We start from the raw sequence: 288,358 nt of genomic DNA on the forward strand, positions 1-288,358 counted from the left end.
TTTGATGAATACTAGATTGAAAAACACACCGTTGCCAAGAAAGTAATGCACAAACAAACGTCATCTCGCGCTCCTAATTTGTTTTGAATCCCAAAACTTTGGTCTAGTAACCTTCGATATTGGTCATATCGACTTAGGGTGATGTGCTAGTATCCATCGTATTAAGCATTGATCAGTGAGAACTGCGATTTTCCCAGTAGTCTTTCTTAAAACGAATTTAGCATTGTACAATAAGATTCTAATAAATCTTAACCTCTTTTTGGAAATAATGCAAAGAAAATGCATCGTATTCTCAATCCGTCGTATCGTTTTCATTTCTGTCGCAATAAGTTTCCAGATTCGTCTCACAACTTCGGCTCACTGTGTGTAATGAGTGGTCAAAACACATCATAGCAACGCTATAATAAAATGTTTTACTAGAATATATAGATCTACGGCCATCTGCTTTGTTGAAATGCCAGCATAGCGAACACGATACCATAACCGACCGATAAACCAATATCTTCTCTGGGACTCGCGTGATACTAAAGAAAGTAATTGAACGTATTGCATTTTCAATTGCGTCTATTTACAATGACGGTCAAGTACGAACTAAAATAGATAAACAAACAATCCATAGTCATAACACAATACATCAACATCATTGCCTCGTCAACAGCAAACACATACTCAGACACTCATCCACAACATCTTTCAAGATTGAGCTACTACAATTACCAGGGGGCTGACACTACTTACTTCCAGCATGCTGGAATAGACTAATTTCTTTTGAAACTCATTGTTGGTCATCAAAATTCAACCCAAACATATGAACACAATTCCTTTTGACCGTACAATTTAATTGGCATTTGCTCACAGTGCAGCGAAAACAACACAATCAAAGGAACCGTATTTTTACGTCGAGAATCGCGCACACATTGATGCGCACAAGTTGTTTTTTTCTCAGTATGACGGATTGAACTTTGTTTACATTCTCAATTATACGCGGTCGTTGAGGAAATTTCATAAAATTTGGTGATTTATTTTAGTTTTACGGCGTGTGGTTAGAATGAAATTCTTCAGTGAGGAAGTACGAAGGTTTTCCATAGTGAAAATAAGCGCCCGGTGAAGTAAGTCACCCACGGGGACGGGAAGAAACTTGTGTTGGAAAGTGGTGTGGCTCAGTCGATCACTAAGCATTTCTCTCAAATCGTGTTCGTCCATGCGATTTCGGTGAAAAAGTGCAAAATGGATAGGGTCGATGTTCCCTTAGTGGACGGTCCCCTATAGTCGCACTAGTGGCGTTTTACGGCCGTTTCACTGGTAATCGTAGCAAAATAATTTTTGACATGAAGATCAGTAGCTATTTATCTAAGTACCATTGACACACAGCTCGATTTTGTTCAAAAAATGGTCGAAATAAATAGTTTTGCTTAAAATTTTAGCTCCCTTGCACCTATAGTTAACCTATTGTTCCTATAGTAGCACTACTACGAGAAACTATTTTGTTATTAAACAAAATAGTTGATAAATTAGGAACTTTTTTACATCAATCGAACGCTTTTGATCCACACTTCAAAGGAAAAATATAATTTTTTTGTAAAAATACGGTTTTGATTTTTGTTTTGCCTATTCCGTGAGGCTAGTGCTACTATAGGAACAGAAATTAGGAATAGTGCTAGTATAGGCACATGTGTTCCTATAGTGGCACAAGCGATAATAAATACAAAAACATGAGTTTTCTTATGTTTCATAATTTTTCTACAAAGCCAACATAAAAAGCTTTCAGATGATCTAAAAATAATTCCGCAGGCTTTATTTTTCGATTTTATACGAATATTTGTTCTTAGCTATGCGGCTATTGGTACATCGACCCTAATTGAACTGAAGTTATTTATCGAAATACAGTAGTTTTCCTGCATTTACGGTGTACAAGTGTACAAACCATGACAGCTTTCACAAAAATACACTTGGAAAATGAATCTATGTTGCAGGTAAGTTGGAATATCCGCCGTAGTAGAACATTTAAAGTTTGATACGACGAATAATAGCGCTTACGACGGAGTAGAACGAAACCCTACGGAGAACGAAAAATGAACAGACACACATCGAGATATGGAGGATATCGAGATATGGAGAGTGAAATCGTATGCAGACTGAAGGGACTTATGAAATCATCGACATAGGGAGAGATATCGAGATGTAGAACATCGAGATGTGGAGAGTCGACTGTATGTTAAAATATTTATAGGTTCATAGTTTTGGGTTTTATAATTTATAATTGAAGATGAAGATAAGTCGCGGCGTGTCTGGTAGAACAATATTATCTCAAAAAATGGCATCGCTAAACCTTTCACTCTTCGAAAATATAGGTTTCAAGTTTTCATTTGACGTGTTCTCCAAAAAAATCCACAGAGGGGTCCCGAACATTTTTTTATTTTAAATTTCTGTTTCTTGCAATACATTATTTTCAAATGTAATCATGGTTAAAGGTAGTTTTATTCTCCCAAGCTTGATTGTAGCCTAAATTTCAAATGAAATTTGTTAAAACAAACCTATATAATTTTACATATTGTAATGAACAAAACTGTCCTATGTGATCTTGTGGATTTAATAAGCCACTTATTCGTATAGTGGATGTACACACTCAGTTAAGTTCAACTGACTTTCATTCTTTTACCGAGATCCGTGTAGCTGAGCGATCAGCTAATGAATTTCAACTGATATGTGAGCAAAATATCATCTTTGGGTCAGCGGCACCCAAACCCGGCACATCAAACGACACTTTTACTGAAATGTCAGCAAACAGCCTTTAACCGAGATTTGCACTGCTGCAATCGATGATTTAAGTGTGTAGTTGATTCTAACGTATAACTGTTCCTTCCGATATTTTTTTTCTTCTGTCTGGAATTACACCCCTATTGAGACAAAGCTAGCTTATCAGCTTCTTCGATTACTCATTAACTAAGATTTTGCTTCACCAATCGTTCATCAATGTTTTTTTTATGTTGTATCACAAAAAAAAATCACATTATTTTGAGTAGAAACTCACATGAGAACAAAAATAAACCTTTACAATTCATTTTTATGGTGGGTTACATTATGCACCAAAAATGGTGTGCACTGAAATGTGTCCTCTATGCTCGGACTCTATGATTTTCACCATCAAAGTTTACACCAAACCCACAGAAAGGCCAAGGGGTGCTTCGTATGTCAGTACATGCCTTGTGGGTTCAATCTTTGCATGATGTATAGCGTTTGAAGCATATTAGCGAGATCATAGGCCAGTTCCATAAACTCCTTCTTGATCAGCGCCTTAGATCGATTTGTCATATGTTGCATAAACGGTTGCTCGTATTCAGATGAAAATGTATTCGAGAATTCAACGCATTTATAGTTCTTCACATTTTTTTTGTCAGCTCGAAGATTGAAGTGTGCTCTTAACTACAGTCAATTATCCCTTACTCGACCTCCATATCTCAATATGTATCTTTTTAGGCTGTGAACCATTTCACCAATTTGTTTAACTATTAGTCAAAATCTGACATTTCGAAAGTTATTTTCCCCTCAAATGGTTAAATTGAACTTCACGGTCGACCCATTTGAGCTTTGACAGTCGAGTAGTTATTTCAGAACAAAGTTGACAGATGGTTAGTTATTCTTAAATTCAAGGGAGCAGAAAATAACTTTCGAACTGTCTAGTTTAACCATGCCATTTTCTATAATGGTTGACTGCCGTTCTACGCATATATAATATGAATATTGAATAACTTTGACATTTATGAACCGATTGATTTGGTTTGACATGTTTTGGAAACGTCAATTCAGTACAATTTTATAATAACTGCACACCGAAACAACATGCCAAAATAGTGACTCTTTAAATTGAAAATAGTCTTGCAGTTGCGTTAACTCAATTTTTATATCCTTGAAAATATCGTGGTCAACAGGCATCTGGCTTCATAAATAAGCAAAAATGCCACATTTTAGGAACAGAAAATCTATTCGAGATTCAAGAAACGCCATTCCTTGACCAAGTAGTTTGGACCAGCGTTCACAGCAAAATATCATTTAGTATTTTTTTTTTCAAACGGTCGATGGAATTTAATATTTTTGGAAGTTTAAGCAAATGAAAAACTGAATTTAGTACTTTACCATTTAATTCCACTTTAGAGTTTGTATCCTTTGACAGATACGCGTATTTCGACCTCAACTGTAAGACTGTCTTCAGTGTCGTGTACTAGACTCGACTTTATGTCTGCCCGCAAATTCGTGAAAAAGGTCTTGGCTGTTACTGACTTCAATAAGACGGCACTCATGCCTCGCTGCAAATCAATTTTTTCAGTTTCTGCAACGGAAATTCGATGGATATCTGCTATTAAAAATAACATATAATTTGATTTGATTTTGGAGATCCTAATTTGACTCCTCCTGATTTAAGTTTATGGAGCTATTCGAAAAACAAAGTGTATGGTAGAAAATCTTGGACTATTAACGAGTCCATGACAGTACCTTGTGCCGATATCACTGCAAAACCCCTCAAAAAGCTCCAGAAGGTAATGAAAAATGCAGCAAAAGAAGCTCATTTTGCTGGGACCAATAAATGCAGCCACTTGATTGATGCTGTTTTCATGAAATAGACCAAATAAGTTGAGAATTAAATAAAAATACCTTATGTATAGAAATTGATTGATTTTTACAAAGTTATTCAATTTTCACATACCGATTTGTTTATTTATTTCATTTGAATATGGTATCATTTTAAAAGGAGTAACATTTCTTGTTTTTAAGCTGCTTACGTGTTGTAATTACTGCAGTAATTGTGAAAATTCTGTTATTGTTGTTATGCTTGTTGTTTCACAGTGGCACTATTTTTTAAGGTTTGATTGAACATGAAATGTCTTCCACCATATTCTTGTTAAATTATGAAATTCTTTGTTCAGAACATCAAAATAATTTCGATACTTTTGAAAATGTCTTCGTATTGTCATTTACTCCGGGGTGCCGCAATAATATGTGCAATGCGGTTTTTGAAGCTTTTTGCTGAAGCTTGAGGTATAGGGCGTTCAAGCATACTTCGTTCTCTTTCGCCGGCTGTTGTAATATTAAAAAAGACAATTTACACCGTCTTCAGCCAGAGGCTGCATAAACTGAACGACCACTAACATTAGGTAACGGACAATACATAACACCCAGTAGCCCAGTGATGAATTTTTCGTTTGATGAAAAGTTTCTACCGACCGGAGTGGGAATCAAACCCACACCCCGTGACACAATAAACCTAAACGACTGACGCCGCTAACCGCACGGCCACGAAGCCCACAATATTGATCGATTTTACATTTTATGAGCTGCATAATAAACCAAGACGGACAGTAATTTATGGAATTACGGTTGATTGGCAAAAAAATTCTCAATTAATAAATAAGTGTTCAAAGAACTATAAGCTGAGAAGAAGGCTATGTCCCAACAGAGGTGTAATGCCAGACAGAAGAGGAAGAAATTTAATGTAATATATCTAATTGTTTTAATGAACTTCTACGGCCAGTTGACGATGAAAGTGCCTCTGAGATGTACTATGTAAGTTCCAAATGATCGTCGAGCCAATCCTTATTGTATTGCTCAAAGCATTCTTGTTTGCGATGAGCCTTTTTCTATGTACTTACATTTTTTTAAGTAGTCGTTCTTCTTTGGCAAGATCAATATTATATTTTGTCTTGATATGTTCAAATGGTTTTGTTGCATTGACTATGTGAGATTCTTTTGGATCGAAAAGTTACACGATACTCCTATGCTCCATATTATCGCAAACAATTCTCCTCTGATTTTTACATTTCAGTAAGAACTTGAATTTACCATGAAACTAGCTGCTTTCGAGTAGAATGGAAATTTTTAAAGTGAAAGTGGGATGAAATTTAACATAAATTTGCTAATAACTTTTAACTCTAAGAATTAGAAGGTTTCTGTTTGCAGCAAAAATGTGTATTTTATCGAGTCAAACAACTTTGAAGAAGATGCAAAAAATGTGAAAAATTTTATTAAAAAGTTATGTACAAAAAACAAGTTTTAAGGGGTGTTGAAGACAAAACGCTCCGAATATAAAGAAAATTTGCATCTTCGGAAAAGTTGTTTGTAATTACATATTCTACAACCCGAAGACTTGAAATCTCCAACTCATCTAACTCATAATACCAAAAGGAGCGCCTTTTAATATCAAGAAACTTCACCGAAGACACCAAACATTTGTGGGCTTCGTAGCCGTGCGGTTAGTGTCACCGAGGCATTCAGCCGCATCGTGCTAAGAAGTGTGGGTTCGATTCCCGTATCAGGCCGAAACACTTTTCGAAAGAATGTTTTCCGGCTGTGCCACTGGGCGTTGCATGCTAGTCCGTTGTCTTGTGTGGTTCTTCCTTCAAAGGGCAAATAGCCCACTGGAAGTATTAACGCGTAGAAAAAAAAACATCTAGAACCAATAGTTTTGAAATTATTCTGTTTTGATCGTTAAATCGATGAAATAAATCACTGTGCATACTCCTTAAATTCCTTCTCTCCTTCGATAACCGTAGGGACGTTGCACAGTTCTTCGTCCCTTGGACAAAAGTCAAAAAATCACCTTTCATATTCGACAAAATCAAGTAGGCCATGATGTTGACGTATCTTTTGAGCGTGTAGTACAGGTACTAAAAAGTTCGTGCGCTCATCAAAACAAAACAAAACACCACGTGTTGACAAACTGTTTCATCGTTATATATTATTCATTGTTTTTGTATCAATCCAATCTCTTTTTAATTCGCTTTTTTCCCATAGTAATTATATTTTTAAAGTAAATATCGTAATGGACCGTATTGAGACAAGTAAGTTAGAGTCATTCCATACAGTTTTCTGTGATATATTTGAAAAATTGTAGAAAATGAGGCTTCTGAACAATAAGCTCTTTAATACAGAAGAAAATTGAAAATCTTATCTTCTTCTAGCCCATACAAAAAAGTACCTCTCTAGAATCCACTTTGAAATAAAATTCGAAGTATTTTTTGAATTCTGGAAGTGATTCCAGCTGCATATGTTTGCTGATTGTATGTCATTTTATGATTTTTAGGTTATGCTGCCACAACCATCAATAAATAATGTTTCGAGCAATGGTATTCTGCCGATCCACGCAATCGAAAAAACCCATGTACATGCACAAGAACAAGCTAAAGATGTGTTGCAAACTTTATTGTTACAAAATATTCCAAAAATGGACTAAATGTGGAAGATCATACGATATGTTCGTGAAGCAAAACTCCGACTGGTTAGCAAAGCTAGTTCAGCTTCCGTGTAATCAGAAAATTGACGATGCAGAGTTTCCCAGTTCGGCTGCAAAGGCTGGCAGGGGAAGGCCTCTCGGACCGTTCAATGAATGTTCAATGAAAACCAAAAAGCGACGTGATGCAGATCTTGTCAACAATAATGAACCTGAAGAGCTTGCGTTCGTAGCCAATGTATCAAATTGCTTCTAATAATCATAAAACACAAACCCACGACATTTCAACTTTCTTTGTGGAAAAAGATGATAATGATTCGATTGATCTGTTTTCGGATAGTTAATAGCTGGGAAATAAATTGTATTGCAAATAAAATAAATTTTATATAACCTTTTTTATTGAGTTTCATTTTATTCGTTGAAATAGTCCGTGCTTCAATATTTTTATAAAATTTGATTATTGAGACAGTTGCGCATACCACATACATCGTTCATGCAAACGTCTCAAGTACTTTTTCATGCTCTTTTATTTTGAACATTTATTCTAAAGAGTGCATACCTGTTCTATGGTGTTAAATGTCAAACTTGTCGTATAAGCCACTTATGCCGTTACTGATGTTTTATGGGTCATTCATGCTAATAATGAGTTATTGTGTATAACGAGTTCCTCCTCAACTTTGTAGGGCAAAACTGCATAAAACATCCAGTTCTGACTTTTTCCCCAAGTGTCATACGTTCGAAGCACTATGCGTTACCAGGGCCTTTATTGACTTTTGAATTTTGAGCATTCAATTTGCGCACTTCGAGAATGGTAAGCCAATCCCAAGCTTCAATTAAATCTCTGTGCAACTTCGATTGTTTTGATCAATCACGGAGTAGCAGCTACGAATTGTACGGTCATCTATGCTTATGCTCAATCTGTGCTGAAATGGGAATACATTGAACACGGTAGGTATATTCTTTTTAAACCTAATGTTCAGTACAATCAAATTGGTCCAAACAAAATCACACAATTCATTAAACATTAAACTGAAATATCCACAGTTACACTTGTGCAGCTGGAGTTCAAATATTTACTCACCAAGTTCAAATCAATGATCGACTCATTAGTGCCCGCGTGAAAGTAATTAGTACAAAATGCGCCTTCCAACCTGCCACACTACAAGACACGTGCTTAGGCCAAGTCGTGCGGGTGGTGCCGCTAGCCGGGTCGACCCACACCACATATTGTATCAACCTCAGAAAGCGATGTGACGGCGGCGGCGGCGGCGGCGGCGATGGCGTTAAGGCGTTAACTCGATCACTCGAAGGGGGCCATCTCGAGACACAGAGACCACTCAGGCAACATGAACTTCCGTTTATCTACAACAGCCATCGAGCGTGTTCTTGTGCTGTGCGGGATCCGTGGTAGCAACTGCAGTACTGTAGAATGGGGTGAAGTTGATCACTATTTCACAAGATTTAATTTCTTACTAATAGAGAACCAATATCAATGTTCCATTTAGTGAGTGAACGTTGTTTTTCTTAATTATTTTCATATTTTATGCTGTGAAGTTTTATTTTATGATAAGGGATGTCCATATCCATGAGCCTAACTAGAGAGGAAGCGGGGGACAATAGTTACCTCCCATCCCAGGAAAAAAAGTCAACTGGTTTGCTACGAAGTCTCTTAAAACAATGGATGTCTAACTAACATTCCTTTCCTTCCCCGAAAACCGTAAGAACGTGGCCGATTCGTGCACATTAGACTGGCCCTGCTCAGTATGGGAGAAAAATAAAGTTGTATGATTCCACGGGGCACCCCCCAGGATTATTTCTTGGGGTTTTTTTTTTTCCAGTGTCGGGGACATATTACCACTGCGACCATTTATTTGATCTTTTGTGGTGTCATCCTCTTTGTTTTTGCCGCGATGAGTGGACTCATCACTATAAGAAGTGACTATCCACCCATCAGTTGGCGTGTATCCCAATCAGGTACTGCATTTCGTATGAAACTTAGTACCTGTTTGGGATGAGAGTTCCAGATTTCCCAAGGCTCTAATAAGCCTTTTTCAAGATATCTACAACGCTTACGGTAAAGTGCAACACACTCGCACATTAAATGTTCAGAGCTCTCACTCTCCAACTTGCAGAAGCGACACTTATCCTCCTGCAACTTTCCAATTATTTTTAAGTGGTATTTACTAGGACAGTGACCTGTGATTAGTCCAGTATAAGTACTTAACTCATGTTTATTCAAGTTTATTAACCTTAGTGTTTTCCTGGCGTCCGGTTCTATGAATCGTTTCGCCTGACGGGAATCGGATGTATTGGTCCAGGTAAGTTTTATCTTCGTCCTTTCTAAATTCTTTAATTCTAGTTTAAAACCACATGGAGCTATTCCAAAATAAGGCTCAGGTCCAATAAATTGAGTGGATGACCCTATTTTAGCTAGCTGATCAGCTTTCTCGTTCCCTTCTATTCCGCAATGACCAGGAACCCAATAAAGATTGACCTTATTGCGACAGGACAACTGCTGCAGTAGCATGGTGCATTCCCAAACCAGTTTAGATGTATAAACGTTCGACTTTAAAGCATTGAGAGCTGCCTTACTGTCCGAACAAATACAGATATTAGCATTTTTATAGCGCCTTTTTAGACAGATGTCGGCACATTCTAAGATGGCAAAAATTTCCGCCTGAAAAACTGTTGGCCAACAACCTAGTGGTAGTGAAACGTTTACTCCCGGCCAGATATTCCCGCACCAACAAGGTTATCTTGCTTCGAGCCATCTGTAAAAAAGATTGTTGAGCCAGAACGGAAGTTCGGTTGTCCCACTTCCCAGTCCTGACGAGTTATATCTGGAACACAAAAGAGATGATCGAAAAAGTTTCGCTTCATCATGCAATCTTCGCTTATTGAAAATATTGGATTTATATTTAATGTTTTTACGATGCTCATATGTCCTTTGAGATCGCTATCATTAATAGTAGAGGACCTTCTGAGTCGTGAAGCATTTTTAACAGCATCCATTTGTATAAAATCTTGCAAAGGAGGTAGATTCAACATTGCGTCCAAAGCTTTAGAAGGAGTGCTACGCATCGCCCCAGTTAATGCAGCTGTAGCCAATCTTTGCAGCTTGTTCAATTTGGATTGAGTTGAGATTTGTTTGGTTTTTTCCCACCAAATAACAGATGCATATGTAATAGTCGGTCTCACAATGGCTGTATAAATCCAAAGTATCACCCTTGGTTTTAGTCCCCATTTTCTACCAAAAGTTCTTTTGCAGCCCCAGAAAGCATTTCTTGCTTTTTCTATCTGTTGTTCAACATGTCTGTTAAAACTGAGCTTACTATCTAAGATAACTCCAAGAAATTTTACTTCTGAAGACAGAGACAGTCTAACATCTCCTAGTTTTAGACTCGATATGGAGATTTTGCGTCTTTTAGTAAACGGTACAATTGTGGTTTTGTTAGGGTTAACGTTTAACCCTTCATTTTGGCACCACCTTAAAGTGTAGCTCAACGCAGATTGCATCCGATCAGAAACGATTGCATCATATTTTCTACGAACAATAATGATGATATGATCCGCGAATCCAATTACTTCAAACCCTTGATGCTGCAGTTTTATAAGAAGATCATCAACAACTAGGGACCAGAGGAGGGGAGAGATAACTCCGCCTTGGGGACAGCCTTGAACAGCTCTTACCCTTACAACTGAATCACCAAGATATGCTGATATCTCTTTTTGACATATAAATTTCAGGCCTGGGTATGTCCTTTTCATCCACTGCAATTAGGCATGCGTTCTCCCAAGGTTGAATTTGGGAAATTGTTTCCTTTAACCAGTTAGCAGTATCTTGGTTTTTGCAGGTGACAATCATATGCCCTGGCCTAAACACGCGGCTGCCGAACTTAGGCTTGATTGGTTCCTTTCTTTGTTCAGCAACTTTTTTAAGAATTTCATTTTGCGTCGCAGTAAGTTGTTGGGTAGAAAGTTCTATATTAGGGAAGCCTTCGGGAAGAATGCCAATCCTTATATAGTTCGCTACTTCCGAGTATAATGGTTTATGAGGCCCACTGTTTCCAGCAGCCTCTTTGCGTACAGACGACCCTCCCCCCTTTCTAGCTTGTTCCAGTCTGTTTTGAACTGAGGACCTAACTTGTAAAGTTTGTCCTCTATCAAGCTGACGGGCAAGCCTTTTAGGTGGATTGGTTTCGCTAGAATTAGATTCGCTTAGGTCGGCATTTCTGCGACGCTTATGTGGATCAGATTCCAGAACTCGGAAAGGTTTTTCCGCCAAAAGACGTGCTTCGTCTCGACTGTGCCCATGGTCAACAAGGTACTTAAACCTCTTCTTAGCAGCTCCGTTAAGACGCTTATGCTTCTTATCTTTGGGGTTTGCACCAGTGAATGGCGTTTTATTGCCACTATTATTTTCTGTAATGCCGTTTGAGTTAGATGTGGCAGAAGCATTTAGCTTCTTTTCCACCATGCTATTCTCAACAGCTTTCTTGTTGAATTCGAGAGTTGCAGACGACGATAAAATAGTGACATTTATACCGTCCTCATAGTCATCATCATCGACATACATATCTTCCCGATTTGGGGTATCGAGAATAGATGAGGAACACGATTCTATTTCCTCTAAAGAGTTGCTTTCGACGATATCGCTTTCTCTATCAATCTCCATTTTAATACGTAGTTGGATTCTGTAACAATGAGGGGAATCTACTTTCAGTTGCTGTGAAATTCGAACAGATCGCACATGATTGCTGCATTAGGTATACATAAAATATGGGGAAGGTGAGCGAAGAAAAAAAAAAAGAAGAATCGAAGAAAATCAGCAGAGACGAAAAAAGTACGTAATTTTGGGTAATTTATTATGCCAGCTTAGTTTTATAATGGAGAAAGAGACAAAAAAAAACATATGAAAATATCAGTTTGTTAGAAATTGATATAAAAGGAAGTAGCAAAAACATTTAATTTAAATTAGGCAGGTAGATAAACAGCTTTTATGCAAAGAGAAAAAAAGGATTGGATTAACTTGAAGAAAAAGGGAGAAAAAAAAATCAAAAAAATCAAAACTGCATACCAGTTACCCTTACTATGCAAAAACAGGCATTGGTATAAGGCATTTTGTATTCCGTAGCACTTGAATATTATGGATTGTCCGATAATGTGTTCAAAGAGAAATTACGGTAATATTTACTATTACACTACACTACTTCTAATTATTTTTGTTTTTTAAATAGCAGTTTGTGAGCACAGAAGGCTCTTCATTCACTATTAAAAGTATTAAGAGGCACAAATTAGCAGCATCACCTCACCTATTTATGCCATACAAATCAATATGTTGAAAACACACACACCATTGGTAACAGTGGAAACTTGCATGCAAGGCCTGATTCAATTTCAGCCTCTCTCGCTCGTTTTGTGGCTTTTGTTTGTGCCACTATAGAAATATAACGGGGTACTTTTTCCAGCACTAATGATCTCTTAATTAAACGCTAAAAGATGCACTCCCTTACCTTTCCGCAATCAATCTTCTCACTTCACCGATTAAACAAACTGTTAAAAGGTCACTCGCGATTTATAAGGCGGTTTACACTTAGAAAACAGTCAGTAAATACGGGGGCGGTTTAAGATTCTAGCAGAGCTCAGCAGGGTTGCCAAATGATGATTTCTTGGGGTTAGAGGAAGCCTTTCTGAAAAATTCAGCTCATTTGGTCGTTCCATTAGCTGGCGCATTTGAATTGAAGTTAATATGGGATTTTCAGCTCAAACATATGAGCAACAGCACATCATCTACTGTTTGGTTCAGGAAAATTAATGATCGCGTTCAATTGGACCCAGAATGTCAAAAACACTACTTGATGTAATAGCGAAGAAAATTGTAGAAGATTGTACCATGATCAAAATTGATAAAGTTTGTGTTTTAACCATCTGAAGTATATCATGAAATACTGCATGTATTTCTTCAACATAGCTTGGAGGTAGCCACTAAGCGCATCATAGCCACCTATGACGCTAGGCGAGCTGAGGCACATGTCGCATGCATATAAGTGACTGTACGGGAGTGCTGATCCAAGCCTAACTTTCAACAACTTAAAGAGTAATGAAAATGAGATTAAATCCAGATACAACCTTCTGCAATTATGTTCATTAGGGTATCAACTAGTGTATTTGTCATTCTGGGCTTATTTGAACGTGAACAATTAGTATACGGAACGAAACAGTGACATAGGATCAATTTTCAATATATTTGAGACGAATATCCCATATAAACTTCAAATCGAATGCGCCAGCTGGTGGAGCAACCAATTGAGTTGAAATTTTGAGAGAGCGTTTCTCTTACCCTAAGGCCCATATCTAGGGGGTGCCCCGTTGAGTTTTACAACTTTTTTGTTTAAGGGCCAGTCTAGTGCACATCTATATAAATAAAAATGGAGTGGTGTTTGTATGTCACGAAAGGGCTTCCGAACGGATAAACCGATTTGAATGATTATATTGCCGTTTTGTTCGTCAAGTGTTCCGACGTGTTTGTGTGTATAAAAATCCCAGGATATTCACCGGGAAACTTGGAAAAACGAGCGTGAACGGAACTGTCATTTTGTATGAGACGATCCATAGCGTTTTTCAACAGCCTACTTGATGGCAAGACGAAGTTTGCCGGGCCCACTAGTTCAGAATAATAGGCTTCGATTGCTCTGGTCAATCATGGAGTAGCAACTACGAATTGCACGGCCATCTATGATCATGCTCATGGTGATCCTTTTTGCCTCAGTGCTCAGTTGAAATTTTTGAATTTTGAGATTATTTTATCAATTGTTGAATGTGTTTTGTCAGAAAACAATTACGTAGGCTGACAAAGATCTGATTTCGTCATAATTAGTATGACAATTTCTACAATCATTAGGATTTTATAATAATAGAATGTTCTAAACTATTGATCAATTTGTCCCCGGTTCACGGTATAACCATTTCTTGTTTACCAACTCCCTCAACTCGGTGTGGTGCGGTCAAGACGAGATGTCGACTCTTGGGATGTTACCTACTGGTCGCTGTCGGAGAATGGAGCATTAAATACATCGTCACGATCACTAAGCCTTCTGTCAGCACGATGATCGGTGTGCCGAAGGTTTTTGTATATTTTCATGGATGCTGGGCAGCGTGTTCCATTCGGAAGGGCGTCACATGTGTATGTTACAGTACATGTTGGTTCATGGTCAGTGGTTTTTATCGGATCCACAGGTCCGTTTGGAGCTCCAGTTCTCTTTCTCTTAATCCACAGAGTTCAGGTTGGTAGCGGGCGGTGACGGTAAATATGGCAGGTGTTAATTGAACTAGCGTCACAAGTGATCGATGCTGGTCAGATTAGCGAGAAAGTGTTCGCGTCGGTTTCTGTTTGTTTCTGTTGGATTGTATATTATAGCTGATGTGTTATGTTGTGGGTGGAAATAATTGTTTGAAGACTCAATCATATAAATGAAGAACGTGGATAAGTTTTTATGAATTAACTCCTATAACATCAGATTAATTTTTCTACCATAAAAATATTCAAATCGCTATTTTGTTTCCTGTATTTTTACACCTTTTTTCCCAAGATCTTAAAAAACTCTCTTATTTCTAGAATCTGAGCTGATATTGATCATTAGTCATCTAGTTTTGAAAACATTCCGATGTTTCTTGGGACACCGACATTTCCCATATAAAATGTCTTTGGCCAACATTTTGTTTTTAGTCAGTTTATCAAGAAAAATATGATCTCTACAATGTTAGTTAATGGGGAGCTTCTCTGAAAATATCATACAAATCGTGAAAGTTGTCTCCAAGTAATCTTAGAATTGCAATATGATGATTTTTGAAGTTTTCATGATCCTCTTACGATCAGAATGATACCAAAAACATAAATGCTCGTATCTCAAAAACGGTTTTACCAAGTCGTTTCATTTTTTCAAAACATATTCTAAACGGAGAACTGTTCCGAAAAGTGAATAAGCAAAAAAAGGAAAAATCAATGGACAAAATAGACATCAATTCTAAAAACAGAAGAGTTTTTTAAAAATTTGGGAAAATAATGGTGCAAAAATATAGAAAAACAAACAAGTCTTTTGTTTTGAATAATGTTTTGTTATGTAAAAATGACGATGCTTTTAGAGGGGTTAATTTTGAATGGATTTGTCATGATGTCCGAATTATACTGCCTAGGGTTATACACATTTCATGCCAGCGTTTCATCAAACTGGAAGTTTAAGACAAAGTACCTTTTCGATAGTACTATTTTGCCTTCGTTCACATGCAGCTATCAGTCGGCATGTTTATTTGCATTTTTTCGGTTCATAATTTCTCAGCTGTTTGTACTTAATCCGTCATTCTGGCTGTCTATGAGTCCTTATCGCTGAAACCATCACTTATTGAGAAGAGCGCATGGAGTGTCTTTTATGTCCATGAATGTCTTTTACGTCCAGCTCAGTCAACTCTGCCAGTGTCCCAAGGAGTGAGTGACCCAGTTACATCTTTTAACCAGTTTACTGTTATTTGATTCTTGCAATCAAGGCCCAAATAACCTTGAGGCTACATTTTGTAAACTTAGGTTTAAGTATCTCATTCCTTGGTTCCCCTATATTTAATAGAACAGCTTCTAGAACAGCATCAAGATGCTCTTTCGTCATTTGAAGTTTTAAGTAATTTTTGACCATTATTCCGATTTTAATCAATTTTGCCGCTTTACTGTACGAGCAACCTTTGACCGAGAAACTTTTGATAATGCACCGGAGTTCATATATCACCTAATGAGCACTTCAACAGTTATCAACTGTGAGCTTCCTTTATCATTTGACCATTTTTGCATGTGTATGTCATATGACAGGTAGAAAGATACTCTATCTATGCCCTGGGAAGACGAGCATGTTTCCAACCCGAAAAGATCCTCGACGATCCTCAGCTTGGACTACGCGTTTACCGCTACGGCTGTCTTGGCTCCGTATATATCTGAATTGAATAGTCCAGCGCGCAATTATGGACAAAGGTTCTCCTTCGTCCTCTTAATAGCCTGGTATTCTCCACTACTGCTTTGATTACCATCTCTAGTTCGTTTAGCAGAACATGGATTTTGATGTACACCACTTGAAAATACTTGTTTTTGAGCCTCCAACTTTGTCAGCCCGGATTCAATGCTTTTCTTCATTTTGACCATCTGGTCTTTCGACAGTTTTTTGCGCAATTTAGTTTTTGAACCACTTTTAGATTGTTCGGTACCTATTTTACTTATGATACCATTTTTATCAGGGGCCTTCTTTAGCCGAGTGGTTAGAGTCCGCGGCTACAAAGCAAAGCCATGCTGAAGGTGTCTGGGTTCGAATCCCGGTCGGTCCAGGATCTTTTCGTAATGGAAATTTCCTTGACTTCCCAGGGCATAGAGTATCATCGTACCTGCCACACGATATACGAATGCGAAAATGGCAACTTAGGCAAAGAAAGCTCTCAGTTAATAACTGTGGAAGTGCTCATAAGAACACTACGCTGAGTAGCCGACTATGTCCCAGTGGGGACGTTAATGCCAAAAAGAAGAACCATTTTTATCACCATCACTTTGCGTCGGGTCATCATATTTTGGTGTATTGAGAATGGAAGAAGAACATGATTGAGCTTTTGTAGCACAATCGTTCGAAAGAAATTTTACAGCTGCTACGATACCGTCGGTCACTCTTGAGTCCTCAAGTAGGTTGATTGAGTTTTCCATTTTTTTGGTAGAATCCATGATGGTTTCAAAACAGGATATGGCAATTTTATGAATGGAAATCAGATCATAAATAAGTCGAAAACTTTACGAATTATCAAATAATGTAAGTAGAGTAAATTATACTTATAATTGAATTGAATATCAGAGGAAATAATGTTACGTATGATAATTCAATGTATATTTTCACCTTGTAACATTACTAGTTAAATAGAATTCAGGTTTTATCACAGACAAACATACGTAACACTTAGAACAAATCACGGTCAAAATCATAGTCACGAGGACATGTCCTTGTTTCGTTGCCAGGTCGGTTGCCGAAAATAACGTTTGTTTCTTCTTCGTTCTCCATTTTTCGTGGTGGATAATGAATTCGGTATGCTACCTTACCGGGGTCGCGCTACCTACATTACGTTGATGGGACTGCCATCTTAGATGTAACTGACGTAATACAGCATTTAATACCCAGCCGCTGGATGCCAGAACAGACGCTGTTTGAGCCGCACCTCCTGGTGTACAGACGCTCAGAACGTACCTCCTCACTCTAGCTGATGTCAGAAGGACAACAGTGCCCAGGATGCACTACCAGCTAAGTACGCAACCCTTAGCTGGTGAGGACATGTACACTCATCAAAATCACTGTGTTTGGCCGTTGAGCCAACAGGTGGCGGTAGTGTGATTTTGAGCTTGATTGGCCGTTCTTTGTTGCTACTCCAGTATAGCCAGATCAGCTGCACTAACACAAGGAACAAACCAGATGACTGCTTGGGACTACACTGTTAAAAATAATGAAGATTACACGTCATGTCAACCTCATTTATGCCATGTAAACATGATGTCATGTAAATTTAAGTCTGAAATCATGTAAAAATGTGTTATATGTCATGTAACCACTCAGAATCCTGCTGAATTACATGACATATAATTGAAGTTTACATGACATATCATGTAAATATTCATTATATTCCACGCTCCAATTATGTGCATTATCTGTCTCAGAAATTTACACGTTTCGTTCGAACTGTGTAGCAGACACCCTTAGTGTATAAGTGCAGGTGATCTTCTATTTTTAATTTTAATTTAATTAAAATTTAATTTATTGATCTGAAAAATACATGTTTCCTCCAATTAAAAGCATTCCACTAAACTATATGTATAAAAGGATATTCAGAAGACGAACAGCTATTTCCACATGTTTAACATAAGCATAAATAAGAACTAAATAAGAATCTTATAAAATCCTACTTCAGCTTCAGTATAAGAACAGTTGATCCAATAGAGGCCAAAATGACGATTAACAAACACATTGTTCAGCAATAAATAAGCCTTGTAAAAGCGACCACACTATAGCTAAGATAAACATGATATTTTCAAAGAAAAATATTTCAAATTTGAAGGGAATTGATATGAGTAGAATAAGTAGAATTTTTTGGTTAAAAGCACGTCCTGACGGAAGTGCTAACATAGTATTAATATGAAAAACTAGCTTACCCGACGTGGCTAGCCACGTTCCAACGAAATTTTAAAGCAAAAAGTTATGTAAACTTTCATATTGCATAATACTGATGACCTCAAAATCACCTAAATTTATGCACTGGCCAGCGTTGCCAACCTTCCAGATTTGTCTGAAATATTCCAGATTTTGGAGGCCCCATTTAACAAAAATCTGGAATATACAGATAAAATTTTAAGTGAATTTGTAAGGTTTTGTAAATAATTTGTAAGGTTCTCCATATACGACACAGGCAATCCAGACTTTTCCAGACAAATTTTCAAAATCTTCCAGATTTTTTAAAAATTGGACTTGGCATCCCTGGCTCTGGCCATACTCCATCAAGCACGTAGCCTCAATAATGTTGTAGTGTACTAATCTGAAATAATTATAGCCTTATATGCTGTTGTAGTGTTTCTTCTGTTCTGAAATATTTCAAAAGTTCCAGAAGGTTCTGTAATGTCGTTTTCGTTTTTAGGAACTGGGTCGGTGATCAACACATAAACAAACAAACGTCAAGCTAATTGTAGTTCGGTCGAACCTGAATCGGGTTGGGGTTGAAACTGTGATTCAGAACGGGTTGCGCCAGTTCCAACCTGGGTTCAAAAACGAATTCGACATAAATTAGAGAGTAGAATCTTCTAGCAAAGTGCAAAGTAGAGTGATTCATTGTCATTTTTCAAAATCACAGTTGTGGTGAAAAGACTATCGACGACATGACTATCGAGTCATGGAACAGGAATGTTTTGGAAAGCTGTTTTAAGGAATCCTCGATCATAGTATGCATTTTTTTTAGTATGCATCCATGTGTCGATATCGAGTCGATGAATATCGACTCATGGATGTTCTACTGTAAATTAATAAAACTCGAATATTCGGCGCACATTCATCTCATTCATGTTTATCTTGTTTTTAGATATGCCAAACTCGTTTTTGAACCTGAGCTGGAACTGGAGAAACTCGTTTCATATTTATAACTCCAATCCGATTCAAGTTCGACCAAATTAAAATTAGCTTGAAGTAGATTTGTTCATGTTTAAGTCACCAACCCAATTCCTAAACAGACGACAATGATGAAGGGTTCGAGAATATTCTACGAATTGAAATGAACAAAGTTTCAGAGAACTTCAGAATATTATGTCAAAGAGTTACCGTAGAATATTATGTCAAAGAGTTACCGTAGTGCTTTGCAATCGTATTGTCCTTATATTAAAATTGACCGATGTAGTGCTCTTAAACTGCTGTTGTAGTGCTCAACGAAACTTTTCGATGAAACATTTCAAAGCGTTACTGACAGACAGACAACTCTGGGATTTTATATACGGAAAATAACTTACGCCTTAATAGAGTTACTTATTCAGTCCCCACGTCACATTTAAAGCACAAGAGAAACACAATTAATTGCTTTATTCTTAGAAGACCTATCAAAGTACATTGACAATCATCAAAATTGGCAACACTGCTGTAATAAAATTGATTTTTTTTTCACATATTATTTTCATAATATTGTATTCTGTAATTACCAATTGAAAAATTCGGAGAAAAACGTTTACAATTTGCAGTAGAACGATACATATGCGTACATGATTTTAAAAGTATGAGTTTTTTTGTAAAACTACCATAAACAGTAAAATTTATACTTAAGACTGTGGTTTAAACTCACGATTTAGCTCTCGTTTATATAAAAATAGTTTCTTTAGTAATCCAAACTAGTTTTGAACACGCTTTTTACTTTTCTCTTTTGCTGGGAGTGAAAGGATGGTGTATCAGTAAATTTGGCCATAAATGGGTAAATCCCTAAAGTTACCTGATGTCAGAGAATGGTGGAATATAATTGATTGTTTTAAAGCTATACCTTTAATAGAATACAAATACATACAATTTGTTCATAAAAAATAGGATTTTTGCGTTGCAACAAATAATGTTAAACTTTGACGAACAGCTTTTCTTAGTAGTTTTTGGAAAAAAAAACTGTTTAGCTTTTCAACCAAAAGCATTTTCAAAGATCTTTTATTTTCATAGCATTGTAGGATAATAGTTGAACGATACACAGAAAACCGATTACGATTTTATCAATTAATAAAAAAGTTAAAGCATAAACAAAGTGTTCACTTTATAAAATGAGCAGTCCTTATAGCGAGCTACATTTGAAATGACATTTCTTCACAACTGAATTGTGAGATCTAAGAAAAATGATTTACTTGGCCATTTCTGAAAAAAATCTCACGCGTCAAGATATTTGAACATTTTTATATTCAGGCGTAAAGTCCTCAGAACAGGAGCTGTGTTTGATCCTTTGAATCTGTTGCATGCTCCTTTGAGAGCGAGCGACAGAATCCGGATCAATTGTGTCCGGTTCGTGTTTTTCGGAAAAGAAAGAAAAACGAAAACAAAGTGTGCGGGTGAAAAAAAAGAATCGACGCGTCAGTTGTGTTTGATCCGTTGAATCTGTGCATGCTTCTTTGAGGGCGAGCGACGGAATCCGGATCAATTGTGTCCGGTTCGCGTTTTTCGGAAGAAAAAAAAAAACGAAAACAAAGTGTGAGGGTGAAAAAAAAAGATCGACGCGTCAGTAGTTTTTGGTCCGTTGAATCTGTTGCATGCTCCTTTGTGGGCGAGCGACGGAATTCGGATCGTGTCCGGTTCGCATAGTAACCGTACTATCGGTATCGATCATCCGTGTTCTCGTATTCATTTAAAATGATATCTTTATCGTTTACCAAAACGAATCCTTTTCTATATCCAAACTCCAAGTTTTTTCTTGTGGAAGTGCAGAGGACTCCTCGGCTTCCATAAAGCAAGTAGCACGTCAACATTTCCCTCCCATTCCCAAATTGACCAGCATTCGGACGCAGCCGGCGCCGGTATTGTTTGTTATAATAATGAGAGCACCAGTACTTACACATTGAAGATGCTGCTGATCCTGAGTAGCATCTGTTGGTTCCCTGTGTAAGTACAGCTGTTCTTGCAATAACGGAGTAGCAACTGCGGGCGGTCAATCATGCTCATGCCCATGCTTATGCTCAGGCGCAAAGTTCTCAGAACACTTCAAATGATTTAAATATATTCATACAGAGGACTTTTTCTTCAATGCATAATAGGTTTATGAAAAATACAAATCAATAATATAATTAATTACTACAAATGGTCGGCGTTAAGTCAGAGGGGACCAGGTACAAAACTTGGGAAAATTGGATTATTCTCTCATTAGATGTGAAATTACCTTACCTCCTTTACACTTTGATCAGATTTGATGAATGTTGTAAACTGCGAGAGACATGTAATAAATTTACTTTGGATGATCAATAAAAACCGGTAGAAGTGTGCAGTCAGAGTGGACCAAGTGCTTATTACCATAACAGCGAAAATGATTAGCGCCCCGAAGAATGCGAGGAAATGAAAAACATTTCAAGAGATTTGTTAGATTTTTCGACATCGAATGATTCTTCTACTTATCCATCAATAGAAATTTATAAATATTACCTGATTCGATGCATTTGATTTTGACTTTTGACCATTTACCATATTTTGATGGGTGGTCAGAAATTGCAACAATTTTTGTGCAGACAGAGCGGACCAAGTGTTGAAAAGCAACTGATTGATTATTGCATTTTTTGAGTCAATTTCAGAGTCCGATAGAAGGTTATGGTAGTTTTATGGTGTATGCATGGAATGTCCTAGGACCCGCTTATTGGACTAGTATATTTCGATCGGTACTCAAGATTTTCACTTGGTCCACTCTGACTGAACGCATATTTGAATATTTATGGTCATCAATGCCCTGACCCTGCAAAACCTTAATTTTCACGCTATCGTAATGCCACTGATCTCGGTATTGACTATATGGATTATTGAAGAATTTACGATACTGGTATCAAAGGACCTTGATAATATGTTTTTCTTAGAGATATGCACTCAGTTTGACCATGAAAGCATTCAATGTTTGTTATTTTCCTAGAAATTGTTCAGTCAGAGTGAACCAACTCACTGAACGGTGGTCTTTCGTTCAGTCAGAGTGGACCAAGTACACATAGTCCATCAAAAAATCTTTCTACCAGAGGTTTGAATTAAGAATTTTTAATGTTTATTACTTCACATATATTATTTGAAAGTACCGTAAAACGGGGTAACTTTGAAAGTTTTTTCGAAGAAAACTTGAATATTTATGCATGCTGTTTCAAAGAATTTTAATTCATATTTTTAAAACAAGTACTGGTATCCTAACTATCGATTCCAGTTGATAGATTTCCAAAAGATTCATTCTTAATGTATATATAATTTTTCATATAATCGAAAGTCGGTTTTCTGTTTTGGGGTAACTTTGATAATGGAGCATCACTCGAACAAAATTGAATGAATTACAGAACATTTGTAGGGCGTTGCATATCTTTAGGCGTTTAACGCAATATGGAAATTTCTGACTTAGATTACAAAAATGGTCCCAGTTTGTAAAAATAGTATTCGCTAAGAGTTTTGAGACCGAATTCGAGTTCTACTATAACTAGGCTATCAAGTATAAGTGACGAATTCATTATGACTTCATCAAATAGTGATCGTAGAACAGATTGTTTGAGAGCATTTCAAAATTGCTAAAATCTTATAAATTTTCCATATTTGCATATAAATCCTCAAATGTACTTGATTCCAACGAAAATAGCTTTAACACTCTTTACTTTTTCATTCGTTTTGTTTAACAGATTAACAGGAACTTTGTTATTTCGTTTAGTATGTTCAGAGTCTCGCATTATCAAAGTTACCCGCATTATCAAAGTTACCCCGTTTTACGGTACATGCTTGCTGGTGGGACCTTGCGCGACAAGGCTGGCCTAGGTAGCAGTGTTACGATAGATGGTTATATTTATTTATTATAATTCGGTTTCTAGTTTCTGACAACGATTCATTTAAAGCATGCGAGTCTCGTCCTGGGATTTTGAGGGATAAACGAAATGGAAATTAAAAAAAATGAGGGAATACAAGACAATGGGACGAATAAAAGAGCTTTATGACTCAGTTGAATACACGACCAAAATTTCAAGCGAGAGATATGAAGATTTGAGATATTCCCAACCATTGGCATCCCAATTAGCTACTTAAATTTTATTCCATTTTACTAATAAAGAGTTTATGGCATTATTTCGAACGACTAAAAGACAGGAAAGGAGGTAAAAGGTCGTAGAAGATAAAACTAAGGAACTAACATTCGGACGTTCCTTTGAAATAGGATGTGATATTCAATGGAATCTCGATACAACACGCTTAAGTAAATTCGTAAATATTTATTGGTATTATTTCCGTCATTCTGGTTGGTTGCTTTGCTCTTCCCATTATTACCATGGCGGCCCATGTCGAATAACATGTTTCCCATTTACCCATGTTATATTTTTTCCCATATCGTCACCAAACCAATACCAAGTGAATAATAGAGTATTTTATCCAGTAAGTCAATGCCGTTTTTTTCGATCATTCAATGTTTCTTTCTATTTCAGAGCTAAGGTTGGTTCAATTGTATATAAGAAGAGAGAGAAAAATATTTTCATTTAATATTGTTTAATTTTTTTGTATAGTCTACCTATATTGAGAACCGTTATTGTGTTGTCGGCTCTTGAATATAATTGCATTTTCAATAGATTACTGTCCAACCCCTTTACGTAGGGGGCTATGCAATTATTGCTGTATGTAAAATTTGCATGGGAGAAAATTTGTTTTCGTAAAATTGGACTAACTTGTTAATTTTTTTTGTAGGTAATTTGTTATATTTTTCGATTTAACTATAAAGAGAGAAAGTGAAAAGTGGAAAAAAGTTGATTGATTTAATTGTAGTAATAACCCTTAATAAATGCAGCATTCAAAGTTTAAGTTATTTTTTTGTCGATTTTTGTATAAGTGTAAGTAATGATTTATAGAAAAATATTCATTTAATTCATAATTCATAAGTATTGTGTTATCTAGCTTTGAAAGCGTTTGAGTTGAAAACTTTTTTTCGTAACCTTTTCGTAGAGCTAGCATTACATTTAAGGTAAAATTTGTTTAACTTTGAATCGATTGCTCTTCGACGCGGTCAGTGAATATATGGCACATTGGAAGCGTTTCTCTGCCTGAAATGAACTGAAAATATGGAACTGAAAAACAATAATGCAAATATTACGAGTTTACAGTTGTTTTCTTTTTGTTCTAGCACTTTCGACTACTTACAATAAGGCACTCAATGAAAATTGTGGAAAACATTCGAGACGGACTGTGCAGCTGCTGCTGTTAGCATCTAATTAGGGATGTTCGATTTTTGTTTCGATTTTGCATCTTATCACACGACGAAGAACGCGAAACAAACAAAAACGAAAACAGGAGATAAGTGAAAAAGGATATTGTGAAATAATAAAACGAAAGAAAAAGATAAGGTCTTTCATTTAAAACATTTTTTCTTTATTTGCCGAAATTCCTTTTGTTTTTGTACTTTAAAAAAAAACGAAACATTTTTCACATTCGATGTTTAAAAAATTAAAAAAAAAGGTTTTACAAAAATTAACTTAACAATAAATAAGTAAGAGTAAACTTAAAAAGTAGTTCAAATACAATATGTCGCTCGGGTGTTATAATTTAATAAGTGTACGTCTTATTCGAATTGTTTACAACAAGTGTTTTTCCCTCACTAACTTTTATTTCTTGCAACTGAAAGAAAACAATTTTACTTGAACTTTTTACAATAAAGTCCAACGCTCTAGAACGAAATAGTACAGACATGGGGTGGTGTGCACAAAACATTAAAACTACACAATTACACAATTAAATGAGCAAATTCTCGGGGCCTTTACGCTAGTCAATAAATAGGACTTTACAGTGATAGCTTTTCCGGCTTTCTTTCACTTCTTTCTCGTTTGATAAAATAGGAAACCAATAAATAAAAATAATAGGAAAGATAAAACTTAAAACAAGATGGATCTCTTTTTTTTCGACAAGGATGACAAACTTAACGAGCCTCAACAGATTTAGCTATAAATGAATCTTATTCCACGATGAAATCATTCTGTTTGAAGCATCCCCACGAGAACACATATCAGAAATGGTTGTAGCGCAAATTTCATGAAAAAGTCCCTAACCGAAATGAGTGTGTCTTTATAGAAAGATTGCTTAAAGTATGAAACACGCATCCTCGCTCGCTCTTTTCCGCACTCTGTCTCTTTCTCTCGCTGCGATTAAGGTACTTGACAAAATTGTGTTCGAGAATCGATACAGCTGCCTTAAAAACTAAACCTTTTTACACCAGTACACGGAAATCTTCCTGTTGCAATTGAAAAATAGCCTAACAATGTTTCCCTAACTAACCGCAAATTTTAAAATACAACCGCTGTGGTCACGCACTACTTAAAACGAATAAAAAAGAAAGTCAAATTACAATAGCACTAACTAAAAGCTTATCGGTTCTAAAAGTGTTTCACCATACTAAACTTATTAAATGCCCTCAGAATCGTTCGCTGACACATTGGCGCCGTCGTCAGTGTGTGCGTGTTCCTGTTTGAGTTGGGGGTGTGTGTGCGTGAGCGTTTTGCTTCTATCTGTGTTAACAGCGTTGCTATTGTTTCTCAACGAAATCAACTCAAATCGTAGCTTCAAGCGTGCGTTCAAGCTCTTATTTATGAGATCTCTTTTGTTTAACATTTTAGTTGAAATACATATTCTGCTCAGCGCCAGTTTCCGTGTTGCTTTACATTACTATACAAAGTTGCCTTAAAACTGCTTCGTTATTGCATCTTCTAATTGGGACGTTGTCACTTGAAAGTGATACTTTTCGAGTGTTGGCGGATTAATTGCTGCGGGTGATTGGCGTTTGTGTGTGTGTGTGTGTGTTTGTGGTTATTGTATTGATTAAAATCGACTTTTTTAAAGGTTGTTATCTTCTGTTTCTCTAAAGTTATATAAATTCTTTAATGCTTCTCATCTGTTAGCTTGACTTTCGTTTTCTCTAACGGTAAATTTGGCACATTGTTTATTAGAATTGCGTATTCGTTCGCCGGCACGATTTGCACGCGCGTTCTACATGTGTGAGTATGTTCTATTTTTTTTTCATATCGCGTGTTAGTGTGAGTGAATAGTTTTTGTGCTGATTATCAAATGAACTCTTGCTTGCTTCTAGGCGTTGTCAGTGGATTGGTGTGTGTGGAATAAATGAACTTTTCCGCTGCGAGAACAAACGTTCGATATTTCAAAATCGAAGTTAACGGTTTGAGGTTAGCGACAAAACTTTTCAACGAATAGCGTAAATTTTATGTTTTGGATTTCTCACAACACCAATACGTTTGTGGTTTTTATCGAAGCCATTGTCGTACAACAGTAGAACATGAAATGCACCGCATTTCGGGAAGACTTAGGATAGGAAGTAGGAGTTTAGTTGTGGACCTTTGCAGATAAATTCAAGCCGATTCTTTCGAGACTTTAAGTTTTTCCACCATTGAGAAGGGAAAAGGGAGAACGGAATCGCACCGAACGCCTTTGAACAAAAAGCACTTTTGAATCGATGCCAACTGGTTAGAGAAGTCGACAACAACGATGGCAGCGTTTGGTACGGTTGTAGTCAGATGGAAATAGGACTGGATTGCATTAAAGCTATGATTTAGCGCTTGCTTCTAAGAAACTCAGAGGGCTTTACGATGTGATTTGATTAAGTGGGGTTATCGGGGGCGATTGGTTAGAGTTTAGGGGTTGATTTAAAATGACAAAATATTCCGTCCCTGGTTTTTTAGTTTTCCTAAAAGTTTTCATTTTTTGCATTTTTAGTTTGAAGTTACGGACACAAAAGAATGTTTTCAAATCTTTTGTTCCTCTCGAAAGCAAGTGACACAGATTTCAAACTGTAGAACAATTTGTCGAGAGGTGATTCAAAAGTGTTTTTCCTGCTTATTAGAATTAGAAAATTTATGTTCTGGTTTTGGAACCAAGATTCAAAATATGTTAAGAAGTGTCTAGTTCTGAACAACCTATGTTGTCAGATCAGACTAGGATAAACTTTCTAGTCAAATGTGCAATTTTTTATTATCATCGTTAAATAAGAAGCAATGCAGAAATCGTTCAGTTTTGTTGGTCCAGAAGAGCCCGACTTTGTTTTAACCGTACACTCAGAAACAGAAACAGAATTAGTAAAAATTATGCATTAATGACTGTTTTATATCTGCCTCTCTTTCATTATGCTGTAAATTTTCACACTAACTGTTATTAGGATTAACATTTGCTGCAGAACGAAAGAGAGGCAGATAAAAAATAGTCATAAATTACTAAAATTTAGTAATTCTGTGACTACTAGTGTTTGACTTTGTTCTAGTTCAGGAGTATTTTGACTGATTTGAAAAATATTAGAGTGTCACCTCCTGCCCTTGCCTCGATAGTTTTTAACTAGCGTGCATGAAATGGCTATCGAGCTGTCAACGAACGAAACGATGAAACAAATATAGGTATCAAATGGTTAGGGTGACATTCAATATCAAGACATATTGCATTTTCTGCAACTTGCCAGTAGGTATGTTCTGTTTTATCTCCAATACCGGAAATGACTTATTAAGAACAGCAGCAACAGATTTCCATTTTTTTAAATTAGTGTTGACGACTTGCATTGTAAACGATTGAAATTTTAGTGATTTTCTTGAGAAAACATTGTTCAAAGATGAGCGTTCGAAAAAATCCTTATTTGAGGCAATACGCTATTTTTTAACACTTTTTTCTGTTGTTAAAAGCAAATGAAAAAGACATTTTTCCTTATTATTTTTTCTTCTGATGAAATAAAATATACTCATTGAATTAAATGTAATTCTAGCTCTAACAATTTTTGACAAATTACTCACAAAATCTGGAGAAACTTGTAATTAGCCTTTTTGTATTTTTTCAACACACTGGGATATTTGACAAGAATGTACAAATAGTTTGAAGCCAAAAACCACAGTACTTTTTAACCCTTTTCTAAAATTTATTGGTAAGTGGTCGTTTATCCCCTGGTAAAATTTTGGAGTTTATGGCCAAGATGTCAATCAATATTATATCCACTGAAATTGCAGCGATAAAAAGCTGTGCAAATGCTCCATAGCTGATAGCTTCTGATATCAGCAGTATCAAAATCGTCAAACGTCTACTAATTCTGTTTTGGCGTTGGGATAGCATCTAAAAATCATTATCTACAATATTTCATGGCGTACGGCCTAGCAAATAGGAAGAAAAATAAATCGAAATCATGACATATACTACTAAATCAGGAAGGATGGTAACCCTACAAATAGTGAATGAAAATTGCAATCATGCTTTTAACAAGGCTAATGGCCGCCGCAAATAAGCTCGGTTTCTGGTAGGGACTAGCCGATCTGACATAAAGCTTGGGTCGTTTGATAGCAAATCGATAAGATAGATCAAGAAACTCATCGATTAGCTGTCTAACGACACAACACAAATGTCAGATCGTTTGATCCCTACCAGAAGCCAAGCCTGATTGTGGCGGCCATTAGCGCTCGTAAATAACTGGATAGTTCTTGAGTTATGGCTGGTACGCTGTTCATAACTATTGTACAAAAGGATAAGACAAGAAACGGTCAAGGAATGATTCTGCTAACGAACTAAGGCTATCCATGAGGACCTTCCGCGATAGGACTAACAGCTAAAAGTGTGCATACAACCGAAACAGAGAAGCAAACAATACATGCGAGCAAGCATGGGAAACATTCACTCGAATATTGCATTTCTATCACTCACATCCACAAGCGGTCAAGAGCGAGATTGCCGTTTCTCCGACCAAGCTGAGTGTTTCAATTTCCAATGCGCTTTCTTCTTGTTCGCCGAGCGGCAAGTTAGACAAAAACGGCAACAGAATGATTCACTATCGACACCTTGTGCCGAAGGCATCCGATTGCTGTAGCGAATGATTCTTTACATACCGATTCCGCACGAGTGGCATTCGTATTTGAGAGCTGAAGAGCGTTCACTGAATGGTAATACAATAGGCGAAATGTTTCAGTGAACGCAAAATCTGTACATTTCGCAGGAAGCTTTCAGTGATCGAATGGCGAACGCGTTCTTTCGAGTCTCCAATTTAAGAGAGGATAGGTGCTCTCTCCGCTCCGTATATCTTTTCATTTTCGGTTTATCTCAATCGTTTACGATTCGTCGGGATTGCGCTCACCCTAGTAGCGTTCGGCAGTCATTGAACATTCGGTGGCAGCAGATACTTTGCAGATATTTTATCGGTAGCGTTCGGGTGAGTGAGTGAATTTTCCCATGCTTGCATGCGAGTGTTACCAGAGCTTAACATTTTCTTTTGTAATCGATCAGTCACTCCGATCGCGAAACGTAAAAAACTCATGGTAAACAAAATACCAGCTGATCGTACTGTCTCATGAATTGCCTTATTATTTGAGCTGAACGCTGCTGAGAAGTACAGCTGATTTGATAACGTCGGTAACGCCTGCCGTACAAATCAAATGCAGCTGTCACTTTTCCGTATACCAGGTACCCCCGTTGGTTTGACCACATTTATGCGTAGTATGCACCTGAAACGTAATGCGCTCAAGTAAAATTTCTCTTTTTTACTTTTACTTGCGGAATGATTGAGCGGCAGATTTTGCCGCACGGAAAAGTGATTTGTACAGCAGGCGTTACCGACGTTCTGAAATCAGCTGTACTTCTCAGCAGCGTACAACTCAAGTAATATCGGTAGAGGAATCATTCCTTGACCGTTTCTTGTCCTATCCTTTTGCACAGTACTTATGATCAGCATACCAGCCATTTATCTGAACATATTTTAATTTGCTCATCGTTCAGATTAAAAATGGTTCAAACGTAATTTAGCTCATCCCAGACAACCAAAAATCGCATGAAGGTTCACGTTATAACTCGTTTATTCGTACTAATTATATCAAACTCGCAAAACACCGTGGATAAACTCGTCAAACTGATGAGTTTCCTCGCATAAAACACTTTTTACTGAGTTCATTTGCACATTTTGTTTCGTCCCGTACATTCGTACAAATTAAGTCGAATCAATCCGTAGCAGCTGTCAAATCGACATTTGTTATCATAAGTTAAGTCGCATAAGATCACAGGTTAGTTCGGTGGAATATTTATACACTCGCATTGTATGTTATTATTCATCACATAATATATGCACGCATATCGCCTCCACTTTTGTATGTAGAAAGCCTTTTCGCGACACCTTATAAGTGAAATTTTGCACATACAAAGCCTCCAGGTGATTTCGTTATGCGTGCATTTTGGTTGTCTGGGATGGAACGGAGTAAAGTGAAATGGAACGCTGTGAAACGGAATGCAGAATCAAAACAATACAGTGAAAGAGGTAACCAGAAACCCAGTTCTAGGGTGACTAGATGTTCAAATTAAAAATGCACCCCGATGGTTTGCATGAGGTACCGTACAAATTAGCGAGGGTGCACGGTACGAAAACATGTGCCACTCAATTATTCCGCAAGTAAAAGTGACATTTCGCTCATACTGGAGCAGCTGTCAAAATTATTTTGGAAAAATGAAGAAATTTTACATGAGCGCTTAAGTCTGTACAGGGCTTTCATCCTGACAAACGGTAAGTGATTGTGTTCATTTTATTTGGCGTTCTGAATTGCATCAAGCTCGTTTTAAGATCTAATGGAGTAGTGCAATTATCTTAATAAGAACGATTTGAAATGTTTGTTTCGTTCTTTGGACTTAAAGGGTTGTCTTCTTTGCAACAATATTGTTGAGTTAGCTGTATAGGTACTTTTGTACATCATCACAAATTAGTGAAACTACATTAGAGATATTAGAGGTTCAATGAAATTTAGCGCCCAAAGAAGTGCTCCATCATGCTACAATAAACAACAATAGGGCTCTAAATTTTTTGATAAAATCTTGTTTATATTGAATAATACGATAAAGTGTGTTGTTGCTGCTACTTTGACAATTTTTTCTGCTCAAATAAAAGCAATATCACACAAAAGTATCATTTTAATTTGAAAAATTGATCCAAATATGAATATCTGACATTTCGGAAAGGACACGGGAAACAAAATACACCCAAAATTTGAGTTTAAATTTAAGAGCCTGTTTATCATATACTGCTACAACTCAGATCAGATCGGGGGGATAGCAGTGCATGACAACAAGTAATGGTAAAGAAGCAAAAAAAATGGATTTTATTATCGCTCACTCTTTGGGGCTCTCTTTCGCTACTCCCCGAGGAGGAAAGAATAACTCGCCAATAACTTCTGCATACCATATTTTGGTATCATACCACAATTAGGAATTGTTCAGTTATCAATACCTCATTTTGGTATTATAATGGTATTCGAAAAAAATGTTTGAAACAATTCAAAATACTTCATTTTGGTATTCGATAGCTATTGAGGACTGCTGGAGGTATTGAACTAGTATTGAAAAATTTCACTTTTATATGAAAATCCATCAAGTATTATTTAGGTATTACAATACCTGATCTAGTTATCAGCTTGGTATTTGTAGAATATGCAGAAGGTATTATTTGAGGTATTTTACCTCTTATGCAGGGCTCATTCATACCTCATTCAGGTTGTAAGTATTGGAAATTATCTGGTATGGAATACCTCAATTTGGTATTCAGTAGTTATTTTCTTCTGCTCGGGTCTGCTTTATCAAACTTCTTACAACTTGCGATATATTGCCGATCGTGGACCGCTTAAGACGGGATGATTTTCTTCGTTTGCTTTGATCGTGCTTCAAAATCAAATGAGATCGAATTCTGCAATCCTTGGTAATTTTTCAATGGCTACGATATTTAACATCCTATTCCATCAAAGATAGAGAGCCCATTTACCATTATCTGTATGCTTTAAAATATTTCATTCAATGCGTTCTCCATGGGGCTTGAAATGAGTCAATAATTAGCTACATTGATTTAACATGGCGTTCAGTGTGGTTGTTTTGATGCTTTTGGGACTGACAAAACATATGATTTTTTGGATAGGAGTCATCAATGATACCTCACTAATGCGTAAAAAACTCAACAGAATGTCGAAAAGAGGAAAAGCGTCATCAAATACGACGATTCAACGCAATATATGCAATAGCCAGAAACTAGCACTAGCAGCACCAAAGCCGTCTACTCGAAAATCAGGAGAAAGTTAGAGCAAACTAGTGATCCTTCATAGAGAGATAAGCGGAAGTAAAATGGAATGATTTGGCAACAGACCAGCAGTGCTGATTTTGCTCGGCGTCGAGAATAATATTGTTACACGGACATGACTTCCTCATTGCTAGAAGTGTATTTTGTTTCGTTATAGATCTTTGAGCTACATATCCAAACAAAGCCGAAAAAATCAACAACTAAAAATCGTATTGACAAAAATTTAAATAGGATTTTTTTTTCATTTTTTCGCATCATGCAAAATTACTTTTACCGAAATAATTTCAAGCGGACTAGATTACTCCTCAAGAAAAGTTCAAAACAAACATAACGCATGTTCATTTGGCTCACACTTTGATAGCTCTCACTGCTCGATTGGCTCACACTTTGACAGAAATGTCAGCTTCCGCGAATCTCTCTTATAAAGGATTACTAGAGCAAACCGACCAGAAAGTGGGTACCAAAACGCGAAGTACCAAAAACGATGTGAGGAAGAGCCGAAATGTATGCAGGATGTCAGCTGTGTCAGTGCTCTGGCGTTCCCTATTGGAATGTTTCACCATGAATAAGGGCCAAAAATGTTTGATAAAATATGGTTTTATTGAACAATACGATAGAGCGTGTTCTTGCTTCTATTTTGGAAAATAACCGATCAAATAAAGGCTTTATCAGATTTAAACTTTAAATTAAAAAATAGGTCCAAATTTGAACCTTCACACTTTTGATCATGTTTGGCGTGCACTTGGTCGACAAAAACGCAACAGGGCTCTATTTCTCAACATTGGGATTGTTCCTATCTGATATTTCGGAAGGGACACGGAAAACAAAATACACCGAAAATTTGAGTTTAAACCAAGTGGTGTGACAAAACCTCCAAAAACCGTAAAAACATATTTTTGGACTTAAACCAACGAAAAACATTCAAAATTGAGTAAAGATTTGTTTCCGGCCTAAACTTAAGCGTTCGATATTAAAATTGGGACAAGGTTTTACAACCCTATTCTATGGTACCGTAATCCGGGGTATCATTGATCAGCGGGGTAACATTGATCGGAATGACTCAACTCGTAACAAGTTCGTATCATAATTTATTGATGAAACTTTTCCAAATCGCGAATGGTGCTTATCTTTCTTATATTCATAAGCTAATGTAAGTGAGGATTTTTGCGAAAATTGCGTTGACATTATGCGTAAATTTGTCATCTTTTCGAAACAATGATTTCAATGGGTAGGGATGACACTACCGAAGATTCATGTCTTACATAAGTTCTGCAAACGATATGAGCAAGGAAAATGCGGTTCTTACTAAAAATGGCCTCTCCGAAAACGATTCCGTTGTCAAAACTTTCATAAGTATGCTCAATTTGGCAACATTAACGAATTACTGTAAAGAATATAGAAATCCCTTAGGAAATTGCCTACCTTTAGGCGTATTCCGCGGTTCGAGGTGTTTTTAATTTTAAAATAACTCAAAAAGTGAATGACTTGTAAGCGTTTGGCCTTCATATACGGCTTCAGGGGCCATGATTTAAGTAAGTTACGATATTTTCAATATTACCGAACGCTGTTTTCATAGGTGATCAATGTTACCCCATATCAGCTAAATCAAAAAGTCACTTAAACCATTTTTTTTAAACATGCTTAAATCTTTCAATAAACAAAATGCAGTATAAAGTCACGAGCTATGGGTGGCAGTACTTGTTTAAAAAATATAAAATTTGCAACATTTGCATTTTAAAACGAAATATTTGAGAAATATTCAAAAAAATGATCAATGTTACCCCGGATTACGGTATACAGATTGTTGAAAGAATAGGGTGATCAAAGTATTTTGGACAGACCGTTACGGGTATATAATTTGACCATTTACGGCAAAATCAAAAGGAGGTGGCCAAATTATATACGCGTAACGCTCTGTCCAAAATACATAAAACACCCTATATAGTGTTTGTACCGCTTTTTTATTCGAGTAAAGGGTCACTCCAGGCAGTTAACTACAAAGGCTACGGAGTCATCGATTTGATTGGAACCATTCTGTAAAGCCATCCATAAATCCATCAATAAACCAGTGACCCACCCGGATCATAATAATTTCCCCAACAACCATCCCATCTGGTCGCATATACTGGAGTAGTGGTCAGATCGGTTGGTCGGTCGGTAGCACCAGCCAGCCGCAATCTGCATTGCACTCAGGGTTGCAGTATAAATTTTGAGTATGTGTATGCTCCTTAAAATAATATAGTTTACACAGTTCCCGTCCAGAACTGTGTGCCAAGTCCTGTCCGGTCCTATGGCGGCGAGGGTAAGAGTAAACGCCACCCGCTCCCGAATGTCCCGGCTTGACTAACTACCGTTCCTACCACGGCGCGCTAGGGATTCGTGCTACAAGCTCTGAAACTAAGGACCATGCCTCCGCCCAAGCACCCGGCAGGGAGTGAAATATGAGCCTAGGCAAAAGCTTTCCTCCCTGTGGCATGGCTCTGGGCAAGGACCAAGTGCATAAAGCTCGGCTTTTACACTGCAAATTCGGAAAGCATTACTGCCGAGTTGCACACGGTCGTCGGTGTGGCGTCACTGCATTCCGACTCCGATGGGACACAGTGGTCCAAATAAAAAAAAATATATTAAAAAAAACTCCACATTCAATTCTATGACAAAAGGGTGAATGGACAGAAGGTTGAAAGGACAAAATGTCGAAACATGTTTTTCAAAGAAGCAAAAAATCCCGACCGAGCAAATCGTTTTCGACCTTTAGTCATCAATTTTGGGATTCATAGAAAATTCTAATAAAAATTCTAATAAATGTTGCAAAAAAGTTTGGATATTTTTTCTTCATACTAGCAAAAATGGTTAATTTCTCCTAATGCTTCCAAAACTCAACTAATAATATTCCCACATAAACCAAAAGCTCTTTATTTTAAACCTTCAAGTAGACATGCTAGGCTCATGCTAGATAAGAATTTAACTTTCAAAAATCACATTGAGGGCATTGAAGCCAAATTTAACATATATGTAAAATGTCTCTATCCCCTAATTAATTTTCAGGCCAACCATGTTGTATGACCATATGGACTAGCTGTTGTAATACCAGTCAAAAAGTTCTGGAGAGTCTGAGGCTCCCTCCCTGGTATATTACTGAATAATTACATAGATGAATGTTTGGCATTGTTTTCCTACCTATAGTTGTGTTTGAAAAATGGGTTTTCGTCAGCTTTTCGAAAAAGCAGAACCTCTGTGCGTCAGTGGGAGCCAGTTAGTAAAAGTTTTCCCCCCTTTCTGCCTTCGCCATGGGGGTTATCCTGCAGGCGGTACAAGGGGGGTAACCAGGGCAGGGGGCGGTCGTAATTACTTTTGGCCAGCAGCATGGCACACGCAGTGATGTACGGGTTTTTCGGTAAATTGTAGGATTTTTTGGAGGCCACCAACGACGAACGGTTGATGTTGGTGCAGCTCTGGAGTCTGTTGTCTGCCAAGTTTGGTTTTGAGATGGTTGGCGGGGTAGCTGCAAAAAGGGGTACGGGCTTTTTGGTGGAGACACTGTGACGGTGGGTGCACTTTCAAAATCGGGATACAAGGTGGCAGAGAGATAACAGCTTTTGGGAGGCTGGTTTATCGAAAGATATATTGGATCTGAAAGTGCTGGCAAGGGTAGAAATGTGTGATTCCGATGGAGATTCCTAAATTTTACTCATGGTTTAATCTTGAATCTATATAATAGGGTCCTAAAGATCTATCTCATTTTTGGAGGCAAACGCCTGAGTTTGCAAAAGAAATGCATATTAACAAAACTTTCGTATTGAATGGATTATTAAAATAACCAAAACGGCCGCCACGGAAAACATAGATAGCGCTACCGTAGCCTTGTGTGTTTGAGCAATTCTGTCACAATGTTAAATCCCATTTACAGTGGTGCCTTTGTTTTGATGCGGTGAGCACTGGCAAAAACTACCTTCAATGATCCATTAGAGCGAAAACAACATTTTCTTTTGTTTTTCAAGTATTGGCACATCTCTACACAAGGGTCCTAAAATGTTTGAGAAAATCTGGTTTTTATTCAATAACACGCAAATTTTCGTACTCTAATAACGACTACGGCATATTGAGAGTAGTGTTTGGTCCGTTCAATCTGTTGCTTGCTCCTTTGTGGGCGAGCGACGGAATCCGGATCAATTGTGGTTGGTTTGCGTAGTAATCGCACTATCGGTATCGATCATCCGTGTAAATGCATTCGTATCCATTTCAAATTATATCTTTATCATTTACCAAAACGAATCTTTCACACGGACAACAAAATACACATAAAATTTGAGTTTAGAACAAATTCATAAAAATCGTAAAATAATTTTTTTTGGACATTTGAAAACATTTGAAAATTGAGTAAACATGAGTGTCTGGCTTGAACTTGAACATTTGGTTCTAAAATGGATTACCTGTTTCGCTCTTGGCCACAGTTGATTAGCAGGAGTTTTCTCATTTTATTTTCAATGGGGAAAGGCATCTAACTTCAAATGTCTTGTGAATGAAAGAATTAATCGAAAAAATATTTGGTAGGCGCGATAGTCATTATCATCACGTACAACCGGTACCAAATATTTTTTTCGAAAATAGTTTCCAATTTTGAGAAATAATTCATTAGATGCGTTTCACCATACATATATTTTTCGCGTTACCTTTTAGCGATTTTTCGTGCATAGACAAAATCGTGACCGTTCAAAATCAGTTTCAATTTCCGTGTTTTTTGCCGGATGCCCAAAATAGCAAAAACAATGGATGATAAATTGATTCTGTGACTTTTTATAGAAAATGGTCAAGTATAGAGGATTTGATGACAGCTATTTATGATTTTTTTTTTATCAAATTTATGAAATACTGTGAGTTCTAAACGGTTTAAATTTCTAAAGAGTTTTGGGTAGGGAGCTGGATCCTTTTCTTGGCACTTTTGATTCACTTCGGTAGTAGGGTTTTTTAAAAGCTACTGAGATCATATTTGGCCACAATGTGTGTCGTATTGAAATGCTTCTTATTGCAAAGTTTCAGACGATTCGGCCGAGAAAAACCTCCTATGCCAAAGTGAATCATGGAAGTGCCCAAGTAGCTCTGCACCCTATAAGGATATAAAATAATTGATGAAATATCTAAAAGTCAGTCCAACCCCTAGAAAAAGAGCAACGTTCATGGCCACACCGTTACCTTTTAAGAATGCCTTCGAAATTATGCTAAAGAAATGGCCCATGGTTGATTTCTGGAGAAATTTTGATCTGGAAGCATGTTTGAACTCATATTGGACCTAAAAAAGAATCTTTTCAACAGAAACGATAACTTCAAAAACATTTCAACTGGCTAAAATTTTTGACATACATCCAAAGTTTGATCTTCCAAGCAATCTACCATAAATTTGGAAAGAAAATTTGGCGGAGAATACCTGAAAGATCTTGCTATTTATACATCGAGAAGCTGTCATGAACTCATGAATGATATTACAAGAAATTTGTAGAGAATGATTGGAAGAAAGAGCTGTTAATCTGTAATTACAAGAACTTTGTCATAGATCAAGGGCTAGTAAAACTGATAAACCAGGCAAGGCTTCAAAAAGAATCGGTACCATCAATAACCCCAGAAGTCCCCCAAATGGGATTCTAAATGAATCTGTGCGTGTTTTCGGTAGATCTTCCAAGAAATTTGCAAACTATTTTTGGCTTACCTACGAATCTCATTGAGAATTTCAAACAATATCAGGTTAGACTCTTTTGTAGAATTCAATAAAAACCTTTTTTACAATCTACTTACAGCCTTTTCAGTGATATCGCAGAAAAAACTTTTAAGAAACTGGTAAATTTTCGGCTCGATTCCCGTTAGAATTCAATCAAAAACCTCGTGGAAAATTAGCCATGAATCTAAATAGAAATCTAACAAGCATATCACCAAAAATCTTGCTAGGAATCTCCTAACTAGCAAACAGAGTCGATATACGGCAGGTTAATATGAACAAAACTCGTCTCACTATCATCACTCACGAGGGCCAACCTAATAGGGTCCTAAAGCCCTGTCTCAATTTCAGTACCAAACGCTTCAATTTAGGCCAAAAACTCATGTTTACTCAACTTTTAAATGATTTTCGTTGGTTTAAATCTAAAAAAATATTTTTTCCCGTTTTTAAGATTTTGTCACACCTTCTGGTTTAAACTCAAATTTTGGGAATATTCTGTTTTCAGTGTATCTTCCGAAATGTCAGATAGGAACAACCCCAGTGTTAAAACTAAAATCCTTATGGCATTTTTGTCAACAAACTGAATGTCAAACATGATCAAGTGTTTAGTTTCATATTTGGAATCATTGTTTAAATTAAAGTTTAAATATTCTATAGCCGTTATTTGAGCTGGAAAACATGCTAAACTTGTTGCAAGAACATGCTCTTCCGTATCATTGAATAAAACAATTTTTAATTCTATTGCATACTGGCTACCATTTGACGCGAAATAGATGACTCATAGTTACTTCTTACAGAGCACTTAGAATCTCTAAATTTTGGCTTGAAAGAACTGTCTTTGCAAGCATATACAAGAGGAGTACAGCAGCATTATCCATTATTAGATAATATTTTTAATCGTTGGACAAGCAAACAGGGTCGATATACGACAGTCAAATAATAACGCGGGTCATCCTTATTAGCACAGGTCTAGCTAGCAAACGCTAATGTTTTTCAAACCTCAATAAACGGGATGCTTAGCAGCATTGGGAATCACAACACACTCACAGAACATGAACGGTAAGCGTACCTCGCTGCATATACCACCGACTATTGAATCAGCCGATGTTACAGCAATCTAACGTAAATACTGTTTACTGGCCTTGTTGTTTTGAAGAATGATGAAGATGATTTTTGTGCAGAGCCTTATAGGTCTTTTCACAAGATGTTTCAAATCTGAAGCTGAGCTGATTTGGAGGCTCTTTGAAAGGTTATTCTGTAAAAATGACAGTCTCGTGTATTGATAGATCCTACACCGATAAAAAATGCTTGCACGGACCTGTCACATGAAAAGGTCTATGTGGGGCGTTAGAAGGTGCGATTGAAGCATACATTTAGTATTTGTGGTCACTTCAGTTTCGAAGTGGTAATTGTGTGATGCCAACTTCGATTAGCTGAAACTTCACGAAGTTGACGAAGATGACACCAAATATTCCCAAGAAACGAAACATTTAGATAAAAGTGCATGTTTTGATTCAATCAGCTCACTTTTTAAGTAAAGAATCGAACTTAAGTACACATAAAAGTTCATTTAAGTTTCTTAAATAGAATGATGTTTATCATTAAGTAGGAAAAAAATCGACTTCAACTTGTTCTGAACTTTCTACTTGTTGATAAGTTTACTTTTTCGAAAATCAAGTCCTGTTAGCATTCGTTAGATTTTCTTATTCAGAGATATAGTTTCTTTGGAACTCAACATCTACTAAAAATGATATTTTGAGTGCCCTGATTAAGTGAAATCCTAGCTTTTGGTTGCTTGGGGTCATGTCTGGTAAGCTTTTAACAATTTTTTAGCGAAAGTCTTCACTATCAGCTGATCGTTTTAATACATATTTTTTGTGACTAATACAAGCAAACACATAAATATTAAGAACCGGATCTCTTCTATAGGACAATCTTTATCCATGCTCGGTGTTTTTCACAGAATACGGTGATTGAATCTACACGGAGCAAATGAAATACTCAAAAGTGAGTTCATTCCACTCCATTCCGGGGGTTCGTGCGTTAACCTAATTTTGAGTTGATGGGGTAGAAGTTGTTTTCATTTGCAGCCATGCAAAAAAAATACCTACTGGCTAAGTTTGTTTCCCTCAAACAGCAGATCAAAAAACTCAACTTCCAGTACTATGCCTTTTTCTCAAATTTGAGAGAACGCACTAAGGTTGGCTTTTTGGGTTGTTTTGCTCTTCGCTCTGACAACAATAGAAGGAGCGAATGAAATAGGGGGAGAAAAATAACTCAAAAATAAGTTAAAATATATTGAAGATATCTTAAAGTATTCAAGAACAAGTTGACTTTGAAGAAACTGCTCACTTCTAGTTCAAGCAAACATACGAAGTCGATGGAACATTCCATCTGACCTGACCGTCCAATTCGAAACTTCCACTTTTGCGTGACGCATCGGAAACATGCAAGCGTGTCCCTCACGTGACCCTGGAGCTTTCCACGCTCAGAATGTCCCATTTCCGCCCACATTTGCACCGCACGCAAATGCACCCTAACAGAGGTTCAACAGGGTGCACGTGGTACGGGTGTCCCCACCAGGACCATGTTGCGCATAAAAACTAGTACAAGAGCGCCATTACCGAGCCTCTGACAGGCTGCCAAATGACGATAACCGCTTTCCCCGCCGCAGCCTGATTACATTTAGGGGAACATGGTCCAAGACGCACTGATGGGGTAAAATGGCCCACGTCATTAAATCAGTCCTAGATCGTTTCAATTTGTATTCTTTGCCAAACGAAGTTAACATATGTTTAGCTAAGAGTTGCCGCCACAACCCTTGGCCATAAACTTATAGATTTTTCCTCAATTTTACGGTGAAATTCAACATTTTTCCCTTTTTTGCCTAAACATTAAGGTTTTCCGATGATTTCATAAAGGAATAAGCGTTTCCATACCACAGAGCAAACTCATGGAGAAACATGGTTGCTAACTAGTAGTTCTCCATACTAAATGGCATTCTACCCCATCCATTTGGTCATTTTGAACCACCCCCATTTTTCAACCAACTTTTCTACACGATTTAAACCCGTTAACAAACTCAAATTTGGGAAATGTTTTCATGATGGTAGCTAGCAAATATTGTAAAGTTACTGTTAGGACTTTGAATGGCGTTAAAATGTGGATCTCATTAGGAGAAAACGACACAAATCCTTAAAGTGGCATTTTGGACCATTTTGCCCTACTGAGGTGGGGGCGGTGTTCCGTCGTGGTCGTTGGAAATGAAGAATTTTTTTCTACCGCAATGGGCGCGCTGCAGCAAAGGAGTTTTGCCTACTTTTTGCACTGTACAGAGCGGGAAGCAGGACTATTTGAGGCGCGGAAAGCTAAGGGAACTGAAGAAACTATAAAGCTCTTTAGAGGTCCAGGGAAAACAACATTATACAGTTCATTCAGTAGCCAAATATAGTTTTACTACTCTGACTGCAGCATGACAGTGTACGTTCGCTAATTTGACAATTCTAATTCAATTTCACTCACAGCAAACTGACAGCTCGTATGAATGAAAAATCTGACAGTAACAGTGATGCTAGATTTATTGTAGTGATCAATTGAAGTTTGATTTTCTTAAAAGCGATATAACTCGTTCAATAGTTCCACACACAGCATTGCTTAAAATGCTGTCAGTGTAGTCATTCCTTCAAATCCTACAAACCCCAACCATCAAATCACCACATTACCCGATAACCACTGTAGCCCAACCATTTAGCAAGTACGGCAACAAGTCCCCCTTGCGTTCGTAACTTCCCCGAGCTTTAATATTCAATTTGCATGATTGAAAATTTAAATTAAGATCATGCAGCAGTTTTTCTGCTGCTTTTGTCTTGCTCGTTGGGCCATTTGCTTGCCGCGTTCGTTCACAAGTTTCTTCCTTCCGTCCTTCCTTCCTATCCAATCTGACTCTTTTATCACGCTGTCTCGTTCTCCTTACTCCCATCTCCCTCGAACGGAGATAATTATCATAAATATATAGCCCCTTTGTGGCGGTCGCTTCCAACTTGACTAGTGTGTTGTAGGTACCTACTTCCTATCCCCCGTCATCGGCCGGGTCCGAAAGTGGGAAAGGACCTGGTCCGGTAGAGAGTGGCAAGTGCTTCGTCGTCGGCGGACAACCGGTAGACGCAGTTGTAACGAGTATTTAGCACGTGGTGTACATAGAGTGTAGTAATAACGAAATCAACCGGAAATGCTGCTGGATAGAGGGGATGGGCCCGAGAAAGGGGGTGCGGGAGGAAACTACTGCGGAATTGGGTTTCGTTGTAGGAGGATACTCTGCGGGATTGGGGTAGATAGAATTGTGGTGTTACTGTTGGTGTTATTCTTCATCTACGGTAAAAATGTGTTCTTCTCTAGTTTCGTGTAGTTGTTCGTACTCACAATAAGGCACACTGTTCAAGGCGTACTTTTGGGGTGTTATTTTCAGTTGTTGTTTCAGTGTTCTGGTTCTAAGTGTGTGTTGAGCTATTTCTGGGTTCTACCTTTAGATGTCGCTAGTGTTTTCTATCGGAATCTACAATCGTGGTTTTCGCGGATAGAGGAATGTTCTGGGAATCACTTATTATTTCCGCGGTAAGCCTCCCTTTGGAAGAGAATCGCTTTCCGCGGTTTGAAATCTAGGGGTCAATCATTTGAAATCACAAGACTAGAGGGAAGGACGTTGAGGGTACAGAGGATTCGTATGAGCTAATGAAATACAGGGCGCGAGTAACGAAAACGCGATCTCTTTCAACTAATGTCTAAAGATGTTCTATTCTAGATTTATGTTTTCTTAAATTCACAACCTTTGAGATTTCTTTTTATTTTGTTCCGCAACTTCCAAACAACAGGGGGGAACAGGGAAGAGATTTAATCCTATAAGCTGTTTCTAAAAAACTTCTACGATTTTCTGGGAATGAATTCGGGAATAGTTCAAATTTCTTAGAATACACATTTTTCTTGAATAGTTCTAAAAAGGAAACTCTAAACCTACTAACACAACAAGAGATTGGCAAACCGAAACACAACTACTAATCAAGAAAACGGCTAGGAAACTAGGAATTCTAGGAAAGGGGGCGACTACTAACGCCGAAAACTACGAGTTTTCTCTTTCTCATCGCTAATCGGGGTGTGTTGTCTGAGAGCGTTCACGCATCTAGGATTCAGTCTTTGTTTCGATAACGTAGCTACCCGGGCTGGTGGCGAAGGCCGATTCCTTCTTGATGGCTCGAGCGCTGGCACCTGAGCTGAGGCTGACCACCGGCAGCATCAGCGGTTTATGGTCCATCGAGGCGGGGCTTCCAGACGGGGAGCCGCTGGAGCTGCCGCTGCGTTGTGCGTCGTATCGGGTGTGCGTTCGCATGTGGCGCGTGATCATGTCTCTCCGGCAGGCTGCGTACGGGCATTGTGGACATTTGTAAGGTTTCTCACCGGTGTGCGTCCGCTGATGGGTTGACAAGTGATCCGAGCGGGAGAAGATCTGCCCACAGACCTTGCAGGAGTATGGTTTAACGCCGGTGTGCAGACGCATATGACGCGTTAGCATGTCGGACCGAGCAAACGATCGCTGGCAGACTTCGCAGATGTAAGACTTGGTGATGTCTGTTGAGTTGGAGCGGCTTTTGTGGCGGGACGCCATGTGCTTAGCTAGGCGGTCCTGCAACGAAAACAGCTGGCCGCAGACGGGGCACATGTAGGCGACGTCCGAACCAGGTGGCATCTCTTCTACTACCGGAGACACATTGAGGTTGTAGCAGGCAGCTGCGGACTTTTTGGTGTTGTTGGAGGCGACGTCTCCCTTGACGATCGATGGCTGCGGTTGAGGGGGCGGAGTGAAGGTCAACTTCGGTTCCTGCTTGATCACAGAGTCTAGACTAGGAGAGCTGTGCAACAGTGTCGGAGACGTTTTCATGGACAGATCTAGCGGAAATTCTTGAGGTTCCTGAGGTTCGGCTGGCGCCGCCGGAGCAGTCTCCGGGAGTTTCTGAGGCAACTGTTGCAGATCGGAGTCGGAATGACTCCGTTGTCGAGCGATCTCCTGATACAGGAGCTTAGTTTGCTGCGGGAAGTAGTTGAAGAATGCTAGCGGGTTTATGTACTGTAGCTGCTTGTAGAGGTACTGTTGCGGTTCCTGTTTAATCTGAACCTGGTTCATGTTGTTCTCGTCCGATTCGTTTAGACGCAGAGGACTTACGCTAATTCGAGGGCTTGCTGAGTATGGGAAAACGTCTTCGACGGAACCCTCCGTGCTGGAACGCGACTCCGAGCGTTTCATTTTAAAGCTACCTTCACCGACATTGTTGTTGTTGTGATTCACCGACGATCCATTGTGGTGCAACTTGTCCAGCACAGCGGACAGTCGCTTCCGCTTGTGTTTCTTCTGTTCCGATCGGAACAGATTGTGATTGGCCGCCGCGGGAAGGTTGTTGTTGTTCTCCATGCTCGATGGCGACGGCTGCTGACTTTGCTGTTGGTGTTGTTGCTGCAACTGGTGTTGCTGATAGCGTTGATGCAGCTGCTGCAGGTGCTCCAACTGAAGGAATGTACTGCTGCCGAGGGGGACGCCACCTCCACCGCCTCCGCCGCCACCACCGCCGGTACTTCCGTGGTGATGGTGATGGTGAACCGGATGGTGCGAGTGAGGATGTTGACGACCCGTCTGGATGTGCCCCATTGGGTCATAGCTGCCATCCGCCATAGTCATTAGGTCAGTGATTCTGTTACTGGCCGAAGCGACGGAAATTGGAATTCTGCAATGAGAAGAGAAAAAAGGAATAATGCATTAGTTTTTTTCATTGTTCAAGTGTGATTTGATTACATGTCGTTTATTCAAAATCAGTTAAAACTCATCGATCTTCTGTAACTCTTGACAATACAGTTAACTTCCCACCCCACGGATATTACTCTGAACGATAACTGGCTGCTTGAGGCGGCACTCTGTCGAAGCGAGGCCACCACCTCTCGAGCTGCTGCGGTGTGTAATCCTATCAGAGCCATATCTTTTCTCACTTAATTAGTGTCCGAGTAAGTCCACACTTTATGGCCTCCCTCAGGCTCATTTATTCCCAATCAGAGCAGCGTCCGTCGGTCGGCGGATGGCTCATCAATGACGGAACCGAGCCATCCCACCAATCAAAACCACCGCGAGATGCTCGCTCGCCCCAAAGCACCAGCTAGATATCTTAATTATTTAAATTCCCATAATTAAAATATTGCCCTAATTCTCTAATTTATTGATCTCTCTTCGATCGAGGCAAGAATTGGATGAACGCGCCGCGACGATTCCTTCGGCTGAGAAAGCCCCGGTTGAAGCGAGCAATCCACTCATTCGAAGGTGTCCGTAATGTCCCGGTTCCCAAAAAACGGAGATAATTTTCATACTGATTGGATTTCGATCATCTCCCATGACTGGGTCCGGACCTCGGGGCACAAAATCCAAATTGATTACCACCGTGATCGCTTTTATTGCCATTGTACGGCAGCTGTAGTGCTGTTCGTGACTTACGCTCATCGGTTAACAGGTGTAGGGGGAAATCCACGCCACATGTGGGGACTCAATTTATTTTATAGCAGTTTTAATTTCTGCTTTCGGGTGGATTGATTGGTTCCGAAGGATTCGGCTGCATCCCGCGCCCCGAATTGGACAAAGGCAATAATAATTATTATAATATGAATCAAATGAATTGATTATTATTATCGCTATCAGCGGCTGTCCAGGGGGTTCGTCTTTCCCACCGTCACACACGGGACATCACAATTTCCTCCAGCGAGTGCAAACCGGTTCATTTTTTCGGACGCTGATTGAGACCCTCTTCGGCGACTAAGATGGCGACGATCGGAACCGGGAGGAAGATCAACTCTTCTATACGTACGTGCAGCTAATCTAATCGCCCCGCGAGGATGCTGGAAGGCGCGCTGAGCAGTTATACAGCAGCGGTCATTAAATGTGCGTCAGGTGGCTCCAAGCTAGCCCCACCGGGAGATGTACGAGGTCTTCTCCCTCTCCGTTCACCATCCTCCGATGCCGTGTTGAATGACGTTAATTGTTGGTACAGTAAGCGCGTCAATAAAATCCGGTATGATTCTGAAATCGGTCGCGGCCGTCGTCATCTCTCATCGTGGGACCCAGTCGAGGTGAGTGAATGACCACTACTCGCCGCCGCTGCCGTTGGGGAGCACCGTGGCTGTTTGATGGCGTCGACGATGATCACCATCAGTGGCGAAAGAAAGAAATAAGAAAAAAAACCCCAGATGAGGATCTACACTTGACGAGATGGAGGAGCGATCAATTGAACGATTTTTGGCCCCTGGTTTACAAGCAAGTTGGGCGAGCGGCTGCTGGAAGGGTTCGCGTTCGACTCGGAGGAGCACTACTGTTATGTAGATCATCATCGAAGAATACGGCGGCAGCAGCACGTATTGGTGATACCGAGACGAGACTCAAGGCTGGGGAAATGGACACAATTGGCGTGGGAAATGCTTTCTAGCTGTTGGGTTTTTTGGGGTGATTGCAATCATTTAGGTTGCACGTCCATTTTTTCGTATGAGATATTTTTGAGTTGTGACGATTTACGATCTGATGATCAGTACTGAAATGACGGGACTGTTTGATCGACAAAATCTTGATGCAATTGATGTCCATAAATTTGAGGTGAGTTAATTTCATCGCATAAAAAATCTGCATTCGATCTTGCATTACAGCAAATCGGATCATTGGGAGCATAAACTCTTGCTACTGTTATTAGACTGAAAGATACATAAACCCTGCAATAAACACAACTATACTTTCCATTTTCTGCATTAATTGCTACAGTTTGTGATTCGGAAAAATGGAGAATGTAATTTCTCTTACATAAGAAAATTAAAAATGAGGTTTAAGTAAAAAGTGTAAAACAAAATGAATCCTTATCATCAACAGTACTTGAAGGGCTTTACAGATTGGTGTTTTTTGGAGTGATAAGGTTTCAACTGTATTTATCTTAATTTATAATTACTTTAAGTATGTTGAAGCGACCTTTGCAGACGATTTTGGTAATTCTATTACATTACATTACATTACATTACGCAACTTTTCCGAAGGACCTATATAACATTGAGAAGCACTCTTTGTTTACTATCTTTTTACTCAATAATTGAGTCACATTTAACTCCGTTGTTGATTTTTTTATGAAACAATGACATTGTCTTTCGGACTATAGTGAAAAACTTCCCAAAAGCTTTAGTATTGCATTGGTGTAATCGGAAGAAAACGAGAGAAAGGACAATCTCTCATTGTTACATAGGTCCTTGAGAAAAGTTATGCGAACATATTTGAACTTATCGTTCAAAATCTTATCGATTCCCATACAAAATCTACTTTTCCTCAATGATAAGTTCATCTCTTCCTCACTCTAGGTGATCCCAGGCCTTTTCTGGTTATTTAGAATGTTATATTTTGCCTTTCTAAACGTCAACTTAACATTTCGAGCATTTCGCTTAGTTTAATTTGTTACCTTTCTCTCACTCTACGTATTCTGTTCACAATTGATAATATTGCTATTTCTGGTGTTTGAAAATGATAAAACTGATGTAATATAACATATCTTATGTATATTTTTTGTAATTGTGTTTCTCGAGAACATTCCTCAACACAACTCAAACATTAATTCAACAAACATTTTTAAAAAATCTACAAGAATTTATCCAATAATTTTTATTTAAATTCAATCTGAAAATATATTCAGAGCCTCCAGTGTCATTTGACCTCGTGAAAAGTTCACTAATAATTGCATATGAAGTTTGCCGAGAATGTCGGGGTGAATGCACCATAACTCTTATCAGTACTCCTCACAAACTCGTGTCGTAATCGAATAAGTCCAAACAAAACGCCTCAACTGGAACAGTGCAAGCACAATTCGCCAAAACTTGTCTGAAGTGTATCGATAATTCAAGACTAACAATTGAAAAGGCCTCATCTCAAAAGTGAACAAAGAGAAAAACGCAATCTTGTTTTGTCAAACAGTAAATCAAACTTATATTATAAATAAAAGCATTGTATGTTTTTTTTTATTTTCCAGAATATCGCTGCACAAATTGATGTACAACAATTAATATTCATTACTATAATTTTTGCCAAAAATCCTACTAAAAAACGAGTTAAACGAAATGAGGCTCTTATTTCATCATAAGCTATTGAGCCCTTTTCATTTGTGCCCATAGACGTTGGCCGACGCTGTTGAGGCCAATGAGTTGACGCCTTTGTTTACACTAACTTATGTTGAAGCCTTCTAGTTATGGTTTATTTTTTCACCAACTTCAGATGTGGCCTTTTGAAAATCAATCAAAATAAATGTTGAAATATTGGGCTGTTCACACCACATCGAACAGCACACTTCGGAAGTGTAACACTTAGAAGTTTGACGGCAAAGTGCAACCTTGTGATCTGACAGCATTTTGACAAAGAGAAATGTCATGAAAACCCACGTACTACCAATTTTGCCTTTGTATTTATCTGTTTTGATTTGGTTTTCGACCATCTACCACCACACCCAAGGGCAGGCAAGGTTGCAAGTTATGCTATGTTTTTCATTGATTCCATTGTGAAAGTTTTTTTTTCGAATGAATTTGGGAAATGATTATCGGCAAAAAAGTTCATATTTCAAAGCAATTTGCAATAAGAAAATTGAAGTGTAGAAGAGTGTTGAGTGGTGAAGTGAGGTACATGAAAATCTCTACAGCAAGAAAATATTCGTGCGGTCGATTTAATGTGTGATTTGTTGAATCCTTCGTCATCCATGAACATTATGTATGTGCTACGCGAGTTTGTCGCCGAGAAATTGTATGGAAATATTGGTTTAATTGAAATCATAATGCAATTGAACGTTATTTTTCATGCAATTGTAACCAAATCGTGTATTATTAGGTAGTATGATACAAAATATATCAATCTGCAGGAACCCGACGGAAAATTTGATAATGTTCGACGTTGAGACAAGCGCTTTGTGATATAATACAAAGCATAGTCGTTTCGTAGTCTAACTTACATCTACTTAGTAAATTTGAAACGTTTTTCGTAATGAAAACTGCAATTTTGATGTTTGTTTAATAGGCCTCCACTCGGTTTCAGACAAATATAGAAATGAGGCCTTTTGAGGAAAAGACCGTATTTGCGATAAATATTCTGGTTAGCGGAAAATGAGACGGGCCTTTTAGGAAATATGTTATTTTTCAACTTTCATGTATATTTTTGAATGACTATTGTATGTTTCAGTAAGTATAGGCTTTTATACACTAAAATCAGCAAAAAAGCATTTGTTCACGGTTTGGACTTGAGGCCTTTTCAATTATTGGTCTTGAATTATGCTTTACATCTTCCACGGATCGACAGGGATGGTGGTTTAATGGCTATTGCTTCTGCTTTACATGCAGAAAGTCGTGGATTCAATCCTGAGGCCCGTCCCTTTCTGTTGGAGTAAATCGGTAATGCAGTGTTCTGATGACCTCTTTCGAGATCAATGGTCTCTTTAGCAACAGAAGCTTTCCTAAATAAACAACTGTGCTTTTTCATTTCAAGGCTGGTTCATAAATTCCCTTTCTGCAGTCGAAACTTGGTGTTCCGGTTATTTTCAACCATCAAGAGGTTATGGGCGACTCACGCAAAGATTAGATCCACGAGATCACGCTGTTCTCGGGTACCGGTTTCAACAATTGGCGTTTACGAGTGAAGAAATATTTGAAGTCCGTGAAGTTTATGGATATCATCAAGAACGATCAAGTTCTAGGAAGATGACAGTAAGGCGGCGTTACCTGCTGATCATCCATGACGGTCTGCTGGATCTGATGTGGGACAAGAAGACGTCCAAGGAGTTTTGGAAGAGCCTCGAAACCGTCTACGCTAAGAAGTCCGTCTCGTCGCAAACGTTCGTACGGATGTGATTTACAAAACTACGGATGCTGGAAGGTTCGTCCGTTGAAGATAACCTGAAAACCTTCAAAGAGCTCATCCTGCAACTGGAACAACTGGCTGGAGCGAAGCTTGAAGAAAACGATATTGTGTCCCAACTGTTTGCTATCCCTCCCGAGTTGTTCGATCCGTTAATTACGGCACTGGATAATCTAGGTGAGGAAAATCTCAAGCTGGATGTTGTTCGCGAGCGACTTCTGGTCGGGGAGCTGAAGAAAACCGACCGGGCTGATGCCTACCAAGAAAAACCTACAACATTCCACGGATCGAAGCTAAAGCCTGGTAAGTTCAACGAACAGTGGAACCGCTGCCAGAAGGGGAACAAGCCAAGGTACATATGTCGTGTAAAATTGAAGACGAGTGGGCACTAGAGTGATGCAAATTTTGAAATGTTTGCTCCCCTATGCTTAAACGATTTTAATTATGGTAAATAGCATCTTCCCAAAGTTTGAAGTGATTCGGAAGAAATTTTACTTTGCACACGCCATTTTGAGTTTATATGGAGATTACTATGGAAAATGCCAATCTTTTGCGTTCAGCCCTCTATCTCTTCGTCATGATATTTTATGGAAAAGTGAACAAATTCTTCTAATGTGGAATCCTCCCAGCTACAACTTTGCCGAAGACCACTTTTTGATTGGACCTCAGGATAAATTGTTATTCATCATCATAAAGTTGGTTTGCATGTAGCATGCTTCACCAACTGTTCGGCAGGCAACAGTGCTGCTCCTGGGCGAAAGAATAGATCAAAGTAATCCAGGCTACTATGTTCTATAGCAAAAAAACAGTGTTGCTCTGAAAGTAATTTAATGATCATCTCAACATGATTTACACTTTGTTATCAAAAATAACAAATTATCCTTACGTCCCATCGAAATGTGGTCTTCGGCAAAGCTGTAGCTGGGAAGTTCACATAAGATGAGTGTGTTTACTTTTCCATATATTATTTTGACGAGCAGTTAGAGGAGTGAACATAAAAGATTTGCCTTTTCCATAGTAATTTCCATATAAACTTCAAATACCGTGTGCACAACCAAATTTCTTCCGAATCACTTCAAATTTTGGGAGGATAATTTTCATCATAATTGACATCGTTTAAGCATAGGGGAGCAAAAACTTCAAAATTTGCATCAGTCTAGTGGGCACGCTGGCTGCTTGTGGAAGTAATACGGTGGTTTTTATGACCGGAAGATGCTCTCAAACGCAGGACGAGGGAGTGGTTTCGTTCAAGCTAGATTCCGGAGTATTCACAGGGTGAACGTGAAGTATTGTTTTGCGGTCCTCAAGAAGCTGGAGCAACCTGTCGTCGCGTGGCGAAGGACGACCAATCCCTGATTTTTTGGCTGCGAGGCACGATCAAAGGCTTTTACAGGGAAGGTAACTATATCAACCTGAAGGATGTCCTTTTCTTACCTAATCTTCGAGCGAGCCCCTGCTGTCTGTGAAGAAGATAGCAAAAGCGGATCTGGATGTCACATTCACGAAAAAGGAAGCAATCCAATCCAGCACGGTCGTGACGGCCAACATGTGTGGAGCTGTGCACGGTAATCTGTGACATAGTCGACTGGCTCTTTTGGGGAGCAAGAATTTGAAGGCACTCTTTAAGCATGGCATGGTAACAGATATTCCCGAGGACCCAGGTAAATTGATTTTTTGTGATGTTTGTGTTCTCGGAAAACAGTGCCGAGAACCATTCAAGAAGAAGTCCGAGGTGTTCCAGAAGTTCCGAGAGTGCCTCGTCGACCAAGGGTGAGAATATTGCTCCAATGATCAACGGGATTTCTACGTTTCCGAGGGGGCCCAAGACCTGGTAAAGGAGATCGAGCGTGCTATTTCCAAGAAACTCCAGATGACGGATTGGGGCGTTGTTAACCATTTTCTCGGAATGTATGTACCTGACGCAATAAGCTGCTGTGGACCGTGTGCCGACGAAGTTTGGAATGCAAGCCAGCAACCCCGTCAAAACCCCGATGGAGAAAGGCTGCTTTCAGCCCGCACGAGCTGCAAATATTGGGTCACATCCGTACCGTCAACTGCTTGGCAGCCTCATGTACACGATGCTGTGTGTACGACCCGACTTATGCTATGCGGTTGGTTACCTGGTCTGTTCTCAAGTTTAACCTGGTGAAACACACTGGCAAGCGTTGAAAAGACTGATCCGTTACATGAAGAGTACGAAGAAGGTAAAGCTCAAATGCAAGTTGAACGACGACGCCCAGGCACTGGTCGGGTATGTGGACGCCGACTGGCCATCAGATCCGTGGATAAAACATCGGTTAGTGGCAACGTTTTCAAAGTTTTTGGATAAACCGTGTCCTGAGACAGCCGCAAGCAACAAACTTTTGCGCTGTCATCGTGCGATGTTGAGTATGCAGCTTTAAGTGCCGCGGCCTCTAACGGGGGTTGGGGTTGCACGGATTCCTCGAAGACCTGGAGCAAGTCCGACCGGGCACGGCATTCAAGTTGTTCGAAGACAACCTTGGGTGCATTGCATTGGCCACAAATACATTGATGTGAAACACCATTTTCTACGAGATTATGTGACACAAGGACGACTTAAGTTTGAAGCAATTGATACCGCAAACCAGATAGCGGACCCGTTCACTAGGGCTCTAGAACCTGGATGTTTTTGCGAACTGAAGACCCTCCTAGGACTTATCAATTCAGGGGGCGTGTTGGAGTAAACCGGTAATGCAGTGTGCTGATGACCTCCTTGGAGAACAATGGTTTCTAGGCTTCCATTCTTCCATCATTATAGCACGCCTTTCCTTACGCCTGATATATAGGCAGTCTGCTGACCAAAAGCTAACCTCTCTACTATAAAATTACTTTACCCCCCATCCCATACACTTCCGTATGAACTGGCGTAGGTGCAGTCGGACTCTACGGTCTACAGAGGACCAGTATAAGTGTGACATCAATTGTTCCCCCTTTTCCTCATTGGTTAGCATTCTGACGTGACAGGCGCCATTGTTTCCTTAACATAGCATATCACCAGTACTTGAACACTGAGGATGCTTAATAGTCCTAAGTAGTCGTCTGGTTGATTCCTTGTGTAAGTGCAGCTGTTCTGGCGATACTAGAGTAGCAATCACGGGCGGCCTATCAAGCTGAAAAAAAAAGCTCAGCCTCAAGCTCAAATTTACGCTTTTCATCTTCCACGGCTCAAATTCTCGACCCTGGACCTCACAGATGAGCAACCGAAAGTTGCAAAAAAAAAAACGATAGGGGAAAAGCGCGTAAATTCGACCCACGAGATTTGTTTTGTTCCAAATTTCGGACTTTCATACAAAGTAGGCCAAAATCGTATGAATGGATCGAGAACTAGTACTAGATCGAAAATTGGTGCTCTTACCCTAGTAGTTTGATGAATTTATTACAATTTTTTTAATTATCGATGATCGTCGGATCCGGAACCAGTTCCCAATCCTACAGAAGAGAAAGTCAAATTTAAATTATAACAGAACCACATCATGAAATACATAAAGTTGCACTGTTTTCAACAATTTGTTGAGCAAAGGATAGATTGTTGTTGACTACAAACCACACAAGTGTTCCGGAGTCAATTCCAGGTACCACGAAGGAAGTTGTGAAATGAGCTGTTGTTAATAAAAAAGGCGTTTCCGTTTTAACTAATGAGCTCGTTTTATTTTGCGATATGTCAACTGAAAACCGGATTTTTTTTCCTTCAACATTGGTCGCTATTTTTCGTGTATATCTTATTCGCCTTTTTCATGTATATCTTATTGTCCTGAATTGGTGAGCTCGTTTTATGATTTCATTCTTTCTGCCGAGTAATGAAGTTCAGTAATTACCAACTCCTGTTGAATCTCCGGTTCAACACGAAAAACTAATCTGATTCGACTGAGATTACATACGAAAACAAAAACCGCGAAGTCAACATCGCGATGCCGACTGGAATCCTTTGAACCCCTCTGGTCTCCCAAAGCAAGTGATGGTGGTTGGATGAATTATTTAAATTCGGAACATCGGAGATGTAAGATTAAAGCACGATTTTTTTTGTTTCGCTCTCTTTGCTACTTCCATCGGACAAGTCCCATGAAGGACCACTACTATACTAGTGTCGGAGAAACAAAGGCTCGTCTCGGTCATATTTTCGGGGGAGGCGAATGGCGCAACAGAAGCAAATGCCGCGCAGTCAAGTGTAATGATCGCGAAAGCGGGTCTAGAAAATGAAGAATCAAAAAAAAAAACTATCGAAGGAACGAGTCACGAATGATTGGGAAAGAAAAGTAGACACTAAAATGGAGAGAGAGATGGAACAAGTGATATTAACATAATAAAGCTTCTTATGATAATATTTGACTTAAACATTCGTAAATAATCATATCACGGCGCTGACGGGCATCAAGAAGGCGGGAATAGGGGGGAAGCCCTCCGGGTAAATTGAACAATGATGAGGTTGGAAATGTGCGTGCAAGCGCTTGAAGCGGGTGGTTACCGAAAGCTGTTGGCTCTCTGACAGGTGAAAGAATTGAAAGTCAGGGCCTCTCGATTGATGGGCGTCGTCGATTGGAAGGTTTCGCTGATTGAAAAAGTAAAAATCTGCTCGATGCTTGGAATGAGTTGGTCGGTTAAGTTATTTGTGAACTGAATGTAGGTAACTATCAATTCGGAATTTCTCGTTTAGGATCGTAAAGCTAACCTGATAACCCATCTAACTAAGTTACCACCCACTTTAGAATACAGATGAAATGACAAAAGTTTGCAACCATGCCAAATTGCACACTTGTTCGGTCATTATTGCATTATATCAATTGTCCCGGGTGAACTTTTCGCTTCCACAAAAAGCCAAATCTCTCGCATTCGCAAACAGTTGTCATCGTGCCAAATTTTCTTTCACTGCGCGATGTTAGGAAAAAAAATCTCTAAACGAAACATACAGCGCATATCATAAACATAAAAATATCATCACGGGAAAAAGCAGACGCTACACTATCCTACAGTTTGAAGTTCGAAACGACAATTCCACACAAAAAAAAATGTGAACAGGAAAAGCGACCAAATAAAAACTTATCACCACCGAACAATGCGTGCGTGGTGTTTCGTTTGGCTCCAAGAGGGCAATTTTTTGGCCACTCGGTCCTCCACCGCACTCCATTCCAGGCGAGGGGGGGGAGGTCGTGACTGCGATTTATCATTCCTGAGGGACCATTTGCATTTTGATTTATATTTCAACCAAGCAGCACCCATCCATCCCACTAAATGAATGTTCGTCTCGACGTCCAACCAAGACAGAGTCCGACAAAGGGGGAGGAGGGATAGGAAAAGCTGGGAAAACTAATTTCAGTGCTCCCATAAGTGGGCGATTTTCGCGGACGACTATGGGTAGGTGGAAACCCATTGACCAGCCAGTAGTGGAGAAAAACTGCGGGAAATTAACTGCAATGGGTCTGCCCCCACCATCACCCTGATCCTAAAAGATCATCATCATCGTTGGATGGTGCTGTCAGTCGGTTTGTTGGTCCCATAATCAAGTAGGGCTTTTTATTTTTATTGTCCTTCCCCGGAAAAAGTGGACTCCGTCGTCGTCGTCGTCGTCTTCGAGGCGAGGTGGTGCGGGAGAAAAACGAGCCAAACTTTTGTTGACAGGCAAAGTTGAATGTTAAGGACGATATATTTTAAATTTTATTGCTTTCGCGCAGTTTTTGGCACTGCGTCGCGATTTTGAGACGGCGGTGGCCGACTCCCGGTAGCGGGGCGGGGGTAGGAAGAGAGCAGCTGATTTACGGCCTGTCCACCACGGTCCAGTGGAGGATATTTTAATTAATACTGGGGGGCTCTAGCAAGCGGAAAATTTGATTAGCACTAATGAGAGTGCACTCGAGGCGATGAACATGAAATGATGGCTGTTTTATTGCTTAAGGAGACGCGGAGCGGATTGTTCGGTGAAATGGATTATATTTTCGATTCTTGACTTGTGCAGTTTGTCATAACAGGGGACAATATATTGGCTATATTGTAGCTTATTATGTATGAGGATGAAAGCCATTTTATAATGAAAAGTTAATATCATAATCTCGTAAAAAAGAATGATGCTTTGTTAAATAACAATGTTACAGTTAACTCTCCCTCACTCGATATTCCGTATCTCGATATCGAGTTAGAGAATTATAGTAAAATTTGGATTTCATGGCTAACTCGATGGTCCCTTGGATCGCAGTTGCATTGGTTTTGTGTTCTGTAACTCGATACCTTCCTAACTCGATGGTCCCTTCAATATCGAGTAAGGGAGAGTTGACTGTATAACAATATTTCATACCATTTGATAACAATTTAAGTTGCCCGTTACTTATGTATGTTCGGACATATGATAAAAATCGATGAACAATTTATTGTTCATTCATTGAGTGTAGCGTTCTTCAAACGTGCCGGCCAACTAGTTATCTTTGACTTGGCATTCATAGCAATAGAAACAGACAAATGCCCTTACTCAAGCAACAATTTTGGTTTTATTAAGATAATGCAGATCTGATTTAAATTAGTTTCATAAAATTTGACAATATTCCGTCACATTACACAAACACGTGAACGGCAGCGAAACCTGCGATCTAAGCTTATATGGGAAGCATATTTTTTTGGTTTTCAGTTAGGCAGGACAGTTAAAAAAGATATGCCAGGGCAGACAAGAAACGCCTTTCAATGGAGACCGTGAAAATGCTCATAAGAACACCAAGTTTAAGAGGCGAGCCAAGTTCCATTGGAAACGCATAGTCACGAAGAAGAAGAAGCTCTCATATTTTTATACACCCTTATAAGTATATTGGCTCCTGACTCAAACAGAAGGATGACTCAATAACTTGCTATCAGTACCGAGTTCGAATATCGGGGTGGGCAGCAGGCCGGCTAACCGAGATGAAGGTATGCAGAGAACCAAAACTGAAACAGCATAAGTTGATTCCCCCCACCAGCATTCCCATGTCAGCTGCAACCGACCCCCACCCCCTTCGACTCAATCATCGATCCATTCACATCCAACCGAAGGATCTTGCCCGCCTCCTGTATGCAATTTACATGTGCTGCGGTTATCCACCGGACGGACGACAACAACAACGCCAACGACAACGACGACTGCAGATAAAAAGGAGCTGATTTCTCGCCCACTCACCTCACACATTTCCACCACCTCCACCAGGGGTCTCCAGTTGGTGTTGTTTTTTTTTCGGTGGCCAAGGCTCCTCTCGAGAGTGCTGCGGTTCTCCTCTGGGTTGTTATCTGCCCACTTTTGTGTCTGGTGCTCGAGAAGGAGTCAACCCTCCTCCTCCTTGGTCCAAGCAATTTTCGATTTTTTTTTTTTGTGTTCGTGTTGGCAAGTGCCTTCCCTCGTCGCGCACGGCTCTCCAAGGAATGATGGAAGTGGGAGGCTCCCTGATGTTGTGCCCCGCGTCTTTAGTTCCACCGGTCTGCTGCGGTCTTTGAGAATGTTATTAACTATAAAGATATTTTTTCATAAAATGCTTCTGCAGATGTTGGATGGCTGCCGTTCGCCTGGCTGATGAAGATGATGGCCTGAGGGTGTTTTCCTGGCTGCGAACCAATGGATGGAGCGAAGAGGCAGCGCACAGCGAGATAATAAGATCTGGTGGTTTGGTTTCTCATGGATCGGAGTCCAACGCAGTCCTTCCCCAAACCGGCCCGGGAGTGTGTTTGCGCGTATTCTTCTAACAGCTTCCTCCTACTAGAAGATGTCAGCCGAAATGTCTTTCCTTCCCTCCAACAATCCGGTGCATGGGGCCAGGCAGATGATAATTACTTGCATCCGTCCACGTCCACCACGCATATGTGTGTTTGACTTTTACGATGCGGTTGTTAGTACCCTGTGGGCAAGAACTCCGGTCAAGCTACCTATAATAATACATTTATAAACATGGAAGCACTGTCTTTTCATTCTCTTCCCTCGTTCTGGTCGGCGCATCTCAGAATCCTTGACTTATCTGACCAGTCCACTATGGGCCAGAAATCAAAATTTCGCGACAAAACTTCTGGTACTTTCAAATTGAACAAGTAACAAAGTAAAAGAAACATGAAAATGACGTTTTTATTTAAACACATGGAAAAGAGATAAGAAAGACATAATTGTACGGAATTTATTGACAATTATGAAATAAAAATATTTATCGGTGGTATTTCATCCATAAGAACTACATGCTTCATAGTATTTACTACAAGCTTCTTGTGATTAGCTTCAGGGGTGCTACTCATGCTTCGAGATTACATTTGGGTAAAAAATATGAAAAAAATTATGTAAGCTCTGAGATTTTGAAAGGTATTCTAGAACTTTCGTACACGCTCAAAAAAGAGTTCTGGAAAACGTGAACTGTCAAAAATACACCATGCACTAAGCTACGCGTTCACCTAAACATGATCTAGTTCACGGTGTATCTTGTTGATGAGTTCACGTCTGCTGTTCACGGATACGAGAACAGATTGTTTTCTGTGTAGGAATTCTAAAATTCCTAAGGGAATTCTCGGATTTTTTGAGAACACAGAAGTTTGCTTATGACTGTGCAATTATTGTGGGAATTCTGGTATTGCAATAATTGCTATGTGTTTGACACGAGATTTTCTAGGACTATGGTGAGAATTTTGAAGCTTTCATAGAAAATCTGAATTGCACGTGAAAATCTCACCAATCATTCCGGAGAAGTTTTATTTTTTTATCACAATTTCAGAATCTTTATAGGAATTCTGAGATTCTGATAGTCATTCTAAAATTCCCATAAAAAATCTGGTGGTTATTTTAGGATACTTATGGAAAATTTAGACGTCCGGTAAAAATTCTACGATTTCACTTGAAATGTTTGAGATTCGGGCTATCGACATGGGTGGAGACACCATCTTCTATAGTGACAGGGGGCTCGATTGGCCTGTCACATGGATCGGGCCCGGGACATCCTGTCTACTGCACTAGAAAACGGTGCAGTTGATATAGGGCATGTCCATAGGCTGATCAGAAGCAATACAGCTATCTTGATTTTTTTTGTAAAATTGTTTTCGATTTCTCATACCGTAAGAATCAGAGACTTTATGAAGCTTTAAGGGAATAGTAGTCCAGTGATAGTTGGAGCTCTGCAAGTATCCTGTTAAAGGATGTCTACAAGTAATAGTCTCAATTCTAGATACAAAAAACTCTTAGTATCCTATCAGAGGTATTGACTAAAAAGCTTCAAGACTTTTACAGAAATTCATACTAATATTCCTCCATAAACTATTTCAAGGAATTGTTTTGGACTTTTCCAACGATTACACAAATTTTTCATCATAAAATACCACCTTCGAATTTCTTTAAGAATCATAGTTGAAATTCATCTAGGAATTATGTAACGGATAGTGAGAGTTAATTTTTCAGGAGTCAATATAAAACTTTTTGTAAGAATAACTACCTAAATTCATATAACTCTTGCCCTGACACAAACGCTAGTTCCTTAAATGACCCGTTTTCCCGAATGTCATTATGTCGAATGACCTGTTTCCCCGAAAAAATAGCTGTTCAAATAGTATAGCACCTCATAGCTTTCAGTGACAGGATGGTGAATTAGATAGAACGATAAGCAATCAAAATCAAAATCATGGACGAGAACAGCTTTCCCGGGAAGCTCACAAGATTGATCAGAGCAACGATGGACGGTGTGCAAAACTGCGTGAAGATCTCGGGCGAACACTCCAGTTCGTTCGAGTCTCGGCGGGGACTACGACAGGGCGACGGACTTTCGTGCCTGTTGTTCAATATTGCGCTTGAAGGTGTCATGCGGAGAGCCGGACTTAACAGTCGAGGCACGATTTTCACGAGATCCGGACAATTTGTTTGCTTCGCGGACGACATGGATATTATTGGGAGAAAATTTGAAACGGTGGCAGATTTGTTCACCCGCCTGAAACGCGAAGCAACAAGAGTCGGGCTAATGGTGAATGCGTCGAAAACAAAGTACATGCTGGTTGGCGGAACTGAGCGCGACAGGACCCGCCTAGGAAGCAGTGTTACGATAGACGGGGATACCTTCGAGGTGGTGGACGAGTTCGTCTACCTCGGATCCTTGTTGACGGCTGACAACAATGTTAGTCGGGAAATACGAAGGCGCATCATCAGCGGAAGTCGTGCCTACTATGGGCTCCAGAAGAAACTGCGGTCAAGAAAGATTCACCCCCGCACCAAATGCACGATGTACAAAACGCTCATAAGACCGGTAGTCCTCTATGGGCATGAGGCGTGGACTATGCTCGAGGAGGACTTGCAAGCTCTTGGGGTTTTCGAACGCCGAGTGCTAAGGACGATCTTCGGCGGCGTGCAGGAGAACGGCGTGTGGCGGCGAAGGATGAACCACGAGCTCGCTCAACTCTACGGCGAACCCAGTATCGTGAAGGTAGCTAAAGCTGGAAGGATACGCTGGGCAGGGCATGTTGCAAGAATGCCGGACAACAACCCTGTAAAGATGGTGTTCGCCACGAATCCGGTCGGAACAAGAAGGCGTGGGGCGCAGCGAGCTAGGTGGATTGACCAGGTACACCAGGACCTGGAGAGCGTGGGTCACAGTCGAGGATGGAGAGAAGCGGCCATGAACCGAGGGAATTGGCGAAATATTGTTGGCGAGGCTTTATCAAGATAATTGATGTAAAGCCAAATAAGTAAGTAAGATAAGCAATCAAAAGAAGGAGGTATTTACTCATTCTCGACTATTACCAAAACTCGTAAGAACCGCCTATCAAATAAAGAAGGGTGTATATTAGATAATCAGTACGTTCACCTCTTGAAATGTAGAAAGTAATGACAAATATGTATGTATGTATGTATGTATTGTGATTTAGAGTCACCACCAGTGCAGGACTTGCCATGTCGTACGGTTCCTCTTAATTGATATTATGATTTCCGTCTGGTGGTTTGACTTTCAGACGCTCGCCGCGAGCTGTTGGAGAAGAATGAATGATTCTTCTCCGTGATTCGGACCTGGTATCCACGACTTCCTCATTCAGCCCACGAACTGTCTGCCCATTTTCCATCCGTATATAGGAGAACTGGGGGTAATATGCCCATAGGGGGCAAAACGCGCCACCCTCGATTTGGACGAACGGTGTGGTTTAGAATACTTTTTTCATCCTAGGTTATAGGTCAAATGGATAAAAATGCTTCTATTGATACATTTTTATGTGTTTTTCTCAAGAAAATCGATAAAAACGTATAAAAACGTTTTTCGCTGTTTTCGTGACAATTTTGTGCGATTTTCAAGGTCATATTTTAAGTCGATAAATAACCAAATTTTAAAAACTATCGCCGAGAGCCAACTTGTGCACTGTCATAGTTTGTATTACATGCAAAAAAATATGTTAAATTTGTCCTAAAAAAAGCTTATCGAAGGACCTAAATTTTAATCAACTCTGGGGGCAAAAAGCCCACCCCTATTTCATAACACCAAAACAGCCGTTGGAATTCAAATTCTACCAAATGTAATGCCATATTGAAGTTACGCGCAATTTGAAACCTTACAAATGTACATTTTTCGCATCAGCATGTATACTATTATTGAACAATAACATCTGAACAAACGCCCGGATGTATGCAACCTATAAACAAGCATGATTGTGTGCGTACGTTTACAGCATGGCTAACGCCGAACTGAAGCGGGGCGTTTTACCCCGCAAAACAATACATATGCAGTTAAGCAAGCATTTTTAAAAAATTAGTTTATAAACCCCAGAAAAGCTAGAATGGATAGTTGTTTCTACTATTTGAAAGAAAACATGTTTGTTTATCCGACCATAATTTGAAAAGAGCACAAAATAATGTTTTTCACATCTAAAATCGCTGTTTTCCTTAAGGTGGGCAAATTACCCCCAATCCCCCTAGGGCGCTTGCAGCAAACAAAAGTGTGCCCAACGGCCCCCTTTGATTTTTCTGGGTAACGGTTTGAAACGAAAAACACGGGAAACAACGTTTCCCAGCAAAATCAAAGGGGTCCGTTGGGAACACTAAACAAAGGCTGCAAGTGCCCTATAGTGTTTGTATATATGTTACATGCGTTGAAAGGAAGTAAGATCAGAATAATCAGAGAGAGAGAGAGAGAGAGAGAAAGGGTGTAATGTTCGCCGTTTCTGGTTCTAGCGATTGCTAGAGCATACGAATGAACGTGGAATGAGTGAAAGATGAAGTATTGACTGAAATTGATAGCTACATAATGCACAACTAAGCTACATTTACAAAGTACCTATGTACAATTTACCTATGGAAGAGGCCTGGGATTGAACCCATGATCTTCTGCTCACCAAGCAGAAGCGGTAGCCAATAGCCATTAGACCACCAAACCCCCTTCAAAAAAATAATAATGACATAAAGTACTGACAAATATGAGTGCCAAAAACTTTTCGGGGTAGTGGGCTATTCGAAGAAACGGGCTATTTGTGGACCTGGCACTGGCGTTCGGGGAAACGACATTCGGAGAAAAGTAGCACAACTATCCTAGCACACATTCAAACATAGAACACATAGAACATCTTCATTTTTGGCTTTCTTGTTCTATTCTACCAGAATAGCACCAGTGATACATTTTTCAGATCTCTTGAATTTATCCAATAATTCATCCGAAAAATCATTCAAAAATGTTTTAATAATAGCTGAAGGTAGCCTTCTAGAATACTAATCGAAACTGGCTCAGAAGCTCCTCTTGAGATTATTTTCACTTCCAGAAAGTCCATCAGCATCAACTTTCCCAAGATCTCCAAAAACAATTCACAAGGAGTTTCTAGAGGAATTTATTTCAGAATTGCTCCAGAATTCCTGGTGTATCATTTTATGGAATCCAAGAATCTTCTTCTCTGGGTCTGATCCAAACGTTCTTCTAGAGAAATTTATGGTTGAATTCTTCATGAGATCGTTGATTCTTGAATAAGAATCTCTAGCAAATTATGGCAAAATGTATTTATAAATTCTAAAAGATATCAATAAAAATATCTTGGAATAATACAAGAAAAGTAACTTCTGAGCCAATTAATGGATCAGTTTCCAAAAAAAAACTCTTACTTAATCAAAAAAAGGATAAAAAGAACAATTTCTTATAAAACAATAATTTCTTAATGCATTTCTTGAAGATTCCTCAGTATAACTTCAGTAAAATAATGGTATAATTGTTGAGGAGCTTTTACATAAATTCCTACAATAACAGCTGTAGAACTTTTGATATGTTTCCCCTGAATTCTCCTTGATAGATTTAAGTATAAAAATATTGAGCATGAGCATAGATAACCGTACAATTCGTAGTTGCTACTCCGTGATTGACCAGAATAATCGAACTTGCACAGAGATTTAATAAATGGGGCTTGAGATTAGCTTACCATTCTTCAATGTGCACAAATCGAGAGCTCAAATTTTAAAAGTCACTAACGGCGCTGGCCACGTCCTTACGGTCATCGGGGAAAGGAAGGAATGTTAGTTAGACAACCGTTGTTACTAGAGACCGAGTATACCTCTGCATCTCCACAGTTGTCATGGAAAGGATATTGGGTTAGTGGGATAAGATAAGGATCTGAGAGTCACCTATAGTGATGCGATCCATGATATATTCACGCCTAACCGAACTCGTGATGTAATTTTATAACCGCATTGTACGACGCAAAAGTGTTTGTCACCCACCCCACAGGAGCAAGCGACGCGATCAATAGATCAAACACTACTATTCAAGAAAAACTCTTTTAAGAATTCTACATCGTGAACAGAATGCTAGAATGGAATTTATAAAATGATACCTAATAATTTTCTGGAGAAATTCCTGAAAGAATATCTTTAAAAATTTAAAAGTAATAAAATATGAAACTATTAAAAGTTTTAATTATATTTATAGGGAAATTATTACTTAGAGAAATGCATGAAAGAATCCTTGGTTGGTTGGTTGGTTGGATTCCTTTAAAATACTCCACTCCTTCTTTCTTGAGATGAATCAGCCTAGGGCTGAAAATCTTTCAAATAAAGATAATAATAATAAATAAATACTCCACAAATTGTTGTATGGATGCTGATAGAACTTCAAAACTATTTCCGGAATTTCTTTTGGATTTTTTGCAAATTACTTCAACAAATCGAAGATTTATCCTTAGATTAAGTACTTTAAGCTTATTATTAGCTTTCTTACATTCCAGTTTTCTGTCCTTAGTTTATAGAAGAATTATTTTTAAGACTCATTGTAAAAATGTTTGGTGAAATTGGCAAAAAAAACTCTTGCATAATCCAGGAGCAAAAACATTTGCGATTTCTTCGGGTTATTTCTAGACGATGTTGTAAATAAATGATTCAAGGTAGACACTATTGAAGGGCTGTTAGTTCATTAAGTTTTTCAAGGCAAAATCCCAAAAAATACTAGGAGCGTTTTTCAAAATATCTTAAGATATATTCACTAGGAGTATAAAACATCTTGTGATCATGGAACTTATTTTCGGTTATAATTCCTGGGACGAGTTTGACAGGGAATACTTGAAAAAAAAATGTATCATTAGTAGAATTGCAGGACGAATATTGGGAAGAATAGTTAAGAATTCAAAAAACATTTCAAAGGAGTTTTAGCGTACATTTTTGGCTTCCTTCATGTACAATCTTCGAGAAAAGCCTTATTTATATTTCGATGTCTGAATACTCGAAGAGTAATATCATGACGCAATTTTATACAGTGAAACCTCCATGAGTCGATACCATAACCATACTAAAATCAAAATTTCATGGTTGCTAGGATGTTCCCCTTAAACAGCTTTCCAAGTAGTTTCTGTTCCATTACTCGATATTTCCATGAGTCGATGGTCCCTTCAGATATCGGCTTATGGAGGTTTGACTGTATACGAATGTCGCATTTTTTGAAATTGTCATACTGCGTTTTGACCTTCATTTATTTTGTGGAATTTTGTCGCAAAAAATTGATTTCTGGCCCACAGTGCACTCGCAAGGGGGACGAATTGTGCGTGTGTTCGCCTCTTCGCCCTTCATTCATCAGGTTATCGTCTTGCGGGATGATGCGTTCAGCTCGCCGAATGATGGTGATGGATGCAAGGCTCCCGGCTGCTTCCGTTCGCGACGACGACGACGATCGACGACGATCATGATGATGATGATGGGAATTGACTCCGGTTTTCATTCTTACCTTACCGCGCACCTGCCCAAGATCGCCCCAACGATCGGGAGGAATCTTGAATGAATAATGACGAAACGATGTGCAGCATAATAATAGACTTCCAGCATCTCGTGGCGCAGGAACTGCTTCGGTATCGGCATCGATAGCTGCTGCTGCTGATGGTGATTCTGTCATGCTGCATCTTGTCCAAGTGGTTGGTAAGACAAATAGCAGGATTGCACGCTGCTGGGGGTATGCCACACCATCTTCTAGCACCCGAGGTAGACGAAAACGATTACCGGTGACGGTGTGCTGTGTGTGTGTGAAAAGTGGTAGCTAATTATGATTTCCAATCTAGACTAGAGCAGAGCCCAGTAGCGGCTGTTCAGAACTTGCCAGAGCGACAACGACGAGGAGTACCGTCAAACAGGGTAACTTGCTATACTTTTCAACTTCAAAGCAACAATTCAGCTTTCTGATCACCACGTGTAGAATACGATGTAGAGTACCTTTCTGATTCAAATTCCAATGAATTGCGCAGCCTCAACTTTGTATGGGAAACATTTCATACGAAATGTATCTAAATGTTAAATTTGGTATCGTGTCAATGTGTCGCAAATTTTCCCTGTTGTTGCAAGTTACCCAGTTTGACGGTACCACGATGATGCTGCGGGTTTTTCTCACCGAAGGCAACTTCATCATCCTCGCCCCAACCATTGAGCACGGTTAATGCTGTTGTAGCTGAACCGAACTATGGCTTCCAGATTCAGTGGGTTGGGTGGTGATGAAGGCTACTAGTGTTTTCCGACCGCGCGCACCGGGCGGCGGCAATCCGGTTGCATATGATTCATGGTCGTCTGATGCCGCAAGACTTTTTTTCTCCTCTCGTCGAATTTCGCCCTTCAGTTCGGGCTCCATTTTGATGCGGCGATACATAAATCATGGACGTCGCGACGCATTGTAATTTTTCCGAGCCGTATCTTCGCTAAAATCGGAGCCGGGTTGACGAACTGTGCAAGTTGAAGGAATTATTTGCTTGTGAAGTGATTGTGATCAATTCAGGTTATTTTAAATAGGATTTTTTTCCATACTCATTCTTCATTCAAACTATTGTGTCTCAGATTGGAAAATCAAGTGTATTCGATTTTGGTTATGGACTATAAACTGTTTGAACAATATTTAGCTTTTCAGCAAGACTAAGGCTCTAATCATTAGATTCTATCTAGATCATATAATGAGTGTTTTCCTGAAAATCGAGCTCATTTGGATGAAAACTTTCGGACCAGCCTTTAATTTCCTACACCTGAAAAGGTCTTGCGTGTTTCTAGCTCGTAACAAAAACCAACATTCTTCTTGCAAGTAAAAATACCGAAACTGATCTAGATTAACGGAACCCCCAACCAGTCAGTCAGCACTGCCACTGCGAAAGGTCGTCGTTTTGATCCGTTGCCACTATCCGGTAATTAAATCTGATAACCGCGAAACGCTCCCCAGTCAGCCAAGCGCACCAGCAGTTGCACCAGAGACTGAATACAAAGTTGCCGAACAACTCAGCGCTTAGTTAGGAGGTGCATCACGCACCTCCCCTCCGTCCTCCCACGCAACTCTGGGTCCACGGACCACGCGCCTGCGGATTGCGCGACGGAATTAATCCGTTAATAATAGAATCTGCCCGAGCGTTAAAACATCTTGACAATTGATGGCAATTTAGATTAGGCGGGCGCTTGCTATCTCTTTCTCTCGGTGATCGTCCCAACCCGCGCACTGTGGTGCGTGAGTGAACCACAAGCCGGAGAAGCACCTTCCCGATCGGCCCTCAAGCTAGGGCTGGTAGCGACAGCTGGTGCCAAAAATTGTTATTTTACAGTCATTTTTATATTCCCAAGAAGTTGATCTGGGAATGTCCTAACTTAAAACTTAGCATAGATTCAAGAAAAAATATCGATACATAATCAGATTTTTTGCTCAAAGTAGCTGAACATAGTCACTATTGTTAAAAGTGACTCCATTAGAAATGCCTTCAAAGTAGACACTTTATGCTGACTAACTTTAAAATAAGAGACCAAGTCACTAAAAAGCAACTCGCCACCAGTCCTGTCAAATCCACGTTACGCGTTGTCTCCTGGCTGCTGCTGCTTCTTGCTCCCGTTTGGTGAAATGGTTGGGTTGGTTCTGCTTTCGGAATTAATTAATGATGAGATGAGATTATTAATGTGGCAAGTGCAATTAGTATGTATGCTAGATTCAATTTACGTCGTCGTCATCGTCGTCGTCGTTGAACGGAGGGACCCCGACGAAAACATGCTGTAAAAGTGGATTCCAACCCCATCAGGTGTCGTGGAGTGGGAGGTGGGGGGAAGGTTACACAGACACAACATGTTCAAGCGACGCGATCAGATGTGCAGACTTAGATTAATGTCCAAATGTCGCTTCCGAGCTGGGACCGGTGCTGAAGAGCGCTCTGTGTGTGAATCACGGTTCAATCGCCTAAAAATTGCGGGAGTTTTGCCGGGCCCGTAGGAAGGGTTCTTTGTTCCGACGAATTTGTCTGAAGCAGCTTTCTGGGATGTGAGTTCGGCGACAGTTTTTCCAGAGTGAAATTCCTCAGCGGGAGTCGCCAAGTCAGCCAGCGCGATGCGCGAGTTCCTCTTTCACTTTTTGTACTACTTGACGAGTCAAGTCAACGCAGCCAGCACAGCATCCAGAAGAGAGCATCCAAAGGGGATATTGACTCCGTTGTTGCAGGAAAAGACAGGACAGGAATTCGGTTCTGCTGCAGAAGTCGGTTTTTGTTCGTCACGGTTTGATGCTGGTGGATAAATGTTTTGGTTTTTGTCAGTGTCCTCGTTGCCGGTTCTGCTCCATCAAGACCCCTTGTCTGTGCCCGAACTTCTGTGGGAATCTGCGTTATTCTGAACAAGGATTCATTCACACTGTATCAAATGAGTTTTATTATTTTCTGATTCTCATATTCAGTTGTGTTATATCGCATCTAGAAAATTTCCATTCCGAAAACGAACCAGACCTACGGGCTATTTGGGCTCAAACAACCCGATTGAAAATTGGTAAGTTGCAAATTTCGGATATCGTTGTACATTCTAATTCCTAAATGACGTTTGTTCAACCAGTAAGTGGATCATACCAAACCTGGATTTGTGTATGGAGACATCTAAGGAGCGTACCTGTAACAGAAAGAAAAATATTCATTAGAAGTCAGCAACTAAGTAGACTAAAATTAGATTAGAATAGTTGGGAACTAACCGAAGATTTCAAACAATTTGTCGGTTTTAAACATTTGTATGTTATAAATGACAGACGTGAAACATTTCATTTTTTACTAGGTAGAAGTTCCCCTAGGTCTAGATATTCTATCGAATTTTTGTGCAAAATATATCTTCAAACAATATAGCTAGATTTTTATCATTTCTCTGCCTTCAAATCATGACAAATTTCTTTGAAGATAAAATGAATTCAAAACTGCACATCTGGCATCACTATACGTCGCTACATCTGACTTTATCTAGTGAAAAACTGCCTTCTTACGCTTAAAGTTTTGGTGCCGGAGAAATAAATTCTTTTTTTTATTTGTTTGCCTCAACGGATCAATTTATTCCATTGCCCCCTTTTCCTCCGATTGTCGGCTTCATTCCGATTCCGAAAATTTCTTGTAATCCCACCGAAACAAGTGTAAATGAATTGTTTCGCAACTCACACAAAAAAACGAATATCTCCCGCAAACGTCCACTGTTACTGAACCCATCGCGATAAAGAGTTCAAAAGACCGAGGCATCGGCGAATTTCGATCTCAATTTACCATTAGCAAATTGAAGGTTACCGTGAAAAAAAAAACGAGGAAGCTGAAAGGCGACTCGATACTCGGGCCCAAATAAAGGCCACAAGAATCGAGGCGTCCCCAGATCCCAGGCATCACAGGCGGCGACGGCGGCAACTTGGAACCGAAAAAGCCCCCCGAAAAAAAATGGGCAAAAGTTTTATCCAATGCCACAGCAGCGGCTCCCTGTTGTACTCACTCGACCACTATTCTACCACTTACTTGGCTCCAGGGCTTCCTCCGTCTCCCAGTTCTCCACAATCCCACCCTCAACGGTGCTGCTGCTGCTTGGTTTCTTAAATATTTTTATTTATTATTTTATGTTTTATATTATTTTTGCTCCCAACCTCGGGTGCCAACCTCGCTTCCGAACCGCATTCCTCCGCACCTCCCCTTCCTCACCCTTCCGAACAGGATTCTACATCATCTCTCACCCATCATATTGTCTGCAATGCGCTGCTGCAATTTTTATGCTGCTGCTGGTTGTTACTGCTGCTAGGTTTACTTTTTGTCTTTCCTTGGGTTGCTTTTTGTGTGAACTCGGAGCTTCCTTCGCTTCCTTTTATCTTTTCGCCTGGTAATGTGCTCTCTTCTGTTCTGGTGCTGGTGCTCCTCCTCGCGCGTCACACACGTACCGACTCTCACTCAAACACGCCAAACAAACCGAACAACCCAATCTCACCCATCCCAACTGCTGGCTGGTCTGCTTGGTTGCCGCATGGGAGTAGAGGAATTCCCTCCGCCGCCTGCACTTGTTCAGCCCCCTTTGGGAAGACCCTCCGCCGCACCACAGAAATCCAAATGACGACGATACAGCATCCAGCCTAAAAAAGCAGGGTCGGTTCTGTATTCAACTGGGATTGTAGATCAGAGTTTGATGGTTATTTAGCTTCTTCTAGTCCTAAGGATATCTTCAGCAACGTCACAAATAATATTACGAGTTATATAATTTTTGAAACTCGCCATGCCATGCCATAATTTGAAAGTACCCTATACGCACTTCAATGCAGAAAATATGATGATACCCGAGCAGGAACAAATAACTCGCACGTATCTATGAATACTTTAATCTGGTATTATACCATAATTAGGTATAGTTGAGTAGTTAACACATCAATTTGGTTTTTATTGAAAATATTGTTTAAAATACCTCATGTAGGTACATGAGTGCTATTGAGAACTACTTGATGTATTGAATAACTGTTGAAAAATTTAACTTTTATATGCAAATTCGTCATTTTTTAATATCTGGTATAACCATCTATTTAGTTTTTGCTCGGTTACTTTTTCAGCTAAAGTGGGACACAAGTTCGGGTTTGGCAGTTTGTTCTTGAGATTTCTAACACAATGAAAAAAGGCCATGAATCTCACTGCGGCTTCAATTCTATTTAAGTAATAACTCCAAAACAATATAGAATTCGATTGAGTTTAAGAAATGTTATGGTTATTTGTTGTTTACAGTAACCACAAAAAAGTCGGCAGGCGGCCGACGGCAGCGGATCATGTGGACGAGGGAGATGAATATGTATGTGATTCGCTGCTACTATGTCTGCACAAGGATGGAGACGGACATGTCTGGCAGATCAGGGATGCTCTCCATAGCTGCTGTAGATATTTCAATGAAGTGCATGACAAGTTCGAGTTTAATATAACAAAGACGACATTTAAAAGTAGGATAAGTTAATTAATTTAAGCTACAGTCTGTGCAACCATTAAGTTGAAGGCAAAGAAGAATAAATAAATAAACATGCTCCAAACCTGGGGGACACTATTGCTATTGGAAGTTCGTGGAGTGTTTATCGTGCCAGTAAAGAAAAACACCTACCCTCAAGGGTAAACAAGCGCGAAAAATGGATTTTATCATCGCTTATCATCGCTCTTTGGGGCTCTCGTTCATTGTTTCTATCAGACTTGTTACAACTTGCGATACATTGACGATCGTAGAGCGCAACAGATGGGATGTTTTTCTTTGCTTGCTTTGATCGTGCTTCATACTCAAATGAGAGCGAATTCTGCAATGCCTGGATGAGTGAGTGCATGTCAAAATTGAATGATCTGTTGATCTCTATAGTGTTCATGTTCAGGCGCTCGTGAACAAACAGAGCAAGAACACAATTGCATGAAGGAAATCACCGTTGCGGTAGCATTTTTCTGTAACTCATGAACAGACTTTGTTCACCGTTTTCCACCACTGCTTAACACCTGAGATGAGACTCGCGAAGACGGTCTTTTTTTCTGTGATTGCTGAGATTTATTTTAATTCCACTCTGTGTTTACATCAATCATACGCAAGCCGTTCAAACCCTCACATGAACATCTCAACAAAATATATTGTATTTGCATCACACCGAAGCATAAACAACCGTTCGAGTGAAATTTCATGCCAGCAAACGTAGCAGATATTAAAAATAACTAATCTTGTATTTGGATTTATCAGCATCTTCAGAAAAACTGCTCCACTGACTGAGCTTTTGAAGAAAAGTTTATTTTCAATACAATACTTTTTACTTTTTCAGCCATAAAAACGACTGGCTGCATTTGACGTTTCGTGACAGCGGAATCTGGGCTGCATATGACGTTGATATTTTTCCTCTTCGCGATCCTCTCTGAACTTAACACTAAAAACAGACAATCAAGCTCCAGTGGTACAACCGAGAAACATTTCTAAGAAAAAGTTTCAATGCCTGAAGCGAGAATCGAATACCACGCCTCATAACACGATGCGCTTGCTGCCTGACGACACTAACCACACGTCCACGAAGTCTCGCATAAAGTGCCATTTGTTTAATTTGCTTCATAGTTAACATATACTCTTTGAGATACAAAGCAGAAAAGTTCTCAAATTATCTATATGAATAAGATTGATATTTGTATTTCACGAACTGGCTTGAAAAATGCTTCGTGAAGCCCAAGAAGAATCCCAGACAACCAAAATGTACTTATGACGAAAACACTTTTTGCGTTATGTGAGGCTTACATGTGCAAAATTTCAAGTATAAGACGTCGCAAAAAGGCCTTCTACGCAGAAAAGTGAAGGCGAGTTACGTGCATATATTATGTGATGAAAAATGGCATACAATGCGAGTTAATAAATTTTCTATCAAACAATCTATGATCTTATGCGACTTAACTTATGAAAACGAATGTAGATTTGACAACTGCCTTGGATTGATTCGACTTACTTTATACGATTGTACTGGGCGAAACAAAATGTACAAATAAGCTCAGAAAATAGCGGACCTCACCGTGGTTTGCAGGTTTGATGTAAACCGTATGAATAAACGAGTTATTATGTGAACTTTTATGCGACTTCTGATTGTCTGGGACGGCTCGTGTTTGCGTCGGCGGAGAAAGTTTGTTTTTCGGTTTTCGCGCGTCATCTGGGCAGTGCTTCGTAGAGTGCGCTTTGCAAAGCCCAACAAATGTGTTCGTTCGGTGCGTCGCCGGAGGGGTTTTTTTTTCTCCGTGTTCGCGTGTGATCTTTTGATTTTGTTACATGCTCGGTGGAGCGAGCGACGGAATCAAGACCAATCATGCCCGGTTCGCGTTGCGCGAGTTCGAAAAGGTATTCGTGTTCAGTCGAGGATGGATTACCACCTGGTGAGCTCGTTTCATGCTTATGATTTCCATATTTTTTTTTATCGTGGTAGCGTCACGTTTATGTAATTTTCAAACAAACTGGATGGTTCGACACTAAAAGTGTCAACATAAACCCTTATTCCTGTTTCATATAGACACATACCTTCCTTTATTCAAATTTACTAAAAAACCTTTGTAAATGTCAACTTAGTTTTCATCTTCTCTCTTTTATCTTCTACAGATATCTTTTCACTGCGAGATAAAAATTCAAAATTAGTTTTAAGTAAGAATTGTGTTATTCCCAACCCCCTGAAGAAAACGCTAGTTTTTGAAGCCAGCTACCATCTATGTGGTGCTAGTGATAAGTAAACAAATTCAGGCTTTGCCCTCATCAAACCTCGCGCGGATGCGACAAATGTCGTATGGGGAAAAAAAAATACTATTGATAATTGTTTATCATTGTGCCTTTGTCGCATTTCACAACTAAAACGTGCCTAAAACGATATTTTTGGACGAGCTGTCAAATCAGCACCTTCTCCATCACACAATTTTTAGCTTCACTCCAGTTGTTCGTGGATGACAGCCGTTTCAGTCCTGTGGTTATTCCTCCTTATCCATGGATCGTATCACCGATCAAAGGTGACTCCGATATCTTTTTTCTTCCTTACTAATCAACACTAATGAGTTTCCTTGATTCTTTGCATAGATTAAACCTTCCAAAACCATCACAAGAGTATAAAACAACAATGAAAATAAATGTTTCAGCAGGAAGTAGTTCATTCAAGATATTAGCTATTATAAAAGTACAAAAATACTAATCTTTATCATATCGCTGTATGCACATATGGTAGACAACGTCTTTTAAAACAAGTATACTTCAAAAGTGACAAAATCTCTGTAGTTCTCGTCAGCAGTCGATTGAGGTTGTGCTACTTTTCCCCGAAATGGCCCTTTTCCTCGAAAATATATTTGGCAAATGAACACATATTGTAATAAATGCCGTGCTCAGTGAAACTCGCAAGAATCGCCAATAAAACAAAAAAAGGGTGCATTTCAGATTATCGGTTTGTTAACCACCTTGGAATGTATAAAGTTATGTGAATTATGAGTGCTAAATACTTTTCGGGGAGATAGGATACTCGGGAAATTGAAATTCGGGGAAAAGTAGTATAACCATGTGGTCCACCACATGCAGCTCTATTGAAAAAAGGATTATAATTGATTCTTTGTGTGGTGTCATGATAACACAAACCTTGAATAATGCGATCCATGCAGAAAAATCAATCAACAATTTACTAAAACTACCATAAACCGCTTCAAAATATTTCCCAGAACGTGAAATATCATGAAATCCCAAGATGGCCGTTATAATGGCCGAATTGTGTTCCTACTAGCCTTAACAAAAGCACGAATCATAAGAAATAGTACTCCAACGAAAATTTACTGCTTGTGCATATCAACTAAAATTAAACTTGCACTGTTGTTGGCTACTTCCGTCGTGAGATTTGTGCTATTGTAGTTTTGGTAATAAAGGGCGAACACGAAATTATTGCGACACCGAAGATGTCATACCAATTTTCTTATAATGTTTAGAATCAAACCAAAATTTTAGGGTAGTTTTATATATATATATATATATTTACGTCAAAAGTCAAAAGAAAAGTTAATCGATGGAGCCTTGAGTGTAAAATTGAAGGCATTTTCGCTTGATGCCCTCCATCAAAGTCTTTACAGTGTCATCCGGTACCAGTTTCCCAGTTTTTTTTTTCCGTTTTCTTAACATGTCCTTCTCGTCTTTGACTGTCTTCTTGCTCTTCCGAAGTTCCCGCTCCATTATTGTCTAGTACTGCTCCACCGGGAGCAGCTCCGGACAGTTTGACGGATTTATTTCCTTTGGCACAAAATGAACAGAATTGGCCTCATACCACTTCAGGACACTTTTAGATTAGTGGCATGATGCCAAATCTGGCCAAAATAGCGGAGCTTCGTCGTGCTGTCAACAATGTATCATGTTTTACCTTAGATTTGCGAAATTTTCAAAAAAAAAAAAAATATTGTGGATTTTTGTATGAACACCACTTTACGGCTAATATAATGTATTTTAGTCACAAAAATATCATTTTTCGCATTTTAATGATTGCATTTTTGACAACCACTGTGGTGAAACTTCGTTTTTGACTTTAAATTTCAATATTGGAAACTAAAAATGGTTAAAAATTCTGACATTAGTTTGTCCAGCAAAGTTGTGGCCAATAAATTGAAGGCTTACTGTGCTGTATTTATCTTTTCGTCAACTGCCGAAAATGGTGATTTTCCAGTAAGGTCGAACTTTTTCCCCACCTGACTTTAAACAAGAATACCTCGATACAACCCTTGCAGCCAGCACCAGCACTACTGGCGTGACGACGGGGGCCAAGCCATTGTCGCATTTAATCCTCACCTCCCCGACTCAATTTCATCTGCTCCCGCTCATGTTTTCCAGATAGATAGCTCGTAACCCTCTTTGCCCATCATCAGGCAACTCTTTTTTCCAATTCGATTCACTTTCTTGATGGCCGTCGCCATCGTCCTCCTCAGCTTGGCAGATGATGTCTACGTAGCGAGCGACATCGCCGCAAAACGGGCAAACACCATCATCACATCGCAACCATCGGACCACAAAACGAGCGAGCGAGAGTCGTTTGTGATTTTATTTTCAATAAATTTTATTATTAGCATACAACACATTCGAATATCGATATCAATCAATTGATGAATAATTTACACCAGATGCCGCAGCGTTTGTCGTTGGATGGCGCCCTGAGAACCAAAGTGGACCGACGACGACATGAGCGTGGATGATGTGCAACGACTACGACGAAGGATGGTTGAGTTGTTGTCGCAGTTTATGGCCAGTTCGCGATGGACCAACGACGGCGACAACGATCAAGACCACAATCAATGATTACGACTTACTCTGGTGGTGCAGAGCAGTAATGGTAGTAGCAGCATCAGCAGCAGCAATACCGAAGCTATAAAACAAGCGCGTCAAACTCCTGTTCAGGGCACGTTTGGCGTGCGTTTCGGAGGCGATTCAGAAACCAATCCGATATGGATCAGCTGGGCATAAAAATGCCGTGAGAGTTATATTTCTGCCAGAATGAAGGTTCGAATTGGTCAACACATAACGGAATAAGTACCACATTTTTGAAAATGGGAGTAACAATATGTCTTGAAATAAAAACTTTAGAAATCTTTTTGCTGAAAAATGAGACCAAAACGAAACCATAAAAAAACGGAAATCATAAAGCGACCAAACAGAAACAAAAGAAAGAAGGCAAAACCAAACATAAATTAAAAAGAGACCAAAAAGTAACTAATAAAACTAGGATCTGGCAACTGGCGTCGCCCAAGAGCGACGAAGATGAAGATTTACAATACGCCTGGTAAGAGCATGACTCTATGCTGCAGGTATCAAGATACAAAGCAGGTATTTGCTGGGATAATTAACGGAAGGATCTATAGAGGAATGTCTGAAGGAATCCCTAAAAGAGTCTCTGAGAGTATCTATGGAGGTATTCCTTGTGGAAGTAGAGTTTCCTTGTGCAAGCTCAGACAAAAATTCTGAAGGTTCTGTAGGATTGTCTCGTAAGAGTTTCGATGGAGTCACAATTTTGCACTAGGATTCAGTGCAAGCAGAATAAGGTGAAAAAGTAACTTTAGATATCATTTTGAATAAAGATTTAAAATACCTTGCATTAAAATAAGAGACTTGCATTAAAATACTGACCGAATCTCTAAAAAGTCCTGCTACCAGTTCTGTACTTAAGTTACTATATTCTAGACACCTCTAATCAAATTTGAAACCAATTGATTCAAAGTTTGCATTTCGCAAGTCTTTACTTTCATTTCACTGTGAGAAAAAAAAACGATCTCCATTTCCTCCGCCAAACCATCTACATCGCCTTTTTCCATCACTGAAAACCGCACTCGCGAGATTACGGTAGTCTTGCCGACGGAGTATTGCTTCCCATGATTCAATCGCAAATCGCTTTACCACCTACCATTCATTTCTCTCGGCTTCGGTCTGGCAAACTACTGTTGATGGCGGGGGCGGCGGACGGATGCTGCCAACCGAAACCACTACTCGTCTGGAAGAGATGTTTTGTTGTGTTACATATTTATGTACACTTGTGTTCTCCACCGCACTGAAGTCGTACTCCAATTCCTGGCCCCCAAATGGAGGAGGGAAGCTCCCAGCAGGCTATTCTTCCGTTCCCTTTCTCGCACGGTGGACGACTGGGTGGAACTTCTCGTTAACGTTTTTGCCGGATTGCTTGAAATCTTCTCCCTGATGATCAGAACTTCCTCCCGTGGAGCAAACAAAACCGCACAACCTCCAGATTTCGATGATAGTGATCATCATCGTGGCGGGGTGTATCGACATTGGCTTCGTTGTCTCCGGACAAAAAACAAAACACAGCCGCCTCCACCTTCACGGATCGGAGTTGCTGAACGTCCGCATTCACCACCGGGACCGAGAGGCACTTGTAATGACAGTGCGATGATTTCTCGCGATAGATCAACGATACGTTGGGCTACCACGTGAAACAAGTATGCCAATGAAGATGACAACCTGCGAAGCGAGGAAATCCAGGAGGTGGGGGGAGATCCGAGAAAGATGATTGTTATAATTATCTATCCCCACCAATAAAATATCGGCTGACTGATCGGAGTTCAGGTGTGGGGCAGCACCTTGGTCGCTTATAACTAGCACCTTACGCGACTCGACCGGGGCAGTAGATTGGTTCGTTAGTTGGCTGATTGGAGTCCGATAAAAATCAGGGTGGGGGTGGTTTTGCGACGAGGAGGTGTGGAAAATCAATTTTGCTACGGGGACTGGTGTATTGGTTAAAACACATGCCTCTCGCACCGAAGATCTGGGATTCAATCCCTTCCATGAGATAGTCACTCATCAATTACATAAATCACGACAAATTTGTCTACGGAGATACATTTTAGAGATTTTTTATGAGCAGGACATTCATGGTAACTTAGCGCCCACAGTTACTACTCCATTATTGCAAGAACAGCTGAACTTACACAGTGAACCAACAGATGCTACTCAGGATTAGTAGCATCTTCAATGTGTAAGTACTGGTGCTCTCATTATTATAACAAATAATGAAGGCGCCTGCTGCGTCCGAATGCAGGTCAATGGGGATGGGAGGGAAATGTTAACGCGTTACTTGCTTTGTGGAAGCCGAGGAGACCTCTGCACTTCCACAAGAAAACACTGGTAGTTTAGATGTGGGAAAGGATTCGTATTGGTAAACGATAAAGATAGATTTTTAAATGAATACGTGAGTATATAACGGATTTCGTTGCTCGCTCCACAGGAGTGCTCAAATCATGGAGATTTTCTTAATCTGAAAGCGAACACATTTAGTTTATCTCGCATTTTTTGGGTGAAATTTCAATCTAAACAACAGAACGTTCGGTGAGAAATCACTTTACTGAATGTATGCTTGTATTTTTTTTTAATTAGTTGGTCTCAAAACCTCTATTTTTTTAATAACTTGAATTGCAAATATTTGATAATCTTTTTCCACCGCAATGATCTGTTCCATGCATAAAGCCATAAAGGCCAAAAGGCTTTAAAAATTCTTCAAATATTTTAAATAATGACTAATTGACGTTCGAATTATTAACGTTCTGTAGAAGTAGTGGTTCTTCTCTGCGTTATATTCTTTAACATTGAAGAAAGTGGCCTAGTTTTGTAAGACCCTAAGTGGCCTACCCTCGGATTAATGTCCCCCTCATCAAACAACAACAACAACCTAAGTGGCCTCCAAAGTGTGCTATACTTTATGCAACCCACATACGCTCAGACTGTTTGAGCAACATTGACTCCGTCCCCCGGTTGATGCTCATGTTGGTGCTATGTTTGACCATAGGTGATGCTGCTTGACGAACCAATTTGACAGTTTGGGAAACCGATTTGACGGTTGATGAACCGGTCGGCCAAAATCAAACGAGTTTTATTTCGCTTAAACCACTGGTGGGCGGAGCCAAATGTTTGACGAACTGATCATACTGTCTGTAGGGATGTTGCACGTTCACCGACGTCAGCATGTGAAATTGGGGAAATTGGAGCTTCGGCGTCCCACAAACTGCAGATGGGTGGCAAGTCAAAGTGCGTGAATTTACGCAGTGTCGACGCCATGGTGATGTATCCAGACTTCTTCCTTGCTCTTGACTTAGCCTCTTTCTCCCTCTTTAAGTGATCAACTACAAAGCAGAAGCAATTTTATCCACACACAAACTGAGCGTCCGTACTCTGCGAGAAGAAGAGTTTACGCGTTTGTGTTTGCTTATTTTCTTTCCCACTGTTGTAAAGAGTTTGTTTTGACAACCGCAGTGCTTCAAAGTGAAAGAGGTTGTTGTTCCCTTTTCTCAGTTCGAGGGAGAGCATTTCCAGACAGCTCTTGGTTGCCTCTTTACAGCTCTTTTCCCTGAAGGGCAAAGAGGAAATCGTAATTATGCACTTGTGTTGACGAAGCAACCATCCTTAGTTCATTCCAAAAGCAATGATGAGGTGTTTGCAGTGCTTCACAGTGAGCAAGAGTTGTCAAATGGAAGATGCGCATTTGTCAAGAGCCAACGTTTCTCTCCACTCTCTCAACCACGGATTATCCGATGAACATCGAATGCTGACTCATAATCAGGCTTGCTAGGAACTCCTCTGCGATGCGAAGAGGAGGCGATTTTGCCGTTTTTCTGAGGAGTAAAAGCCGAACTCAAAATTTTCCGCACAGATCCTCAAGCGATTCGAGTGAGAGTGCAAAAATGCGAGGATTTTTTCTGATACTCTCTCCGTCTCTCTTGAGGGTCCCACCCGAACAAGACAGTCCTCGGGGAGTTGAGATGGCAATCTTTTTTGATGGAATTTTACTCTGGTGTGTTTTGTGCTGGATCTTCCTCGCTCAATTTTCGTTGCCTCTCTGCTTAGCATTTTTTCGCTCCCTTAAAAAAAGGCAAAGACCGTATGCTGCTCTAGAGTATGTTACTGTGCTCTGATGATGTTGAGGAGTACTTTCAAGCCTGCTCATAATTTTTGTGAGCGTACGAGTTAGCTCCATCTATCAGATCAGGATGAGCAAAATAAAGCCTGGATGTATCAAATGTGCACGCTTGAGTTGTTTCTATATATTTCACTAATGTTTTTCACACAATGGTCGACCAATTTCTGTAACAAAACCACCAGAGATCTTTGAAAAATTTGAAAAGTTTTCCTCCAGAACTAACTTCAGAGAATCCATCAGCAGTTCTACAATGATTTAATCGAAAGATCATTATAAATGGCTCCAGGAATTAGGCCAACAATTCCTACAAAGAATCTTTCAGGAATCTCACCAGGAATTCCAACAGGTAAAGCTGCAGGTATTTCTATCAACGTTCTTTCATGCATTTCATCGGTGATTGCTTTATGATTCAATCAGAAATATAGGCCAGGATTTAACTAGGAATTTCTGTAAAAAATCATATAGAAATTGCTTTTGAAAGTCTCCTGGAATTCTTCATGGGATTCCAGCAGGAGTTCTTCTAGGAATTCCTTACAAAATTCTTCCAGGAATTCCATCAGGAGACTTCAAAAGTTTCCATCAGAAGTTATTGTGAGGATCGTAGGCACTACTTTAAAGCTTCCACCAGAAACTTCATCAAAATTTCCTCCAAGGATTTCATCAGGAGTTCCGTTCAAGGATTGAACCTGGATTCTATCAGGAGTTCCTCTAGCGTTTCCATCAGAAGTTTCTCCAGGGATTCCATCAAGAGCTATTTCAGAGATTCCACCTGGAATTCCTCCAGAGATTCCATCAGAAGTGCCTCTAGGGATTCCATCAGGAGTTCTTTTCGAGATTTCATCAGGAGTTATTATCGGGATTTCATGAGGAGTTCCTTTAATGATTTCATCAGGAGTTCCTTCAAGAATATTTTCAGAAATTACTCCAAGGATTCCATCAAGAGATTCACCAGAGATTCCATCAGGAGTACTTCTAAAGATTCAATCATGAATTCCATCAGGCATTCCTTCGGGGTGTCCATCAGTGTCCTCGTAGGGATTCCATCGGAAGTTCCTATAGATATTCCATCAAGGGATCTTCTAGAGATTTTATCAGATGTTCTTCTACGGATTCTATCAAGAATTCCTTCAAGTATTCTATCTAAAATTCCTCTAGAGATTCCATCAGGAATTCCTTCATAGATTGGCCTGGATTCTATCAGGAGTTCTTCTAGCGTTTCCATCAGAAGTTTCTTCAGGGATTTCATCAGGAGTTAGTTTAAAGATTCCACCTGGAATTCATCAGGGATTCCATCAGAAGTTCCTCTAGGTATCAGGAGTTTCTCCAATTATTACATCAGTTTCTTCAAGGATCTTTAGAAATTCCTCCAAGGATTCTATCAGGAGCTCCTACAGGGATTCCATCAGGAATTCCTTCAAGAATATCTTTAGAAATTCCTCCAGGAATACCACAGAAGTACTTCTAAAGATTCAATCATGAATTCACGTAGGATTTCGTTAGAAATTCTTTTGGGGTGTCCATCAGGAGTTCTTATAAGGATTCCATCGGATTCTGGGGATTTCATCAGATGTTGTTCTAAGGATTCCATCAAGAATTTTTCAGGGATTCTATCTGGAATTCCTCCAGAGATTTCATCAGTGGATCCTTCAAGGATTGGACCTGGATTCTATCAAGAGTTCCTCTAGCTATTCCATCAGAAGTTTCTCCAGGGATTCCATAAGGAGTTATTTCAGATATTCCAACTGGAATCCCTCCAGGGATTCCATCAGGAGTTCCTCCAGGGATTCCATCAGGAGTTCCTTTAAGGATATCTTTAGAAATTCCTTCAGGGATTCCATCAGGAATACTCCTCGGTATTTCATCAGAAGTTCCTCCAATGATTCCATCAGGAGTTCATTGAAGAATATCGTTAGAAATTCCTCCAAGGATTCCATCAGGAGTTTCTCCAGGGATTCCATCAGGAATTTCTTCATCCAGAGCTTCCATCAGGAGTTCCTTCAAGGATTGGACCTGGATTCTATCAGGAGTTCCTCTAGCAATTCCTCTAGAGTTCCTCTAGAGAGTGTATCAGGAGCTCCTTGAAGAATTCCATCAATATTACTTCTAGGAATATCATTAGGAGTTCCATCAGAATTATTATCCGAAATTTCTCCAGAGATTTCATCAGGAGTTCCTAAAAAGATTACATCAGGAGTTCCTTCAAGAATATTTTTAAGAATTTCTCCAAAGATTCAGTTAGGAGTTTCTCCATGGATTTCATCAGGAGTTTCTATAGGGATTTTATCAGAAGTTCTTCTGAAGACTTCATCAGGAGTTCCTTTAGAGATTCCATCAAGAGTTCCTTCTGAGATTTTATTTGATTTGAAGCCCTGGTGGGATTTATTAAATTTTAGTATAGAATTTATTGAAGATTCCCTAGAACAACACCGGAGAATAACCTGGAGAAACCTCTAAAAAAATTGTAAGCGGAATTTCTAAAGAAATTCCAGGTGATATCCCGTGTAGGACGTTTTGATGAATTATTTTGCAGTATTTCTCGTGGAATCCCTAGAGGCTTCCCGGTGGAATTCCTGGAGGAACTCCTTGATGAATGCTAGGAGAAATTCTGGACAGAATCATTGTAGGAGTTCTTGGAGTAAATGATTACGTGTATTTCTGTAGGAATTTTTAAAGGAATTTCTCTAGAGAATCGGTGAAGGATTTTCTGGATGAATTATTGAGAAATTAACTAAAGGAATCACTGGAAGATTTTTGGTAAGAGCAATTCCTGGTGGAAATTCTTGGTGGAAATTTTGATGGAATACCTGTAATAATTTTGCACAGCTAAAAATGTTGTAAATTTAAGTTTATTTTCATGCACATATTAGAAGCATTAAAATAAACGTAAATTTCAACGATCAATCACTTATTTTTCAATCGAATTGATTTAAAATTTATACGAAATGTAACAATCAAGCATATTTAATTTAAGATTGAATGAACATTCGTTTAAATTTACATGATTTTGTAACAATACATGAATTTGGTTTATTTTTACAGTAGCAATCTCCACAGGAATTCGTGGAGGCAGCCTTGGAGTAAGCCCTGAAGAATTGCAGAAGAAGTTACTTGAGGATTGATCTTTGAAGGAATCAGTGGAGGAAATGCTGAACAATTTGTAGAGGAACCTTTGAAAGAATCTCTGGAAGAATGCTACCTGAAGGATTTTCCCCGAAGGAATTTTTGGTTGGTTTACGCCAATCGCGTATTAACTTCCATGGAGCTTACCACCACAAGAGTTATGTAATTCGACTGTTTATTGCATTCTAGATGGTTTAAATTCTAAAATAAAAAAAATATTTTTAATCCATTGGTATGAAATAAACTCGTCCGACTCTTCCGATAGATTCTTTGAGTAACTTCCTTTTATAATGATGTATGAATCATACAGAAGAGCAGGAAAGAGCTCAGGATTTTTAGTAAAAAATGTGTTGTATGCAATACAATACATGGACCAAATTACCACAGAATCGAAAAACTGTTGATTTTGAGCACCAACCCCCGTCTGGAATGAAAAATATCCATTCTAGTGAATTCAATTAGGCTATCTTACATCAAAGACCAATGGGTGTGTAAAAGTCTGCAAAGCCGTGCCAGTAATGCTCACCTGGAAAAAGAGAAAAAGAAAAAAAATTAGTTAGTTATCTGTTTGCTTGACTGTTGCAGATTGATTTCATTGTTCGTTAATTTTGAGATAGTCAGTTACAAGTTTGATTATTCCTTGTTTATGACAGAAGAGGATTTTATTGAATTGATGTATGCTTCATCTTTTCACATCCTTCTTCCAGAATCAGGAATCCGATCGAATTGTGATGATATGATAGTTAAGTATTAACATAGTTGCAAAAAGCATGAAGGATATCATTGCCGGCCACGACGGTCATTTTCCGGTACAAGTGATAAAGTCAACCGTTTCAAAGTCTCAACTCCTACCAACTTGCATTACCCACTTCGGTAAATGATATCCCCCCTCAACAAAGCATACCGCGTTGTAACTTCTTTTCAATTCCGCAGAACTCGTCGCTGCAAACATCCATCCTCCCCAGAAGAATCCAATGAAGAGGATCCGGTAGGTGTACCGCCGGGATGCGCAAGCGAAGAGAATTGAAGAGCCAAAACAGGTGCACCGCGGTACAAATTATGTTTTATTACGACGGACGACTGAGACGACGATGCTGGGCGATGTCGATCTGCGTCTGAAGCGGCTTTGCACGGGGATTGCAACGTGGCATGGTTGTAATGTTTAACTGCAAAAAGATGAGTGCATAAGGATGGGGGGTGGTGATGACGGCAATGGGGGAGGGCCGTGTCTGTTGCTGTAGCTTTTTGTACCCAGTCAGTCAGTCAATCAGTTAGGTTAGTTGTTGTTGTCGTCGTTGTCGTTGTCGACTTCTGCGGAGGAGGTTCGGGTTGTTGTTTTCCCTGGCATCGCGCACTTTGGCTTTGGCTCTTTCTAGAGGTGCGGTGAACCTCACCAAGTCAGTGTCGCGTCGTCGCGGTGGAAAACATGCAGAATAAATTATGCATAGCCAAGTTTGATATTGAAGTAATTATATCTGTTTGGGTGGTGCGGCAGCGGCGACGATGGGGGCGGTGCGGGTGGATCGTATTTTGATGTACGGAATGTGGTGAGACAGAGGGTGGCTGAGGGGCCCTAACGAGGACATTGTCCTAAAATTAGCGAGATTTTGGCGCAACAGACGTGTGCGAAGGAACTGTCAACTCGTTTTGAAAAGTGCACCGAGGCTGAACCGAAGAACCTGTGCGGACAATGAGTCATCGGTGGCAGGCAGTGCCCGGTGGGGCGGGTTCAGGAAGATCTGCGCGCAATTGGCGAGGAGGATTATAAATGTCACCTCGATGGGGCGGACTCCGGTTGATTAAGGGGGGTGGGGGGTCCGCGGGGGTAAGGGTGTAAGTCTGGTCTAGGATTTGAAGTGACAAACGCTACATCGTTCGAAATGGTTCACCACCCGGGTGTACGGGTTGCGATTTCATTATTAATAGAACTAAATTAATTTACATCTGCGGATCGACCGTTTGATCTGCCTGGATGGAAGCGATTTGGCGGGGTGAGAAACGTCTAGCCGATGCGGAGGGGGCAGGAAGATTGCACAGCAAGAGGTGACAAGTCCAAATAGAACACTAATCGTGCATGGGAATAATTGGCGAAATTCCGCGTGTTTGTTGCTCTCGAAATAGACCGCCTCCGACTTCAGCCAAGTCAATGAACCATTCTTTGCGAGCTGCTTCGCTGCATGGCTTCTGGATCGAGCAAGCAGATTCCGTCTCGGCGAAGGCGAGAAAAACTGTCTAAAATTAACCATTATCGGGAGAGAACGATTAAGGCCAATAAATCTAATAGAGTCTCATTAATCTTTTGAACGGCTGACTCTTTCAGCACTGTCTACGGCGGCAGCAAAAGATTTATTCTCGTTTTGCCACCGAATGTCGTCGGCGTCGTCGTAGTCTGCGGCGGCGTTGTCTAGAATGCTCAAAACCATATAAGGAATGTGACCATGCAAGCGTTAGGGCGACCAGATGTTTTGTCACAAAACTGGATCTTCACCTATATGCCCTATGGTAACTTTGAGTCGTTCACAAACGTCACTTCCAATTGAATCACACTTGACTTGCAACCCTAACGACTTCGGCGTGACCGCTCAAACGTAAACAAATGGCTGTCATTTCTTTGAGTAGCCTCATTTCGCCTCGAAGGACTCCCCCTCCCCCCGAGAGCACCCGAGGCTAATCCGAGCTCTCATTCATGCGCAATCCAAAGCCGGTCAGGCATGTCCCATCCTCGCTCCTAGTCCTAGCGGAGACCTCTAAACTTCCAATAAATTAACATCGAAAGCAGCGCGGCAACAACATGTGCACTCTTCATTGTAGCGGCGGAGGATTGGCCACGGGACGCGACGGGGGCACGACTGGGTTTGCCTTGCCTTAGCCGGCTCTCGGGTCCAACGGGGGATGACAACAAATAAAGTGCACGTTAAGAAGTTTTAGAGTTGAGCAGAGTTGCACATTCGTTCGAGAAGGAGGGGGTGAATGTGAGTCGGTGAGGAATACCACACGAGTGCGGTTCAAGGTTTCTCGGAGTGTCTTCGAGGCAGGGTTGCCAGAATTGAGGGATTTGTAGAATTTGAATTAGAAGACGTTTTTTGAAATTAAGATATTTGAGGATTCTTTGAAGGCCTCAGGATTTTGAGAGGAACCTTCTCAGGACTATCACGATAAGTTATAAGATAAGATAGATTCTTTTACTTGACGTTACGTTCCTGCTCATCAGCTTCTAGAGCACTTATACAATTATTAACGGAAAATTTTGTCTATGGAAGAAACAATGAAACTCTTTGTCCAGAAAAGTCAAGAATTGGCTCATTATGAATTGGCGTAGAAAAAGGGAGGGGGCAGACAACTTACTGTTTTAGAATTAAATTACAAAGTCTCTCGGTTACTTACTTTTGTCTTTGAACAACCCTCTGAAACTCTATGTAAAATGACTGCAATATAATAACTCCATTACAGGCAAAATTTCAAGTTATTTGTAGTTCGTCATCAAAATTCCAGCCAATTCGGACAACCAGAAGCTGAGATACAGCATTCTAAACTTGGGCATTTTGTATGGAAAAACAGCATTTGGTTACTAACTTATGTCACTGACTGTAGAATTTATTGATTAATTCTTTTAGAAATTCTTTTAGAAATTTATTGTGGAATTCTTCCAATTCCTAACAAACTATCACAGCAATTTATGGAGTTGTCTAAGAAATTCCACCCAGGATCTCTGAAGTTTTTTTTCAGAAATATTTGAATTTTATTGTAAATAGGATAGAAAGCCACTACCATAAAATTTGCCATAAGATATGTGGAGTTAGCGTTAGCGTAGTTACGGTATACTTCGTAGATTGGATACTAGCAACATTCATGTTTCTTTTTAATAATCTCATCCTGACTACTTTCAAGAACAAGGCAGGGGAGTATACCTTGTTCAAATCATAAACAAGAATATTAAAAGCATGAATATCGCTATTCCCGGCCACGCCCATCTTTACCGTAACTTGGGATAGGGGAAGGAAATGTTGATGTAGCACTTACTTAATGAGAGGCCACCGACTCAGCGACACCCTCATAAGTGCTACGGAGTTGGAGGTTGGGGAAGGTATATTGTCAGGATTTGCCTAGAAAGCTGGCGATAGACCATAAATATTTGTTATTTAAGCGTTTTCAAATTAATTTTTTGAATGGCGGCAATCAAAAGAGAAAACAATAGCTTATTTATAGTATAAATAGTATTTCGCGAAATGCTTGTCGATTGTGCAGTAATATTTTTGCTCAATAACCAGTAAAAAGCAAAACCGATCCCTCAAGGGTCATCGGATTGTATAAAATAACGATACGCGTAAAAAAAAAATCACGCCTATTGAAAAACTGTACTGTGCCCATTGAAAAACTGTACTGGGTGGTACTGTATTTTTAGATAATCGAAAAACGAAAGGAATCGCGTTCGAACTAAACACCCTAGGATAACACAGTAGGTTTTTCTGCTCAAAATTATACGAAAAGCAGAATCGATCCCTCCAGGGTCATCGAACGGTTAAAAAGCATCCACAACCGATTGTTAGTTGCGTAACACCCGCCCGGACAGAATGCGCAATCTGAACATAATTACCAAACTCCGAAAATAACATTTTCTGTTCAAGAAACGATCAGAAGTTTGAAATGCCCTTATTATTAGATAGCTCAGAAAAAAACAAAGAGAAATATCAAGCAGTATTGTACTTTGAAAAACTGAAGAAATTCCTGGAGTTATTCAGGAAGTTAAACAGCACAAGAAACAATGGAGATATTTTGTCAGGCATAGAGAGTTGCTGAAGGAAAACATAAAAAAGAGCTAATAGAAACCTCGGAGATATTCTATATATTATCTGTGGACAATGCTAAAAGGTGTTTTAAGGTAACTTGTTTGACAAATGTTTACGAAACGTTTAGGATCGTGAGAAGAATTCTTAGAGTAGTACATGAACTACTAATTGCAAAAGCGAATGAGAAATTGTCTGAAAGAGTCTGAATAAACATGAAAAGCTATAGTATTTTTGCTAGAATTTTTGGAGATTGCTTGAGGAAGAGGTGTAAATTTTTGAAAAATCTCTAGAGGAATCTCTGGAGAAATTCTTCGTGAAATTCCGAAATAAATTGTTGTAGAAATCCTTGATACACCGTTTGAAGAAATTCTTGGAAAAGTTTATCGATATTTGGAATAATCTTAGAAAATCATTGTGAGAATCACGCCAAAAATCATAGAAAGTTTCTGAAGGAACTCGTAAAGAGATAGTCCACTACAAATTTTATGTAATTAATTGTTCATTAAATTTATCCTTTATCTTGCAATGCTTAGAGGAATACATTCATATTATCTTGGAAGAATTCTTTGATATTATTTTAGACAAATTTCTTGAAACATCACTGGAGAGTTCCGTGGATAAAAAATTGTAGATATATTTTGGGGGTTTCATGAAACAATCTGTGGAGGTATTTATAGAAGAAATTCTTGTTGAACCCCTGATGAATTTTAAAGGTTTTAAATCAATATTCTAAATGAATTAGCTGTGGAGGATTTCTTTGAAGAAATTTCTCAACAATAATATCAAACATGATAAACTACCCATAAAGGCATAACTATCCCATATGGAATAAGTAGGCATTAAGAAAATAACGCTTAAAGTTTAAAGTTTGCCATATCATACAAGTCTTTATAGTTTTCTAAAAACAATCTGGTTGCAATATTTATTCAGCACCAAGGCACAGTTCTCGCATAACATGAGATCTCGCCCTAAAAGCCATTGGTAACCGAGTGTGTAGCTTGTTCTTACCGAGCAAACGAATGGATTTACACGTTATTCAACTATGTTACGATGAAGAGAAGATCCACCTCTATCTTCCAGTGGTCCATCTTGGTCCATTCATTTTCTTAGAAATAACGAGATACACACTCAGTTACCAATGGCTTTTAGGGCGAGATCACAAGTTATGCGAGAGTTTACTCATTTTGCTTATATTGATCAGCAAAAATATAAAGTTGAACATAAATCAAAATTCGCAGCTGTTATTGGGCTTGCAAGTTCATATAGAGACTGTTATGCCTTTATTTTTGCATATGAGACTACACTAACATATTTCTCCACAACATTTTCAAACTAAATGTGTTAAGTTTTGTATGTATAGTGAAACATATATTGAAACGATGAAACAAGGTGTTGGTTCGAAAATCAATATGGGACAGTTATGCTTTTATGGGCAGTAAAGGAGAGCCTAATTTTTTGACTTAAAACTTAACTAAAAATAGAGCAAATGTCAAAACTGAAAAAGCAGTTTTCTGAGTTAAAGTCAATAAAACAATAACATATAAAAACAAACAGCAGTTTTTGTTTCAAAATAAAACAGCTGCGTGTTTTTATTTTTTTCGGAATTGGGGATCTTGAAACAGAAAACTGATTTTTTAGTCTTGGCATTTGCTCCATTTTTACTTGGGCAACCCGAAAATTTGGATTTTATAAAGTTACCTTGATAATTGAAAAGTTTGAAGTGGAAGACATTTTTCCGTGTAATTGGAAGACATTGGAAAAAAATCACCTGGCAACCCTGGTAGCACCGCATGCATGCAAATTTATAGTATTATCTCGGACTTCTCCAGCATTACATTGTCGTCGTCGGGATGGGATGGAATGGAATTGCACACACGAAGAGCCGCGCGTAATGTATTTGCGCTGTCTGGATAGTGGGTGAGTTCGGTTGTAAGCACTTGACAACGCGCACAGTTATGCTCACCACCAACAAAGAGGACCGACCGGCGACGTTGGTGGGAGGGTGTTTTCGAGTGAAGCAGGTCGAGCACTTGTTCACTTGAGCAGAAGAGATTTGAGTGTTGCAAACTTGACAGGGTGAAACGGCTACTCCGGGTGATGGTATTGCGGTTGTTCAAACAGATGGATTTCTCGGTGGACATAACCCCTATCAGGTTCAGAAGTGTGCTTGGGTTAACTCTCCGCTAATGTATGAATCCAAATCGAGGAGGAGTTTCACTTTTGTTAACTCCAGGAATCCCTTGAGTTTTCCGAGCTCAACACTTCAGCTCATTCTAATTCAATCAAAACCAACCGTAATCGAGGGAATGATTTCCATCCGGAGATAATGTAGGATAAAACAAATGGAGGTCAACTTCTTGCTTTAAACCGTTTTTCGCCGTGACAGCATACTGCGGCATGTATCGCAATTTTTGCCTTGAAATTCGCACAGCAAAAAGGAACCGCTAGGCGCCCTCCACCAAGTTAATCACCGAAATCATCGTTAACCTTCGCCGGAGATCAACATCTGCATATAAAACGTGTATGCCCACATTTTCGAGTTCCATTTGAGCAGCTTCTCCGTACCTCCCCAAGGCACGGTATTGCCCCGAATCCGTTCGGAAGGTTGTACCGCCAGCCCGCCAGTCGGCAGTGAACCGTCAAACGCACACCGTAGAGCTGGCTGGGATAATTACCCTCCCGTTTTGTTTGATGATCACTGCATAGTAGCGACTCTGCCCGTGCGCAAGCAGATATACCTCTCCTCGAGCACAATAATTAATGCCGCTCGAAAGGTCACCTGTCCGGGGTTCACGTGCGCAAGTTTAAGTGCGGCGGCGGGCGGCTGAAAAATAGAAACATTAATCTTTCTTCAAAATTTCTCCGCCTTGCCTAGCTTGCGAGGAGTCCGTCGGACTTACCGGGCTTCTTGCGGTCCAATAAATTACCAGTAGAGTCGGCCTAGCAGCACACTACTGTTTTCTTGATTCTTAATTAACTCATAACCCGGCTGATGCTGGTTCTAAGTCGGCCGCCGCTCAAACGCTGCCGCTCGTAATCTGAGAAAATTCCTAGCGGCGGCCTGAACCGACCAACGGGGTACTCACTCCATCAAATCCGATGGACAAAAGCGCACAACACAAACAAACGCAGATATTCCGCCAAAAGCCGAAATGGGCACAGCCTCCGTGGAGAACGCAGCGCTCAATTTGACTTATTGCTATCAATAATTAATCAAATTTGTACTTAATTACAACATACCCACCGAGGCACGCTACCTGCTCACAATCTCTCCTTGGCGCGCAACGGAGATAAAACCTGCTGCTAACGACCCATCAGCCGCCAACAATCGTCTATTGTTTGCATCTCTCACTTAGCTCCACTCGTGACAAACAATCATAATGGCTACGGGAGAAAGAGAGCCCGAGCGTGCTGCTCCTCCCCCGATCTCTAATCAATCACGCTTCGAACTTGACAAATGATCCAGCGAGTCGATCTATTGTGTGTGCGCCTGCCCGAATGATTGGTGAGTGCCTTGTGGGTTTCGTCGAGTGAAAATAGAAATTATCGACTCAAAAGGGGTGATTAATTTGACTATCCGTCAGTGTTGCATCCCATTTCCATCATCGTCGTCGTCGTTGTCAGTCAGTCAACCGAGCTGAGCCGAACTAGTAGCTCCCTGGCAGAGCAGTGGGAGCAGAGACTGAAAGAGCAGGATTAGCGGGTTTATTACAGCGCTAATTTGAATTAAGGTGAAGATGAATCGAAGCCAAACCTCAAATTTTCAAAAGCACGGATCTAGAGAACCGTACACCCGTTTGAGCTGAAAACTTAATCGATTGGTCACCACCAGCGAGTGACCAATCGATTAAGTTTACAGCTTAAACGGATGTTTGGTTCTCCAGATCCGTGCTTTTGAAAATTTGAGGATTGGCTTCGATTCATCTTCACCTTAAGCCCCTTCTTTTGAAACTGCCTAGCCAGTCAGTGGAGCCAAGGCCTGGTCCCGGCCAGCCAGGTGCCAATGGTGATTGACTGCCTTTTGGAAAGGTTTGCGCGATCGGCTTAGAAAGAGAGAGAGAGGTCAGACGGCAGCGGGTGCATATATTTCTCACGAATTGTCCGCTCCAAGGGATGCTCCGAGTTCCCATAAATCAATCTGTCTGAACGGTTCGGCGGCTGCTGTTGGTGTCGTAACTGTAAACAGGTCGGTCGCCTGATGCCGTTCCCCTTCTGCCCCTTCCTGGTGATGTGCACATTTTGAGCTTTGCTCATTTGTATTTAATTAGGGCAATTTTATTGAGCACTTGATTGGGACAGGTGTGGAGTGTTTTCACAGTGTGGTATACACACTCAATCTCAGTTTGGCTGTTCGGTAATTTTTTTTACGGTTTTAGAACCGTAAATTATGAAAATTACTGAATTTTCAGCTGTTCTGCTTTTAATCACTGATATTCAGCAACATATTTTTCATTTTACTGAAATCGGTAATTGTCGTTACTGATAGTTCAGCTATTTTGAAGGTTTACCGTACAGGCACAGTAAAATAATAAAGTCAGTAAAATGCTAGTACCGACTTTCAGTATCGATAAATTGTTAGCTGAGAATTTCAGTAAAACAAAAAGAAAACAAATCCTCATGCGGGTCATTGTCAAATAACAACTCTAGCAGCAGAAATAGTTGTAAAGATGATGAGCTCCAGCTTAAAAAAGACATAAATTTATCGCGGGTTTTTCTTGTGCTCTCTTTGAATGGTAAGTAATCTAATATTGGCAACTTGTTATTATAAATATCTGATCTAATTCCATATATTATCCAAGATTATCCAAGACAAATTTAGACAATGGAACTTATACTACGGTACAATCATATTGAGGTTAGGCTGCATTGTTTCCGGAAACATCCCAAAGAAGATGGCCTCATATTCAGCAGTCACGGAAAACCAATTTGTTTTTTGGAGACAAAGTATTTGTTGCCAATTTTTGATTATTAAAATTTTTAATTTCAAACAAACTACTCTAATTCATGATTACATTTTTGAAATCTTGAAAATTGTTTGAGAGGGAAAGTCCCGGATTGGAATTGATGAGAATGATTCGGTTTTAATAAAGTAGCATTGCATACAAAAAATGGGAAGGATCGGGAGGGCCCTACTCTTGAAACTGAAAAACTCAGCAAAAAAAGTAAACAAAATATTTACCGAGAAACCCAGTAAGTAGTGTACATGTACACCAATCATTACTGACTAAATCGTTATTTTTTGACAACTGGAATAGCTTTTAGATTTACGGAGTTTTCGGTACATATCAGAATTACTGAGTTAACTCTGCTGTTCAAAAACCCAGTAAAATTTTACCGACTTCGGTAATAAAATCTTAGTGTGTACTGCATTTGACGGGTCGTTCGTACATCGATAATGGCGAATGATCGAAACAAATGCTGATCGGTGGAATTGTTCGTTGAAGAGTGATTGTCGTAGCGAATTGGAATCCAGAAAGGATGATTACGGGATGGTAACGAGAAGTGATGCTGAAAATAGTTAATTTAGTGATCATATTTAAGTAAACAGTTACCAAAGAGTGGCTTACGGATCTCGAAAAAGTGACTAAAATAACAAAACGTAATCAGTTTTACTTGTGTTGCATAACACACTGTTAAACCAAATTTGTAAATATTTATTACACTCAAAAATACGGCAGTTGCACATAGTTCGTTCGATTTTTCTATTTTATTAATTCCATTTGCATCATATAAGCCAGGCCTGTCCAACCTTTTTGGCACTTTTTTGACATAAATGCGTTCGCAAAAATCAGTTTTTACCTCAAATCAAAGCTCTGTTGTGTATCTTTCAAATCCATGATGTTAAGTTATCTTATGTTTTAGGCTATCGATGAATATAGCTGGTTTGAAGAGCCATTTCGCCAGGAAGCAACCGTTTTGTCAGCAAGGTCAACAAGAAAAAGTGGCTTAAATTCGCCAGGCTCAACATGAATAAGTTTTTGAAGTTCTGGAAACGTGTTAGACGGTCGGACGAATCGAAGTTTGAGCTGTTCAGCAGGAAATGACGGTAGAGAGTGTGGCGCAAAAGTGATTAAGGTCTTCAGGAAAAACATCTCAAGCCAACCATGGAACACGGTGGAGGTAATGTTATGCTCTGGGGCTGTTTCTCGCGGTTCAGAGTGGGTAACTTGGCGCTTATCAAAGGGATCATGCCAGCAGATGACTACATAGATGTTCTGAACGAAAAACCGTTGTAATCATTGCTGAAAATGGGTTTGGAAGACAACTACACCTTTCAGCAACATAATGACCCGAAGCATACGGCAAAGAAAACGCTCGCCTTCTTCCGATCCTGCCGCATTAAACGCTTGGAATGGCCACCTCAGAGCCTTGACTTGAACTCGATCGAGAATATATGGGCGATTCTGGATAGTAGAGTGGAGAAAACAGTCGTAACCAACAATCAATCATATTTTGCGGCGTTGGAAAAAGGCTTGGAACGAACTGGATCCCCGTTACCTCAAAACATAGTAGAAAGCATGCCAAAACGACCGCAGGCGTTCATCGAGGCGAAGACCTCCCTTCGATTGATTATTAATAAGTATACTTTATTTAGTTTTAACCAATTTTCTTAACAGACGAGGCACGATTTTCACGAGATCCGGATGATTTGTTTGATTCACGGAAACGGATATTATTGGGAGTAAATTTGAAACGGTTGCAGATTTGTTCACCCGCCTTGAACGCGAAGCAACAAGAGTCTGGCTAATGGTAAACTGGCGGAACTGAGCGCAAGAGGGCCCACCTAGGAAGTCGGAAAATACAAAGGCGCATCATCAGAGGATGGACGATCTTCGGCGGCGTACAGGAGAACGGTGTGTGCTGGCGAAGAATGAACCACGAGCTCGCTCATCTCTACGGCGAACCCAGTATCCTGCAGGTGGCTAAAGCTGGAAGAATACGCTGGGCAGGCCATATTGAAAGAAGCCCTGTAAAGATGGTGTTCGCCACGAATCCAGTCGGAACAAGAAGGCGTGGGGCTCAGCGTGCTAGGTGGATTGACCAGATGCACCAAGATCTGGAGAGCGTGGTTCGTGGATGGAGAGAAGCAGCCATGAATCGAGTGAATTGGCGAAATATTGTTAACGCAGTTTAATCAACTTAATTGATGTAACTATCTGAGAGTTAGAAGTAGGTATATCTGAAAGCTCTTGTCTTTGTGGTTTGGAAGGAACGTTGATTTCTCTAATAGAGTTCAAGATTTCCTGCCAAGATCCATGGAATTCGAAAATACTGCTCACGATTGGCGGCACCCTTTGATCCTTACTTGAATCAAAGAGTCTGAACAAAACGCTGCTTCAATTTGTTGTTCAGAAAATTTTGCTAATACATACTATTACACTAGAATTGCATAACAAGTGGGCATTTGGCACAATCTAGACCTGTAACAATCCCTAGGTAACGTATACCTATCCTCCCAAGTGAAAAACAATCCACCAATCACCTTCCCCAACGCATGGATCAGTGTACCGTGACGAACTACCAATGTTTGTTTCCCACCGGCGGCCCCTCGCATCGTAAGAACACGTGTCAGGAAGTGGTAAAAACACTAATTGGTGAACATGCTGTGAGCGAATGTTCAACACTTTGCAAGATTCGTGTTGTGTTGGCAAAATATCCAGATGTTTGGCAGCACGCACTTTTTCACCACCCGCAATGTTCTCGTAGCAGGATGGGAAACTCTGATCGATTTGATGAAGAGTGGGTGATCAGGTAAACAAATCTATCACGATTTCCCGCGTCCAAAGAGTTCCGGCGATTAGTCGTCGATGGTCTTCGAACACCAAAGCCCAAAACCCACCCACATCAACCTTAAATTTAGCCCCAAGAAAATTTATGATCATTGATGCCTCGTGAAATTTTTAATATTCCTCATCCTCCAGGAAGATCGATTTCTTCGTAGCTACAAGAAATTTGGGTGGAACACGAGGTCCCGGTTGATTTGTTTCGGTTGATTATTTGGATCAACGCAGAGAAGGCCACAAAAACATAAGACGCCGCCGCCGCCTCCAACCACCCTCACGTGCTAAGTTTTTTTTTCGATTCTCTTCGCTGGAGAATCGTCTATTCGAGCCTCGCGTTCGCTCGCTAATAGAGGAAATCATTAAGTTTTTGGGGGGAAAAGATAAATAATTCAAAGCGCTCCAGACCGGGCGGGCGGCGGTGAGCCGCACCAAATGAGCAAATGAGATGGGGGTGTGTGAGGGGGAACGGGGGTGTTGGTGATGGTGGAAGATGTAGGTGGTGGGCTAGAGTTTTGGATGTTAGATGTGTGGTTTCTATTGGTGTCGATCGCGAGCTTTACCTGAAAAAGGGACAACGCAACGTTGATCTTAATCTAAGGGGGGGGGGGGAGAAACTGGAGATAATTAGGTACGCGTTTGATGCTGCCTTTCTGTGTTCTAGGAAATGAAGAAACTGGAGGAGATCTATGATCTTGATGCTGGAATATGTTTAGTGGCAGTTTTTTGTCGCTAAAATATCTCAAATCTCAGAAGGTTTGCTTGGAACAACATGGATCGGACAGCTGATATCTCAAGCTCAAGCTCAAGCTCTCAAGCTCAAATCATTCCAACAAGAGTTCAGAATCTAGAAAACTATCACTTGGTTTCATAAAATTCTGTCTTAGAAAGCATTTAAGAAAATTCAATGAAGAGACATTTCCATCTTATTTGAAACTCAGCAAAAATTCGTCGCCCTACATGTCATTTCAATTGAAAAAAAAAAAAAACAAATACATAAAGTATCCGATCTTTCCGAAATTCTTTCAAGCAGCCTTACTAGAAAACTTTCAAGTTTTACCCTAGAAATTTTTGTATCAGGGTATCAGTAGGACTTATTGTAGAGGATCTTCAGCGATCTCATTTGGAAGATCTTCCGAGAATTGTCTAAAGTTTTTCTAAGGAATGCTTTTCTTCTGAGCTCCATCGCATTGTTCTGCTTTTTTTAGTATTATTGTAAAAATGATCAATTCAAGCGTGTGCAAACAGAGGGCGTAAGTAACTTGATCGATTTCTTTTCATTGATCCTCTCTTCAGTAAATAAAGGTTACAAGATCAGTATCCGCATATTTCAATATACAGTCAACATCTCCGACCCTCAGTAGGATCCGTCATCGTTGATGTCTTCTTGATGTGATTCGACAAGACATGCACGAATCCCATTCCCGATCGTGCATTCAGTTTCTCAATTACTTTTTCGACACTGATTCTCATTCACCAACTGACATTCGGTGACAGCAAATTCAATTTCGCCTATGAATAAAAAAAAAAATAAAAGAATCATGATTCATCAAATGAAGGCGTTACATCGCCGTTTTCTTACACCAATAATACAAAATTCGTTTGCAATTTTTTATATCCAATTCTTCATATCAGTGCTTCTAGGTGGACGGGGTTGGTGGTCTAATGGCTACCGCTTCTGCTTCATAAGCAGAAGGTCATGGGTCCAATCGCAGGCCCGTCCCTTTCCTCGTACTTTGTAGTTGTATCTTTCACTTGCTTCTATCTACCACTCTTATCTATCACAATTCATAGCATTTGCTAGAACCCGAGACGGACAGAGATAAATCGTTTCCCTACGCTTGCATTCGTTCATCATTATATAGCATGCCTTCGTTTTCGCCTGATACATAGGCAATCTGCTAACCAAACCTGCAAGCCTCTCAAAAATTACCCCACCCTTTCACCCTTCCCGCATTAACTGGCGTTGACGCAGTGGTATATACGGTCGACCGTGGGAGCCAGTTGAATGCATCATCAATTCCTTCCCCTTCCCCTGATTGGTCTGCATTCTGACGTAGTAGGCACCATTGTTGCCTAAAAGTAGAAGATCACCAGTACTTTTACATTGAGGGTGCCTGTTTATCCCAAGCAGTCATCTGGTTGGTCCCTTGTGTAAGTGCAGCTGATCTGGCGATACTGGAGTAACAGTGTGTACGTGTGTTGCACCCACTCTCTTTCTCGTCGCATTCGCTCTTAAAGTCAGATTTACTTCGTGCTAGCGGAGTTTGTTTTTGTTCGTTTCCGCACTTGTCTGGAATAATTCGGCTGATTTTTTACGACACTGGACAAGATGTCAAGTTGTTGGAGCTTTTTCACCTCATGACACACACCAAGCGTCCTGAAGTGAAAATTTCTAACAAGCTTACATCTAGTCAATGAAGAGAAATCGATCATATTACTTACGCCCTTAATCAAGCACAACATTGATTTGGAAAATTTATCCAGAAATTACTCTTTAACAATTCCACGACTGATCCAAGTTTTTCTTGGATGAATTCTCTGGATTAATTTCAGCAGGATCTATGGAGAAATCTTTGTGCGAATTTGCGAAAGGATTCCTGTAGGAACTATTTAAAACTTTAGTACAACATTGGTGAAAAATTAACAGGCGTTCGAACCGCAGCTCAAACCGATGTTCACTTAACACATGTTTGGGTTTAGGTTTAGGTTCGAGCGTTTTAGTTTGAACACGAGAATAGAGTACAAGGAGAGTACGAAACCGCCTGAACCAACGTGTTGGGTGTTCGTTTGGGAAGACCGATTCCAGGAAGAATGTATCTGAAGAATTCCTTATCTGGGCGAGCTTTTGGATAAATATTTAGACGAAATTTTGAAGATATCATTAATTCCTTGGAGGAATATTTTTGGTATCCATTCAAGAATGGTTGAAACAATTGCTGGAAAACAAAAACAGTGTGAGCATTTGCAGCAGAATATCTGGAAGGTCTTGAGAAAATCTTGGATTATTTACTGGAGCAATTACGAGTCGAATCCCTTAATAAAATCCTGTAGGAATTGCTAGATGATTTATTGAAGGATGAATTAAGGAATCCATGGAATAGATCGATGGATATATGGAAGAATTTCAATATTTTTTTGCATGGAGAACCATATCTCGCGTTCAGTATCATAAGGGCGTAACTGCAGTGATCGATTTCTCTTCATCGATTTTCTCTTTGACAAATTACTTGGCTGGGAAAATGTTTTCGGCCAATATTGTTGGTTAAATAGAAAGTGCTCATCGTCCTTTGTCATACTGCATCGTAAAATGTTCCGAAAATCGATTGAATTTCCAGTACTAATCCAAAGAGAAAGTCTATGAAGAGAAATCGATCACTGCAGATACGCCTGTATGATACTAAGCACGAGATATGTTGTTGGAGGAATTCCTGGGAAAATCTATGGAGGAACGTCTGCCTGAAAAATATATGTTTGTCTATTGCGTGTATTTCCTAAGTAATGCTATCTTCTAAAGATTTGTACAAAATTTCCTTTCCATCCCCACTGATCGCAAGGACCTGACCAAGTGTTGAACAAGGAGATCGTTCAATAAAAGCAAAGAGGAACTGAGGGTAAATTGCGCATATGGGGGAAAATGCGTCACCCTCGATTCAGACAAACGATGAGTTTTAGAATGCTTTTTTCACCCTAGATTATAGAAAATTAATAAAAATGCTTCTCCTTATTTATTTTTATGTGTCTTCTCTACAAAATTGTAAGAAAAAAAAACGAATGAAAACGTTATTCGTTGCTTTCGTTGCATTTTTGTGCGATTTTCAAGGTTATGCTTTAGGTCAATAAATCACCAAATTTCTGAAACTATCGTCGAGAGCCATTTTGTGTACTGCCATAAAATGTGTGTTAAATTTTTTCTTAAAAACTTTATCGAAAGACTCAAACTTTAATCAACTCGTAGAGTCAAAAGGTGAGCTTTTACTTCATAACACCAAATTGAGCCTTTTGAATTCAAATTCTACCAAACGTAATGCACGCTGAAGTTACGCGCAAATTGGAGCCTTACAAATGCGCATTTATCGCATCAGCATGTATACAATTATATGTAACAATACCATCTGAACAAACGCCTGCAGGTATGCATTATATATGCAAGCATGATTGTGTACGTACGTTTACAGCACGGCCCCGCATTAAAAATACCAATCCCGCGTTTAGTATCATACAGGCGTATCTGCATTGATCGATTTACCTTCGTCGATTGTCTCTTTTGATTATTACACGAAATTCAATAGATTTTTAGAACAATTTACGATGTAGCATGATGAAGGACCATAAATACTTTCTACTGAATGAAACATAGCAGGTGAAAACTGTCTCCTGGCCAAGTAGTTAGCTAAAGAGAATATCGATGAAGAGAAATCGATCACTGCAGTTAAGCCCTTATGATACTGAACGTGAAAAATGCAGCTGTGCACGATTTTTTTTATTGATTTATAAACTCCAGAAGATACTAAAATGGATGGCTGTTTTGATAGAAACCGTGTTTGTATATCCGATCATAATTAAAAAAAGAGCATAATATAATGTATGCCACATCTAAACTCACTGTTTTCCTGAGCATGGGCAAATTTACCCCTAGTCCTCCTATGTAAGTTCCAAGTCTACTTCTCTGACAGTTTTTTTTTATGAACTGAACCGATGTTCAACTTTGGTTTAAACCTTGCAACTTGTGTTGAACCGCAAACGTGCTTCGTCTGTGTACAAGTGTGCCATGCCAAACCCGGTAGGGGGACTGGGGGTAGTTTGCCCACGTTAAGGAAAACAGCGATCTTATGTATAAAAACATTATATTATGATCTTTTTTCAATGATGGTCGGATAAACTTACATTTTTTCTATCAAATAGTAGAAACAGCTATCCATTTTAGCTTTTCTGGGTTTTATAAATCAATTTTTAAAAAATGCTTTCTTAACTGCATATGTATTGTTTTGCGGGGTAAAACGCCCCGCTTCAGTTCGGCGTTAGCCATGCTGTAAACGTACGCACACTATCATGCTTGTTTATAGGTTGCATACATCCGGGCGTTTGTTCAGATGTTATTGTTCAATAATAGTATACATGCTGATGCGAAAAATGTACATTTGTAAGGCTCCAAATTGCCCATAAGTTCAATATGGCATTACGCTTGGTAGAATTTGAATTCAAACGGCTGTTTTGGTGTTATGAAATAGAGGTGGGCGTTTTGCCTCCAGAGTTGATTAAAGTTTAGGTCCTTCAATAAGCTTTTTAAGGAAAATTCAACATATTTTTTGCATGTTATACAAACTATGACAGTGCACAAGTTGGCTCTCGGCGATAGTTTCAGAAATTTGGTTATTTATCGACCTAAAATTTGACCTTGAAGATCGCACAAAATTGCAACGAAAATAGCGAAAAACGTTTTTAAACGTTTTTTTTACAATTTTCTTGAGAAAAACACATTAAAATATATTAAGAGAAGCATTTTTATCAATTTTCTATAAACTAAGATGAAAAAAAGTATTCTAAACCACACCGTTCGTCCAAATCGAGGGTGGCGCCTTTTGCCCCCTATGGGCATATTACCCCCAGTTCCCCTACTTGTGTATTTCGGTTCAAACTTTGGTTCATATAATGACACAAAGCAGACAGACGAAGAACGGTTGAAATCCACGCGGATAAATTTCTACAATCTTATATAGAACTTCCTGGCTCAAATCGGAAGACCCCTGAGGCTTGAATAAATATTTTATTTAAGCAAATCAACCAAGATCAGTATTTTAGGTAACATTTAGCGGTATATTTATGAAAAAAACAAGGATCAGTGTTGCGATGGATCTTCTTCGTGAACAATGATCGACGCATCTTTGCGATCCAACATTCGCCAAAATTCATTTTTCATTTTTGAGTCACGAAGAGCATCGCAAAAAGCGAACGGATGCAACACCGAAGAAGCAAAATGAACACACCGATAAGTGGTTCGCGAAGCCTTCCCACTCGTAGGATTCATTTATCCACGCGCTGTTCATTCTGGCGATTCATTGCAAGGTTGCTTCTTCTCGTAAAGTCAAGCAAACACTCCACGCTAAGCCAGCTCCACGCAGCGCATGTATTAAAACTACACAGAATGAGGCAACCAATGCAGAACTGACTGACTGAGTGAAAATTCTGTGTAGGTCGCACTCATTCTGTGAGTTGCCGACGTGTTGGCCTTCGGCTGTGCGGATGGAAACGGAACTGTCAATGATCTCCCGCGCGGCAGGATCGTCCAAATCGAGGGTGGCGCCTTTTGCCCCCTATGGGCATATTACCCCCAGTTCCCCTACTTGTGTATTTCGGTTCAAACTTTGGTTCATATAATGACACAAAGCAGACAGACGAAGAACGGTTGAAATCCACGCGGATAAATTTCTACAATCTTATATAGAACTTCCTGGCTCAAATCGGAAGACCCCTGAGGCTTGAATAAATATTTTATTTAAGCAAATCAACCAAGATCAGTATTTTAGGTAAAATTTAGCGGTATATTTATGAAAAAAACAAGGATCAGTGTTGCGATGGATCTTCTTCGTGAACAATGATCGACGCATCTTTGCGATCCAACATTCGCCAAAATTCATTTTTCATTTTTGAGTCACGAAGAGCATCGCAAAAAGCGAACGGATGCAACACCGAAGAAGCAAAATGAACACACCGATAAGTGGTTCGCGAAGCCTTCCCACTCGTAGGATTCATTTATCCACGCGCTGTTCATTCTGGCGATTCATTGCAAGGTTGCTTCTTCTCGTAAAGTCAAGCAAACACTCCACGCTAAGCCAGCTCCACGCAGCGCATGTATTAAAACTACACAGAATGAGGCAACCAATGCAGAACTGACTGACTGAGTGAAAATTCTGTGTAGGTCGCACTCATTCTGTGAGTTGCCGACGTGTTGGCCTTCGGCTGTGCGGATGGAAACGGAACTGTCAATGATCTCCCGCGCGGCAGCAAACAGTTGACCGTTGGTAAGATGGGGAGTTTTCTGATATGTTTTCTAGCGAAAAGCCGGAAGATGGTCGCAAATGTGAAAGTTTTTTCCCCATTTGCTTCCACTTCGGCTATTCAAATGAAAAAATCTCTGAAAAACTTTAAAATTGGAACTAAATTCCGCATTCCAAGCGTTCCTCCTCTGTGCTCATTTCACTCATTCAGTTTTCTTTACCACCGTTTGCACAAAATTGTGTACAGCCCCTTTGCACAGAACCTGTGCTGCACGAAAAGAGGCCAATTTTGTGCGCTCGGCACTCATTTTTGAGCGGAGCAATTTTAGCGTGATAGTTGCGAGCCCTTTTAAAGATGATCGAAATGAATATTTTCCTGCTCTTCGCGAAGAACAGACAGCGTGGATCGTACCGTTCACATTACCGAGCGATGGAAAATCACCCGATGATAGCGTCGGGAGAAACAGCGATCCGAAAATGAAACACGAACGAATGAAGCGCCCGAACGGTTGTTAGTGTTTAATCGCAGATTCTGTTTTGATGCCTACGAAAATTCATCGTGCTTCGCGTTTCCGATCGTTGTTCAGCAACATTGCCAAGGATTTCAATATATCACACAACAAGATACGATAAGTAGAAATTGATAAGCGTGGATTTCAACTGTTTTCTGTTTGTCCGTTTTATGCCATTGTTCTGAACCTTGCAACCGAAGATTTGCACCAAAATTTGAACCGCGGTTGCAATCAAGGTACAAATGGACCTGTTTTCTGTTGTTGGGTTTAGATTCAGGTTCGAGCGTTTCGGTTTGAAAACGAGAAGAGAGTACAAGGAGAGTACGAAACCGCCTGAACCAACGTGTTTGGGAAGACTTATTGAAAGCCATGTTAAACACTCTTATAAATTCTTCCTTGAACGCATTCGAGGATCCGTTACTTGTAGGAATATTTTCTTGAAGTTTTGGAGGGAATCTTGCGAAACTCCGGACGGAATGGAACAGTCTGTAATACTGTTTACTAGGCGCGCCCTGTTGCACTAGGTTCCACATATCACAAGTATATACACTGAGGTTTTTTTTTACACGTGTGCAGTGCAAACAAAAATCCACGCAAGAATAAAACCGTGCTAATTCTGGGATTTGTGTAAAAATAAACCGTGTTAATTCTGAAATCCATGTAAATAAGAAAAAAGTCGTGTTAATTCCGAATTCCGTGAAGAAAAAGTGCAAAAAAACGTGTAAAAACTATAATTTACTTTGTTTTTGTCGCATTCACCAGTTTATGAACAAAATGTTAAAATACAAAACATCGAATGCCAAATCGTCGAAAGGGACAAAACATCGAATTATTCATTCTTTTGAAAGAGAATCATTTTTTCAAGAAATGCGTTCCCTCCCAATTCCTTCCTTTCGACGGTTTGTCCTTTCCTGAGGATCTGCCACCGTTCAAAATGTTTTGCCGACAACATCCATATCATCCGCGAAGCAAACAAATCGGTTGGATCTTGTAATTATCGTACCTCGGTTCTTCTTCTTGGCATTGCGTCCTAACTAGGACAGAGCCTGCTTCTCAGCTTAGTTTTCAATGAGCACTTCAACAGTTATTAACCGACAGCTTTCTTTGTCAATGTTGCCATTGATGCATTCGTACATCGTGTGGCAGGTACGATGATACTCTATGCCCACGGCAGTCAAGGAAATTTCCATTATGAAAAGATCCTGGACCGACCGGGAATCGAGCCCAAACACCTTCAACATGGCTTTGCTTCGCGGACTCTAACTACTCGGCTAAGGGAAGTCCTCGGGTTGTTATACCCAGTTCCCGCCTGACTTCTTCTACCGCGATGTTGAAGCCCACCCGCCGAATCATACCTTCCATAACGACCGATACATCACGATTCCAAATTGCATTCGCAAGCCGTACAATTGACACTACAATGCTCGCACTTCAATTGGCAATAAATTTTTCTCCACCGACGCCAGATTTTGACAACTGCACGCCACCACAGCCAGACATCAACAGCACCACCGCTTTACCGATGCCACTTCAACACAGTTCGAAAAAGGTAAACAATTATCGATTATTTAATGCGAATTAATTTACAACCGCCACCGCCACCGATCTGCTACCGCGTGTTGCCGGGAAGCGGGGTGCTTCCGCAAATGCGCGACTTGATCGTGAACCGTGGCAGCTACCGGTAGAAGACCTCTCCAGCAGCCGCCCCAGCCCAACCAACAGCAGCAGCAGCCGTGGAAAAATTGATAAATATCGCTTCATTGCCCCCTTGCGCCGCAGCAAGACCCACTCTGCTGGGAAGACGAATCGACTTGCGCCGCGGCGGAAGGTACAAAAAACCTAGCATTAGAGTCGCGCGGCGGACCTCCCTTACCCGCGGGTGTCCCGTACGGTATTAGCTCCGCTTCGGTAGCATGGAATAACACGATGATTAGCTGGTGAAAATTGCACACGCTGGTTGTTTTCCTCTTCCACCTCCGGACGATCGATCGGCCAGAGATGATGATGATCTTACGGCTTTTGGATTAATCTGCGTCGAGAGCAGTGGGTGGCGACTCCGGATGGGATGTGGAAGGTCTACGAATCCAGCAGCAGCAGGAGTAGCACTTCCCTTCGCAAGCTCGTGCGCGCCAATTTGGACCACCTTCGCTGCCTCCGACCGCAGCCAATCACCGAACGAGGTGTGATTATAAAAGATATGGTAATTACATTGATTGAGTAGTCGGGTTACACCTTTGCGCCTCGTGCTATCCGGGAGTAGATTAACCGTTTGGACGCTGTATTAGCAGGTCGGTTCCTGGACAAAGACTCAAAGCGCGTGCAACATTGTGCTATGAGGCGACGGGATGCGCGGAAACTTCACCTCGAGGGCGCCATTTCTGGGACCGGCCCGTTGCAAGTCGCAAATGGAAGAGAGAGGTTAATCGCGCAGTTCGGAATGTTTACACTTTGATAAGTCGTTATCATTTTTCAAACCAATGCCGTGAATGCATGCGGCTGTTTTTGGGCCACACCCCTAGCAATTTGCCTACCATCGCATCCCGGAGGGGCCATGTTGTTGGATTTGCCTGCTGCGAGGAAGCGATTCGTGTCGGCAAACTACTTCAGAACGGGGCTGCGCGCAGCTTTAGTATAGGTAGTTGAGGTCATCAGCTGTAGCTAATCGACGACCAACGCACCGCGCGTTGTTCAAGCTAATGTAAATCTAATTCCCTCCCTTGGGCAGCATCTTTCCGCGACTGCGAGAGTAACCGCAGGAATGCAGCTACTTGCCGATAATGGAACGAACTTTTGTTTAAACAATTAGCTTTTCTCCTCCTTGTGCCTTGCCTAGGCTTGGTATTCAAAGCGGGGGTTAAGCAACAGCACACGGACACATGGGCGTAGCTAGGATTAACACGAGATAAATTCCCGTAGCGGTTTTTAATGAGCCTGCGGGATGGGGATTCAGCGCCTTCCCTGTCCCCATCTGGATACGCCCTATGCACGGCCAGGCGTTCGCCACGGCTCCTTGAGAAGTAACTGATTTGTCAATGTTGTTTCGCGCAGCTCCCCCTCCCCAGTCGCGATCAAGTAGGTACCATACATCATTAATAGACAGTACAAACAGAGCCGTACTCAAAGGCTTCGGCTGCGGTGGGACCTCCACATTACCAGTTGAAGTTGATTGCGACAAGTTGCAGTCTCATTGTACGTTTTGTGAAAAGCGACCCGCCTGCTGCTGAAACTGCTACTGTGCAAATATGGTAGTCTCTCGTCGTCGTCGTCGTCGATCAATGAAAAGGAGTTGTAGAACTGCACCCACCTGCTCGCCACCTGCGCAGGTCCCTTTCCATTGTCTACCCGCGCGCCGCCCGCGTCGAGGCCGGCCACCTTTTGTGTTCAAAGCGTCTTCATCCTTTCAGAGACGCTCACCGTTGCATACTGGCCTTAAATTTTAATTATTTATAAGTTCATTAATGCCACGTCGTGCACCGTAGTGCCCAACCCCCGGTAAGGCCGGCTTCGGTGATCAGTGATCACCCATTAGCAGTCTCATGCATCGGATGGTCGTCGTCGAAGTCCTCAACAATCGATGCTGAGCAAAAAGAATTTAATAGGTAAAGATCCGTGAATTGCACTGCCGCCATCGGACAATAAGCGAACCGAATAACGACGACGACGATGATGATGGGTGGCAACCTTCGGAAGGTCTCTCTCGTTTTGTATTCTCTGTATTGTTTTGCGGCCCAGTCTCATAAATTTTGCACTGCTCCAATCCCAGTTCGGAGGAGGAGGTGCGCTTACTGGTGGTGAGATCCACGACATTGATCCGTCCTCGATCCGTTCTCGCGATTGATGAGGTGAAACCGCTGCCAATCCCGTCTAAGGTGATGCTGATGATGTTTCGATGCGCTGTCAATGTAGCTGCGAATTTGAAGGGGTTTTGCTGAATAGTGGAAGTGACAATGAATTGATTGTAGAATTAAGGTTCGAAATTAAACTACTCTAGTAAATTTTCCTAAGTTCTTAGAATCTGCTTATCGAAACGGAACTCTCAAATGAAGGGAAACGTGCCTCTGGAGCCGTCATTTTGATTCTAATCTGAACCGACTTTCCACATATCTATATGTCTTGCCACCCACTTGCAATCAAACAAAACATAATACAAGTGTATCCTTTACTGCTTGTCCAACTACCATTAAGTTCTGAAGTTGGAAGTTAGACATATCAACTTCCAACCAAGAGCAAAATCCATTCCTAGAGATATTCATTTGAGATTCCTGGCACATATTTGACTCAATCCTTGACAGATTTTTCCAATAAGATCTTTCTTGGTGAACTCCTTGAAAAGTTCGTGCAGAGCTCGTTGGCAAAGAATTGGTGACCTACCTTATCAGTGACTCGAAATACGTGTACGGAAGTGCACTCATCAAATTTCAAACCGTAACAGTCCAGTTTACGTCACACCAACGACAAATAGCTGGCACAATGATGACGCACGCAACGGAAACTGGTCGCGAAAAGCTCCTCTCAAACGAGGCGTAAAACGTCTCTTGCCCAGGACTAATGGCTCACGTCGATCTCGTCTTTAATTGTTTCAAACTGCTCCCGTCACCATAATTGCGACTGACACCTGTGTGACAGATGCGATTACGTCTGTCTGTCTGTTTGTCCGTCCGATCGTGGGTTTCAAGCCACCTGGCGCTTCCCACAGTTATCCCACCGTAAACATACGAAGGCAGGTTTGTCCCGGGAAGTTAATATGGTTTAGAGGGCGAGAGTCTTTAGCAGTCGTCAGTGACACCCGATGATTAGCCTAGTGTTCCCAAACAAACCCTACCGAACGGAGGTGTTCACATGCACTGCACTCAAATTTGCCACCACCGCCGCATTGCAGAACTTTCCCCGGGACAGCAAGGCAGTGCAGTGTAGAGGGTGGCACACGCAAGGCAATGATTTATGACCCCCTGCCGTCGCGCAAGAAAAGGGGAGGAACTGCAGCAGCGAAAATCTGGACATGCAGACCTCTGCTAGCAAGCTGCCTAGTTTGTATCGACCGACGACGAGCGGACAATTATATTTACTACGTTCCGCGGATGATTAATTGTTTGCGAAATTGTAACGAACAGCGATTACCAGGAGGCGCTATGGGTCAGAAATCAAAATTCCGCGAAAAAACTAGTTTTTAATAAAATGAATTATTGAGATTTTTTTTTTTGATTGAAAATTGTGTGATTTTATGCCGACAATTTTGTTCAATTAGTTACACAATTTTTATTGCACCTCATCCTCAGAAGCCCAAGACGAATCTTGAATTTATAAATGGTCACTATTCGAAGGTTAGTAGATTAGAAATGAAATTTGTTAATTTGAGATAAACTTTGAAGTTAATGCGGCTAGTTGAATCACTCTGACTCCTTCCCATCTCCTGGGTAACGGAAAAAGCGTTGAGGTCCAAAGTTGTTTATTACATTTATTCATTTATGTCTTCGGTAAAGTTGTTTAGCAGGTTATGGATTTTCTGGCAATGAAAAGTTTCATTGAAAATTAATCCGCTAGGCCCAGCTACAAAGTTTATTCAATCATTCATCATGTTAATCGTCTGTATCTCAAAATCCTTATCAGCTGAAAGGTTGGTGTCTTCGACAAAGTTCTTAAGCAGATCAAGGGCAATCTTGTTGTAAAACATATAATTCAGAATTCATTGCTAGGTGGAGCTGATAACTTTGGGTGATGATATAGCTTCGGACAGTATTCACTGTACGGCTAGCAAAAAAAGCGTTAAATTTTCTTTTCTAACTGATTAACACTATTTAGTATGAGTTTTCTCTAAGGCTTTAGTGAAAATTCGAACAAATCTTCAACAAATACGGCACAAAAATAGGAAAGTACTTAAAAGTGCTGACTACTACATCAAAAGAGAATTTCCCTCATACTTTAATTTTTTGCTAGTTTAAGAAATATGTTTGAATTATAGAGTTCTGGTCAGAAACCAAAACTCATGAATTGAGCAGTACTGTACATTATACAGGTTTAGCCGCATTTTTCAGGGTTCAGACAAAACGTTAAGCAAGTTTTTAAAAACTATTTTTTTTTCAAATTAATTTGAGAAAAAATTTTAAGATTTTGGGTTTACATTCAGGATTTTTTGTAATATATTGAAGGATAACAATTAATCAAACCATATTGTGAGATCCAGATACAGTATGGCCCATAAAAAAAATACGAAAATCCCCATTTCATATTTTATGGTAATTTGTATAAGGAAAATGTGCACGAAACATTAATGTTATTCATTATTTGTATTGTTGAATCTGTTTAGACTCAGTTTTTTGCTTTGGACATGATTTTTATCTGTTACTTTAACCTTAATAGAGATAAATTGGAAGCATACCTTCAAATTATCATGCAGTCATAGAGTTCAATATATTAGTGAGGAAAGCTTCTAAAACATCAACGATGGGGTGAAATTCTTCACAGGTCTTGTCTCCAGCATTCGCCCATTTCGAATGCTAGAATGGGTACATACCTGGATCATAGGAGACTTAAACATATTTTCGAAAAAAACGGCTAATTTTGGAGAGCTTGTTCTTGAACCTTCATATATGTGAGAAAAACGGCTCTGTTTTGCTCAAAACCTTTGAGCTAGTATTGATACAAGATGTCTCTAACATAAGAAACAAATTCCTTCCTCAAAAACTGTTATAAACCTCTGTATTTACTTTTCATTAAACTTCAAAAAATAAAGGCATATAAAACCCATAAGACGCAAAAGCCATCAAAACTATTACTCCGGCAAAATATTTTATTGTGACTATGAAAAACACGTTCTCTAAGAACTCCGCCATCCAATGATACCAAACAAACTAACATTTCTAACAATAAAGTGTGATTTTCGATAGTGGAAAGTTTATACGACAATCAGATGCTTTTTCTTACTCTGAGCGGATAAAACCTTTCAACTTCTTCGCTTTACTACATTATTTAGGACAGTAAGAAAAATATGACAACAATTGTCTTAGATAGCGAAGTTATGTCAGAATATACTGTAGTAAGAAGAAATTACATTCATTCACAAAAACAACAAAAATAACCCTTGTGGATGCTAAATTCACGTTCAAACAATTTTCGCATTTTTTATGGGCCTACTGTTCAAGGAATAAAAAATCTCAAATATTCGAATATTGACTTTAATATTAGTATTATGTGTCTAAAGAGAAAATATTGAAAAGGAATTCATTTTTTTTATCTTAATATTGATTCCTTGAGATGGTCATTTGACCTTTGCACCCCCTCTCCCCGCAACTCCGGGGCTATGTCGGATTGAAAAACAAATAAAACAAAAACATTTCAATTTTCATACCGGTTCAAATTAAGTATGCTATTATAACAGAGAAATCTGTTCGAGGTTCCAAAAAGAACGATATATACTCGGTTTTACGAATTCCATGTCAAACAGAACTCGACTATCTTCGATTTCCAGTAAATTTTGCACATGTTTTCGGCATTGTAAAATAAGAATTTTCCGTAAATAAATCGATCATTTTTAAGAATAATGTTTAAAAACGGCCTATGAGTTTTTGCATGCATTTTCATTTGAAAATTTCTAGTTCTAAAACTGATGATTTTTGAGAAAAATGCTCTATGGAGAAGTTTGAATAACAAGAAAAATATACACTGAAAAATGATTTAATTCTTATCATGAAAAATTCAAAAACAAAACTTAAATTTTAAATTACACAAAAACACAATTTTTGTTTTTTTTTAAATTTTAACAATAGAATTTCGATAGGAAACAGATGTTTGGGACAAACTTTCGAATGGAGAAATTTTTAATGAAAAAGTTGCTCTAAGAACAACTTGAGAATGATTTTCAAAGTTTTGGGTTTTTGGCAAAATAAATACGTTCTGGTGAAAAAATAAGAATCTTGAAATAATTCATTTTTGATAAAAACGACATGCGCTATTTTTGGTGGATAGCCTCTAGTTCAGTCGATTTGCCTAATTTCAGCTTTTTATTATATCAAAAAATAACATAAATAATTCAGTTTTTGCAAAAAAAAAAATGCTCCCTTGCACTCAGTAGTTGCCGTCATGTTCCAGTAGTGAATCAACTGACGGGAGCAGTTTTTAAAATAGATAAATAAAAATGAAGAAATGTTCCAGAGATGATCTTTATGCATCTTCTACGGTTTAAAATAGTTTCAAAATTCTTATTTTAATATCAAAAAGTATTTATTTCGAAAAAATAAATTAAATTTAAAAAAAATCCAGAAATTTTATTTAGAGAACTTTTTTTTACTATAAATTTCTCCGTCAAGAAATTTTGTCCCAAGCATCTATTTCTTATAACAATTCTATGGTGAAAGTTAAAAAAACATAAAAATAGTGTTTTTTTTTCTCTAAAATTAACAGATTCGGAACCAGAGTTTTTTTTTTCAAATAAATCGTTTGCAAAAAGTTATAGGCCATTTTCAAAAGTTATTCTTGAGTCAAAATGATCGATTTATCTAAGGAAAACACTTACTCTATCATATTGGTAACATGTGTAAAATTTGATCTAAATGAAGATGATTGAGCCTGACTTTTCATTTTTTTCGAATCATTCTGGATGGAATTCGTCGTTACTGGACATCCTCCAGATAAAGATATCAGACTTTTGAAGAAATATGATAGGTTGGAACACACTAAGCTTATTTTACCGGAATTCTGTGAATTTCACCGTAATCTCAACAGCTGAACCGGTCGGTAAAATAAAACACCGTTAATCCGTCGAAATTTTACAGATTCCTGTGAATTTTGACCGAATGCTGTAAAAATTTACCGCACTCCATTAATTTATTTCACCGAACTGTTAAAAAAAACTGTTGTCATACTTTTCTTCAGAATACTTTGGTTCATGTATTGAATACAATTGAAAAATGACATCATATTTTCTAATAGGAAAAATAAGCAAATTTCGGTAAAAAATATTACAGTTGAACTTTTTTGTTTCCTAAAATTCATAATCCCTACAAATATTCTCAATTCAATTCAAAATACATCTTGGTCAACGAATTTTTGATGTATATCTAAGCATGTATTTCTTTATGGTTGATTTTCGTTCATTTTAAAATTGCTTGGAATTTTGTCGCGAAATTTCGTTTTCCGACCCACAGTGAGATGACGGCAGCCACCGACCAGCAGCAGGCAGTTCATCAGTTGTCCGTGGTCAATTGCCCTCCGGTAATCAGGGCCCTCCAAAAAGAAAACAATTACCGAAGTCTTTTGTAGCAATCTAATGGACGACCAATTGAGGAGGTTCTTCTGATGATGAATGACTACTGGTGTCAGCCGTGGCCAAATACGGAAAACTCGTGAAAAGTCAAGTGTCGTCGGGGAGGGATTTTTCGAAAAACCGCAAACCGGAAGATGTTGATCAATTGGTTGGCACTGTAATCCTCTCTCTGTCGGAAACAATGCCCCCCATGTGGGGCAAAATCTGCGCACTCTCGACGTCAGCGGGCTTCGGGGGTCCGAAAAAGTACTGTTACACAAGTGTTTGGGGCTCCCTGACCGAGCCGCCGGGTGATGAGAGAAGCCAACACCCGGCAAATTGGTGTGAAATTTGAAGCAGTTTCCTCCTGGTGCAAGATTACCTAAGGTCTGATGATACTCAAAAAAAAAACGGAGGCATAAGAAGCGTTAGAAGAAGTGGCATGTGTTTCAAGTGCATATCGGTATGTGTGTGTGCGGCTTTCCCTTTTTCTCGATCCAATTTTTCAATCGCGCGATCAACGGCGCTCTCTGCCTTTGGGGGGAAATGTTGGCGAACAAATCTCATCATCTTCGCCCCTCCGGGGCTAATCGCCCCGAACAAGTCCAGCTCAAACTACCAGTCGGTTTTTTACTATTACGAAATGCAGCGCTGATGATCGGCGTGATTCGATCTAAAATCCAACTACTGTTCGTAACCCGATCAGAAATGCATGACAGAAAAGTAACTCATTTATTCCAATATTTTTTGTTTATATCCACGACATGATCTGGATTTCTCATTATCTTTGTAAGCTTGCTTCTGAGTGAAAATCCGTTAAACGATCCGAATTCGACTCAGGTGAAGGACTCTGAGTGAAATTATAATATATCTTTTGTAATTGCAAAGAATGTGGATTTTTTCAATAATTATGCTGAAATTTCTTCAAACTCTTTGCATTTATAACTACTTTGAATTAGTATATCTGATTGTTATAATTGGATCATTCCTCCCCAATCGGGAAGCCAGTTAGTTGCTGCGGCGTTGCGGTCATTTTTCCCTCGCCGGCGAGGGTCAATTATTTGCAGGTTCGGAAATTCGGTGGCAGCCACACCATCTGCTGACAGCTGCTGACGCCCAGCCAGGGACGCCGTTGATTGAACGTTCAATTACAATTACACAAACAATTATTGGCGTGATTTTATGAAATTATTCAAATTATCACCTGCACTGACGGACGGGGCCTGGCGGTGGAAGAAAAAAATCGAACAGATTGTGGTTTCTTTTGAGAGCTGCCAAAATTGCTGTAAAATCTGTTGTAAAACGGTAAGGGAAATCCGCGCGCAAACCAGGAACCAGCAATCTGTCGATCGGAAAGTGGTGCGGTATTTGGTGAATTTTGCATTCATGTTTTGAGGATTGTTTAATTGGTAGAATCGAAAAGCTGGAGGTCGAATCAGATATCCAAGCTGTTCAGGGATCGGTGAATTGCTGTGAATCACCATTATTAATTCTCCCCCTTATAATAACGGTAAAGATAAGCACTGGATCATTTAGAAGAGATATTCCGAAATTTTCCATTCTGACACATAAGTTTCGAATCATTCAAAGTAAATAACCATCACCCCGAACCAAGATTTAGCTGCGGTGAACGTAATAAGTAAAACCATACTGAGCATAGCAGATTCAAATCCGGCCCAGAATCTATTCATATTGACTATTTTTTCGACTCCACATGGCATAGAGTATCTATCCTGTGTGTCCTCTGTGAAAAAAAAGGACTGAATGTACCAGTTTGCTTCATATTACATACAGCTTCGGATTTCGGACACTCTACTTTGTGTAGAAAATATTTCAAGCGCAATGTATCATTTTTTTTTTCTTTTCAAAAGTTTCCACTTTCCAGGCTCGTTCTAGTAGCTTTTTCCATAAATATAAATGCAAATTTATGATGACCAACTGCCGTCCATAATAAGAATCACAGAATGTTTTCACCACCTATGAAAAACCTGACAATGCTGACTTATCATTAACGGAAGTACAGCAAATTCTTCAAATGATCTGCCTTTTGATCGAATCGATGACTTAGCGAACACCAATCCGGGAAGCCCCGATCGCTGTTTTGTTGATCGCTCCCCAATCCATTCTCTCATTTACAAGACAATGATTCGATCATCATCGGCCCCTAATTTTCCTCTGACAGTGCCTTGTGTGATAAATGACTCCCCGAACCGAAAATGGTAACGAAACCTGCTGCCAAATTTCGGGGAGACGCCGCCGAAGACAGATTCGTTCGAATGATTATCTTTATTGTTATTGCTGGTGATGCGGCTGCTGCTATTGTTCGATACGTAGCGGGACTCTGTGTATTCGAGTGTGTGTGTGAATGCGAAAGAGTCCGTGGTGGTTATGACCAGTTTAAACAGCACGACTTCTGTCGGAACTGGTGCTTCCGCAGCAGGTTCGGCTCATTTGTTCGCGTTTCGCGGCAGTCGATTGTTTGCCGCTGCTCGGCAGTCAAAAGCGTTAAAGAAGTTCATATATTTCCAAGCGGGGGGACCCGAGCTCCAGGACCGCCGCTGCCCAGGACAGGAACATGGGATGGAGAGCGAGGAAGAAATGCCCCCGGCTGCTGCTGTTGCTCTGATTGAGGCAGCTCATTTTCCTGCCATTCGACGCACTGCGGGTGAATACCGAGCGTAGGCTGCCCGGTCCAACCGGGGAGATTCATTCATCTCGGATATTTCCCCCGTAGCCGCCGCAGCAGTTAATTGCATTTCGTTGGCACGGTGGTCAATCGTCAAAATGTTCCAACACGGAATTCCGCACCCCCGGTCGTCGATCCCTGGGACCGAGTGAAGAAGTAGCGACATTTTGATAGATTTGAGTGGCCTCTCCGTGACTTCTGACTGACTGATCTACTGCGCCTCCGGCTTGCAGAAAGATCTGCACGCAACCATCATCACAGCGATTCCTAGCTAGCTATGCGCAGATCCAAAGGGAAATTGATTAACTTGTGGAATTCCCTCTCGTCGCCTCGGACAGCAGGTTGACGGAGAGCGCACCTGACGAGAGTGCATGGGCGTAACCAGGACGCCCGTGAAAGGGGGTTGCGAATGACCTTTAAGAATATTTTGCCCCATTCGAGATTTTACCCCATCTTTCTCTAGTTGTGTAGATTCTATAAGAAAAAAAATGACAAAGTCCCGAAACAATTTTCAAACATCTTCCCAGGAGAAGTTTCCTTGGAAATGTCTCCATGAGTTTCTGGAGGCCACCAAACATTGATGCAATTCTTGGTAGAAATTCGTAGATAATCTATTGAAGGATTTTTTTAAACCATCCTTGGCAGCACTCCTGAAACAAATCCTGTTAGAAGACCAGAGTTCATATGAGCTGTTGCAGATAATGTCTGTACATGGTTTTCCGGCGAAACTAGTTAGGCTGATACGACTACGAAGCCCATAAACAGCGACATATTTCAATAATTATGTATTATGAGTTGTCTGCAAAAGATTTATTTTGAGATCTTTGACAGAATTGTGAAGAAATTTATGATGATTTTTAGAGGATTCTTTGCGATGGTAGATTTCCAACAAAAACTATGGGCTGAACTTTGCAGAAGCCTAGAGTTATGATGGTCATCAAGGATTATCGAAGCCTCTCCCCATCTGACCTCCTCTGGCTACATTAATGTTGAGTTGAAAGGAGTCACGACGTTGCAGAAGCTAGCAGCAACATACCACGCAACAATGCGGCCTCTGCCAATCGTGAATTATGTAGGATGATGACGATGTGGAGGAGGGTCGGGTCGGATCGGGTCGGTCTCGGGCATTCCAATGGCCTTCGGATCGCAACCGCGTGTTGTCGTGTGTGCGTGCTATTTCGCGTTCCTGTGGACCCTCTCCTCCCGTCGTCCAGTCCAGTCCAGGGAAGGCAGATGCGATAAGTCCCACTAGTTGGGCGTCGTCATTGGTTATAGCAAAAGGGATCGTAGGCCGGCGAGCAAAAAAAAAAAGCACCGGCACGAAGAATTATGCCCATGACACGTTTACTGCACCTGGTCATGCGATATTAAATATAATTAAAAATATATAACTACTTGTTAAATTAGAGGTATGAATTTATTAAACGCAAACACCTACGTTATTTATTGCCCCCGTGGTCATATTTTCGCTCGGATGAGCCCATCGCGACGAACCCCACCTCGGTTCGGTCCAAGGCTTAGTGGGTGTGCGACCTGTGTGTAGTGAATGTGCAGGGCTGGGATGTTCGCACGCATATCTTTTACGACCCTACGAACGAACGCGAAGCCACGACGATAAAAGCCAAACGGTCCGAAGCTTTGCCTAAATGGATGGGCCTTTGGAATGAGGATGCCGAAGAGGAAATAAAGGACTGTGGCGCTGTAAAATACCGTGGCACACATTCGGCTCCGTTTACTGTGTTTCTTCCGTTGTTATTATCGCCAATTGCACGAAACAAGTGCCGGTGCCGGTGAGCGATGGGGCCTTGAGGCCTTGAGGCGAGAAGAAGTGAGGGAAGGTGCCAGAGGCGACTGGGACAGTATCCTACTAACAGTTTGAGGTTGTATTGCGGTTTTATAGAGCAATTTTTGCTTTTTTAAAACGGTTATAAAGTCATGACAAAACCTGAAATGCTTCTTGGGTGGGGTTGAGCTTCCTAGCATTTATTTGAAATGTATGGATTTAGAAAAAGAAACTATTTTTAAGGAGTGCTTGCAATAAATACCGTAAATTCGGGTGTAATTGATCAGTAGGGTGAAATTGATCACCGTGCCACCCGATTTTATTTTTTCCTAATGGAGCACAAATATAAATGTAACCTGCAGTAAATGAACGTTGTTTGTCGTAACTATTGCTAAATTGTGTGTTGTGAAGTTTTTTGCGTTAAAGAATATGTATTTCTATGAAAATAATGTAAAATTCCAAAATCATGTGCGGTGCAGTATTGACAAACATTCATAAACTCCTAGTTCTAAACAAGGATTTGAACATGGTATAAACCTGAATGTTTGTGAGGATTCATGAGATATACCCCCAAACCAGATTTCATAACCAAAACTCGTACCAATTTGCTCATTCGGTGGAAATAATTGAATTTCTGTTAGATATCAGGAAATTCCTTAGGGAGTTGCATACTTTTAGGCGTTTTTCGCGTAATTCTTGAAATTTAACTATTCATTATTTATATAATTATTGTATTGTTAAGAATTTAGCAAGCATATTCGGATTCAGGGACCTCAAATTTATTATATAGAGTTGGTTTGAAAACTAACAATAATCGCATTGACAAGTGATCAATTTCACCCCGAAATGAGATTTCCCGATTTCTTATTTTAGAGCTATATCTTAGCACTAAAATGACATTTGTTAGAAAATTTCGGTACATGAGTCAATGAGATTCACCTTCGTACTTGTTTTCCTGCATTCAATTGTTTGGCATTGTCAACATTATAGAAAACGGACAAGAAAACCCGTTAAAAATGATCAATTTCACCCGAAATTACGGTATGTAAGCAAATTGAAAATTAACATTTGGGTAAATTATAGTGGACAGTAATACCGATACGACGCATTAGCAAGACTGTTATTGCTGCAATATCTCAACTGATTTTATGAATTAGTGGTTGCTATAGTACAGTAAACTCTCTCGAACTTGATATCGAATTGGATAACCATAGTAAAAGTTGGTTTTCATGGCGATGGTTCCTTGGAACGCAGTGGCACTGCTTTTGTGTTTCATAACTCGATAACTCCCTAACACGATGGTCCCTTCAATATCAAGTTATGGAGAGTTAACTGTATCTGAAACTCAATCTGATTACAATGGATAGCGGAAGCCAGATCTTACTGAAAAGAAGTATTCACTGTTATTAAAAAAGAGCTTTTTTTGTCATTTGAAGAAGGCTTGGTTCATGTCTGGCAATTCTATGGGATCATAGAGATTAAAAGTAAATTGTTAAAAAATGCCTTATTCGCTGTTTCTCTGACATAGAATATATCAAGAATCGCAGAACTAATCTGTCAAGGATCTTGCAAAAAATCTGCCAGGACTATAAGGTTCATATCTGCTTTTCGTTTGGAGACCTCCCTTAGACTATTGGAAACGTCCATTGCTACAAAGCAAACCCTTGTCGAAAGGGTCGTCCCGATCGGTTCAGGATCTTTTCATAAAGCAAATGTCCTCCCTGGATACGGAGAATCGTCGTATCTAACACATAATATACGAATGTAAAAAGGCATCTACGGTAAAGAAAACTTTCAGTTTCATAAATGCAGACTCTGCCCCAGTAGGGACGTAGTGCCAAGATGTCGAAGATGTAGTGGTCTTTGCGAGTTTGTAAAGCAGGCATTCGATTAAACATCCTTTCCAATTCTTTGTAAAGTCACAAGTCCATTGTCGCAAGGACATGGCCTGAACATCTCATAACTGTTGGAGAATCCATCAATAGTGTTAACGATCCAGAAATTCGTTCGAAATCTCAACCTAAGAGTATGGGAACAGTTCATTAATCATTGATTAGGGATAACGACTGATCTCTGTTTTCCACGAACCGGAAAATGGTTGGGGGGGCTCAATCGGAAGACTTTACAAAACAATATAAAACAACGATTATCTTTGTTCTCGAGTGTGTTTTTTTTCTGTTTCATCTCAGCAGCTAAAGGCCACCCGATTAAGTTGAAACGAATGCAATATCGTCGTTTGCGTATTGCCCTAAGTCTCATGCACTCGACACATAATGTTAGCCTAAAGGTTCTGGCAGGAACTTTACCGCTACAGAACCGAATCTGGGAGCTCTCGCTAAGAATACTGATTAAGCGTGGAATGAGCAACACATTCGTCATCGAAAACTTTGAAGAAATGCTCAAACTGAATACTGAATAATCGTGCTACCAAAAAAGGAGTTTAGCTCCGTAAAGCGTTTGAGTCTTAAATAAACGAACAAGTATGAAAAAAACTGCTCAGCTGTTCCAATTACGAGGCCAGCACAGTTGGAGGATTCATCAATATTGTTAAGGAGCAAGAGATTAGTTGAAAATCAAAGTCAAGCAAAATGACAGCAGCATGAGTCACTATCAATTCTGCGTGCCGAAGGCATTCGATCGCATTAGCATATGATTGTTTTCATTCTGATTCCGCCCGAATGGCATTCGTTTTGGAGTGCTGATGAGCACTTTTTGAAAGGCAATACACCCAGCGGAATGATTCCGTTCATTCAGCTGAATGCATCCAGTGATTGAATTCTGAACACGTTCGAGCGAACTGAACCGACCGAATGGGAAAAGAGCGATTCAATCCTTGTTGCGCGACATCCGTCGTACCATTCGTATCTTTCACTCTCTCATTCTTCGTACATTCTTCCCCAGAAACTCACAATATACTCGGCCGATTTTCCCTACCCGAACCAAAAGGAAAAAGCAAAATGTGTTTTGCGATTGCCATTCAAATGTTCACCTTTTCTCTTTATCTTTCATCTGATTGTATGCATGGAGCTGCAGCAAACTGTGTTTGCATGAGTGCCGTGTCGCGCAAAGCAAGGCACGTGTCAAGTGTTATAAAAAAGTCGAGAAACGAAGGAATGAGAATAGGAGAAAACGATCGGTTCGTTCTTTTTCGGGTAAGTCAACTCTCCCTTACTTACTGAATGGGATAATTAAAATTCGAGTAAAAATCATGGGAAAATTATGTCAGCTTTAATATTTTTAAGGATATTTCTGGATTTCCGTAAAAATTCAGATATTTCGGAAAGAGTTTTGAGAGTCTATAGGAGGGAGGAATTTTGAATTTCTTTGCGAATTTTGGAATTACGAGAATTTTATTGTTTCTTAGGAATCCACGGATGTCGGACGGATTTCAGCTATTTAAAATGTAATTCTGAATTTTACGCGAGGATTATGACATCCCAGATTCGCTGCTTTTCTTTCTGGGATAGCGATAGGCATTCTGAATTGTTCATAATAATTCTGGAATTCTTAAAGCCATTTTGGAATTCTTGTGGGAATATCAGAAATCCGGTTTACGATATGTTTAAGACGATATTTCTGTAAGAATTTATGAGATTTCAATAGGATTCCTGCAAAATCTGCTGATCTAATGAACCGACTCTCGCAAAAAAGTCATGGTTCACTCGTTCTTTTGAGTTATTCGGATCTTTTGAACGGCTCCGATTATTTATGCCCATCTCTAATATTAACCAAGAAGGATCCTAGCCTAAGATTATGGAATGTGTTCATTGATGCTAGCATTAAACCTTTTCCAGTTATTTAAAATTTAGGTGTTCAAGGAAAACGGCTGGCTTCAATAGGAATTCTACAAGAATGTCTGAAAAGAGTTTGGAGAGGCCATTAAGCTCTTGAGTAGACAAACAAGAAATATCTTGAGAGGAATCTACCCAAGAGCATATTTGGTCAGTATTTTGCATGATTTTTTTCAGAAATGCGCAGATCATTGCCAAGAAAAGAGATTAGAGATCCCGCAAAGAATCCTCAAAGTTTTTTTACTAGTGGAGAATTTGCAGACGAAAACCTAGAAAAAAACTTGTTCGAACTTACTTTAAATATTTCTTCAGTTGATTAGGGATTGTAAAATAAAACAAAATTCAAAGGAATTACGAAGAAACTTATCCGAATTCATCAGAATATCTTGAAAAATAACCTTCAAGATACTGTAGAGGGTTGAAAAACAATGGATTTCAGGAAAAAAAAGTTAAAAAATCTCGGAGGGAAATTGTTCAAAACCTAACACAATCATACTGAGATTACCCCCAGGAAGGAACCAAAGTTAACGATCGTCAGAGGAATAAACGAATAAAACCTCAAACTGAGCTTCTAAGTCACCAATAATTGGCCCGAATATCCGACCCTTACGGATATCTGAAATTTTATCAAACCTGAGACATCTAAAAAAATCACGCTCTTAAAAATAATCTATTTATAATGATACTTGATGATCTACTTATTATGATTTGATCTACTTGTAATAAACCAGGAAGTTTATTGCTATAGGCGATCAATCAGTGACCTCTCAAAAATGTTGCAGGAATCTTGAGTATCGAATTCACTCAGTATCCCTTTAGGAAATCTCCGGGAGTGCGATATGTGGATGTAAAAGCCCTATCAACCTGAAAAAATCATATTTAATTTCTGTTTTAGTTTGAATGTTTCAAACTTGGATACTGATTGACTTCAATATATTGTAGTGTCACAGTCAGTGCAGCCAAGAAGTGGTTGTAACAGCAAACTTCATGGTTTACTGTCTCTTATATTAGGAACATCATGAAAAACATTTAATCAAGAAACACAGGTATGGTTTTCAGAGAGAACACTTCCCAACAATAGTGATTATAGAGAATCTCGAAGCACAAGCCTGAAACTATGTTAAAACTTGCTCCAATCATAAAATCGTATTCGACAAAAGTTCGTAGTATTTAATAAACTATGCATAGATATTTCCGATATGTTTTGGTTTTCCATTCAGTAGTTATTAATTTTTAAAGTAACGGCAAAAATACATAACTGATTTGAAGCACAACTAAATTTTCTCCAAATTGACCGAAATTTTGACCAGAAGTTCATTTAGATATGAAAAATAAAAATATTGGTTGACTGTTGAGTTTCCAGACATTTTGAAATTATAAATAGGTATACTATGTATGATGTAGACATTTGTCTTATGATCCGCTTATAACAAATCAGCAATCAGGAATTTTAACAGTTGAACTTGGAGTCAGACAGGCCTTCGTCGCGGTTTTCACATCGAAATTCAAACGGTAGAATGATTTGAAAATTTACAAAGCTTCAATATCCGACTCAATGACATTTATAGAGTTTCTACGACAAGTTTCTATGGATCTTTACGAGATCAGGAGTGTTATACAGATATTCGTTATAACTTATGAAGTTATTAAAATCGTTGATGGTCATGAAAACCATCACAAAAACAAACAAAACATCACAATTTAAATATCAGAACGATACGATGAACTAGGGATTCTTCAATAATAGTAGTGTACGGAACAAGTTGCAATGATGATTTTTACAGCACGAGTCGTAAATTTATCATACGAGGCTTGCCGAGTAGGATAACTACGACAAGTTCTGTAAAAATCGAATTGTACAACGAGTTACGTACAACATTTTTTGCAATTTCGTAGAAGACCACTGAAGGGTATCAGAAATGATATCGAAATGCATTCACCATTATTTTACGATTTCAGAGATATAGTAGTGTAATGATTCATTACGCAACTCAAACAGAGGAAGCGTTGCGTGATGAATTACAGCACTGGTTTCAGTTGCGTAATGACAATTGCCGCACTACATACTTCAGTGCAGGAAAGTAGGCCGTTCCATGACAGATTGGCGTGATGAAAACAGCCTATTACGATGAGAAATTGCAAAAACATTATTACAGTAGACCAAACTACACCTTAACATTAGAATCTAGTACGCTTTTATTTTCATTTGATTCCATTCAAATTGAATTGTTGACCAAAACTTGTTGATTTGAGCTATTTTTTCACCAAATGACATTTCCTGGAATGTCATCCCCTGAATGCCAGCTCCTATAATGACCCCGAATGACACGTTTTCCCAAAAAGTGATGCAGTTCAAAAAGGTGCAATATTTTTTTTTTAGTGACAGGAAAGCATGATGAGAAGTAAGTTATAGAGTTTATGTATTACTCAAAATACCCCAACAAATATGACGCAGAATTTCCAGAACAGCTTTTTACTGATTGGTAGCAACATTCAACTTGAAGGACGATGTTCCTCCCTTACTTCCGATCTTAGTAAGTCCTCATCCTCGAACTCGTTTGATGATGTTTCGATTGCCACCGAACCAACTCTAACGTTCGTCCACTTCTTGCTTTCAATATCGCTTTCCACGCCCCGCGGATCAAATCAAATGCATCTCGAATCGTCGAAGGTTTCATTACGGGCAACCTCCAAACCGACCAAAAACTAATCAATCAATCCTTTCGAGGGTTACATTGCGCCGATCGCTCATCAAGCGCACAGCTTTTGGCAATTTTTCCCCGATTCGTTCGGCGACGTCGCGCCGATTCGATCAAGGAATCCGCGGGAAGCGCTTCAGCTCTAATATCGCAGTGTATGTGTGCGGTCGAACCAGTAGTGTAATGGAATTGCAACACATCTTCTCTAGATAGGCATTTTGGGGCGATTTTCGCTCGCCAAATGAACCGGACAAAATTGTGGCACTATGGGCCAGAAATTAGAATTTTGCTACAGATGTCCAGAAAACTTCTTTTCAATATAATGATTCGTGTCAGATACGTTTCACCTTATTGAGAACATCTGTCATAGTATACCGACGATTTTATTCAATGTATTACAGGAATCTTAGTAAGACCGAGTATACCTCTGCATCTCCACTGTTGTTGACCGAAGTACGACTTTTCATACATACTTCGGTTTGCATTACTTCTAGATAGAGTTTGTGTATTGAAATTTTGCCACAAAAATTCGATTCCCATCCCATTGTGCGCTCGCTTGATCGATTTTTACCCGGGTAGGAGGCGGTACCTTAAAGTGCATCGCTGCGATCGCCCGTTTGCATTTTGGATTTTCCCTACATGACGCAGACGCTGAGAAGTGGTGCAATCAATTCGCGCGCGCGGACTGTATTCGGATCTCGATTGGGTAATCGATCGGTCGATCGTAACGCGGCGATGACGCTGAATGATGCGTGCGTGATGCTCGTTGTGACGCCGATTGGTAACTCACCTGAAAAGAAGAGAAGATTTCGATTATTTAGTGAGGGTCTCGGGGCTTGAAATTGGACAGGGGTGGTGAAGACACTCCGCTGGATTAAGGTTTTGACAAGTTGAGCTAATCAAATCTCGATGTGGCGACGACCGGGTGGTAGTTTCGCCACCTTTCATTGCCTCCAATGATCTCTTCGGTTCGGTTTGGTTGTGCGAAGCAATGAGGCAAGTGGCGATCGACGACTACGACAAAGACTCCGAGGTTGGCTAGTGGTGGAGTTAACAACAGGTTGAATCGGTTGGGGGCCTGATCGGAGCTTGGACAAACACTAGCCGAATTGGGTCAAGATCTTGGCAGGGCCGCAGAGATTCGTACATTCGAATGCGCCGATGCAAGCGTACGCGTAGAGAGCAGAGTGAGATCGATCGATCGAAAATCCATATGTTTACTAATAGCTCAACAGGCTGCCTGATATCTAGAGGGGTTAGCCGCGGTAGTCCACACAGCAATATGGCGGTGGCGTGTGGCTTTTTTGCCCCGATTTGGAGGCATATAGAAACAAAACAAAGGAGGAAAAAAGTGGACGAAAGAGTGCTGCGGGGGTTCGGTACAAAGTGGTTGTTAATTTGAGGTTAGTGTCGACGTTTGATTGGAATTTGATCGAATGAGAGACGGAATAACAAAGAGCTTGAGCGGAGAATAAGGTGGCGGGCGGTTTCGATACGGTTGTATTTAGCGCAGATTTATCTCCAGTGATGATAGTAATTTGGCGTTTTTTTGTTGTGATTGAGGTCTTTTGGACTAATGGGTTGTACAGGTTCGAAAATCGGTGATTTTTGGAAGAGAATTGAATTGAGAGTTATGAAGCTTAGTAGAATGTGCTAGATTGCACTACATAACCCATACTTGCAAAGCCAACTCTCCATAAAGCGATATTGTTCCGCTCAACTGCAACTAGGATCAAAGAAACTTGAACATTTCTTGCAAGAAATTTTCCACACATCGAGATAGGCGATAACTTTTCTGTAGAAGTGCATACTTCCCATTAGAGAGAAATTGAGTTATAAAATATGAAGTCAGTGCCTCTGTGATTCAAGGGATCATCAAGGTAGAAAACCAAGTAACGAAACGCTGAAGTCTACCAAACCTGCTCATGAGATCTTGGGCGAGCCTTTGCCCATTTTTCAAACACAATTTCGCCCAGTTTTTCTCCAAAGCTTCATCGGTTTTGAATGCTTTCCCGCTTTTCTTCAACGCGCCGCTCGATGGTCTTCGTCTCCTGGAACATCTTTACAACACGGGACACGGTGGAATGGTGAATTCCAAGTCTTTTGCCGATCCATCTGTGCGACTAACCAGGATTATCGATCACCGCGCCCAAGATTTGCTGGCGTAGCTCCTCTTTGCTTTGAATGCATCTTGAAAACTACTTGACAGATCGTGATGAAATTTTGCACACATAAACATAACACTCTAAACTAGTATAAATCAAAATTATTTTTACCCACGCGATAGAAAGTTACACCCACAACAAAGTGTCGCATTTTTTTAGAGTCCAATCTTTATGGTTCTATATCGTGTTCTAGATAGGTATTAGGGTTCTATATCGAGATACCGTTTTGTGTCAAATTCCGAACAAGACATGTGGCGATATCAAAGGTTAATAAATGCCATTTTCACAACATTTGAATTTCTATCATCCTGTGAAGTAACTTTAATGGTTTCTTAAAAACTTGCTATAAAAAGTTGAGCGTTTGAAATATGAGTTATATTCTGTTAAATGTACACATCGTGGTAACCTTGATAAACATTTTTATGCATTCTATGTTGAAATATATTTCTAGTACTGATCGTTAAACTAGCAACACTTAATTTATTCCTAACTGTCCAAGAGGTTATGAGCTTAGAAGGCCAGTAACGAATCAAGTTTGACAAAAAGCGGAAAATGTTTTTCAAACTAGGAACTGACAAACTCACCAAAGGAAATTACCAGCAAAGGCGTTTCGAAGCGGAAATGTTGTTGGAACATGAGAACCATTGGAAATAGGTTTCCGAGGATTGACTGGATAAAGTCATGGTTGTGTAGACATCAGTAGACCGGAAAACTCGGGCAAATATCTCACTGTTGGTCGAGAAGCGACAAAATCCGTTAATGAAAAATTCGAAGTCAGCGAAGGAAACCTGGGATCGTTTGAAACCTCAACATCAGAAGACGACACTGTGTTCTCGAGTAGCTCTGATATGCCAAGTTTGCGACAAGAAACTGAAGGAAGGTGGGGATATCGAAGCTCACATCGACGATCTAGAGGAGTTGTCCTCAAGGATTCAAAGCGCTGGCAAGGATCTAGGAGAGGACGAACAAGGAGCGATTTTATCGCAAAGTCTTCCGATGTCCTATGAACATGCCCGGACGGCGTTGATGATACTGAAGGATGACGAGTTGAAAATGGATTTAGTTAATGGGAGGTTTCTGGAGTACTCAAAGAAGCTACACGAAGAAGACGAAAGTGGAGAATCAGTCCTAAAACTTAACGCCGCGAAGAAATTGGCCTGTATAGTTCGTGAGCAGCGTTAGAATCTTGCACGAGAGTTCAATGTTTACTGCGTTCACGTGCAAAATTAAAACGCGTTCAGTTCCCTTTTGGCTCGCGTTCAGTTTGAAATGCATCACTGTCCAGCAGGTTGTACCCTCTAGCGTAGTCAGTCTTCTACCATACTCCATGACCGAACCATCAAAGCCTTCTCTAATTATAACCGGCGTTCGTCCGATCGGCTTGTTGGTTAGGACATCCAACATCAGGGCGTATTGCTACAGTGTCCACTTCGTGAAGACGAAGGCCCCGTTGATCTTGAAAGTTACGAATCCTTCACTTCAACGTTTGACTATTTTTAAGATGAGGTGTTGGGCTGCCTGCAGTGTCGCATTTATTAAGATTCACCTGCGTTAACTTCATCATCATTGTTGGCCTTCATATGATTGTTACCTTCTTCCGTTTTACAGAGTTTCATTCTGATTTTTTCTCTCTAATTCTAGCAGAGTTTGGACCTGGCCAGGCCTTTGCAGTGTCTTGCCTGCTGAACGAAATAATTGTTTTTAAAGCATCACTCTATCACAGTGCTTCCCAACCTTTTTGAAGTTACTACCCCCTTTAAGATACATTGTCGATCGTGGACCGCTTCCGATAGGATGTTTTTCTTCGCTTGCTTTGATTGTGCTTTGAAATCAAATGAGAATGAATTCTGCAGGCTATCGACATGGATGGAGACACCATCTTTTATGATGACAGAGGACCCGATTGGCTTGTCAGATGGAACGGGCCCGGGACATCCTGTCTACTACGAATCGCTGCAGTTGATATAGGGAGTCTTTAGACGACATTTCCAAAGGGTATTGTCATTGGAGCAACCATTGCAAGTATTTCGTAAACTTTAAACAATAATTTACCAAGATTTCCTCTGGTACTCGTCAAAGATAGTATCAGTAATGCTTCAAGATATATCCAGGAAACTTTCGATTAACATGCTTCGAATCCTACAAGGATAACGTATATAATCTGTCAATAGTTATTATGCCAAAATCCGTTTGAAACCATCCCAGGAATCTTCCTGGGATAACTGCAGATGTCCATCAAAGATAGTCCATAAAATAAACAAAAGCATCATTCAAAGACGGGCTCAAGAATTTATGGATCATGCAAGCAAATCTCCGCTAATTAAAACATAAAAAAACTAGTATCAAAAAGTATATTGTCAGACATCTTTTGGAACATAAGGAGGAATCCGCAAATGATTTAAGCGAACTGTTCAAATATTTTCTAATGAAAAATGTAAAGAAAACCATCAGAGTCTGCCAAGAAAATACCAATATTTTTTTCTTATATCTCATTGGGATTCCAGCTGGTATCTTGCCGCAAATCTTGAAAAGCGTGGAACTATCCGCAATAGTAAATTCAAAATTTCAAAAACTACGAAGAAGAAATCGCACTAACTTTTGATTACCCATCAAGTGAAAATAAATCTTTTTGCGACGGTTCCGCGGGCCCCCTGAGAAGTCGCCACGGCCCCTAAGGGTCCGCGGACCACCGGTTGGGAACCACTGCTCTATCAGTTTTGTCTCTTGAGGGATCGCTGTCAATTGTACACAACAGCCTGCAATTCCATCTACAGGTGAAAGCTACAAATCAATGCTTGTTCCAAACAACATTGATCTATAAATCTTTGTCAAACGCTGACGTCAGTAAACTGATCTATTAGCATACAGCGTCCAAAAGCGATACAAACCAATCAGTTCAATCGGAGCTCCAGGAATTGCTCCACGCTCTACTTTCGCCTGCCAAATTCCCTCCAAAAAAAAATCCACCGAGTGGGTTCGCCAGCTCCGCATCGGTTTGGCCCACGATCGTTCGTCAAACATTTTACAGCTCGGGGCCAATAAAAATTCTTCCAGCGACATAAAATCCGGCGTTTTATTGCATAACTCCTTAGCAACCTGTCAGATGACTCACTTAAGACCTCAAATCATAAACATCGATAGATCATATCCGCCCGTACAAGTCGGGGAGCAATAATGCGACCACCACCAACCACCGGGGAAGATTTCTGGGAGGGGTGCGAAGGGGGTCTTTCACAAGAGAGACCCATAAAACCATACAAGTAAATAATGTCTCCCACAACCGGTCCGCACACACTCTTGTCCAGGTTCCGTTTGTCCGATATCCATCTTCCATTTGTTGCGGTCATCGCCGCCGTCCAAGTCGTCGTTTCTAATCGTAAAAATCCCAACATCACTATGTGGCTGTCCTCTCTGCCTTGGACCCCTAGTGGCCTGATATGTGCGAGCGCGCCCCCGGGATGACAAACATTCACCTGCTGCTAGCTAGCTCGGTCTATCGTAGGATGTCTGCCTAACGGAAACAATAGATTAATCAAGCCTTCGGCTCTACGATGGGCCTTCGGCTAGGCGCAGGGCTATGATAGAGCGATCGTGTGTTGGTGACCCCAGAAACGCACATAAATTAAATGTCCATGTAATTAATAAGCGAACGGCGGAGACACGCAGAGCGACAAAGACAAAGCCGGAGAGCTTCGGCGCGGCAACGAGAGAAGCAGAGAGAATCCGCCCGAATCGCCGGATGATTATCCAAAACATAAATTTTTATTAAAACGCAATAAATATGCTAATCCAAGCGATCGTCTCGTCGCTCCGCGATCGACTCGGGAACGATCGGTAGGAATGAGAGCGAGAGCACCGGCGATCAACTTTAAAGCGAAGAGAACGAGAAGAGCGCATCAAAGAGAGCGAGCATAAAACAACACGCGAAACAAAACGAAACAACAATAAACAGCGCACCCGCGTCGCGCCCCTAATGGTGGAGCGCGATCGTGCCGAAGATCAGGACCTCGATCTTCGAACGAACGACCGAACAACAGGTAGGTACGGAACGAACACATTCCCGGGTTCGGTTCAAAGAGCTGCGCATCGCTTGTAGCCGATTAACATCAGAGAACGCAACGCAAGGGGCAGAAGCCCTAAAAAGTCCGATTCATGATCGTATCGTCTCGTCTGCCACATGGGCTGCGCTTGCAATCGCGCACCCACACACCTTGACCTCTTCTGTGTGTCACATCGTGGGATCGATCAAATTATCGGATGGTGGACGCTTGAGCGTTCATAGTTCGAAAGGGTACCCGTAAGCGTGTGAGTTCTTCAGCGCAATGACGAAGTTCTACGGCGCAATGGAGTACAGCGGAGGCACATGTGCTCAAGGGGTCCAATCATAATCGAAACAGGTTCATCACTGGCCATGAGCGCGCGAGGGTGGATGACAACGGGAAGCCCGAAAAATCCAGCTGTCTATCGCAGACTCTAGGATCGCTCAGCTCTACGAATGCGATGAAGATGAGATTCTCTATGACGAAACCGCGTTCCCGTTGAGTGGATAAGAAAAAACTAAAATCAACAAAACGTCTATCTACACAATCACGGGTGTTGCGGTGCCGGGGCTGACCCGAAGAGGGCTCGAACGAAGGAAAAAAGAAGAATAAAAAAATCCTTCGACGGGCAAGGGTCTCAGCATTTAAGCATTTAAATTTTATCGAATAATAATATATCAATTTTTCGGCTGCGGATCCATCCACTTGCTTCGCTGCCTTTTGCTGGCCCTGGGTAATCCAGACCGGAGACGAGGGGTGTTTTGGTTGCCTCTTTTAGTGTTGGTTGAGCGGAAAGGTTGTTTTGTCAATCCAAAACTTACTTGCTTTCAGAATTGCGATGGTCAATATAAATAACTCTGAAATCACTCGTCTTCTGAACATAAGATGTAGTCAAACTTATCATGGGATTCATTTCTAGATTAACACGTGAAAAGGACGGCACAACCGTTGTTAACTGATAGAGCACATTATCTCATTAGACGTTGCCTGTCTAAGATATTCTAAGATATAGAGCAGTGAATCGAACTCTCAGGATCTTATCTCCATTGATCTCACAGGACGAGTAAAGCCACCCAGTTGATAGGGGGATTAGTCTGGTTTTCCCACCGCGAGCTAGGTTCGTTTCGTTGGGGTGGTTGATGGCAAGCTGCCAACCTGCCTTGGCCACCTTCTGCTGGATAGATAGCCTCCGTGCGCCACAGAGTCGACCAGTTCCCACCGCAGCAGTCGTGGACGTTTGAAACGTCGTCGTCGTTTTTAGGCTTTTGGGTTTCTGGTTGCAAAGCTAAACCACACCGATTGATAGAAGTTAGTCGTTGAGCAAACGAGATGAACGACGACGACGACCAAGACCAAGACGATGATGATGACGGTGGTTTTGATGCCTTTTTGATGGATAAGGTCGACATCAAGTTTGGGTTGATAGGTTGGGTAATAGATTGAGCCACATCTGTAGGTATGTGAGATTGGAGATGCATGGGACATTCGTTGGAGTTCTGCAAACCGAGGATGTCAGTTGGGGTCATTTATCGTAAATTTATTAGAACTTTGCTGAACTCTACTTTCTGGTTCGAGCAAGTCCTGTGAATTTCCATTAGGAAACAATCCTAAACTGTCCGGGAATCGATCTCAGACATCTTCAGCATGGTTTGACGAAGGTTACCACATGGCTTTGAAAAACCAAATCAGTTCGAACAATTATTTGAAAAATTCCGGAAGAGATATGCAAAAGTTGGCAACAGCTGGAAAGTAATGCCAATGAAACTGATAATTCATCGCAATTTTTGTTCTTACAAATTATTAGGTTTGATGATTCGAGCTTGATCGAATGAGAAACAATAATCTATCACTAGAAAAACGATTTCACGGACAAACTAACAATCAACCGAGCACTTAAGATGCCGTTGTAATTTGAGCAGCCTAAAACAAACTACGATCTAACGAGCACCACCCAAGGTGGCACCTGACAGCTGACGTACGTATATCCAAATCTGTACAGGGCACCAGATGTTCGCTCATACAATATTTTACGCACAAATCATGCCAGGACCCCGCTCCATCGTATATAATCTTGCGAACTCATTCTCCATAAGCCACCCAGCGACTTGAGCTAGCCGACTTGACGACGTACCGACGATGATGGAGTCTTAACCTGTCCCAGGGCACAAAGTGCACAAGTTCGAGTGTTCGTCGCTCGTCTTCGTCGAGGGAGGTTCATAGTTTCAATTTCTTTATGCCATCACATAAAAAGCAGCTCTCCCCTTCCCACTCCGAGCGACGTTAAACTTTGATCTCGAAACCGTAAGCTATTCGCATTTGGAAACCTCCCCGCCATGATTTGTGAGCTCCGCGCACGTTGACAAGGTCGTCCGATACGAATGCCGGCCGCCCTCCGTTCCTCAACGCATTAAAAGTGACACATACCTTCTCCATCCACCCCTCCGGTACAGACCTCCATCTGTAAGCTCCGTCCAAATATGGCCCGGCGAGCATTGAGGAATGCTGATGGTGGTGATACTACTTTTGTCGTCTATCTGTGCGTTTTTTGTTGCTGCAGGCTCTTTCCAGATTTGGCTCTGAGCGCTGCATATCCATTTTCATAGTAAGCCACAAAACAAGTACCCTACACTGGCAGCTCCATTTGGGACCTAGATTGGGGGTTCGCAGTACGAAGAAATATGATTCGTACAGCGAAGTTTTGCCTTTTAAAATTTGTTTTGTTATAAATTACTTCATTAGGTACTTCTAAAAATTTTGCTTTTCTAGAAGGGATGAGTGAACTAAGATGGGGCCTTCCTTATCATAGTGGTGAAGTCCGCGGCTATCAAGCAAAACTATGCTGGAGGTGCCTGGGTTCGATTCTCGGTCGGTCCAGGATCTCTTCTTAATGGAAATTTCCTTGTCTTATACGATACGATATACGAATGCGGAAATGGCAACTTTGGCAAAGAAATCTCTCAGTTAATGACGTTAATGACTATGGAAGTGCTCATACGAACACTAAGCTGAGGAGCAGGCTCTGTCCCAGTGAGGACGTAAAGTCAAAAAGAAGAAGAAGAACTCTATATCAAAGGATCATTGAAAAGATCATGAATGATGGCATAGATTCTTAACCTTTCTTATGACAAAACGAAGTATTGCATTGATTTGTACGGATGTTCTTGGTCCTTCAAGAACTTCATCCAATATAGTAAACTCTCATTAACTCGATATTGGAAGCATCATACAGTTAAGGAGAAATCGAGTAAGAGAACAGAAAATCAATGTAAATGCGATGACATTTGAAGTAGTAAAAAAAAAATTTTACTATGATCCTACAACTCTGAGGGATATAGAATCCACTGCATTTGGAAGTGGTAATAGGATCGATCGGTATTATACATTCAAATGTGATTCACACTGTCATGTTGGCGATATTGGTTTCCCTTAGTAACACCCTCCTGTCACTTGCATACTAGATGCATGCATTATCTGCCTAACTTGAGAACTGATACTTGTCTTGGTAAGTTGTGTGAGCATCGCGTGGAGGGTGATTCCTTTCTCGGTAATTATCGAAACTCCATAAACTCGATAACAAGATAACGTTGTCTGTATGAATTCACAAGTGTAACTTATGATCCATGGATAGTTTTTTAGGTATGGATTAACTCTTGGATCATTTATACAAATAAACGAAGTTTTGTATTGAAATTCAAGTAATATGTATTATGATGTTCTTGATCCTCGAAGCACTCCATGAAATATAAGCAATATGATCTAGAATAGAGATGGGCAAAACGGCTCATTTATGTGAACCGGATATTTTGAACGGTTCAGTGGATCAGCGGGTTGCAAAGAAAGAGCGAACTGAACCGAGCGAATTAAAAAAGAGCGGCTAACTCCCTGTTGCGCGACATTCGTCGTTCCTTTTTAGTACGCTCTCTCACTCTTTGTAGATTCTTCCCAAGAAACTCATGGATACACTCGGCTGATTTCCCCTACGACCCGAACCAAAAAGAAGAAGCAAAATGAGCTTTACCATTCAGATGGGCACTCTTTCTGCCTGGGAAAAATTCGTCTGTCTATGCTGGGAGCGAAGAGAGCACGGAGTAACAGAAAACTGTGCTCGCATATGTGGCGTGACGCGCAAAGTAAAGCACGTGTCAATAAGCGTTATAATAAAGTCGTGAAACTAACAAAGGAGAATAGGAGAAAATAATAGGTTCGTTTTTTTCCCGTGTCACTGTTTGTCTAATCCGTGGTGATCAAATGAACCGTTTCTCGCCAAAAGAGCCACGGATCACCCGTTCTCATAAGTGATCCGAATCTTTTGAACGGCTCGTATTCTTTTTGGCCATCAGAACAAAGACAAGCACAACAGTTCTTTATTGATGTTTAGTTTTTATATTATTGCAGAGTCCTTGAACATTTCTTATTATCGCACGCAGTATTGTAATGATGGCTGCTAAGGATAATCTTGGTTCTTCAAGAACTCCGTCGACTATAGGCCTTAAGATCCACAACCACAAGTGTAACCAGTGAATATTGATAGTTTTTGAATATTGCAAAGAACCCTTACCATTCATATAACTTAAGGGAATATTGTACTTATTTGTACCGATGTTCTTGATCCTTTAAGAACTTTATCCAATCTAAGCCTTAGGTACACGGAGAACCATGAAAGTTTGCGAGGTTTTGCAAGCGATTGCAGAAATATGCAAAGGTCCACGAAGATCCGTGAAGGGCTATGAAGGTCGATAAAGAACCACAAAGGTCATCGAAGATCTATAAAAGATCACGATTGTGTGTGAAGATTGGCGAGTGCAGGCTATGATTAACGAAGAGTTGCTTAAGCCGATGAAGATCAGTACAAACCTGCGAAAGTCCTCATGGCCTATGAAAGTCAACAAGGGCCTGTGAAAGTTTACGGCAGAAAATCCTTAACTAAAAAAGGAAAAATAAAGAAAACAAGGATTGTCTGAGATCAGCGAAGATCTGCGAAGACGAATATCGAGATTTCATGAAGTTCTCAACGTAAGACTGGGTACCATCTCTCGGACAGCTTTGCTGCATCGTCCGGGGTTCCTCAGGGTAGCCATTTGGAACCGTTATTATTCATCCTCTAATTGAACCAGTGGCGCGGGAAGTGGATGGGACAAGTAGGACATGCAATACGCATGAAAACACCTGGATAACACATTCAAAGGATTGTTCTACCCACGATTCATTATTTTGTTATCTAAAAATAGATGAGGAAATAAGAATTGGTCCGTTTTTGTCATATTTTTTTAATGAAATTGATTTAAAAAGGATACGAATATAAACGTTATTCATATTATTCACTATGAATGATAACAGAAGTTGATCCAATGAATGACCCTTAAGACAGGACTGCTAGTTGGTTTCTTTTTAGAGACTTTCAATGCAAGTTCCTAAAAAGTCTCTATTTTCAGTGGAAGGTCTTTAAGGTATCTACTTTAACCAAAATGGCGCTTCCTGATGCAAAATAGTACAAGCTCGAAAAAAACCTTCAGAGACTATAACGGGTTCAATAGGCTCTTCAAGAATTTCGTCTCAGATTCCACGAGGAAAAGCTTCAGAAATTCTCATAGTTATTTTATTTAGCATACTTTCAGGTTCTCCTACAGGGATCTTTCCAGAAATTCTTCTGGAGCTTTCTCTACCAATTCTCACAGAAAATTCTTCCAGCGATTTTTCATAGAATGCTTTTAAGAATATTCCTAGAATTTGCTTCAAGAAATCCTTGAGAACTCCAAAGCTACTACCTCCAGTAATTTCCTCAGGTATCACATTGATTTTTTTTCCTAAGACTATCCTAGAATTTTCTCCCGATATTTTTTTTAATCCTTCAATCAAATCTGGCAGTTGTTACTCTAGGAGATATTCCAAAGATTTCTTCCGAATTTCATTAGAGGAAACCCAAAAGGTTTATTCCAGAAAGTTTAGAGAAATAGCTTAAGTGTTTTTTTTCAAACTGCAACCCTGCAAGAATTCCTCTGCCTGTCCATATGGATTTCTGCAAGAATTCATCCACGTTTCTCAGAAACCAAAATCATTGAGGGGTTCTTTTAACAAATCTGTTTTTTTTTTCTAGGATTCTTTCCAGCATTTCATCAAAGTATTACTCCTGCAGTTCCTGCAAAAAAAAATCCACGCAACCTTCAAAGGTTCAAAAATTTAATACGTTTCACAAAATTATAATACACCAATTTTTCAACTAATTTCTCAGATCATTCCTATGCAAATTTTTATAGAGATTCTGACCAATGTTTTTGGAAAAATTTCTTCAGAAAATCCTGTGGAATATTTCAGTTTCTTCAGAAATCCATGCTCATTAAGGGTGACTTCAAATCTTACACAAGTTTTATCAGAGGTTATTCTAGGGTTTTTTTTTTAAATACCTCCCGGATTATTTTTATAGAAAAATTTCCTTGGCATTTCCTTGGAGGCATTGCTGAAAGAATTCATTAGAAAAAAAGTTTTGAGGCTTAGTTGAGAAAATCTCAAAGAATTACTGGAGAAATTTCTATAGAAATCCTAGAAGGCATCTTTGGAACAATTGTTGGAGGCATCTTTAGAGAAATTCCAAGTTGAAATCAAATATAAATCCTAACAGACAATTTTAAAGGAAATCCCATCAAAAAGTGTAAAATTGAAGGCATTTTCGCTTGATGCCCTCCATCAAAGTCTTTACAGTGTCATCTGGTACCAGTTTCTCAGTTTTTTTTCCATTTTCTTAACATGTCCTTCTCGTCTTTGACTGTCTTCTTGCTCTTCCGAAGTTCCCGCTTCATTATTGCCCAGTACTGCTCCACCGGGCGCAGCTCCGGACAGTTTGGCGGATTCATTTTCTTTGGAACAAAATGGACAGAATTGGCCTCATACCACTTCAGGACACCTTTAGAATAGTGGCATGATGCCAAATATGGCCAAAATAGCGGAGCTTCGTCGTGCTGCTGCAAGAATGACAAAAGGCGCTTCTCGAGGCGCTCAGATTTGTAGATCTCGCCATTTACTGTGCCCTTTGTCATGAATGGCTCACTCCTCAATCCGCAAGAGCAGATGGCCTGCCAAATGAGATATTTGGAGGCGAGCTTCGACATTTTCTTCTTCTTAAATTTGTCGTCCACATCGAACTTGCTCTTGCCGGTGAAAAACTCCAACCCCGGAATTTGCTTAAAATAGGCTTTATATACGTTTCGTCGTCCATCACACAGCAGCCATATTTTCTCAGCATCTTCTAGTAGAGCTTCCGTGCCCGAGCTAAAGCCGTCGATTGTTGCCGCTCATCGCGGTTTAGGAAGTTCTGTACCTGGTATGTATGTAGTCCAGCTCTCTTCTTTGCATTCTGGACGTAGCTCTACGACATGCCGATCTTGTTAACCAAATCACGGCTTAAGACGTTGGGATTTGCTTTAATCATCGCTTCACCTAATGTCTTTTTGTTCTCCGGTCCCGGTTTTCTTCCAGCTTCTTTGCCGTGGTTTAACGTCAACCGCTCCTGGAACCGCTTCAACACTCTGGAGACGGTTGAATGGTGAATGTTCAACATTTTTCCTAACTGCCGGTGCGACAGGTCACGAAATTCCAGGTGTTTGAAAAGAATTTGTTCTCTCGACTTGCGTTGGTTTACCTCCATTTTCGTTGAATCGAAAAACACTACTTCGAGATTAACAGCATGTAAACAATACACATCAATGAGAAAGTGTGCAAAATTTGGTTGATTTTTACCCAATGGTAGAAAAGTTATGCCCTGTTGAATGTGTCGCAATAATTTCGTGTTCGCCCTTTACCCATGGTTTCGAACGAGGACGGACCTCTGATCTGAACGATGTAAATAAGCTTTTGTAAGGACCTCGCCTATCACACACAGGCGACTAAACCAAACGAAATGAGTTTTTTACTTTTTTACGTTTCAAGTGAGAATCCGTAACTTCCGTTTTAGATTTGCACTATTCTAGAGCTACTTTGAAACAATAATTTTTTGTCAGGGCATTTTAACGATATATGTAAACCTAGATTAAGTTTTGTCAATGAAACTACCATAATGTTGATTAGGTTCGATTCGTTTTTCGCGCGCTCGAAGCGGTTTTTTTTTTTTCTTTCAGCATTTCATTCACGCACCATCGGAGTGATTTTGTATCCCTGCTTTAGCGTGTTGACACTGAGATTGTGACTGTTCAGTCGAGGATGGATAACCAACTGGTGAGCTCGTTTCATACTTGTAATAACACATTTGTACCATGACATGTATTTTTTATGTATTTGTTGAATAAACTATGGACTTTAAAGTGTTGACATAAGCGCTTATTCATGTTTTTTTTTTTTTAAATCGAGATTCAAACCTTTGAATGTTTTATGTTTAAGATGTAGACGCATTGATAGATAACTTTTTAAACAAATGTTACATGAATCGCATCACTTACCAAGGTAAATCCTAATCATGTAGCTTTTAAGCCCTCCCACTAACGAAACTCCTTCCCGTGACAACCATGAAGATGCAGAGGTATACTCGGTCTTTAGTAACAATGGATGTCACGCTAACAATCCTTTCTTTCCCCGATGACCGTAAGGACATAGCCAGCACCGTTATTGACATTACCAACTTCAGAGTCCTCGAAAATGTACATTGAAGATGGTATGCTACTCCCAAGCTACATCTGTTGGTCCCCTGTACAATTTCGATTATTCTGGTCAATCACGGAGTAGCAACTACGAACTGTACGGTCATGCTTCAATGCTCATGCTCAAGCTCAAGTAGATCTTAAGACCTGCATTCCGGGAAGTTATTGGATGTTGAAATCATCAATTCATCAAGCTTATAACAGAGTATACCGGACGTGTACTGGTTTCAAGAAATATCAAACAACCTTTTATTACGCTGGTAGATCTTATGACCTGTCTTTCCAGAGGCTCCTCTTTTCTTTAACAAGATACTCAGTTAAGTTATTCAAAACATTCTGGGCATATTGAGTTCAAAATGCTTGGTTAGATCACAAATTATGCTCATAGATATTTTAAGAATTTATTGGATGACACAGATTTTGCCAAAACATTTTTTCCATCAAGTTCTATCTACATTTCATTAAGGTAATTTCATCGAGTTGCATCAACATGTTACGTGAATTGAAGTCTCGTAAAAATGACTTCGTAAAACGAGCTACCACTGTACTCTCCGCCTCTATCGTCGTCGTCATCACCACACTTGCCCTGATCTTGTGCCACAGTCAGTCCATATATCATTTGGCTTGGAGCGTTTGCCATAAGCCACGCATCGTCATCGTAAGAGTAGCAGCCCTAGCTCTAGAACCAGTTCGCCCGATTGTGGGTGGGCCCGTCTGAGAGGAATGCCTGCGACGTAATAGTTGGTGGTAATTCCTTTACCATCAGTCGCCCGTACCAGAATCCATCCAGCATAGAAAAAAAGCTGTCGTTCGCTGTGTCATACGATTATTTCCATTTTTATAATAGGAGTAAAAAAGTTTTCCCTGCCTCGTTCCACCATTGGCCCCAACCGAAGCATAGCAGCAAGTATCAAATATGGATGTGTAGCTTAGGTTTTTTTGCGCTGGAAGGTATCTACAGGCCTGCCAGGCCCCAGCATCGACCAAGGCTGCCTTGGAGCATAAGACGAGTCAAGTGCGCGCCTCTATATGGCATTAGTTCGCATCGGAGTTGCTGCTGCTGCTGGGTCGGTCGTCTCACACTGCGACGAGGCATCAAGATTGAGGGGGTGGCGACAGATTAATAGCCGAGAGGCTCTCTAGTACATTGCCGGGTGGAGGAAGACGACGAAGCACACGGACGCTGAAGCGTAGAGACGGGCAAAGCGCACGAGAAAAAGCTGCTTTTAAGCCCGAAATTACATACACAAACCATAATTTTATGTTTAAATAATTTTTTATCTCTTATTTTAAATGTATGAATATAAATTTACCATCTGTTGTGCTTGCTTGGTTCGGTTCGACTACGGAATGGTGGTGGCAAGCTGTTGTTGTGGCTGATTGCTCGATGGGCCACTTTGTGGTCTCTACAGCAGCCATAGTCGTCTGTCTGGCCGCACAGTTAGAGGAACGTTTTTCGATGATTAGAAGCTTTGATGGGGCTTCTCTTGCCGAAGGATTATGATCTCGATCTTGCTCTTTATGCTCGTTAGGTGTTGTGTGTACCACTTAGGCAAATTAGTGCGGGAGGAGGGATGTTGTGATTTGTGGGAATGGGAATGGTTTGCTTGGCGTTTGAGAGACTTTTAAGGCGATTTGGCGACGACTGTTTGGGGCGGTGTGAGCTTTGAGGGATTTGTGCGATAAGGAATTTTAATCGGATGGGAATAGCAAATAGCGAATTGGGGCATAGATTCGACAATTTGCTATCGAAAAAGAAATTAAGAAACATTGCCTTTTAAAGGTATTGAATCTTTAACTAGGATAATCTAGGTATAATTCTCTTTCACGTGTATATTGAGAATCAAACGTAGTTTGAATATTTTATATCTTTTTACTCTGCTTCTAAACCTCTCTTTCCCCCGACTCTAATCAACCATTTCGATATCAAAGTATTAAAAATTTAAATATTAATATCAATTTGTGTGATTTTTTTTATGAAAAAATTGAATTCTAACATGAGGTCTCCATTTAGTTCTTAGAAAAGTAATAATATATACTCATTTTTAGCTCAGTTTTCAATTCTATAGTTGATAGTCAATGATTGAAACTGTACGCATAAGATATGTGATCATTGTAATCAGCTAGGCACATTTTGGGTGCTCATCCCCTGAGAATACCAAATCCATTTAACATCCAATCTTTGCGATCGATTATACGCCAGCAAGAAAAAATCCATTCTCCAAGTTACTGCAGTAATTTGCCGAAGCCAACGAAGCTGTCCGCAAAATCCTAACACGTTACCACCGTCGCCTCCTACACCTCTCAACCATCACCAAAAATCCACCCAATTTACGGATTACAAGCACGTGCTTCCCTAGCTAGATAGATTCCGTCCCAATCCGTTTTCCAGTTTCACATCTCGGACGAACTAGGCAGCAGCAGTATAAGTGTCAGGCAGTATCGGGTAGATTGGGTGCCGTCACTCTCGGCTGCCAGCCGAAAAGGCACAACTTTCCCACACTCTGGTGACGACCGACCCCCCCGAGCCAATGTCAGAGCCCCGTGTGGGGGCCCCCTAGCAGCAAAAATTTCAATGACCCACCCCCGAATGCGACAAACACTCAACGCAGCATCCACCAATTCACTAAATCAGTGGTTCCCAATCGAGGTGGTTCGCGGGCTCCTTGACCATGACAATTTGTCAGAAGGTTCGCGAGGTCTTCGAATAAGTGAGTTATTTTTTTATATATCAATCTTCGAATATTTTTGATGAAAAACTGTAATGTATTTCCGTAAATTTAAAATTCTTAGCATAATTTCTTGGAATATGTTTAGTGTTTAGCCTTAACAGATCTCGCCAGAAATCTTTTCCAGTTTTCTGAAGGCATTATAAAAACGAAATTTTAGGAATTACTTTGCAAATTCCTTTCCTCTGAATGAATTTAACAGACAGAAAGATTCATCACAGATATCTAACAAGGTCATTGGGACTTGGCGAATTTTTTGAAGGAATCTCATCTGTACAAAAAGCAGAAGATACTTGGCAAACGACTAGCATGATTTTCAGTGGATTTCTGCAGATGATCATAGCAGATTTCTACACAAATTGATCTTTGATAGTGTTTGTAGATTCTTCCCATGATCTTTGGAAGATTTTTCATGAACTTAAAAATGGGTTCCTTGATTGATTTTAATCCCCGGTAATTGGAATAGATTCATTGGGAAATCCTTGTTAAATTTATGGGGAGGACTTGATCAGTTGTATTGAATTTTCCTAATTCAATGTAGAAAATTGGGACAACATTTTTGTTAAAAGAGGGCTTCGTAAAAGTTGAGAACCCCTGCACAAGAGGAACGGGATCCAAATGTTGAGATGGAAGCTCGGTGGACGCGACGGGTTTACAGTGTGTGGCGACATAATTTCTAGCAGAGTTTTATGTGTGCACGAATGCCTCCCCTCGCCTTCGGCTTGTTGAACCCTGGTCACATAATTCTGCTCCATCCATCAGCCTCATGGGTCCTCATCGTTCGTCGTCGCAGAATCCGCTGACGGATGATGTTTGAGTGTGGAACAAAAAAAAATCACGCACATCACACTCTCTAGTCATCCATTGGGGCAGACCAGAAAATCGGGACGGTACTTGCCACCACTATTCTGTGCGTGTGTGGGGATCGCCTTTTGTGATGCTTAATTTGAATTTATTATCCAGTCAATAGGCGTCATCATCGTCGCCACCATCAGCTGGTTGTTTGCCGCAAAACGAACGGCAGAGGAGACGACTTCTGGGACGATGCCGGCCAAACACTAACTGACCACACATTGATCCGCAGTAGTTGCTGTAACGACATACAGGGGCGTAACGAAAGAAAATTAAGGGGAGGGGCTTGAGCTCCCCGGCGATGGAAAACTTTCGCTACGGGAACTAATCTGGTATAAGATTTTTCAAAGATTGTCTCCAGTTTTGTCGACCAAACAATCTGTCTGAAAAAAATCCTACCAGAGATCATTCGAAAGTTTTATTAACAGTTTGCATCTAATCTAGAGAGGCATCTGACAAAAATATGTCATGCAACTTAAAAGGTTTCTGCCAAGAATTTTATAATCACAATCACTAGTTATATTAGAATAAATCTCTTTGAAAAATTAATCAAGAAACCAGTTAAGTGAAGGCACATGTTTTCCCAGGAATTCCTCCTAGTATTCTACATTATGCATTTCCATTTCCCTAATAATTTTTCCTTAAATTCTTCAAGAAGTTTCTCCAATAACCACTTTCCATTTCCATTTCCATTTCCCTAATAATTTTTCCTTAAATTCTTCAAGAAGTTTCTCCAATAACCACTCTTCAACAACACTTAAAGGTATGTCTCTAAGGAATTCTTCCAGAAATTCATCGGTGAAGTTTTGCAAAAATTTCTCTCCAGACTACTCCAAAAGCAAAGAAAATATTTAAAAGTTTATTTGGATTCCTTACTGCATTTATCTAAAATGGCACTGTTCAGATTTGTTTCAACAAATCTTTTAATGCTCTCTTTCTTGAACTAGCTCATGCATTACATCCGAAATTCCTACTCAGTAAGTATATTTTGCTAAGTTTTCTTTAATATTTGTCTTCTTATAAAATTCATCCAGTTTTTTTTCTGCCATTTGAAGAGATATTCCTTTGGAAATTGCTCCCGAATGTTTTTTATTTTGCATCTAAGCAAAAAAAGAAATACCTACTGGCAAAGATATTTTCACTGAACCGGCAGATCAAATCACTCAACTTTGTAATGTGCCATTAACTAAAATTTGAGCTAACGCACTAAGGTTCGGTTTTTGGGTTGTTTTGCTCTTCGCTCTCTGACGCAATAGAAGGAGTGAATGAAAGAGGCAGAGAACTATAAACTCAAAAGTAAGTTAAAAAAGACTCGAATATGGGTTTTTAATTTTCTCCGTGTATATAAGAGGCTTAAGCTGACACCAATACCAATACACTGAATGCACCACATAATGCGCATCTATACAACGATGGAACGTTGTATTTGAACTTATTGAACACTATATAGGGCCTTCCTTAGCCGAGTGGTTAGAGTCCGCGGCTACAAAGCAAAGCCATGCTGAAGGTGTCTGGGTTCGAATCCCGGTCGGTCCAGGATCTTTTCGTCATGGAAATTTCCTTGACTTCCCTGGGCATAGAGTATCATCGTACCTGCCACACGATATACGAATGCGAAAATGGCAATTTTGGCAAAGAAAGCTCTCAGTTAATAACTGTGGAAGTGCTCATAAGAACACTACGCTGAGAAGCAGGCTCTGTCCCAGTGGGGACGTTAATGCCAAGAAGAAGAAGAACACTATATATGTAGTAATGTTTGAATGAGTTTGTACACAAATTTTATGAACGATCTTAGAAGAATTCCAAGAAAAGCTTTCGGGAATATAGTTTTGTCATTTTGCAGGACTTTCTTAAGAAATTCTAACATGAATCTCTAGAGGAAGTTCGATAATTGGAGAGAAATTCTACTGAAAGTTTTGTGGAACACCTGTAGGTGATCAGGGTTCCCCATCTAGTGGTCCGCGGACCCCTAAGGTCTGTGGACAATTCTCAAGGGGTCCGCGAAGCCATTGTAAATAAATAAGTGCCGAATTTCCATGATTGATGAATAAATATGATATTTTTTTGACCTAGCTTGTTTTGCAGGATATATATCATATTTTTCACGGTTCATATTATTATTATTATCTCAAATATTTGGAAAGCTTGACTGTTTGCAGTTCCTCCTGTCATTAGGAGGTAACAAGCCTAATTTCACCTTACTGGGTTTGCATGAATTTTTGTTGGAAATGAAACTAAAATCGTTCCTAGGGATACCAATAAGAAACTCCAGGCATATTCTAGTCTTAATTCTTTTCAGCTTTCTCCAGCTTCCTAGCCATATCATCAAAAAATTTCTTGAAACTTCCAAGGCAATCTGTTCACGGCATTGAGGAGATTCAACGCACTGTTTCAACTCAAATCATTGGCGGAATCTTCTCGAATCTATCAGCAGGATTTTTTTTATTAGATGTTCGACTTATATATGTGATAAAGATTCTGCGATTTTTGCGCGGAACACTAGGCGGATATCTGACAAGATTTTTGGAGAATACCTAACGATTTTTTTGAATCGCCGTCGTTTGGCTGAACTTCTTAACATTAGCATGATTTCTAAAATTTTCAATGCAGCTTGCAGAAGTGATGCTTGACCGATGCCGCACCTATCTTTGTAAAATTTCTTGGCGAGAGCTTTGGGATATTCGGAGAAATTTTTCAAATTTTGTCAAACCTATACTGCCCATAACTGCATAACAGTCACATTCGACATTGTTGACAAATTGGAGTTATTACCATGGGAGAGTCATCAAATGATAAATACTTTCGATCAAGTTACTGAAACCTGCGAGATTGCTCTAGAAAATTCGAAAAAAATACCAAGTTGTTTTGTCACATTGGTAATTAAAGCCGCATAACAGTCACATTGAGATTATAAATGAACCTCGTAATGTAATAACAATGAAATTTCTATCAGAATTATTTTCTGACTTATTCACCTAGTATGCGATATGAGTTGTAAAAAAATATCAGCCTCAAATAAGCACTTTTGAGTTTCAGGTAATTTTTAAGAAATTTTAGTTTCCTCTCATACTGCCATAAAATGCACACTTGATATCCCATTTACTCAATGCCTACTTTTGTCGAATGTTACAAATATGCAGTTATGAGCAGTATAAGGATGGTTTTCAAAAAAAAAAAAAAAATATATGATGACATGATATTTATTTGTGTCTGCCAAGAATCTCCGTTGATTCTTAAACAGGCTTGGGAGGCTTCCATAAATTTTCATAATTAGGGGTCCGCACAATTCAAAGGGGATCGCAGCTTCAAAAGGGTTGTGAATCACTGCTTTGAATTAATGAAAACCAAGTTTAGTACAATCCTATTCCATTACACTCGAGGGTTGCATCCTTTGCCAGATTCGCGTATGTCGACCTCAACAGCAAGGCCGTTTGAGTGTTGTATACTAGATAAGAGAAAAAGGTTGCCCGAAAGGATTTCTGTACGAAATTTTTGGATTTATTTTTTGAGATTTTCTAAGAGACATCTTTTAAACCAATCTTTTGAGACTATGGATGCATTTCATTAACAATCTCCAGATAATTTCCACAGGAATGAGATCCAAGAAAGCATATTTGACGCAATTCATGGATTGAGTATAACCATTTGTGGGCTTCGTGGCCATGCGGTTAATGTTACCCAGTCACATCGAGTCAAGGTGTGTGGGTTCGATTCCCACTTCAGACCGGGAAAATTTTTCGACATTTTACGTCGTAACGACTGTGCCACTGCCGGCGTTGCATGCAATGTCCGTTGTCTAGTGTGGTGCTTTCTTCAAAGGGCATATGAAGCATTATCGTGCCGGTTTCATACAACGTTTTAATCCGCCCTGCGTGCTAATTTAGTGATATTATAGAGCTAACATGCACTAAACTAGCTGTATGATAGCACCGTAAGCCGTACAACCATCCCGTAAGGCGAATTAGCGGGCTAGTGGATACTTGCGTATGACAGTAGAATGGCAGAGTCCTAGAACAATTACCAGTAGAAATGCCTTGAGGATAACACGAGATAAAGGTAGATGTCCAAACTTTATCTACTTCTAGTTTTTGTTATCCTTCTGAAATAGTTTGGAAAACAAATGAATTGATTCCTGAAGAAATATTGCCTGAAACAATCCTTAAATGAATTTCTAGTGTAATTCCCAAAAAATCAAGAAAGAATAGTTGAAGGACATCTGTTAAGTAATGTTAATGGAATTCCTAGAAATTTTTATTAGAAAAAAAAAATAAATCTTAATGAATCCCTTGAAAAATTCGTAGGGAATTGCTTGATGGAATACTCCAAAAAAACTCTTAGAATATTACCTGGAGAAATTTGGGAGCTATACCTGGATGTACAGGGGATAGGCAAAATGATTAAGGTGACGATAAACAAGTTCCCAAAACTAAACAAAACTTGCCGTCGACTGCTTTTGGGTGCATCTAATTTCATCAATTTTTTCATAAAGTTATAAACGTTTGAAATTAGGTTAAATTCTGCCTATCTTAAGGTGAAGAAGGATTAAAGCCAAACCTCAAATTTTCAAGAGCACGGATCTCGAGAACCAAACATCCGTTTGAGCTGAAAAGTTAATCGATTGTTCATTCGCTGGTGGTTCCCAATCTATTAAATTTTCAGCTCAAACGCGTGTTCGGTTCTCCTGATTTGTGCTCTTGAAAATTTGAGGTTTGGCTTTAATCCTTCTTCACCTTAAGATAGGCAGAATTTAACCTAATTTCAAACGTTTATAACTTTATGAAAAAATTGATGAAATTAGATGCACCCAAAAGCAGTCGACGGCAAGTTTTGTTTAGTTTTGGGAACTTGTTTGGCCATGCTATTTTCCGAGGTCATGTCGAAATGGCATTTTTTCTGTTGTTTGTATTATTGTGCGGTGTGAAGTTGTATAGATGGTTACAATTTTCCTAGAAACTAGAACCAATAGAAAGTTGAACGCCGGCGGACGGATTAAGTTTCGTTGGAAATCTTCAGAAATATGAACATTTCTGTAAAACTGGTTCCGGAACATATGGTCAGTCATGTTTGTATTTCCAATCATGTTAATATTTTCCGGAGCTATATCCAAGTGGGCATCAAGCATCAAAATTATGCTTCCAGAATTATAATCAGAACCATTAGATGAACTGACCGTTCTATATCAGGTTCCATGTGTCCTGATGGCAGTGGCTAATTAGAGACATATCTGGAACCATATGGCAATCAAACTTCAAGGTTGTCAACGGTGAAGCTTTCCGAAGTATTTTCAGCACCACAAGCTGCCATGACTATTCTATAGTAGGTTACAGGTGCCCCGGTTGATGTGGCCAATTCAAAATATGTCCGGAAAAACTTCAGTATGGGTATAAAAAATCAGAATTTTTAAAAGCGAGCTTCTGAAAGCATTCACAGAGCAACTTATTTCTTTGCCGTATAAAGTGGCACCTGGAACCTACTATAAGGTGGCCATGGCAGCCAGTGGTGCTGAAAATACTTCGAGAAGTTTCACCGTTGAAAATCTGTGTATAATGAACGTTTTTGCGTGCAATTTGTGAATGCACTTTTGAGATCGCCCTGATAGAAATCCTGACTACGCCCATGACAACCCCGTGCGCCACCATTCATCGAGCATTGTTGTCCAGCTTCCAAGAAGAGGAAGCGACCGCTTTTTTTTGTGTTTTACGGTGTGACCGATTGGGACCAACTTGTTCCCCGAAGGCGCATTTCACTTGAGGTGCAGATTGCTACCCCGTAACCGGGTCCTGGTTCCAAAGCCCACTAAATGCTACCAGTCGCGATCAACGCGCAGTTTCGCCATCCACAGGGAGTCCCAAATGCGCATCTCTATGCGGAGCTCCCATTCGTCACCGCTCGATTGCAAAGCAAGAACCTATGCGACGTTTGGCCATTCATTGCGTTGATGAACTGTTTGATGATGCTGGGTGCGTGTTCTGTCCGCGTCCGAGGCCTAAAGAGCCCGAAGTGGATTGATTTTCCTTCGGAGAGAGCTTGACACGTTTAATTCCACATAAAGCCAATACATCACTCTGTGCGGATGGTTGCAGCACGTCGACTAGGTCGACCATTGCGGAATCCGAAGGGGTAGATCTATCTAGCAGAAGCAGCAGTAAGCTCGTCGCCGAACAGTGCATTTGATGATGTGGCGCGCTTTATGGTGGAATTTATTGCGTGTGAAACGACCACAGTTGGGCTCTTCCTTGCCGGTGGTGGCTGGTGCCAAAAATCTATGATTTATGGGAGGCTTAACACTATTTATAGTGATTTGTTCTCGCTGCCGAAGGCTGGAGAGACAGGAACATGGTTTCGACGCGATGGATTGAGCTGTGTGTCGATACACGCTGCGGGTGCCATTGTCTGGTGGATGTGAGGTTTAGATTTTTGCAGCCGATGGCGCTAGAATCAATCTAGTTGAAAGCTTGTCAGCTTTTTTTTTGGGAACTGGACAAATATGGTTACTTGTTATGGGGATGTCGAGTAGGTAATTCAATGAAGCACATGTCGCGTTTATAGTTTTTTTTTGCGATGATAGATCGATGAAATAAACTATAAATAATGTTTTAGGACATATCAGTTTGGAACAATATCTACGAAAAGACACAATAAGGTCATAGAAATTTTCAAGCTTGACATATGACCGCTCCGAAGTTTCTGAAGCTATTCCACTGTTTTAACTGAGAGCTTTATTCATCATTCGACCGTTTTCATAATCGCACACTAAATGCCAATAGCTGTTTCCAAAAGTTCGCAGAGGAAATATAAGTTCGGATTAAGTAGAATTTGGAGAAGTACGATTCATATGATCAAGTGAGATTATATCAGCAATGAAATGTTAAACTTGTCACGATTTAATTAATTTCCCAAGTAAACAAATAGCACTTTAATTCGCCCTCCGTGCTAATATAGGGCTTCAATAGAGCTTACATGCCCTATAGTAGCCGTATAACAGCCCTATAAGCCCAAAAAGGCGAATTAGCGGGAGAGTGGTTACTTGGGTTAGCAAGGAACGCATTGAGGATTTTCCCACGGTTGATCTTTTCAATTCCTTTTCTCAGTTAGCTGCAAGAACCAAATGATAGCAAACTGATTAATATTCACTTTATGATAAAGGAAAAACAGTGCTTCCAGATGGGTCCAAATCATCGAAATATGGAATCAAAAATTACTACATATTACTGTATTAACAATTGTATAGCACTGGTGTCCAATCGGTGTTCAAATGACAGAATAAACAAGTATACAGAATGTGTTACGTTACTTCAAAATGAGGAGACGTTTGATCGATGTTTGGAATTACGAAACATGTACTTAATTTTGGAAGAATGACAAACACATAACCTGTGAACAGGGTCTAATATTATGATTGAAGCAAAAAAAAAACACCTCGTTATTCGATATTCCAGAAAACTTTGAAATTCTATACCCCAGTTAGCAAGGTTCGATAATTTATTGAGCGATAATAGCCCCACACTGTCAAACATCAGCCTAAATCACATAGCCAAATCACTTCTTCTCTGAACCAGCGCTGATCACAACTCGAAAAAAATCGTGCAACCCAAAACGTGATACATCAATAATTACACTATTGGGTGAACCTGTTTCGGCGATTCCCCTCCCGCCTTTTGTAGATAGAAAAACGAAAAATACCTTCCCTCCAACGAGACACGCGACCTAAAACAACCTGTTGGCTAGTTCGGCAGCCGAAATCCTTGGAACGCAACAAAGAGACAGCCGGACGACGGCGGTTGGCCCAGCAGCAATTTGACAAGTGGCAGCCTCCTGCATCGCAACCCCCACACGAGAGACATTACACAATTGCCGGCCAGACGAACGAACGAAAAAAAAAGCAAATCAGTCCATCAAGTTTGATGAAATTAACCGAATCTGACCGCAGCGATCAAATTTGTGGTACCGTAACATCGGGATAACGTTGATCAGTTTTACAAACGTTTCTAAAGAATTCAAAACAAGTACTTTCAGTCATCCTACGTGACTATAAAGTGCATTTCTCTCAACGAAACCGTTTTCTGCAGACCCGTTTAAGTAAAAAAAAAAAAATTACATCAATATTACCTCACCGATCAATGATACTCCGTTTTACGGTACGGCTATTGTGTGCGGGAATACGGTGGCGAGAGGGTACAATCTATCGCTACTGCAAACCAATTCGATGTCGGCGATCAGCGGCAATGTTTTGTGCTTCTGCACTATTGCTTTCGATCAACTTCAATCTAACAACCTAAATAAAGTGGTTTTCGGCTAGTTGGGAAGGTTAATTCTGGTGGCAAACGGCAGACTTGTAAATCTACAACTTGTCGTACGCAATACAGTCAACATGATTAGTCAGGTACCTGCACAGTAAAAATAAAATTGTAATGTCATGTCGTTTTCACTGCACATCACTTGTGTCGCGTAAAATTTCATTCAAATCGTTGTATAACATGAAATTAACGACATTAGTCGATCTTTGTCATTTACATCAGTTATTACAATTATTCTAATGTATGTAATGTGCAGTGGAAATGACGTGATGTAACAATTTATTTTCTGCTGTGTATCTATTACATTCGCTCTGATTACTTGTTTCAAAACTAACAGTATGTGGTACTCATGTTTTAAATTTGCAATTCGAAACAGTATCTATACAAAATTATTGGAATTTTCGTGTAAGAATCTTATTCTAAACCAGCGCCAACGACAGTTTCTCTCCTACACAGAATCGACTTCTGGAAACAAGAGCTTCAAAAATCTATTCAGAAATAGTAGTTTACGGAACAAGTTGCAGAATGATGATTTTTACAGCACGAGTCGTAAAATTATCCTACGAGGCTTGCCGAGTAGGATAATTACGACGAGTGCTGTAAAAATCGAGTTCTGCAACGAGTTACGTACAACATTTTTTGCAATTTCGTAAAAGACCATTTGAGGGTATCAGAAATTATATCCGAATGCATTCACCATTATTTTACAATTTCTGAAAAATTGTTGTGTTATGGTTCATCACGCAACTCAAAACAGTTGCGTAATGAAAAAGCGTTGCGTAATGAATCATTACAGCACTGGTTTCAATTAGCTAATGACTATTCCCGCACTGCATACTTCAGTGCAGGAAAGTAGGCCGTTTCATGACAGATTGGCGTGATGAAAATCAGCCTATTACGATGAGAAATTGCAAAAACCAACAAACACAACTGTCAATATTCATTATTTCCATAAATTCTCTATGAAACGTGGGGGAACTTTGCATACCTAATCCAGCCACTCACTCGCGTTTGATGTTCGGCCGCCGCCGCCGCCATACCACCGGCTGCGGATCGCGTAACCTGTTGAGTTGAAATCAATGCAGGTTCTCTGTTTACAGATCGATCGCGGGCCAAAACGGCGATCCAACAAACGGGTGCCTAATTATAAACTCAACACATTTTTCGCCCGGTTGACTAAACGCCCGCCCGAAAACTTGTCCTAACGGTTGTCCAGGAACAGAAGGAATGCGCTTACCTGAAATGGGAACAAGAGAAAAGGAGTATGTTTTAGTGAATAGAAATGGAAGCTGTTAATCAATAGGATATCAATGTGAAAAGAACGCCCCCACTATCTCAATGCTCGCCTGTCGCACCTTTTCTGAAGATCCGTTATCGACTTCGAGAACCGACGAAATCCAACTTTCACTATGTATTTCACGGCACCACTAACTACTGCACTAATCACAAAATCCGCTCCCGATTGCAACAATGTCCGAAAGCTTTCCTGAATATTATGACGTTTAGACTGTATTTGCGCGGGAGGACACGAACACAGCTCAAAGTGCACTGCAGTCGAGCGAGCGTTGGTGTTGGTGGGGGCGTCCTTTCGTTCATTGACCCTTCGGCGCACTATTCGCTCGTTCGCTTTGGCGAGTGGATGGGATCTCATTCTCTTCGGTGTTCGGTGTGACGAATGAGTGCGTCCTAAGGGAAGAGAGATGCTTTTTTAAGCGCTTTCCAAACCAACACAAGACTGACTTTGAAAAATCCAAATTATTGATGCGTATATTCCTAGCAGGACTGGTAGCGAGTCACCTTTTAGTGACTCGGACACTTTTTTCGACCAGGTCACTAGGACACCAGGAAAGGATTCTTTGATAACTTTCTGGAAGAATTCAGGTGAATATTGCACAGACATTTCTGACAGAATATCTGAAATCAATTTGTTGAATTTTGTGATAAAAGTCTTGTAGAGTTTTGAAATTTAAATGTCGGCTTAAACCTGCTGAGTTTATTTAGATGAGTATCTGGACAAATCAACGGAGAATATCCTGAAAGGATCTTTGACCCTCCTTTTGAAGAAACTCAACAAAAATCTTGAAAGAAGCCTTCCTGAAATTTTAGCCAAACATAATTCATCAAATTTGTCAGAAGCTTGTTCAGGCATTCTTTCTATAATAATTTACCAAGAAAGTAGTACAGAAATTTATCAAGATATAGGTTCAAAATTTCACAAGCAGTTTTGAAAATCCGCTGGGCATCTCTTGTGGATTAAGCTTACTATTTCTATTTCAAGTAGGTGCTTTGGAATGCAAATAGGAATAGTCGGGACGGTTTGGCCAATGGGGGAAATGAGCACCCCTTAAAAACTGCATTCATTCTTGAAATTTCATCTGAAATAACATGCAACCCCAATGCTGACAAGGAAATGAAGCAATAGGCATGTTATAAATCAGTGTTCAATACTCGAAGAAAAAAAATAAATGATGTTCGAAAAAGTGCTTATATTGCTTCCAATGGCTCTTTCAAATTTCATCATTTTAAAATGCTGATGTTTAACTATTAGAATGTTCTTTAAAAAATAATCTTTGTGTGTTTATAAATAATAATATCTTTCAAGTGCAGTGAAAAAACATAATTGATTTTTTTAATATAAGAGATAATTTCACAACAAAAAAATAAAGTGCTCATATCACCCTATCGGTAAAAATCGACTCGAAAAAAATGACAAATTAAAAAACAAATCATTCATTAATTTGTGAACTTTATGATACAACGGAAATCATTCGGATCTAGTGTATTGGTCTAAAAATTGTTGGAAAACATGCAAAAATCCGAAGATTCCATAAGGTGGCCAAACTGCCCCACAGTCTCCTAGTCGTTTCTAAAACACTCATGGCGCGATAATTGTTTCAAAATCGGTTTAAAATTACTTTTATTTATAAGTCTTTTATTGGTGTTTTGAATACTTCGAGTATTTAGTAATATCTAGACTATTTTAATAAGTCCAGATAATTCTCTAATTACTGTGACACAATCATCACCTGATTCAGTTTTTCTCGAAACTTCGAGCTTCGAAACTACCTTGCAAGTTAGTGAAAGTTGAATTTTAAATAAAGTCTTACTGGGATTTTTTTTTCTTTTTAAATTTTCGATTCTGCTGGGAATTCCACATGAACGTAAAAGAGGCTATCTACAATATTTATAAGAGTAGCACGAATGCATCATGGGGCCCAGATAGCCGTAGCGGTAAACGCGCAGCTATTCAGCATGACCAAGCTGAGGGTCGTGGGTTCGAATCCCACCGGTCGAGGATCTTTTCGGGTTGGAAATTTTCTCGACTTCCCAGGGCATAGAGTATTCTCGTACCTGCCACACGATATACGCATGCAAAAATGGTCATTGGCATAGTAAGCTCTCAGTTAATAACTGTGGAAGTGCTCATAAGAACACTAAGCTGAGAAGCAGTAGGGACGTAACGCCAGAAAGAAGAAGAAGAACGAATGCATCACTGGTGTAAAGTCCCGTTAAACAAAAAACATCTAAAGAAGTCTGGCATATGCAACAGCTTCAATGAATATTGACGACTGGGTTCGCCATAATTCGCCATGTCCTTTGTCATTATTCCTTTCTCCAGAGATGATGAATTTTGAATTTTCTGGAGATTTAGTCTGCTGACTGAAATTTCAGATTTGAATAATTGCATATGCTTGGCTTTGTAATTTTATTTTTAATTTCACATAATGTGGTTTATTAATATTCTAGATTATAAGGACGTTATGCTAAGAAGAATAAGAAGAAGAGTGCAATTTTTGTTACTAAATAGTTCAAGTAGTGGATGACAAAATTTGTCATTATCCTTGAATCGAAGGGGCCCAAATTATACGATATGATATTACTCCTCAGGGTTGATGGAAAAAATGTTGTACTTTCTCAATCATAGGGGCGTTATTTTCATGACATGAAAATTTTCAATAAGGGAAGGTGACCTGAAAATTGTCATTGTTTCTGAACCATAGTAGCGCAATTTTCATTATACGCTATTACTCAATAAGGAAGTGGGCGAAATTGCCATAGTTCTGGATTATTTGGCCGCAATTAGAGTAACATGAAATTATTTAATGAAAAGATGGACGAAAAAAATGTTAGAATACCGGGATCATAAGGGCGCCATCTTGTACATGAGATAAAATAAAAGGTCATATATACTGATTCAAAAGGGCGAAGGTCTCATTATATGAAAGAAGTTTACAAGACGAGATGAGGAGAAAAAATGTCATAATTCCTGAAGTATAGCAATTATCATTCAATTACAGTATTCTGTTGTGCAGTGGAAGCAATATTAAAACAGAATACCCCTTTGAGAATTGAATAAAATAAATCATCTGAATTCCGTTACCCTAGGGGCGCAATTTTCCTTGCATGAAATTATACAATAGGGGGCTGAGCGGAAAAATTTTCGAAATCTGTGGATCATAAGGGTGCTATGTTATTTGGATTAAAAAGCTCTTTAGGTGAGCGGAAAAAATAACTCTACAACTGAACAATCAGGGCGCAATTTTTTTTTTCTTGACAAAACCTTTATGAAAAGTGAATACAAAATTTGATATAATTCCTGAATTATTGTGCCCTATGGGGCGCAATTTTCATGACATGATATAGTTCAATGATTAGGAGGGCGAATATTTTTGAGAAGAGGATTGGAAAAAATACGAATTTCAAGAACCATAAGGGCGAAATTTCTATAAATAAAAGCAGCGCAATTTTCATTGGATGATTTTACTCAATCAGTGGAAATGGGCGGAAAAATTGTGATCCATCATGAATCAGGGGCGCAATTATTTAATAACAGTTTCCTATGAAGGGACGTAGGAATTTTTATTACATTATTTTTGTTCGTCATAATTCCTGGATAATAGGGGTGCAATTATCATTTGATTGCAATGACCTGTTGAGTAGTGGTTTGGATCATTGGGCGCAATTTTCATTAAATGATAGAAAACATTTGAGTAGTTGATGATTTTTTTTCTTCATTACTGAAGCAAAGGGCGCCATTTTCATTACATAATACAATTTTATCAGAGTGGTTGGCGAAAAAACTTATGTTATATTCTTGAGAACTCAATAATGAGAAGTGCCAAGAACGGTTGTCATAATGTTAGAACTAAAGAGCGCAATTTTCAACATATTGTATCACTCAATGAGGAAGTTGGAAGTCAAATTTTCAAAATTCCTGTATTATATGGCAATTTTACATGAAAGATACTGATGTTTCGAGCAGTCGATGAATAAAAAAATAAACACTTAACACTGCTGTGCAATTTTTATATTATAAAAGAACACGTTTGATTAGTGGATGGTTGTTTTAAATTATTTATGACTCATAAGGACGCTATTTTCAATCTATGATATTATTCTTCTTTATTGATTTAAAACTCTAATACCCAACCCCGTCTTTAGACGGGGTACACTTTGGAATTTTGTATATTTTTTTGTAGCTCGGAAATCAAAATAATTTTATTGTTGGCTTAAACCTTGACTCATAACACGTATATGAGAAAGTTTTTTATGACTTTTGAAACTTTTTTGTATTTTTGAAAAATTGTATTCTTATATAACTTACAAATGCCTGTGGTTTATTAAACGTGTAATATAAAAAGTCGTACCTTTTATATTTTTCTACTATCAACCTACAGCAGGAGAAGGCCTTGTGGCATTAAAATAATTACAAACCTGTTTTTCCGTTAATAACACGGAAAATAAAAATATTTCCAAAAAAATATTCAAAATTTATTTTTTTTTTATTGTACCGTAAAAACTCGAATTTTTATTATTGCCAAAAATCAGTAACTAGAAGAGGCTTCAGGAAAAAATGAAAAAGGATAGGGATGTTCAAAAATAAAAATTATAAAAATCAAAAACCAAAATTCATAGATTTGCAAATAAAAATAAATCATTGCCCAAAACATGTTCAGAACGATTTTAGATAGCTTAAAATGATATTTAGATCGAAAATAAAAATTTGGGTATTAGAGGGTTAACTCGTTTTGAAGCTTGACGGAATCATCAAAAAGACGTTACTTGCATTACATCATTCCTATCGGTGGCTCATGGAAGCTGTGCTAATCATTTTTTTTTATAGTTGACAGACGCACAATTTTCCTACAATAGTTTTACCCACACCATATGGCGAAAAACTCTATAATCCCCAGAAATAACAAGATGGTATGGGGCGCAATGCATTACACATGATATTACTGAGGATATTAGTTTTCAATAAGGCTGGCGCTTTTTTCATTGTTCCTTAAGGGCGCAATTTTCATTGTATGATTTTACACTTTTCAGAAGAGGGCGAAACGAAATTTCCAACCATTTTTCATAATTATAGGGGTACAATGTGCATTAGACGATGTTTATCTGTCAAGAAAGTGGTGAATATTTGGGGCGCAATTTACATTCGACGACTTTTGAGCTTTTAAATAATGCCCGAATCATAGAGATGCAGTTTTAAATACATGGGAGTTTTGACAACTCATAGGGACATACTTCTAATTACAGTGTGTTACTTCTCTAGGTTGTGAGCGGAAAAATTGAAATAAACTGCATAGCAAAATTAATCATTCTTCGGGATGAGATCCTACTATTCTGCTGCGCTATTTATAACAATCTACAAAAAATTGTGTTTTGAAGAATACTGCAATTTTTTTTTAATTCTGTGGAGCTAATTACTCAGTGAGTAACTTGGAGTAATCACCGTTACACCTCTGAACACCCTTATTCCGAGGACCTGTAGTGATTAGAACATAACCTCTCACACCGAGGTGATTGGATCAATTCTCATCTCCGAAAGTATCACTAATGAGATTAAGGGACGTCTTTCTTCAGAAGAGAATTAAAACTGTTGATACCGTGTTGCACCAGTTCATGGCCAAAAACCTCATTGATAGATATTAAAAATACCATAACGAGATACACGTAACGCGGGTACACACTTAAAAATAATGTAAATTTCTGTAGACGTAAGTCTCGTTATGATTGAATGACACATGATGTAAGTGATGGAATGACACAAAAACGTGTCCTGGAAGATATATTGAACAAATTATGTAATTTTACATGTTAAAGGACACGAAAACGATGAAACTGTGATTGACAATTCTAGAATCAAACACTAATGTATTTCAAATTCGACATTCGATTTTTATCAATCCCTGAAGAATCAAAACAAGAAATGTACAGAAATCTATATTTCATTTTCTATCAATGGAAGGATACTGGTAATGATCTAAATAATGATCGCAGTGGTTTATTCGAACAGAAGTAGGAAGAAGTACACCATGATGTCTTAATAACCTCTTCCACGCCTAAATGATGTCTTGACTTCTGTTTAACCTCTGAAACCAAGGATTCCTTGATGCCTGCAGTAGAATTAACCCGTATCTACCTAGCAAATGGCAAAAAGTTCAAATTGTTACCATCTCAGCAATTATTGATGAATGGCATTCGTTTTAGTTCGAATGGAAGGGTCTGAATATCATGTTCACAAATAACCGAATAGATACCCAAAGCCAAGGCTGATCCCATTGTCCAATTTAGCTATCACATGACGTGCGCAGTCGAAACTATAAAAACAAATTGAAAAAAGTCAGATTCATATCAATTATGAAGGTAAAAGTTGATTGCAAAGGAAGTTCGGGTTACTTTTACCCGACTTGTTCAACCGGAATAACTCCGAACCAAATGACATTTCCAAAAATTCCAATGATGATCAAAAAACTTGACATCCAGACGATTTCATTCGAACTAAAACGAAGGAAATCCGTAAAAATATGCCGTACAAATAAGGGAAATTTTCTTTTCGAGAAAGATTCAAATGTGCAAATCAGTGTTGACCAGACTCATTTCCCCGAAATTCGAATTGTGAAGCCATGAACTGTTATAACTGTGCGTTGTATTCCTGACATGCAGGGGGAGGTGGTTGGGCTTGAGTGTTGCACATGGGATCCGACAGTTTCGATCTCGGTGGGCTACAATTCAAGTTTCGGTGAAATGATTCGCACTCACTCACTCAGTCATTTCATTTCACCGAAACTTGAATTGTGGCTCTCTGGGATCAAAATTGATCGATTTTGTGTGCAGTACTCAAGCTTAACCATCTGCTTTTATATCTTAGGAGGATAAAGCATGGTTGTAGTAGTTCGTGGCTTCGTAGTTCGGAAAATGTTATTTTCGGGGAAATGAGTCTGAGCAATACTGGTGCAAATAAGCTTGCAATAAAAGCTTTTGAGTTCTTCCTAGAAGTCATACTAGCTCGTACTCAACCAACTTGCTCAGGTCGCATGGATATGACGCAGGCCTATGCACTACACGACTAAAACATCGAAGTTCACTTGCGAGTGCGGCATCTCCTCCTTCCAAAACAAAGATCCACTAAGTTCAAATTTCGGCTCATTTAGAGCAATACTCCATTCCGCTATTTCCATCAGTTTTGCAGCTCATTCCGCAAGCCCGCAAAAAAAAAACATTCATACCCTAAACAGCACACCTTGCCATTAAACGGCCCTAACTAGCACAAACACACTCTCGAAAAATGGCATACCATTGGATCGAGCCCAAAATATAGCAATAAATAAACCTCCTCCTGAAAAAAAAAAAAACAATTAATTTTATATTCGCTCGTTTTCTACCTGTTTCTCAGCTGCGAAGCTCGCCGCCATTCCACCTTCGTCGGTATTTAATTAATTAAGTGTATATGCTTGAATACATCCACCGGAGTAGGTAGGCATTTGGCGATCCTCCACCCGCGCGCACTGGTTCTCTCATACACGAACCCATCCCTGGTTCGGTGGTTCTGTTTTCGGGTTAACACAACTCAAGCCGCAAGGTGGTAGCTCGTGCAAAAGAACAAAGCGGCTGCGGCGGCGGCGATCACGACGACGACGACAACAACACATTGCCCCGTTCCGACGAGAGGAGCTTCGGCCGCAGGAGTGGATCCGAAAATTGGCACGATTCCTGCGCGACTGATGGTGCCGAGCCCCGCATTGGAGCCCGGAACCGCGGCTGATTGAAATCTAAGTGTGTTTCTTTTTTATTAATTGCATCTTGGCGCGAAATGATCGTCCCCCGCCGCCACCACCACTGCCACGAATCTTTCTTATTTTCGGTGATGCACTTTGGCGTCCTTCTGATCATTTTAAGCTTAATGCACCTCGCCGCCGAAAAGTCCTTCGAGTCAGTCGGAGGCTCATCGCGATGTTTTAATGTGATTGCCGCGCGGTCGTCGGAGTATTTTGATGACGTTGCCACCGACGACTTGGCCCGATGGAATGCCCCTGATCGTTGACTGCTGCGGCAAGTGGCGATACGGGCCGAAAGCTTCGATCTAGCGCGATTGGAGCAGAGCTCGCGCGTGCAGTTATCACGTCTAACGACCGTGAAGATGATCTACGCACGGAAAGATCTATCGCAAGCTCCAGTTACTCCGTAACAGTTGAGGGGTCGCACAGAAACCACGTGAAGTCTTGTTGAAGCCTTCGCTCCAAAGATTCTATGTGGACAAAAGTCCAAGAGAAACATCTTCGTGAGTTGTGCTCTACGCTGTTTATGAACATCCCCTCACGAGAAGAGTGAGAGACCTGTTGGAGCCGGTGAATCGATTACCACCACGATGCGGTGGCTGTCACCTGTTTGGAGCAATCATCGTAAAATCGAGGGAATTATTCATATTTCGCTGCGAAGAGCATTCCGCATGGAGCGGGTGCTAAATGGCAGCATTGCACGCGATGAGCTCCAAAGCCGGCTACATATATCGATAGTTGTATTGATGGGTCGTGGGTGGGAGTGAGAATTCGTCGAAATTGTGATGCTTCTTCGCCGCGCGGGGTTCAGGTTTCAATCGGCTCCGGAAGATTGATTTTTCGAGCAAGATGTGCGAACTATGCTGTCGCAGAGTTTGACGATTGAGCTATTTTAGTAAGCTCTTGTGCTGAAAATCTGCTTGTAGCTAACTTTGTTTTCGGAAGAAATTATTCTTCTTCTACTTTCTGCCATAACGTCTCAACTTGGCCATCAATTATGCACTTTGACTGCTTGTACAGATATTAACTGAGAGCTTTCTTTACCATTCAACTATTTTCGAATTTCTGTATCGTATGGCAAGCATACTCTATGTCCTGGGAAATTTCGAACATGAAAAGATCCTCGTCCAGCAGGATTTGAAACCACGACACTCAGCAATGCTGAGTCAGCATAGTATTCTACTTGGAGAATAGACGGAATTCTTCCTAAAATCCAATTGGAGATTTCTGAAATAACAGGCTGTAGCCGGCTTGAGATGGTTGTAGAAAATTCCCATATATTCGTTGACTGCTTAACTCTGTTCGAAAATTCACACACATAAAAATACCTTCCTTTGTGAGTCACACACATAAAATCTGCACCTTCTGAGTAATACTCAACTCCAACCTTTTCCACGGCAAAATCCATCCCCACTAGTTACCGATAGCGGCTCATAAAACCGAGAAAGGCCCATCAAGGAGATCCCAAACCCTGACCAAGACGACAAACCTCACACCCGAAACAACGTACTTCACTTTCGCGCAAATCAGCAGCCCTCTTCAGCGCAGAAAGGAGCCCCTTGAGAGTGGTCTTGATTGGGATGCCGCGGGGAAAGCTCAAAAAACGTACTTTGTCCAGTCCCAAGCAACTTAAGGCAACGGCAGCATCAGAAGCAGCAACTTTATTGATGTATGGTGCCCTCTTCTGGTTGGAGCACTTGTTCACACGATTAATGACGCGCTCGAGTACCTGTGAATCGACAGCCGCCACCGATCGTCGAGGGAAAAGGATTTCTTGGTCGGTGTCTTCTCTTTGTCACGATTTGATGGGTTTTTGAATGTTTAATTTCGGGGTCAAAGTTTTTGTTTGATCGCGCGTAGCGGAGGTCAATATCTCCGATCGGAGTGAGTTGGGAGGCGATGATGATGGGGTCCTTCAGGTGAAAATTGGTGGATTGATGGTGATGACGGTGATGATGGCGGCGATGATGACTCGGCGCCAATTCCTCCTCCGCCGACGGAGAAAATCAACAAATTGAACCAGTCCAAAAATGGAGCAAAAACCAATTCCATTTCTAGCGTTAATTGAAGGCCCCCGAAATGGGGGATCGTTAGGGTGGTTCAGGAATAAACAATCTTCAAAAAGTCACGGTTTTAAACAATTGAATGAAAGATATGCTTATTCATAGAATTCTGGTAAAACAATTGAACTTTTCATAGAATCTTTTAGAGGTGCCACCAGATCAATTTTTAAATTTAACCAAAAGTTGTCACATATTGTTGTATATTTTTCAGATTTTTTGCACCTCTAAAATGCGAGAAATCAATAAAAAGTGTAAAAAATAAATTTCGCTCTTTGACAGATGGAAAACACAATGACAGCTCACTTTTAACCATAACTTAGAGTGATTTCGGTTTGTCGTGCACAGTTTGTTTACGAATCAGGGCTGCCACATATACAGATTTATCTGTATTACACAGATTTTTTTATTCTGATACAGATTCAATTTGTATGGAATACAGATCTTTTTTCAACTTTTTTTGTATGGACACAGATTGTTTTGTATGGGACACAGATTTTCTAACCTTATAGATACAGATTTTCTATCAAATCATCTGGCAGCTCTGTTACGAATTACGATTGTACGACATTTCCCAGAATGACGTTCCCCAGAATGACATTCCCCAGAACGCCATTCCCCAGAATGAGACATTCCCCAGAAATCCATTCCCAAGAAAGGAACATTCCCCAGAAAAAAAAATTACAAGATATTTTTGGGCTGTTAAAATCTAGGTAAATAGTAAATAGTAAGCACATTTACCTGAAAAATTCGAGGAAAACCAATATTATAGATTTCATAGGTAAAACATTTTAGTTTTTTTTAACGTCAGCATTTCCGATTTGTTGCAGTCTTTCATTTATTGATTAGAAATTACGAAGACAATAAACCCATGAAGAACAGCATATGTTCAAAAGAAGGGATGGTATGGATGCTATGAAAGCAAAAAAAAAACATTCCAATAATTTATTTTGTACATATGAAGAATATTACACTAATATAAATCACCCTTTGGAAATACAATTAGAAAGAACAGCCAATTTTAAAAGAAAGAAGAATAACAGTGAAAACAAAAAAAATCAATAGCTTGGGTCAAGTTTGATCATAAACATAGTATGACATATGTAAGAGCAGTTTATTTTGAACGGTTGGGCTACTTTTCTCCGAATGACGGTTCCCCGAATTTCGTTTCCACGAACGCTAGTACCAAAAAGTATTTAGCTCTTATAATTGTCATAACTTCATGACTATTTTTTACTTTTCTTTACTTGATTTGCGGTTCTTTCGAGTTTCACCATCATCGGCATTTGTGGCAAAATGTACTTACATATTTAGTCGTGGATAACCTTATAATCTACATTATCTTCTTCTTTTAATTGCTTATCATTCTTTCTAGTTCGACACTTAGTCCCAAAAACGATTCGTGCACCTGTTTGAACTGCATCACTTTTCAGGGAAGTCATTCGGGGAAATGTATTTTTTGGAAATGGGTCATTCGGTAAGCTGGCATTCGGGGAAATAATATTGAGGGAAATAACAGTTGCAAAATCATGTTAAGCAGATGTATGTAAAATTGTTAAACAACATTTTCCCCTTAAGATTTTGGTTGGTGAACCACGTACACAATTATTTTGAAATTTCAAACCCCCATCTTTCATATTTTGCCCGTACCAACGTTTTGAAATTTGTATCGGCCGTGGTCTTTGGCCAAACCATGGACCCCCCATAGATGAACAAGTGGTTTATGGACGGCCCCAGATGGTTTGCCTGAGAAAAGGGGAGCAAACACTCGCCTTTTAAAAAAATATATTTTTGGACTCCATCCCGATTTAATTTAATAATTTTGATCAAATAATATTTTGGGTGAATTGACGCCTGTGTCCGGAATTCGAAGTTTCTGGCAATTCGAATCAATTCAGCAGGTACATTTTTTAACGACAATAAAACTAAATAACCAAATTTATTTTTTCCTCTATTCCTTTCTTTTACTCTTCTATAACGTATAAAAACGATTCTGGGGAATGTCCTATTCTGGGGAATGTCCCATTCTGGGGAATGAGATTCTGGGGAACGTCATTCTGGGGAATGTCGTTCTGGGGTTTGGCTTTCTGGGAAATGTCCTACAACCACGAATTACAAAGAGGTCACGGTGTGAGGATGAACATTAGGTTGTCTGGACCAATATGGTGCAGTTTGTCAATTTCATGTTGCCTGTAACATAAATTATCTGTGAGTGTCAGTTACTCGTATCCACTATCAGTGGATACGAGTAACTGACACTGAAGAAGACTGCAAGTGGTAGTCGAAATACGCGTATCTGTTAGAGATAAGCATTTAGGAGCGGAATTAAAAGGTACACGGTACTCCATCTACTTTAAAGTTTCTCTATTTGAGATTCTGCTCAGAGGATTTGAACATTCATTAAAGAGCGAAAATGTTTGTCAAAAATAGTGCTATCATATAGAGGTTTTGAGTTAGAGAATAAAAAATCGCTATGTACGATGTGCTGGACTGTAAAGCAAGTCTGACTAGTAGAGGTGACTAGTAGGGATTTGCACATGTGATAAATCTTCCCAGACAACTAGAATGTGTGTGTTCTACACAACTATTCTACAAAAATACTATAAGTAAGCATATTTTTCATTCTAGGGTTGAGCAGCATGAATTTTCGATCATCGATTTTTTATCTCGAACACCCTAGTGATCACATGTGAATGTGCGAGAGAAGGAGAAAGAAGATAAACAAAATCCTCCTCCAATTCCGAAACCGAAAATTAATATTCATTTAGAGAATGGGATCCACTTTGCAACAACAGCAACAACGGGTGGAAGGGCCCCAACAGGTGAGGCTCGCTGCTGACTGAAGGGAGTGAGGACTTGGCGAGGAGGCGAACGCTCGATGCGAGGAAAAAAAAAGCTCAACACGCTGTTGATGTTGTTATAAATGTTCAAGTGTATAAAATTCCACTTATGTACGGTAATATGAGAGGCTGCCTTCTTCAGTCCGACCGACCGTGTGAAGGCAACCTTCCGACGACGACGACGCGCAGTGGCCCAGAGATGACCAAAAGTCTGAAAAAGAACTTAACATACTCTTTCGTTGATATTTCAATAATAAAGCTTCTGGGAAGTTTTTCACTTTGAATCGAAAGACAATATCCATGGCTAGCGTTACATACAACGCAAATAGAGGATGTTACTATGACTTGAGTTATTGATTAAAGAGAAAGTAAACAAAGAGAGCCTCTCAATGTTGGATAGGACCTTCTGAAAAGTTATGCGAGATTTGTTTCACCTATATTTCATTAAATAAATTTCAAAAATCATTGACGAATTAGGGGTTTTGAATTATTTGAGCAAGACTTGTACTTTCGACCATCTTTGTTTGAAGTGCGTCCACTGTGCGACGGCGATTCCAGGGAACACCACAAAAGAGCGAAGCGCAACGCAAAGAACGAACACAACGGCTTCGAAGTGAAATGTGAGGGTGGGAAGCCGTTCAGTTTTCGTTTTCCAGAAGTGGCTGCTGCTGCTGCTGTTGAGGCCCAGTCACTCCGCCGGACCTTCATACCTGTGGGGGTATCTGCTGTTGAATCTTAACAGACGACGACGACGACGACGATGACGACGGCAAGAGCCCAAAATTCCCGGACCCTTGGAATGCCTGTCGAAACATCAGCAGTTTACGAGGGGGTGGATGGGGAATTTTTTGGAGTGTTTCTCCTGTACATGCCCTTCCCCAGAGAGAGTGTATGAGAGACTACGCGTTGTGTGCTGGATGCTGTGTGTGCGGTTCGTTCGGGAATTGAATCCCCGAAAGCCCGATCATGGAAGAGTATTGGTTCTTGTTGTAAGAGTGCTCAGACGGTGAATGAGTGCGGGTGGGTGCAAGTGAACTGTGGAAGTAGCCTGGGAAAAGAGTTGCGGAACGTAAGTACACGAAGAATTGAAGATGCCAGGAGATACGGAACAGGGCTTCTGCCAAAGATTTCATCTCAGTGGAACGGTGAATCACCGAAGTTGGGAAGAAGCTCAGGCACTCGCAAAATCTAGTAGAATTCGAGTACAAAATCTGTTAGAATTTCATCTTAAGATTTTCTATAGACTGGAATGTGGAAATGGGATGTGGTTTGGATTACTAGCAGAGTTGTATCCGAAAATCTCGCAGACTTTATTATTTTTTCTGCATAACTTCATCTCTAATTCTACCAACATGACTTTTTCAAAGACCCTAAGAAGACTGTAAACGTTCCGTTTGAAATTCTAAACGGAGAAAAAAGATTTTTGAAAGTGCTATTGGCCGCCGAATATAGACTAGCTTTCTGGTGGAGAGCAGTCGATTTGACATTTTTCTTTGGTCGTTTTAAATAGATCAATCCAATAACTTGAACGGAGAAAACAAAAAACCCATATTTGAGTATTTTTTAACTTATTTTTGAGTTATTTTTCTCTCCCTATTTCATTCGCTCCTTCTATTGTTGTCAGAGAAAGAAGAGCAAAACAACCCAAAAACCAAACCTCAGTGCGTTACCTCAAATTTAAGTAAGTGGCATAGTACTGGCATAGTTCAGTTATTTGATCTGCCGGTTGAGTGGAAATAACCTAGCCAGTAGGTATTTTTTTGCATGGCTGCAAATTAAAACAACTTCTACACCATCAACTCAAAATTAATGATAATAAATCTTCGAGCTGTTTAGTAGAATACCTATAAGTAGATGAAAAAACCGAATTTAGTACTATACCATTTAATTCTACTAGAGTTTGTATCCTTTGACAGATACGCGTATTTCGACCTCAACTGTAAGGCCGTCTTCAGTGTCGTGTACTAGACTCGACTTAAGTCAACTAAAAAGTCGAGCCTTATACACGACACAGAAGACGGCCTTACAGTTGAGGTCGAAATACGCGTAACTGTCAAAGGATACAAACTCTAGTGGAATTAAATGGTATAGTACTAAATTCGGTTTTTTCATCTACTTAACTCAAAATTAGGTTAACGCACGAGCCCCCCCGAATTGAGTGGAATGAACTCACTTTTAAGAACTTCATTTTCTTCGTATGCGTAGTAGTGCAATTTTGCCAAATTTTCTTTGTTTGCTGTGAGAACTGTCACAACATTGCTTTTGTTTGCTGTGAGAAAGTATACACAAACAGAATTGCTGCCGAGCATTCACTTCCTTGTTGGACTGACGTTGACCGAAAGCTCAAATAACGTAATACAAACATCGATACGTTTTTATTCTAAGGAAATCGACTTGTGCAAGATTGAATGTATGATGGTATTCGTGGCAGTTTGCTTGCCAAACGAAACGTCACATCGTTTGATCCCTACCAGAAAGCGAACCTGCTTACGGCAACCATTAGCCTCGTAAAAACTTGACTCATTTGTATCCGAGTTCGGAAAAAAATGCTTTCTCTCGTCAAAAGTCATTTCAAAAAACGTTCACAATAGTTTTTTGAATACCTCAAACTCATCTAGAATCCCTGAGGACTATTGAGAATCAAAGAGAATCACTGAAATCCCTTCAAGATTTCCTAAGAACTTATTTGGAATTCTTTGAAAATCTCTGGAAACCGATGGGAGTCCCCGACAACCCTATGGGACCAGATAAGAGTCTCTTTAGAATCCGTTGGAAATCTCTTAGATCCTCTATAAATCTAATTGAAATCCCAAGATATCCACTGGAACCCTCGGAAATCCTTTAGCTTCCAAGTGTTTGTAAAGGGTACCCAAGTGAATTTTTGGATATTGCTGGATTATTGCTTTCGAAAGGGTTTTCATCGATATCCAGGAATATGCACGCCATGTTAAATGAACGAGAAGGGAAATTGCTGACCGATAACACTAAGATGGCTGCCAGGTGGGAGTAGCACTTTCAGCTATTGTTGAACGATGAAAATGTAAGTTAAGCGCGAAACCTGATGAGCATTGATGATGACGACAAAGCTATCATCCGACATCATAGGAGAGGTTAAAAAGGCTATCAGTGAGCTGAAGACTAGTGGGATCCCGGTCGAACTTCTAAAGCACGGAAATGAACAGCTTTACCAATCGATCCCCCGAGTACTTCTGAAGGTATGGGAGGATAAAGAATCTACAATCTACAAGAAATCTGTGCCCATTAGAGTGTATTGATCACAGAGGAATTACCCCGCTGAATTAGGCTTACAAAATACTGTCACGCATCCTGTTTAACGACTCAGTCCGACTGCTCACTCGAGCATTCTTTCGTCGGCGAATACCAAGCTGGTTTTCGAAAGGACCGCACGATAACGGGCCAGATGTTTACCCTGCGAATGATCGTAGATAAATTCCGGGAATATAACTTGCAGACTCACCATCTGTTTATTGATTTCAAGACGGCGTCCGATTCAGTGAAAAGAAATTAGCTGTAGTAGATAATGTCTAAAGATGGTTTTCCGACGAAACTAATTCAACTGATACGTGCTACGCTGGATGGTTCGAAATCAAGTATTTGGATTTCAGACGAGGTGTCAACCTCGTTTGTGACGTTAGTGAGATTGAGGCAGACTTCAGTGGGCTGGTCACATAGTGTGAATGTCGGGAGAAGGAATATGGAAATCAATATTCTGCAGGGAACAAGGTACAGGTCGGCGACATCGCAGAAAACCACAAATACGCTGGCTGTACTGGAAGTGGACCTGGCGACACTAAAGATTCGGGGCAACTAAAGATGTATCGCCCAAGATCGGCGAAGATGGGCAATGCACCCGGCAATGGCGTGACGCTACGCTGCTGCTATCAAAGTAAGGTACAGGATAGGTAGGAGAGTCATAAGAGGTTCCAAAGAATGTTCAGATGGTATCTGGGGCTCTTGTGATTTCCTGAAGATTACAAACGAATTCAAGGATTTACCGATGAATTATCTGGAGTTCCAAGAGTGTTTTAAGGATTTCTACAGAGGATTCAGAAATTTGCATAAGTTTTCCTGTAGGTTCTTTGGGGATTACAGGTTTTCAGTGGATTGCTTTGCATATGTCAAGCCTCACGAACCTGTTAGGAATCAGTGGAAACCTCTGATAATCTCTGATAGTTCTGATTGCTAAAGTGCCAAGACCCCATGAGAACCCATGGTAACAAAAAAACAAGTCTTGAAAAATCTTAAACTGCCATGGGATTATCAGTCGATTCCGTACGATTTTTGTGAATGGAATTTGAAGTCCCTGAAAAAATGGTGGTGGTCAAGTGGCTTCAGAAGTTTTCATAGTGTTGCCAAAGGTTTTATCAGTTGGTTCTAAAGAAGTTCTCAAAATTAGAGCGACTTGCCGCTTTTTCCTCTGATCGATATTTCATTTTTACGGACAGTCTCAGCTCCAATGAAGCTGTTTGTTCAATGAGGCCTGTAAAGCACTCCCCGTATTTCCTCCGTAAAATACGATTTACTCTCATACCATCATCTTGGTTTGGGTCCCGTCGCATTGCTCGATTCCGGGCAATGAGGAAGCGGATGCACTCGCCAAGGCGGGCGCTATGGAAGGCGGGATTTATGGCCGGCAAATCGACTTCAATGAATTTTTCGCAATCGAACGTCAGCAGTCCTTGTTCAGTTGGCAACAAAAAATAAAGGGGAATTGGGCAGGTGGTTACATTCCATTCTCCCGTAGTTAATAAAGAAGTCGTGGTTTCAAGGGATGAACATAAGTCGTGACTTTATCAGCTGATGTCCAACCACTACTCATTAGGCTCTCATTTTTATTGAATAGGGCTCGCAGATAGTAATCGTTGTGGTTGTGGAGAAGGTTACCAAGACATCAACCATGTTGTCTGGTGCTCTCCCGAATACGGAAATGCCAGATCAAATCTATGTACATCCCTCAGGACCCGAAGAAAACCAGTCAAGACATTAGAGATATGTTGGGTAACATTTATGTGTGATAACATGCTGTCCACCTCGTATACCCCTTCCCGTTTTTGGATGGATCTCCTAAGTTATACTAGTTTCATAAGAATTTTGTAAATTAAATCAATCCGGCTCCATAATGCCTAAGAGCGCTTGAACCTGCTAAATAAATGGCTAGAAAAAAAAATTCTCAAAATGATATCAAAGGTTTCTAGAGGGATCTTGGGGATTTCTTGGTAGTTTTTTTAGAATTTGAAGATAGTTCCGTATAGCTTATTTGAAACCGAAACGAAGGATTTGTGGATATATTTGGGTTTGGCTGGACTATCAGTATGAATTTCTTGAGAGTATTGGTTTTCTGTCCACGCTAGTTATGGGAAAACTAGCAGCTGAAAATCAAAAATGGCCGTCTTCAGTGTCGTGTAAGTCGAGTCTAGTACACGACATTGAAGACGGCCTTACAGTTGAGGTCGAAATGCGCGTATCTGTCAAAAGATACAAACTCTAGTGGAATTAAATGGTATAGTACTAAAATCGTTTTTTCATCTACTAATAACTATTGTTAAATTATGTTTAGTTCACTTTATTTTAAGCTATTCAAAATGAAGAAATCGAGCAAGAAACTGTTGTTCTGGAATACTGATATCATTGTTCTGCATATTTGCTGTTAAAAATCCCAACCTCGTTTTAGTAGGAGTTATAACTTATCGAAATCCACATCCAGTATACTCATAAGTTCGGTAAAAAAAAAACAAAACCATCTCACCTGCGGCAACTTAATGCGTATCAATAGCATACTATCTGACATCGAAGCTTATTAAAATCAATCATCCATCGACAGGTGTCTCCTGCCAGATTAAGCAACCCTCAATTCAGGACACGCTGCAGTTTACCAATAAACACCGTTCGCTTGAACAATTCCCAATTTCACCACCATCAATCCATGAAGAACACCGAAATATTTTTTTGACAAATCTTATTACCAGTCAATGAGAGATGTCGCGCCGGCGAATCCTCTGAACTGAGCCTCCCGAATCTCTACCGGATCGCATCTGATTTGTATAGCTTTCGATTCATATTGTGTCTCTGCGGCTGCCGCCGCTGCCGCCGCCGACCAATAAATTAATCTGATTTCAGCTGTCAACATCCGTTAAATTAGCGCGGTCTCACTGCAGAGCATCATCCCGGGGCGCATCTCGTCGGGGTATCACGATACGAAACAACCTATAAAGTCTAGCGCGCGCGACAAGTAGACAGTTACACCTAGTCATCTGGGGCGGCTTAGTCTCGCAGTTTGCGTCTGAATAAGAAAAAAGCTAGCCGTGCCGCCGTCCGTCTATCCGACACTTTTATGCAACTCCGTCACGCAGCCAGTTGGCGAACAGGCTGGGCGAGGGTGTAACGACAACGACTCAGACGACTTGTAAACTGATCCAGCTAATAATGTCATTCAATTCAATTCGTATTGTGGTTGCGGAGATTTGTGCGTTTAGCGAGTTGATTTGCTGTACGCCACATCACACTCCTATCAAGTGCAATGGGTTGAACGCGCGCGCCCACCGAGAAATTCTAGGGTGCAATTATCATGACGATTTGGAAATTGGAATCACTCGAATTCTAGTTCAGCTCGCTGTAGCTTGCGGAGACCCAGACGCACTGGTATGGTCAAACCAGTCACTCGTCGCCCGCTGTAAACTGGCCTGACACAAGAATCGAATCGGTGTGAACGACTTCTAGCGGAGACGAGTTTCCGTACGCTATCATCATCGCCGTAGTCGTCGTCGTCATCGGCAGCAGTCTCACCACCAGCATCATTATCGTCATTGATATTAATAATGCTACTATTTTATCCGAGCACAGTGGTATCGTGTCCCTCTGCTCGCAGCAACTAGTATACACAACAATTTCATATTAATTTCCACTGTCATGCAGCCGTCACTGAACAACGAGAGGAGACCCGTCGTCGTCGTAGTCGTTGTCTCCACGCCGCTGTTCCAAGCTAATAAACCTGTTTCCCCGGCACCGAGCTGATACACACGAGATCAAGTGAATCTCCTCCCGCGCTGCTGGTTCCCCATACCTTTGCCAATAGCTGTGCGCTTTCGCAGCTAAACCTGAAACGGGCAACTTGACACTGGCTGACTCGGCTCGGCTCTGGTGCGGGTGCAGTGACTGTGGCCCTTCGTCCAGGGTTCAATCCGGGGGTGCCAGGTTGGAGGATGTGTCTGCTATTGGAGTTTTCAAATAGGGTCCTTTAGCCCTGCTAGAATTTGAGTACCAAACGCTTAAGTTTAAACCAGAAATAAGTTTAATAAATTTTCAAATGTTTTTTGTTGTTCAGTCAAAATAAAAAAACAATTATTTCCGGTTGTCGGAATTTTGTGACGCCCTTAGTTTAAACTCAAATTCTGGGTGTATTTTGTTTTCCGTATCTATTCCGAAATGTCAAAAGCACAAAAATCGTGCTATCTATTTCACTATTCCATTAGTAAACCACAAGGCCAGTAAACGTCAAAATCTCATACAAAATCAAAACAGAGCAGAGTCCCATAGGAACAACCCCACTGTTAAAAAAAGTTGAAAGTATAACCCCTGTGGCGTTTTTTGAAGATTAATTGAACGTTAAACATGATCAAAAGTGTCAAGTTTCAAATTTGGACCAATTTTTGAAATTAAAGTTTAAATATGATTTATCCATTTTTTAGCGGGAAAAATGCCAAAGGTGTAGTCAGAACACGCCATATCGTTTTCTTCACTAAAAACAAGAAACAAGAAATAAGGATTCTGTTCCTGGGTATAAACAATATCAGGAATTATTCAAGAGGGTTTTCGCAGTGGTTTATCTAGATATTAACTCATTTTATTTTCAAGAAACTCATCAAAGATTTCGTAAATAATTGTTATATGGATTCTTCTTTGAATTTCCAGAGGGACTGCTTCTAGAATCCTTTTTGTTGAGTTTATACATATTTTCGGAAGTTCATTCTTCGAAAAAAATTCCTTAAGATTATATTTTTAGATACTTTTGGAATAATTGTATTGAAGCAATTCTGGCTGAAATACAGCAGACTTAATACTTAGGTATTTAAAATTATTAGAACTTTCAAGGATTTTCAATACCATACATTCTGATGAAATAATATCGGTATGCAAGAATTATTGCAGAAATTTCTGAAAAACGATCGAAAGAATTTCTCAATGCATCCATGGTAGAATTCCCAGAGCATTACCATGAAGAAACTGCTGTAATAATTGGAGATACACTCTTACTTCTTTTTTGAGACTTTTGTTTTGCAGATATCTCAGGAGCTTAACCACTTAGAAAGATTGTAAAGTTTCGAATCAACTAGTTTGAACAATGATAATCCTTGACTTACTCAACAAATTTGCCGAAGACGCCATCTTCCTAGGAGGCCAGAATCCTGGGATAGTTGCGAAACAAACGTTTCATGCTCACTTGCGCCGCTTGATGGCAAATTCTCAATCTCTGGGCTCAAATAATGATAGCTCTTGAGCTGCTGAATAACTTTGTCGAACAAGCCATCTTTTTAAATGGTCAGGTTCCTGAAATACAGAACAAAAGTTTCATGGTCACTAGCGCCGCCTAAAATACATATTTAAACTTTGCTCTTGCTTCGTCTTAAATAACAAGCAGAAAATTTGATATATTAAGCATTATCAATTTAATTTGCGCAGTGTTGCCAGCTAACACATAGCTTCAAATTCTTCATGAAAAACTGAATTGCAGTTGAAAAGTTTTCTCATTTTGCTGTGCGTTCTATCTTTCTATTTCGCTCAAACTTTGGTATTTTGATTTTTTTCTATTCTTCTTAAACAGTGTTGCCAGCCACATGAATTTGTGCGTCGACAGACTGTATGTCATGCAGCACTTCTTTCCACTTTGGCGTGAACATTCGGTATCGTCATCATTAAAACAAAAAGGCACATACATGTAACATCCCCATATAATTGGCTCTTATGAAAGCAATCGAGCAGTGTTGCCGTCCATTGCCAGAAAATGAAAACTTAAATGGCCGTTTTGTATTGTTTTCAATCCATGCTTCAACTTTGTCAAATATCTCGGATCAGTATTTCCACATCTAGACCCGCGGGCTGTACTGATTTTTGTCTTGGTCGGCATCGCGAGCAAGTTTTTGTTACAAATCTTAATTATTATATATGGATTGATCAGATATAATTCCAAGCTTTCTTAAGAACGCACTAACCTTTCATGTATAAAAAAGAGCCAAAAAGGATTGGCAGGTCTGTTCTAGAGGAATGCTAGATATTTGTAGAACGTAGATATTTGTGAAAAATATAATATTCATTCTATATCCAGGCTTGACAGAAACCCCTCTGCGATGAAAAAATGAGGCGATTTAGACGTTTTTCTGAGGAGTAAAAATTGCACTCAAAATTTTTAACACAGATCCTCAAACGATCCGAGAGAGAGTGCAAAAAAGCGAGGATTTTTTCTGGTACTTTTTCTCTCTTGCTACTATGCTTCACCTTTCACATGTGAATTTTCGAAAACTTTCGAATGCTTAATGGAATATTAAAAATTCTCAGATTCTCTTAGGATTTCCTCCAGAAATTATTTCATCGATTTCTCCATTTATCCTAAATATTCATACAAGAGTTATTCCTGATAATTCTACTAGGAGATCTGAGGTAGTGCTTCGTGAAGCCCAAGCAGGACAGTTCGGTTTTGCGTCGTCCGATAGATTTAGCTCACGGTTTCGCGTGTGTTTTCGTCGCTGGAGTTTTTTTTTTCCTGTTTTGGAGCGTCTTGCTGGGTAGTGCTTCGTGAAACCCAAGCAGGACAGTTTTTACATTTCAGAAATGGAATAGTGAAAAGTGAAAAATGAAAAAGTGATTTGTTTGATTTGTGTCCTCAGTACTGTTGGTTTTTGGCTGCCCTAAGTTCACCGAACCATCCGGAAGTGACAGGCAGCACATAAATTTAGAGAATCAATCCGGTGAGTTTGTTCCAGTATGATACTTTTTCTTTTGTGAGCCTTCCGGATCGTTTTTGTCCGCGTCGTGGAACTTCAGATCGTTTCTTGAACGGAAAATGTTATTTTCGGAGTTTGATAATTATGTTCAGATTGCGCATTCTGTCCCGCCCACGCAAGTAACAATCGGTCGTGGATGCTTTTTAACCGTTCGATGACCCTGGAGGGATCGATTCTGCTTTTCGTATAATTTTGAGCAGAAAAACCGACTGTGTTATCCTAGGGTGTTTAGTTCGAACGCGCTTCCTTTCGTTTTTCGATTATCTAAAAATACAGTACCACCCAGTACAGTTTTTCAATGAGCACAGTATGTACAGTTTTTCAATAGGCGTGATTTTTTTTTTACGCGTATCGTTATTTTATACAATCCGATGACCCTGGAGGGATCGGTTTTGCTTTTTACTGGTTATTGAGCAAAAATATTACTGCACAATCGACAAGCATTTCGCGAAATACTATTTATACTATAAATAAGCTATTGTTTTCTCTTTTGATTGCCGGCATTCAAAAGATTAATTTGAAAACGCTTAAACAACAAATATTTATGGTCTATCGCCAGCTTTCTAGGCGAATCCTGACAATATACCTTCCCCAATCTCCAACTCCGTAGCACTTATGAGGGTGTCGCTGAGTCGGTGGCCTCTCATTAAGTAAGTGCTACATCAACATTTCCTTCTCCTATCCCAAGTTACGGTAAAGATGGGCGTGGCCGGGAATAGCGATATTCATGCTTTTAGTATTCTTGTTTATGATTTGAACAAGGTATACTCCCCTGCCTTGTTCTTGAAAGTAGTCAGGATGAGATTATTAAAAAGAAACATGAATGTTGCTAGTATCCAATCTACGAAGTATACCGTAACTACGCTAACGCTAACGCTAACGCTAACGCTAACGCTTGCTACTATGCTCACCTTTTCTCACACTTCAAAAGAACTCTCGAGTGTCTCGCCCGAACAAAACAGCCCTCGCAGAGTTGTGATGGCACTCATTATTGATGGAAATTTGCTCTGTTGTGGTTTGTGCTGCATCTTCCTCCCTCATTTGCCGTCGTTTCCTCTTTGCTTAGTATTTTTCTCTCGCAAAGAGGCAAAGGCAGCATGCTGCTCTAGAGTATGTCACCGAACTCTGATGATATTGAGGAGTATTATCAAGCCTGGCTTTATCTACATTGATAAAGCTAAAATACTTGCCATACCATTTTGTAAATAAAACATTACAAGAACAATTTTACATTACCAATTTGCCAACTTTTTCCATACAGGAAAATGAGATTTTCAGAGTTTATTCTAAACAAAGAGTATTTGATTTATGTGCGTACATTTTAAGTTGAGTTCTTGCATTGGAAGATTTTTGCAAGTCTGAAGAAAACATATCCAAACTTTTTGCAATCTACTAATTCTCAAAAGATGATAAATAGATGACACGGATGTAAAAAATCCCAGGGGCCTTTCATGGTTTTGATGTTTTTAATAATAATTTGCACATATTCCATATCAGTCCCCAAGGAATTGTCAAAAACGCTCTCTTGGTTGCGAATGCTTTCGAAATTTTGATTAACTTGATTTTGAATTGCACTAGTAAGCAAACTTCAAAGTTTTTGATCTATTTCGAATTAGTTTATATTTTTTGTTTTCCACTTTCCATGCCGGGATAAGCTTTGAGGCGATTTCATTTTTTTAAGATTTCTAAAAAGATTTAGAATTAAAATGCAATCGGAAAATTTTATTTCAAAAAAATTTTTGTTCCTCAATTTTGAAAACGTTTTTATTAAACAACAATCTATACAGATTTTAGTGGACCTAATGACATAATCATTTTTGTTGGCATGAGCTAAATTTTGTTGAAGCATGCAAATGATTTCTCTCTTTCCGACTTTCTATTACGGGATTGAAGAAAATACAAAAAAAAAATCCTCATTGCTTCACGCAAACAAGATTCTTGCCAACATTTTCGACTAATATCTGTGAAAGCTACCATTAACGAATATCTGACAATGTTTTCGACATTTATTTTCGTTAGTTGGCTCCTTAAAAGTACATTAGGAAGTTTCTATTTTTTTTTTTTCAGAATAACTTACAGAGGAGATGCTGGAAAGATACCCAACCTATTAAAAAAAAATCTTGACATTGGTATTCCTCCGAATACCTTTGACCAACTGCTAGCTTTTCAACTAACGGATTTATTTTTGATATATCTTGGCAGCATATTTTTTTTAAAGTTCCTTATCAAACTTTTGGAAAGATATTTGGTAGACTCTTTTCGGCAGTATTCTTGTATGTCGTGAAATACACTGACTGCCATCAATATTATTCTCGTTTTTTTTATTCTTTTAAGAATATTTGTTTATTTTTTCAACATTATTTACTTGTTCTAGAGGGTATTTCACATATTTACATCTTTTTCCCAAAAAAAAATCCGAATTGTTCGTGAAAACTTCGACTATTTTTTTTTTAATCTATACTGCCCCGCTTTGCAGAATTGTCCCTTGGTTATAGGAAATTCCATAGAATATTTAACACTTTGTGAAAAGCGGCAGTACATTTTTCACAGGGACACTCTTCTTTCTGAGATCACAAGCCTCATACTGGAATCCTGAATTCGACAATAATGTCAAAAATGTTGCAAACTGAGACAAGATCTAGTATAAAGAGCCAAGTTTTGGACTTTAGATATTACAATCACTAAATGAAGTTACTCTCCTAAAGCCCTACCCCAATTTTAGTACCAAATGCTTAAGTTTAGGCCAAAAACACGTTCACTCAATTTTTTAATATTTTTCGTTTGTTTAAGTTCAAAAAATTTTTTTTTTTCTGTTTTTTAGTTTTTGTCATACTTCTTGGCTTAAACTCAAATTTTGGGTGAATTTTGTTATCCGTGTCCCTTCTGAATACTAAACTAAACCCCTGTGGTGTTTTTGTCAACTAAGCGAACATCAACCATGATCAAAAGTGTCAAGGTGCAGTTATGAACTCAATTTTTAAATTAAAGTTTAAATATGATAGAGCCATTATTTGAGCGAGAAAAAATGCTTAGGTAGTTGCAGTAACATGCTCGTGTTATTAAATAAAAACTAGATTTCATTAAACATTTTAGAACCCTATTGTGAAGAGAAATATGTCCGTTCAATTGGAAGAAATTAAAAAACAAAACACCTGGCATCCCTGGACTCCAATTTCCCCCTTTCGGCTCTGCCCGTGGCAACCCGAGGAGGAAAGAATAACTCGCAAGAACTTATGTATACCATATTTTGGTATCATACCATGTTCAGTTGTCAAAACCTCATTTTGGTATTATAATGGTATTTGAAAAAAATCTTTAAAACAATTAAAATTACTTCATTTTGGTATTCGATAGGTATTGAGGACTGCTGGAGGTATTGAACTATTATTGAAAAAATCACTTTTATATGAAAACCCATCACGTATTATTTAGGTATTACAATACCTGATCTAATTATTAGCTTGGTATTTGTAGAATATCCAGAAGGTATTACCTGAGGTATTTTACCTCTTATGCAGGGCTCATTCATACCTCATTCAGGTTGTAAGTATTGGAAATTATCTGGTATGGAATACCTCAATTTGGTATTCAGTAGTTATTTTCTTCTGCTCGCCGCTGTTTGACTCCAACCCTGACCAGGTTTGGTGCGGCCTCGCCAGCTGAACTGAACCTCAATGGATCGGGTCCTGGTCCAATGCGCTAATATGAAAGGGGACACTCCGCGAGACATCGTCGTTCATCGTTCGACGGCCGGCTTGGCTGCAGGCACAGCACTGCATAGCACAGCATAGGTAGATAGGGGGTGTAAACTTGGCGCGCAAAAAAGGCAGCCTGGGTCCGTCTACGACCGCGCTCGATCGGTACCTGCCTATCTGAAATGAATCCATAGGGTAAGTGTACTAGTAGGCATCACCCTAAGAAAACATATTTGTAATAAATCAATGAGATGACTTTTAAGTGCTGCCAATACGCAAAAAAAGCTTTCAATTCATGTTCTTGCATGAAAAATATAAGAACTGATCAGAAACTATGTTTTTGCATTGAAAATTGGGGTGACGAGTACTGGATCACCTGCACCACTGCACCAGTATTCGTCAAGTTTTGAATTTCAATTCCTGAATTTGTCAGCTATATTTAATTTTTATGAAGGGTGGCAAATTCAGAAACACCATAGCAAAGTAAGGTGTAAAGGAGCTAAAGTTTCAAGAAAAACTGTTTTTCCACTATTGTTATCAGCAAATTTTGTGATTTCTGAGAATGTCGCAACTTTGAAGTGATAGAGTGATTGGTGTGAAACGGTATATAATCCGGGATGGCGAATATTGATACATCCACCCTACTTCTGTGTTTTTGCTGCTTCCACATTTTCTGCAATATCGCGTGCATTCTTTGAGGTTTCTGCTGCTGCTGCTTCTGGTGAGTGTTGCTATTGGGGATGGATCGAGTGTTGTGCAACCGCATCAGCACGGAAACTTGTCGTTTGGCGAAGGTTGGTTTTGTACGAGCAGGCATGCTACTTGAGGAGGGTTTGGCTCGCGCGATCGCGTTTGTCACTCGTTGCTCGTTGGAGTTCGAAGACGATGGCGACTTTTGCGCTTGCCTGGAGCAACAACAGCAGCAGCGATCCAATCCAAAACGACGACGACGACGACAGGTGGAATTGTTGAATGGTGCGGATGACGCGAATTAACGGAGGGGAAATGATGGATGCAACACAGCAGCCAAGTAAGGTGCAACAGTGTTGTGTGGCGGCGGCGGTGGAGTGATATCGCTTCAAATGAGCTGTGATAACATATCATCAATGTAACGGAGAGCTGGTTATCGAATCATGCCCAATGGCGATGGAAGGAAGAGGATTGTAGTGGATACTGGAATGTGTTCGATGAGGAAAGGGGGATACTTTTTTTATCTTAGGATCAATCAATTTTTAATTGTAATTATAGTTCTTCGTCATGATGGTTCCCAACAACGGAAAGGTATTTAATAATATACTACAATTACAAAAACAATTCCAATAATTCCATGTGAATTAACGGTCAGTTCAAAAGCTTAGTAGATTTATAAAGAAGACGAATCTCTTCTTAGTGTTTTAATAAGTTAAATATCAATCGGTGCTAAAACAATCGTTTACGCTGAAAATTTGATCGATTTGTAACTCTCTGGTGGTGATCAATCGCCTGATTCTTCACACAGGGTGTTTAAGGAGACTAGATACATAATCTGAACTTGATATCATAAATCAATAATCACGACAATTTTGAACTCGATCAACACGTGTTCTCGAGGGAATAGGCACTCCCAAACCAAGCCCATCCAACCCCTTCTGGAGTGAAAATGGCAGACCTGGGCCATAACTCCGATGACCTATGCGAGCAACCACCGGCTGCACCCGATGATAGATTTATATTTACGACCACACAACGAATCACACCGTGTCCCGAGTGCAGGTGCTGATGCCTTCATTAGTCGCCAAGTATGGTGCTAATCCGAAGAACGGCTTCTTCCACTTTGCACTGAACACCGAGTGCAACACCTATATCGCAGCCCATAATTTCCATATCTAACACCAGACACACGAGCGCGGTTCCAACGATGCTGCTGCTGCTGCTGCTACAGCTACTGCAGCAACTCACGGTGGACATACCATTCAATTATCGGAAATCTACCATTAAATCTTCGATTTTCCACCTTCGGACTCGGTTCATTCGGTAACAACGGCAAGTTGCGAGCAGCGGCACGAGTCTCCGTTAGTTGGTTAAGCTGTACCAACTTTGTGTGCGGTTTCTAGGATTAATTAACCAATCAGCACCTTCACTTGCGATGGAAGGCACCTTGCCAACCAACCAACACAGGAGCATGCTCGTCGCGATAAGAAAGACATCATTTACATAAATTACATGCGATATAAACACTGAGGCTAGACGACATTGCAGCGCGGTTCACCTACACCGCAGACGCCTTGAGTCACAGGACCTAGTTCGCTTGATTTGCCCTGGATTCCCCCGCGGGAACCCCACCAGCCCGAACTCCTCCAGAGGCAGTGGAAAAATGAACCGCTTAATGATAGCCTTATTAGCATATTATTTGTTCGACTCAATCTCGCCGCGTCTCGCGGATACTGGCTTGCATCATGGAGACTCCGCCAATGGCAATGGAGTGAGAGTGCCACCGCCGCCGCCGTTCGGTCCTTCGAACGCCGCCGCGCATGCACCTGGTTCGTCGTAGGTAATGCAGTAGTTCAAGTTCAGCCGCGGCGGTTTGCCTGAGAGGAGAATAAAATTATGTTGCAATTTCGTTTAAGCCGACGCGCTGAGCGGCTGAGCTGGAGGTTGGGAGTCGGCGCTCTGCTGCGCACAACCGCCGGCTACTTGGATTGACTTTTATTATTATTGACCCGGGCTGCACTGGATTGTTAGCTAAATGGAGCAGTCGTAAAGATGGTAGGTTTATTGGAGCGTCCCGAGGGGATTACGCAGTGGGTGGGTCCTCGGAGGTGAGAATATTGAACCCGCTGGATCTTCGTCCGGAGTGATGCGAATGAAGTCTAATCAACTTGAGGACGGGGGTTGGACACTGCAGATCATAGACCTGTGCCATAACTTGGATGCTACACAAAATTTGTTCTTCTCAGATCGGGAGATAGAATTTTAACGATTAAAACGAAGGCCCCCTCCCGAGAGGATAACTTCCAAAAGAATCTCTTATCAGATTGAGATATAGAGCAGCGGGCGACCGTCGCGAATATCGTCCCCCAAAAACGTCGACGATTTTATTGTTTGATTTATATTCATTTGATTAATCAAAGCGTCCCAGAAGCAGAAGGCCTTCGGCTTGAGGCAAATTACACGAATCCGAGCTTGTTTCACTACATTATTTTATTTATGCTTTTGTTGATACCATCGAACGCATAACGGCGCTGCATGTAGCACGAACTCGACACGACGAAGAGATCACTTTACACACATCACCCGCACAAATTCACCCACACGCGCGTGTTCCCGTTTGCATGTACACTTTTCTCCACGGTGGCGGTGGTGTCGTCGTCGTCGCAGACCGATCACCGAAGTGTGACAGACGGAGACGGACCGAGTCGGATGCTGCCGCTGCCGTTGCTTCTGCGTGGCGCGTCTCGCTCAATTAGTTCCTTATTAAACTTGACTTTTAGAGGTTTCGTTCGTTCTGATTTGACTCTCCGTTTGGTGCGCTGGGACCAGATCGGTTTCGTTCGGGGTGTCATCATAGACATATATGAATTTGCTGGCAGCTAGCGAGAGGAGCCGAGAGCTTCGGTGGCGAAGGGACGACCGCTTCGAGAGTTGAAAGACCAGTGAATCATGGGTCAATTTAGATACGTGAGCAGTGAGTTGACAACATCGCCGCCGTAGTTGTTGTTGTTGTTGTTGCGGTCGTCGTCGTCGGATCGGATGAACAAATGGAGGCGGTAGGCAAAAAGATCACAATCCATGATCATCATCATCATCGTCTTCTTCGCAGTTGTTGTCGTCGTCGACAGCATCCAGTCGAAGAATCCGGACTCCACTGCGATGCGGTCGGTCTGACGCGGGGGAGAGATAGCGTAACACGATACGAAACCCGAATAAAATTCCCACGTCTCTTTGGGTACATAAATATTTATACGATTGAAGGGGGAGGGTGTATGAGTGTGCGCTCGCTTGTATGGTCGAATCCATTAGACGAGAATGGAAAAAAATGTATGTAGGTAACGGATTGGTTTTTGCGTTCGACCAGAAGTATTGTGATTGAGTTGGCTCAGAGTAAATTAGCCGTAATTTTCTGTTTTTGTTTGGCAAACGTAACTATCGGTTATTGGCGTTTAGGAGGATGACAAATCGTTTACTCGATCAATGTCGAATATGGTGTCTATTTCTTGTAGAGTTGATAGTTTACTTTGGCCTCTAAGAAGGTTGGAGGAACTTAGTGAATTCAGAATCTGGAACAGGCTCTTATGAAGTTGAAGAATGGAAAATCATGGACGAGAACAGCTTTCCCGGGAAGCTCACAAGATTGATCAGAGCAACGATGGACGGTGTGCAAAACTGCGTGAAAATCTCGGGCGAACACTCCAGTTCGTTCGAGTCTCGGCGCGGACTACGACAGGGCGACGGACTTTCGTGCCTGTTGTTCAATATTGCGCTTGAAGGTGTCATGCGGAGAGCCGGACTCAACAGTCGAGGCACGATTTTCACGAGATCCGGACAATTTGTTTGTTTCGCGGACGACATGGATATCATTGGGAGAAAATTTGAAACGGTGGCAGATTTGTTCACCCGCCTGAAACGCGAAGCAACAAGAGTCGGGCTAATGGTGAATGCGTCGAAAACAAAGTACATGCTGGTTGGCGGAACTGAGCGCGACAGGACCCGCCTAGGAAGCAGTGTTACGATAGACGGGGATACCTTCGAGGTGGTGGACGAGTTCGTCTACCTCGGATCCTTGTTGACGGCTGACAACAATGTTAGTCGGGAAATACGAAGGCGCATCATCAGCGGAAGTCGTGCCTACTATGGGCTCCAGAAGAAACTGCGGTCAAGAAAGATTCACCCCCGCCCCAAATGCACGATGTACAAAACGCTCATAAGACCGGTAGTCCTCTATGGGCATGAGGCGTGGACTATGCTCGAGGAGGACTTGCAAGCTCTTGGGGTTTTCGAACGCCGAGTGCTGAGGACGATCTTCGGCGGCGTGCAGGAGAACGGCGTGTGGCGGCGAAGGATGAACCACGAGCTCGATCAACTCTACGGCGAACCCAGTATCGTGAAGGTAGCTAAAGCTGGAAGGATACGCTGGGCAGGGCATGTTGCAAGAATGCCGGACAACAACCCTGTAAAGATGGTGTTCGCCACGAATCCGGTCGGAACAAGAAGGCGTGGGGCGCAGCGAGCTAGGTGGATTGACCAGGTACACCAGGACCTGGAGAGCGTGGGTCACAGTCGAGGATGGAGAGAAGCGGCCATGAACCGAGGGAATTGGCGAAATATTGTTGGCGAGGCTTTATCAAGATAATTGATGTAAAGCCAAATAAGTAAGTAAGTAAGTAGAAGTTGAAGAAATCTTACAGAACTGAATTTACAATGTTAACTCATTTTGTTTGATGACCTTGTGTGATTTGAAAGCGGTTACCAGGTGCGATCTTTGAAGGACTTATGACGAAATCTTTAGTGTTGATGGGTTTCTTATCAAAGACCTTCAGTGGATTCCATGTGAGATCTTACAATGCCTTCTAGCGAGATTTCTGATTGATTCCTAGCATCGTATGAAAAGCATTCCTAGTATGATCTTTGGCAGACGCTCATTGGAGAAAGATCTTTAGTGTGATGACCGAGAATCACAGAAAGGGTGTCGCAGAAACACGCAAGGCTGCAAAGATCAGGTCATCGTAGATGCAGTCATTGTAGGACAAGCTAGTACCCAAAAGCAAAGGAACCTGAGTGTGGCGTACGTCGACTACAAAAAGGCATACGACTCAGTACCGCACTCGTACCTTCTCAGTACCGGACTGCTCACCTTCTATATGGACGACCTGAAGCTACTTGCGGAATCAGTGTTGAGGCTGCATCAGCTGTTGCAGCTAGTTACGACATTCGGTAATGTCATCCAGATAGAGTTTGGTATTGACAAATGCCGGTCAATTCATCTACGTCGGGGTCAAGTTATGGATGCCAGCTGTTGCCGCGCCAACGAGCAGGAGGAGGATATTCCAACAACATAGCAAAGTACCATGACTTGGCGGAGCTGTTGAAGCAGATGTGGCAACCTAGAGGACGTCCGTATAGTTCGGGTTGTCCTCTCAGCGATCGGAATTGTCCCTAAATCTCTTCTAAGGTCCCTAGAGGATAGCTGGGATTGAAGAAGGACCTACACATCATCCGAAAGGCGGTGATTCTTGGAACCTGCAGTATAGTGAGACGGTTTCTGAGCTACCACAACTGAGAAGCTCATCCAGCAGACTCCTCAGGATAATAAAAACCGACGATGAGATCCACAGAGGCTAATCTCCTTAAGCATGCAGATTGCCCGGGATATGTGAACGTGTCCAGCATTTTTTTTCTGAGAAGTGTCAACACTCTATATTAATAATAATAATTATATTGCAAAAATCTAGAATATCTCATCAGGAATCAATTGAATACCTTATGAGAAAATCACAAAGGACTTGCTAGAAATCCTCCTGTAAGAGATATTCCTAAAGATTCAGTAAAAGATATATTTCAAGAATCCAGCATAGCATTAGTTCATCAAGGATCTTGCTTTGAATCTACAAACGATCTGGAACGGATTCCGCCAAAAATCTTGCTTGATATGAATCTCTTCAGGAATTGAAATGTACCACTCATCAATGGTTATCCAGATCCAGTGGCGTAGCTATGGTTTTTAAGACCCGGTGTGGAATTAATTTCGGGGCCCTTCAAAATAGAGGTTTCTGCCAATTGACTAGTCAATTTATCGAAACAATAATATGCTGTTAGTCAACATTAATATTTGGGATTGAAAATGATAGACCTTGTATTAATCTATTGTTGAAGTCCTTTTCAACTATTATTTAGTAATCAAACTGTCAAATAATGTCGATACGACTGATTCAGGGCTTATAGCGACAAAGTGTCTAAGAGAGGAACTTTCGAGAGCTCATGCCTGAAAAAAAGACCAAGAAGAGATTGAATAGGAACCAATAAGGATTCTTCTTGTACTCCAACCAGATAACTCTCAAAGCGTCTTTTTAAATGATTATGTGGGATTTTATGATTTTCTTCAAAAATGTCATCGGAATGTGCCTTTTGTTATTAATTTGAAGGTTCCTTCAGGATTGTTTTTCAAGAAATTCCTCCATAATTTGCATTCAATGTACCTTGAAGAATTCAACCAGAACTTTTTTCAAATATACCCCTCGATGTTTTTTCCAATGATACTCTCAGAAAATTTCTATATGAAGTTGTACAAGAATTGTTACAAAGTTTTTTCTAAGAATTTGTTCAAGAAAATGCTATGGAAAATTTTCATAAATTATTGAATGAAATTCCTGAAAAAAAAAAAAACCTCAGAGATGATTCTGAAATCTCAAAAATATCACTGATGAAACACATAAATTCCTACAAGAGTGAAGTCTTTGAAAAGTCTCTGGATCTCTTCTGAACTCTGGACAAAGTCTTAGATAGGTCTTCAGAGAAACTAATAAAATAATTATTTGAAAACTGACCAAACCAAGATTTCCTTTAGTCCAAAAATAATTCAAGAAATCTTCGAGAAATTTATGAAGAAATTTATGAGGAATCTCTGATTTAATTTATTGTGAAATCCCTGGAAGAATTCCTTATAGATTTTGTGAAACAAACCCTGAAAAAAATATGGTGTAATTCATAAGGTGAGGTAATTCTTGAAGGGGTTCTGAAAAAGGCTGGAAGCGTTTTTGAAAAATGGCAAGGAGAGCTTTTCAAGAAATTCTTGTATGATTTCTCGAAATATTTTTTACACAAATCTCACCAATTTAAAGAATTTGTTTTTTCCCTGAAAAATTTCTATAGCAATATCTTCAAGGTATTTGAATGTTAAATCTGGAGAAGCCATTACAAAAAATTCCGAAATTTCTGAGAAAACTTTCGTTGTAATTTGCAAATATCTCTTAGCATATATTAAGAAATCATTTAAGGAATTGTAAGACGAATAACTCGCGAGAGCATTGCTAGGCGAATCTTTATAACAATTTCTGGAGGAATCCTTGGAGAAGTCTTCGTACGTACTCCTGAAGAAAGCTCTGAATCAATCTCTAGAAGAATTCCTGAAGATGAAAATTTATGAATCTATGGAGTAGTCGCGTAGTAATCTCACGAGCTTCAACAATGTACATCAAGATTCTAACAATAAATCAAGTTATATTTTTGGAGCAGAACTGGCTAAGATCTCTTTTATATATTCCACTAAGAGGATAATCTCACAGGAATCGCAGAACAGAACCATCGACAATCCTATAACTATAAAAACAAGAATCCATGAGAAATATGTCAAAAATTACAGCAGACATTTAAAGAGAGTTTCACATAGAATCTCTTCAGGTAACAGAAACTCAAGAACAGTTCTGTGCTTCTAATAATAAATCAAGAAATTTAGAACCGAAATCGTCATGCGTGGGTCCGCAAAGATCTCCATACACAATTAACAGTTTCTTTTATAACAAACATACCACGATCTTGTTAGGAATCTCTCTGAAGACCAACTAGCAATCTGTAAACGATATGTTATGAATTCGCTGGAGAATACAGAAGGATTCTGTCCTGAATTTTCTAAAGCATCAGTCCTGAAATTAAGAGGTACAAACTACTCAAATCTACTTTTTTGATTCTCTGAAAAACAAGAGCAGTACAGAGGTTCATTGGTGAAATACTTCTAATTTTTGAGTAAAGATACTTTTGTATTGTGTGACCTCAATAGGGCCCTAAATGCTCGAAACGGCATGTGCACATCTATTCACTAAGACCAATGAAGTGGCGAGTTCCAATTGCGGTACAGTCGAGGATGATTACATGTTAGAAATTTTGTCTGATTCTCAGTATTTTGTGCTTGAGGCTAAGCAAAAATGGTCTTTGGCAAATATATTTTTTGATTTGCTCATAGAACGTATAGAAGTTGAAATACAGACCCTATTTTTGTTGGGATGTAATATCAAGAGAAAAGAATGACCCAGAATTGAATGAGTTGAAGTGTGATGGTTCAGTTTGACCAAATTTTTGTTTGAGATATTGAAATTCGCAGAATTGCTTTCCATATGAAGGGCCAAAGAGTTGGGCGAATAAAATCACTTACGCGAATCTAGCAGATTTTCGTTCCTTGTGAAATAGAGATCACCACAGAATTTCCAACTAGCCAAACCTCCAAATAGACAACTTCTGGGAGCTTTTCTTTCATAACAATCGAAAGTGCTTTCGACATAACCCTAAGTCTAACTCAAAAACTGCGATTTTGGGCAACACCACGCGATCATTGCACTGCCTCATCTCGTTCGAGCTTTTCGATCAGGCACCGGCAGCAAACCCGAAATCACGAAAATTAATTTTCCTCCCCCCTCTTCAATCGATCCACCCCTCCCCCCTCAACCACCCATCCGCCACCATTCAACTGCTATCACTTTCGTTTATCTCCTCCGGTCGATTATCTGCGATCAACGTAAATCCTCCTCGCCCCCTCCCATCCCAATCCAATGCCGTCCGCACCCCCTCGCCGAATGCCGCCCCCAAACGCAACTTAATTTTTCGCTTGTTTGTCCAATTAAGTAATCCATACAGCTCCCCCCCTGAAGAGAGCTGTGGCTCAACCGCGCACCGCGAACTCCGAAACTCCGAAAGCATCATCATCATCGAAAAGTGGTTGCACCGCTAACAAAATTTAATCCAAAGTATAAATCTTGCAAGTAAAAACATACCACATCGGATACCAAACAGTGTTTATAACTCAATGAGAACAACTTTAGAAAATTCTAAATTTTTGGATGAAGTTCAATGTTATAGACTTACCGACATTTTCAAGCCGTAATCATTGCAAATATGATTCAAAAAACATTAAAAGCAAAAGGTGAAGCCTACCTTTATTTAGAAATAACCCAGTTTGAGCTAGATTTGATTGAGATTGAGCACAGAAACAATTTTTTTTTGAAATCCACGAAAAAGTGAGAGTTCATAAAGTTAAATTTGAGCTGACAACTTCACAATTCATCTGATGTGAACAACGTGGATAACTATCAACTAAAGGATTTGCAAACATCATATTTCAGCCGTTTGGCCAGCTTTGGACCACTGCGCACCAGCGATTGTACTGGGCTGCGTCGGGCGCGCGTGCGTCTGCATGGCTTACCGGATTTTTGGGTGTTAATTATTTTCGATTTTCCCATATTGATGAACGTTCTTCGGTTGGAGCTTTTTCTCCTGTCTGATTTGCGCGACGGCGACGCGTTTTTCGGTGAAGGTAGTTTCACACAACGTATAGAGTTTTTCCCTTGGCTCGGTTTTTTTTCAGCTTGCGCAACTCATCAAAGCCCATTGCATTGGCACATAAACATAAAACTAATGCGAAATGTGCCTCCGAGGAAGGTGAGGCCTTAATGCACGGGCAAGAGCCCCCAGACCATTTTGGAGACCTGATGGGAACAGCATGGGGCAATTGATGACCACTGAGCTGAATGTCGCGCGCTGTTGGGAGAACAAAACAAAGAAAATGGCGGTCCCAGAGTTGGTCAGCACACACAGAGGTAGGGTCGATTTAAATTTATGTTCGAAAGTTTTATCGGTCGTCGTCGTCGTCTTGAGTCGTCGGTTTTCGAGAAGAACAAACGTAAGGATAATTAAATCGATACTTTACCGGAGGTTGCGACGAACGAAAATCTCGAAAAACCCTTTCGAGACGATTTTATTGTTTCACTTAATTATTTGGGGAGCCCGGGTCTGGAATGGTCCATTAAATTGAATTTTCTCACCCTCGGACAGTGTGGATCGTGGTCATCGATCTTCGGGTGATGGAATCGACGAAAGGCTCTTTCGGTGCAAATGTGACATCAAACCGTGTGGTTTTATAGGTTTTCGGTGAACCCCAACGTCGCCATTAATATTAAGAAAAAGTATAACTTGAAAGCTGACTTGGTCGCTTACAATGGACTTAAGTATTTTCGATAGTTGTTGAAGAATGTAGATATCTTCAGAATGCGCCCTTCTGTCTAAGAGTTCTATTCTTTGAAGATTTTTTTTGAAGTTCTATTCTTGGAAGAAATTTTTGGCAAGAATGGAATAAAGGACGTTTCTCCGGAATGCAAACTTTCTTCCAAGGGTCAAATGGATAATGTTGATAATTGCATCGAAATCAGCAATCTGTTCGATGCTTTAGACAAGTTTTCCGAACACCAAATCAAAGCAGTCTCTAGCTCAGGATCTTCAATTTAAGTGAGGGAGCAAAGAGTGCCGCCTATTGTGGTCAGTTGTTCCGAATTTGGAGGATTTAGGCAGGAGATCTTGAACTCTATTAGGGGAATCAAGGTTTCCTTCCAAATCGCAAAGAAAGGAGACTGTCGCGTTTTGCCGGAGACTCTTAAAGATCGTGAACTTCTTCTCAAACATCTTGAAGAGAAGAAGCGCAATTTTTTTTTTTACTTATGACGATATAACTGTACGTTTGTTCAAAGTTGTCTTGAAAGGTCTCTCAAGTGACTATAAGTCACCTGAAGAGATCAAAAATGCAATAAATGATTTACTTGGATTTTCCCCAGTCCATGTAATCATTATGAAAAAGAGAACCCAATCTGGAATTGTTCGAAAAGAGCATTCTCAAGAAAATGATTTAGTCCACATCAACAAAAGTTATCTGAATAATATTGAAACTTTAGAAAAAGCAAGACTTATAATCGATGTTCGTGTGACATGGGAACAATTCCAGAAACCTGGGGGAAATTTTCAGAATCCCACTCAATGTCGGTGCCAAAAGTGGGGTCATGGTACAAAACGTTGCCGCATGGATGCTAAAGGCATGATTTGCGGAGGTTCTTCTGACGCTAAGGACGTCTGTCCAGTGAAGGAAGATATCTATAAGTTCATATGCGCGAATTGCGGGGGCAATCATAAGTCTAATTTTTGGACTAGCCCTTCACGTAGGCGAGTCGTCGATGAAAAGTTATGTTACGATAACGGTCGTATCCGAAATTTCCCCGGTAGAGTATCGAATAAAGCTCATTTTTCAGTTAACGATCGCTTGGTTAAGAATCATACCCATCCGGAACTACCCACGGAAAATCCTTTGCCGATATCGTAGCAGGTAATTTGAACTCCTCCCCTATTCGTACTATGAGTACCCATTCTACTTGTTTCGAATCAAATGGAAAAAAAACCCTGCCGCCACAGGAAACTTCTATTCCGCTTCTTCGTCTACCGAAAATTCTAACGGAAAATCATCAGATAATGTACCCACTTGAAGTGGTATGTCTCCCTCTGATTTTATTTTACTAACTGAATAATTGAATCTAATGATTGATGCAATGTTCAAAGCCACCACTATGACTGAAGCAGTCCAAGTTGGTGAAAAATTTACTTATCAAATTGTTATTGGATCACGTTTTTCTACTGAATCCAATAAATAATAATTTAAATATTTTTAATTGAAATGCTCGTCCATTGGTAAAGAGGACGAGCTGTTCAATGTTCTTACAGCTAATAACGTGCATATAGCAGTTATTACCGAAACGTATTAAAAACCTGGATCTAAACTAAAAAGAGATCCTAACATTTTTGTTTATCGTAACGATCGACTTGATGGGGCATGTGGGGGAGTTGCAATCATCATTCATAGGCGTATAAAACATCAACTGTTTTCATCATTTGAAACTAAAGTTTTTGAAACTTTAGGTGTTTCAGTTGAAACACAACTTGGCAAATATACTTTCATAGCTGCCTATTTGCCTTTTCAATGCTCTAGACAGCAAGTTAATTTGCTTCAAACTGACTTGCGAAAATTGACTCGCAATAAGTCAAATTTTTTTGTCATTGGTGTCTTTAATGCCAAACATCGGTCATGCAATAATTCTCAAAGTAATTCCAACGGCAGAATTTTATTTGATGAGTGCTCTTCAGGATGTTTCTCAATTAAATACCCTAATAGCACGTTTTTCCTCTTCTAGAAATCCTTCTACGATTGATTTGGTCTTAATCAACTCTAGTCATCTTTGTAGCTAACTGATAACTAATGCTGATTTTGATTCTGATCATGTTCCTGTTACATTTCAAATATCCCATGTAGCGATTCTCAATCCTATCAGCTCAACTTTCAACTATTTTCGAGCCGACTGGAATACATATGAAACATATATTGACTCTTATCTTGTTAACATTTATTTACAAACAAAACTTGATATTGACAATGCTCTTGAAACTTTAACAAATTCCATTGTTGAAGCAAGGGGCATTACAATTCCAAAATGTGCAGTAAAATTCGGATCCGTGATTATAGACGATGGTCTTAAACTCTTGATCCACCTTAAAAACGTGAGGAGAAGGCAATTTCAACGCACTCGCGATCCTGCTATGAAAATTATATGACAGGATTTGCAGAAAGAAATAAAGAATCGTTTCTCACAATAAGGAAACCAAAAATTTTGAGAATAAAATTTCTCAATTGGACCCTGGCTCTAAGGCTTTTAGGAAATTATCTAAAATTTTTAAAAAATCTCAGAAGCCAATACTGGCGTTGAAAGAGGAAAACAAATTATTACTAACTAATTGCGAAAAAGCTCAAAATCTTTCTATGCAGTTTAAAAGCGTGCACAATTTCAATTTATGACTTACTAGTCCAATTGAAAATCAAGTTACTCAGGACTTCAAAAGTATTCTCAATCGAGAGAACGTTTTTGAAAATTCATGGGAGACTGATTTGGAAGAAGTGAGAACTATTATTGAAAAATTCAAAAAAAATGAAACCTCTTGGCGATGATGGAATTTTCCACATCCTCATCAAGAAACTTCCAGAAAGTAGCTTATCATTCTTAGTTGATATATTTAACAAATGTTTTCAATTAGCATATTTTCCTGACAAATGGAAAAATTCCAAGATTGTACCAATTTCGAAACCGGACAAAAATCCTGCAGAAGCTTCCAGCTATCATCCAATCAACTTGCTTTCCCCCATCAGTAAACTTTATAAAAAGGTTATTTTGAACAGAATGAACAAAATCATGGGGTGCGTCGAAAGGGCCTGAGCAAGTGAGTCGGTTTTGGGCTTCGTTTTTTCCTCGATTCGCGCGATTTTCCGGGTAGTGCCTCGAAAGAATCCGAGCAAACGAGTTAGTTTGGTTTCTCGTTTTTTTTCCTCGATTTGCGCGCGATTTGCCGGGAGAGCCCGAGCAAACGAGTCGGATGGGTGTTTTTTCCCCTTATTTTACGCGCGATTTTCTGAGAGTTCGGTACGAAGGACCAAGCGCTTGAGTTCGCTTTCGAGCGTCCGGTGTGATTTTGTTTTTTTTTCTTGATTTGCGCTTTGTCTGTTTCCAAGCGGAGTCTGTATGCTGTTAGTGAAGCGGAAAGTTGATTGTGGCTGCTCAGTCAGGGAGAATCAATCGGTGAGCTCGTTTCATACTTTTATTTCAAATCTGTAAATATGTATGACTGAACTTTTAATCCTTACAACGGTTGGACGAAAATATGATTTCCCAACAAACTATGAACGGTTCGTCACTGTGAGTGTCGGCATACTCTTATTCATGAATAATTCATGTTTCACATACATTTTATTTTTGATAAAATCCCTTTCTTTTTACCTTTGTTTTAGTAACGAAAAAAGACTTTGAATGGCAGTGTCGAGCCATTCAAATTATAAACTTGCAGAAGGTTCATTTTATTCAACGAACATTGAATGGTTCGTCACTTATTTTCTTCTAAGGTTATTTTGAACAGAGTGATGGTCCACATGGACGAAAATTCAATTTTTGCCGATGAACAGTTTGGACTCCGACATGGACATTCGACCACTCATCAGCTTTTACGTGTAACAAATTTGATTCATTCCAACAAATGTGAAGACTGTTTTTGCTTTAGATATCTAGCCATAGAAAAAGCATTCGACAGTGTTTGACATGAAGGTTTGATTGTAAAATTAAAAAACTTTAATTTTCCAACATACATTGTAAGAATAATTCAAAGTTATTTGTCAGATCGTACACTTCAGGTTAATTATCAGAACTCCAGGTCTGAAAGATTTCCTGTAAGAGCTGGTGTTCCCCAAGGCAGCATTTTGGGACCAAAATTATACAATGTTTTCACATCTGACGTACCTGAATTATCTCAGGGATGTTAAAAATCTTTGTTTGCGGATGACATAGGCTTCTCCGCCAAAGAACGAAGCCTGCGTGTTATCTGTAGTCGATTGCAAAAAAGTTTGGATATTTTTTCTTCATACTTGCAAAAATGGAAGATTTCTCCTAATGCTTCCAAAACTCAACTAATAATATTCCCACATGAACCAAAAGCTCTTCATTTCAAACCTTCAAGAAGGCATGTTGTCACGATGAGAGGGGTTCCAATAAATTGGTCAGATGAAGTTAAGTATCAAGGGCTCATGCTACATAAAAATTTAACTTTCAAAAATCACATTGAGGGCATTCAAGTCAAATGGCACAAATATGTGTAAAATGTCTCATGTTGTATGCTGTACCAATATGGACTAGCTGTTGTAATACCAGGAATAAAGCTCTGCAGATTATGAACAGATTTTAAAATGTTTAAAATCATACTAATGAGGAAATCGAAAAAAAATTACTGTTCAGAAATCAATTCTGAACTATTTATTCTTCAATGAAGCAAAGATCTTAACATTGCCATTTGAATCCTTCAGTTCTCTTTCATTGCTCATCAAACTCATCATTCAACAGCTCCACATTGCAACCTGCTCCCCAACAGATTTCCAGAAAAACAAAACCACCTGCCGTTCGATGATTTCCTCCGCCCATCTCCAACGCCAATCAATTATCGTCGTTCCATACCCGACGCAACACGCAACGGAAGTTTCGTACTCCCTATCAATTCCACTCCACTCCACAAGCAGGGCAGCCCCATCACTTAGGTCCAACATCCCGCACCAACCAACCAGAATACCAATCATTCATGCGTTTCCTCTGTCCGATGATAGGCCCCAGCCTTTGGCCGCTCGAAGCTACGGATGCCGAACCGTTTCTTTCGTTGGTTGGTTGATATCGATGCTGCAAGACAGTTTTCCTATCCTGCTGTCTCATAGCGAAGCACGAACCTCAGCCGCAGCTTCCAGCGCCGCAAGCGATCACTGTCCGCTGAGGTGGCCAATTTTTGTATGAAAAAAATCATAGTGTGAAAATCTTAAGTTACTTCTCAAAAATTGTTCATTTGGATCCCTAGAAGCCACTGTGAAAATTTGAGAAGAATCCGCCAACTATAAGAAGGGGCTAAACGTGCTTGAAGTTTGTATGGAAGAAATCGACCAAATATATGGGAAAAATGTAACCAATCACATTTTCGACCATAGATGGTCGAAAATGTAATTGAAACCTGTTTTCCCATTTATTTGGTCGATTTTCTGCATACAAACTTCAAGCTCGGCGCCCCCTTAGAGTAAACTGATTCCTCTCAAACTGTCACAGTAAGTTCTGGGAATCCAAATGAACAAATTCGGCAGGTACAGTTTAAGGTTTTTGTAGTCTGATCACTATGGTCCACCCTACCATCCATCCGTCCGTCCTCGCCGTCGTCGTTGATCACAACGACCGAGATGACGACAGCGACGCCACCTTCACCGCGTCGTCGATCGGTCGTCAGCGGGGAAAATAATGACACCCAGCATCCAGTTGTTGTTGCCGGTGGTGCCTTTCTTCGCCTTTGCTTCGTTCGACCAGTCAGTGGACGGACATCAGTTCCAGGAAACGCTCTCTCGCACGAAGGAACCCCACCGCCGCGCCGTTCACACGCAGCTCGCGTGAGGTGTGGTGGAGGCAGCGAGGTACGGCGAAGGAGGCGATGGTCACCGCATTATTCTGATGACACACACACGGATGGGGGCGCGGGCACAGGTTGTCGTAAACCCGAACGCCGCGGACCGTCCGACCATTAGCAACGGACGATTGTTGATTTTTATACGATTCAAATCTCGGATCGTTTCTGTTTTCTGTTCGACTATGGATGGCGATGACTTCCTCCCTCCGGGTCGGGTCCGATTAGATGGTTGTCTCCTAGGAGTCTCCGTTGATTGTGTGTATGATGATCGTCGTCGTCGACCGTCGTGTGGACTGGACTAGTTCTCGCTCAATGCCATGGGAACTTTGGTCTCACAAAATCGCCAGCTAGCAATGGCGCGTTTAAAATTAGTATCGTGAATTAATTAGTGTTCGATGCGAAGGATCGGAGGGTCTTCTTGCTATCTACCTGTTGTCGAGAAGGGGATCGCTTGAAAGGTTGGTTTATTGCTTTCCGTTCGACATTAGTCTGATAAGCGCGTGAATCGAATAGTGCGGTTAATTTCCGCTCGATTCGCGGGGCTAATGTGAAGGATTGCGATTCAAGGGTAAGCGAGTTGGATTTTGATACAAATGTGATTTTAAGCCGTTTACCCCTCACTAATGAACTTACGTCCTCTTAACTGAGACAGGTGTAGCTGCTTTCGCTCTTAAGGTGAAATTTTTCATGTTGAAAATTGCTTTTGTTAAACGATTTATGAAATTTGAATTTTGAATGCACATAACTTACAAGTTTCGATGTTTCCATTTAAACCACTCATTGTTTAAGCGTTCGAGTTCCTCTATTTGAGTAAAATGTGTGCTCACCTGAAAAGAAAAAATAAATTAAAAATGATTAGAGAATTGATCTAAATTAAAATATCGCTGTCTTGAAATGAAAAAGTTCGAATTTCAAATTTACGGTTTTTAAGTTTTGCCATAAGTTTCTAATTCAATACTGAAACCTCACAGTTAAAAATAATGAAGATTACACGTCACGTAAACTTCATTTATGCGATGTAAATTTAAATCTGAAATCATGTAAAAATGTGTTATATGTCTTGTAATCAATCAGAATCCAGCTGGATTACATGACATATCATTGAAGTTTACATGACATATCATTGAAGTTTACATGACATATCATGAAAATATGCATGATACTCCACGCTCCAATTATGTGCATTATATGTCTCAGAAATTTATACGTTTCGTTCGAACTGTGCTGCACAGGTCTTTTTGGGCATACTTTCAGCTCATTACTGCTCGTTCAATCTTGAAGTAGTTGCATTCAAGGACAAGATTCAAGTTTCTGCTGAATATCAAATGTTCGATGAAAATATAAAAAAATAACTAAGCGTAGTTTTTTTTTGCACAAATCTTCTTGGAGGCTCTATCAGCTCTCAATTTTATTTTAAACTTTAAGTAGGTTATTTTAGTTTGTAAAATTGTGTTGTTTATTGAGTAACAGTAATAACAATACGAAAAATAGACCCAATTCGATTTTCCATGATGGGGCACAGGTCATACCATCAACACTAAAGACGAAGGTATATTTCATAATCATATTGAGAAATTATTGCACCCAAGAATTATCTAATTTGTTATATTGACGTAACCTTCGGGTTCGAGAAGCAAAGTCTCCTTCGTCACTAAATAGCTCTGTGCAATCATCCCGAAAATGGCCCCAGCCAGACACGTCTTAGTCGCCAGGTCAGGAGCCAACTCAAAAGTGACCCATACCCAGTCTATAAAAACGTGCACTAGGAGCTTAGGACCTCATCTTCGGACCCGGCACCACAAGGGGCACGGGAGGAGGAACAAATATTTGTTTTTCGATTAACATAACATTAGGAAAATTATGCTTCTTACCAATGGGCCGTCAGTCTTTTACTTGTTGGGGGGAGAATCGGACCGGGCGATGATGAGTTGCTTCGCTGCCTCCGTTTTGTGTGTTTTCAGCTTTGTTAGATCTTCTTCAACCCGGCGCATGTATGGACGGAGCTTTGCACAGTGCATGTGGTGTGTTCGTTCATAGGCTGGGAAGCCACAATGGACCATTAGGGCGGTTCAATTTATAAAAAAATGAAAATCAAATCTCACATACGATACATAAAATCTTTTCAATAAAATAGTGTTCTGTGGAGTTTTCAGCACTTTCGGTTGTGATTTGAATTTAGCCCAAACACGATGTAGATTTATTTGGAAACTACTGTAAGGAAAGTTTTAACATTTTACCAAATACGTTTTACTGTGACGAAACTACACAATTATCCTCTCGAAGTAGAAACTCGTTCTTCAAAGCATAATAAATTAGTAATTTCCTTGACGTTTCATGCTGTTTTCTCGTTCAGGTATGTTCTGAGATTGAAGATAAGCTGATCTTAAATTGAAACAAGCCAACTTTTGTCACCTCAGTCAACTGGTCTTCCCTTACGCGGTGCATAGAATTAGCACATTTTTCATTTTTATTAATCCAGAGCTTCTACTGCAAGCCCTGTTATTCACTCGAGGTCATCAACATTGTCAGCAAAACCATATATTTGCTTGAGGAATGTTATTGAGCTGAAATTCACAATAAGCGAATTGGCCATAAGTAGAGTTACCGACACCTAACATTCACTTCGCCATAAAGGTTTTCTTTGAAGCAAATTTTTTCTGCCGTTTTAATTCTGATTTCCGCATTCAAAAATCTTACCCACGACCCGGAATGCAAAGAAGGATCCCGAGCTCTCTCTCCGAATGCTCCCATCAGATAAGCTGATCTTCATTACGAAGAACGATGATATTTCAAAAGAATAATAAAAGAAGAACACATTATGTTTACATCGTTGAGTAATAAAATAACTTGTTGAGCAGCTTTTCAAAGAATGATGATATTTTCAAAGAATAATAAATTCACTAGAGCTAAATATTTCAGTCAATGTATAAAACAACTATTTCTAAAAAAATCATTTAATCAAAAGATGTCTAGAATTTGAAAATAAAACTACAAAAAATGTTTCATTTTTTTATTCAACAACAGGTAATGATTGAGATTCCTTAAAATAATAGATTATCTCACCAACTTTGCAAAACATAGAAAACAATAATTTATGTCACCAAGTGATATTTTAATAAACCATTTAAAAATAAGCTTTCAACTAAATTTCCGTTCAAATAAACGCCATTCCAGCAAAAAAAAAGTTCCAAAGCAATTCGACTAATTGTCCATTCGACCAAATGTCCTTTCGACCAAATGTACTTTCGACCAAATATAATTCGACCAAACGTCATTCGACCAAATGTCATTCGACGAAATGTCCTAAAGCCGCAAAAAATAGTAAGTAACAGTAACACAATGTCTCGTCGTTTCATGCAAAAATAAGGTTTTGGCGGACAAAAATGCATGGAAACTTTGCAAAAACAGAATCGGGTGTAAATAGAATCGAACCGTTTTCTGGCGACGCCATCGTAGTCAGCTGCATTTAATTACCATTTTTTTTTCTTTTGTACGTCCGTTTGACCGCTCGTACGGTGAATGCCGAAGGCAAAGGCAGTCGAATTTCAACGAAAACGTGTCGACTATTGTGATTTCTTACAACACTGATTATATTACCAATGTGGTTCACTTCCAGTTCTCTCTAATACACTTTTGGCGACCTGTTTGGTATTGCCAACAGCACCATCTGTTGATGAAAATGTTTATTAAACAATGCTTTGGTTGATTCCAGTTGATCGTGTACACTAATTTGACGTCGCCTCGGTGACATTTCTCATTGCTTTGATTTTAAGATTCCTAGAGTTCAAGCTCAACATTTGAAAACGTACTGTTAAAACACACCGTGCAAAGTCATAAATGAAAAACAAATATATATGTATAATTTAATCTGCTTGCTTTTTTCACTATTATTATGTCTCTAGACGAGTGGCGGTGAATATGAATTACCGAAGCAAGGATCCGTTTGTTGCGATCCACCAAGATGTATCAATAACTGTCATTTGTTTGGCAGCTACGATGACTTCACAGCTTGCAATTTAATAGGAATTAATCTCAGACTGGACTACTGAACGTTTCGGTTGTGTAACAAAACGTCGAAAAGAGAGAATTGGAAGGAAACGACCAGAATGTCCGATCCCAAAACGTCGAAAGGGACAAAACGTCAAAAGCAGTAAAATTTCAAAAACAATTTGAAATTGTGTTCCACATTTATTTTTTCACATGAAATGTGTGTTTGGCATATGGTGAATTATTTATTTTTTCGGAGGAGAATCATTCTCACAAAACAATCGTTTTCTACCAATTCTCTCTTTTCCACGTTTAGTGCTTTCGACGATTTTTCTCTTCAACGTTTTGTCCTTTCGTGGCATTCGACGTTTTGGAATTCGACCTATTGGCTTTCAACGTTTTGTCAACCAACTATATATGTAAAAAAAGACATCTGAAAATCAATGTTGGAAATTGACCACTTTCGACGTTTTGTCCTTTCGATTTTTTGGGATGTGACGTTTTGTCTCTCGACATTTTGTCACTGAAACGTAGTAGTTAATTTTACTTTTTCTTTGCCCCTTTTCCGAAAGTATCGTACGAGCACAAAATATTATAAAACTCCGCAGAAGTTCATTCATATTGGAGCTTGGTACTTTTGCTTTATTTTGCTGGATATGATATGAAGTATCACTTTAATGAGCTCGAATGTTTTGAGTGTATTAGTTGCCACGTTTGCCATGTGTGGCGCCAAAATGACATGAAAGTGTCATCAGAAAGAAACGAGATTGACCTTTATGGTTTATATACTATATTTGGTGGAATTCTCACAAAATCCGAAACATAATTATTTTAGAATCCCTGGCCGGACTTCAAGGGACTGGTGTGTAGGACATAATTCTGATTAGTTTTTTTTTAAATATTATCTTAGACTTCATTCTCATGAAACTCAGGGCGAAATTCACAAAAAATTCTGAGCCAGATGACATATTCCTGAGAAAAGTGCTCAGCAGTAAGTGTCTTGTTTGTTGTTATGAAGATGTATAGGTTTGTGGACATCAAATCTACACACTTAAAATAAATCGCAGTAGGCTTGGCTTCGAAACACTTAACCAAAAAAATATTAATTTTAACTAATATTAAAATATCGAATACAAAAAACCTAAATGTGTGAGCAACTTACGAAATATAGAAAAAATAGTTAATTTTCATTTAATTTCCATCAACTACAAGAATGTTAATAAACAATCTGAAAGTGTCTTCAATCATCAAAATCAGATATGAAAAAATATTTTATTTGATCTTACGAAAAAAAAAAACTTTTCCTTAAAATGAGATTCCATTCTATGGATATTTAGCGACGTATCCAGAATATTTCTCTGGAGGGCGTTTTGTATAAGATACTAGATAGCAACTTAAGGGAACCCTTGCCTGAAAAAAAAAAATCAACCAAAAAGAGATCAAGGTACCATGACAGTACCATTTGATGTGATTTGATTTGATCAAACTACCACGACGATACAGACAGTTTGATCATTTGAACAGACTCTCTAAAAAAAATTTAAGACTTTTTTAGAATTCCTCGTGACATTACGACAAGTATTACTGCTTGTTTTACTTTATTTTTTTTAAAATATTACTCTTAAGACCTCTTCAAGGATTTGTTTTGCAATTTTTGCGAACTTTTTTATGTATTTCTTACAAGAATCGTTCAGTTACCTTCTATTCAATCTAGATTTTTTAGGTATAACCACACTTTCTCATTAAAACTACACTCACTTCGAACATTCCATCAGAAATCCCTCGAAAGATCGTTTCAGACATTTGACATTTCTTTCGAGACATCCCTGGATTATTGACTGGAAAAAATGTTTGAAGACTTCCTTAGGTTTAAAAAAAATGAGCTAGTCCTACCGAAAATTAGGGGAATTCGGGAATGGATACATCAAGGAAATGCTTGTTTTAAGACCATACAATGACATTTTTTCCAATTACTCCCAGCTAGTATTCAAATTTTATGTTAGTATGACGTGCTACATTCATTAATGGTGATAAATATCATATGATATGCAAGAAAAGTGAGATAGAAAATTAGGTCCAAAGCAAGGCTAGTAAAAAGGTATAGGGGCAAAATAAACACTTGCATGAAATTTAATGATTCCAAAATATTTAATGTCTGTCAGTCGTTCCGATGAATAAAAGGGCTCTCCCTCTATCATGAGAGCTAAAAGAACCTTTCTGGGTTCGTTATTTTGCTCAAAAATTAGATTCTCCCACCGTTTTGCTTACATGCCAATTTAAAGCGGAAAAAAACTTAAAGTCAAATTTCAAATGACAATTGAAGCAAAACATAAACTTTTTTACCGTCATACATTTCAAATGCAATACCTTTCAAGCAGTGTGTGAACTTTTCGCCTGAAAAAAATATCTATAAATGATCGGGGCATTAACTGTAACAATTAACCTTGAACGAAGTTTTGAGGAATCCATGGAGATTTGAAAATTGTATTTGGAAAATTACGAGTGAAGTGTTTGAACTGCAGAAATAATGTTTTGATGAAATGCAGGATATATTTCTAGAGGAACATAATGAGGAATCCTAGGTAGAATTTATCAAAGAACTCGTTCCAAAAATATACAATATTCCATTAATGTCTCAGGAAATTTTTGAGCAATTGGGTTCTAAAGCCCTGTTCCAATTCTAGTACAGAACGCTAAATTTTAGGCCAGAAACACATGTCTACTCAATTTTTAAGTGTTTTTCATTGGTTTACATCCACCAAAAAAATCTTGTTTTTGAGATTTTGTCACACTCCTTGGTTTAAACTTCAATTTTGAATGTATTTTGTTTTCCGTGTCCCTCCCGAAATGTCAGATAAAAACAAACCCAATAAATCCCGGCGGAAATTTGTTGGCAAAGTGAACGTCAAACATGGCTAAATGTGTCAAGGTTCAAATTTGGATCCATTTTAAGTATCAAATTTCAAAAATTTGAATTATATATTAGTTCTAATACATAGTATTAATCTGGTTCAGTTTGTCTCAAGTTCGTCGAAAATTAATGGAGCTCTGGAACCATAGGGGTTATGGCAAAAAATGACTTTAAAGAGCATTTTAATTTTAACCCTTTTGATTTGACCTTAACCAAAAATAGAGACTTTTTAGAAACATGCATTAAAATAGTGACCAAGACTCTTGAAAGGGACCGGGCACTCTTAGGTCCTGTTTCTTTGTTTAGACAAGTTTTATTCGGAAATAAATATAAATCACTAAAAATTATAGGACTAAACATCTCAAGCAGCATTTTAAATATTTTGTGCTACAAAAAGGACATATTCTTCCATGCATTACTGTTTTGCAATAATTTCCTTGAGTGTAGCTGAAATTCCCTGAGATTCCCAGGTTTTTTTTTTCAAGTTGAATAAAATTTCCTGATAATTCCAGGTTTTCCAGGTTTTCCCAGATAGTTGACACCCTGGCACGCATTACCAGGCATTGCAGAATTCGTTCTCAATTGATTTCGAAGCACGATCAAACCACATGATGAAAAACATCGCATCTGTATCGGTTTATGATCGGCAATGATTCGCAAGTTGATAAATAGCAGCTACTAGAGAGACCCCCAAAGAGAGAGAGAGAGAGAGAGCGATGACAGAACCAATTTTTCTCGCTTTTATTAACCACTTTGAGTAGATGTTTTACTTTAATGGCATGTTTTTTGTTATCCCCCCGATACAATCAGAGCTGCAGCAGTAGGCGATAAACAGACTTCCATGATGTGTTGCGGATCATGATTGTTACAGAGAGCTATAAGTGAAAGATATTCTTAATTTTCTCAGACTTCATCCCCTGCTCCTTTAAGCATCTCTGCGTTCACATACCAATTTGTATGGATATAATAGTTCTAACGGTGCAGGTGTTGGAAGCGTAGTTTTAGTTTCTTCATTTAAATTTCCATGTAAAGCTGGCTGAAAATTTTACAGAACACAATTTTTCTTACAAAGATTCTGAGGAAGATATAAGAGAGCTGAAAACTCCCAAAACTTTTTGCAGTTTGAACCGCCCTAATGGACCATGACCGGAGGAGCGATCGATGTGTGAAATGAGAACGCTTTCGTGCTCAGAAGCCTAGGAGGTGTAGGAGGCTTTCGAATCAAGAGCAGCGAATGTTATAATTATATTCCAAATAGAAGATTAACAGTAGTTTCCTCGCTATTCACCCATACTGGGTGGTAGGGCCGAAGGTTTCTTACGGTTTGCGGAACGGGAAGGGAGCTGCCTGTGGGAGTTTGTGAGGGGGAAAAGTTTTGCATGAAATTGATAAAATGTTGCGCTCGGCTGCTGGGGCTCGGAGAGATGCCGATTCGAGACGGGCGCTTCACATGATCTAGATCAGGGAAAGATGGCCCCGGAGAAGCGCCAGCCTGTTCAGCGCGGTGGGAATTACGTGCGGTAATTTTCCCCATTTAGCTGCCAGGGGTTAATTGTTGCCTGGTTTGGTTGTTGAATATGAGTTTTTATTTTGCGGGTGCCGTATGACGCATTTATGGTGGTCGGGGTGGTCGGGAGGTGCCGGTGGAGCCGTCTGCAATTTCTGCTCCAGATGGTATTCCAGATATTTGGCAAATGGTCGACGGAGGGGCAAACAGTTATCGGTTCTGAAGGTCATGTCCGTTGGAATTCGAAGTTGCGGAGGAAATTCGATTATCAGCAGTTTGGTGGAATGCTGGCTTGGCGATTAAATAGCATGACGGCTCAGCTGGTTTTCACTCTGTTGTAGGGATAATGTGCCGAGTTCCTGTAATTTTCCAACTATGGAAAAATACTAGTGCCAGCTCGGTTGGATTATCAATTAATATCAGACTCGCGGCTATTTGTATAGGCTCTTGAACATGTCAGTGGAAATTTCCACGAAATCTTGCCGAGTCATATCGTTTTCCCAAAATGATCATTGCCCCAGAATAATTGAGGGGCCCAAATGTAGAGGTGTGTAAGCGACAATTAATTGGTTTTGAGATGAATGTACTGAAAACGCTACAGCTTTTCTGAAATCTTCTGTGGATGCTCTTGTAAATATCTCTGTGGTACGCTGTGGAAATCCCTGTGAAGTCCCCTCTGGAAACGACCATGTTCTCTCAGAAGAATTTTATCAATTATAACAAGTGTTCGATATTTTTACAAACGAAACGTATACTCCCACCATATTGCAATCATAGTAAGATACTTCCAATCAACCAGCATCATCGAATCAATGCTCGAGTGCGCCCAACTATCTCAATAAGGGAGGGTTAATTGCCGTCAATGGAAGTCTCAATTGATTTCTGCGTTGACACACCGTCTGCGTCAACCCGTTCTCCCTCCAGAATTAGCTTCGACTATGATTTTTTATTCCAGTCAATTTCTCTAGTGTGGTAGGGTATTCTCTCTAAAAGTTATCATAGTAGACGAATTATTTGATTGCACAATTCAGAAACTATCCTGGGATACATTGGATCTCAGACGACAGGAAAAGCTCGCTGTTCACTGAATACGCTCAGCGAGGTGACGAAACCGAAGTCATAAAAAAATCGTCAGATATGTTTCGTTGCACTTCATTCTCATTTTTTTCTACAAAGAGAGTGTAAATTAACATCAATTAACAATTCAAGATGTACAGCAGAGCAAAACCCCTACCGCGACCGTGATTTGAATTGAGATTTTTCGACTCTATCACGCCCAATTAATGCCTTGAGCCGAATTCTTACCCTGACCAAATGCACAGACCCTCACATTTCACTTCCTCCTTCTCGGAAAATGCACTCACAATCCGTCGTCGACAGAAATAGCGTCTTAATTGAACGATTACTGACGAAGACGGTGCAATCACCCACTCAAATGCACCGATCGTCTGAGAAAGCTTTTATGCTTCCATTTCAATGGAGAGATTTGGTCTGGCGGCCGAGGTGAGACCTTGATCACCCGATGGCGGTGGCCATTACACACATACATGCACACACGTCATGGAACTCCATTAAAATTTGTTTGTCATGGCCTAATTAATTGACGCTTTTATTCTCGACCTCAGTGCGCGACGACGACGACGATGACGAAGACGTCGATCCGCTCCTCCCAATCTCAGAAAGATGGCAAAGAGCATAAAAGGCCAAACGGCGCACTATGGGACAGAAAGCTACTGTGGTTGGCCAAAACCTCTAGTGCTCTGGGGATGCCACCAAGAGATTTGATGTTCTTGGCAAATCGAAGCTTTATTTTATCAAGAAAACTTAAAACCTATCTTTCTTATAGAACTGATCTTTTGATAGAAGCATCCTAGAAAAAACTTGAGGTTTTGACCAACCAAAGAAAATTTCTGCCCCACAGTGCATCGCGGCGAGACAACAGCATACCAACTTCTTTTCCTCTTTGCTTAATTGAAAAACGTTCAACGAGTGCGGGTGCTTCAAGGCTCTCGCTTCGAGTTCTGTTCGCGTCGCCGCGTGAGAAAAATTTGCTTCCTCGAAATCTCCGGGCTCGAATCGGCACTTGACTCCAAGAGGAGTCGTCTTCCCCAAATCTCACGACAACCACACATGAAAGCTTAACTCATGTGCGGGGATGCATTTAAATGCTCTTGCGACGATTGAGATCTCGAAGCGAGAATCTCCCGAAAAAAGTAAACGAGGCAGAAATTAAGAAATTAAATTGATTAGACTTTATATTAAGAGTGAAGTTAGTGCCCATGAGCTGCCCGGTGCCCATGTGGTGAGCGAACCCACCCGCGGAGAGCAACTCAAGAACCATCTCGCAGCCAAAGATCTGGGCAGCTACAAATCTTGGGACCTTATCGTGCATCCACAATCTCTTGCGCGCTCTCCGGAGCCCGGTGAAATGTGAGACCCGGCGGACTCGGAGGAACTTTCGCCGACCTCCTCGGCCAACGGCCGTCCGTCGATGAAGTGTTGAGGAAGGATCTTCACATGTGTCCGAGCGGAACGAGCGCGCGGGCACATGAAGTTTCCCAAACATGGGGAAGATGCGTTTGCGATAAAATATTTGCGCGATTGTTTTCGCCCGGTGAAATTTATGGTAATCGCGAGTCGGCGGGATCTTTTCTTCTTCAAAACGGACGACGACGATGGTGAAGCTATGAACTATTCGTTGCGGTGGTGCAACGATCCGACGAGGTCACGGCTAGGGGCGAGAGTTATGGCTGGGCAGGTGATTCCTGGAATAGCTCGAATCACACCCTCTGCTTCCCTTCGGTTGTTGGGTTGGTCGAGGTCCCAGCGTGGATTGATCGATCTTGAAAGGCAGGGGGATTGACACAGTTTTCAGCGGTGCTAGGTGATGATGGTGAAACCCCAACGACGTAACGCAACTCATTTTCGTTTGAAGTTTCAATCTGCCCGAGGGTCCGAGAAAAGTGGTTCCTAAATTTGTTCGATTCGAGCATGGGTGTAGCCTAGGATTTACCTAAGGAGGGGTAGAGGTTTTTCAAACGACCTCAAAGATATAATCTTTAATTTCTCACAAAATACCGTTTGTGAGTTTTTTGACGAAAATTTTTCCTTAATTATTCCATACGTAACTGAAATTCTCGATTGGGTAACGAGTCGAGTTAAGTGATTTGTATAGATCATTGGCATAGCTAGGAATTGTTCAGGAAGTGTCCTAGGTGAGAGGGGGAGGGGCAGTGTGTAATATCCGTCGCAATAATAAGAGATTTCACGATTTCGTAGACTTTCAATCATTGTACTATTTTGTGAATAATTTTCAGAAATTTCATCGATGATTCTTTCATATATATCTTCATTATTGATCTACTAATATTCAGGGGAGATCTTATACACATTTCTTCAAGGCCGAAGGCCATTAAGCCGAATGTCATTAGGCCGAAATAACATTTCATCTTTTCTTACTATTTTGAATAACTAATATATTCTTTAGTGTTTTATCCTTCTTTTTATCAAAGGCTTTTCTAGTTATATTTCACAGCGGATATTGTGGGCTTCTAGGTAACGCAAGTTATCCTGATCTAACATCTATCAATCCATTCGAACAATCCATCGATTCTTTCGGCGGCTTCTGAGTAATACAAATTATGCTGACCTTTACTTGTTAGTTACTCATTCGTCCTTACTGTTCATTAGAACTATCGGCCATTCTCGGCCTAATGACCCTTTCGGCCCAACGGCATTCGGACTAATGGCCTTCGGACTAACGTCATTCGGCCTAGCGGCATTCTGCCTAACTGGATAGAACCGTTGTGAAATATGGTTCTATCCCGTTAGGCCGAATGTCGATGTTGTGGGCTTCTAGGTCATGCAAATTACTCTGTTCTAACAGCTAAAAATTGGGGGGTCTGTAGCCTTGAAGTTACGCTTTCGCTTCATAAGCGGTAGGTCATGGGTTCCATTCCTAGCCCCTCCACAAAAAACCCGTCTAGCCACCAGAAGACGCCTCACGGAGGACCGTGCTTTGGGAACGTGAGCACAGCGTGCCTTAAAAAAAAAACAATTCATTCGAACTAAAACTTCATTTGGCGGCTTCCAGGTAATCCTGACCTATGCTTGATAGTTACCCATTCGACCTTACGGTTCATTGGAACTATCGGCAATTTTCGGCCAAATGACCCGTTCGGCCTAGAAACCCTTTCGATTTAACGGCATTCGGTCTAATGGTCATCGACCTAACGACATTCGGCCTAACGGGAAAAATCCAATATTCATGGGAAATATTTTGCAGATTTTACCTAGTGATTCCTGCTGATATCTCTAGAGTTTCCTGTAGGGAACCTCACACGACTATTCGGAGAATTTTCCTATAAAATTTCTGACTTTTTTATCAGATACATCCTCACATCTTTCTACAAACTCTACGGGATTTTTTTAGATAATACTTCATCAAAATCCTCCAAAAACATCTTGAACGATTTTCTACCAATCATCTCAGAGATTACTCCATTGCATGCAGAAATGTTTCCAGAGTTTTTCAGGAATTAAGTATCCATAGAAAGTCACAGCTCATTCACGATATCCACTTTTAACGTCTTTTTTCCTAGCTTGAAAATCGAAATGATTTTATTTTTGGATTAAACTTTGAGCCATAACATGCATATAAGAAAAGTTTTATAAGACTTTAGAAACATTTCGTATTTTGGAAAAATGTTTGAAAAGAAATGTATTAATTTATAACCTACAAATGCCTGGGTCTAATACAATAATACGTGTAATACAAAAACTTGTACATTTCATATTTTCCCACAATAAACCTATCACAGAAGAAGAGCCTGGTTTAATTGAAATAATTTCAATCGATTTTTCCGTTAGTTACACGGAAAATAAAATATGTTAAAAAAATCGAGTTTTCAATATTGCCAAAAATCGGTACCCAGAAGAGGCTTCAAGAAAAAATATAAAATAATAGAGATGCTCAAAAATAAAAATTAAGTGGATGAAAAAACCGAATTTAGTACTATACCATTTAATTCCACTAGAGTTAGTATCCTTTGACAGATACGCGTATTTCGACCTCAACTGTAAGGCCGTCTTCAGTGTCGTGTACTAGACTCGACTTACATGACACTGAAGACGGCCTTACAGTTGAGGTCGAAATACGCGTATCTGTCAAAGAATACTAACTCTAGTGGAATTAAATGGTATAGTACTAAATTCGGTTTTTTCATCTACTTATAGCTATTCTACTAAACAGCTCGAAGATTTATTACAATAAAGATTAGAAAAATCAAAAACCAAAATTCATAAATTTGCGAATAAAAATAAATCATTGTCTAAAACATGTTTAGATCGGTTTAAAATAGCAAAAAAATATATTTAGATCAAATATTGAAATTTTGGTATTGAAAAGTTAATATATATTTATAAGAAGCATTTGGAAATAGCTTGTTGAATTACTGGTGTACACTTGATAAAATTCATGCAGCATGTTCTAGTAAAATGGGTGAAAATTATTCGAAGTAATACGGAGAGTAGGTTTCTAGAAGAATCATCAGTAGAATTTTTTAATGGGAATTCTTTGGAATTAATCTGATAACATTTTGGAAGAATTCCTAGAAAGTAATTTGATTGCAATTTTAAGAAATATTTGGTGAATTTTGTTGTATAATATTTTAATTATTTCGTGGAAATTTCTCAATCGTTTATAAGTGAAATTCAATTTACTTCTGTTCTGAAGAAATTGTAATCATTTTTTTTTTTCTGGCGAAAGTCCGGACCAAAATTATTTAAAAATTATATATAAGGAATTGTTCACCGCTCAATCGTTTATAAGTGAAATTCAATTTACTTCTGTTCTGAAGAAAAATTGTAATCATTTTTTTTTTCTGGCGAAAGTCCGGACCAAAATTATTGAAAAATGATATATAAGGAATTGTTCACCGCCGGAAGTAATAACTGGTAAGTTTTGAAATTGTTTCAAATTGGTCCCATTTGCTGGCCATTTTGTCCTACGGAAATCTTTGAAAGACAACTCTGTTTCTTCAAATAATATCTCCAAAACTAATGCTGAGATTTTCCAAAGAGTTTTTAAAAAAATTCAAAGAAAAAAAAACGTCTCGATTTTCACGGAATTTTGTCCCAGGTTTCTTCTGGAGATTGCTTCAAGAGTTCTTTGAATCGTTTCTCTGGAAAGAATAAGTAATTATCATGAGTTTTTCCATGGATTCAAGCAAAAATCCTTCATTAACTACTTCAAAAATATATTTTGGAGCTTCTGAGTATTATAAAAACTATTCGTCTAAGAATTCAACCAATGAATCCTACAGAAAATGCTCGACTATTACCTTCAAGTATTTCCTCTTAATTATCTTCCGGTATTTTTCTCAGAATAATTTGATGGATACTGGCAATTCAGCTGAAAAACAATTGCAGACTCTTTCAATAAACTCATTCGAAACTCATTAATCACTTGCTTTTAGATAAGGTACTCCCGACTGGGGTAAGATGAAAAAGCGAGATATTACTGTGATTTTTTTCACTACCATAAATTACTGAAATGCCTTCAAGGACTATTTCATTTTTTTCCCTTAAGGTGAAGATGAATCGAAGCCCAACTTCAAATTTTCAAGAGCACGGATCTGGAGAACCAAACATCCGTTTAAGCTGAAAACTTAATCGATTGGTCACTAGCTGGTGACGACCAATCGATTAGGTTTTCAACTCAAACGGATGTTTGGTTCTCCAGATCCGTGCTCTTGAATATTTGAGCTTTGGCTTCGATTCATCTTCACCTTAAGATAGCTTCGTATTTTTTTTTCAAAAGGCTTGCATTATCTTCTAAGATATTTGTATGAACTTTTTCCATGAGCTTCATGAGAATTTCTGCAACAGTTTTTCATGACTTTTTATTTTAGAGAATTAGTTCAGAACTCGTTACGGTTATTTTTTAATTAACTTCTCAGTAAATACAAAATAAATTCTTTATGTATCTTTTCAAAAATTTTGGTTGAGTTCTTTGTGAGAATACAAAAAAAAATATGGAGTACATTTTCCTTACAAAGTACCTGAAGAAATTCTTGGATTTTTTTTTTATGTACTGTGTATAAAATGCTTTAAAAAATAAATGAGACTAAGTTTCAGAAATTTCGTTCAAATTTAGGGAAAGTGTACCAGTTATGGCCATAGTGTTCCCTATTTGGCCATATGTGACATTTTAATAACATTCACATTTTATATCTTTTTGAATGCTTTAACTTCAAGATATGTCTTAAATCTAACTACTAAAACACACACAAATTTTCAAAATTAGAGAACCATAAAGTAATCACGTATGGCAAAATAGGGAATCACTATGTCCATAACTGGTACACTTACCCTATTTGAGAATTTATTTGTTTCACAAGAGAGCTTTAGAAAAAATCTGTTGCTGAAACGTTTGGATACCCTTTTGTAGAATTGTTTTGACTCATTTTGTGAAAAACTTGTAAGAATCGCTGCAGAAATTATTTGATGTAATGCCTCGAGTAATCCTTTGCAGAATCCAAAAAGCTACACCTGGAGTTATACTCAAGACAAAAATCCTGGAAGATATCCTTTGAAAATATCAACCCTTCAGTCGTCGCGCGGTTTGCCACCGTCAGAGCCACCACGCTGTGTACGATAAGCGAGGTTTTTTCACCAATGTTGCACAAAATACAACAGCGCGACGACTGAAGTGTTAAGGGCTATACCAAAAATATTTAAGGCAAAATTATTTGATGTAATTCCTCAAGTAATTCCTAGAAGGATTCATAACGGCATGCCTGAAAAAAAAAACTCGGGACAAATACCAATAGAAATCACCTTCCTAGACGTAATTCCTTTGAAAAAAATCTCCAACAAATATTTGAGGTAAATTCTTAGAAGAGAGCTTGGTAAAATTCATGCAGGATATCAAGAAAGAATACATGAAAAAATCATTGTTGTTTTTTTTTTGGAAGTTAACTAGAGCAATGCGTGGAGGCGTCCTTACTGAAATTCCTAGTCTAATCCCAAATATTTTCTTGAAGAATCACTTTAAATCTTTGTAAACTAATTACTGTTGCAATTTTTCAATACGTAACTGGGTGTCCATAAAATTTTTAACAAATTTGTTGGTAAAAGCAAGGATTCTTTTCAGAAATCCATGCAAAAATTTCTGTTGGATCCGCTTAGAAAATTCGAAAAGAGGTAAAAATCAAAAATATGTTTAAATTTTTGAATTTTTGAAAAAAATAGGAAAGGTTTTGACGATTTTTAGGAGGTGGATATATCTGTATGACGAATTCCATCCAGAATGATGAGTCGAAAAAAAAAATAGAAGCAGGCTCAATATTTTTGATTTTGATTAAACTTTTCACATTTTTCCTGGTAGAATAAGTGTTTTCCATGGATGACTCAATCATATTGAATCACGAATAACTTTTAAAAATGGTTTATGAGTTTTAGCATGCAATTTAAAAAAAAAACCGAAGCTGTTGATTTAAGAGAAAAATGGTCTATGAAGAAGTTGTAGTAAACTATGTGAAATTCAAGAAAAAATATACACTGAAAACATATTTTATTTCTCATTTTGAAGAATTGAAAAATAAAACTTAAATTTTAAATTACAAAAAACAAACATTTTCAATTTCTTTTATTTTACCCATAGAATCTTCATAGGAAACAGATGTTTGAGACAAACCTTCACGATGGAGAAATTGTTAATGCAAAGTTTTTCTGAGAATAACACCAGAAGCTTTTTTTTGTAAAAAAAAACCATCGTGAAAGTTTATCCCAAACATCAGTTTGCTATGAAGATTCTTTGATTAAAATTGCAAAGTTTTAGGGTTTTGTCAAAATAATTACGTTTTGATATCAAACCATTATGATCATCATAATCACTTCTACAGAAATAGAAATTCTTAAGTTATGCGAAATGCAAAAAATTATAATAAATCAATAGAACAGGTAATTTCCATAAATTATTCGAGATTCTCCATCAAGGAAAACAAGCCAGTAGAGAGAAATTTAATCTATAAACTCGGAAAACCTATTGTTCTTTATGAAAAATCGCGAAAATTAATAATAATGGCCTATTTTGTTATTTAAGTAATATTGGTTTGCATTGAACTTGGAATACATTGAAACGTATTAATTTTGACAATAACTGAAAATTTTGTATATCCACAAAAAGTTGTTATTCGAACACTTTATCCATCATGACATTTTTTCCCAAACATCTGATGTCCATCGAAATTTTATGATTAAAATAGAAACAAAATATTTTGATTTAAATACAATACATTTTTGAATTTTTCATAATAAAAAATAATTTTTTTCTCAGTGTATATTTTTTTTTTGAAGTCCAAACGATTCACAACTACTTCTCCATGGAACATTTTTCTCTAAAATCAACAGTTTTTGAACTAGAAGTTTTCAAACAAAGTCCATGCAAAATCTCATAAGCCATTTTCAAAAGTTATTATTAAGTCAAAATGATCGATTATCTATGTAAAACACTTATTCTACCACACCGAAAACATGTGTAAAATTTATTGCAAATAAAAGAAGGCCGAGTTCTGAAACTGATCAATTTGACATGGAATTTGTGGCATGTTTTTGGGTGTTCTCAAGTTAAATTTCATTTTTTTTTCATAGATTTTCTTAATGGAAAGTAATTTTGGAAAAGTTATTCAAGGGCTTGTTCTGGGTATAAAAAATGGGTTTGTTTTTTCTAGAAATTATCGACAAGTGTCTCGAACGAATAATTGATAAAACTTTAGAATTCTTTGGGGATTTCAGACTGATGATTCCTTGATGAGCTCGAGAGGGGTTACTAAACTTCTCAAATCATATGTTGAGAATTGGATTTTAGGGGAGTTGGGCTTGTTTATGTTGAAAATTGTTGTTGATCATTTACCATAAAACTTTTTTTTACAATCGCGAAGGACTGGATTGTGAGAATCTTAAGTATCTTGAAAAAAAAATATTGAGACATCGAAGCGATTTTAAGTTTTTGAGCACAATTCAGTTAAGAAAACTTCAAGCTACCATATAGAGCAAAGATTTGATAACTTTTGAAAAATAAAATCAAATCGTAGATCCAAACCTTTAGAGATGCCTTCAGTAAAACTTGACATGAATACTACACTTTAAATAGTCTTAATTTATCTAGAACGAATCTCTGCAAAAACTTGAATATCTCATTTCATGATGCATGAAGAAATTTATAAGTTTTTTTTCAAAGAAAGTTCGTCCAGATCTTGCAAGTTGGATTTATTGAAGCAGTTTTGTGATGAATTCTCAGAGGAATTGAAAAAAATCTTTTGAAATTTCTCAAGGGAATCTATACAAGATTTTTTAGAAGAATTCTTAAAGTAATTCTTGAAAAATTGACTAAAGTATCACTTTAAATTATCTGAAAAAAGTCAAATTATCAGCTGAAAATTATTAGGGGAAATTGCTATGTTTATTCTAAGTAAGATTTCAAAGAAAAAAAAAAAGTTGGCAGCCCATTCTTCCTAGTGAAAATTTAATGTTAGCTAGTAAGTTCTACTGGTAAGATCAATGAATCTATGACAAAAGGTAGAAAGACAAATGCTCAGAAGGACAGAAGGTAAAACGACTACAGGTCGAAAGTACAAAAAGTCGAAAATACAAAAGGTCGAAGAACAATAAAGAAGGGAGAAAATTATTTTTCAAAGAAGGAAAAATTTCCCAACAAGCAAATCATTTTCGATTTTCTGTCATTTTGACTTTTTGTTTCTCGACCTATTGTCTTTCGACCTTTTGTCCTTCCGACGTTTTGTTTTTCGACCTTTTGAACTTGAACTTGATTGACCGCCCGTGGTTGCTATTCCAGTATCGTCAGATCGGCTGCATTTACACAAGGAACCAACCAGACGACTGATCGGGACTTAAATACACCCTCAATGTAAAAGTGCTGATGATCTTCTATTTTCAGGCCACAATGGCACCTGTCATGTCAGAATGCAGACCAATGCGGAAAAGGGAGAGGAATGGATTACCTGCTTTGCTCTTGTTCACAGTTGATCAGCAGAAGTTTTCTCGTTTATTTTTGTATGGGGGAAGGCATCTAACTTCAAATTTCTCCTAAATAAAAGCATTAATCGAAAAAATATTTGGTAGGCGTGCTAGCCATTACCATTACGTACAACCGGTACCGAATATTCGTTCGAAAAAAGTTCCCAATTTTGAGAAATAAATCGTTAGATGTATTTCGCCATACAAATATTTTTCGCGTTACCTTTTAGCAATTTTTCGTGCATAGACACTAGCGCATGTGCGTTACTATGTGACGAGTAGCGAATCAGGGCATGCACATAACCCATTGATGTAACACTTATACTAACCCACTGTAAACCGTGGAGTCCAACTGCATCCACGCTAGTTCATGAGGAAAGGTATAGGAATGGTGTATTTATAGCAGAGAGGCTTGCTGTTTGGTAATCAGACTGCCTATATGTATCAGGCGTAAGGAAAAGCGTGCTATAATGGAGGAAGAATGAAAACGTAGGGAAACGTTTTCCGTTTGTGGTTCTAGCGATGGCTATGAACGAATAGATCAACTGTGAAGGATTAAAAGTGGAAGAAAATCGAGTCTTCAAAGGTACGGTGCTGCCATCTGGGAGTTTGATATACTTTTGATGGGCTATATTATAGGCACATTATATTGATTTTATATTTTTGGCTCAATACGCTGCTGATTATATAGCTTATCAAAAGTCTAAGCCCGTATATTTAAGAGAATTTAATTAAACTGTGTTCTGATTTTTTTTTAAGAAGCATTTGAAATTTGACTTCTTATGATTTGCTATGTAAAAAAAATCGGAGCTTCACGCATAGGGTCAACTGTGGTAATTACCTTTGTAGATGCGAATAAGCAAGTGAAAGATACAACTAGAAAGTACGAGGAAAGGGACTGGCCTGGGATTGACCCATATAGTCTCTTTTTGTCTATGGAAGATCTATGACAGAAATTCTAAAAATTTCGTAACAATATTTTTTGTAAGATTACTTTCAAGATCCGCTGTTGATTCTTTACGAAATCTCTGAATGATATCAGACAAGACCTTTGGCAAAATCCTGCGACTATAAAACTACAAAGGGTGAGCTAGCCTCTGGCTACACCCATGAACCCCACCAGCGCCACCTCATAAGATTGAGAAACTCCTCGCAACTGTGAGGGGCTCTGTTGCAACAACGTCGTCGCACTTACATTCGGACGCTGACAAATTGAGAGTAATTTTTCAAAATAGCAACACTTTGCTAGTCCAAAAATGAAATAAGCAAAAAAACGAATCCCCATTCACGCTTGGACACTTGGCCTCAGGGACCCAAGTGCCAAATGGTAAAGGAGGGCGTAAGACGCGGCACGTAGAGAAAAATGCGCGACAATTGACCAAAGCTCCCTGCTGGTCTGTCTTTCTGTCTGTCAGGTGGCACCACGATGATGGTCATTAGAGCTGCCTAGCGGTTGCCTCTAATAACCGCAGAAACGAGATTTTCGTTTTCGGCGGCCACATCTGTCCGTCCGCTGATGACCGCAGGGCTCCTCTCACATGTGAAGTAGTCAAGTAGCAAATGCGTTTCGTGCCAAATTTATCATACTGGGCACAAACACACACATACACACCGGCCGGACAGATTACTGTAAGCTCACGACAGCGGGACTAAATTTTCGAGTTGCGCTCGAGACGCAAAACAAAAGAGATTTCTGAAATGATCCGGTGTGGTTTCTGGTGCTGCTGATGGCGCAAAACTAGGCTATTGAAGTACTTGGCGCAAGCAGAAGCCCACTGTGCGCCGGAGACAACGCAACCAACGCAAGAGGGGAAAGATTAACCCGACGGGCTCCAAATAGACTCCACGCGAATCAATCAATCTTGGCATGCAAGCTTCTGCGCGGTGGAAGTCTCTCTGTGTATATGAATGAGTATGTGTGACAAAGGTGATTTGGACCGGCTAATTAGTGGTTCACGAATCACACGATCATCGGCATCGCCACAATAACGGAGCGCGGATAACCTTGCTCTGATTATGAAGGGGGGCAATCCTCTTAAACGGGATATCGGGCTGTTTGGTAACGGCTTAGCCGGAGGTCGCCGGAGTCTGCAGGTTGCCGAATTTGGGTGGTCCTCCTAATCGGGCTCGTTCTGAGCCAAGTGGTTCCAACTGGTGCGGGTGAAGTTTGGAGAGCTTCTGGGTTATTCAAAAGAGTTTAAATAGATCCGATGCTGTTGAGCTGGTATCATTGGATGGAGGTTGTTCAGCAGTATTTGGCGTTATTTGAACAAAAACACATGTTATAACTGAGGCAGATTACGTATTACGTGACCAGATATGTTCATATATCAGTTGGTATGCCTTATTTGTAACAAGTGCATTATATGAGTAACGGGCGTTACTTTCGAAGTATTTCTGTCAAGCTTGATGTAAATCCTTCTGTTATCCAAATTTCTTGGGATTTTTCGCTGAGCTACGTCTACGGAGTAAAAATTACATTTCAATGTTTATCATGTTAGCGGACCTCAGTACCAGAACTATAAGAGCTTCTAAATCTGCAGAAATAACAATAACTTCTAAATTTACGTAAATTTAGATGCATTTCCAGCGAAATTTCTCCGTTATTCGTCGATCCGACCTACCACTACTGAATTCATCAAAGTTGTTTTGATGACCCAGTTTCCCGCGTCTTCCTGGGTTCACACGAAACGATTAGCAAATCCCGAACAACTTGGTTACGCTCTCCTCGTCCCTACAAATCATCCTCCGCGCAGGAAGCTCTCCTACGCATATTTTACCATAATTTCGGCAAATTCACTCGGATCCATTTCATCCTCAATGCGCTCGGGAGACACTCGTTCCGGATTCCGGCCGATTGGCGCACCCGTTCGTTTCACAAGCAAACTCTCGCTCGGCTTGCCCTCGTGTAGCAATAACGCAATTCTAAGCCAAGTTGTTTGCGCCGGGACGCATTGATGCGCCGATTTCCATTACATCACACACATTAAAAGTGACATGACACTCGTCGACGACACGACGACGGTATACCTGCATAAATCCATATTTAATAAACTTTTTCCTCCTCGTTGATGGTTCGATCCCTAGTGCCGGTGGGACCGCCTTCACCCCCTCGCGCAGTCTTCGCTCTCTGCACCCTCGAGAGTTACGCTTTTTAAAAGGTTTTAATTTCATTCGAGTGCAGAATAAATGAATAGCAAAGCGGATTCTCGTGCACTCTCCACAACCTCCCACCTCTCTCTCTCTCTCTGGGGGTGCTCCGCTATTGGCTTCATCGTCGGAGGGCACACATTTAGGCATTCTGACGGCGCTGCGTTGCACAGTGGTACGAAAGGCGGTCAAAACCTCAAAGAGACAAGTTATTCTCTTCTAATGGTAATACTTTAGACGGCTATTCTTACACTTTGGAAGTTCAAATCCAAAATTTGAAACAGATTCATTGAATTTTGAAAATTATACAACTTTTGAAATGAACCGTGGGAATGAGTTCTCATGAAAATTGATAAATGCAATTCATAAAACCTTAATGATTTCTTCATTAAATATACATAATTTGCACCAGAATTAGGCACAAATTTTCAATAAATTCATTGCATAAGCATTCTTACAAACTATTAAATTTGTTACAATATACTCTTCTTTAGTGCCCGTGTATGCTCGTGATTAGATGAAGGTCATTCGAAATCTCAAAACAAGAGGTTTGAAGTGGGGTACAGTTTATTTGGCGAAAAGTTGCGATAACAGTAAGGGAGGTTGGGGATAATTCAAGGATTTATATGAATTCTGGTGTTAATGGCATTTAAATACGTGATTTAGTTTCTAAATAAGCCTTGAACTTCTGATAGAACCGTATAATAACTTAAATAATTATTCAGTAACAGCATATTTCGTTCCATTGCGCTAATTTTTATGTTTTTTTTTCGTGCAATGTTCAATACATTAAAACATTTTACCTTTGAACATTTTGATAACAACCTTGTTGTTTCGCTAAAAATCCAGTACTAGACAGATATAGTTCGCATTTGCCGATTTTGCATACAAAATGGTCAAATTTGGAGACTTAGATCTCGGTTTCTAGTGCTTTTCTTGACCTGAACTTTTCACTACAGCTTGCCAATAGCTTCAAATTTACTTTTTAAAATATTTGTTTTCAAAATATTTTGTTTTCAGGATACTTCCAAAAATGTGTATGTAATTTTTTTTCGCAAAATGAGAGGTTTACTGTAATTTGATATTTTTGTGTTTCTAATATTGTGGCTTTTTTGAGTTAAAATAAATGTCTTTTTTAAAAAAATTAAATATTCGGACCTCTAGAAGTCGAGATCCAGACTTACAAACTTAAGCTTTTTGCACGAAAAACGGCAAACGCGTTATTTAGTCTATACAGTAGATACTGTATTTAAAAGACACACGTATATTATTAAACCACATTTTGAATTTAGAAAATTTTAAACCAGACGACACCATGGTTCTGCGATTGCATATTTTTCAGAAATTTCTCATAGAAAGATTTGTTCGATTTGACTCTTTAAATATCTGAAGAGACCATCAACTTTTGGCAATATAGAGTCGAGGAGCCGAAATGCAATGTGGCAACATGAATCAGACCATCTCGACTGAACTGTCAACGAATGAAAGTGAACCAAACAACAAGTCGACAATATGCAGTAGTTCATGATGGCGAACGGGTTCCGCTTTCCGTTGCCTTTCCGCTATCTTTGCGTTTGGACCTTAAGGATCCTTTTAGGAATCTTTGTCAGAAGTAGTTTGGACCATAGTTCCACAAAACGGCATTGTTTGATTATAGCTAACTCATTTCTCTAAGCTTTCAAAATTATATGTTATAAAAGCCGATGATTGATTCCATGGAAAAACTCTTGGTCTCATGAAACTCTTGGAGCGATGAAACTCCGAGGAGCGATGTTTACGACAGGAACGATATAATATATTCAAGCAAGAATCTTCCCCATGATTTTGCCAAGGATGTCGTCAAGAACTAAATTCAAGGCATAAATCTGACCAAAAATACCCAATGGACCTTTGTTTGAGAACGGTTGTAAAAATCTGAACAAATCTATAGACAATCTCGTCAGTGACCTCATAAGGACTTGTTCGCTAATTAGTCAAATTAGTAATCTAAGCAGGGTTTTTTTTTCAAGAATCGTTAGTAGTTCCAGGAATCAATCAAACAGGAATTCCTAATAAATCTATCCGGGATTTCACTTGGAAACCACACAGATTATCCAAAAAATGTTTTACCTCAGCTTTTTATTAACCGCAAAGAAATCGCTAAGAATTTCTAGATTCAAATCAGCCAAGTATCTTCTATAAAATGAATAAATTTTTTTGTTAGCAATCCACCAATATAATATTTTTATTGGTTTTCAGAAGAACTTTCAATTGCTCAGTTTACCTTTATTACTGCTAGTATTCTTGCACATATCTCATCAAGAATTTGCCATATTTTTTTTAAGAAATGTATCAAGGATCTCGCCAAGAAAGTTGCAAAAATCTCTGAGCACTTAAAAAAAAACAAGATTCTCAATAATTCTCCATCGAATTTGCTCAAAATCAACGATTTTTTACGGAACTTTGTTGAAAAAATACTTCATAATTTTCTTTAACAACTCACCAAAAGTTGCAAAGTATAAGTTGTTAGGCAGTCGTGCATCCACTGGCAAAAATTTATATTGTTACCCATTGAACTTCTTCCCGGTGTGTTCTACAATATTCCAGGTATTTCTCGTATTTTCCCCGGTGCTTTGGAATTTACCGCAATTTGAGCGAAATTGCAAGGTACAAAACAATATCTTTTGATTCTCTTTATTTAAATTCTGGTCAGAAAATTTGATTAAATTATCGAAATTTTATAGTTATATGTTTATATAAAATACCAAGCATTGTTTCTCCGAAATGTTTCACTAAGCGCTACAGTATAAAGTTAAGGCTCAAGAACCCATCATTAAATCATCAGCAATCATCGAAAATGAAAAACCATTTTTTTTATTCAAAATAAAGAAATCGTCATGAAAATCTAGGAAGTGCAATGCAATGATAGATTTTCCTGAACATTACTTCGACTTTGAGAAAAAATACCGGTGTTGAAAATTTGTAAAATGATGATGACACAGGTAACAGATGTTTATGTTATAACAAAAAATTCTGAAAACCTGTGTAAATATTCAAATTGAAACTCCTTGCAATCACTAGCGCCGTCACATAGCGAATTGCGTCAATCAGAGGTGAATATCAGTATCTTGAAATATTTCATATTCACCACTGACATAGTCATGGGAACTTAGCGATGACAGCGTTACCACGATGTTAAAAAGACACTACACACGTGAATGCTTCCAGTGGGATATTTTGCCCTTTGAAGGAAGCACCACACTAGACAACGGACTAGCATGCAACGCCCAGTGGCACAGACGGAAAACATTTCACTCGAAAAGTTTTTCGGCCTGAGGCGGGAATCGAACCCACACTCCTTAGCACGATGCGGCTAAATGCCTCGGTGACACTAACTGCACGGCTACGAAGCCCACTACTGTTGCTACTTGTGTTGCAATTCAAAATGACCGTTAATGAATTACCTGCTTTGCTCTTGTCCACAGTTGATCAGCAGAAGTTTTCTCATTTTATTTTGTATGGAGAAAGGTATCTAACTTCAAATATCTTGCGAATGGATGCTTCAAGTGAAAAAATATTTGGTAGTCGTGATAGCCATCATCATTACGCACAACCGGCACCAAATATGTTTTTCGAAAATTGTTCCCAATTTTGAGAATTCGTTAGATGCAATTAGCCGTTCAAATATTTTCCGCGTTACCTTTTAGAGATTTTTCGTGCATAGGCACTAGTGCATTTGCGTTACTATGCGGTGAGTAGCGAATCAGGGCATGCACGTAACCTATTGTCATACACAGTTTTACAATCGAACTTCAACGTCTGTTATCTGTGATGATGGCTTTTTTCCTCTTGAGAACATTGTAACAACCTACATCAGAACGCAACTCTGTCATTTGGAAATACATTACGGCTTATTTTTCGAAATCCTTCAATACCAAAAATTCGTGCAACTAATTCAGAAGAATTAAAATAACATAAAAACAGAAACTTCAAAGTTTGAACTAAAAACATTTAGATTTAGATGTGGCGTAAGCGACTTGAAGGTGATTTTTCATATTATAACATGTTACCCTCAGATAAGTCTCCATAACTTTGATATTTTCCAACCAATTATGGTATTTTCCTTTTTAAAATTAAATATATGAAAAGTTTGTTAAACATCAAATTTATCTTAAATCAGAAATAATCTTAGTTAAAAGAAGCTTTCTTATATTTTTTCCCCATTTAACTAGAAAAATCGTCTTTATTCTACCATTACTTCATGAATGCTTAACCAATTCCAAATATTTCACATATAATTATAACAATATGCTTGTAAATCTATTTTATTTGTTTTCAAACTTCATATACAGCATATTAATAAAAAATAAGGTAAGTTGAAAACAACTGCCCAAAAACATGAACTTTTAATGAAAAATACCAAGCATTTCAATTTTTACAATTTAAATATTCAAACTAAAGCTGAAAATGGTCTTTTCATAGTTTTAGACCTTTATAGGGGTCTTAGCAATAATTTTTAATGAATTTTGTGACAAGCATATTTTTGCGTTTACAAAATATGTGCACTTCCAACTCAGAGTTATTACAACATGCTTTATAAACTTTTATAAAATGTACAACATGCTTTATAAACTCCTATAAAATAAAATAAATTTCTATAAGTAAAATATGCCTTTCGACAAAAAATAACAATCTGAAAAAAAATCATTTTTATATATGGTTTTGAATAATTTTTGTTAAATAAGTAAGTCAAACCAATTGTTATTAATACTCTTTGCATACAGAGTTTTATAATTACATTGGCTTCAAATTTAAATTTAAATTGGTTGAGTGTTCACGAAGTTATGGTTAATCAATAATCAATATGTTAATAAAATGAGGAAAAAATTGGAGAAAACTTCAAAGGGTAATTCGACTAATGTTGAACGGCCAAAAATCACGCCTATTGTTGAACAGTCAGTGTATATCTTATGGAGTGTTGGACAACTGGCGAGCATTTTAGCCGTTCAACAATTGGCGATTTACAGAACTAAGATTTGTTTTGATTTGAGACAAATTAGATGTTCAACAAACTTTTCGTAAATTTAATTGTGGAAAGAATGATTGTTGAAGTTATGAAGTATTTACTGAAAGCCACCTCTGAATTATAATATTTTTGATCTGAACTTTTACTTTTCTCTTTTTGTGTGATTTGAATGCAGAAGAGTAAAAGAATGTTTGGTTTTGAGATATTTCGAAAAATAAGCCGCTCCCTAATGTACATGTATTAACATTACATAATACTTCAACTGCTATTGAAATGATAAAAAATAACGTGTAATAAGAGACATTGATATTTCGACATTTTCTGAAGGAGTTCACTGAAAAAAAATCGGCAAATCTCTGGAACTTTCATACTATTTCGATTTTTGTTCAAAGAGCAACTTTTGATTAATCAGAGTAGTGTGTGATCCTTTGACCGTGACGCTTGCTCCTGCGGGGGCGGGTGAAGCGGTCAGACAGGATCAATCTTGTTACGCGCGCAGTGCAGTGGGGGGAAGAAAAGTGGCGTGATCCGCGAGATAATTTAGTAGTGTGTGATCCTTTGACCGTGACGCTTGCTCCTGCGGGGGCGGGTGAAGCAAACATGTTATGCGCGCAGTGCAGTGTAAAAGTGTATAGTATTTGGCGGTAAGCTCAGTGTGGCGACGGAAAAAAAGAGCATTACATCCAGGTAAAATCGTTCATTATTATTATTTACTCACCTATTACCATTTGAAACTAAATACGTGCCAGGGTCGAAAATTTAATTTTCGATTCGGGAAGTGTAAAAACATTTCATATATCCATTTGATATCTGGGTGTTTTTATGCGGGGCTTACTGTATATGAAAATGACCTCAGAATGTGTGTGTATTTACTGCCATTCTTGAAATGGGTCGTTGGAATTTCAGTAGAGCTATCACCTTTCATCTCCCGGGTTAAAATTGTCTGCAGATATAAAGATATCGAAGGGTATCAAATATACATGCATACAATTTTCTTCCATAAAAGCACTGCCGGTCAGTGGGAGATGGATTGTATACACACACACACACACACACAAGAGCAACTTTTGATTAATCAACTTCCTTTCAATCCGATGAAGTTTCGGTAACATTCATCACAAAAATTCGAAATTTTTACATAAAATTATCAAGAACGAAGATGGGTAAAGTTATAAACATCTCGGATAATTTTCCTCGACTTCGTTACAAGTATTGAAGAAACATCCTTCTCCTAAATAAGATGCACGCTTAGCCACATTCCAATGACATCCACACATTCTTGTGTATATAGAAGCGTTATTAACATGAAGAAAAGTAATAATATTTTTAATATGCTAACTTTCTTTCGATGGATGATTTGTCTTCAATACGAGAATTAGATGTGATTTTGTATTGTTCACGTTTTTTGGCACACATTCATGTCGTTTATATTTACCTTTGCAATTATTTTTTTTTATTCTTCGTTATACCGCGATTTGAGTGTTTTGACAATACTCAGGTCATTGACTACAGACAAGACAAAGACAGGAAGTGAAGTTATCACTTTCAATCAAATGTACAATCTATCAAAATTGACCTGAGCGTTGTCAAACATAGTGAGGTTATGTTATTTAGTGTAATAAAGAATGACATACAAATTGCAGAGAAGAACTTTCCCTGGAGCCTTCCTTAGCCGAATGGTTAGAGTCCACAGCTACAAAGCAAAGCCATGCTGAAGGTGTCTAGGTTCGATTCCCAGTCGGTTCAGGATCTTTTTGTAATAGAAATTTCCTTGACTTCCTTGGGCATAGAGTATCATCGTACCTGCCACACGATATACGAATGCAAAAATGACAACTTTGGCGAAGAAAGCTCTCAGTTAACAATTGTGGAAGTGCTCACAAGAACACTAAGCTGAGAAGCAGGCTCTGTTCCAGTGGGGACGTTAATGCCAAGTAGAAGAAGAACTTTCCCTAAAATTCTTGAATATTCTGCTGAATAGCTGTTGTAGTGCTTTATGATTTGTGTAACTGTTGTCCATGTTCTAAAATTTATGTTGTAGTGCTCAATGGAACTTTTCGATGAAACATTTCAAAGCATTACTGACAGACAGACATCTCCGGGGTTTTATATACGTGATAAGAATTTACAATTATGACCAACTTTTGTTCCAGATAGAACCACAGTGCGTCGTTCCGACTGTATGTAAACGTGTCGTCGTCGTTTTTGTTTCATTTGTTTTTTTTTACCTCTACGTCCCATCAAGCGCGCACGTTCAGCACTTTTTAACACCTTCTTTTACATACAAGCCCCGGCCGCCCGACGATCGGCTAGGGGTAATTTTCAATTATAATTTTTCATCGACTGTCCGTTTTTTTCCGCTAGTGTAGTTCCTTCAAGTAACGCTGGTGGTGCTTTTCGGGGCTATCGTCTGTTTTTGGGTAGGTAAGCTGTTTCGATTGGCTCCCCCGCCGCCATCGCCGCTGCCCTAGTGAAGAGGTGCCGAGGTGAGTGCGGGAGGTTCAAATTGATGACCTGTGAGCTTTGATTGACCAAAATAGACGCTGACTGACTGACTGGATGACCGGTGTAGGTAATGGAAAAAGTAAACGGGGCGCAACAAAAGAATATTCGTTTTTTTTTTCTTCGGTACTTACAAAAGACGTTTTCCCATTTGCATGGAGGTGGCCGAGAGTGGACTGTTGGAGGCGAGAGCTTTCACCTGCACCTGAGGTTCGAAGTCTCGAAGGTGGTCGTTCAAATATGTCTCGGTGGGGGAGAATTAGCATTTGCTTGGAATTTATGGGTTTGGATCTCTTTGGAGGTGAGAGATGTGTTTCGAGAAGTGTGGTTAAGGGCGTGAGGTGTTTGACGAAATGTATTGATGGAATCTGTTTTTGACAGGCAATGTATTCAGATGTTGAAAAGATCGTGGCCAAGGATGAGGAAGATTATAAACATTCCTAATGCTATCGTGACTCACCACATAGATATAGTTTTAAAAGTCTTTATATTTTCTTACTTTTTGGCATTACAAAGCTGATTGAAAGCATATCAGTTCCTGTAAAGCAGGTAGATCACCTTCACCGAACCATAGCGTCATTGATTTTCATTCTGAAGGGTGTACGGAAACAAATTGCGACACTCAGCTATTTGGCAAAATTTGCACGTTCAACCAATCATCTTCAAACTTTCAGGGAGTATTAAAAACATGTTATGAATATTTTCCCATATATGTTCTATTAAATTTCACATCCAAATACACGAACTTTTCTCTTCACACTACTCATAAGGTCCTGTAAAACAATTTGACCAAGTTTTTTGCGTGGCAGTCCATTTTTTCTTCATATCTTCCTCCGATTTCATTTCCTTAGGATGCTTCCGAAGTGCCTGCTCCATGATGGCCCAGTACTTGTCAATTGGCCGCAGTTCCGGTGCGTTCGGGGGGTTGAGATGTACCCTTGTACCACTCCAGAACCTCTTTCGTGTAATGACACCAGGCCAAATCCAGCCAGAAAATCGTAGGACTATCTTGTGACCTCAGAAGAGGAAGTAGATGCTTTTGGAGGCATTCTTTTAGGTACACCTGCTCTTTGACCGTTCCAGTTGTCACGAATGGGGACCTGCGCTTTCCACACGAGCAAATTGCTTGCCAAATCATATATTTTTTGGCAAACTTTGACATCTTCTGCTTTCTAACGTCCTCTGGGACATCAAATTTATGATGAGCAGTGAAAAATTAGAGCCAAGGAAGCTACCGGAAGTCAAAATTTCAATAAAAAAAATCTCCGACGGGTAAAAAGTTACAACCATTTAAAAGTGGTACAATTTGATTCTGTACACCCTTTGGACTTTTCTTTCTGATCATTTGGTTTTTTAGGGGTTTGCAGTATCTAATTGTATTAACCGGTAACAGTCTTTGAATTAAACACAAAATTAACTAATTGATGCTCGGCAATGCAGACTTAAACACTCCAACACCTTGCCATGCTGTTGATTATTTACCACACCAAAGAAAAATGCCTCTCACAGACAAATGTGCGTGGAAATTTGACACATTCCACCACAGTTAATGATTTTTTGTTGTGGAAAAACAGCCTTGCCAAAACAGCGCGCCCAAGTTTATTTTTATAAGATGCTTGGATAGCCTCAAAACAAACCTTGCCACACTGCCACAGTCACTCTATTTTGACGACTGACTGGTGCATGCACCATTCAAACTCACAGCGCACCCCAACTTCATTCACCGTTTTGGGGGTGAGGTTTTGAGCTGTTTGGAATACATCACATTTTAGGCCTTAAATATGACCTGTGGCGCAGAGATGCAAGATTCGAGAGATTCAAGAGATCCTTGCTAGAGGGCCTTACTTATACTCTTGAAAGTGTCTGAGTTTGATTCTCGGGTCGGTGCAGGATCTTTTCGTAATGAAAATTTCCTTGAATTCCCTGGGCACAGAGTATCATCGTACCTGCCACACGATAAACAAATGCGAAAATGACATTGAACACTAAGCTGAGAAGCAGGCTCTGTCCAAGTGGAGACGTTACTATAAAAAGATAAAGAGGAAGAAGACGAAAGTCAAGATGACTCCCTAAGCAATGCACTTCATCCCATCGTGTCGGCGAAACGTCCAACTTCCCTTTCAACTCGAATCGATCTGTCAGCGCGAATTAGCGCCGGCTGATTGAAATTTCGACCCCTTGAGGGCAATCACTCCCTCACCGCGATCCCATCAATTTCCCATGCGCGACGACAAAAGTTGACAGTTCAGTCAAAAACTAAAACGAAATGAGCCGTTACAACTGTCGGATGCCGCTTGCGCCACATATCCCTTCGGAATCGGGCTCGGTCAACGCACATGCGACCGTGCATTGGTCAATCCAATCGTCCATTTCCTGTGTCGAAACCATTTGCCGACGACGCCCGAGGCTTGCGTTAAGGCTAAGACCGGCAACGCCATCACCAGCAGCAACATCAACCACGACGACGACGAGCGGCAGTCGCTAACGAAAGACATTAATTTATTCCGCGGGCTCATTTACGGTTCTCCCCGCAAGAAAGTGTCCCATCCGTCGTCGTCGTCGTGCCGCACCACTCACTCGGAGCTCCCAATCGGCTGCCGATTGCGGTGCGTTTCGTGGGAGACTCGGGCGGGCGCAAAGAAAAGCTTGGAACGCAAAATTATCCCACACATTGGTGACCGAGGGCATCCGGTGCGATCCGGTCCGGTCCTCCTGCTTGGTTGGGTGGATCGGACTTTTGACGCCCCGGGTCCGATAAATTGCCATCGGGCAGATTTAGCTTTTTCTGCTGACGCTTTTCTGGAGCTAGAAAGCACACGTACAGAAAACTGCTCGGTTTTAATGGTCCCCGGTTCATTTAGATCTACCGAAGACGACTTCGACCGGTGGGTGATGCAAATGTGTCTCTCTACGGGGGAGGAGCCGATTGCCGGGTTCGGTTACGCACGAAACGGATCGACGAGATGATGTTCGAGATGTCTTTATGGGTTTCCGCTGCCGGTCAGTCGGTCGATTTGGGTTGTTTCGGGGCGGTTCGACCCATTGCAACATAATTAATCCGATTGATGACAGAGAAGAAGCGCGCCAGTTGATAGTTGGCCGTTTGGCCGATTACGATGCCCATGTTATTTTCTGCCCAATTTTGGAGCTGTGATCTGCGGGCGGGCTTGATGTTGTATGATATTTCCGTGCCCTGGGGGTGGAACGTTTCCTATAGCCATGGGAGGAACGAGAGCTGAGCGGAAGTATTGATGACTTTGTGATGGCGATTTTCATTGGAGATAGGTTGCTTGATGTCGTTATCGAAAAGTGAAGGTTTCACAGAAATAATGCCATTTGTGGTGAATAAATTAGTTTATGATGAACTGTCTTTGAATACTGGCCAAAACGTAAGACATGTCCATTCACATTTTTGCGATAAATGTATTGTTGAGAAAATCTTGATCTGTTATCACTAAGATCTGTAATGTTACATTCATTATGAATCTTTATTTTTATAACTGTGTTTCGGAGAAGTGTGTGATCTTTTGATTCGTTTGCATGTTTCTGTGGAGCGTACGATGGAATCCATATACATTTCGTTTACGCGTCGTCGAAATATAATGAATTACCAGTACACCATCGGTAGCCGCTCGCTTGAACGGTCCGACACCATCCGTGACTTAGGTGTTACATTTGACTCGAACTTACGTTTTCATGAACATATTTAAAATATGACAGCCAAAGCATTTTCGGTTCTTGGATTCATTCGGAGACAAACATCAAATTTCACTGATGTTTACACATTGAAAACGCTCTTCTGTTCGTTGATTCGAAGCATTCTCTAGTATGCAATACTAGACTGGCCCAGCTTAGTATGGGAGAAAAATAAAGTAGTTTAATTCCACGGGGCACCCACCAGGATTATTCTTTAGGGTTAGAGGAAGACTTCCTGAAAGTTTCAGCGCATTTGGTCGTTCCATGAGCTGGCGCAATTGAATTGAAGTTAATATGGGATTTTCAGCTCAAACATATAGGAAACAGCACATCATCTTTTGTTTGAGTCAGGAAAATTGCTGATCGCGTTCAATTGAACCCAGAATGTCAAAAACACTACCTGATACAATAGCAAACAATATTGTAGAAGGATTTATGATGATTAAAATTGATAAAGTTGGTGTTTTAACTATCTGAAGTGGATTTGCAATATTGCTTAGTATTCCTTCAACTTAGCTGGGTGGTAGCTATTAAGCACATCATAGCCACCTATGACGCTGGGCGAGCTGCGGCACAAGGTGCATGCACATGTGAGATTGTACGGGAGTGCTGATCTAAGCCTAACTTTCAACAACTGAAAGCTTAATGAAAATGAGCTTAAATCCAGAAACAACCTTCTTCAACGATGTTCATTACCATATCAACTAGTGAATTTGCCATTCTGGGCTTAATAGAACGCGATTAACTAGTGTACGAGACGGAACAGTGACATAGGGTCAATTTTCAATATATTTGAGACGAATTTTCCATACAAACTTCGAATTGAATGCGCCAGCTGGGGAAGCAACCAATTGAGTTGAAATTTTGAGAGAGCTTTTTTCTTACCCTAAGACACATATCTAGGGGGTGCCCCGTTGAATTTTACAACTTTTTTGTTTAAGGGCCAGTCTAATGCAATACCAATATGGGCTCCTTACCAAGCAACGCACATCATCCACATACAGCGAGTTCAGCGGAAATTTATTCGATTCGCCAAGCGTCAACTTCCGTGGAATGACCCTGTAAATTTACCGGACTATCAAGCGCGTTGCAAGCTTATTGGGCTAGAGACTTTGTCAGATCGACGGAAAAACAGCCAACGACTGTTCGTATTTAACGTTCTTGAGGGAAACATCGATTGTCCAGAGCTTTTGGAACAAACAAACTTCCAAGTTCCATAACGAAACCTGCGCAGCTATCCCACGATTAGTGTACCATTCCATGGAACTAACTATGGACAACACAGTAGCTACAGTTCTTGTTTAAGGTGAAGATGAATCGAAGCCAAACTTGTAATTTTCAAGGGCACGGATCTGGAGAACCAAACATCCGTTTAAGCTGAAAACTTAATCGATTGGTCACTCGCTGGTGCTGACCAATCGATTAGGTTTTCAGCTCAAACGGATGTTTGGTTCTCCAGATCTGTGCTCTTGAAAATTTGAACTTAGGCTTCGATGCATCTTCACCTTAAGAGCATACAATGAAGTAAGCAGATCACATGACTTTGGTATGTCGAAGACGCATTTTAAATCTAGGATAAGGAAAATAGAATAAGAACAGTCTGTACAATTTTTATAATTGAAGACGAAGTACAAATACAAATATCATTCGTGTTTGTTCGCGTTGTGCGAAAATAGTATCGCAAAATACGTCAGTAGCAGGCATGACACAACACACACATAGGGTGACCATATCTCGAAGATTCAAAGTCAGGACATTTTGTAATTTTCATAATTTTCTTGTGCAAGAATGATTTTGTTTCAAATTTTGAACATGACTCATATTTCTAACAGCAGCGATAACAAAGATTTATTGTCCATTTTTCACGTTGACGACTTGTAAATGGTACTCGAGAAACTTCTAATGAACATAAGTATTTACTCTTTAATAAAACTACGACAATAATCTATTACTTTTCAGAAGACACTAGGGTGTCTTGACTTTATATTTTTCTAAGTATCTGACTAGTATCATTATTAAAATTATTGTTTGAAGTCTGCCAAAAATCACAGTAGGAATGCTCTTCGTCAGGCTGTCGCTTAAATTACATGAAGCACCTCGTCAGGAATTAAACAACAGGAATCTTTTAAAAATCTATCGAGGGTCTCAAAACATCTAATTCACGGAATCCTGGAACAATCTTACCAGTAATTTACCGCTAATTTTAACAGAAATTTCCTTTGTGTCTAAGATCTAGCTAGGAAATTACAAAAATGTAAAAAAAAAACAGCCTAAGAATGTCAAAAGTATATTTCATAGAAAAAAATATATATTAGAAATCTGCGTCAAATCTTTTCGGCGATTTATAAACGATCATTCTAGGAAATGCCGCTTGAGTCATGGTTTCACAAAGAATTTTTTTAGAAGCTTCATAAAGATGCCTCCGTTATGATTTCATCCAGATCTCGTGATAATTAGCCAAAGATCTCGTCAGGAATTCATGGAGTGTTTTTGGGAAGGATATGGCAAATATCTTCACTGGAAACCGATAGTTTTTTCAATACGATTCTGAGAGACATTCGTTAAGGGTCATTCCAGAAACTCATGGAGTGCGAGATGCTAGTTTAATTTTAAAGTTTGGCCATGGTTTTCATAAACATTAACTCCACTGAAAGATCAACCAAATGGTCGCAGTGATAATACACCCAAAACAGGGAAAGAACTCCACTGAAATTGCAAATTGCGCATTTAGAGAACATCTAAATTTGATAATTCTTTGAGTTCCAAGAACATGGCAAAATAATGAGATAATGCCTGATGGTGATGCATCAAAATATTGCACCAAGATAGGAAACAGTTGTATGCTCCCATGATTGCTACCATCTGTGTTGAACCTACTAATCTCTTTCATTCTAATTGAATTCCGTAGAAGTACACCAAAAATGATAGATTGTGTTTTAGTACCAGCCCAAAGAATTCTATTAAAAACATCAGAATCTCAAAAATTGACTGAACCTGAAAGTTTTTTTTATACAGTATGAAACGCATTCCAAACTTTCTATGCATCTGAAAGTCAGTTTCTTCCACAAACCTCAACTTTTTTTAGATTGATGCCATTTGAGCATTCTTACTTTCTACGAACAGCTTTTCCTAATTCAAAATATCTCTGATATGTCACATTGTTCGTCAAGCAGGAAAAAGCAGGACAAAACTTGAAATAATAAAAAAAACAGAACATCTTAAAATCAGGACATGTCCTGCTAAATCAGGATGGATGGTAACCCTACACACAGTCAATCATAACACAAAGCAGCGACAGCACCAATACCACCAACCATTACCCCGACAATGGTTCACACACACTGCTTGAATGTTTTTGTCTCTCCACGATGATACTTTTCAGAATATTAAATAATTCAATATTCCGCTTGTGTTTCCAATTAATTGAAATCTATTAGCGCTAACAGTCTTCTTCTTCTTTTTGGCGTAACGTCCTCACTGGGACAGAGCCTGCTTCTCAGCTTCTTTCACAGTTATTAACTGAGAGCTTACTATGCCAATGACCATTTTTGCATGTGTATATAGTGAGGTAGGTACGATTATATTCTATGCCCTGGGAGGTCGAGAAAATTTCCAACCCGAAAAGATTCTCGACCGGTGGGATTCGAACCCACGACCCTCAGCTTGGTCTTGCTGAATAGCTGCGCGTTTACCGCTACGGCTATCTGGGCCCCTAGCGCTAATAGTACGAGTAATATCATTCCGTTGCGAAACATACATACAAATTTAATTTTATGCTGCTTTACTGTGCAAAAATGCAGAAACCACGAAAACCGGAAAAGTCGTGCCACCACTGTGCTCGAGTCTTTTCGCATTCGGATTCGCATAAACATTTGGATGAAAAAGATTACAGTTTTAAAGCGACCTCACATTTTTTGTTTGTTTTGAACGATCAATGTAGTTGTCACGTCTATGTGTGCCGTCCCTGGTCAGTAGTGTTTTGATTCTGTTGCCTATTCCTGTGAGTTGGGCGACGGAATCAACATCAATCGTTCACCGGTTCGCGTTGTGCGAGGCGAAAAGATATTCGTGTTCAGTTGTGGATAGATTACCAACTGGTGAGCTCGTTTCATGTTCATAATAACACGTTTTTTATCGTTGCAACGCTACGTTTATGTAATTTTCAAACAAACTATGGATGGTCCGTCACTACAAGTGCCGGAATCAGATCATTATTCTGATTCATACAATTTTAACATACACATACCCTTCTGTTTTCATCCTTGCTAAAAAATAACTTTGAATAGTTCGATATTACGTATGTTGATGTAATTTTATAAACATCAATCAATATCTTTTCACCGCGAGGCAAAAAAGCATATTGCTAGTGTTTAGTAAGAGTCGTATTTTCCTAATTATCCATGAATCGCATTACATATCCATAAGTGACTATCTGTAAGGATTTGTCTGACGCCATTATCCATCAATAATATGAGATCTGCCAAAATGTTTACTTCGAGAAGTCCCATTGTGTATGGCGGGATTCCTAGTTATGAAAATAACATATACATAACTACTTTTACCATGGATGTCGTGCCTTGAATGAAGGTTCCGCTCAAATATGCAGCATTTCTAATTGTGAGATGAACATTCAAAAATATTTTCGATGCAAATTTTTCAAAAACAAAAAAAAAAAGTCAGATAATCAATTCATTGCTGATCCTCAAGAAGGTATTATAATTATTAGTATTTGCTTAATAGTATTTTGCTTATAATAGTGGCTTTTCGCCTTTGTAAAGTTCACAGTCCAAAATATGTTTCAAACATTCACCGTAAACTAATCATTATTGCAATACAGCAGCGACAGGTTAGAAGGATATTTTGCATGTTAACTGCATTCTAGCCTGTCAAGCCTCAAGCTTAATTATTGGTCTAAAGTAGATTTTTTTCCAGCCGAATAGATTTAAAGTGTCTGTCAGGAAAACAAAAATGGGGAAATTTGTGGAGGTTAAACTCGCAATTGTTTAGGTTTTTTGTGGCGGAGGTTTTTGTGGACGTATGTCGAGTCTAAGTACACGACAGTTACAGAACGCAATTCGCGTATCTGTCAACGCCTGCAAACTCTAGTGGAATTAAATGGTATAGTACTATTTCAAAAATGTGGCTTGACTACGGGATGTGTCAGCTAGGAAACGTTGCAGTCTTTAAGAGCAGCAAGAACAGCTTCGCTCCAATATCCGACGGTTTCGGTGAAGAATAAAATAAATTACCGAAACCATCGGATATTGAGCAAGAGCATGAGTTTGATTAGCCGCCCGTGGTTGTTACTCCAGTATAGCCAGAACAACTGTACCATCACAAGAAACTAATCGGATGACTACTTAGGACTAACAGCCATCCTCAGTGTATAAGTCCTGGTGATCTTCTAATGGGTGTTCAATAAAAAATGAGAATGATTTCAATGTAATTAAAGTAAAGAGTGTATTTTTATTCTCTCCAAGAGAATTGCTCTCTGGACTCCATAAAAAATGAATGGCATGTTTCTTTTCGCTCGGGTGCTGTCAGTTCAATCAAAGATGGCGTCGAAACAGCACGCACTCGGTGAGCGTGTTGTACAGAAACGCATGGTCATCGTGGAAAAAAGTCAACGGTAGGCCACTTTCGAGACGAAAACGGGCCCGTGAGTACAATTCACCGGATCCTGACATCCCTGAGCGTTGAGCGGAAGGACGGTAGTGGCCGTCCGATGCAGATAATGACGAAAAAGAAGAAGGAAGCGTTGGAAACGCTGTTCGACAACAAGGACGGAACGAGTTTGCGCGACGCCGGCCGACTTGCCCCAGTGCCGTCCCATTGAGAACTTTTTCGGCTTCCTCAGTGCCCTAGTGTAGAAAAATAGTAGGCGGGCCAAGGAAACCAAGCAGTTGACCACGAGGATTCGGAATTGTATCCGGAAGATGGACGTCAGTATCGTCTGGCGCTCTTGTGAGAGCATCGCGACTAAGTTGCGTCGTACGACTGATCAGGGCCCCTTCTCCAATATTCATTGTCGATTTTATTTTTTGAAGAATAAACATTAGGTTTTCAATAAAAGAATACAGAATTCGTTGAAAAAAGAATCACGTTATGACTAAAAAAATACACTATCACCCGTTACTTTAGACAACAATGGCGCCTGCCACGTCAGAATGCAGACCAATGAGAGGAAGAGGAGGAATTGATGTTGCATTTAAAACTGGCGCTGGATATACCGCTGCATTTACGCCAGTTCATGCGGGAAGGTATAGGGGTAAGGTGTTTTTTTATTGCAGAGAGGCTTGCTTTTGGTTAGCAGATGTACTGCCTATGTATCAGACGTAAGGAGAGGCGTGCTATTAGAATGGAATAATGGAAATGTAGGGAAACGGTTTCTTGTATGTTTCTGGTCCTAGCGATTGCTATAAACGAATAGTTCAAGAAGACACCGATACCGTCTTCAGCCATTTAGCTGTACAGATTGTAACTCAACACTAGACAACGGACAAGCATGCTCCAATGGCACTGCCGAGAAACATTCCTGATGAAAAGTTTCAAATTGCTGAAGCACACCCCATGACACGATGCGCTTAAATACCTGACGACGCTAAGAACCGCATGGCCACGACGCCCACAAGTGTGATAGATAAAGAGTGGTAGAAAGAAACTAGCGAAAGATATAACTGCAAAATACAAGGGAAAAGACGGGCCTGGAATTGAACCCATGACCCACTGTTTATGAAGCAGAAGCTACCACCAATCGTTTAAATTAACAAAATCATCGAATATTGAAGCAAAACTGTTCTTGCTGCTCTTAAAGACTTCAATGGCTGTGAACATCATGTTTTCTAGAACTAAATTCAATAATTTTTCAAAAGAACCCCTCTATTTACTTTCTTTTTATTCAATAACCGAGCAACATTAACCTCCTCTGATGCGTTTTTTCTTTGAAACGCAAGCTAAGGATGTTGTTTTTCGATCTATAGTGAAAAACTTCCCAAAAGCTCTAGTATTGCTGTTATAATCGAAACAGTGCGAGAGAAGAGATAATCTCTCATTGTTACATAGGTCCTTTAGTAAATTTCAGCGAGAATTTAAAATAGTTCGATGAATCGAAAAGGAAACTGTAATTATTAGTTTTGTAATAATTTTGCAAGGGTTGTACAGCACGCTAATACTCCACTGGTATTGATTATGAACGCGTATAAAACATGGAGCACTGCTTAGCACAATTAGATCCGAAATTGTTACTTCTAATGTAGTGTTGGGAATGAACAACACCGTAGAACTTTTGTTACTACAATCACACTTTTTATGACGGAAAAAATTATGATTTTACTATGAGTATCCTTTGTAGCCGAAGAAACAGAGGAGTAGGACTGTTTAAACTCATATAATTGTTTCGATTACATGTGTAGTGTTTCACGATCATCTTCTAGTAAATTTATCAATTTTCTTTAAAAAAAAATAATGGATTGAAGTCGATTTTATCATCAATATATGTTATTAATATTTAAAAATTACTATAGATAACGTAGGATGGATTTAGGGGAGAGCCTTCTCTTAAGTATATTCCTCCTGTATTTGAGAATAAGTCGAAATGCATAGGATTTGATAGAATTTGGCACTTAGGTTCGGATACAAAGACTATCAACGTAGTTTGTTGCTGTATGATGCTATCAAACATTATTTGCGTGGGTGATCAGTGTTACTTGAAATCAACAAATTCGAAAAATATATGCATAAGTTGTTATGCTCAAGACTTGTAGATAATAAAATGCAACAAAAGGCAAAATTTCATGCCTATTTGATGACAGTATTTATTACAAAAATAAAATACTTGAAATGTGTTCACAAGGTAAGAAATTCTTCAAGAAATATCAAGAAAACTGATGTTAGACATTAGAGAAGCTTAAAACAAAACGTCTTTAGATACGGTAGCAGGAACTCGTTTCCCTCTATAGGCAATGGCGATTTCTGCCGTCGGCGATTGAACAATTTCGGATTGTGAACAACCATTTGCAGTTTTTTTTTTTCTCGAAATTTAGATTATATAGCACCTGTTAGGATGTAAGGTACTTGATGATTGAAAATCACAATTCACAAATTTTGACCTTGCTATGACCAAAATCCAACTTCAGATAAAAAACCATTGGAAGCAAAAACTCAAATTGATTACTCAACTGTAGCGTTTTTCTTGGATTTGCTCCACAAATTAAACAAATTCCTGAATAAAGCATTACATAAGATTTTGTTAAACTGTATTGAGCATTTGAAATTATTTAAAATGAGTATTAAAAAAAAAACACAAGCATGTTGTTCTTTGCGCAAACAACAGTAATGAATGCTTGATACCGAATTTACCGAAAACTAATCTCAAGATTGTGCAATAATGCAATAATGGCGACGGATATGCGAATTACTTTTTGTGCTTGCTTAAATAAAGCACGATAGAATCCAAAATGGCGACTGCCCGGATTCATACGAACATAAGTCGTCTCAACACGTTCAAATAATCGATTGAATGAAGGATCCCACAAATCAACACGATTTTTTCAGCGACAGCGACAACAAATCGACGCGATTTCGTTGTTGTGACGCTGCAAACACTCTTATATGGAGCCATCTAGACTGTCGCGACGAAAATCGCTGCGAAATCGCGTCGCTGTGGCTTAGACACGCGCATCAAACTGTGTTAGCAGCGAAACATCAACGAAATAGTGGCGATTATTTGTCGCTGTCGTCATAAAAAGTCGCTTTGATTTGGGGGAGCCTTAATGAGGTGAAACCACAACAAAGAAACATGCGTTGAGCAATATATAGGCGTAACTGAAATGGCCGATCGCTCTTCATCGATTAAATCTTAAGATTTTTAAGAGAAACTCAGTACTAAGACAAAAAAAAAAAGAGAAATGAATCACTGCAGTAACGTCTTTACAATGCTATACGCGAGATATTTCTTGAGATATTTCTGATAATTGCTTTTAAAAAGGCCAGTAAAATCAACACATTATAGAATTGATTTCCAGTAGTAGCGGAAAACACAAAGCTATTCAGTAAGACCAAGCAGAGGGTCGTGGGTTCAAATCCGGCTCGAGGATATTTTTGTAGAGAAAAGTTTCTCGAATAAGAGTATCTTCGTACCTGCCACACGATGTACACATGTAAAAATTGACAATTGACAAAGAAATCTCTCAGTTAAAAACTGTGGAAGTACTTATGAGAACAGTACGCTGAGAAGCAGGCTTTGTTCCAGTTGGGACTTAATGCCAAAAAGAAGAAGCAGAGTAGTATCATACAGGCTAATAATCTTATTTGCAACAAAACTGATAGATTGCTGGTTTGAAATGGAAATCCTAGCCATGTTGTGCCTTTACTTTAAACAGAGAAAATGTATCATATTTTTTGGCAGGAAATATGATAATGTTGAGATGGCTTACAACAAAGTTTTAGCCGAAATCGCATCCTTCGAAGTAGATAATTGAAGAATACAAATAGTTATAAGGAACTCAATAGTTGAAAACTTGTTTGTTATTCAGATTTTCAATAAAGTACTGTCAAACAGATACTCTTCTGAGTTAGGTATAAAAACTTAAATTTCTAGCATTTGACTCAAACCACGTGCTCCTTGCGGGAGAGGCACACATGGTGCCGCATCTAGATTATCCCCATTAGCTATATCCCGTCCTAGTGTTCCGTTCGAATTTCACTCGTTGGAAACTATTTTGTGCATATAAATGGACCCAACAAATCTATGAGCAGATGGGAATCGCCAAAACCACGTTGGCCTGATATCTATATGACAAACCACTTACCATATAAAAACTAAAGATGAATTTATTTCTTCCGCTGCTCCTCAGCTGCTACTGCTACTGGATGGATTCTCTACTATCGACGGCTTCTTTCCTAACTAGAGTTTTTCATTCACTCGAAACCGGGGTCCAATCGGGAGTCTGGATACTTTTTTCCTTGCTCAAAAACTTAGTTTATTGCAAACTACTGTGCGTGGACCTAGATGCTTGGGGTTGTCGTCGTATTATGTTTGCTTCTTCGTTGCGGTTCGAGTTGTGGCACTTTACACGTTTTGCTGCTCTATTTTCTAATCACACTTTTTCACGAGTTGACTTCCGTTCCGTTGGACACACATGCACTTGTTTCTTCGATTTTTTTTTCGAAGCAGTTTCGCTCTCTTTTTTTTTTCTCAGTATCACTTGTGGTGGACTTTATAAAATCTTTCTACATCTGTTTGGTTTTGGACTACTTTTGCTACTTTGTAAATAAGACACTTTTTCGATTCTTACGGTTGTTAAGAGTGTAGAAAGAACTTTTTCCGTAGGTTGCTAGCGGATTACACGAAGCGAACTTGCTTTTGGTTTGAATAATATTTTGTTTGAAGTAACGATCTTTTAAAGTTGGTTATAAAGTGACGATTAAAAAGTTGTAAAAATTGGTATCTTAGAAAAGAAGCACTTGAACAGCAATCGTTGTCTGGTTATGCGAATAAACTTTTGGCGCTTTGTTAGAACTTGTAATCGTTGTGTGTTAATTGATGAGTAAAATTGCTTGGAAAAATGGGAGTTTCAAAAACTGGTAGCAATGCGAAATATTTGTATTCGTTTAATGGTTTCGACAGTCGAGCCAGCGGCACATTGAAATTGCGCGTATTTGCTGCCTTCGGCCTGGGTGATGTGGTTTGCCGCCGCTGATGTTGCTTCTGCTGCTTCTGCCGCCGCTTCGCTTCACGTGTGCGCTTTTCCAGTAAACGCTAGATGCGGTCGCGGGGACCGAAACGGGGGTTAGTATCTTCTTCAAACGACATATCTGGACGCCTTCGAAGTCATCCGTGAGCTGTACTGCGCTCTCCAATTGGTCAACGACATTCGATTATCACAAATCGGGTTTCCTTTTCGTTTGCATTAATTACAAACCAAACTGATAAAAAATATTGAGTTTATGAGAACTCGTTCACTGTTTGAATGCAGCACTGCGGCTACTCGTTTCACTATACTCTTCTACACTGCTACTGCACCGGTTAGTATTCTTATGAATGAGTATTTTCTGGGTTATCACTGTTTGATGTTTTCGATCAGTTTCAAACTTAACAAATTTACGTTTCGAGTTATTGCTTTTTTTGAACGATAACAGAACGATGAAAACAACTCAAAGTAAACAGGACACTATTATGAATCACTGCTTCCGTTTCGGAAGTCCTTATGCGACGCAGCGATTGGGGGTGCGATTCAACGAAAAACGTGCTCCGCTGCGCGAACAGTGTTGTAGGTGGACAATCCTAGTCCTTATGTTTCACACGAAGTCATAGATGTCTCACAGGAACCGGATTTAAGCAGGGTTTGCGTAACGAATTCCGCCCGCCAGAATTGCACCAGTTTGACAAACAGCGTAAAACAAAAGAGTTACACCGAAAATTCAAAAAACCTTAAGGACTCTTGACTAATCAAAAACTGAAGGAGAGTGTGTTCAACATAAAAACTGATATAGCTTCCAGCCGGCTTCGCGTATAAACCGACACTAGCCTGCATTGGCCGTGCGGCGTTGGCTGAGAGCATGCAATACAGGCAGGCGTCGGCCTTCGTCAACCCGCACATCGACCCGAAGTCTCCTTCGCCAACCGATCGCTCCGAACACGCACACATCCACCCCACGCAAGCGATCTCTCTCTCCCAAAAAAGAAAATCCATTCAGAAAAACCCCTTCAGCATAAAAATCGCCCTACGAACGCCACCGCGAGAGCTGACACGAACTCTCCCGAACACCCGCTCTTGCTCTCTCTCGTCGTGTGCTCGCGTTCCGTTGTTGCGGGTTTTCCTCTATGCTGGCGACGCAAAGGTGGCCTGTGCGCACCTCCTCCTGCATTCGGCTTCGGGCGCCACTCGGCTCACACACACCACCTCATCCTGAGGGCCATCGGGCTTTTGTTTTTGTTTTGTTTCGGCTCTCCACATAGGTTTCCTTCTCTCCCGCTCACCGGAAAAACCTTCTGGGAAAGGCGCGCGCGGGCTGTTTCGTCCATGTGTTGTGCAATGCTCGTAGGAGCAGCTCGCTATGCTCCTGCCAGTGCGGCGCGGTGTGGGTTTGGACAACCAACGGAACGCCGATGATGTGGTGATGTTCTGGCATGAAAACAAGTTTTATGCTACGCATTCCCCCACATGCGGTCCGACAATAGCGGCAGACTATGGACGGCGACAGCTCTCACGTTTGCTCAGCATTGCTAGTATGGTGGAAGACGTGGAAATACGGTAGGAGAGAAGCTTCTTGACGCTTGTATCGAGAAGTGGCTTCTGGTGCTGGTGATGCGATGCTACCTTGTTCCTACCACTACCTACTGGAACTAGATGAAGTTTGTGTAGGATAGTTTACAGCTTCTCTGAGTTTGTCGCCGCCGCCACCACTGAAAGCTAGTTCGACATTGGAGAGAGCGCGAGAGGACGCAATATAACGTGGTGCTAGCGTTAGGATGGGTGAATTTGGACAAGATTGGGACGAAATTATGCTGTATGGGAAATGTGATAGTTTCAAATTTGTTTTTAATAAAATGTTATTGAAGTCCAACGTACTCTACTTATAAAAAGTGAAAAATCGCTTTTACGAATATTTTACCACCCAAAACATTATAATAACTTCCCAAGTAACTACAAGCATTAAAACATTGAACTAATTTGATTTGAATATAATTCCGTTTTCTAAACGAATAATACAGACTCTTCCTTTTATAAATTCTTTGAAGACAATACAAGGGCTTATCGATACAGGAGTATCAATTGTTAATATCTGCAAGAAGCTATTAAAAAACAAGACGAGTTCGGATAACGACTACGACAACGAATAGCTTTCAATGCGACGTAAAGTTGGCTCTTTGCATTGGTTGGACAAACTTTAATACTTGCTGCACAAATGATAAACTCATTAGTTGCACCGATTAAATTAGTAGTGTTCAATTCTAGTGTCAATTCGAACTGGATACAGTATGGCCCATAAAAAAATGCGAAAATTTTTTGAACGTGAATATAGCATCCACAAGCGTTATTTTCTTTGTTTTTGATAGTCAATGTAATTTCTGATTATTGTAGTATATTCTGATACAACTTCGCTATCCAGGACAATTTTTGTCATATTTTTCTTACGGTTCTAAATAATGTAATAAAGCAAGTAAGTTCAAAGGTTTTGTACGCCCAAAGCTAGAAACAGCGTCTGATTGTCGTATACTCTGGTGATAAACTTTCTACCTTGAAAAATCACACTTTATTGTTGAAAATTTTAGTTTGTTTGGTATCAGAGGATGGAGGAGTTCTTAGAGAACGTGTTTTTCATGATCACAATGAAATATTTTGCCAAGGTCATAGTTTTGAGAGCATTTGCGTCTTATAGGTTTGATATGCCTTTATTTTTTGTTAAGGTTGAATATAAAATAAATACGGAGGCCTATAACAGATTTTTGAGGATGAAATTTGTTCCATCGGTTAGAGATAACTTATATCATATTAGCTCATAGGTTTTAAGCAAAACGGAGCCACTTATCACACTTATATGAAGGTTCAATCAAAGCTCTAAAAAATGATCCGTTTTTTCGAAAATATGTTTAAGTCTCCAATTACCCAGGTATGAACCAATTCTACCATTTTATATGGGCGTATGCTGGAGACAAGGCCTGTGAAGAATCCCACACCATCGTTGATGTTTTAGAAGCTTTCATCACACAGATATTGAACTCGACGTCCACATGATTAAATTTGAAGATATGCTTCCGATCCCTCTCTGGTGAGTTGAAAGTAACATATAAAAATCATATCCAAAGCGAAAAACTGAGTCTAAATAGATTAAACAATACAAGTAATGAATAATATTTATGTTTTATATATATTTTCTATGTAAAAACTACCATAAAACATGATATGACCATTTTCGCATTTTTTATGGGCCATACTGTAGCGCAAACACAACCCAAAACATTATGTTAAGATCGTTTAAGAATTGCTTCTATTTGCTAATATCATAAGAGCACCCAAAGCAATATAAAAAGACAAAAAAACGACAATAGAACAAACCATTATAATGCATGAAATTAAAAACTATAGGTCAACGATTTAGTCTTAATCAAAAAAGTTACCGTTTTAACTCATATTCCGATCACTTAAGGCCAACAGTGACTTTAAATGCATCTGATAGGCATAAATTAGCAGATTTCTGTGAAAATTTCAATTTCTTCATGCGGAGTTGATTTTCACGAGATCCAGACAATTTGTTTGCTTCGCGGATGACATGGATATTTTTGGGAGAAAATTTGAAACGGTGGCAGACTTGTTCATCCGCCCGAAACGACAAGTAACAAGAATCGGGCTAATGTTGAATGCATCGAAAACAAAGTACATCCTGATAGGCGGAACTGAGCACGACAGAGCCCGCCTGGGAAGCAGTGTCACGATAAACGCGGATACCTTCATTATTTCTCATGAATCGCCAGAGTTCTGTTGTTACCTAAGTACCAGCATGCTTTCTCACTTCTTTTGAAGGTTCTGTTACGTGTTAAACTTATTGTTTGGATATTTATCGATTCGATTAAGTTCTCTTCGTCTACATTCCTTAGTAAAACAAAATAGTATAAAATATGCTCAAAAATACTTTTCCAAATAAGATATTTTACAGTCGAAAACACTTAACTCTCCGAGATACTTCGAGGCAATCTTGAGAAATTGCTATTTTTGGTTCGAATTTTCCTTAAAAAGTCCCAAGTAATGTTAGATTTTAACGAAAATGTTTTCAATGAATGCAAAATTAAGGCATTTTGGGCTGATTAACCCTTTTACAAGCAACATCATTTTTAACAATAAGAAAATATTTAAATCTTGATAACTATTTTGTTTTTGAATATTTTTTAATAAATTCTCAAAAAACTCTTAAACATTGAGAATTTATGTCGATTTTGGTAATTGGTCTTCTGATTCCGGAGATATTACGAAAATTCGAGGGGGGGCAACGCGTATCCCACGGTGCTCCCCTGACCGTTTTTATCAGAAAAAAAAAAAATCTAAATCAAATCTGTGCTCACCAGTCATTTTCTATAACTAAGTCTGGGAAAAAAAATAAAAAAAATCGTAGGGCCGTTTTGTAGTTACGCTCTTTTGATTGTATAAGTCCACAAATTCAAAGAAAATCTAAGATATTTAAACGGATTTTTGTTGGCCGTGATTATCAGAAGGCTGTCAAACCGTCAAATTTGGTTCAAACCATCTGTTTTTAATTATTTGTAACCTCTGGACAGAGTTTAGAATGAGAAGGTCTTCGAAATTTTGAGTTTCGTTCTTTTTGGAGTTTAACTTTTGAAATCGTTAATTTCTAACATATTAATTAGGCATTCTAATACAAATAAGCATATTCAAATGTTTTCAAATTTGTCTTTTACAATTAACTATTTTTCCATAGGCTAAAGTGCTATAAGGCAATACGGAGCCAATTTCGTCACGTAACCAAATTAATTTTTATACAACGGTTATGGGTAGCAAGGTATGGAATAAAATGAAATTAACGATGCAGAAAACAGCAAAACAAAATGAAAAAAATGCAAAGTATAGCACATCCGTTATTATTTTGTTTAATGGAATTTGAAATCGTTACACTTAAAGAGCTTAATTTTAAATGTTTGTCTTTGTAACATATGAAAAGTTTGATTAGTAAAGTATGATTTATTTTCGTTTGTCTTTACTTATAGCAGCGGGTGAGTCATAACTTCACAGGCACAGTTTGCGATCGAAACAATGAAAATTCACAAATAAACAAGTTTGTGTAGGATTCAAACCCTATTATGGTAGATATATTAGCAGGTAATCATCGCGGCTACCGAATAATTTAAGATTTTCTGGTAAGGATTACTGGAAGTCTTTCTAAAATTTTACCCCTCTGAAATCCATTACCCCGAATACCATGAACCTAAAGACGATAACCTCGAGATCCAGTTCGTAGATTGGCATTACTTCGAATTTCATTATCGGCAATGCTATTCAAGGTAATTATAAATTCGGACAATATGATACAGCATAATGATGCGTTCAGGGTGATGGCTCTCGGGTTAATGACATTCGGGGAAATGAAATTCTGGGAATGGAAAGATTCTACTTTTCAAAAGAGGTTTGATTTGAGTATTGATATTTAAGAAAGACATGTTAAATTAGGCACTGCAAGTGTTATGATTTTAAGGTGAAAATGAATCGAAGCTAAAATTCAAATTTTCAAGAGCACAACTCTGGAGAACCGAACACCCGTTTGAGTTGAAAACTTAATCGATTGGTCACCATCAGCTAGTGACCAATCGATTAAGTTTTCAGCTTAAACGGATGTTTGGTTCTCCTGATTTGTGCTCTTGAAAAATTGAGGTTTGGCTTCGATTCATCTGTGAGATGGAAAAGACCAGCCACAAGTAAAATAAAAGATTTGTGAAAAATCCAAATGTTGTCATGAATGTTATAAATGATCACAAAAGTATTAATAGTGGTCTAGAGTGCCATAGTTTGACCAATAGTGCATTACTCAGCAATTGAGATTTAAGTTCTGGGGCAGTACAAAGTTAGCCAAAAAAGCCAGGGGAAGCTTGTTGGGTTACAATAATATTTTATGATCAATAATAACAATACAAAATTGGCTTCGCAATGCCTTATATCGCTTGAGCCTTGAAAAATCAGTCAATTGTGAAAGAATTTGACGGCATGTAAGTGCAATGTGTCATTGAAAACATTTGAATATGCTTACTTGTATTGGAACGCCTAATAAATCAATTTAAAATTAGCGATTTTAATAGTTACACTTCAAAATAGGCGTGACTCAAAATTTCGAAGATCTTCTCATTCAAAACTCTGTCCAGAGGTTACAAATAACGAAAACACCTAGTTTGAACCAAATTTTGATGGTTTATTTTCTTTGATAATCACGGCTAACAAAAATACTTTTAAATATCTCAGATTTCCTTTGAATTTATGGACTTATACAATCAAAAGGGCGTAACAACAAAACGGGCCCTACGATTTTTTAAAATTTTGTCCAGACATGCAGCTTAGCTATAGAAAACGACTGGTGAGCACAGATTTGATGGACATTTTTTTTTCTGATAATAGCGGTCAGGGGAGCATCGTGGTAGCCATAACCCACACAAATATCTCTGGCTCTGATTTATTTTCTCACGTTCGATGCAATCGTTTTTGAAGAATGCACTTTTATGCTTGTGGTACCACTCAGGTCGTATTAGGATCTTGAAAACATCAAAAAACATCGTATTGTAGTTTTGCGAGTTCTTGGAGACAATTCTACCGGTTTGTATGTTTTTTTTCCAGAGAAGCTTATCTGAAATTGTATAGCTCTTATTTTTAATTTCACCCATGATTTGTCCATCTTTACCACGCGTCATGAGTTAATTAACCTTATTTTATGTTTTTAATAATTTGATTAAAACCAAAATGGCGGGTAAAGAAATTTGGATGGATAATGTCAATCCCCCTAGGAACATCGGAATATTTTCAAAACAAGATGAACAATAATCAATACCGACGCGGGGCCTTTCTTAGCCACACGATATACGAATGCGAAAATGGCAACTTTGGCAAAGAATGCTCTCAGTTAATAACTGTGGAAGTGCTCATTGAACACTATGATAAGAAGCAGACTCTGTTCCAGTGAGGATGTATTGCTAAGAAGAAGAAAAAGAACAAAAATGAGCAGAAAAAAAGGAGAAGCAGGTTCTGAAAAAAAATAGTTTTTATGAAGGTGTGAAAAAAACGTGTAAACATATAGAGTTATCACGGTTTGAACATTTTTGTGGTAAAATAATGAAGCTGGTGGTAGAGGAGTTAAGAACTGAAAAAATAATGAACATGAAAAAATCACAACAGTGTTGCCAGATTCCCTATTTTTAGTTGGAATGTTAAAATTTATATCAAACTAAAAGAGCACGAAATAAATTGAAAGTTCTTCTGTTTTCAAAAAGGATTTGAATGTATCATGTTAGGAATTAAGTTGCAGAATTGCCAAATATGCAGCAAATGTCAAAAATTTTAATTTTCAAAATTTAATATGGGGGGGGGGGTGTTGTGTGCAACGTGGCGTAGTTGGCTACACGTTCGCTTCTTAAGCGGATCGTCATGGGTTTGATTCCCAGCCCCCCAACAAAAAACTCTTCGTCAGTCCGCTTGAAAACTACACGAGCTCCACCCGTCCAACACCATGGCCGTCTGAAAGCGGACTAACAACTGACCCTCTTCTGAGCGAACATGCTCCAATGTACCTGGATAACATGACGATCGACCAACGGCAAGCAATTATGGACTTCTCTCTGGACTCTCTCTGGAAAAGCAACATCACAGGTAACGTCTGAGCAGATCCACAAATAGATTTAATCGATAAAGCAGGAACGGACAATGTACTAAAAAGAAGAACAACTGTCAAACTTGAATTCGCTCTGGTGATACCCAAGCTGGGAATAAGAGCTCAATAAGTTAAGTGAATGGAGAATAAAAAAAAATATTTTAAATGTTGCATGGAAATCGAAATTTAATTATAATTTAAGAATTTAATTCAATTTTTGAGCATGAGCATTGATGACCGTACAATTCATAGTTGCTAATCCGTGATTGGCCAGAATAATCGAAATTACACAAGGAACCAACAGAAAGAGCTTGGGAGTAGCTTACCATCTTCAGTGTATAATTTCGAGAATTCTAAATATTATTAAGGCAATAACGGCGCCGGCCACGTCCTTACGGTCATCGGGAATGGGAAGGAAAGTTAGTGTGACATCCATTGTTACTAAAGTATACCGAGTATACCTCTGCATCTTCATGGTTATCACGGGAAAGAGTTTTTGTTAATGGGAACGATTCAGATGCTACACAATCTGGATTCACCTTGGTAAGTGATGCGATTCGTGTAACCTCAATTGAAAAAGTTATTGATTTACAGAGTTTTTAAAATATGTTGACACTTCTAGTGACAAACCAGAGGTTTGTTGCGTTTGGTAAGTGATTCGATTCATTTAACATGAACCGATATAATCTTCTATCAGTGTATGAAAAAAAAGTCGACACTTCTTGTGTCGTACTATTCGAAGTTTTTTTTTTGTACTAACATACAAACCCAAGAAATGTATATGTCCTTTAAAATCTATCATGTCGAATATGACTAAAAGTATGCCGATACTTGGAGTGTCGAACCAAACTTTTTTTTAATAAATACATAAACATTCAAACCATTTTTAGGATACATATATACCTAAACATATTTCACTCATTAGGATAAAAGCATGAAACAAGCTCACCAATAGATGATACATCGTTGACAAGGGAGCACCAAATCACATACATTGCGGCATCAGCAGGTCTCAAACATACGTGCTTAACGAATAACGAAAAATAACTTCTCCGGCGACGCAAACACGAACGGTCCAGCTTGGGCTTTACGAAGCACTCTTCAATATATATAATTGAATTATTGACTAAAAAGATAAATCGCTTGCTTATTGTTGATAAATTAACAAATGTGGCAGCACTAACATCCCATGTTTGGTTCGAATTGACCTTTAATGGTCTATTTGTCTATTAAAAAACTTTTTCGCAAATTTCACTTCAATTTGTTCATATAATTCAATTACAGTCGTAGCTCGTTATAGCGACATCATAATGGTCCCTTGTGATGTTATACAGAGATGTAGCCATAATTTACTTCGTTTTAAAGAAATTATATGCCGTTATGAAGCATGAAGGAAGAAATCGATCATAATATGTGCATTAGGGCAATTCAAATTTTAAAAATGTTTGAGAATCCAATCTCCTATATGCTCTCCACCATTCTTACCATAAAAATAGTGTTCTGTGAAATTTTCAGCTTTCTATGTGCTGATTTAAAGGTGGCCCAAAGACAATGTAGGTTTATATGGAAATTACTATGGAGAAATTTTGAGAAATGTTCCAAACACTCTAGTACTGTAATGTAAGTAGAAACTTATCATCCCATGTTGAAAACTTATTCTTCAAACCCTAATGAAGGATGTTGCTGAAGAAACAAATCCATTTTGAGCTAATTTTGTTTGGGATTTTGGTACATGTTTGCAGGGCTATATGGGATTATATAAGCTAAATAATAGCAAACAAACTCATGGATATCTTTTCTGCTATCCGTCGGATTGAATTTCTCTCTTCAGCAAATTTCTTCATTATGGTTTGAAGAATGAGTATTTAATATGGGATAAAAAGTTTGTACTTACATTACAGTACTAGCGTGTTTGGAACATATATCAAAATTTCTCCATAGTAATTTCCATATAAACCTACATTGTCTTTGGGTCACCTTTAAATCACCACCTAGAAAGCTGAAAATTTCACATAACACTATTTTTATGGTAAAGATGGTAAGGTGCATATGGGAGATTGTATTCTCAAACAATTTCAAATTTTGAACCGCATAATAACGAAATGAACGTAAAAATGTCATTATACTAAGTATTTGCCAAATATAACTCAAATGTCGTAGACCGTTCTCGTTGAGCAATGGTTTGTGGTAGCATGTGGAATTGTCGACAGGAATCCCAAAAAAACATTTGGTGCTTTGGATGGATCTGTCCTAATTTTTTTTTTCAATTCCATGTTAAAGGAATTTATAAATCACAGGAATTTGTAAATCTGTTGCTGTTCTATGAAATGTTCCAGCCTGTCGCAATTTTTAGGTACAGGTCGTCAATGTTGTATAAAACACTGTATTCATTTTTATAGGTATTCCTCGATTTAGTGGACATTCCAATTTCTAAATTGTCCATTAAATCAATACAAATTTATTATCACATTTTTTGTTTTCTGTTAAGTTCAACATTGAAATAATGCATTATTATCGCTGAAAAACTAATTTTCGATACAAAAACTAGTGTTCCAAGACTGGATTGAAATCACAAATTTTTGATGAAAGCAGGCCGCTATTGATGTATTGCGTTCTAATACTAATTGTACTCGCTTTTTCATTAGAATACCGTGTTATGAAAAAAAAAAAATCATTAAAGGGGCTGTCCATTAACAACGTGGACAGTTTTTGTTTGGGATTCCAGACCAACCCCCTCCTCCATCGTGGTCATTTGTCCACACAAAAATTTTAAAATTTGTATGAACCATGGTCTTTGGCCAGATGCCCCCTCCTACCATGAATGACCACGTGGTATATGGACGACCCCAAAGATGATTTGTTTGTCTTAAATATCGTCTTCCATTGCGCCCACCGTGGCAAAAGAGTCCGCTTTCTCATTACCAAGTATCGAGTAATGCGAAAGGACCCAAACCAACTAGTAGAGTAGATCGTATTCTGTGGACGGATTACGAGAAGTGCCTAACTTGCCTTATCGAACGAATCACCTCTTTTGAGATAAGGCCATTCGTAAAAACGAGGTATTGATCAAAGAGAAGATAGGCATAAGCTCTTATGCGTACTACAACGAATTAAAAAATCCGGACGTTGAATACCACCAGAAGCACCCCGTGTGTACAAGTGAGGATTTTTCTCCGGTTTGTTCAAAATGTTGAGCACGAATCATTGGAAAAATCTATATCTCTGGAAAAATCCGTAGAGAAAAACTAATGATAGATCTCCAAGACGACTTCTGTAAAAATTATATTACTGAAATAATTTCAGCAGGGTTGTCTATGGAATTCTAAAGAATAGTAAAAAACCGTCAGAGTAATCTATTGAGAAATCCTTGCTGGACTACTTTGAACAACTACTAAAGAGATTTTTCAACATCTAATCCTTCCGAAAAAGGACCACGTGATCATTAAGTTGATATCGAATTCAGGTTAACTTCTGCGTCCATGAGTCTTCTCGTAATTTAGGGGTAACGCGCCCTATCTAGTGAACATGGAGTCGTGAGGCAAACTTACATGCAAGTTGGCTGATATCGTCTAATATTAAATTTTTAACATTCAATATCTCAAAAACTAGACGTGCTATGATGTTTTTGAAAGGAAACATACCGGATTTTACCAGTTTTATGTGACGAGAATTCTTAAATGATAAACCTTGTAGTTTCTATCGTTTCCGTGTTTCTGAAAAATCCATTAGCAAAAACAAAATCAATAAGATCACATTCAATCTGTTAAAACTCATAGCTACAGCAATTTCCAAGGATCTTCCGCCAGAACCGAGGGACAACCCACTTGAAACATTTCAACCCCCTAGCAAGTAGAGGTACCTCATAAAATGCGGCGTAAATCTTCAGCAACCCTCGCAACCATGGCAAGTCGTCCATTATAATATATTCTATCCTCGTTCAGCTAGACACCCTACACTGGCAGAGGTCTTAGTGTCCTTTGCACGAAGAAAATTTCCTAACAACACCCGAAGGGGTCCCCGTTAGAAAATCCGGTTCCTGTGGTAGGCAACGCAGGTAAGACTTGGTAACCAGTTTCTCCGGTTCTTGCTCGAGTGTCTTTTCATCCGGAACCGGATCGAAGGGAGGGAAAATTGTTCTTCGACGGAAAAGAACAATGCCACGCAAACTCCTTCGAGTTTCGACGGAAAAAGTGAATCCCTTAAAATGGACGCGCGTCTATTTTTGGGGGAAGAAGACACCCTTCCTTTTTGTGAGGAATCGGTGTCCGATGGAAGGAAGTAACCCAATCTTGTCAGGAAATTGCGCACTTTTCTAAGGGGACGTAAAGTTTTGGTTTGATAGCTTTGCGTTGCGCACATGAGATGTGTAACATTTGTGCACAAGGAGGGGTTGCGCGTTGAATTTTGGGAGATTTCTTTTGTTGTTTTCTATAAGACGATTCTATGGTCGGACGGTCGGGCAATTGTCTGTTTTTGGATACGTTGGTATCCCTAATATTAATGCGGATTATTTTGCTCAAAGTGGAACGGTTTGTTGCTAGGGAAATTAAAAGTTCGCAGTTGACGCAGCTGTCATGGAAATTTCGGCGAGGTTAATAGATTATCCTCCTATTGTACTGTCAGTGAGTCATATGAGTTATCAAATACAATAAATTTACAATGGTTGATTATTTCAAAGTCCAATCCTCATTCCTATCTAGATACCAATTTCAATCACGTACATTACACCTACAACGCCTGATTGTTTTATAAGACTTTTTTAAGGTATATTCCTAATCACAATTTCAATCCTAATCTCGCTCCCAATCCCACTACCCTAGTGGGAACGATTCCGAAATGGTGAGTGGGGTAATGTTGCTCCCGTCCCGGTAAAACCTTGGCAGGTCTCCAAATACGTTCAAAACTCGCCATTTTAGTCGGTGGAAGTAGGCTCAGATGCACATTCCTGACTAGCGCCGATCCGGCTTTGATCATTGCAAAAAGGACCGAATCCACAAGTTAGCCGGAAAAAAATGTTTTCTCTATTCTAGGCGATTTTAGACGTTCGTTGTTTTCAGAGAAGTTATTCGCAATTAAGTTTTGCATCTTTTAAGAATAAAATTGAATAGGGTAAAAAGTTAAGATAAAAATTTGACTCAAACTTTTTTGTTTGATGAAATTTGTGGCTGCGCTCTTCTGCAAACTTTTAGAAAATGTTATTTTGAACAACTCTATCGAAGACACTTTTGACCCAACTCTTTATTTGAGTTAAGTAGGTTGACTTTGAAAGTTTTAACTTAGGATGGTCCGAAAAAATCAGTTATTTTGGTCTAACTTTTTTATTTTCAGTTTTACGTCAATATGGTCTTCAGAAGAGTTGCAGAGGAAGTAAAGATATAGATTTTCGTTGAACATCGCAAGTTTGTAGTTCTTGTGATTTTGAAGTTATAAGAAAATTTAAGTGAAAAACTAAGAAATCTTTAGATGGCCATAACCCATGGAGTTGGTTTGATACATTTTTTCTTTTAGTGGCATTAGAAAGGCCATACAATAGGCATTTTTTGCTGCAAAAACTGTAGGAACGTAATTTTTGTAAATTGAGAAAATTCACTTCAAAAATACACTTTAAAACTCGAAATTCGCTTGTAACTCACAAGATTTTAAAGTTAATGGCGTGCTGTCTTCAGCAAAGTTGTAGAATTTAACTAGATCAGTTACTTTAAACCAATTTTTATTATGGATCCTGTTTGATAATGTGTCAATGTTCACCAACACAGAGAAAGTTCTCGAATATTGCAATGCGAAGCCCAGAAAATCGTTGCGCACATGGTGATCGATCATTGTCATATTCTGTTCAAGTGGTGACAAACTGATGCTCCGGAATAAAATTGTTGCAACAAGAATAGGAGATGGCAATGTCTTTGCTGGTGCGTGTTGGGTGACAATTGATTTACTGATCCCTAAAAAGGAAATCCCTGGAAAATCTCAAGTGGAACTCTTGAAGGACTTACACAAATAATTGATGTAGAACTCGGTGGTCGGTAGAATTTAGGCTTCAAAAATGAACGTTTAATTTAAAAAAAAAAATCATTTATAATTTTCTTCAAAAATTATTCAAGAATTATAATATAATTTATGGAGAAAGGAATCCCCAGTTGAATTTATTGTTTAAAAAAAATCTCTGGATGAATTTCTTATTGATATTTTAGGATAATCCCATGTATAGTTTATGGAACAATTCCTGTGCTAATTTCTTTTATTTAGTAACATTTAAACAGATAACACTGAATCAGCAATATCACGCCACAATACTCGGTTCGTGGCCGCATCTCTCTATCTCGGTTCTGCCCCTAGCTCGCTGCGCTCCAAGCCTTCTTGTATCAATCGGAACGGACGCATACACCGTCATTGCAGGGTTGCATTCCGGCATTTTTGCAACATGCCCTGCCCATCGTATCCTTCCAACTTTGGCCACCTGCTGGATACTGGGTTCGCCGTAGAGTTGGGCGAGCTCGTGGTTTGTTTTCCTGCACACCGCTAAAGATCGTCCTAAGCACCCGACGTTCGAAGACTCCAAGTGCTTGCAGGTCCTCCTCAAACATCGTCCACGTTTCATGCCCGTAGAGAACTACCGGCCTTATGAGCGTTTTGTACATGGTACATTTGGTGCGTGCGTGAATCTTTTTTGACCGCAGCTTCTTCTGGAGGCCATAGTAGGCCCGACTTCCACTGATGATGCGCCTCCGTATTTCACGGCTAACGTTATTGTCAGCCGTCAGCAAGGATCCCAGGTAGACGAACTCGTAGACCACCTCGAACGTATTCCCGTCTATCGTAACACTGCTACTTAGGTGAGCCCTGTCGCGCTCGGCCCCACTAGCTAGCATGTACTTCGTCTTGGACGCATTCATCACCAGTCTAACTTTTGCTGCCTCGTGTTTCAGGCGGGTGTACAGGTCTGCCACCTTTTCAAATGTTCGACCGACAATGTCCATATCATCCGCGAAGCGAACAAATTGACTGGATCTCGTAAAAATCGTACCTCGGCTGTTGAGCTCGGCTCTCCGCATAACACCTTCTAGCGCAATATTGAACAACAGGCAAGAAAGTCCATCACCTTGTCGTAGTCCCAAGTGGGATCCAAACGATCTGGAATGTTCGTCTGAAACCTTTACACAATTTTGCACACCATTGTCGCTCTTATCAGTTTCGTGAGCTTCCCAGGAAAGCTGTTCTCGTCCATGCATTTCCATAGCTCTACGTGGTCGATGCTATCGTATGCCGCCTTGAAATCGATGAAAAGGTTATGGGTTGGGACCTGGTATTAATGACATTTTTGGAGAATTTGACATACAGTTAAGATCTGGTCCGTTGTCGATCGGCCGTCAACGAAGTCGGCTTGATAACTTCTCACGAACTCGTTTACTACACGTGACAGACGATGAAAGATGCCATCCTGGCCAGCAGCTTAATTGTTCTTGGGCTGATGAATGACATCCTTAACTTCCCTCAAAGTGGAGTCTGGTTGGTTTCCATCGTCCACAGTACTGGCGAAGGCATTTCCTCTGTTGTCCCGTCCTTCATTGCCTGCGCTTTCAGCGCCATTCAGGTGCTCGTCGAAGTGCTGCTTCCACCTTTCGATCACCTCACGCTCGTCCGTCAAAATGCTCCCATCCTTATCCCTGCACATCTCGGCTCGCGGCACGAACGTGTTGCGGGATGCTTTGAGCTTCTGATAGAACTCACGTGTTTTTTTTTTAGACCGGCACAGCTGTTCCATCTCCTCGTACTCCGTCTCCTTTCCATGCGGCGTTTTTTCTCCCGAAAAAGGCGGGTCTGCTGTTGCCGTTACCGTTTATAGCGTTCCACGTTCTGTCGGGTCCCTTGCTGCAGCAAGTCCACCCACGCTGCATTCTTCTCCTCCAGAATCTGTCTACATTCCTCGTCGAACCAATCGTTCCGTCGACTCCGTCCCACGTACCCGCCGCTGCACTCACCTGCATTGTTGATGGCTACCTTCACTGTTCTCCAGCACTCCTCAAGAGGAGTTTCCGGTAATGCAGCCTCGAGGCGCATATGCCGCTACGACATCCGGTTGCTTTAGTCGCTCTAGGTCATACCGGGGCGGCCGTCGGTACCGTACGTTGTTAACGACGGAGAGTTTTGGGCGCAGTTTAACCATCACAGATAGTGGTCAGAGTCGATGTTAGCGCTACGATAGGTCCTGACGTCGATAAAGTCGGAGAAGTGCCGTCCATCAATCAGAACGTGATCGATTTGTGATTCTGCCTACTGTGGTGATCTCCAAGTGTATCGGTATAGAAGGCTGTGCTGGAAGTAGGTGCTATGGATGGTCATATTCTTGGAGGCTGCGAAATCAATTAGTCGTAAGTCGTTTTTGTTCGTCAGCTGGTGGGCGCTGAACTTTCCAATAGTCGGTCTGAACTCCTCCTCATGGCCAACCTGAGCGTTTTAATCTCCTATGATGATTTTGACATCATGGATTGGGCAGCTGTCGTACTCGCGTTCGAGCTGCGCGTAAAAAGCATCTCTATCATCATCAGTGCTTCCGGAGTTAGGGCTGTGCACGTTTATTATGCTGAAGTTGAAGAACTGGCCTTTGAGCCTCAACTTGCACATTCTCTCATTGATCGGCCATTGATCGGCCATTGATCGGCCATCACATGCCTCTGCATATCACCCATCACTATAAAAGCTGTTTCCAGCTCGTGTGTCTTGTCCCGGTTCGTATTCTCTCGTTGATTATTCGTTGCTTGATGTTTTTACGGCTGGCTTGCAGGGCCTGACACCAACCCCCCATTTCCGGAGGACCATTCCCCCTAAATGTTCGGAGGACCATAGTGCGCAGTTTAGCTTAGAGTCCTTCTCTGCCACTCGGACGATGATCAGCCGCCCCTGACATGGGGAACAGACGCTGTTGTGAGCCGCTCCTAACATGGAGTACAGACGCTCCAGGTTTGCAGAAGCAAAAGCAAAAGCAAACCCTCCCTGTCAGCATACGACCAAAGTTCCCACCGGGGGTTGGTTACCCGATCATCCCTAAGGTTACTCGTACCCCGGCCAGTTCCGCGAGAAGGTAGGGATAGGAGTTGCTGGGCAAGATCTCAAAAGAAATAACTCTTGTAGTTTTATAATATGTGTCGATTTTGATAATTGGTCAACTGGATCCTGAGATATTCTAAAACTCCTTGGGGGACCGACACGTAGCCATAACCCACGTAAATATCCCAGGCTAAATTTTTTTATCGTGTTCGGAAATTCACTCCTCGGTATGATACACTAGTGCGAATATGTTGTGAAAAAATGAAGCAATTTGGTGCAGCCGTCTTTGAGTAATGAGCATTTATGCTTCTGGTACCATGCTGGCCAAATAAAGATCTTGAAAACTCTAAAAAACCTCATATTGTAATTTTCAGATATCTCCAAGAATACTGAACCAATTGGTATGATTTTTACAGAGCAGCTCCTTATTACCTGACATTGTATAGTCCACATTAATTTTTTTTAATATATTGACCAAAAACAAAATGGCCGCCAACGACATTTTATATGAAGAATGTCGGTCCCCCAAGGAACATCGGAATATCTTCAAAACTAGAATAACAATGATTAATATCGAAACGTATTCTAAAACTAGAAGAGAGATTTTTGAGATCTTGTGAAAAAATGGTGCAAAAATATCGAGAAACAAAAAAGTTATCGCGATTTTAACATTTTTTTTTGCGGCAAAAATGAAGTTGCCGGTAGAGGGGTTAACTATCTGATATAGTCGACAAATGTTTGACTTAGTTTGTTAGTTTAAAAACTAACGCAAATGCTAGTTTGGAAATTGGGTTTTTGGTAGCTTTTTTTTTAAATTGCGGACCTCACTCACCGCACCATTGTGAAGACCGCAACATTGTAGAATGTAAGGTTCCTAGCTTTTAAATCTTAAATATTATGCTTTGGGGTGTGCTGCAATATTCAACTGGGGTGTTGCAATACTAGATGGTGCGATTATACACTTATGGTAGGTAGTGCAAACCGATCAGTGACAATTTCAAAGAAAATAATTAATGTTTTATCAACCTTCAAATGAAAAGGGTTAAAATCCTAAATAATTGATCATCCTAGGAAAAAATTCAGTGCTTTTCTTCAAAAATCGCACGAAAATGTCGAGTATTCGGCCATCTTGGCTTTCGACGCCATCTTCGTTTTTAGCAGTTGCATGATTTTTTACCATCTCAGTGCTCATCATGTTGAATTATAAGGCCTCCGTTAAAAAAAAAAAACAATCAGATTCTATCTTTCTTATCTTATCTCAGCTGTTCAACTGATTGTTCATTTGTATCAATGGTTTTAGACCAAATAAATGAAAGAAATAATGCTATTTTACATCTCGAAGATATGCAGAAGAATCATTCAGGTAGCAAATAAGCGTTAAAAAATCCAATTTGATAATTTGCTTTTAAAACTAGTTAAGCTGAAGGGCTGGCTCTGCTCCAGTAGGGACGTAACGTGAGGAAAAAGAAGAACAAGAAGAAGAATAAGTGTAACGGTAGCATTGAAATTCAACATGTTGAGTGCTAACAAGGTGACAACTCATTCTACTACTTAAAACCAAGATGGCGTCAAAATCCAAGATGGCCGCCAATTTTTTTCACTCAAATTAATACTCCTATTCTTCATCTATCTCAAATAATACACCAACGATTGAAAACTTGTTTCTTTGTTGTACAAAAAATTATGTTTGCATTGATTGCACTCGCCATATACGTCAAAATAGTAGAACATGATTTAGAAAATCGTTCATATCATAGGGTAAATACCTTTGCTCACCTAGTTTCTGTAGCCTATCTTACGCAATTTTCCCCCAGCTTTCTGATGGTGATCTCAGAATTTAAAACTAGCGGTGCGCTAATGGTGAAAAATCGATTTTTCTAACAAAATTCAAGATGGCGGCCAAAATCAAAATGACCGCCAAAACTTTTTCAAGTTTAAATGAAAGCTATATCCTTTCTCTATATGATGCCACTAAGTTTTCTATGTGTTCCAAGCGAAATATGAGACATATCCCGTGAAGAAATACCCAAGATTTATCAAAAAATGGGCTTTTTCGCAAACTGTTCAGCTAGCTGGCGTACGAGGGGTCCACCAATTTGAGAAAACAGAAAGGACCACCCTTAAGTTTTATTGAAAACTAGCGATCAGTGACATAAAATTGGAATTCTAACTATGGGTGCCGATGGCGGCCTGGTTTCAGCGAGAATTGCTCAATCATATCAATCGCAATAAACAATAAATAAAAATAGAAAAGTGATTATATTGTTTATACACAATTTCACAAAAATATTGTAAACCTACAAATACATATTTCTTCAGACACATTCACGCATATTTAAAAATCATGAAATTGTTTGGTCGTTGCAAAATGTACCAAACCACAGCAAAAGGTTTTTCTTTACAAATTTGTGAACATTTAAAAATCCACATCAATTCAATCTCAACAGGATTAAATTAATTAACTCATTACGCCTGGTAAAGATGGACAAATTATGGGTGAAATTATGAAAAATCCACGTACTCGGTTGAGATTTGAACGGATTAAATTTCCAATCCCAAACCCAATCCAAACCGAATCAAATCCCAACCCTGAATTATCAGCTATTTTCTCTGCTCAAATGCAACCAATTATTCGCTGTTATTTTTATTCATGTATATAGTCCAAAATTTCTGACACTTTTTATGCAGGTTCAGCAACATCTATAATGGTTACTATTTTTGAAATTGAAATAAGTGAAACCTGGTCAATGATATCTTGCGCTGTCCCAAATCATGCAACCTCACCAAGGTGGGCATGTCGCCAATTTTGTTTACACAATTTGCCTTTTGTCACGCGGGTGTCTTCCTTTTATGTCGCGAGCCAGGAGGCCCAGCTTGACTGCAGCTTCTGCTTGCTTCGGATTGCCACTACCACAAGAACAAAAAACATGATCGTTTCACCTAGCAGTGATAAAACCATGGCAAAGATGTGTCTGTAAACTATTCTCCAGCTGATCAAACCTCACGTATCCATTGAATTGAAGGATGTATCCTTAAATTTAAAAGTTTCGTGCGATTCTTAAATTCCAGGTGAATTGATTCCTTTTCAGTTTGTTTTATTCATAGGAGTAACCCAAAAACCGTTGAATGTCAGTTTCCTTCTTCCTCCTAAGAACAAGACAGCCAAGCCAAGATGCAATTGTATCCTTCTCAGGTAAGCTTCTGCTTGTTGAGGGTGAAATATTGCGATTAACGTTACGGTTGGATTTGGCATTAACGTCGTGACGAGCAGCTGATCGTAATGGTTCACAAGATTCGAGAGACTCTGGTGCGGTGAAGATCGGTGAAGGAGAAGATAAAAATCGTAGGTGAGCAAGAAAGAAGTGGGATAAAGAAGCGTCTTTGAATTGTCTGTTGCCATTGTTGCTTAGAAATATTGAATCGACAGTTCATTTTTTTATGTTTCCATTTATCACAAGGAAGGGCACGTGCCTTAGAAAATATTTTGGTGGGTTTGCGCTAATTTTCTGGTTGATGTGGGGGAGGCGTTTGAATAGAGTGACTTCCTCGAAGTTTGAAAAATTTGATTTCACACCTCAAAATCACTTTCTTTTTCGCATCAAAAATATGCACGTACTATTCCTCTATATGCTGCTGAAAGAAACTTCTCACCTGTTTTCTTCCATTACACTCAGCGAAAAATTCCACTCATGAGGAATTGCCCGAACACGTATCATCTCCCCCACAAACATGCATGATTGTTCACGACCTTCACGCCAAGGTGTGTAATCAAAGTACTTTTCCGTTGCCTGATCGCTCAATCAGCGTCATTTGAACTGATTAAAGTTAGATTCCACTGCAAACCTAAATTTACCACCCATTGTTAAACGAGTGGGCAGAACTTTCCCACAGTGCTGCAATCGTCTAAACTCCTACACCCACCCCAATGATTGACTCGTTCGTCGGTGCAATGCCCTGTCAAGGTCTTACGCAGCTTGTGCAGCTGCTTCTAGCTACAGCTGATCGGGATCGTTTATTCGCTGCAATGCAATCTTACCTTGCTCTACCCTATTCACGTGACGACGTTGTCCTGATTCAAGCAAGCAGACTTGAGTATAGCTTTGTGACACTCGCACAGAGAATGCATCATGTTCCTTCTTCGGCGTCGATAAGATTAACATTATCACACGCTTTCGTGTAAGCATCATGCGATGTAGCATAAATTGTGAAATTTCGTCGTACCGAAGGTGTTTCAGAATCAACTTGTGAGGATACCTACATGCAATGCAGTGAACAGAACATTGCTTGCAGAACTGTGAGAATCGGTGATGAAGACGTGGGCACATAAACCACAGTTAAAACCCCAGTCCACGGGGTGTGGGAGAAAAAACTTCAAAAGTGTTGGTATCTTGAGTTGTTTCTTTCTGATATTGAAATGAAAGGACTTTACATTTTATCACAATGACTGTCAACGATGCTGAGAAAACTTGTCCGCTGGTACTGTATTTTGATTGTTTTTTCGGAGCCGCTGTATGAGCTGCTTGGGAATATTCGATGAGAGTTTGATAAAACTCCCAGTCATGGGGCAGGACACTAGGTCTAGTATTAAAATATTAATATTTTTTAATGATATTAATATCGATATTGAGAAGATTATCAAGTATGCATGGAGTTTTGTTGTTTGACTGTTGCCGAAGTTGCCAAGGCAAAATATATGAGAAATCCGTCCAATGCAACATAGACCACACTGTTTGATGCCAACATCCATCTGGTAGCCTGGCTAGAAGAAGACTGGCACCTGTACGATGCATCACATTCTGTAAAGCTCCATTGTCATCAATGCCCCACATCTTTCTACGATTTCCGGGTCATTCAGCAACTCGATTCCGATGAAATTTGTCTCCTATGGTATGTCAGATCGGCAAGACATACAATCCACAATCCCTAGCCTTTTGTTTATAAACTTCCACCATTGACTTAAATTCAAGATACTTCTGTCAGATGTCTTTAGGAAAATCGTAGGTAACTCGATGATATCATAAAAATAATATATATTAATCCGTATTAACGAATATTAATACCAATATTAATGAGTGTCTTACCCCATGCTCCCAGTCATAGCATTTCGATTGGTTTGATTTTCAGTCTGACAAGAGTCGATCTTCTTTTCCCACTGTTATAAGCTGCATATAAACAAAATAACACCAAGCAGTTCCGGAGGACTTCATTCATTCTCATTCGGTATTTTCTTAACACTAAAAAATATTAGTTGAGTGAATGCATGATTCAGGATGAACAAAGGCTACCATTAGAATCATAAATTTGTTGTTTTCGTCCTTGGCGAGTTCGCCACTAGAATTATAAATTAAGTACTCCAAGCTAGCTCGATTTTAGCACTGTTTTGCTTGCTTGTTCTGAATCATTTGATGTTTCTAAGTAGTGCAGTACTTCTGAAGCCCTAATGCAATGGTAGAAAACATGTCCTCTTTGTATATTACAAAAACTTTGACCAATGTTTCATAATATCAGCAAAACTTTTGGATTTTTCAGCCACAATTTGAGCTAATACACTCTTTTAGATTCATGTAGTATATTTCAATTGACATGCAGTATTCTACAGAGATGTGAGGCAAATGATATCTAAATAGGGTCTCTTATTGCGGTATACGAATAAAACCCTCATTATTAATCGAAAACCCTGTTTTCTATGGATGTTATTGATGATGATGAAAGCTTGCACTATTCCCAAGCTGATCGAAATGAATGCTTTCAAAATTAAACGATTTTGATCGTTGGAAGAACAGTATTTCTTGATGCATTAAGAAAAGCCTATATTTTTAACCAGCCCCTCTATCTACGGAACGGATTTCATGAGCGTGTATTTCTAATCTTTGAACCAAAAAAAATACATGCAGCAGTTATATCAGTTCATTATGGATGTAGTTACATGATAAATGTTGAATTTTGAAGAAAAATTCTACATTTTTGAGAAAAGACATATACCGCAATAATAGGACAATTAAAATTGCTTTTACCTATTATTGCGGTATCTGTAAATCACATTCAAATGCACATTTTTTTTTTATAGTTATACTACATGTTATTGCTACAAAAAATGTTTCAGCCATTCCATGAAAAACCGATCTAGTGGGTCATCGAATTCCGTGTTTTTTTAATTTTTTTTTGGGTGACCATATCCAAAATAGGGTGATCAAAAAAAATAGTGATTTCGCAAAATTTTTAATTTTAAAAAAATCATAACTTTTGAACCGCTTGACCGATTTTCAATTATCTTGCAAAAAATGAAAGCTGAAGATTTTGACTTTTCAAAACAAATATAAAATTCACAAAAAATGATTTTTCACGTTTTTTTTTGTGTTTTGAAGGTCTCGGGAACCAAGGGGCTATTGTAGTTCTCATTTTTTCTTGGAAGTTCAGTACACTTTACGTTTGCTGTCAAATTTTCAGCGATGTATGTTTTTTATTTTATGAGATATATTTTTTAGAAAATAAAAAATCAGTCATTTTTTATCACCACACACTGTAGGTCTCTGCGGAATAGATTTTTTATTTAAAAAAATCATAACTTTTGAACATCTCAACCGATTTCTTATCTTTTTCTATGGAATGAATGCTTAAGATTTCAACTTTTTAGAAAAAAATATAAAACTCTAAAAAAATACAGTCGGGGCAGTACTGTGAAAGTCGCGTGACACCCTCTATTTACATTGACGCTTTCCAGCCCTGCCTACAGTGTGTGCCGATAAAAAATGACAGATTTCTTATTTTCAAAAAAAATTATCTTTAAAAATAAAAAAACATACCGTTAAGTCACCAGTCACCGTGCGTTCTTCATTCGCCGTCCACGTATACAAATTCCTACAGAATATTCATACAATTTTCACATTTTTTTCGTTTGTCAGCTTAATTAGATAAAACTGATGGAATTAAGTTGTTTTTGTCACAAGGCATTATGAGAAACCTAGTTTTTGTAGTCAAAATCATGTGAATTCTGTTTAATATTGTGATTTTTTAACATTTTTAGTAGAAACGCTAAAAACTCACATTTTTCATTTTAACGTTAGAGTATCAAATTTTTCCTAATTTCAACAAGTTTTCGCTGTAGATACTTCTAGTAAGATGTATTTCATCGTATGTACCATGAGATTTTATGCAAATTGGATAGTTTTATTGTGTTTCAATCAAAACACAAATGCACGGTGAATGGACCCTTTTCAATATTTATGGTTCCCATTACCGTGCATTAGTGTAAAAGGTATTAAATTTTTGGGTAATATTGGATTTAATGTTATGGCGTGATTAAACTACTTCATATTTAGTTTTTCAGCGAATATAAAATGGTCTGGTCAATACAGTCAAATCTTCTAAAACGATGTTAATGAAAAAATAATGATTAGCTGTTTTTTTTTCCAATTTTCTATGGCTTTATTTGTAAGATATGAATTGAATACCCTTAAAAATGAGTGCGCACACTATTAGCATTATAGTTGCTCCACCTACAACGTTTCTTCAAGATACGAAATTAAATCATGACGAAAACTATACGCACGGTAAATGGTGACATAGAACGGTACGAAGTGACCTTAACATAACATTTGTAAACGTAAGTTTTGAGTATTTTTTTTGTCATGCATCACTGATTTTAAATTTTTCTCTGAGTTATGGTATAATTGCACGCTTCATAGTGGTATCCTATTTCGCTTAAAATGGTTTGGAAAAAATATATAAATTTCCAAGCGCAGATTTTTCTTAAATGCACGGTGAATGGTAGCTTACCGGTACATCACTGAAAATTTAACAGTAAACGTAAAATTTACTGAGCTTTCAAGAAAAAATGAGAACAGCAATTGCCCTTTGGTCCCGAGGCCTTCAAAACACGAAAAAACGGAAATTATTGATTTTTTTATGTTAAAACCCAATTCTTGTAAAATTTTATTTTTTTCTGGAAAAGTCGAAGTCTTTAGTTTTCATTTAGTCTATGAAAATTGAAAAGCGGTCAAGTGGTTCAAAAGTTATGATATTTTAAAAATTGAAATTTTGCAAAATCGCTATTTTACTGGTCACCCTATTTTAGAAATGGTCATCCTACTAAAAAAAATTCAAAAACAGGTGTATCTTTATTTCGGATAAGGAACAAAATAGCAAATTTTCACGGAATTCGGTGACCCACTGGATCGGTTTTCATGGAATGGCTGTTTACCATATTAGGATGGCATAAAGCACCAAGATGTTAAAATGAATGTACCGTGCGGGATCGAAATCCGTACACCTAAGAAATGAATCTAAATCGGTCCAATTCATACAAAATGCCTTCTATTTGAATGAAGTGTACGAATTTTGAGCCTGTATGGATTTCGATCCCCCACTGTAATTTTATGTATACCGATATTTTTTTTTTATCATGAAAATAAAAAAATAAAAAAATAACAGAAAACTAAATTTTGAATATTTTTTGTAAATTTTCAACATGAAATATTACAAAAAAACAGATGCTTGAGACAACATTTCATGATGGAGAAATCATTATTAAAAAAGTTCTCTTAGAACAACTTCATATCACATATCTAGATTTAGCCATTTTGGAGTTGTTTCAAGTTTAATGTAAAAATGTATAAATTTAACAATAGAATAGACCATTTCCATTAGTTATTCGCAATGTTTCACAAAGTAAAAGAGAGAAATATTGTATACACTCATGAAAACCCTTTTTTCTTGATGGAATATTGCGAATAATAAAAAAATGCATATTTTATTATGAGAATAATACAGAGCCCACTCGATTTGGGCAGCATGACACAAATTTTCATGTTGCTCAAATCGAAACGTGCCAACATCTAACGGTTGATTTTATTAAATCAAAGTCGAAATAAGATGTGGACTGTTGTTGGATTCTTCTTTCGCGAGATTGCACTTGAAGTTTTAGTGCAATCTCAGAAGTTTGGTTCCAAACTGTTCCACCTTAACACCGTAATAATGACCATTCATTAAAATTTCCGCAAAAATATTGAGATTAACAGAATTGATGACTGACCCATGATTCATTTTTTGAATATGCATTTCTATGTTGCCAAAATTGAACCGTGGCAAAAACGAACAGGCACTGTAAGTATTTGCATTCCATTTGAATAACTCAAAATAGTTGACCATGATAATCGTTATGGTTAAGAATAATTTCAAAATTCTTGTTTTATCATCAAAACGTATTTATTCTGACAAACAAAAAAATTAAAATTTGAAAATCTTTGAAAGTTGTTCTTCGGAGTTTTTTGTTGAAAAATCTCCTGTCATGAAATTTTGTTCCAACGATCTGTTTCTGATAAAGATTCTATTGTAAAAATATAAATATGTTAAAAAAGTTGTTTGTATGTAATCTTAAATTTATGCTTTATTTTTTATTTTTTCCACGATTAAAAATCAGCGTTTTTGGTATTTGTAGCCCAAATGGTTCACTACAGCTTCACCTTAGATTTTTTTTAATCAACGGTTTCGGAATTATAATTGTTCAAATAAATTGCATGCAAAAACTCATGGGCCATTTTTAAAATTTATGGCTATGTGATGAAGACGGTTGTGTTCTATGACTGATCGATTTGACTCGGAATTCATCTAAATTATAAAACAAAACATTTTATTCATTTTCTTAAACATAAAAGTGATGGTTAATTGTTTCATAAACTTCATAAACTTTATTCCCTCTTCTTTTCTCAGAATTCTCTGCATTTTTATTCCAAACATTTTTATAAATTGTTTGTAAAACATCAGCTTTTGTAGTCATTTGACAACAAATAGTTTAAAACTTTGGATGTTTCTGTTAAAGAATAACATAGTTATCTGCTTCAATACGACTTGCGAAAATCGAATCGTAATTAGTTTGACAAATAATTCCAACTGTCCGAGAAAGATTCCAAAATATTAACAACTGGACTTTGTTTGAGGAGTGCTCTTTAGGATATTATCAGTTCAATTCAGTGCCGGATTTGGCCTTCGGGGGGCCCGGGTCAGATCTCATAAAGGGGTTCATACAAAATTCAGCACGTTTCGGAATTCCACAAACCAACGTATGGAATTTGAGTTTGGTCGGTCCAAAATATATAGGGGCCCAAATGAAAAGTGAGTTATAAGCTATATACATTAAAAATTCAATTGTTTTCAAGTTTTCCAATAGTGCTTTTAGGTGATTTTTCCGTTCAATATAACAATTCGTAGAAGACTGGCCCGTTTTTCGGCTTCTATATAATTTGTATAGAGTGAAAAATTGCTAAAAATCTACAAAAACGTTATAGTCCAAAGCTCTTTTAGATTCCATTTACTACAAGTTTCCAAATTGTCGCCGTTACTAACGCCATTAAACGAAAATCGAGCTTGCACACCTATTTCAGGCGCAGCTCACGAAAAATAATATGTTACTCGCACGTGCTGATGAAAATCGGTTCTTGTCATGATGGGTAAACTAGTTCTACGAGTATCCATCACAATTGTAAAACACGTGTAAAAGACTTTGCTCTAGAACCGAAGTCCATTATTAAAATGGGCCTCCAATGTTGGAATATTTGACCAGCAAATCTTTGAATATTTCGTGTGAAATATTTTCCATACAAAGTTGAGTGTCTGGAATATGAATCAGAATGGTAGTTTATTTTTTGGCTTTTCTGACGCTGGCCAAGTGACGTAATATAAAATATAATTTTATGACGTAATATAAAATATTAATATAGGTGACTGAGGAAGCCATATGAAAACGTTTACATTATACTTACTGTTTGGTCTTTAAATTTTTATTTCATTCTTGCAGTATCAAAAAATCGTTGAGCCCCGTTCCATAGTGCTTGCTTTTATCGACTATTACAAAAACACGTTAATTTTCTAACAAACCAATCAAACAAATCTCTCCTCACTATGCGTACAAGATCCCATAAATCATGCGGCCATCAATTCGAAACAATTGCCATAATGCTATCGCGCGTAGGAAGGCGACACCGGCCAGAAACGACAATATAAATTTGTCTTGTTTTACCTCCAATCGGCGATAACCTGCAAGCAAAAATCCAAAACCAGAACTAACAGAGACATTCGATCTTGAGGGTAATAAATCCGAAATCATCGTAAAACTCGCTCTCCCCAGAGGCGACACCGACTACTTTATCGATATTGCTGAGTGCGCGTCACCGAAAATATCCCCCACATGGCCATAAAGCCTAATCACTCGACATCGAATCCGTCGGCTGCGATTTGGACATTACCATTTGATATGAGCGGTTTGGCCAAGGGACACTATCGGTTTTCCGCCCGATATCCAGCTGCCAACGAACGGCTTCTCCTGTAGCTTTATGGATGTGATGTGACAGTGACTCGGCCGATCAGCGCCACCACAAGACAAGGCGGAGGGCAGGACCTTGGTAAATTGGTACAACCGGAATCCATCATCGCGTGGTGCACAGTGGTACCAAACAGAGGCCAAAAATACAATAAATTATCTTTTTTTCTATCCACATACGTTGTAATGGATTAATCATGATGTCAGAAACGCAGGAACATACATTTTATACACATCTCGGCAGCTTCAATTTTTACCGCTAAAAAAATATTCAAATCGCTATAACTTTTTTGTTTCTCGATATTTTTGCACCATTTTTTCACAAGATCTCAAAAAACTCTTCTAGTTTAAGACTCTGTGTCGATATTACTCATTGGTTACCTAGTTTTGAAGATATTCAGATACTCCTTGGGGGACCGACATTCTCCATATAAAATGTCTTTGGCGGCCATTTTATTTTTGGTCAATCTATAAAAAAAAATAAAATGTGTACTATACCAAGTAATAAGGAGCTACTCTGAAAAAATCATATAAATCGGTTCAGTATTCTTGGAGAAATTTGAAAATTACGATATGAGGTTTTTTGAAGTTTTCAAGGGGTTTATTTGGCCAGCGTGGTACCCGAAACATAAACGTTCATTACTCAAAGACGGCTGCACCAAATTGCGTCATTTTTTCACAACATACTCACATTAATGTATCATTCCGTGAAGTGAATATCCGAATACGATAAAAATTCTGTAGCCTGAGATATTTACTTGGGTTATGGCTACGCGTCGGTCCCCCAAGGAATTTTGGAATATCTCCGGATCCATATGACCAATTATCAATACCGACACATATTCTTAAACTAAAAGAGTTTTTTGAGGGCTTGCGAAAAAATGGAGCAAAAATATAAAGAAACAAAATTTGAATATTTTTTCAGCGGTGAAAAATGAAGCTGCCGGTAGAGGGGTTAAGGTTATGGCCAGGCCAAAATTAATAAATAACTCCATCTTGCTATTTTTTACGTATTCGAACTCTCTGATCAGAATCGCGATGGAGATAATCAAAAAAAGTAAATTTCAGTACCTTGTACCATTCAATTCCACCCTAATTGTTAATCTTTGACATATACATGTTTTTGGTTACCACTTCTAGTGGTCAGTTGCTCGTATCCACTGACTCGTGTCCAGTGAATTCGAGTAACTGACAATGAAGATGGTATCTGTCAGAGACAAGCGATTTGGGCGGAATCATGAGGTACAAGGTACTCAAACCTACCTTTTTGATTCTCTTATATTTGCTGCTCAGCTAATGTGAATAATGTAAATTGACGTTTTTTTTCTGTGAATGACAAACAAGGTACTATAAAATTTAAAATCGATATTTGTTTGGTTTTTCTGAGTACATGGGACTTGAAAATTTGTTTCAAATAGTCCACTTGCCCCGCCGTGGTGTTAATTAATTTTTGATCATCTCAGAGCTTTTCAATTTTTCAATCGCTTTTTTCAAACACATACCTGGTATGACCACAACTTATTTGAAACCTGGGTTCGAATGCAAAAAAGATGCAAACTTTTCAATGAGTGTGTAGGTGGACGTATAAAACATCACCTATTTTCGTTATTTGAAAACAAATTTTTTGTTGCTGTTGAAACACAGTTTGGTAAAAATATTTACGAAGCTGCCTTCTTGCGTTTTCCATGCATTCGACAGCAAGCTCATTTGCTCCAAACTTACTTGTGGAAATTAACTGGCAATAAGTCTTATTTGTTCGTCATTAGATACTTTAATGTCAAACATATCTCGTGGAACATTTTATTCGATGAGTGCTTCAGGATAATTTTCAACTCAAAGCCCTTGTAATCCTACTTGTATTTACTCTTGCGTTACAATTTGTAATGCCACGAAACATCTTCAAAATAACAATTTCTGATGAGAATAGTAGTATCAGTGATAACAAAATCAATTTTGTTTTTAATAGGCAAATCTACATTGATTTGGTAAATTTTCTTTCCCTCAAATGTCATACAAAATGATTTATGACCACATCGTACAACAAATAGAACGACTATGCGATGCAAAGAAGCTACGAACGGTGTGTGAGACACTCTGTTTACAAGCGCTAATTATAATAAACATCAAAACAGTTTTATTGACTTCTCCGAATGTCTTGGCATAATTCATCTCGATTCATGGTGCTTTCTGTTTCTGCTTCTCCTCTGCCAGGGTTGGGTCTTATTAGTGCCCAGAGCAGCGGGTGGAGGAGTGAAAATAAAAAAAAAGAGCATTTGAAAGGTTTAGTGACGACGACGGGAAGGAGAAAATATGTTCGCCATCATAAATCATTCCAATTTGCTGGACTTCTAGCAGAGGTAGGACTCGCTCCATCCATATGTGATGGAGATAGACAAGGTAGGTCTTTAAGACTTTCGCTCTGATTCTTTTTCAAAGATGAACACCATTTATGGCTACTCTTGTGTTGGAGGTGAACCGTAACGGAATTAAAATTATCACATCAATGAAGCTTATCGCGCATTAATGTATGAGGTCACATAATGATTCTCTGTGCCCGAAGATTATACCAAAATTCGGTTTCAATAATAGTTATCTAAAGAATGACCCACAAATTATCTTGTTCATATGGTTGGTTACCGTGTGGTTTGCCTAAAAGAGCACGATCTTTTGTAACTTTATTCTAGACAGTAGTAGCGCTACAGGAGATGTGTTAAACAGGAACTTTGTTGTGATATCGAGGTAATGAAATACACTTGTAAACATGCGTGATCGGGTTACAAGCTCAAAAAAAAAAAAAAAATGTCGGTGCCTGGTCATTTGGCAGAAGTTCGTTATGCCGACGAATGCGTTATTAGGCCGAACGTGTCCATAGGATGAATGAATTGAAAACATTAAAGTTCAGTCTATTAAAAAGGAATGAAAAATTTCTGGTGCCTAATCAATTTCAAAAGTCTCGGCCATTTGACCTTACAAACTTCAGCCTCACGTTCTGTTGGCCTGATGATCTGACGACAGAACCAACGACAGAACTTAAGGCTCAAAAATCCATCATTCAATCATCAAAAATTAAAAACCAGTTTTTTTGTTGAAATTTTAAGAAATTCACTGTAATATTAAAGAAATTTGCTTATGTAACATTCATATAATGGTGTTTTCGACAAAGCAATTTGAATGAACTTCATCGAAGACAAGATTATTACATACAGTCAACTCTTCCTTACTCGAGATTTCATATCTCGATATCGAGTTAGAGAACCATAGTAAAAGTTGGTTTTCATGGCGTACTCGATGCAGTTGCACATGTATTGTATACTGTAACTCAATAGCTTTTCAACTCGATAGTCCCTTCAATATCGTGTTTTGGATAGTTGACTGTATTTTTTTTAAATATTCAGTTGAATGTGAATGACCCCTAAAAATCATTTATTTCATAACATTTATTTTCCAAAATTTATAACATTTTTTTGTTTACTCTCCAAAGTTGTTTACCTTATAGTGAAACGGGGGTGGACATTTCACATAAAGACGTTTCGCATAAGGACAATACGCATAAAGACGTTTCGCATAAGGACAATACGCATAAAGACGTTAGGCATAATGGACATTTAGCATAATGAGAATTATATGCCACCTCTAAAATGACACCTATTCTTGTATGAAACTGAATTATGAGAAACGTCCATCATGCCAAACGTCGTTATGTGAAATGGGTCAACCCCTAGTGAAACAACTCGGAATCCAGAGATGGCCATGACAATGGCTGACTTGTGCCCTTACTCGCCTTTTTAAAAGGCACTAATCCTACGTTCCTGGTTTTTTAAGCTTTCTGATAGTCATTGGCGAAGGAACAAGCGGGCCAGGGAGCTAGCCCTGACCCCCCAGAAACCTACAGGACCGTATTTTTGCACGATATTGAATATGAGGAACGCCATTTGGCCGAAACGGTCATTTAGCCAAATGCCAAATGCCGTTTGGCCGAAAATGAAAACAATGATGAAGTACAGTTAGCATGTAATTTTGAAAGCTGAATTTCAAAGAACTCATTCAGCTTGTTCGTAGTCCAAGAAATAATCTTCAGCACTGATTGAAAAACATCCTAACTGCAAACAATTTTTCACTACTCTGCTACCAATAATAGCTGCTAGCAGAGGTTTTCGCTTTACGTTTGTAATCAATTTTTGATAGTAACCAAAATGGTCTACGACTTATTCGTCCTTCTGCAGGATCAGATTGCTTCGATTCCTGGAATTGTACTGAGCAAATCATTTCAGCAGCCAGAAGTCTTGGCTTCTCTTCTGAAAAATTTAGCAAATTTAATGCAAATTATTATTAAATCAGTATAATTCTAAAGAACTGCCAACGATTTAAAGAAGGTAAAATTTTCAATTTAACCCTTTAGTCGTCGCGTGGTTTGCTACCATCAGAACCACCACGCTGATGCTGTGTACGAGAAACGAGTTTTTCACCACTGTTATACAAAATACAACAGCGCGACGACTGAAGTGTTAAATATATGTTAAATTCTTTCCAAAAGTGATGAAACCGGTATAACTCAAAAGAAAGCCTGTGTTTAAAAGAAGGATAAACTTCTGATGAAACCATTAAAAACACTTGACACCTTAGCGCAACGTTGGTTATCCAGAGACGAATAAATCATCAGCTTAGAGTCTTGATGCGATTTGTGGAGCTCTCAACTTCGTCCTGAATTGACAGGTTGATTTTATCATTCTCTTGGAACACTCATTAGTCAACAAATTAATTAGCTGATCAGTTACTAAGCCACACTTTTGAATCCTACATCAGTGATGTAGCAATTTTATTTATTTTTGTTCGTAATTCGGCCAAACGACATGTTCGGCCAAATGGCGTTCGGCCAAACGACATTCGGCCAAATGGCCGGACACCGAATATGAAATGAAAAAAGTAAATCAGGGGGAAATTATCCAAAATAGGCAGACAGAGACTTGTTAGCTTATTTTTATATATACTAATGATAACATTATACCACATTATGCTAAGAGATAACGTAGCCAGGCAGACTTTCTATGCATATTCCAAGGATATCTCATTTACCACAAACAAGTATTTGTTTATTTGTTGAGTTACTGCATTTTAAGGAACTTTGCAAAAATATATGGAATATTCGTTTTTTACCTTTTGTCCCTTCATTTTTGTTCTTCGACCTTTTGTCTGTTGGTCCTTTTGTTATAGATTCTAAAGAAGATTTTGTAGAATTTTTGAAGAAGACACTTCTATGAAAACGATAGCATAATCCATAATGGAATACTTCAAGCTATAACACAAAAAAAAAAAACAGATTTCTGATATAATTTGTAGGACAGTTTTTAATTTTGGTTATATTTTTCGACATTTCAAATGGTGCGACTTCCCTTATTATGTTCTTTTTTTAATTTTAAGCAAGAAATTTCTCAGTGATTTCTGTATAAGAATTGACAGATTTTTTTAATTACAGGAATTACCGGAAGTAAATTAAAATCAATTCCTTCCGAATATATGAATTGACTTCGCCAAATTTCTCTCGAATGCTTAAGTGCAAATACTTCCAAGATTCAGAATACAAATATGTTCTGATTCAGAATCCAGTAATGTAAAAATCTTTTTGTCTTAAATAAGCTTCCTAAATTCCCATTTCAATGCCTTCCACTTGTGTTCCAAATAATGCCAGCAAAATATATCAGCTGGACTTTATTAAAAAAATGTCCAATGCATCAGTTATTGCTCAAGGCCAAAAGTGATATTTCGAGAAATTTTATAATGCAGCCATTCCATGAAAAACCGATCTAGTGGGTCACTGAATTCCGTGAAAATTTGCTATTTTGTTCCTTATCCAAAATAAGGATACACGTGTTCTTGAATTTTTTGATTAGGGTGACCATTTCTTAAATAGGGTGACCAGAAGAATCACGATTCAGCAGAAAAAATATTTTATTAAAAGTCATACCTTTTGAATCGCTCAACCGATTTTCAATTTTCTTGGACGAAATGAAAGCTAAAGATTTTTACTTTACAAAAATATATATAAAATTTCACAAAAATTGTTTTTTTTACAACAATTTTTTTGTTTTGTGTTTTGAAGGCCTTGGGACAAAAGGGGCTATAGCTGTTCTTATTTTTTCTTGAAAGCTCAACAAATTTTACGTTTGCTGTCAAATTCTCAGCGATGTATGTTCTTTAGTTTTTCAAGTATATATTTTTGAAAATAAAAAATCAGTCATTACAAAAATTTCCCGAGGAACTAGAAAGAGTTCTATATTTTTTTCTGAAAAGTTGAAATCTTAAGCTTTCATTTCATAAAAAAAGATTCGATTTGAGCTGTTCAAAAGATATGATTTTTTTTAATAAAACATCAAATGCGCTGAGACCTACAGTGTGACATCATTATACATCGCTGAAAATTTAACAGTTGACGCAAAATTTTCTGAGCTTTCAAGAAAAAATGAGAACAGCAATAGCCCATCATAATTTCTGTGGAAATCGCAAAAAAAAATATTGCATTTATTTGGAGTTTCCCAGAATGAAGAAGATTAAGGGATAATACCTTTGAATGTACCATAAATATATCCAGAAAGAGTTCTATAGATATATATATATCGGGGAAATATATATGGAATGTTTTTTTTAGATTAGTTCCAGAAAAAAATCTTAAATCCAGAGTATTTATTGAAGAAACAGCTGGAATTATTTCTGAATTTGAAAAAAAGGTTGTATTCCTGATGGATTTCCAGAAAATATTGAGAGAGGATCTTTTGTGGAATCCAATGAATCCATCCATTTATAAAAGAGGAAAGAAATTCTAGGGAAAATGTGAAAATTTGGTTGGCTGAGAAGAACAGCTGGAAAAGCACAATATTTTTTTCAAATGTTGTTGGTAGAAACCAGAAATCATTTAGAGAATTTATACATGGTTCGCTAAAGATATTTATGGTGGAATATAAAGAAGTTATATATAACATAATTTGTATAATAATCTGTAGAAACATTTGTAGAATAAACTATTATGAGAAACCTCATGCAAAATGCTCAGAATAAAATATCGCGAAATTTCCCATAGAAAAACCATGAGACAAGAATCACTATGGTAATTCCTTGTTGAATTCTAAGATAGTTTTCTAGCAAGGAGCTGAAATACATGTCAATGGTCCTTGATGGATCGGAACTGGTAAAAATTAATCATTCTGAATAACCCCTGAGAACTATTTAGAAAAAAAAAAATCGAGAAATTTTATTTCATTTCTGTAAATAATATAGAATTCAAACCAAACCAGAAATTTCACTCAGGACATATCAAAGCAATGTCTCTAATGAATGGGCTTCTTCAACGAGGTTTGCAAAACTCTTCAGATAGTTGGAAGTTGTTTAGGAATTATTTTTTTGTAGTCAAGACTTCATTCAATGCTTCATTCTGGTTTTATTTTTTTAATGCAAATGTGAATATCACTGAGACCAAAATTCAATATTCTGAATCCGAAGAAAATTTTTAAGTCATAACTTCCTGGATTCCATGAATTCTTGCAAGTGATATTTGTGGGAAAGATCCCGGATAATTCATTCCAAGACTTCTTGAAATAATTTCTAGGGTATCTTTAGCAGAAATTCCTGAAGAAATTTTTGGATGTTTTTTTCAGGTTCTCTCAGTAAACTATTTTTTTTATGATGTATCATTTAAATACTTCCTTTGGATTTATTTTTAACATTTCAATTCAGCTATGCATATCTCTATGAATACTATCAAAAATTATTCTGCAAATCCCAAAGGAAGCTTCTAAAGACATTACTTCCTAGATTCCATATTTTTTTGTAAAAACATTATTAGAAAAATCCTAGATAAATTCTTCGAGGACTTCCTAAACAAATTTGAAGTACTTCTAGAAAAAAAAATCCGATGAAACTTTTGGATGGATTTTTCCGTAAACCTAGGGAATAATATGTTGAAATCTATGGATAAAACTATGGAAGAATCTTTTGAATTATGCTCGAAGAAATTTTAAAAGAACACCGGAGAAAATATCTGCCAGTAGCTCTTTGTAGGTATTTTGGTGATCTAGCAGTAATTCTTGATTCTTATCTCTATAAGAACTATTGGGGAAATCCTTAGATATTTTCCATCAAAAATCACTTAAAATCTACTCCCCGAGTAGCACTTATGTTATAATTGAGCATTATCAACTGAGATATGACTAAATCTGGTCATATTTAGTTTAAAAATTCTCTATCATAACATCTGTGTTGCTTGGGTCCAAAGATTTAAATGACAAAGACCAGTAAAAATAATAGGAGAAATGTCAAAGCAAAAATTGATAATATATAGAAAAAAAAACTGTTTTGAATTGATTTCAAATATATAAAAATATACGGTATTCCTGGAAAAATCCTTTGAGGAATTCGGAGTGTTATTTTTGAAGGAATTCAAAAGAAAATATTCGAAGGAATCTGTTGAGAAATTAAATGTATAATTTGTGGATCTTTTTGAATAAAAAAAACGCTTAGAAGAATCAAAGGAAAAACACTAAAGAAATCTTTAGAGTAGTTTACGGAGGATTCTTTGCAATCAATATTAGTATAAATATGATGACTTAAGACTTTTGTTTTTGAAGTTTTGCATTTGATATGCAACATAACCAGAAAATAAGAACAAAATCAAATCCTGAAGAAATCTCTACAGAAATATCGAGATATTTTCTGCGTTAAATTATAATTGTTCCTTCTTGACAGAAATCCTGTCTACGCTCATAAGTATGTGTATTAGGGCGGTTCAAAATTCAAGAAAGCTTCAATCTTCCATATATTCCTTACTATCCTTAACACAAAAATTATGTTCAGTGAAACTTTCAGTTTCTAGGTGGTGATTCAAAGGTGGCCCAAAGACAATGTAGGTTTATATGAAAAATACTAAGGAAAAATTGAAAAAAATGTTCCAAACACGTTAGTACTAGAATGTGAGTGTAGACTTATCATCCCAAAGTGAAAACTCATTCTTTAAACCATAATAAAGAAAATTGCGGAAAAGAGCAAGACAATCCAACGGATACGAGATGATATTTTCATGAGTTTGTTTGGTATTATTGAGCTTCATAGGGATGGCACACTAATTATGTCACGCTATATTTCGACTTTTTTGACCCCTTCCTTTCCCCCCTTGATGCGTGCTCTTAAAAAAATGTAAGGCTTGTCACGCTATGGTAAGGATGGTAAGAGTGATTAGATTTTCAAGCATTTTTAAATTTTGAATCACCCTAATGTGTCTATTGAAACTACTTAAAACTGGAATAAGATTCCATGACGACACTTGAAGTGACGAACCATCCAAACTTTTGCACGATTTGCATCATACTGTGGGGTGAACTCAAAATTTTGCACGATGACTTGACTGACTGTTTCATTGTTTTTGAATATTTTCCAGATTTTTCCGAAAAATTTTTCGTGGCGTCTCTTCAAAGAATATAAGATTACGATTCTAATGACACTTTGATTTAAAATTTTGGTCGACCCAATGCTGAGGAAATTTTATATGATTTTTCAATGTGTTTTTTGAAAAATGTCGCATCTTTCAGTAAAAATTTAGCATACAAAGTTTAAAGAATGTTTTTGGAAAAATATATACGAAATAAGAATAACGCTTTGCCTTTCGAATGCGGCTAAGAGAGTGTCAATTGGACGTGTAATCACAGAGATATGGACTGAACACTTTTGCATGTTTTTTAGGGGGTGAACCCAAACTTATGCACGGGAGTGTATGTAAATGAAAATGATTCCATAAAACATTTTACGGTACTGTATCAGAACAAGATACTTTGATGGAACTAGTGCACTGACGTCAATATTACCAAGTGTATTTTTTCAGTATCTTTCAATCGCTGTAACAAGTTCTGATGAACATGAACCATTTGTTTTCACATATGAGATCAAGGGCATAGTTCCGTTATAGCTCGAATTGGTACACTACGGCAAGCCAGTTTATTTTATTATGGGATTATTTCAAGGTGAATTCAATACTGCACATGAACAAGACGCACAATTTGATCAGCTGCCGCCAAAAAAAAATCCTCCATGTGCGACCCATATTCATCCCCTACCGGTGGACTAGCCAACGAAAACAAATTGATTCGATTCCTTGCATTTCCTTCACCTACCACACTCGTCCTTAAGCTCTCCTCGTAGATTCCTTTTTTCTTGTCATCCAAAATTTTTGATTAAAAATTTAAAGGGAAACGAACCTCACCTTCACTCATGAATGGGCAATAGCTGCAGCAGCGCCTAGGATGAAATATAAAATAAGGAAAAGGAAAAAATCAAATCTCACTTCTTATAACCTCAATATGGCACAGCTGATCGGAGATCATTAGGAGGACGACAAAACGAACGAGAACTGCAAGAAATGCATGACGAGAAAAAATGCTGACAAAGGAATCGACAATATGCGCCTGCCAGTCACAGCCACCGTCTTCGTCATCGTAATGTTGCATTTATCCTTGAGGGCATAGACCTGGTGGCGGCGACGGTGGTGCACAGTGGTCCAGTTTTCTGGAAAGTTGTCAAAAAACCATTTTCCAAACATGTTTTTAAATGAAGAACAAAGTGTAACATTCGTCTACAATATCAGATAGTTAAAAAAACGTACGAAAATTTCGGAAAAAAGGTTTTTTTTTTCGTGTTTAGGCCCTAAACAAGGGCACACAAGCCATATTTTTTACTATAAATTCAACTAACAACTCAACAACTATTAACAAAAACTCGTGCAAATTTAGTATTCAACAGAAGTTTTTCTGATCGATAAATAATTTGTACTAAGATTAAACTTACCCGGATGCATATCTATTTTTATCTGTTTTTAATCATATTAAATTAACGATTTTTATTGTAGGAATGTCAAATAATGCAAGAACAACATCTACGTATCATATAAATCACTCTCCGCGTAGATATCTTGCCCAAATGCTCATTCAAGTCTAAGAAATCGATTAGAGAAAAAACCTCTTGCCTAAGTTCGTTTTTTGAAAAAGTTGATAACTTCTAAATGTGTGAACAAAGGCAATTCTATGAATGTTCTATGAATACTTAAAATAATTACTATGCCCAAAACAGGGTCTGCAAGCCTTAAACATGCTCCACAACTCATGTTTTGATCAAACCTTGTTAAATATTGCGGATGCGTAATTTTTGCCTTGATTTTCTTAAACTGGACCACTGCGATGGTGACGATGCACGATGCAACGTTTTCCCGCTCTATTTTGTGGTTCTTGACGTTGAACTCGTTGCAAGCCTTGAGGACTTCCTACCTCAGAATCTGCCGAAAAGGACGACTCGCTTGAGCGATTTACGGTGGAAGAGATTAGAGAGCTGACGACGGTGACGACGATTCCGTTGCAGATTAAAATTGATCGTCGTCGATAGTTTCTAATGTTTGCTCACATCTGGTTGTCTGGTTTGATGGTTTTATTTGCATAATGCTTACGAGTTGTGCTTTGTCTTGAGCAAATCTAACACACCTCTGTGCGAGCATTGATGGGCCCATATGTGCAAACATCGGCCCGAATCGATCGGATTCGGTGTTTGAGAATAAGACAATTGGTGAAGGAGGATGAGCTTTTTATGGAAATACGCAATTTGTTTATTTATGACGCTTCATTAGAGCTGTAATGGATAGCGGAATATTAAGATATCAAAGCCGTCGAGCGGGGTTCCCCGTGAGAAAGGTCGTTAGGCCAGGGTCACATATGTCGGTGAAATGGTGTTTGAATGTGATAGATCGGTGGCGATAGAGATAAACTTGATGACGTTATCAAGTGATTATTACCTTTTTTTTTGTTATGAATTTTTGAGAAATTTCTCAATATTTTATAATAGAGTTTGCTTCGTGATATTTTGGAAAAAAATAAAAAAGAATTCCAAACAAATTGTAATAAAAATCCTTTGAGTAATCATGACAGATGTTCTGCAATGATTCGTCGAAGAATCGTAGCAGAGAATCCATTTGAAAGTCATAGAGACTCCCAAAATTCCTACGAAACTTCTTCACAGGTTCGGCAGAAGTTGCAGTTCATATTTTTTGAGCATTGTTTTCTTTGTTCTTCTTTTGCTTTTGCTTCAGCAAACCTGGAGCATCTGTACTCCATGTTAGGAGCGGCTCACAACAGCGTCTGTTCCCCATGTCAGGGGAGGCTAATCATCGTCCGAGTGCCAAAAAAGGACTCTAAGCTAAACTGCGCACTACCCAAGAAACAATTGTAGGCGATTAATAAACTTGTCTGCTTAACTAAAGCTTCACAACAGCCGTGGTAGTTGAACAAAAGTATAAGTTGTGTAAAGTGATGATCAAATGTTGCATATATTCTTTTCTTTTGTTGGGATTTGAACCACTGCGACCATTAAGTTGATCTATTGTGGTATGCATATATTCTTAGCAGTGCTTTAGTTCCAAACGATCCTAGAATAATAAAATTATAAGTAGAACTAAAGTTGAAGCAACGTTGGTTGATAATTTAGTTTGGTTGTGTAAAAGCCCCTCTGTTATAATTGAAGACGAGTTGTTTCTATAGATCCGGACTCAGTAGTTCCATATGCGACATACAATTAAATATAATTTTGAATAGACTCTACAATGTGTATTCAACAATAACGCAACCAGTTATCCATCGAACATTCAGAAATGCTTGTTCAGCGTTTGTCTAATAGGGATTTAAAACGAGTAATAACCAAATCGTGGAAGAAAAGTTGAAGAAGTCCTTATTACTTATAATCACCATCATTCCAAAAAAGGCCATGGTACAGTGTTAAGTCAACAACATATTTTCATAAGGTGATTATTCATCTTCTATTAAACTGTAATAAAGCTTGAATTTGAGACGTTTTCACAAGCAATGTTCAACAATGATGTTTGTATACACCGCAGGCAAGCAAAATACTTAGACAATGATTAAACAACATATGTACGATGAAATGTTTAATTATCTCATTATCTTTAAATACTGCTCTTAACCTGCTGATCTATATAACCTTGGTTGGAGCAGTGGAGATGCATGCGCCTGTAAATTGGAAGGTCCTGAGTTCGAGCCCCGACATCGCAACAATGTTTGATTAATTTAAATTTCATAATGAAGCGTCAATTTCCTAGGCATCCAGATACGAGTATTAAATATAGTGCGCAATTAACTATCCATGTTTTTGCTGTTTCCATCATAAAGTAAATGTTGAAGAAACATCGAACAAAACTCTTTTTGTACGTTTGTACAATTAATTCTATAAATAAATATGATGTCCAATTCAGTTGAACAAACACTTAAACCAACTGTGCTCAGCATGTGTTGTTGTTGAACAAATGCTGAACAAAGTCTACTATTTTGTACACTAGTTATCATGGGTAATAAATGGTATCTACAACTTTTCTTCGAAAATTTAGAAATAACACGTCATGAAATCATGGGCCCAGATAGCCGTAGCGGTAAACGCACAGCTATTCAGCAAGACCAAGCTGAGGGTCGTGGGTTCGAATCCCACCGGTCGAGAATCTTTTCGGGTTGGAAATTTTCTCGACCTCCCAGGGCATTGAGTGTAATCGTACCTGCCACACGATATACACATGCAAAAATGGTCATTGGCATAGTAAGCTCTCAGTTAATAACTATGGAAGTGCTCATAAGAACACTAAGCTGAGAAGCAGGCTCTGTCCCAGTGAGGACGTAACGCCAGAAAGAAGAAGACGTCATGAAATCCTGTCAAACAAACGTCTAATAAGCATTCCTGGATGTTCGCTGTATACTTGGTGGATTAAATGTTGAATAAACATTATAAAGTCTATTTATAATGTTACTACTGTTTAACAGCCGAGGTAAGGTCATTGAATAAACATGTACTAGATTATGTTAATAAAATGGTTGTTGTTGAATGAATTCTCCATTTCTGGGCGAATAGGGTTTGAATAATAGTTTAATGTTAACTAAGTCAATAACTAAGCAACTAACAGCTTAATAAAACAGCCCTGAGAAACTTTTCTTAAAGCAAAAATTGTTTCTTGGGTATGGTCCTCCGGAAATTTAGGAGGTTGGTGTCAGGCCCTGCAAGTGAGCCGTAAAAAAAACAAGCAACGAATAATCAACGAGAGAATACGAACCGGGACAATCGGCGAAGACCACAGCGACGAAAAGGGACTATCTGTCGGAAGCTCGGTACGTGGAACTGTTAATCTCTTAACTTCATCGGGAGCTCACGCATACTCGCTGACGTGCTGAAGGACCGTGGATTCGGCGTCGTAACGTTGCAGGAAGTTTGTTGGAAGGGATAAATTTTGCGAACGTTTAAAGGTAACCATACCATCTACCAGAGCTGCGGCAACACACACGAGCTGGAAACAGTTTTTATAGTGATGGGTGATATGCAGAGGCACGTGATCGGTGGCGGCCGATCAATGAGAGAATGTGCAAGTTGAGGATCAAAGGCCGGTTCTTCAACTTTAGCATAATAAACGTGCACAGCTATCACTCCAGAAGCACTTATGATGACAGAGACGCTTTATACGCGCAGCTCCAACGCGAGTACGACAGCTGCCCAAACCATGACGTCAAAATCATCATAGGAGATCTGAACGCTCAGGTTGGCCAGAAGGAGGAGTTAAGGATGCCATTCACCAGCTCAAGAACAATAAAGCTGCTGGTAAAGATGGTATCGGAGCTGAACTCATAAAGATAGGCCCGGAGAGGCTGGCCATTTGTCTGCACCGGCTGATAGGCACAATCTGGGAAACAGAACAGCTACCGGAGGAGTGGAAGGAAGGGGTGATATGCCCCATCTACAAGAATGGCGACAAGTTAGATTGTGAGAACTTTCGAGCGATCACCATTCTAAATACGGCTTACAAAGTATTATCCCAGATCATCTTCCGTCGTCTGTCACCTGTAGTAAGCGATTTCGTGGGAAGTTATCAAGCCGGCTTCGTTGACGGCCGATCGACAACGGACCAGATCTTTACTGTACGGCAGATCCTTCAAAAATGTCGTGAATACCAGGTCCCAACGCATCACCATTTCATCGATTTCAAGGCGGCATACGATAGTATCGAACGCGTAGAGCTATGATAAATCATGGACGAGAACAGCTTTCCCAGGAGGTTACGAGACTGATAAGAGCGACGATGGACGGTGTGCAAAATTCTGTGAAGGTTTCAGGCGAACACTCCAGTTCGTTTGGATCCCGCCTAGGACTACGACAAGGTGATGGACTTTCGTGCCTGTTGTTCAATATTGCGCTAGAAGGTGTCATACGGAGAGCCGGGCTCAACAGCCGGGGTACGATTTTTACGAGATCCTGACAATTTATATGCTTCGCGGATGATATGGACATTGTCGGCCGAACATTTGAAAAGGTGACAGACATGTACACTCGCCTGGAACGTGAGGCAGCGAAAGTTGGACTGGTACTGAATGCGTCCAAGACAAAGCACATGCTAGCTGGTGGGGCCGAGCGCGACAGGGCTCGCATAGGTACAGTCGCCTCTCCACATCTCGATATCGAAGGGACCATCGAGATAGGGAGAGATCGAGACAAAAAACAAATTTTTGATGAATACTAGATTGGAAAACACTCCGTTGCCAAGAAAATAATACACAAACAAACGTCATTTTGCGTTCCTAATTTGTTTTGAATCCCAAAACTTTGGTCTAGTAACCTTCGATATTGCTCATATCGACATACGGAGAGAAAATTGAGAATTTTTTTTTTTTTTTTGTCTTTATTAACGAGATTTTTAGCCCTGGGCTAGTTCATCTCGGGACCAACGGCTTTACTTCCCTTCCGAAGGAAGTCGTCACTGAAAATTTTTAGTGACTATCTTGGGGATGGGATTCGATCCCAGGTCCTCGGCGTGAGAGGCGTGTGTTCTAACCACTACACCAGGTCCGTCCCCTAGAAAATTGAGAACGATAAATCATTAGAAACACATCGAGATATGGAGATATCGAAATAAGGAGGATATCGAGATATGGAGAGTTAAAATATATGCAGACTGAAGGGACTTATGAAATCATCGACATAGGGAGAGATATCGAGATGTGGAACATCGAGATGTGGAGAGTCGACTGTAGTAGTGTTACGATAGAGATAGACGGGGATACGTTCGAGGTGTTCGACGAGTTCGTCTACCTTGGATTCTTGCTGACGGCTGACAATAACGTTAGCCGTGAAATACTACTATGGCCTCCACAAGAAACTGCGGCCAAAAAAGATTCACAACTGCACCAAATGAATCATGTACAAAACGCTCATAAGGCCGGTTGGTCCTCTACGGGCATGAAACGTGAACAATGCTCGAGGAGGACTTGCAAGCACTTGAAGTTTTCGAACGTCGGGTGCTTAGGAGGATCTTTGGCGGTGTGCAGGAAAACGGTGTGTGGCGGCAAAGGATGAACCACGAGCTCACCCAACTCTACGGCGAACCCAATATCCACAAGGTGGCCTAAGCTGGAAGGATACAATGGGCAGGGCATGTTGCAAGAATGCCGGACAGCAACCCTGCAAAGATGGTGTTCGCATCGGATCCGGTTGGTACAAGGAATGGAGTGCAGCGAGCTAGATGGGCGGATCAAGTGCGCATCGATTTGGCGAGCGTGGGGCAGAACAGTAGATAGAGGGTCTTGTTTCCCGGACTCGAAAAAATCCCGGGATCCGGGATTTTATTTTTTTGAAAATCCCGGGATTTCCCGGGATCCCGGGATAAAAATCAAATGCTTCCAAAACGACTAAAGAATAGTCGAAGCGGGTTATGAAGCAATTTTTAGTTTTATAGGGTAGTTGCGTAATAACTGAACCTGTTTGTGAAGGTTAAGTTGAATTCTTATAGGAAAGAACAATGCTATCTTAGATTATATTTTTCAATATTTCACATATCTACAGTCGAAGTCAATGGTCATTTATTAAAGTTAATTTGAAACGAAAATCAATCGTGATACTTAAGGTATAGGTATAGATGATACCAATCACTCTCTAATTTTACCAAGAAATCTTTCAAAATCTACTCTCATGATTATGTAACTTATTCACATTGTTGGAATCATCATGCTTTTAAATTATTGGCATAATAGCCATGTTAGATGTTAGAGCCAAGTTAGATATGTTAGACCACAAAAAGTGTAAGGTACACCGGGCAAATTAAAACGGTTACGGGAAGATAAAAAAATCGACCTCTAAATCAATTGTTGACAAATGGAACAAACCGTAGAGAAACCTGTTGAAGTAACAAACATACCAGAGAAACACAAGTTTAAGAATAAATATCAATAAATACTCTTATTGATTAAGCTAAATGCAATAAAAAAAATTCTAGCACTGCTGAAAAAATAACATACCGATTGTTTTGTGCCATTATTTGAAAATATTTTAGCAGCATTTTGTAGTTCAACATGCATTTTCGGGAAATCCCGGAATTTTCGAAAATATCCCGGGATTCGGAATTTTTTGGATCCCGGGATTTCCCGGGATTTTTGTCCCGGGATTCCCGGGACAAGACCCTCTAAGTAGAAGCCTTAACCTAAGAATGCTAATGTCGCTACTGTTCGTGTTACCAACATCTAGTTTGCCACGCGCTGACAGCTTGAGTACCGATCCTCAATGTGTCAAATAAATGTTTAAATCATCCACTACAACATGGCATCGAACAAATAATGAAGAGATACAGTTATAGGTGATAATAAACTAATTCAAGTTTTGTAAGAACAGCGCCATTAGCGTTTTACTACTAATATTTCTATTGGCAGAACCAAGGATGAAGAGATGCGGCCACGAACCGAATATTGTGGCGTGAAATTGTTGATTCAGTGTTATCTGTGCAAATGTTAACTAGATAAATGTATGAAAATAAATGTGTATTTTAGGCAATTAACATTTTCTTCCGCGAGATAATACATGGCTCAAACTTTTGCCTTCCTGACTCGAAATTTTGCCCCACTCTGGGCTAAAAATGGGTTTCAAATATTTATGCAAAAACTAATGAACCTAAATAACCTTAAAGCATTCTTTTGTTTATTTATTTATTTATTATCAACAGACCTTATGGTAGTCCCAATGATAAAACTTAATCTAGGTTTACATAAATCGTTTAAACGTCGTGACAAATAATTGCTTTAAAGTAGCTCTAGAATAGTGGAAATCGAAAACGGAAGCTACGCGGTTGAAAATTCTCAGCAGACCGGTGATTCCACAATTTAAACTGTAGTTTGTGCGGCGAAACTGAATCCTAAAAAGTGAATTGTTTCGCAAATTTCGGATTCTCGCTTGAAACGGTAGGTATCTCAGAATAGCAGGACAATCTATACGCGCCGACAATACATCAGAAACACACAGAGCACACGTAACGCTTCTTCGGCAGCTTAAAGTGTCCAATCCAATTAACTGGCAACGATCTTCGTAGGGTGGGAGTTCAAAACGGTTTTGCCACGGTAGATTCCGCAAAGCCCAACGAATAAATCTGCGTTGAACTCTTTCAATCCTATCAGATCCATTCAGATAGCAAGGGTTCCAAACAGCTGATCCGTATTCTAGCACTGAACGGACTAGGGCACAATACAGGGATTTCAGGCAATACACGTCTCTAAATTCCTTCCCTATCCGAAAGATGAGTCCAAGATTCCTTGACGCCTTCTCAGTTATGTAGAAACATGTTGCCTGAAAGTCATTTTGGAGTCCAGTATCACACCAAGGTCTTTCATACTGCTTTCTCTGCTTAACCTTTCGCCAGACAAACTGTAATCGTAGAAAACTGGGTTCTGACTTCTAGAGAAGGAAACTACAGCGCATTTCTTAGCATTCAAAACCATCCTATTCAGATCACACCAATTTGCAAATATGAGTAACTGCTTTTGTAAAAAACTCGCATCGTTTGGTTTGGCAATTTTCAAGAAAATTTTGAAGTCGTCTGCGTATGATAGGCGAGGTCACTATTTTATTTTTATTTTGTTTAATGCAATGAAAGTTCTGGCAAGAATTCAAATTTTCTTCAAATTTTCAAATCGAAAAACAACAAAAACCTATGAATTTTTAAAATATTTATCGAATTCTGTAATATTTGGAGTGATAGCATCTTACTCGGACAGCATTCTAACCACCATGGCATTTGTATCATTTGTTTCTGATTGCGTGAGAAATCCTGAAAAGAAACTCTTGCCCCACTCACTTTTACCCTACTCTTTTTGCTGGTCAACTAAAAAAAGACGTATTTTGCAATTGGACTAAGCAAAGTACAGCATAGGCTGACTGTACATTAGGGCGATTCATAATTAAAACAAGTTTGAAAATATAACATCCCATACCTTCTTTGTTCTCCTTACGATAAATATAGTATTTCGTGAAACTTTTTCAGCTTTTTCGATGGTTACTCAAAAACGATGTCCGGCTGAATGCCGTTTGGCCGATTGCTTTCTGGCTATGCCATCTAGCCGAACGGGTCGATCGGCGGAATGTCATTTGGCCGTACTACGATCGAGTAGTAATCATATTGCTACAACGCTGATGTATAGGATCATAAGTGTGGCTCAATAACTGATCAGCTAATTACTTTGCTGATTGTTATGATGTTACGGGATGTCATGTTTGTCACTTTATAAGTGTTTGAAATTTTCGCAAATATTTTCAGGACTTTCATCCCACATTGACCTAAATAACAGAAAACAAATTCATATATATCTCTCCTCTCATCCATCGGATTGAAATGCCCTCTTCAGCAACATCCAATATTAAAGTTTAAACAATACGTTTTCACTATGGAATGATAAATTTGTCCTAACATTTCAGTACTAATGTGTTTGGAACCTATTTCAAAATTTCTTCATTCATAGTAATTTCTATGTAAACCTACATTACCTTTAGGACGTTGAAAAAACATCGAGAATTCCGAAAATTCCACAGCACACTATTTTTATCATAAGAATGGTAAGAAAGATATCGGAGGATTTACCGCCCTACTGTACTGTCAATGGTTACTACTCCGTGATTGATCGGAATTGGTAAGAATTGCACTTTGATCCAAGTGAATCAGGGATTTTTCTCGAGGTGCACATTTTAGCAGATCTCATATTATTGATCAAAAGCGGTGCCAGCCAAGTCCTTTCAGTTAGTTGGGATGGGAAAATAATGTTAAAGTGTAATGGTTATTGCTTTTAGAGGCCGAAAATATCTCTGCATTTCGATAATTATCACGGGAAGTGATTAATTTACTAGTGAGGGAGGAAAAGATCTGGGTGTCACCTTTTGTCATGGATAGGGAGGAAAAATACGACTCTCTCTTAAAACTAGTTTTACATTTTTGTCTCGAAATGAAAAATTTTTGCTTGAAGATTACAAAAAACGAAAAAGATTTTCAAGTAAGGGTGAAAGAAGAAAAATATATGAATATCAAAATCATATATTTTTTGTTCTGTTTCTGTTCGGGATGAACCACTGCGACCAGTTTTCTTTGATCTTTTGTGGTATACCCGTGTCCTTTGTTTAGTGCATGTCATTCTACTCCATTACTATTGAGAAATAATGAAGTAGTCGTTTTTTATACAAATATCATTCTTTACCATTTTGCATAGAGCCTCTTTAGAAAAAGATACCGCTATGTATACCTTTTGGAGAAAACAGTTTGTCACCATTAAACTCTCAAAAGCGCGCCCCTTAATCAGGTTCGGCCACTAAACTGGTTGAATGATACTGATTTTGACCATGCATCGGTACTCTAGCGTATCAAATAATTGCTTCTACTTATAAGGTTCAAAGTCGTTTTTTAAAACTGTGAACAGGTTCCATCCCATGAAACATTTTGATTCCTTGAAACAAAAAGCTTATTTTAGAAGTTGAGAGGTCTGCTACTCCACTGATTCGGAATCGTTTCCCTCCTAGATATCGAAAGATAAACTCTTGAACTCGGAAAGAAATTGTCTCATGAGTTGAAACCAACCTCAGATGCTGATTGAGCCATTTTTTCATTTCAACCTCCTCATTATTTAGGACAAATAGGTGGGTCTTAGTGCCTTGTAGAGAGTACTCTTCCGACCCTAACTTATAAGTATTCACAAGAACAGATACAACAAGAGTACAATATGGTAGATCTTACCCCGTAACGCACCTCGAAAAGGTGATCTATCCGCGTTACGGGACAAAAAAATCATATTATACAGGAATAATGCCGAAATTTAAAGTCACGAACCATACAGATTGTGATTGAAAATTAATACGCTATCATGAAAAAGAAAATATCATCAGCATGAAACGAGCTCACCCGTTAATATTCTATCCTGGACTGAACACGAATATTATTTCGCACACGCGAACCGCGAAAATTATCAGTGTCCTGAAAACAAACCGTCTTGCTTTGGTTTTCTATAGAAGTACTATGCAATTAGACTAAATGGGCAAAAATCAACACGGCCGGTATGCCGCCGAAACGATTAATCATAATGGAAGTGTTCTAGTCAATCAAGAAAAGAAAC

General features: G+C 39.1%; 1 protein-coding gene across 3 annotated transcripts; it reads right to left on the bottom strand.

Annotated features, from left to right (window-relative positions):
• Positions 1-43,026: 43,026 nt before the first annotated feature.
• On the bottom strand, positions 43,027-239,688 carry LOC5578162 (chorion transcription factor Cf2). 3 transcript variants are annotated; one of them, XM_001663685.2, is made up of 2 exons: positions 237,979-239,688; positions 43,027-45,028 (listed from the first exon to the last, which is right to left on the bottom strand). In XM_001663685.2, exon 2 carries the CDS (start codon positions 44,980-44,982, stop codon positions 43,435-43,437), a length of 1,548 nt encoding a protein of 515 aa, XP_001663735.2. In that variant the 5' UTR covers positions 44,983-45,028; positions 237,979-239,688; the 3' UTR covers positions 43,027-43,434. The 3 variants fall into 3 exon arrangements, with proteins under 3 accessions (XP_001663735.2, XP_021701461.1, XP_021701462.1); XM_021845769.1 differs by lacking the exon at positions 237,979-239,688 and adding an exon at positions 151,254-151,558; XM_021845770.1 differs by lacking the exon at positions 237,979-239,688 and adding an exon at positions 150,887-150,951.
• Between the last annotated feature and the right edge of the window lie 48,670 nt (positions 239,689-288,358).

The sequence above is a fragment of the Aedes aegypti genome, chromosome 2, assembly GCF_002204515.2.
Source record: "Aedes aegypti strain LVP_AGWG chromosome 2, AaegL5.0 Primary Assembly, whole genome shotgun sequence".
Taxonomy (NCBI): domain Eukaryota; kingdom Metazoa; phylum Arthropoda; class Insecta; order Diptera; family Culicidae; genus Aedes; species Aedes aegypti.

Coding starts and splice junctions, on each gene's coding strand:
- LOC5578162 (XM_021845769.1), bottom strand. CDS start 151,549: ATGAGATCCCATCCACTCGCCAAAGCGAACGAGCGAATAGTGCGCCGA. Junction 45,029..151,253: donor ATAACGGATCTTCAGAAAAG/GTGCGACAGGCG, acceptor TTCTCATTGCAG/AATTCCAATTTCCGTCGCTT.